Source organism: Gigantopelta aegis, chromosome 8 (assembly GCF_016097555.1).
Source record: "Gigantopelta aegis isolate Gae_Host chromosome 8, Gae_host_genome, whole genome shotgun sequence".
Lineage (NCBI taxonomy): Eukaryota > Metazoa > Mollusca > Gastropoda > Neomphalida > Peltospiridae > Gigantopelta > Gigantopelta aegis.
Window position 1 is genome coordinate 10,770,087 of NC_054706.1, and position 248,400 is coordinate 11,018,486.

Consider the following 248,400-nt stretch of genomic DNA (forward strand, 5'->3'; position numbering starts at 1 on the left):
ATGAATGCAACAGCATTTTTATAATTATTGGGAATATATTTTGTTCTTATTTGTACTAAATTGCCATTGCAAGATCGATGATCTGAATTGCAAGACCTGTTAATGCACAGTTGCATATTGAGAAAAAACATTATATTGGATTTTTGTTATTGCTGTACGTTATTTTATAAACACTAGATTTTTCCTTCTTTTTTTCATTTTCTCTCTTCCTTTTGTTTTTCTAGGAATATGGTAGAGTTGATCGCAGTCTAAGTAGTAAGTGTCTCATATTTGTATTCATTTGGTTAAGATATAAATGTACACATTAACTGCTTAATGTTTTCAAACACTTCTCCAACACTTGTAGTACATCATCTGCCTCTCCACCCATCTCCAAGTTTGTATATGTAACAAAATGTTTACCAGCTACCATCCATAGCAGTATGAATACAAACACTATTATGTATCCTCAGACTTCCATGTAGGATACATGTACATGATTTCTCCATAATGAATAGATGAAAGTATGTGCAATCTAAATTTAAGAAACAAAAATTAATAATTTTGTTTACCACATAATAGCCCTTAGACAATGAGACATTGTGAGAAAGTATGTTTTATTAACATATGTTTTCTTTCTTTACAGTGAGACTAGACATATCAGTGTCTAGCATTAATGATCGGAATCGTAAAATGACTAGAAGCTCATCGATGTCTAGCATTAGTTATTTAGCGCATGCTTTACCAAATGAAAACTGGAGCCTGCTTGATGAAATCCGGGACCACTTCTGCCAGTCTGACGGCTATGATGACATGACACATATATTAGTAATTACTTTTTTTAAATTTTAAGAACATTTTTGACGTACAAATTAGCTACAACTTAAACATCCAAACCCTCACATTTGGTGTGTGGATTTAACCCTTAGTCGACATATTTGTTGTGACTGCTTTGCAGACTGTCCCATTTTCTGGGGTCAGAATACCAACTGCCAGCACAAAGTTGGCCAACTTGACGGTTGCATTGTAATTTTCCCAATTCTCGACTTACAACAGGTGCGCTCGGATTAACAACCAAAGGGTTATACAACGAGAATCAAGTTGTAACAGCACTCAGACTAGCAACTGGATAGTCGTAGAAGTCGTGAGAGCAGAAAGTTGGCCAACTTTGTGCTGGCAGTTCGTAGTTTGAGCCTGGCATTAGTTGATGGATTTTGGTTTGTCTGTAGATATCCTTTCCTGTATGTTGTTCTGATATCTGAAGAAATATGAAGGCAATGTCGTATGGCAGTTGACCAACTAGTAGTAGAGTCACATGGATTCTTTTTTTTTTCTTCAGAATAGCTGCCACAAAAACTGTTTTGCAAACATTTAAAACACCATTATAGGCTTACTATAAAGAGGTTTGATATTGCCAGGTGTGCATTTTCATGAATATGCAACTTTACTGTAACACGGGGTGGGACGTAGCTCAGTGGTACAGCGTTCTAGGATCTAGGATCGATTCCCGTCGGTGGGCCCATTGGACTATTTCTTGTTCCAGCCAGTGCTCCACAACTGGTTTAATAAAGGCCGTGGTATGTACTATCCTGTCTATGGGATAGTGCATATAAAAGATCCCTTGCTGCTAATTGAAAAGAGTAGTCCATGAAGTGGTGACAGTGGGTTTCCTCATCTCAGTATCTGCATGGTCCTTAACCATATGTCCGACGCCATATAACCGTAAATAAAATATGTTTAGTGCATTGTTAAATCAAACATTTCCTTTCCTTCCATTGCTGTAGCATGTTCATTATGTGTAAATTTTGTGAATATCCATTGGTATTTTAAGCACACTCTAACCTATAAAATAGTGCATGCATATAAATTTTGCAATATGAGGCTTGGCATGAATGATGCAAAATGTATTAGCATACATTTTTAGTCCCCTACTGGTCCCAACTGGAGGGAACCATAGGTTACATATCCGTCCTTGTGTTTGTCTGTCTGTCCCACATATAGTTTTTTGGATTCACACACACACACACACACACACACACACACCACCCCCATACCCCCAAGATAATTTTTATTTCTGCATCCAGACAATATCCAGTTATGGAATTACCTCGTACCAGGTTTTACCTGATTTAGCAAACAACTGCCAGACATGCCTCATAGTAATTAATCCATTCCTATAACATCAAACACCATGACTGATATATCAAAGGTCATGGTATGTGCTATCCTGTCTGGGATGGTACATAATAAAGATCTAATGCAAAAATGTAGCGGGTTTCCTCTCTATTTTACTTTACTTTTTGGCATCAAACTATTGTTCTACCATAGATTATGTTTCAAGAATCTACAGCTGTGAACAGCTACTCCAATTTGAACTTTTTGTGCATTCAAGTCGGGGATTCAAACCAACAACTGACTGAACTTTCGGTCCATAAGCTTCACCGTTCGAGCATAAGAATTAAGCCTTATAAACTTAGATGGAATACAACAAAGATTGTTTAAAACTAAATGAGAAATCATAGATTACCTATCTATGTGCATAGTTAATACCAGTCATCCACTTCTGACAATTTACTGGCTAAAAGGATTAAGACTGTTTTTCCTTTTTAAACAATTTTTCTTTTCATTAAAATATTACCTACATTGTGGTTAATTTGGCAATTGTGTTTAAACCCTTAATGAAAAATTATAGTTTGTTTTGTATAATGACACCACTAGAGCACATTGATTTATTAATCACCGGCTGTTGAATGTCAAACATTTGGTAATTTTGACATATAGTCTTAGAGAGGAAACCCACTACATTTTTCCATTAGTAGCAAGGGATCTATTATATGCACCATCCCACAGACAGAATAGCACATACCATGGCCTTTGATATACCAGTTGTGGTGCATTCTCCACTGCATACCTATTCACAGCCTAATTCTGGTTGTTCCATTTCAGAGTGAAAAATCCTTATGCCAAACCAAACCCCAGAATGTTACGAAGATCAGTATGGCAGAGGTATGGTCCAAATTTTTATTTTTAAAACAAATTAAGTTTTCAGTTGAAAAAATATATATATATATATTATAGAAACATTTTGATTGGCTATTTACCATCATAGATTCTAAAAGAGCAAGGATTTGGGTGCAGGGGGACGGGGGGGTGGGGGGGGTACCACAGTTGGATAAGACTAATTTATGGGATGAGTGTTTTAAAACTTTAAATATGACTTTGTGTGTGCTCAGATACTTATAGGTTTTATCAAAGCACAAAAGAAATAATGTACAATATATGACTACTAGTCATTGTAAGAAAACAATCCCACCCCAGCCTATTTATGTAGCTAGAGCTGTGTAAAACATATTAATACAAAGTATTTGAGTATGTGTAGTTTTCTGAGTTAGCTGGGATGTCACTGATTGATACAGTGCTCACCTGAGGAATGGTGGGTTTTAAAAGACATAATTTGTTCTCTCTTGTTTTTTGTTTTTCTTTCTTCATTGTTTTTTTCTGCAGGAAACAAAGAATACATTGATTCAAGCAGATGACCGTTTTACCTCAGTCGGAACAGAGGTAGGTATTTGTTGTTGGATGTGATTGCTTTTTGAGATTATGTCAATACTACTTCACACAATATGTTTTGTTGAAATCCTGTCATACATGTACATTAGCTTAGAGTGCTATGGACTATCCACTTCTTCAATGTAATAAATTTTGTTTTGGTTAGATCAGTTGATGGTATATCTAATGGCCACTCATGTATAAAGTATTCTCCAGGCTCCGTATTCATAAACATACTTAAGTCAATGTATGATACCCAAATATATACTTAAAGTACATAGATAAGTATCATACATTCACTTAAGTACGTTTATGAATATGGAGCCTAGTGCCTATGATAGTAAACTAATTGATTGTGTTTGTGACTGTGGTTTTCAGTTGATAGTATATCTAATGGTCACTCATGTATAGAGTATTCTCCAGGTGCCTATGAGAGTAAACTGATTAATTGTGTTGGTGACTGTGTTTTTCAGTTGATGGTATATCTAATGGCCATTCACATATAAAGTATTCTCTAGGTGACTATAAGAGTAAACTAATTGATTGTGTTTGTGACTGTGGTTTTCAGTTGATAGTATATCTAATGGTCACTCATGTATAGAGTATTCTCCAGGTGCCTATGAGAGTAAACTGATTAATTGTGTTGGTGACTGTGTTTTTCAGTTGATGGTATATCTAATGGCCATTCACATATAAAGTATTCTCTAGGTGACTATAAGAGTAAACTAATTGATTGTGTTTGTGACTGTGGTTTTCAGTTGATAGTATATCTAATGGCCATTCACATATAAAGTATTCTCTAGGTGACTATAAGAGTAAACTAATTGATTGTGTTTGTGACTGTGTTTTTCAGTTGATGGTATATCTAATGGCCATTCACATATAAAGTATTCTCTAGGTGACTATAAGAGTAAACTAATTGATTGTGTTTGTGACTGTGTTTTTCAGTTGATGGTATATCTAATGGCCATTCACATATAAAGTATTCTCTAGGTGACTATAAGAGTAAACTAATTGATTGTGTTTGTGACTGTGGTTTTCAGTTGATAGTATATCTAATGGTCACTCATGTATAGAGTATTCTCCAGGTGCCTATGAGAGTAAACTGATTAATTGTGTTGGTGACTGTGTTTTTCAGTTGATGGTATATCTAATGGCCATTCACATATAAAGTATTCTCTAGGTGACTATAAGAGTAAACTAATTGATTGTGTTTGTGACTGTGGTTTTCAGTTGATAGTATATCTAATGGCCATTCACATATAAAGTATTCTCTAGGTGACTATAAGAGTAAACTAATTGATTGTGTTTGTGACTGTGTTTTTCAGTTGATGGTATATCTAATGGCCATTCACATATAAAGTATTCTCTAGGTGACTATAAGAGTAAACTAATTGATTGTGTTTGTGACTGTGTTTTTCAGTTGATGGTATATCTAATGGCCATTCACATATAAAGTATTCTCTAGGTGACTATAAGAGTAAACTAATTGATTGTGTTTGTGACTGTGGTTTTCAGTTGATAGTATATCTAATGGTCACTCACATATAAAGTATTCTCTAGGTGACTATAAGAGTAAACTAATTGATTGTGTTTGTGACTGTGGTTTTCAGTTGATAGTATATCTAATGGTCACTCACATATAAAGTACTCTCTAGGTGACTATAAGAGTAAACTAATTGATTGTGTTTGTGACTGTGGTTTTCAGTTGATAGTATATCTAATGGTCACTCACATATAAAGTATTCTCTAGGTGACTATAAGAGTAAACTAATTGATTGTGTTTGTGACTGTATTTTTCAGTTGATGGTATATCTAATGGTCACTCACATATAAAGTACTCTCTAAGTGCCTATGAGAGTAAACTAATTGATTGTGTTTCTGACTGTTTTTAAGTTGATGGTGTATCTAATGGTCGCTCACGTGTAAGTATTCTCTAGGTGCGTATGAGAGTAAACTAACTAATTGTGTTTGTGCCTGTGTTTCAGTTGATGAGGTGTCAGGATGGTGTCACACAGTGTTCAGAGGTCATAAACATGTTGAAGGAAGACGTGCAGTATCTGAATACAATGAACGAGAATCAAGTGAAGACACAACTGGTAAATAAATGAGGCTTTCAGCTGGTTAATAAACACAAACTATTAGTAGCTTGCCAACTTTTGCTTGAAACTATGTTGTAAAAATATATTGGAAAAAATTAAATTGCCAAACAAAAAGGAAACAAAAACCCTAAAAAACATTAAAGACAGCTTGAACTTTGCTAAATACTTAAATATAAAATGTTAATTAGTAATTTTAATTATTTGACACCTACTATAGCCATCCCCAAATGTGGTCATACATTTTGTTTTGTACTGACTCACCAATATCTTGAGCTGTTTGGCTTGACCTCTTCAAAATCGAAATCACAACTTCTGATTATATTTATAATAAATAAATGTAAAAAAATTACATGCATGTGTGAAACAAAATATAGTACTCTTATAATATTCAAGTTTACAATTTGCCAATCCCATTATTAATTCCTTACCTATCCAACTGGAGAGGACTATGGGTTTCATCTCTGTCCTTTTGTCAGTCAGTCAGTCAGTCAGTCAGTCTGTCTGTCGGGCATCAAAATAGGCATAGTGTCACTAAGTGTGTTCTTACCCAATGAGCTGCAATTTAATGTATAGCTTTATCATATACTGTTACAGATCAAGTTTGATTTTCATGGTGATTTAGCCACATTTGACAGGGTCATTGCCCATGAACTTTGGAGATACAAACTCTTTTTTTCATTTTTTTCCTCAATGCTTCAAGATATTGAGCTGTAATTTTGTGTATAGCTTTATCATGTACTATATTACAGATCAAGTTTGACTTTCATGGTGATTTATCCATTTCTCAGTTATGGCCCTTGAAATTAGGAGATACAAAAATGTTTTTTTCGAACGATTTTCTGCAATGGCCCTTGAATTTAGGAGATAAGAACATTTGTTGAGCCTGGTAGGGGACATGTATTGCTTTAGCCGTATTTTCACAATGCTTGCTTTAATTTACTATTGAAGTGCTCCATAGACACACTGATACTGTGTTATTAATTTATATCGCTGTACATTTATCTTGTACATGTATTTGGATATAACATTTGATCAAAGTTCATGCAATGTTATTTTTTGTTCAATAAGATTTTGTTAACAACAGTTAAATGCCATGCATTCTCAACTTTACTGACACGTGATAACCACCTGATAACCCAAACAGTTCAAAGTGTTCAACTTATTTCAATACTTGACTTACATAACCAGCATACCCAGCTGGAAATAGGACATACATGTAGTCTTTGTCTGTGTATTGACGATGTTTGTTACAGTCAGAAACATAATGTGCGAGACATATTTTACATTTGTCTTTCATACAGAATGAAACCACACATGACCGAGATGAAATTAGGAAGCTAAAAGATCAGTGAGTCATTATTTAAAACAACATAATCATATCTGCATGCATCTATACCTGCGTTGACAATGTAGTCATATATAGGTCTTAAAAGTGGAGGGAGGCAGGGAATTAACACTGGTCTGGCTCCCCAACTCTTAAGATAAGGCATTGGCTCCCCATTAACTTAATTTCAACTTTGTCTTAATTTTAATAATTTTAATTTTATATAGATTTGGGCATCACATATCTTTGTTTGACATCCAACAGCTGATGTAATATTTGTGGTGGGGTCTTGTTAAACAGTTACTCATTCATTAGCATCCACCCTCTCACCTACTCCATCCATCAGTGTTTCTGCCCCAGAAAGAAATTTTTGGGTATGGTGCTATGGAATTGAATGCAACCACAGTCAACAGGGAGTATGAGGGGCATCCCCTTAAATGAAAATGGATTAAGTTTAGGGTTTGGGTTAAGAAAATCATACAGTAATAAGAGTAATTAATTTTGTGAAACCCTGGTCCACTACACCAAGGTTCATATTTTATCACGGCATTGACAGAAAGTGCCATTTTATGCCGTTCTTATTTATGCCGTTCTTATTTATGCTATCCTTATTTACCTTTGTGCTCTGAAAATAAGATGTTGTCCACAGCAAGAAAAATACTACTACTGTTTTATATATATACTTGAGGGAAAAGGTTACTGTGCACCAAATGAATGGATACAGAATACTAATACTGTTTTATATATATACTTGAGGAAAAAGGTTACTGTGCACCAAATGAATGGATACAGAATACTAATACTGTTTTATATATATACTTGAGGGAAAAGGTTACTGTGCACCAAATGAATGGATACAGAATACTAATACTGTTTTATATATATACTTGAGGGAAAAGGTTACTGTGCACCAAATGAATGGATACAGAATACTAATACTGTTTTATATATATACTTGAGGGAAAAGGTTACTGTGCACCAAATGAATGGATACAGAATACTAATACTGTTTTATATATATACTTGAGGGAAAAGGTTACTGTGCACCAAATGAATGGATACAGAATACTAATACTGTTTTATATATATACTTGAGGAAAAAGGTTACTGTGCACCAAATGAATGGATACAGAATACTAATACTGTTTTATATATATACTTGAGGGAAAAGGTTACTGTGCACCAAATGAATGGATACAGAATTTATTTGAAATCTGGTCATGAAAATTTCACAAAATTATTGGGTAATCATTCCCTTCGATATTCCAGAGGTGTTCTGTCAATTGCACATGCTATTCAAGCTTTATACGCATAGCTTACTTTATGCGCATTTCCTGTTTGACGTCATTATCCATATCATTGGTCCACAAAACGATTGTATGGCTTCTCATCACTCAGAAAATCAGTTTGGTTGGTATCTGATTGTTGTCAACTTGATGTCACACCTCTCGGAAAATTAACGTCTTCAAGCAATTAGTATGCTTGAAGTTGGAATGGCACAATACATTGTTGCTAGACATTTTGGTGTTCATTACAGTGTTCATCTGAACACCATACAGTGGCTGCAGAGATGTTATCAACAATTAGGTGTACTAGAGATCTTCTGTATTTAGGGAACCTACGTGTGATGTCACGTTTACAAAATGCCTATATCAGGCTAGTACACAGAATCATTTGGAAACATCAAGTCTGACATCACGAGACATCCCTGAATTGAAAGAAAGACAAGAAAGAAATGTTTTATTTAACGACGCACTCAACACATTTTATTTACGGTTATATGGCGTCAGACATAGGGTTAAGGACCACACAGATTTTGAGAGGAAACCCGCTGTCGCCACTTCATGGGCTACTCTTTCCGATTAGCAGCAAGGGATCTTTTATTTGGGCTTCCCACAGGCAGGATAGCACAAACCATGGCCTTTGTTGAACCAGTTATGGATCACTGGTCAGTGCAAGTGGTTTACACCTACCCATTGAGTCTTGCGGAGCACTCACTCAGGGTTTGGAGTCGGTATCTGGATTAAAAATCCCATGCCTCAACTGGGATCCCGAACCCAGTACCTACCAGCCTGTAGACCGATGGCCTAACAACGACGCCACCGAGGCTCTCTGAATTGAGACCAGTTAGTGGAAGAATTACGTAACCTGCTACGTGATCACAAAATACAACTAAGACTGTTCAGCAATACGTTGTCCTGTTACGTCATCGATGACACACCAAGCTTGGTGTAGACTTTACTTTAGGTTCAGAAGACAGGACTAGTCGATCATAGTTTTAACAGATAAATAATACACATACGGCAAACAAAAGGTTTTGATTTATTTTAAAATGTAAATATTTCTGATATTTCACTGATGCACAAGAACCTTTTTCCGTGAGTAATGCATTTTGGATAGTCATGAGCTTGTCAAGATGATCAGTACATGCTGGCACACTCAAATGTAGCATTGACTATTTTTTTATTTATCTTTTTTTACATAAAGTCTGAGTAAAATGAAAATCACAATACCTATAATGAACACAAGATGAATACAAGTCCATATAGAGTTACATGTACTTATGAAGGAAGGAAATGTTTTATTTAACGATGCACTCAACACATTTTATTTATGGTTATATGGTGTCAGACATATGATTAGGGACCACACAGATATAGAGAGAGGAAACCCGCTGTCGCCACTTCATGGACTACTCTTTTTGATTAGCAGCAAGAGATCTTTTATATGCACCATCCCACAGACAAGATAGTACATACCACAGCCTCTGTTACACCAGTTGTGGAGCACTGGCTGGAAAGAGAAATAGCCAAATGGGGCCACCGACGAAGATCGATCCCACACCAACTGTGCATCGATCGAGCACTTTACCACCGCCCCAATTATGCTTTAAATGCTTAAACTCACAGACCCTAGTGTTTAAACACTACGACATATTTTTCACTATTAGAGCCCTTTTTAATGATTGGGATCAGACATTACTTAGATTTTGTTGTTTTGATTATCCATTTCCGTACATCTGAAGTGTTTCTGTTCATCCTGGTGATTCTAAGACACCTGTACCACAAAATGCATTTTTCATATTTTTCAAAAGCATGCCTCTCTCAGAAGTAACGATTAAGAAGACTAGTTCTAAGTCTACTTTTTAAGGGTATTTCCACATTTCAACTTCAAAGACTCTGTTGTAACTTTATCCAGATGTGTTGCAGGTTTTGTAGATATTAACCAAACTCAGTGTCTCTTTTTCACGGGTCAAAACTAATCTGCAAAATATAGTATCTCAGGTGATTTTACACACATGTGTCCAAGGGGTGGATTTTGGGAGTCAGAACCACCTTCTGCTTAAGTGAAGTTTCTCCTTTTTAAAATGTATTTTCTGGGGAAACTTGACTCGACCCCCTAGAAACTTTGCTCGGCTTTGTTTGGAGTCCTCCCTGCATAAATTCCTACACAGCAGCCTGTTTTATTTACACCATCCACTTGGTGTTTTCTTCAGTTGTGTATTTTCTGTAATTTTTATACTTTTTTTAATATTATTATTAAACTTTAACCCATAACATTTTACTTTTTGAACACAGAGTGAGAAAATTGGCCACCACCGCTGAAAATATGGGGAAAAAGTTGCATTGTATTAAAGAAGCAGAGACAAATGAGGCCATCCTTGATGCTTATTTGAGGTTGAATCAAATGCTTACAGACATTAAAGCTGAGAAACAGATGGTTTGTAATATTTAACATCCATACTCTATAATATATCTGTTGGTCTTATTTTGTGGGATGTTAACCTTCAGACTACTGGATTAATTTTTGACAAAAACCACGTTGAGTGGGTACAAGTTTATAATTTTTACTTACAGATATTCACTTAAATGTTTTATAAATACATAAAATAAAGTTCATATTTGAATTGGTAAGTATTATTTTTGTGGGTTTTTATGATTTGTATGAAATTTTAGATCAGTTAATGTTGATTAAATTTAGGCAAAAATTCGAAAAAGTTGCGTTTACTTATGGGCATTTGTGGCCAGCTTTTCAGTATTTATGTCCATTATTCCCAATAACAGTGGTTTTCTGACCAGAATTTGTTTAAAAACAAACTATGATTCATGTCCCAATATTTGGTGATTTTCATTGTTGGTATCCAATTAAAGTTCAAGCACATGCACTGTCCTGAGCACACACCGTAGCTATCTGGACTGTCTGTCCAGGACAGTGGGTTAGTTAGTTGGTAAGTGGCTAGTGAGAGAGAAGAGGGTATAGTGGCCTTGCAGCTACCCATTGAGCCCTTAAGAACTCGCTTTGGGTTGGAGCCGGTACTCAGCTGCGAATCCTGTACCTACCAGCCTGTAGTCCGATGGCTTAACGATTGTGCCACCGAAGCCAGTACTCCATCTGTGTCAACAGACCTGTCAACCCATCCGGATTCCGCGGGAGTCTCCCGGTATTTGATCAAATCTCCTTTCACCTGTGCGGGAGGACAATTTCTCCTTTTAAATGGCATTTTTGTAAGCATAAAAAAAAATCGATCCTCTTTTGTCAAAATAACATAAGGGAAGTAACTCTGCCTTTTTTTCTCATTTGGAAAATGTCGACTACTTTCGGTTTCTGAAAATGTAACAAACCGAATTGTCCCGACTGTTTAACCTTTGCCGAAGTGAGAATTGTGGGATAGCCTATTTATATTGTTCAAAAAGCACATGGAGTTTATAAAATGATGTGTTATTATAATGTTTGTTGTCATCGTAATGACTACGAAGCGTGTTACCGCTAATTCAAATGGCTGTGTATTGACATTCAGTGTTGCCATATATAAAACTATCCAATTTAGTTCTAATAACACCTCTGAATTGTAAAATGTCTTCCCACTGGATTACATAATGCAACTATGACGAATCTGAACTGCCAGACTCCCGAGTTGACAGCGATACACACGATCGTGACGATGCATGTTAAAATAACATGTCACAGCAAGACAACGAAAAGACCAATTAACTGTATAAACATACTTGTGTCAGTTAATTTTGTATGTTTGTGCAGTAAAATGTTGGTTATAAGGGTACACTTCATGAAATTATTTTTGTACAATTAAAAAATGTTGTGTTTGACATTGACATAAAGTTACTCATGGAAAAGGGTATAATTCTGGTATATTTCACACGATGTCCGTAATGACGTTTTACTTATGATTAATGAAAATACAATGTTTATTGCATCATTATAATGATTTTAAATAAGTACCACGCCACCGTTCCTCATTATAGTAAAAATTGAATATTAATTTATATAAACTTGTCTTTGGTAGCCTACTTAGGTACACTAACCACAAATGATAATGTAACGCAACCTGTAAGGCTGTAAGTGTAATACCGTAGATGTACTAATTAATTTTTTTATTTCTTGTTCATGTTCTTAACATTTTGGGATAACATATTTTTTTTTTTTTTTAAATATGTATTAAATCATAATAATATTTAAACTTAAAAAAAAATGCCAAGATCTAAGGTTAACAAGTATATATGACATTATATAGTATTCATATAACTTATTGTAATACTGTTTTTTTTAAATCTTGCGATTTTGGGTTAAATTGTGTGAATTTAAAAAATCTCCTGCTTTTTCAACACACACCTCCTGCTTTCTCTTGACTAAAGGTTGACAGGTCTGGTGTCAATCAGATGCCCATGTTGTTTTTACAAAAATATACAAGGTATTCATGTGGATCCTTGTGTTACGGAAGCACATAACAATGACTGAATGCATTATACTGATTAATGTGGTGACCACCTTCTGTCCATCAACTTTTCTTTACACTGGTTAATATTCAATATAAAATATTATATTTATGATATGAAAATACTTCACAAAGATTTACATATAAATGCTATCGAACATATCCTGAAAAACAAATTTCAAATCGAAAAATATATTTATATTAAAAATCGTGAATACGACAAATTTAATATACATTGGGAAAAATGGTTCGATCTCTTCATTTAAGAATCGGAGAAATAACTTCTTTTTTTCAACTAACACTTTTATGTCTTAAATAATTAATTTTCTCTTTCGACTTGTTTGGAATTGATAGCGCACTACAAGTGATTTTGTTTCTACTTCTATATTTCATCTCTCTTCCTCCCCCTACTTTTTTCTTTCTTTCTCCCCCCCCCCCCCCCCCCCCCACCCCCAGATCAAAACCAACTAGTGTCTGAATTCATATATATAAATATTATTATTTTTTTTGTAGTTCAGTTTTGTTGTAGATTTTTTTTTTTTTTGTATGTAGATAGAGAGCATTTATATTAGAAAATACTATAAAACCACAAACATGCAAAGCATCGCAATTAAAACAATTTTTAATAGAAACTTTATCTAGTTTGTTGATTTAAAATAAGTTAAATCACAAATGATAAATAATTTATTTTATTATATTCAGTATTATCTGATTAAATAATGGTAATACGTATATTCACTACCAAATTAATCTAGTAAGGAAAAAATATATTGTGATGCACTTCACTTTCATTATAGCAGAACAACAGACATATATATATTTTAAAATGAAATAAATTATTGTATCAACTGGAATCATGATTGAACATGTATCATCATTGTACAGCAATGATTCAAGGCTCCCCAACCTTGACATTATCTGCTTGATCTGGGGATAATAAATATTTTTTTTAAAACCCCCAAAACAACCCTTTTCTTTACACTCTTTATCTTTTCCTAACCTTTGTGAAAAGCTCCACAAACTAAGATATATTTTTAATTTTCAAAAAAAAATCTTTTTTAATTCAAACTCAGTTTGAAAAATTTCAGAGTCTATCTAGAGATTTGATTTGATCGGGTCTAAAATTTGGTACAGTGATTCTCTCGAAAAATATCCACAGATTCTGAATTTTTATTAATTAAAGATCGTCTTAAGTGAATTTTTATTAATTTTATTAACCTTGAAAATGTTATGGTCTGTACACTTCTAGAGTCTTGATGCATAGTTCTGAAATTTGTTCTGGCGTAGACTCTACACGCTTATAAGGAAATATTAAAAAAAAAAAATGTTTAACTTTGAAAATATTAGTCTTTTTTCTCCTGTAGTTGTGATTAGTTAGTTCTTTAAATTTGTAGGCTACAGTGATTTTTTTGGGAAATCAAACCAATAGATGGAGATGTTTAAATTTAGCTATGCACTCAAGGTGATCTTAGCGCTAAGATCGTCTTAAGTGTATAAGGTAGTTATGCACTCAAGGTGATCTTAGCGCTAAGGTCGTCTTAAGTGTATAAGGTAGCTATGCACTCAAGGTGATCTAAGGGCTAAGGTCGTCTTAAGTGTATAAGGTAGCTATGCACTCAAGGTGATCTAAGGGCTAAGGTCGTCTTAAGTGTATACGGTAGCTATGCACTCAAGGTGATCTAAGGGATAAGATCGTCTTAAGTGTATAAGGTAGCTATGCACTCAAGGTGATCTTAGCGCTGAGGTCGTCTTAAGTGTATAAGGTAGCTATGCACTCAAGGTAATCTAAGGGCTAAGGTCGTCTTAAGTGTATAAGGTAGCTATGCACTCAAGGTGATCTTAGCGCTGAGGTCGTCTTAAGTGTATAAGGTAGCTATGCACTCAAGGTGATCTAAGGGCTGAGGTCGTCTTAAGTGTATAAGGTAGCTATGCACTCAAGGTAATCTAAGGGCTAAGATCGTCTTAAGTGTATACGGTAGCTACGCACTCAAGGTAATCTAAAGGCTGAGGTCGTCTCGTGGAACAGGGCCCAGGTTTGACTTTTATGACAATTTACCCATTTTTGACAGAGTTATGGCCTTTGACCTTGGGAGATATAAACATTTGTTGAGCCCGGTAGGGGACATGTATTGCTATAGCAGTACTCTCAGAATGCTTGATAGTATTAAGTTGCTGTTGCAAGATGATTTGAATTTTGGGAACTGGTTCTGTTAGTTGAATCAGTTTGGATCATCCAGCATGTCAAGTTGGATCATTTAATACATGCATGTTTCAGAAACGTTGTACTGAATTTCAGCCAAATTTTAAAACAAAATGGGTTTCTTATAATGATACCGGTATTTAATCTCTTTAACAGAACAAATCATCTGTTGAAGCATGGAGTATGTATACGTCCGAGGCGGCATTGCAGATGAAGAGCCAAATGGACCACTATAAGAAACGCGCGGAGCTGCTGGAATCCGACCTGAGACGACTGTCGGAAGAGCATCAGTACATGCTGTCGGTGGTTTCAGGCGGAGATCAACCCTTTCGGAGGACGCAGGTGACGGTTGTCATCATGGCAGCTTTATTTAGTTGAAGCTGCATCACTCGCCTGATGTGCAGTCCGTGTAGGATCGATCTCCATCGGTCAGCCCATTGGGCTATTTCTCCTCTTTCCAGCCAGCACACCACGACTGGTATATCAAAGGCCATGGTATGTGCTGTCCTGTCTGGGATGGTGCATATAAAAGATCCCTTGCAATTAATGGAAAAATGTAGCCGGTTTCCTCTCTAAGACTATATGTCTCAATTACCAAATGTTTGACATATTCAATAGCCGATGATTAATAAATCAATGTGCTCAAGTGGTATCGTTAAACAAAACAAACTGACTTTTCAGTCTGGAGATTATTTTTATTATTGCACCATTCAGAATCTAGGTGATCCACATTATTGTTTTCTTCCTGTGATATGCCAGTCTTCGGAATCATTTAGATGCCATCGTTCATGTAGGTCCCATAGAGTTTAGAACAGGGTTCTTATGCAGTGTGGAAAGCCTGAAAAGTATGGAATTTTTTTTTTTAAATCAAATATTTAGGTCTGGAAAAGTCTTGAATTGATATCCTGCCTTCTTGTGAAATGTCATGGAAAAGCATAGACCAGAGTTGTGTTTTCATACACTGTCATACAAAAGAGAAATATTGCCAGAATAGTGCCTAAATGAGGCTGTTACAGAGATGCATGAATATAACTAAAATAGTTAAGATATTTTGGAATATGAGATCTTGAAAAGTTAGAAATTTTATATACTCTTGGGTATACAGTATCATCAGTAGTTGGTCCAAAACAAACTGTTTATCCCTTCCTTGGCTATATAAACCCTGTAGAAAACTCCAGAATTCTGTGTTTTATCACTACCTGAAACCTCTTTCTGTGCTTCCTCTTTCATGAAACTTTTTCTCGATTTTTTTGTCTGACATTTGTGTTTCTTCGTGGTGATGGGCATTAATGTTTTTGTTATATAAATATTTGTTCATTGTTTATCTCTATACCCAGTTGTTATTGGGATATTGTCATGGTCATGCAGCTATATATACATGTGTATATATATCTAAGGAACATAGTGTTTTTAAAATATTGATTAGTAACAGTTACTATTTAATATTTTAGAATTGTGAAATTCTGAAATTTGCATAGCCAATCTCGACATGATACTGAAGAAAACGTTTCCTGGGATGCTCATGCAAATTACATGATGCTTGTTTAATGTATGTTCTGATCATTTTTGATAGTCATCTCGACTCATATTTGATTCCAAAACTAAAGCATTTTGTTTTTAAATTTACTAATGTAGGAAAGACGAACTTGGTGGGAGCCTAACCTGGAAAGTGGATCACTAAACTCTGACTATTACAGGCAGTCAACTCAGGAAAGCAGACCATTGTACCCAAAACCTGTGCTAATTCCAGACACGAAATCATCGAACAACCAAGTGTTAACTGTTGAAAGGAGGTCATCGAATAACCAGGTGTTAACTGTTGAAAGGAGGTCATCGAATAACCAGGTATTAACTGTTGAAAGGAGGCCATCGAACAACCAGGTGTTAACTGTTGAAAAGAGGCCATCAAACAACCAGGTGTTAACTGTTGAAAGGAGGTCAACGAATAACCAGGTGTTAACTGTTGAAAGGAGGCCATCGAACAACCAGGTGTTAATTACAAAAATGGAGCCATCAGACCCAAACTTGAAGCAGCCAACCCAGGGCCCATCTGCGTTCAAAGGAAGGGTATGTATCAAACAGACTTTACTTGGTTACTCTAGAGCTGTCATAGTGGTTAAGCCATCAATCAGTCTTATGGCTGGTGGGTACTGAGTTTACATTCCATTACCGGCTCTTGCCCAGGGCTAGTTTTAACAACTCAGTGCAGCGGTGTAAAGTCAGCACTCTCAACTTCTCTCTCATTAACCATTAACCACTAACACACTGTCCCCGGACAGATGGCTCGGATAGCATGGTTGAAACTTATTTGGATGTAAGCAAGAAAATCAAATGGAAATCAGTACAAATCCTAACAATCAAAAAGTTCTCATTTGTCGTTATATATTTCAATGATATTTTAAAAGAGTTATTGAGTTTTTGATTCTTTATGCACTGGGGTGTTATTCTTTGGACAGTCATATACTTTATACAAACTTATTACATGCAGACCTGGTAGATGACATTTTGCTAAGATCTCTTTGCTTAATGTCTTTTTAATGACAGTTTTTGTCCAGTGCTCTACCAACTGAGCTAATAGGGAAATTCTCACTAGCTATTTCCAGTAGGAGCACTTTATACCAACTCTACTACATTACTTCCTTATACCACTCTCAAATATTTTTTGACAGATATTTGTATTAAAAAAAATTCAATCTCATATACACTGCACATGCATGAAACATTTTTTTTATGATCATTACCATGTGTTTCCTGTCATGTCTCTACTAACAGAAATTTATTAATTTGAGTCACTTTGATCATTACAGGATGATTTCAATCAATCCAGTACAATCAGTTTTCGGGACTGGTACAATACCGACTTCCAAATTAGAAGGGAACTTTTGAAGCAAAGGATCAAGGAGATGTCTGAAAGACTAGTAAGTTATACAACAGCTATAGAAAGTCAAAAGAAAAAACTAGATTTTTTTTTTTTTTTTTTTTTTTAAATATATTATTAACTGAACATGAAAACTATTTGAAGTGGAGTGGATGCATGTAGCTGCTATGGTTGAGCCTAGTACTTGCAAGAATAATGTTGGACTTGTCTAATGCTTTCCTATATAGAGAATACAACATGACGGGCCATCAGATAACATTTATCGTACAACAAGTTGTTATAAAACGTATCTAAAGAGCGAAAACGAGTTGGATACCTTTATAAACAATGAGTTGTAAGATAACTAATATTTAACTGACATAATTGAAGTATTAATTTATTTCTTACATATCCTGAAAAAACCTGTTTTAAAATAAATCTAAACGCCTTTTTCAACTAAAACTATTTACGGCCCTTGAGTTTAACCACACTTTTTTGAATTGAATGGTATGGCATTGGTTACCTGGTCATCACTTAGGAGCAGCCAGTCATATATCTTTAAATTGTTATTGCACATATATGTGTTAACAAGTATGTGTTAGATCCCTTGCTACTAATTAATGGAAAAATACAGCAGGTTTCCTCTCTCTGATTGTCAAAATGACCATATGTTTGACATCCAATAACAGATGATTTATTAATCAATGTGCTTTAGTGGGGTCATTAAACAAAACAAGCTTCTTCTTTTTAGTGACTTGCACTTTAAGACCAACGTCTCAAGTGACTGTCTAACTATGATGTGATGATGCCCAATTAACCATTGAAGAGTTTAGGCACAAAACGCGATATATCCATTTTTCATTTTCAGTAAAAGTGATTTTTTTTTTTTAAACCCGGGATTTACCCAATACAATTTCATAAGGATCAATCACGTTTTGCAGCAAAACAGTGGGCTTACGATTAGCACTTACTGACATACAATAATGGCTTATACTAAAAACTAGAAAGAAAATGGTTTATATCGTGTTTTGCACCTGAACTCTTCAGTTGTTAAGTGGCCCAGTGGTTGCAAATGTTTCTCGTCATTTGAAACATCTAGGCCAATTGATTAGAGTTAAAATTACCTTTCAGTGAAGGTTTGAGATCATCATTTGCAAGATGGAATAAAAATGCAAACAATTATCTTAAATCAATGATGATAATGCATACTGTAAAACATGAAATTAATGAGCGAGAGAAATTAATGTGTAATAGTATTAACAGGCATATTAATTTCACAATGCATTTATGTTTGTAAAAAAATATATTTATACAGTAAAAATAAAACCATGACCATGTGATCAGTTAAAGTTTTATTTCACTTGGTATCATTAAGAAGCCAGTTAGTCACAACGGTAAGGTTAGCTTTGTAAAGAACAAGTTCTTTTGTTCCTCCAAAGGACTGGCTTTCATCCAAACCTGTTTCACATACGGTAATCTATATACAGTATTTACTGATGGTTCTAACCCATTTAGATCCCATACCAGGTGTTTTAGCATGATTTTATATTCATCGTGGTGACTAATCCATTTATCAAAGCTCTCCTATGCATCCAGCTGGTACAAACTGCACGTACTCCAAACTATGCTTGCATAATACATTTGTAGTTGTATAAATCTCTCACCTGTAAGCTACAAACTCTGTAAAAATGCTAATTGACTTTCTCGTTTCATTTTGTTCTTATTATGGTAAAATATCCACTTTTTAACTGTTGTTACGATTGCACTGGAAATTGTATGTATTACGCCAACTATAAAAAACAAAATGTTGGTTACAGTCCTCGCATTAATTAAAACTCTTATTTCTGGTTGGGTTTTGCTCTCGCATTAGTTTATACTTGCACTGATTTCATGTTTTACAGTAATTTGTTTGGGCTATCTGTCCTGGACAGTGCATTAAATGATTGATTGTTAATTGTAGTGAGAGAGAAGTGAGTGAAGTATCCGTACCCCTCCCTGTTGAGCCTTTATAACTCACTTTGGGTAAGAGCCGGTACCAGGATGAAAACTTAGTACTAACCAGTCTCTAGTACAGTGGCTTAACCACTCACAATCTATTCAGAAGACAGACTCTGCTATTTTCAAACTCCAGAATAATAACTGTACATTTTCTCTTTAAATTTTTATATATACAATGTACATAAAGTAATCCTCATATATGTGAATTGGCAAATACTACATTTGTATTTTGATGTGTTTTCTCATTTTTATGATATTTTAGATTAGTTAATATCGATTAAAATTAGGCAAAAAAATCAATAAAGTCATATTTACTTATGCACATTTGTGACCAGATGTCCATTATTTATGGCCATTATTCACAATAATTGTGTTTTTCTGACCAGAATATGTTTTGGAAACAAACTATGTTTCATATTCCAATATTATATGATTTTTGTTGTTGGTAAAATGGTCAAATTTATCCTCAAATTATTCCTGAAAATTACCACAATGTTCCATCATTGTTGTCAGGATAAAATACTCATGGTTTAACTCATTGAAAACCACTTTTTAACTCGATATTTTCAGATATTTTCAGGTATTTCTCGCGCAAAAATAAAAACAAAGTAGCCATTATCAAGATTAGTCTCGATAGGTGTTGTTCTATTATTGCTAGTCAGTGCTGTGTGCAAAATGGTGGAAACTATGAAAGAGTGAATGTACTGTATGCAGCATACAGTGTGACATTGGGTGAGATATTTCACCTCTAGTAGTTGGAAGGTTAACATGGTCCCACAAAGGCTATAGTCCTACTGTTTAGCAGCAAGGGATCGTTTATATTAACTTTTTTTTACCATATTAACTCTTTTTCCTTTCTTTTTTTCAGGGGAGAACTCGACACTTTGATTGAAAACTGTTGAACAGGTATAATCATGCCAAATAGTTTGTAGGAAAAACCACAGAATGCCTTGATAAAATACAATGAAGCCTTGAAGAATTTTATTCTGAGATGACCTGCCAAGACATTGTTAAATTTGTCTTCTGTGTCGAAGGTTTATGATGATGGCATGACAGGTTTGCATCTGTTGGACATTATATTGCTAATATACATTTTATATGATGTCATTAAAAAAACTAATTTTATTGTGACATTAATTGGAGACACAAATGGCAGACCATCTTAAACCATAATATGGAGCTTTTATTGGGCCTAACTTGACCGACCCTAACTTGACTGGCCCACATTTTACTTGCTGACAAAAAGCATTAACAGGTGACCTTTTCCCTCCTCAGTTATCAAGCACACCAAAATGTTCTGATAAGTTTTATAATACATGTACATAAACAAAAAATTAATATTCTTACACATTTTTACTGCCTATTGTGACATTTAAAAATGATTTTACATGTATATTGAAAGGAAAATTTAATAATAAAAAACCCAAAACATATATGTAACCCCCCCCCCCCCCCCATCCAAAAAATCCTGAACAAATCGGCACATGCATACAAAACAACTCTTAAAAAAGTTATCATTATTAGAAATACACATTCAAACAAAAACTTTTGGGGCTATTTTATTTTTTTAATATATATTTGTATCTCTTTTTATAAATGGAATTGTAATTCATTTTGAAATTGTGTGTGAAAGTTTATCCAAATTTAACATAGTTAACATTTTTATTTTATAACTTAATGCGGAGTCCTGAACACTGCAAGTATTAGGTCTGTTATAGGGTCATATATGATTGGCTTGGGATCTGTGTTTTTGTGTAGCATACATACCATAGTTGGGTGAAGATATATTTTTAATGGCAAAATATTAAAATATAATACTGTGGGGTTTTATAAAGGTTTTATGTTTTTCAAAAGACAATTTTGAACAGTATTATAAATGTTCAACTATATATATGTATACACTATTTCATAATATTATTATACTGTATATTATATACCCCAAACAATGTTGAACATTATTACGGTAATACATATATCATTAGATGTGTTATAAAAATGCATATGCATTACATGTTTACATGTTTGTACAAAATGTAGAATATCATTGATGTGATAAATTTTATTTGATATCATTTTGTTTATACATGTACATATGCTATGTATTATACATATTTAAAATGTTGAATATTATTGTTAATAATAAATATATTTTGTTACATCCGTCTGTTGTCTATTGTTGATATTTTATTTGATACAATGTAATTTGAAATTGTTAGCTTGTTCTGAAGCTGTATTGATAGACTTGTCAAGGGGCGAGTGATTAGTCTTAAATTTAGACATTTATGGGTGGTTCAGTAATTATGTAACTACAAATTTGGCATTTTTTTTATCCCCTACCCTTTTTAATATTACATAATGCTTGTCAATACCCCCACCCCTTTCACTGTCATAATAACATGGCATTAACGGGTTGCATTTTACTTTATAAATAAAAATAGGTCATTTGTTTTTTAAATGTTGAGTAACTCTTGACCAGTATCCCCACTAACAGACCTGTCAACCTTTAGACAAGAGAAAGCAGGAGGTGTGTGTTGAAAAAGCAGGAGATTTTGTCAAAAAGCAGGAGATTTTTAAATTCACACAATTTAACCCAAAATCGCAAGATTTAAAAAAAAACATTATTACAATAAGTTATATGAATACTTTATAATGTCATATATACTTCTTAACCTTAGATCTTGGCATTAAAAAAAAAAAAAAATTATTAATTTTTTTTTTTTTTTTTTTTTTTTAAAGTTTAAATATTATTATGATTTAATACATATTTAAAAAAAAAAAAAATATTATCCAAAAATGTTAAGAACATGAACAAGAAATAAAAATTTTAATTAGTACATTTACGGTATTACACTTACAGCCTTACAGGTTGCGTTACATTATCATTTGTGGTTAGTGTACCTAAGTACCAAAGACAAATTTATATAAATCTTATAAATTAATATTCAGTTTTTACTATAATGAGGAACGGTGGCGTGGTACTTATTTAAAATCATTATAATGATGCAATAAACATTGTATTTTCATTAATCATAAGTAAAACCTCATTACGGACATCGTGTGAAATATACCGGAATTATACCCATTTCCGTGAGTAACTTTATGTCAATGTCAAACACAACATTTTTTAATTGTACAAAAATAATTTCTTGAAGTGTACCCTTATAACCAACATTTTTACTGCACAAACATACAAAATTAACTGACACAAGTATGTTTATACAGTTAATTGGTCTTTTCGTTGTCTTGCTGTGACATGTGATTTTAACATGCATCGTGTGTATCGCTGTCAACTCGGAGTCTGGCAGTTCAGATTCGTCATAGTTGCATTATGTAATCCAGTGGGAAGACATTTTACAATTCAGAGGTGTTATTAGAACTAAATTGGATAGTTTTTTTTTTTTTTATATGGCAACACTGAATGTCAATACACAGCCTGTTGAATTAGCGGCAACACGCTTTGTAGCCATTACGATGACAACAAACATTATAATTACATGTCATTTTATAAACTCCATGTGCTTTTTTAACAATATAAATAGGCTATCCCACAATTTTCACTTCGGCAAAGGTTAAACAGTCGGGACAATTCGGCCTGTTACATTCTCAGAAGCCGAAAGTAGTCGACATTTGCCGAATGAGAAAAAAAGGCAGAGTTACTTCCCTTCTGTTATTTTGACAAAAGAGGATCGATTTTTTTTTATACTTACAAAAATGTCATTTAAAAGGAGAAACTGTCTCCCGCACAGGGGAAAGGAGATTTGATCAAATACCGGGAGACTCCCGCGGAATCCGGGAGGGTTGACAGGTCTGCCCACTAACCGTAACTCTTCATGACTTAATCCGATAATGATCCACCCACTCTGACTCCGGGCCCGATTTCTCGTTGACCGCTAAAAACAGCTAGGTTTAAACCTTCGGTCAAGATCAACTAAACCGAGATCATAATAAACCATGATTCATTTCAGATCCTATTTCACGTGCGAAATCATTATCTGGCTCAGCTAAACCAGGCTGTTCCACGAAGCGGACATTTCATGCACCCCTTCACATTTTCATGTTTTGTTAGGTTTTGTCAGTTATGACAGCCCGTAGTAATAATTATTCCTCATATAAACGAGAAATACTTATTTCTATTATAAGTGAACACAGGGATGTTGTCGAGGACAAAAAAAAAACAGATAGCAGAAGCAACAACGTGCATGGACAGCAATAACCACTAAATTCAATGCAGACGAACGACACGAAATCGTACAACAAAACAATTAAAAGAATGCTGGAAAAACCTCAAAACAAGGGCCAAAAAAACAAAAAACCATTGTGAGGCAGGAAATGTTCCGCACCGGGGGTGGCTCTGCTGTACAGAGTCCAACTACTGAAGATAACGCGGTTGAAGGAATTATCCAAAATGTATACGACCCTCTGCCTAATAATTTTGATGATGATGCAATACTAAATGAAAATGGTACGTATTTTAGTTATAAAAATAATGTATAACTTTGTTTTCTATAATATTTTAAATTCATTTATTAACAATTTCAGGCCATATAAATTTGTTTAAAAAAATTGATTTCTCAATTGTTTTTGTTTTTTTTCTGTATAGGACGAGCAGACATATTTAATTTTTATTTGTTTTACTTCTGTATTGTATACAAACTGATAATTATCAGATGCAAGGGAAAAATATTTTGGGCAGACGGGGGTTTAATCTCCAACTGGCCCACCCCAACCCCTTGAATCTATTTCTGTTATCAATAATGTTACCTATATAAACAGAAATTTGTTTTGTTTAATGACACCACTAGAGCACATCGGCTATTGAATGTCAAACTTATGGCAATTTTTGACAGTCATAGAGAGGAAACCCGCTACATTTTTCAATTAGTAGCACGGGATCTTGTATGTTCACCATCCCACATACAGGATAGCACATACCACAGCCTTTGATATACCAGGTGTGGTGCACTGGCTGTGACGAGTAATAGCCCAATGGGCCCACCGACAGGGATAGATCCCAGACCGACCGCGCATCAAGCGAGCGCTTTACCACTTGGCTACGTCCCGCCCCTATATTAGTTTCAGTTAACACGTGCGTTTGCCGATTTCAAATTGTAGGGTTCGTCTCAAAAAATTAAAAGAGAAATCTTGCGCTGTACGAAGAACGTTCGGTTGAGTATACGGTACTAGAGTCTTTCGTTAAAACCGGTTTGATCTTGACAACGTATTATCGACAGTCGTACCTTCCTATTTCAGAATTGATATTTTACAAAGTGTTAGTAGAACTTTCAAAGTTTAGTTTGTATACTAGTAACACATTAATCATGTATACATTTTTAAAATAAAATATACTAAAGTAGACAATGAACGTTTTCACTTCTTAATTTTACGTGTTAAAATCGACAAATTCAAATAAATATTATTTCGTATGGAAAGGGTAAAGTTTTTGTTGTTTAACGACATCAAAGATAAAGCATATTGATTTAATAATCATCCGACCCCATACAACCGTAAATAAAATGTGTTGAGTGCGTCGTTAAATAAAACATATCCTATCCTTCCATCTTCTGTTGGATGTGACATATAATCTTAGAGAGGAATCGGGTGCATGTGCAGGGGGAGGGTATTGGAGGTCGAAACCCTTACTTGCCCAAGCTTAAACAAAAATTGAAATGTATTTTTTGGGGTAGCATGGCCCCATATAAACTTCACTCAACACAGTCGATTCCCAATCTGGAGCTCCACGCGGTAAGACGTGTTTGTTTCGCGTGTGCACACTGCACGTGCTTTCGTGTGCTCGACTTGGAGGTCCTTCATTTCGTTGTTTTTGTCAGCGAAATGAATTTTTCTACTGGGATGTATGCGGCCATTGGAACCGATTGAACGCTGGAACGCTTCTCGTTTCGACAGCCTGCACCACCAGGTTGGATTCTTTTTTAGCGAGATTCCTTGCCTCCACGTCATTTCTCCGTCTGACTGTCGACTTGGGGTTTTTTCGTGACTCGTATGACGGCCATTCTGCAGAACGCCACGGTTGTTCGCGTTTAGTCTCTACATGTCCGAGCCTGTCCTAGCAGCACAGCAGAAGATTGACCGCCCCACTCTAAGAAGAAATAGGAAGCTGGGTCGGCCCCTACTACTCTTTTTCTAGACTTTACCTTGCTTTATAGTGATCTCGTATCCTCCGGAGTCTTTTTATTTTTGGCTTGTAACCTTTTTTTTTTTCTTTTTTTTTATTCTATTAACTTTTTTACTAATTGCTATTTTCAAAATTCTGCCCATTTTCACCCCCCCCCCCCCCCCCCCTCCATCCTGAGTCAGGCCACCGATCTTATCAGAGGTCGGACTCGGGATGGGCGTGTTCGAAACCCTAGTGGTATATGGGCACGTTAAACTAGTTATCATCATCAACACAGTCTATAACCCCAACCCCGCTGAAATTCCTGCACACGCGCCTTGAAACCCGCTACATTTTTTTTTTTAGCAAGGGATCGTTTATATGTACCGTCCCACAGACAGGGTATCACATACCATGGTCTTTTTGTATACCCGCCGATGGGGATCGATCCTAGACTGACCGCGCATTTCCAAAAAACACCTTTTTAGGTCTAAGTAATGAACAAAAATAACATATAGTCTTTAACAATGTTACGTAAATCGAACACAGTACCCTCTTCTCCTACCCCTAGAGCGTTACGTAATTAGTAACACCCCCTTACATGTAACGCGTATGCCAACAGCTGGCCACTGTCAACATTTCAAGGCAAATCCCCCACTCACCGATCCTTGGAAAGGCGTTGTACCATACCTCTATGGATATAAATGTTTTGGAGATATGAGACGACACCTCAATCAAGACAGTTAAATTTGTTCAAAAATTGCGAAATCTCATGTGATCTCTTGTTGGGGAATTCTATACTTGTGATAAGCCAATGAAAAGCGAGATCGGTACGAGCCCGTCAAAAGTGTCCCACTTTCAAAATACTGGCTTTGTTTTTGACCTGGATAAGCCAGCGTAGTGAAACCAATGCGGAGTGCGGCGTCATATATGCACCAAATGTAACTGGATTTTCTGTTCTATATGATTAAATAACAAAAATATTCCAGGGAATGTAGTTTTAACTAATTAAACAATGGTGGTTAATTTGCATTGGAAAATAATATATACTTATTGCTGTCTTACTGGAATGGATACTATACCAATATACTTGTTGATATCAAGTAATAATGTGCATTAAATATCGTTGAATATGCCTACCAGTCCAAAAGCCTTACCCAATTATCCCTTTAAGTTATTGGCTTTAACCTGCGAAAGTAAAACTATATACGACATGTGACTAAAGTACTAATCATAATTATACCCAGGTGATTTTCCAGTCTTATATATTATTTATGAAAATCCCTGGAATAAAAACCATAAAAATGTGTTAGTATTATCATGACCTTTTACGGTATTCAAACAACCGGTACCTAAAATGACAATAAATGACGTGTTATAGATAGAAATATGAGACTATAACAGACTATAACACCCAGTTTGATATTGAACACGCCTGAGACCACCTCTCTGCTTAGCTTAGTATTTGTGATTTCACCTGTCAAGTGTAATCAATATAAACCTGGGTGTTATAGTCTGTTCCAAATTACATATGTTTTGCAGTAAAATTGTAAATAAATATCATATTTCTATCTATAACAGGTCATTTATTGTAATTTTTTCTACCGATTGTAGGAATACCATAACAGGTCATGATAATACTGACACATTTTTATGGTTTTCATTCCAGAGATTTTCATAACTAATATATAAGACTGGAAAATCACATGGGTATAATTTTGATTAGTACTTTAGTTTATGCAGAAACTAAAGGAATATTTCGTTTAAGGATGCCCCTGAAGATCACAATGGTACTATTAACTGCATCATATACATTGAAAACTAGAAGAAACTTACTACCACCAGATCAGACTACTTACCGATCAGAAGCAAGTGATTGGTTAAAAGTGTCTTGTCGCAGGCAGGACAGCATATACCGTTTGAGGCGTAGATACACTAAAGCAGAGTCTCTCTCTCTCTCTCTCTCTCTCTCTCTCTCTCTCTCTCTCTCTCTCTCTCTCTCTCTCTCTCTCTCTCTGTCTCTCTCTCTCTCTCCACCTCCACCAAATATAGCCGTAATTTAAAGTGTGCTGAAGTGTCATTAAACAAATATTCCTTTCCTTTCCATGGGCCGCCATTATCACAAAACTCTAAACAAATTGTGTTTCCGGAACCCGACACTACCTGGACACCAAAATGGTTTTCGATGTATTTTGTTTCTATCGATATTTTGTTTTATTACTATGTAGCTAAAAAGGGTAAGCTACACATATAACATTTTATCTGGACACGTAAGGTTAATTTAATAAATAACTACAACCAACCTGAAACACTTTTTTATGCCTAAGAAGTATTTTTAAAGAACTGAGAAAAAACAATGTATCTTGCAATGTGTAAAGGACGTGTCAGTGTTACTAGAATGTGGTTTGGCATGTCATCAGTATTTTTACTTAAATACGTATATGGCCAACACATTCTCGGGAAAACATCAATATTAGCCGTTTTAGAGCGAAAATATAAGTACTGGGCAAAACATATTCTCAGAAAACTGTGCGGAGTAAAATAATATTCTCGACAAATGTAGTTTTAACCCGTTTGGAGTAAATCACATTCTGGGAAAATGTATGAGTAACTCTTTCAAAGCTTCAAATAGAACTGAGTAAAACAAATTCCCGAGGAACAGCACTTTTACACCATCAACAGAATCAATTCTTATCACGCGTGTTGTACTCAAGGTGAAGGTCGGCCCGCAATGATAAGTGACAATGAGCGAGACATTTATTTATTGGCAAGTTTATTTATCAGTTGTTTGTACACAGGGACACTAAGCAGGGGGTGGGCTGGGGATGGTATTGGGGGGGGGGGGGGGGGGTCAGAGTGTGATGTGGTCCAATGGTAGAATGCTCGCTTGAAGTGGTACAGATCATTTAAGATCGCCCGCTTTTTGTGGATCCGTCGAATGTTTGTCCCGTTGTAAGCAGTTTCTCACGACTGGTAATGGAATGTGTGTGACATGTGCTGTCCTGTTTGTGGAAAACTGAACGTAAAATATCCGTTGCTACTTTTCTGTAGGCGTAGCCTATGTGGCAATTGTATAGCGGATTTTCTCTAACATAACCAAAGTAGAATGTCACAATATCCACGTGGTTAACACCGTAGTTTAAAATCTATCGAGGGCGTCATTAAACATAGGCCTATATTCCTTTTCCAATGTTTTTTTTTATGTTTAACACAATCATAACAAAAGTTAAAGTTGTTTTGTTTAACGATACCACTAGAGCACATTGATTTATTAATCATAGGCTACTGTATTTCAAACAGAGAGAAAACCCGCCACATTTTTCTATTAGCAGCTAGGGATCTTTTATATGCAGCATCCCACAGACAAGATAGTACATACCATGACCTTTGATATACCAGTCGTGATACACTGGCTGGAACAAAAAATAGCCCTCAATCATAACATGGCATAGAAACAGTTTAAGTTTCCATATAGCAACTGCACTGACTTGAGTACATCACACTTGCAGCCAGTCGGACGACAACAATATACCAATAAATTATTGTGTTTACAGGCGGTGTCAGGGGCGGGGTTTTAATGCAGCTAATCGGACGACAACAATATACCAATAAATTATTGTGTTTACAGGCGGTGTCAGGGGCGGGGTTTTAATGCAGCAAATGGTACATATTTAGAACAATAGTGACTCATTTTCAGAGAAAGTAGAAAACAACAACGTGCAAGTCTAGTGTACAATGGCAAAACCTAGTAACTGCAAAATTACTCAAACTTAAGTATGGTCACGACAGTATTTACTAGGAAATGCCACATGTTTTACAATCATACAATGAGGTTTTTTGCTTTTCTGTGCCTCCATGTATGAGATTTACAAAGGAAAAACCTAGCAAGTACAATGACTTTCAACTGGAAAAAATGGCAAAACGCAGTATCTGCTCGTCCAATCACAGAGCTCTGTTTGGATCATATGATTACATATGGCAGCCTCCATGGTGTACATATGGCAGCCTCCATGGTGTAAACAACACGTTTTATAAAATTGTTTAATTGATCAATTTAACGGGCATTTTGAACATTATATTAAAAAATAATAACATAAAGGATATTCTAAAGCTATGGCTGAACCTGTAAAACATAGAACTGATGATAATGAGACTGTTTAACGTTGGAAAACAGCAACATTGCAAACAAGAAAAAAAGGGCCAGAACTGATGCCACAAAACAGGACAGAAACTTAGCTAAGTATAAACTATTGCCACCGTGCCCCCCCCCCCCCCCCCCCCCCCCCCCCCCGTGTTGTAACATCAAATGCATAGAGACCATTGACGAGGGTCACAGAACTAAAATTTTGCAGACGTATTGGACACTAAACTTTAGTGAAAGGAGGCAGTGGCTTGACAGTCATGTTCGTTTACAACCCGTAAAAAGAAGAACAACTGGTGCTGAAAGTGGAAGTCATAAAAGCAACTGGACACTGGATTTTTCTCTTCCTAAGGAAGATGGTACGAGTCAGAAAGTCTGTAAAAAAAATGGTTATGAGCACCTTAAGATTAAAATCGGATGGTGTAATACCAGAATTTGTCAAAGCAAAACAGCGTTCAGAGCAAAGTGCTATATCACCAACGACAGACAACCGAGGACAACATGCTCCAGTTCATGGAAAAAGCAAGGATGAGATTGCCAGGCATATTAACTCCTATAATCCAATATCCAGCCACTACACAAAGGAGAATGCCCCAAACAGAAGATATTTGGAAGCACATATTACAATAAAAAGTATGCTTTTTAATTTTAATTAGATATCATAATGAACTGAACAAAATGTACTTCTTTATGAATAGATTTGAGCAGAGTCTCTCTGTTTTTGAAGCCAATCGATAATAAATTCAAGCCCATTTTATAGCATTCCGGTGTGGAATTCTGGAGAACATAATTAACATATCAAACCCCAGAATACGTAATGGAGATAGACTGCAGAGTTGGTAATCAAATTAATATTCCAGAGTATACAATCAAGGGGGCAATGTCTTAATACGTAATTAAAACGTCAAATATGAAGTCTGTAATCAGAATTTCAAATAAAGCTTGTTCAAATTACACATATTTATTTACATTGAAGTCTGTGCATCTAATGTTGGGACCGACGATACGTGTTCGACTGTAATTTGTGTAAATAGTAAATTAATTATTTTGCACTGTCACATTTTTTCTTCCTGTTAGGTATGTGGGATGACTACAAAACAAAAGGCAACAGCGTGTCATATGAACTGTAAAGACAGGTCTTTGACAAAGAAAACATTGGATTCTGAAAACCGTCTCAGGATGAGTGCACATTGTGCTTAAAATATAATAAACACGCAGCAGAAATAACACCAGATCATGACAAGGATTCGTGCGACATATGCACAGAAGCTAAAAATCATGAGCAGAAAGTTAAAAGTGCCCCGCAATTATACCAGGAGGATATGAAAAAGCCGGGGTCATTCTCTGTTGACATGCAAAAGGTCATCATCATTCCAAAACTGACCACCAAGGAACATGTGTTTACCGGTAGACTGGTTTGTTTTAATGAAACGTTTGCGTCAGGACAGTCTGATAAGACGGACTATACCATTCTTTGGAATGAAGCCATAAGTGGGAGAAAGGCAAATGACGTAGCATCTGCATATGTAAAATTTCTCATAGCAAGTGAAATTGACGAGCCAATACTATGGGCCGATAATTGCAGTGGACAACATAAAAATTGGACACTGTTTACCGCACTGGTCACCATAGTTAATGCTGCATGGGGTCCAAATTCTGTCACCATTAAATATTTAGAGGCTGGGCACACATTTATGGGTGCGGATTCGGTGCATGGCATAATAGGGAAAACAATTAAGAAAATGCCAGAAATAATTACATTTCCCGACTTAGTAGATTTAATTGATAAATCTGGTAAACATATTAAACCGGTAGTAATGAGCTTCAATGATTTTTACCATTTTATACCTGCACAGCGAATGCGCAATACGAAAAAAGTTGAAATACCGTTGCTGGCGAGTATTGTCGAAGTTAAATTTGTGAAGGGTTCGAGATATATGTACATAAAAACTGACAATGAACAAGAACAGCATGATGAAGTTGATTTTCTAAGACCCAAATTCAAGGAAAACGTTTTGGCAGAACCACACATTGTCCCGCGAGGCATTTCACACAAAAAGAAAGACGGGATTATCAAAATTTTAGAACAGGTACCCGCTGTAAAAGAAATGTTTTACATGGACTTGCTTGTAAATGATCAGGCTGAAGATTTGCAGTGTAGTTTGGAAAGTGCACGCGCCGAAAACTGTGCATAAAATGTGTATACGTGTAGCATAATGATGAAAAGTATTTGATAATAAAATGGTAAAACCTAGTAACTGCAGTCGGTTACCATGGTAACTAACATAAATGACATTTATGAGCATAATAAAAACATTTTAATGCGCCATATGTTAGACACTTCTACAATAACCGTTTAATGCAGTTAAATACAGTACATGATTGTTCTGACACTAATCCGGATTTGATTTAGAAAATCCGGATTTTCTCAAAACAAAGAAAATGTCAGTTACTAGGTTTTGCCACTGTACACTAGAAGTGTGCACGCAATTCAGGGAGAATGTTTTCCTGAAGAACGCTTGGCACCTCACCAATAATAATGAAACCGAAAGTAGGAAATTCATTCACTCTTGCTACATCTGACGACGCGGAAATATTAAAATAAAAACAGCAATAATTATAATATAGTGCTTCAAATTAACATTTGAGGTGTGATATTTTTATCATTAGTACTGCGTTTTCTTAATTATTATAAACTGACTCAATGACATCACCACCAGCATCAAACACGTAGTAATAATAACCATATTAACAACAAGAAGAAAAAACACTCTCCCCCCCCCCCCCCCCCCAAAAAAAAAAGAGAAAAAAAGAAGAAGAAGAATTAACCACGAAAAAAGCAAAACAATACGACATTTAACCCTGTATACGTTATAAATACACGTACTTCACTGTGGTGTTATTCCATGATAATATCTTACATTATAATTTTTCACTTTCATATAGAAAATACATGTTAGTCGGTTGGAGTGTTACATTTCAGATCCATTAGGATATCAAATGATCTATATATCTGACCATCTTTAAATACCCTACTGACAATAATCTGAATTTGTTTTCGTGTAGCCTACATTCAATTAAAGGGACATACCCTAGTTTTTAAACACTAACGCATATTTTTAACTATTATAACCGTTTTTGATAACTTAAATCATACTTTACTTAGATTTTATTGTTTAGATTATCAATTTCCGTACATTCGAAGTGGTTTGGATCATCCTGGTGTTTTTAATATCATAAAATGCAATGCATTTCTCATATTTTTAAAAACGCACACGTGTGTTTGAGAAGTAACAGTTATGGAGTCGAGTTTGAGTCTTTTTTAGAGGGTATTTCACCATTTTAAAGTCACAGACTCATGTTTTACTAAATTGTAACTTTATCTAAATGTGTTACAGGTTAGTCAATTAACTAAACTTAGTGTTAATTTTCTCGGGTTGAAACTAGGGTATGTCCCTTTAAGGTTGAAGCACGATGTCGTGGTACTCTGTCTGTCAAGTGCAGGAATTAATGGTTAGTACTGTTGTCATGCGCGTACGGGCTTCCATTTTTGGAGGGGTTGGCGTAGGTTGCTTTTTTTCCAATTAAAGGAAAATGCCAAACATTATTTGGAAATATGTTACAATAGAAGCAAACTTGCGCTATTCCCTGTAAGGAACCGCAGTGGCTGGACCGCCACGCCACAGAGCCCGGTAAGGTATACTGTGAGGCATGCAGTAGCTGGCTGGTCCGCCACGCCACAGAGCCCGGTAAGGTATATTGTGAGGCATGCAGTAGCTGGCTGGACCGCCACGCCACAGAGCCCGGTAAGGTATATTGTCAGACAGGTAGTAGCTGACTGGACCGCAAAGGCCACAGAGCCCAGTAAGGTATATTGTGAGGCATGTAGTAGCTGGCTGGACTGCCACGCCACAGAACCCGATAAGATATATTGTGAGGCATGTAGTAGCTGGCTGGACCGCCACGCCACAGAGCCCGGTAAGGTATATTGTGAGGCATGTAGTAGCTGGCTGGACCGCCACGCCACAGAACCCGGTAAGGTATATTGTGAGGCATGTAGTAGCTGGCTGGACCGCCACGCCACAGAGCCCGGTAAGGTATATTGTGAGGCATGTAGTAGCTGGCTGGACCGCCACGCCACAGAACCCGATAAGGTATATTGTGAGGCATGTAGTAGCTGGCTGGACCGCCACGCCACAGAGCCCGGTAAGGTATATTGTGAGGCATGTAGTAGCTGGCTGGACCGCCACGCCACAGAGCCCGGTAAGGTATATTGTGAGGCATGTAGTAGCTGGCTGGACCGCCACGCCACTGAGCCCGGTAAGGTATATCGTGAGGCATGTAGTAGCTGGCTGGACCGCCACGTTTATTTGTTTGTATGTTTGATTGTTTTTTGTTTTTTTTTAATGCTAGATTCAACCGTCCCTTCAGAAGGGCCGGGACCTTCAACAAGTGGTTCATCTAATGGCATATTTTACAGTTTAATAATGTTAAACTTTGCACTGGTTTTATAAATGGGGATCATTTTCTGTTATGTGTATCGATCCATTTATAATTAAGTGGCGGAATTTAGGGAAGAAGGAAGAATGAAATGACATATAAAATTAATACTCGAGTCATTTTACATGTAACTTTTTTTTATATACTTCCAGAGAAAAACAGGAAAGTGCACCTAGGGACACCAAATTATGCTCGAGATAAGCCTCGTAATCGAGATTAGCATGCTCGAGATAACAGTGTTTAATTTCGTAACATTACATAAGCAAATTGCCGGGACCGGCACTGGACCTCGAGATATGTTGGGTACTCGAGTTTTCAGAGGTCGAGATAACGAAGTTTGACTGTATATATATTTTCAGGTATTACTTTGCAAGGCCAAGTAATAGGTCAGTGGTCTGTGACAATATGCCGTTAAGTATGTATGCTTAGTACCAGTCGATGTAACACCGATGCGCGCACCGCTATATAGCCGGTGTTCATACGTGTCTCTATCTGTGATGTTTATGACATGGTGCTTACAGCAGGACACTATTTAGAGAACAAATTCAAACATGTTTGTCATATGCTACATGTATATTACGTTATTAAAGAACCTGTTGCAGAAAACAACTAATATATACTCTTCAAAAATAGATGGGGAACCTGAAATATTAATGTTAATATCAACTATTAGACCGAATACGTTTTGACCACAGACATCCTAGTCATGAACATTCAGGTCTGTTTATCAATTCACCGAAACACATTCCATAGTTTGCACATGCATCACGCAGTTGCCCCGTACACGTGCACCCCAATCGTCCTTCAAGATCTTTGGTGGTCATAAAACCTACTGTAATACTGAACTACCGGTTTAATGTTTGCCCAATTAATTCACTATTATCATATAACCATTCCTCACAGCTAATATACCTGACAATTTGGGTAATTGTAAATTCGTATTACAGTTCCCCTACTTTTTTGAAGAGTATATATCCTAATGTATATGGTCTAACTAATAAGAATAAATGGAAAATAAATATGAAATAAATACTTGTTTTTTTCTTTGTTTGTGAGGGTGAATTCGATGATCTTAGAGGTACCATTTTAGATGGGACAGTCTACTTAATCAAGTGTTTTACAGAATTATGTCGGTTGATAATGTTCATTACTGTTTTAGGGGTGTCATGTTATTTATTGGACAACGTTTTAATTTTCTTCAGCAATATGGTGACACAGGTCCTGATCCACTACGTGCTAATAACACAAGTCGCGAAGTGCCTACAATTTCTCCGTACCATTAAATAAACACTAATATTAGGACATGTCACGACACATCGGATTGGTAAAACATTCATCGCAATACCCTGTACGTATTCTTTATGTGTCTAGACGGCAGCAATTGCCTATTCTGGTTACCTACCAAATATACACCTCACAGGGGAGGAAACGAAACGAAACGGCCAATTAACTAATTAAACAATGGTGGTTTATTTTGCATTGGAAAATAATATATACTTATTGCTGTCTTACTGGAATGGATACTATACCAATATACTTGTTGATATCAAGTAATGATGTGCATTAAATATCGCTGAATATGCCTACCAGTCCAAAAGCCTTGCCCAATTATCCCTTTAAGTTTCCCCTGCGTGTGCTGTAACCTCACCGTGGTGCAGGGGTGTAACATTCTCTTTGAGAATGGCCAATACAGCACAAAATTGAAGTTTTGAGTAAGATTCAGTATCCGTAAGAGTCTGTGATATTTGTGTTTTTGCACAGTTCTTTACACTGTTTTTGTTTATGTCTTGAATTTTTATATTGATGTTGATCATCATTTTATTTATTTGCATTACCATAGTTTGACACCCAATAGCCGATGTATTTTTCGTGCTGGGGTGTCGTTAAACATTCATTCATTCATTCATTCCCTTTAAGTTATGGCTTTAACCTGCGAAAGTAAAACTATATACATGTGACTAGTTTATGCAGAAACTAAAGGAATATTTCGTTTAACGATGCCCCTGAATACCACAATGGTACTATTAACTGCATTGAAAACTAGACGAAACTTACTACCACCAGATCAGACTACTTACCGATCAGAAGCAAGTGATTGGTTAAAAGTGTCTTCTCGCAGGCACCGGCCTCGGTGGCGTCGTGGCAGGCCATCGGTCTACAGGCTGGTAGGTACTGGGTTCGGATCCCAGTCGAGGCATGGGATTTTTAATCCAGATACCGACTCCAAACCCTGAGTGAGTGCTCCGCAAGGCTCAATGGGTAGGTGTACACCACTTGCACCAACCAGTGACCCATAACTGGTTCAACAAAGGCCATGGTTTGTGCTATCCTGCCTGTGGGAAGCGCAAATAAAAGATCCCTTGCTGCTAATCGGAAGAGTAGCCCATGTAGTGGCGACAGCGGGTTTCCTCTAAAATCTGTGTGGTCCTTAACCATATGTCTGGCTCCATATAACCGTAAATAAAATGTGTTGAGTGCGTCGTTAAATAAAACATTTCTTTCTTTCTCGCAGGCAGGACAGCATATAGCGTTTGAGGCTTAGATACACTAAAGCAGAGGACTGGGGAGTTTTACCCCCCACTCCTCCAATCTCTCTGTGTTACTGACTCATTCTCTCTCTCTCTCTCTCTCTCTCTCTCTCTCTCTCTCTCTCTCTCTCTCTCTCTCTCTCTCTCTCTCGGTCTGTCTGTTACTCTTTCTCTCTATACCTCTGTCTCTGTTTGTCTCTCTGTCTCTCTCCCTCCCTCTGTGTGTGTGCGTGTGCGTGTGCGTGTGCGTGTGCGTGTTACTGTCTCTATAGCTATTTGCCGGTCTTTCTGTCTTTTTCTCTGTCTGACTGTCTGTCTCCCCGCCATTATCACAAAAGTCTAAACAAATTGTGTTTCCGGGAACCCAACACTACCTTGACACCAAAATGGTAATCGATGTATTTTTTCTGTTGATGCAGGTGAAAAGGGAAAGCTACACATGTCATTTTATCTGGACACGTAAGGTTAATTTAGTAAATAGACAACAACAACAGCAACCAACCTGAGACACACCTTTTTAGGCCTAAGAAGTATTATTGAAGAAAAAAGAGAAAAGACAAACTGTCTCGTACCTTGGAAAATTGCATGCCATATCAGAGGAATCCAACACTCCAAATGTGTACATAGTCGGTGATTGGAATGCCAATATTAAGCGGCAGTCAAGGTTTGGTGCTGAATTATATAATATGTGTTCAGAACATGGTTATATATTATCGGATGCTGTTCTTTTAGGTACAGATACGTACACATATATTAGTGAGGCGCATGGACAACGTCATGGCTAGACCACTGTTTGGCTACTACAGCTGCACACAATGCAATAACTAATATGAATATACTACATGACATTGCGCCATGGGATCATCTGCCATTACAATTCACCATCAGTGTGAACGGTTTGACCAAATGCAATTTAGCCAAAAATCACATACTGCCCAAGAACGTCTGCAAACGGTCAAAAGTTACTGCTAGTGATAAATACGTATAGAGCTGAGTCAGATATTTCCTTGTCTCAAATCGTTTTTCCTAATGATGCAATTTCTCGTAAAACTCCAAACTGCAATATATCTGGTCATCTACATGGTATTGATAGTTTATATAATGAAATTGTTAATGCATTAAAATTGGTATCTCAACATTTGATTAAAGGTAATAGTGACAATCCAAAAATGTGCCTGGGTGGAATAACTACGTAAAAGATCTACATCTCATTGCTCGAGAGGCCTACTTGTTATGGCGAGACAATGGTAAACGAACAGGACTTATATGTGAAAATATGAACAAAAACACGTAGGCAGTTTAAATACGCTCTTAGAATGTGTCAAAATGAGAACGATAGAATGAAGGCAGATGCTATAGCACAAAATTTGACCGACATGAACTTTCGTGAATTTTGGAAAAATATTTCTAAAGAAAATAATAAACGAACTCTATTGGCAACAACTGTGGATGGTGTGACGGGGAAGAGAATATTGCAGGTTTGTTTAAAGAACATTATAAAGAACTTCTAAATTCTGTGACAGGTCAGCATCATCGAGCATATGTTGAAGAGTATATTGCTAATGATTCAAGTTATGTTGCTGAAATGAACGTAAATCCCAATGAGGTAATGGAGTTTGTTTTTAAACTTAGCAGTGGGAAATCAGCAGGGAATGACGGTCTCTCAGCGGAACACCTCCAATATGCGCCCAAGAGATTATTCGTTCTATTATCAGTTTGTTTCAGTGCCATGCTTGTACACGGGCATGTATCTAGTAGTATGACAGATGTTATTCTTGTTCCTATTGTGAAAAACAAAACCGGAGACATAACAGATAAAGGCAATTACCGTCCAATCTTAGCAACTGTGATATCAAAAAGTTATGGAACATGTACTGTTATCACGAATAGACCTGAGTACATCAGATTATCAGTTTGGTTTTAAAAGTGGGACATCCACTGATATGTGTTTATTTGCTTTTAAGGAAGTTATTAACTTTTACATTTCACAAGGTAGTCCTGTGTATGTTTGCTTTTATGCGAAAAAAGCCTTTGACCGAGTAAATCACTGGACATTATATATGACACTTTGAAAAAAGGCGTGCTACTTTTGTAGTTCGCTTTCTCAAAGCATGGTATTTAACCCAATTGTTTAGTGTAAAATGGGGTGCATATATTTCCTGTAATTTTAATGTAACAAATGGCGTCCGTCAAGGTGGGGTAATGTCACCCTTATTATTTAATATATATATTGATGACCTTAACCTACAGTTGTCAAAATGTGCAGTTGGGTGTAATGTTGGTGGGGTGTTTCTAAATAACTTCAGTTTTGCTGATGATATGTCACTTCTTTGCCCATCTATTTCTGCATTAAGAAAAATGTTAACGATTTGCGAGAAATTTGCAGAAGATTATGATATTATATATAATACAATGAAAACTGTTTGTATGTGTATTGAGCCAGAAACTCTTTGTGTGGTGATGTACTGAAATTTGTTGACAACTATAAATATCTAGGTCATATCATATGCAAAAACATGAAAGACGATAAAGACATTAAACGACAGTATAGAGCCCTTTGTGTACGTGCAAACATGTTGTTGCGGCGATTTGCAAAATGTTCAGAATCTGTTAAAACACAATTATTTGTGAGTTATTGTAGTAATTTGTACGCGGGTGCATTATGGGTGAAATTTAAGCAGGATACCATGAAAGATCTTAACATATGTTATAATAATGCATACCGATGGATGATCGGACAACGACGACCATACAGTGCCAGCAAGATGTTTGTCAGTCATCGAGTAAAAAGCTTTGGCGCTTTACTTCGCTCAACAGCATATTCGCTGAAGAGCAGAATCGAAACAACTTCAAATGACCTACTTGCCCACCTGCGGTGTACAACTGTGTACGTCAAATCTGTATGTGTAAATCGCTGGCACAAGCTGCTGTATATTATGTAATCAGTTTTGTATGTGATGTTTATATATGTTCTATGGATCTCTGATCTGAAATAAAAATCTATTATTATTATTATCCTGTAATGTGTAAAGGACGTATCAGTGTTAATAGAATGTGATTTGACATGTCATCATTATTTTTAGACATTATTTTTACCTACATACGTATATGGCCAACACATTTCCTGAGAAAACATTAATATTAGCCGTTTTAAAGCAAAGAATAAGTACTGGGCAAAACATATTCTCAAGAAAGCGTGTGGAGTAACATGATATTCTTGACAAATGTTGTTTTAACCCTTTTACAACGAGCAACAGTACTGAGTAAAACAAATTCCCGAGGAACATAAATTTTACACCATTAGCAGAATCAGCATAATTCTTATCACGCGTGTCGTACTCGAGGTAAAGGTCGGCCCACACATACTGTACGATAAACGACAATGAGCGAGACATGCATTTATTGCGCAGTTTATTTATTAGTTGTTAGTAAACAATGATACTAAGCAGGGATGGGCTTGTGTGTGTGTGTGTGTGTGTGTGTGTGTGTGTGTGTGTGTGTGTTAGAGTGTGATGTGGTACAGTGGTAGATCGCTCGCTTGAAGTGTTATGGATCATTTCAGATCGTCCCTTTTCTCTGGATCTGTCTGTTCCCCCACTTCTAAGCTGTTCTGTTTGTGGAAAACTGCATATACAAATATATCTTGCTGGTTTTCTGTAGGAGTAGTCTATGTGGCAGCAGCGGGTTTCCTCTCCCACCATCGAGGCCAAATATCTCCGTAGTTTAAAATTCACCGAGAGTTAAGTGTCATTAAAGCGATATCCCCGTCCCATTGTTTGGTATGTTTAACACAATCATAACATGGCATAGCATGGCAAGAGTTTAACAGTTTCCATATAGCAACTACTCTGACTGAGTACATCACACTTTCTCATTCAAACCAGTGCACCACAACTGATATAACAAAGACAGTGGTATGTGCTCTCCTGTCTGTGGAATGGTGCATATAAAAGATTCCTCGCTACTGATGGAAATATGTAGCGGGTTTCCTCTCTAAGAATATATGTCCAAAATTACAAAATTACTCTGACATTCAATAGCCGATAATTAATAAATCAATGTGCCCTAGTGGTGTCGTTAAACAAAACGAAACGTTTTGAGTACATCACACTTACAGCCAGTCTGACGGTTTATCTTTTACTTGATCAACACTAATATACCAGTAAATTGCTGTTTTTAACTGGCGGTGTACGAGGCGGTTTTTTAATGCAGCAAATGGCACAAATTTAGAACAATGGTGACTAATTTCCAGAGAAAGAAGAAACTCAACAACGTGCAAGTGTGCACGCAAACCAGGGCGAATGTTTTCCTCAAGAACATTTGGCACATCACGAATAATAATGAAACTGAAAGTAGGACATTCACTCTTGCTATCATCTGACAACGCGGAAATATTAAAATAAAAACAGCAACATAAAATTAACATTTGAAGTGTGATATTTTTGTCATCAGTACATTTTGTTAATTAGTATAAACTGTCTCAATGACACCACTACCAACATCAAACACGTAGTAATAACAACAACAACAAAAACCCACACAGAAGAACCCACCAAACATTTAACCTTGTATACGTTATGTGGTGTTATTTCATAATATCTTACATTATAATACTAACTAATTTTTCATTTTCATATAGAAAATGCATGTTAGTCGGTTGAAGGACCATTAGGATATCAAATGATCTATATATCTGACAATTTTTAAATATCCTACTTACCATAATCTGAATTTGTATTCGTGTAGCCTACATTCAGTTAATGTTGAAGCACGCTGTCGTGGTACTCTCTTCAGCTATTTGAACTGTCTGTCAAGTACAGGAGTTAATGGTTTGTACTGTTGTCATGCGCGTACGGGTTTCCATTTTTGGAGGGGTTGAGGCTGGCTGCTTTTTTTCCCGAATTAAAGGAAAATGCCAAACAACATTATTTGGAAATATGTTACAATGGAAGCAAACTTGGGCTATTCCCTGTAAGGCACTGCGGTGGCTGGACCACCACGCCACAGAGCCCGGTAAGGTATATTGTGAGGCATGTAGTAGCTGGCTGGACCGCCACGCCACAGAGCCCGGTAAGGTATATTGTGAGGCATGTAGTAGCTGGCTGGATATGCACCTCCGGAACAATGGGTCCCCAATCCGCAACAATGGATGTGCACCTATTGTCTTTCCGGTTCAGTGGAGCGTATAATTGGTTTTTCCGGTTCAGTGGAGCGGATAATGGGGTTTTCCGGTTCAGTGAAGCGAATAATGGATTTTTTTAACAAAAGAAGTGCACCTATTGTGCTGAGTGGATGACTGGCATTTTTCAAAGGATGACTGGCATTTTTTCAAATTTTGGGCGGGAACGTCCGCGTTTTTGTTGGGTTCGATGGGGTCACTGTAAAAGTGCGTATTTGAAATAAAGTGGCTTTTTAAAAGGTAGCATTATGAGAGTTCTACATCAGGAGCCTTCTATTTTTAGAAATAGGGTCAAGGCAGTGCAAGTGTGGTGCAATATTCTATTGTTCTATAAATAATGTTTTTTGTTGGGTGCGATGGGGTCACTGCAAAAGTGCGTATTTAAAATAAAGTGGCTTTTGAAAGGTTGTTTTTATAAATGTGTTATTGGTTTAAAAGGATTTATTTTTAGTTATAATGAAATATTCTTTTGTATAGGAAATCAACGTTATTCAAGATATGTATGCGATAGACCTAACAATTGTGTATGGTACATAGATTAATGATCATAAACATTATTTTTAATTGACGTCAGTGCTTTGTATGTAACGGTTCATTCTAAACCATGACCGAACAAGAATGTTTGATAAAGATAACGACCCCTACAACAATTACGATAGTAGGTGGAAGTGGCAGCGGGAAAACGTTTTTTACAAAGCGTCTTTTGGAGAATGCCAAGTTTGTGTTTGATGTAACACCTACACGCATTGTTTATTGTTACGTGGTATGGCAGGATGTGTACACAGACATGCAACACTCCGTTCCTAACATACTGTTTTACGAGGGACTGCCGACACAGGAAGAGCTGTACACGTGGGCAGACGAGGCTCAGAACCATATTGTGTTGGTCTTGGACGATCTGATGATGGAAGTGTGTAACAGTGAGCTCATGTTGAAAGTTTATTCTACTCTTTCACATCATTTGGGTATTACATGCATTAGTTTACAACAAAGTCTTTACCCTAAAGGAAAGTGTTCTCGCACCATGAGTTTAAATACCCATTTGTTTGTGTTAATGGCTAATACGCGATCAGCGCATGAATATAAGATTTTTGCTTCCCAGATATTTCCCGGTCAGTCTAAGTACTTTACCGAGGCATATCAAGATGCCGTGCAATCAAGAAAATATGGATATATGTTAGTGGATGTGGCACCATACAGTAATCCCGAATATGGACACGTACGGGTATTTTACCTGGAGAACTATGTACTGTCTACTTCCTAAAGACTAATATAAAACCAGTGTTGTGTACGATAATGCTCATTTGTGCGATTTTACGACATGAGCAAGCAACTCTGGATTACTGTGGCATACCCACGTGGTAAAAGCAATTATCGTCGCAGTGGTAAAAAGCAAGTCTGAAGCTATGACTCACTTAAACGTTTTGTTGCACGTGGTGTTGACATTCCAGATTGTTGGGGTGGTCCGTACTATTTTATAGTAAGGAGATCCGATTATGTTGTAAATTATGACAGACTTAATTAGCAGCAATTTGAGCTACCTGACACTTCTCAAGGATGCATGCATCAAACAGAGACATGCGCTGTTGATCCACGCATCACCCGAACAGTTCAAGGCGTTAATTGAAGTGATCTACAACATTCTACGTGGTAACATTTCAATCTCGGACAGTGTACAAAAACGTCTGTATCGCTACAGAGTGATCATTCGTCAACTGGTCGATAGATCAGTTAACAAAAAGGAGAAACACAGACTGTTACGATCTAACCATTTCATAATACCTAGTTGCATTGAAGCGCTCTTAAACTACTTGAAAGGGAACGACACTACCGAATTACAGTTGAACAATGGCGAAAGCACATGTTCTACTGAGCCGAGACACGTACAACAATCTATTGAAGAGGAACAACACACCGACTCGGTTGAGTGATTCTACATCTATTAAAAGTGAATGTGAAGACCGTTCTATTGAAACTGCTTCGTCAACAGAGAAACAGACCATGTCGAATGATGGTGATACATCTAATAAACATTATACGAGTTTATCAGAACAGTCAAACAACAACAATTCACTGTTATCTTTACAAACTGCTATACTACAAGGTGTTCCCAGTGCAAGACTAATCGGAAAATTAATGGCTTTGTGGATTTTTGTTAAGGATCAGTTTGAAAAGGGCACATTACAGTGGAATGATGATGGTGAACTACTTGATAAAGTTGGACACGCTCACGTGGGATCTAATGTACCAATGATGATACGCTACGCTGTGTTGGACACTGATTCTACAAAGCAACCCGTGGGCTATGAACATTTCATTAATAAATTGAAAGAGTTAAATGTACCCCAGAAACTCTTGGTATTGACACAGAAAAGTAGCGGCAAACAAAGAAAACAAACACCAGCTGTAAACAAGAATAAACAGTTTTATTTAAAAAGAAAAGCTAACGCGGGCATTCCCGACGTGAAGAAATTAAAGGTGTTAGAAAAGTATTAAAAGAAATAAAGTGTTCTTTGTTCACTAGTATGGTGTGTTTATTTCTTACTTTCTAATTAATATGTAGTCTTTGTTTATTACTTAGTTTTCTAATTAATCTATAGTGTTGTTTTATTGCTGGAAAGTCATTCAGTCATTTGCACACGTAACATCATCTCCAGTACATTTCGACGATTTTCACTAAGAAAGTTCTCTTGTAGCCACTCAACGCTGGTGTAAGGTAGTGTGTGTATCGCATGAGTCGGTTCACCGTGTATGCGAACAAAACGTTCTGCATCTCGCACTATTGCCTCGTGTGGCAACGACTGCAGGGCTCTTTGAAAATAGGAATCAATGGCTTCATTCTGAGTCATCATTAAACAACTGTGTTGCGTTTGAGATGGATGATCAATTGCACATCCTTCACAACTGTCTTTTGTCATTTGGTTTATTGCTGGTTGCAGCACATGCAAGTAAAAGGCAATGAGGGTCATTTCAAAGGGGGTTCTCCAAGAAGTATTCCGTTCCCCAACAATGTTCACTGAACACATAACAACCTTTATGCGTACAGCTGTATGTTCATTTCTGTACTGAGCTAGGTTATGCCTAAGTGCATGTCGCAGGCACCGTCTTCGGCTTTTAAATAGAACTGAGTGTCTATAAACAACTCTTCCCGTGTCCCTCTTTACCACCTGGTAATAATAGCAGTTGGAGTCCATTCTGTAATAGAGTGAAATATTAGTTTAATATATAATTATTATCATTAGATTGTGCAGAGCTTATATCTTCACATATATTAATATCTTCACATATATTAATAAGTCATAATTTATTACTTTAATCAAAGTGTGTGTGTGAACATGTATCTGTTTTAAATTCTGAAACGCTATGTAGACATACAGTATGTATATGGATTCGTTAACATTAAGTAACTTTGCTAATTAAATATATAGATTATAAATAAAGTTGTACCTTGTATATTTCTTCTTTTCGTTCAGTTCGTACATGTTAACAATAAGTGTGATCTTTGTTTATTTTAAAATGCTTGATAACCATATGGTACTGAGGTAATGCCATCTTCTAAAATGTACCGTTTATTATCTAAAGGTATTAAAGCTACTTTAGTGTTTTTGATTGTGTACAGGGTATTGTTAAATGAACGTATCAAATTAAATGTGGCAGAGAACGTTTTTTTCTGAAACAGACATTGCTTAAACAGTTCGTGACGCAATGACTTTTTAACAAAAACCCGTTTGATACCCTTTGCTTTTTTGTGTTCGATTTTAGAATTTGTATTTTTATCGATGATGGTAAAACTGTAATTTTTAGCCCTAAGTCCCACGAACTCGTCAATGACTGAACCGCCAGCTTCGTCTTTCATCAGTCCTGTCACCTTGTGCCTTACCATAGAAAATAATGGATGGTCTGGGGGAAAGTTGGACGTGTCAAACAAGTGACTCTTTTGTTGCATGAACTCGTATGGGTCTAACAAATGTTTACCCGGAGCTTCCCTGATTTCCATGAACAAACTGTCAGTGTCAGTCATGAGTAGTCGCACTCGGTCGTTGTACTGTTTCACCATGGTCTCATAATAAAAAGACAGAATGTGACGTTTAGCGTGTTCTAAAATACAAAATCCTACTGCAATTGGTTTGTTTAAGGTAACAGTGGTTCTTTGCATTTCAACTGACACTAAGTCTACCGAAAAAATATTTACGTGTTTGAAATTTGATTTTGCAGTGTATCGTCTTAGTCGTTCTCGTTGTGTAACCAATTCGACTTGTTTGTATTTTCTGACCGACTCTATGAATTTCCCATAACACACATTTGGCATTGCTTTGTACAAATCTTGTGAACATTTGTCTCTAGCATGCTTGCGATTTTCTATGTTCCGAGTTACAAAATGTTTCATCCACTTTGATTGCTTGAATTTTAAAACTTTGTGAATGCATTTCAACTCCAAACCGAGTTTTAAATATAACTTTAGAGTTGCAAAATGAATGACGTAGTTGCTTTTATTTTTTAAAGTACAAAACAATTTTTTGCCCGATGGTTTATTTAAATTTAGACCGAATTGTTCAAGTAACTGTTTGCAGTATGGTGAAAACTCATCTGCGGGTATGTTATCGTGTAGTGGGGCAAGAGGATTACTTACCATTTAGTTACAATCGGAACAACTCGTCACATTCCGCTACGGTATGTTTCAGAAACAGATTTTGTTTACAAGGCTGTGGCTTTCCGAAGTTACATTGTTACATCTACCATACCACACACCCAATCGTTACTGCCAATGATGTCAACAACAGCTATCATTGCCTGTGCACCTATGAGTGTTAAATAGGAATGCTGGTCAACTCGCCCCAAAGCCAACTCGCCTGAGTGTTTGGACAACTCGCCCCAAACTTTACTGTCCATAAATAATTGTGACAAAATTAAAAATCGACATCTATAACTTCGGTGTCATTTTATTTATTAATATTACTGCAGTGAAACTCCGCTACTACCACCGCTTATTAAATGGTTTTATATTGGGGAGATCTTAATATCAGATAAATAATAATCTATTACAATGAACTGTCAAGCCTAATTTAACGACATTTGTGAGTTTGTCCCTTATGTCCTTAAAGGAATGATCAGGCAAGGCTTTTGGACTCCGACTGGTGTGCATATTCAACAATATTTAATGCACATTAGCTTAAAATGTTTGTATATTAATTTTCAAAATTGTAACGATATGAGTTGACTAAACAGTGTGGGGTGAGTTGACCAGCTTGGGGGCGAGTTGGTTTTGGGGCGAGTTGACCTGCTCCCGTTAAATAGTGATAATTATGCCTTTAACTTGTGTTGTATGTTTATTTCTGTAGTGGATGTGATTATTGTTTGTATAGATTGCTGTCAGCGTAGTAATTTGTTTTAATTCCTCGTCACATGTTCATAAAAGCACCTTATTTATACTAAGACCAGACTGTGGTAAAACATTCCAGATGTTTGACTGTGTGGGTCCCGTGACAACGTAATAATTAGAATTTAATTACAACAGTTCATAATAAAACTAAAACAAGTTCGGTTTCCTTCTTTTGTGTTGTTATTATTGTTTGTATGATATGATAACATGTTTTTAAAGTGCAATTTAAGTAAGTTCTTTTTTAAAACGAAACTCGGTCGCGGGCCATTCAAAAGTTGTACGGGCCAGTCAAAGTGTTCTTGTGAGTGGCCCGATTGGCCAGTCAAAAAATATCCCAAGTGCATACCCTGTAATCTAATCAAATCTAATCTGAAGCCGACGAGAAATTATATATTTGGCAACAGAAATATTTTGGAATCTATTCAATTCCACTTAGAATTAATGTTAAAGTTTTTGAAACACTTTGATTTGTATGCAAAATTTTAAAATATACTTACCTTGATATTTGTATTGTACAAGTACATGTAGGCCTATTGAAAATTGTTGGATATGCAGTTATGAAATGCTGACAAATATATACAAGTCCAAGTGTTATAAATTGAATATGTTAAATGCAAAAGCCCCTGAAAACTGTAATTCTTAAAACATGAATTTGCCTTCCAAATTGTGTATAAACCTTGTGGTATGGGGTTAAAACGTAATAAATTTGACTATATTTTTATAAAATGTTGAACTACATGTATATTCATTATTACAGTGTTACATGTCAGTTCAGTGGTTGCCTAGTAACACAAACAGAAGTCCTTTAAAGGGACAGTCCTGAGTTTGCTGCAATTTTTAAGATGTTATCGACTAACAGAGACTTTTTAATGACTAATTACATATTTTTTCTGCATAAAATATTAGTGGCTGTATATTAAACATGGTTCTGATCATTAAATTTTATTTTATTTCCTAAAATATGTTTTTTTCGTTCATACAAAATTATTTGAAGACAAAATCCAGTTTGGGCTTCTTACAAATATTAATATGACCAGAAACACATTGAATATACTGACACTGATATTGTGAACAAGAAAATATATTTAATGCATATTTTTAGACATTAAAAGATTTTATTAGTAGGAAACACCTTACAATGCAGGAAATTCAGGACAGTCCCTTTAATGCACTGTGAGCACAATTTGGGTCTTTGTGGTATAAGGGTTTTTCTTAGTGCAAGTGATTAAAGTATTTTACATGATGGCAAAATAATGATTTTTTGTTTTCTTCTTTTCAGCACATTGAAGATAGTGAAAGATTTGAATTCTTCGGAACAACCCTAAAAGCTATGGTTGAGTTAGCTTTAAAACTACCGTATCTGTGCACAAAGGTAAAACTCATGATCTGTGTATTTGTGAGATCAAAAAAAGATTGTTTTGTTTAATGACACCACTAGAGCACATTGATTTATTAATCATCGGCTAGTCAATGTCAAACATTTGGTAATTTTGACATAATATAGTCTCAGACTGACCGCACATCAAGCAAGTGCTTTACCACAGGGCTACGTCTCGCCCAACTCGTGAGATCAAATGCACGACTATTTCATGTTATACCTTTAAAGGCATATTCTAATTCATTTGTAAGAATGAATCTGAATGGTTTTTTCTTTACTTCTGGTGATAAAACCTGCATTTTCCTGTTATTTATAAGGTGACGAAGGTGGGGGTGGGCTTATTTACGAATGAGGGCCTAATTTTAAAAATGCTATCAAATCGGAGGGGGGCTTATTCAAAGACATGGGCTAATTTCCGGTCAAATACGGTATATGTATAGATAGATAAATAGATATATATAGATATATATATATATATATATTTATCCTATAACTTATCCATGATATCCATGTCATAAATCCATGTGATAATTTACTTTATTAACCCGGTTAATAATGGTATGCAAATTTGCAAGGTCTCCAGGTAATGTATTGCTGTGAATGGGTCATTTGCTTACAAGCCAACAAGACCCATGTACCTGAGCGTAACGTTTTCAAAGATTTGTTTAAAATGTCAAACTAATCTCTGCTAATCGTGATGATGTCATATTATTGATGGCAGCGACTTTAGAATGTTATTTTAGAAGTGTTATAGGATAAATAGAATTCGCTACTCGTGTTTTTTAATATGTAAAATATCAACCTCGTCTAGTTAATCGGTATTTGCAGGGGACAATATTTCGAAATCTGAGGTAAACGGAAGTCGGTTCACGTGGTTTTTACCTAGGTAACCAATCGTTTGGTTACGTGAATTATATTTGCGTAACCTGTAGATTACCTGATCGGTTACCTCAAAGTTACGTTGAAATTTTATTTTAAATACGTAATTGTTTGCTCATTCATAAAGTTGAAACAAAATACAAAAGAAAACGTTTTATAAAACAGTTTCTTTAATGCTTGCAAATCGAAAGAAGTGACTTGTAGATGTTTCTTTTGTTTTCGTACGATCGTAGCGTTGTAGATTTATTATTATTATTATTATTATTATTATTATTATTATCATTATTATTATTATTCACCACTTGCCATCGGGATCGCAAAAAGTAATTTTTAGTTGCCATAATCTAAAAACCACTGTCCTCGGGCATCGGGCCACCGTATTCTAGAACCTCCGTGCAGCTTGCGGAAGTTAACACTGTTGTAAAAGGACTAAATATTAGCCCAGTACTGAAACAAAATAAAAACATTTGGAGGGAAAATGCCCATTCCATGGTGCATGATTAGACTAATAATTTTCTTTTATAAATAACAAATAAAGGCTACCATTTGTCACTGATAGGCTACTCATTGGTGCATGATTAGATTAATAAAAATAAATCTTATAATATAACATAAACAGGGGCGTGCGCAGGAAATTTTGCAGGTGGGGGGGGGGGGGTCGAGGTGTCTGGCTCTATACTGAGCCTTAGGTCTCAATTTTGACCCCCCCTCACCCCCCACCCCTGCACACGCGCCTGATAAAAAGAAAGACCACAATTTGACACTGATATTTTGCGGCGGCGATGCTACTTTCACTTTATCGCTGGTACTTCTATACTACAGTGATGTTCCAAATGTTTGTTATTTAAAGCTCATTATGCAATGTTAGTATTTTTCAGCTTTTGGGACATTTTTGTTTACGTTAAAACCATTTTCAACCTTTGTAAAATTATAGGCAATCCAAAATTATGTCTACATATATTCCTTTAGAGATAGAATAGCAGCAGATGATTTAGGCGCCTTAGCGATCCGTGCATATTTCTTTAAAACGTTTGGCTCGACTCTATACTGAGCCTTAGGTCTCAAGTTACAACCGTTGCAATATACCGTTTTCTACTGGTTTGCTGCGCATCAAGTATCTAAACACAGTCTAAAACATTTGTCAGAATACTAGTAGTATGTCTGCATTAATAAATTTCCTGTAATCGTGAAGTCTGCAAGTTTTAATTTCTGAACGTCTACAGGTCACGACGTAACCGATTTGCGGTTCGCGTAAATTTAATTTTGCGTAACCGACATGCGAACAGAACGGCGGTTCGCGTGAAATATTGTGCCCTGTATTTGTCTCGGCAGAGCCTTGACAAATACCGATTAACATAGACTCGGTTGATATTTTCCATATTAAAAAAATACTTATGATGAATCCTCTCTCTCTCTCTCTCTCTCTCTCTCTCTCTCTCAATCTCTCTCTCTCTCTCAATCTCTCAATCTCTCTCTGTATATATATTTATTTGCTGAAGTGTCCCTTTGCTGTGAACACAGCTCACAACTTGCAGTAAACGTCAATGTCATCATGTATTTCACGACAGCATCAACGTGTTTGTTTAGCTCAATGTTAAAAAGACTCCTGAGTACATTTTTCACTTACATATTAATACATTATGAAAAAACTATTTTTTTTAAACTATTGAAAATTGTTTTAGGGTCGGCCCATGTTTTTTTATGCCTTACTGAAAAAAGTTATTTACCGGTAATAAAATAAAATAGTTTTTTTTTTTAATGTGGACAAAGCAAGAGCATATCAATGAGTCAGGAGCAAGTCGCGTGTTTGCTGGCCAACGCTTTCTTCTGCACGTTTCCGCGGAGAAACTCTAAAAACCGACATGCAGAATATTCCAGCTATCCGGACATTAATTTTAACAAGTAATATACTTAATTTTTTCATTGGAATTGCAGTGTTGTGGAGAATCATCCCAATTGGTATATCAAAAGCTGTGGTATGTGCTGTCCTATATATGGAAAAATGCATTCTCTTGCTACTGTTTGCTCAATATGGTGGAAACTATTTAATAGTAAAGCTAGTTCTGGTTTCGTCTACATCTTGACAGTGTCTTTCACAGTGTGGTATTCCTGGGCCTCTTCTTGCTTGTGTCAGCTATTTTGTAAATTAAATTTAAACATCAGAAAATGTTTTTGCTATTCAATTCTTTTATTGTATATAAGGCCATAAGCCCATATATACAAGAACTCGTATATTGATATATTTTGAGGCCAGTTGTTCAAACAATTAGCCAGCTGTTTTAGAAACACAAAATGGTAACATTTATTATTACACATTTGTTTTAAAAACATATCTTGCAACATATCGTCGATTATCTTACTACGACCTTCTATGGACACCAACCAAATAAGCGAGATCATTTATGGGTAATAAATATGATATTAAACTCACCACCACCCCGCACCATGTCTGTGTCCCTCGTGAAACAATTCTCATTGTCATGACCTAAAGCTCGAAACTACTAAAGACTAATTCACTCGGGATACAAACACCATACAAAGTGGAAGCTCGTCCAATATCCCATAATTATTACATTCCCAAAAAATTATAAAAACAGATATTTATAAAAGCCTGTGGTCAGCTTAACCATTCTTTGAACAACTGGCCCCTGGTGCAGGTAACATCATTTTCAAGTATAGTAGCATACAGTGGATTATACATACTTGATACACGTCGTTATACATCAAGTGTAGTAGCATACAGTGGATTATACATACATGATACACGTCGTTATACATCAAGTGTAGTAGCATACAGTGGATTATACATACATGATATACGTCGTTATACATCAAGTGTAGTAGCATACAGTGGATTATACATACATGATACACGTCGTTATACATCAAGTATCTACCTAAACACATGATGGTTCAGTTTAAAGTAATGCAATTTCCTCTTCTCTACACTTTAATGCTTTTACAATATAGATTCCTAAATTTTTCCAAACATCTTCTTTCCTTATTGCCCTTAAGTTAGTAAACATATAAAAGGATCTCGTAGTGTAATACTGTCTGGGAACATATACATATATAGTTCTTAATGTCTCATACATTCTTGCTAAAGTTATACAACAAATTTTATGCTAGACCCCACCCAATCCAATGTAAAAGTTCTGCAGTTTTCTACTCACTATACCACCTTTTTTTCTTCCTCTTTGTTTAAGTCTGTGTAAGTCTGTTGTATTTTAATATGTTTCCGCTTGTAAAATGTAGGGAGAGGTCTTAATATAGGCAAAGCTCTTGACAAATCCCATTTTGTTTTGACAAATAAATGGTGTTTAAACCAACATAGAAAATTGTGGTTATGATGTTCTTTGTTCTTTCAGTTTGTTTCAAGATGCACCCACTTATAAAAAGATGCAGAAGCTCCAGTGCATTATACATTATTTCAAACGGGTAACTACACAAGGTAAATGAAATAAAATAACTCAGGAACATGAGTGTTGATAAACAAGCTCACTCAAAATATTACTCTATTTCTTGCTCCAGCCGGTGCACCACGACTGGTACATCAAAGGATTTATTTAACAAGGCACTCAACACATTTTTTATTTACGGTTATATGGCGTCAGACATATGGTTAAGGACCACACAGATATAGAGAGAGAAAGGAAACCCGTTGTCGTCACTTCATGGGCTACCTTTTTGATTAGCAGCAAATGATCTTTTATATGCTCCATCCCACAGACAGGGTAGTACATATCATGGTCTTTGATATACTAGTTTTAGTACACTGGCTGGAACAAGAAATAGCCCAATGGGTCTGCTGATGGGGATCGATCACAAGACTGCATATAAAGAAATAAAAACATGGACTTTTATAGTAAATTTAGTTAGCAATATTTTTATGATGATTATGTTTGTGAAAATACATGTGAAATACATGGTTTTGAAGTATATTTTTTTATAAAATTTACATTTGGCATACCCAGTTGATCACTAGCTTCCATTCTCTCCCCTGACACCCTCTTGTTCAATTTTCTTAGTTCTTATTAACAATCTAGTTTTGTGATGCTGCTGGATAAAAAAAGAACTCTACCTCTCCTTTTTATCATTTCAAGTGAAAATAGTTCTTAATAATTGGGGAAATTTTAATGAATTGTATGACACATTAAGTTTAATACCTGACATATATATTTCTTTCAGTTTTGTTGAAATTTTGTAAATTATTTTTTAATTATATTTTAGTGCCATTGGGTGTGGTCACATACACACGGCAAAGTGTTTCCAAATTCCCTGATTGGGATGAGCTTACGGTTAACCTACCAAGACTGCATGTGTCTTCTGATGGTACAATAGAGGATGATGGTAAAGGAATGTTACAGGTAATATAATATCAAAGTGAATCTTACCACCGGTGTTGTCGTTTTAATAATGCTACAAGTAATATAATTATCCAACTGAATCTTACCACTGGTGTTGTGGTTTTAATAATGCTACAAGTAATATAATTATCCAACTGAATCTTACCACTGGTGGTGTGGTTTTAATAATGCTACAAGCAATATAATTAATGCTACAAGCAATATAATTATCCAATTGAATCTTACCACCGGTGTTGTGGTTTTAATAATGCTACAAGTAATATTATTATCCAACTGAATCTTACCACTGGTGTTGTGGTTTTAATAATGCTACAAGTAATATAATTATCCAATTGAATCTTACCAGCGGTGTTGTGGTTTTAATAATGCTATAAGTAATATAATTATCCAATTGAATCTTACCACCGGGACCAGCCTCGGTGGCGTCGTGGTTAGCCATCGGTCTACAGGCTGGTAGGTACTGGGTTCGGATCCCAGTCGAGGCATTGGGTTTTTAATCCAGACTCCAAACCCTGAGTGAGTGCTCCGCAAGGCTCAATGGGTAGGTGTAAACCACTTGCACCGACCAGTGATCCATAACTGGTTCAACAAAGGCCATGGTTTGTGCTATCCTGCCTGTGGGAAGTGCAAATAAAAGATCCCTTGCTGCCTGTCGTAAAAGAGTAGCCTATGTGGCGACAGCGGGTTTCCTCTCAAAATCTGTGTGGTCCTTAACCATATGTCTGACGCCTTATAACCGTAAATAAAATGTGTTGAGTGCGTCGTTAAATAAAACATTTCTTTCTTTCTTTCTTTCTTACCACCGGTGTTGTGGTTTTAATAATTCTACAAGTAATATAATTATCCAATTGAATCTTACCACTAGTGTTGTGGTTTTAATAATTCTACAAGTAATATAATTATCCAATTGAATCTTACCACCGGTGTTGTGATTTTAATAATTCTACAAGTAATATAATTATCCAATTGAATCTTACCACTGGTGTTGTGATTTGACTTGTGGTTTTAATAATTTTACATATATTATAATGATCAATCAAATCACTGGTATTGTGATTTGAGTATGGTATTGTGGTTTTAATGATGTTACAGGTATTATCAATTTAATCACAAGTGGTATTGTGGTTTTAATAATGTTACTACAGGTATTATCAATTTAATCACAAGTGGTATTGTGGTTTTAATGTTACTACAGGTATTATCAATTTAATCACAAGTGGTATTGTGGTTTTAATGATACTACAGGTATTATCAATTTAATCACAAGTGGTATTGTGGTTTTAATAATGTTACTACAGGTATTATCAATTTAATCACAAGTGGTATTGTGGTTTTAATCAATTTAATCACAAGTGGTATTGTGGTACTACAGGTATTATCAATTTAATCACAAGTGGTATTGTGGTTTTAATAATGTTACTACAGGTATTATCAATTTAATCACAAGTGGTATTGTGGTTTTAATGTTACTACAGGTATTATCAATTTAATCACAAGTGGTATTGTGGTTTTAATGATACTACAGGTATTATCAATTTAATCACAAGTGGTATTGTGGTTTTAATGATATTACAGGTATTATCAATTTAATCACAAGTGGTATTGTGGTTTTAATATTATCAATTTAATCACAAGTTACTACAGGTATTATCAATTTAATCACAAGTGGTATTGTGGTTTTAATAATACAGTTACTACAGGTATTATCAATTTAATCACAAGTGGTATTGTGGTTTTAATGTTACTACAGGTATTATCAATTTAATCACAAGTGGTATTGTGGTTTTAATGTTACTACAGGTATTATCAATTTAATCACAAGTGGTATTGTGGTTTTAATGTTACTACAGGTATTATCAATTTAATCACAAGTGGTATTGTGGTTTTAATGATATTACAGGTATTATCAATTTAATCACAAGTGGTATTGTGGTTTTAATAACAGGTATTATCAATTTAATCACAAGTTACTACAGGTATTATCAATTTAATCACAAGTGGTATTGTGGTTTTAATAATGTTACTACAGGTATTATCAATTTAATCACAAGTGGTATTGTGGTTTTAATGATACTACAGGTATTATCAATTTAATCACAAGTGGTATTGTGGTTTTAATGATATTACAGGTATTATCAATTTAATCACAAGTGGTATTGTGGTTTTAATAATGTTACTACAGGTATTATCAATTTAATCACAAGTGGTATTGTGGTTTTAATGTTACTACAGGTATTATCAATTTAATCACAAGTGGTATTGTGGTTTTAATGTTACTACAGGTATTATCAATTTAATCACAAGTGGTATTGTGGTTTTAATGTTACTACAGGTATTATCAATTTAATCACAAGTGGTATTGTGGTTTTAATGATATTACAGGTATTATCAATTTAATCACAAGTGGTATTGTGGTTTTAATAATGTTACTACAGGTATTATCAATTTAATCACAAGTGGTATTGTGGTTTTAATGTTACTACAGGTATTATCAATTTAATCACAAGTGGTATTGTGGTTTTAATGATATTACAGGTATTATCAATTTAATCACAAGTGGTATTGTGGTTTTAATAATGTTACTACAGGTATTATCAATTTAATCACAAGTGGTATTGTGGTTTTAATGTTACTACAGGTATTATCAATTTAATCACAAGTGGTATTGTGGTTTTAATGTTATCACAAGTGGTATTGTGGTTTTACAGGTATTATCAATTTAATCACAAGTGGTATTGTGGTTTTAATGTTACTACAGGTATTATCAATTTAATCACAAGTGGTATTGTGGTTTTAATGTTACTACAGGTATTATCAATTTAATCACAAGTGGTATTGTGGTTTTAATGTTACTACAGGTATTATCAATTTAATCACAAGTGGTATTGTGGTTTTAATGTTACTACAGGTATTATCAATTTAATCACAAGTGGTATTGTGGTTTTAATGTTACTACAGGTATTATCAATTTAATCACAAGTGGTATTGTGGTTTTAATGTTACTACAGGTATTATCAATTTAATCACAAGTGGTATTGTGGTTTTAATGTTACTACAGGTATTATCAATTTAATCACAAGTGGTATTGTGGTTTTAATAATGTTACTACAGGTATTATCAATTTAATCACAAGTGGTATTGTGGTTTTAATGTTACTACAGGTATTATCAATTTAATCACAAGTGGTATTGTGGTTTTAATGTTACTACAGGTATTATCAATTTAATCACAAGTGGTATTGTGGTTTTAATGATGTTACAGGTATTATCAATTTAATCACAAGTGGTATTGTGGTTTTAATGTTACTACAGGTATTATCAATTTAATCACAAGTGGTATTGTGGTTTTAATAATGTTACTACAGGTATTATCAATTTAATCACAAGTGGTATTGTGGTTTTAATAATGTTACTACAGGTATTATCAATTTAATCACAAGTGGTATTGTGGTTTTAATGTTACTACAGGTATTATCAATTTAATCACAAGTGGTATTGTGGTTTTAATGTTACTACAGGTATTATCAATTTAATCACAAGTGGTATTGTGGTTTTAATGTTACTACAGGTATTATCAATTTAATCACAAGTGGTATTGTGGTTTTAATGTTACTACAGGTATTATCAATTTAATCACAAGTGGTATTGTGGTTTTAATGTTACTACAGGTATTATCAATTTAATCACAAGTGGTATTGTGGTTTTAATGTTACTACAGGTATTATCAATTTAATCACAAGTGGTATTGTGGTTTTAATGTTACTACAGGTATTATCAATTTAATCACAAGTGGTATTGTGGTTTTAATGTTACTACAGGTATTATCAATTTAATCACAAGTGGTATTGTGGTTTTAATGTTACTACAGGTATTATCAATTTAATCACAAGTGGTATTGTGGTTTTAATGTTACTACAGGTATTATCAATTTAATCACAAGTGGTATTGTGGTTTTAATGTTACTACAGGTATTATCAATTTAATCACAAGTGGTATTGTGGTTTTAATGTTACTACAGGTATTATCAATTTAATCACAAGTGGTATTGTGGTTTTAATGTTACTACAGGTATTATCAATTTAATCACAAGTGGTATTGTGGTTTTAATGATATTACAGGTATTATCAATTTAATCACAAGTGGTATTGTGGTTTTAATAATGTTACTACAGGTATTATCAATTTAATCACAAGTGGTATTGTGGTTTTAATGTTACTACAGGTATTATCAATTTAATCACAAGTGGTATTGTGGTTTTAATGTTACTACAGGTATTATCAATTTAATCACAAGTGGTATTGTTGTGGTTTTAATGTTACTACAGGTATTATCAATTTAATCACAAGTGGTATTGTGGTTTTAATGTTACTACAGGTATTATCAATTTAATCACAAGTGGTATTGTGGTTTTAATGTTACTACAGGTATTATCAATTTAATCACAAGTGGTATTGTGGTTTTAATGTGTACTACAGGTATTATCAATTTAATCACAAGTGGTATTGTGGTTTTAATGTTACTACAGGTATTATCAATTTAATCACAAGTGGTATTGTGGTTTTAATGTTACTACAGGTATTATCAATTTAATCACAAGTGGTATTGTGGTTTTAATGTTACTACAGGTATTATCAATTTAATCACAAGTGGTATTGTGGTTTTAATGTTACTACAGGTATTATCAATTTAATCACAAGTGGTATTGTGGTTTTAATGTTACTACAGGTATTATCAATTTAATCACAAGTGGTATTGTGGTTTTAATGTTACAGGTATTATCAATTTAATCACAAGGTATTATGTTACAATATTATCAATTTAATCACAAGTGGTATTGTGGTTTGAATGTTATGGTATACAATACAGGTATTATCAATTTAATCACAAGTGGTATTGTGGTTTTAATGTTACTACAGGTATTATCAATTTAATCACAAGTGGTATTGTGGTTTTAATGTTACTACAGGTATTATCAATTTAATCACAAGTGGTATTGTGGTTTTAATGTTACTACAGGTATTATCAATTTAATCACAAGTGGTATTGTGGTTTTAATGTTACTACAGGTATTATCAATTTAATCACAAGTGGTATTGTGGTTTTAATGTTACTACAGGTATTATCAATTTAATCACAAGTGGTATTGTGGTTTTAATGTTACAGGTATTATCTACAGGTATTATCAATTTAATCACAAGTGGTATTGTGGTTTTAATGTGTACTACAGGTATTATCAATTTAATCACAAGTGGTATTGTGGTTTTAATGATGTTACTACAGGTATTATCAATTTAATCACAAGTGGTATTGTGGTTTTAATGTTACTACAGGTATTATCAATTTAATCACAAGTGGTATTGTGGTTTTAATGTTACTACAGGTATTATCAATTTAATCACAAGTGGTATTGTGGTTTTAATGTTACTACAGGTACAGGTATTATCAATTTAATCACAAGTGGTATTGTGGTTTTAATGTTACTACAGGTATTATCAATTTAATCACAAGTGGTATTGTGGTTTTAATGTTACTACAGGTATTATCAATTTAATCACAAGTGGTATTGTGGTTTTAATGTTACTACAGGTATTATCAATTTAATCACAAGTGGTATTGTGGTTTTAATAATGTATTACAATTTACACAAGTGTATTATCAATTATCAATCACAAGTGGTATTGTGGTTTTAATGTTACTACAGGTATTATCAATTTAATCACAAGTGGTATTGTGGTTTTAATGTTACTACAGGTATTATCAATTTAATCACAAGTGGTATTGTGGTTTTAATGTTACTACAGGTATTATCAATTTAATCACAAGTGGTATTGTGGTTTTAATGTTACTACAGGTATTATCAATTTAATCACAAGTGGTATTGTGGTTTTAATGTTACTACAGGTATTATCAATTTAATCACAAGTGGTATTGTGGTTTTAATGTTACTACAGGTATTATCAATTTAATCACAAGTGGTATTGTGGTTTTAATAATGTTACTACAGGTATTATCAATTTAATCACAAGTGGTATTGTGGTTTTAATAATGTTACTACAATTTAATCACAAGGGTATTATCAATTTAATCACAAGTGGTATTGTGGTTTTAATGTTACTACAGGTATTATCAATTTAATCACAAGTGGTATTGTGGTTTTAATGTTACTACAGGTATTATCAATTTAATCACAAGTGGTATTGTGGTTTTAATGATGTTACAGGTATTATCAATTTAATCAATTTAATCACAAGTGGTATTGTGGTTTTAATGTTACTACATGTATTATCAATTTAATCACAAGTGGTATTGTGGTTTTAATCAGGTATTATCAATTTAATCACAAGTGGTATTGTGGTTTTAATGTGTACTACAGGTATTATCAATTTAATCACAAGTGGTATTGTGGTTTTAATGTTACTACAGGTATTATCAATTTAATCACAAGTGGTATTGTGGTTTTAATGTTACTACAGGTATTATCAATTTAATCACAAGTGGTATTGTGGTTTTAATGTTACTACAGGTATTATCAATTTAATCACAAGTGGTATTGTGGTTTTAATTTCAATGTGGTACTACAGGTATTATCAATTTAATCACAAGTGGTATTGTGGTTTTAATGTGTTACTACAGGTATTATCAATTTAATCACAAGTGGTATTGTGGTTTTAATGTTACTACAGGTATTATCAATTTAATCACAAGTGGTATTGTAGTTTTAATGTTACTACAGGTATTATCAATTTAATCACAAGTGGTATTGTGGTTTTAATGATGTTACAGGTATTATCAATTTAATCACAAGTGGTATTGTGGTTTTAATGATGTTACAGGTATTATCAATTTAATCACAAGTGGTATTGTGGTTTTAATGATGTTACAGGTATTATCAATTTAATCACAAGTGGTATTGTGGTTTTAATGTTACTACAGGTATTATCAATTTAATCACAAGTGGTATTGTGGTTTTAATGTTACTACAGGTATTATCAATTTAATCACAAGTGGTATTGTGGTTTTAATGATATTACAGGTATTATCAATTTAATCACAAGTGGTATTGTGGTTTTAATAATGTTACTACAGGTATTATCAATTTAATCACAAGTGGTATTGTGGTTTTAATGTTTATTATCAATTTAATCACAAGTGGTATTGTGGTTTTAATGATGTTACAGGTATTATCAATTTAATCACAAGTGGTATTGTGGTTTTAATGATGTTACTACAGGTATTATCAATTTAATCACAAGTGGTATTGTGGTTTTAATGATGTTACTACAGGTATTATCAATTTAATCACAAGTGGTATTGTGGTTTTAATGTTACTACAGGTATTATCAATTTAATCACAAGTGGTATTGTGGTTTTAATGTTACTACAGGTATTATCAATTTAATCACAAGTGGTATTGTGGTTTTAATCAATATTAATTATCAATTTAATCACAAGTGGTATTGTGGTTTTAATGATATTACAGGTATTATCAATTTAATCACAAGTGGTATTGTGGTTTTAATAATGTTACTACAGGTATTATCAATTTAATCACAAGTGGTATTGTGGTTTTAATGTTACTACAGGTATTATCAATTTAATCACAAGTGGTATTGTGGTTTTAATGTTACTACAGGTATTATCAATTTAATCACAAGTGGTATTGTGGTTTTAATAATGTTACTACAGGTATTATCAATTTAATCACAAGTGGTATTGTGGTTTTAATAATGTTACTACAGGTATTATCAATTTAATCACAAGTGGTATTGTGGTTTTAATGTTACTACAGGTATTATCAATTTAATCACAAGTGGTATTGTGGTTTTAATGTTACTACAGGTATTATCAATTTAATCACAAGTTGAAATGGAAGCTTGTGTAATATCCTATACCTATGACTGGTTAATAATTAATTAAAGCAATTTTCTGGGGGTTTTTTAAATTTTATTATATAGACTGGTATTTTTGTCTTTTATTTCTTTACAATAATAACAATATAATTGCATAATTTTTGTAGTATTTTGTTGCTTGCATAACATATTAGATTTACACTATTTAATTGAAGGTCTTTTTTTATAGGTAAATTTTGCTAAATTAATATTCTCTATAAGTATTTTGATTTGTTTTAACATAAAAGGTTAACTTTATAATAAAGTAAAGTGAAAACCAGACAAAACATATTTTGCCAAGTTATAGTAAAATATCACAAGGTGACATGATGTATGTTTTCATTTTCAATAAAGCCTTGTTACAATTTTCAGAGTTTCTGCCACAGGGTAAAATGGGTATGGTGCCATACCCAAATTTTTTGGCAGATTTTATTTTTTAAAGTTAACGTTTTGACAAAATTAATTACTCTTAACATTACTGTATGATTTTCTTAACCCTAAACCTAAACTGAATGCATTTTCTTTCTGGGGAAGGCCCCCACTCACCCTGTTGACTGTGGTTGCATTCATTCCATAGTGCCATACATCTCACAACTTGCCGAGGTTGATGAATGTATTTATGGCTTGTTAATCCTTTTTCAGTTGCTTTCCACTCCCTGAGAATGCGCTCATGGAATCACATACAGTAATGGCGTAAAATCCAATTAAAGCTTGTGACAATCTGTCACCTAAGACAGCCCTCAATTGTTTTATGTCCATGTACTTTGTCCTCATTTTAGTTCCCGTTTTCTGATAAAGGGAACTTTTGATGTCCTTTGCAAATGCAATGCAAAGTACAAAAACATCAGTGTCCTCAGAGACAACAATGACAGACTTGTATCCGGGGTCAGATGCATACTTTACATGCAGCAGCATCCTGTTGTCTGCTTCTTCCTGTGACGATTGTAACTCATTGACCAGGGATGTCTCACATAATTTAATTACCAACACCTTTCACCACATGTAACATGCAGCGTTTTTGTTTCCAATTATTGTCTTGCTATCATCCGACTTCCATTCCTACATGATGAACTCATTCAGTCTTGTTATGGGCTTCAGAGAGGACGATTCTCCATTGCTTAATCCTATGTCCTGCAGAAATATTGTTGAATCTTACACCAGAACTGGTGCCCCTGTTCACGCGTTCTGCATCCTTGATGGAAGATTCTCGATACACATCAAATTCAACATTAACTCTGTCACTCTTGTCTCCTCCTTTTCTGCAAAAACTGACCTTGGCTTGTTTGTTTCTGTTTCAATATTTTCATACATGGCTGAAAATGGGTGCCTTTAAATGGCTGGAAATTCCTTCTGACACAGTTTGCAGTCATTTCTAGGCCTGATTTTGACAAATGTCCCAATAGATGAAATCCGCAAATTTTGAACTCTACCCAAAATCGATGACCTTTTAACCCCTGATGACCTACTTTTGAGGTTCATTTGCATATTATGATTTGTAATTGATAGGGGCCTTCAAAACACACATTTTGAGTGGTCAATTTTTATAATAAGGTGATTCTAAGGAAAATTATTCTAAATTAAGTTTCCCCTACCCCAAACATTTGCTTCGGAGTTTTTTTCCGCACACTATTCAGTTTTCAGGGTGAAAATAACAGAAAGCTACTCAATACGGAAGGCTATAATCTCATTTTATTATTTACAAGCTGATGACAGTGGTTCAAATCCCGTCAAAATTGGCTCACACTTTCATTCATCTTTGTCATCTATCACTCTCTGCCTACCATTCTCTTTATCTTATTTTAAAGAACATTTCAATTTCTCCCACGATTTCAATCTGTTTTCACCCTTTTTGTCAGTTTCCTCCAACTATGTCTTCTGAGCTGTCCACACCATCGCCTACCAGTCTCAACTTCCTCCATGGGTGCAGTCTTTGTGTACTTTCCTGCACCCACCTGGCATCCTTGTCCTCTGCCACTAATAAAGCTGGTCTGACCCGCAGCACTAACTAATGACCATCAGTAGTAGGGGAACATAGTAGGTGGTTACAGGTGCCTCTTAACAATGCCAGAAGTAACTACTGAACCGAAGTGGTCAGACTAAGCCCATAAGCTGATGGGGAATGACAGGTATGTGGCACGAATAGTCACAAGTGACAAGCAATGTTATGGTTGGAAAGACAAAGACTGGGATGTGGAGGTGAACAGCAAAAGAAGTTGAAAGATAGGAGTTGCCAGATCGGGGGAAAAAAAGGATACGAGAAAGCAAAAGTAGGAATAACACTTTTTATTCATTATTGGGAATACGAAATATACCGTAAAATAGATTTAAACTGTACAGCTTATAGTTCATACTGTTATTATAAAGTAAACCTTTAATACATTTTGCAAATATTCTTTCTGATGAGTGTTTGTTTTGTACAGGTTGTTTTTGCAAACAAAGTCATCGGTGGAGAAGAGTTGCACCATGGCTGTGGACAGGAGGAGATTCGATTTCTGATCTGTCCGGAGATGCTACTCACTCGCTTGTTTACAGAGACTCTCGATAAGAACGAAAGCGTCATTATGCTGGGTAAAAATGTTGTGTTTTCAGAAGATAATCTGGACCCATATTAAAAAAAAATCGTAAGCCTAGTTTAACACATACCGGGTAAACATAAATCTACGACTGAAAAGCTATTCACGAAACAACGTAAACGTAAGTTACATGTAAAGTTGGACGTAAATATAAGAGTGCCTCCGGTTACAACTAACGCTGCATGTAAGTCGTGTACATATAATAAATCAAGCACGATCGCCGTTATTTACAATTATTTGCAGAAAATGGCAGTATTACCAATAATTGAACATATTTTTTTGTGATCGAACGGATGTTTTTGACTCGGCCACATTTCTCCTGAGTTATCTTTTCCTTTTTAAGAATGTCCTAAAGTTCGTACCAAAACGTGGATCCTCACCAATACCAAAATGCCATGGTTCGCCATTTGCGATGTTATTGTTAGCAGACGACAAACGAAATTGCATTTTGCGCATTTGTTATTTACCTGGTAGCCATCGTTTCTAATGGGTTTTTTTTTAATTTCTCCAGTGAGAGAGTTAAATTATATATTTACATCCAACTAAGTTATGTTTACGTTTACACCTTTTCGTGAATATGGGTCCTGGCCTCTTAGCAATTGCACTTATAGGTGCGTGTGCAAGGGCAGGGGTTTCTGGGGTCAAAACCCCTCCCTGCTCTAGCAGATTTTCTACTTTTCTAAATAATTTTTGTAAGGGAGCATGACTTGACCCACCCTATAAACTTCAGTTGCCACAGTCTAGACCCACCTCTTAAGCATGAAAATAACTATAAATGAATGAATGACCTGTGATAAGAATGAAAGCATACCTATGCAGAGTAAAACTGATTTTCATCACTTTGCACTCCTTCATATTACTTAATGTTTTACATTACAAAGAATGAAGTGGTATAGTACACACCATACCATTTGTTTACATTCCCAGTGTCACAGTTAGAAGTGCAGACAGTTGACCAGCCAAGACATTTTAAATATAGCCGATATAGGTCTAAACCACATGACCTGTATGGAAGCAAATAAGGGTGTTAAAATTTTTAAATGTAAAATAGGATGTAGATCTGTATTGAGTTTTACATTAAAATATGACTATTACAACAATATGTATAGTCAGTACTACATTTGAATAAATAATAAATGAATATTCAAATGAAAAATCAAAATCACTAAAGCTATTTTAAAAATACAAAAGAAGTTAGTCCCACCTTATTTTGAAAGCAATATTTTAAACTCCATGCAACAATCTGCCGTTTGCTAAATCTATAAAAATAATTTTTGAAACAGTTCCTTTTTTATTGATTGCTTCACAAGATGCATCCATCAATGCCAATTTGTTCTTATGACATTTTGTGCTTCTGTACTTGAAAATAATAAATAACATGACTCAATAGAGTTACGTTTGTTTTTCAGTGAGCGGGGGTCGGCCGGTTATAAGCATGTATGCACTTTTGAAAGTAATGCATTTTGTGCATTGTTGATTCAAGTAACAATTAAAATATTTGTTCAGCTAACAATTGTAATACAATTGCAAAGCAGTTTTATAAATATACTAATGAAATTACATGTATTAAGCATCACATATCAATGGATCCATGTTAAAAATATTCAGCAACGTTGAGGTTTTAATTAGAAAATATTTATTTTGCATAATGTTTGTGATATTAGAGTTGACAGTTTCACACAAATATCCTGTAGAGATATAACATCACATACATAGCAGAAAAATATCTTTGTGGTACATGTCTTTATACAGTATTTATGAACCTTGAAAGTTAACGGCAAATGTTTTTTGTTTTTTTTGTTTTTTCAGGTTGCGAACAATTTAGCGAGTACAAAGATTATGCAGACACATTCTCTTGGGATGGAAATCACTCTGATAAAACAAGCAGGTAAATTTTGTAGAAAAAATAAAATAAATATAGTTGCCTGAATCGGGCACGTTTGCAGGAGGGATGTTTCCGGTTTGACAAATGGAAAATTTGCACAACCCATTAATGGGTTAAAGGTAGACTAATGAGTTACCGTACGCAAATTATTTTTGCTTAACTTTTTTTTTTCTTTGTGCTCCCCATTTTCAAAATAATATAAAACACTACATAATTTATTAATGTAAAATTTTCATATAAATTACTAGTAAAAACTAAAGAGAATGGCTGTGGTTGTTGACTGACTTTTACTGGAACGAGTGCAGTGACAAGAACAAATATTGTTCAGTACTGTATAAACTTTGCATGAACAGCAAATAAGTTACACAAACATGGTTCTGTGCGACCTGCATGCAAATGAAAAAGGTCTATCGTGCAATCTGTGCAACCCTGGTGGGGAGTCCGTATCTTCAGGGTTCGTACGCGCCTGGAAAACCCTTGAAAACCCTTAAAAATAAACTAATGTATTCCAGTGCTTGAATACCCTTGAAAATCATCTTGCGGTCTGGAAAACCCTTGAAAATGATAATTTGATGTCAAATAAAATATAAACGCCTAAAACGGAGGCTTTATTTACTTTATTTAACATGTAATTAAATTATTTGTTTCATTTCCGCAGCACAATCAAATGCCAATCGTCCGGCCAATCGATGTTTACCGGCTCAGTTGACGTGTGAATGTTTGTTGTTGTTTTTTATCTTGCGATGCGAGGATCACGTGGCCACGAGATCCAAGCGACAGCGTCGCCATATTGGAAAAGAAAGTTTGTCACTTTTTGCCGCTGGGTATTTAGCAAGTTCAGGGAGCGTGTCAAGTTAATGAATATATTGTAAACCCACAAAGATGTTTGGCACTTGCGTGTTTAACGACCTGTGGAAACTCGGTAAGGTCCTGGAATTTTGGTAAAGTTGACCTGGAAAGTGCTTGAAAAACCCTGGAATTTTGACTTCCTTTAAGTGTATGAACCCTGATCTTACATGTATGTGTTAACTAAGTAAACATGGTGACATATATGTACACATGTATATGATGGTTATATGAAGGCAGCTGCAGAGAATTTTTTTCTCAGAATTGTGTCAAAATTAGTTAGGTAAGTTGCAAAGATCACTACACAATTCTAAAATGTTGAATAGTAGATGCTAATCAATATTCAAATTAATTAGCACTGCTGATATTAAAAATTTTAAAGACTTTTGATAGCGATAACATCCACATGTTTAAAAACTACATGTAGTTATGTTTGTGTATATTTTGTATTTAGTAAATTATGTTATAATGTGCTTAGACAATTTCTCAAATTTATTAATAATGGTTAATTGTTTAGCTTACAGTTAATGTGTATTTCAGATTTTTGGGGGAGGGATGTAGCCCAGTGGTAAAACACTTGCCTGATGCTCTGTCAGTCTAGGATCGATCCCCGTCGGTGGGCCCATTAGGCTATTTCTCATTCTAGCCAGTGCACCACGACTGATAATAAGGCCATAGTGTATGTCTGTGGGATCATTCATATAAAAGACCCCTTGCTGCTAGCTGAAAAGAGTAGTCCCTGGAGTAGTGGCAGTTGATTTTGTCTCTGTGTTTTTTGTTTTGTTTAACAACACCACTAGAGCACATTGATTAATTGATCATCAGATATCGGATGTCAAATATTTGTTAATATTAATACTGACGTGTAGTTTTCAGAGAAAAGCCACTACATTTTTCCATTACCAGAATGGGATCTTTTATATGCACTTTACCACAGATAGGACAGCACATACCACAACCTTTGATATACCAGTCATAGGGCCCTGGTGGGGATGGGACATTTTCTATGTGGTCTAACCATATATCCGACACCATAAAACTGTAATGCATTGCGTGTGTCATGAAATAAAGCATTTCTTTCTTTGTGATTTCAGGGATATCAACGGTCACCTGTGTACCGAGGTTGTAGCAATTGATGCTCTTGTGATACACAAACATTGTGACCAGTTCCAGCCACGCATGGTGGTCAGAGAACTGAACAAGGTCAGTTCGGGGTTTGAGTGGTCAGTGCGATCATTTGCCAAGCTGACAAAAAGAAAACAAAAAACATATGTTAATTATCCACAATTGTCAGAAGATGCCAGCAACTGGGGGGTCGGGGTGGGGGTGGGCAGCTGTATATATTAATCACAAGACATTAAGGGCCATGTGAATGCTGCATCTGAAGCGAGACTGCTCATTTGCTTTGTCAGTGGTAGGAAACATTCTTGTATGCATTGGATGACGGAATGGTTCACTTGCAGGTATCTTACCAGGGGTGCAGAAATAGAAAATATTTCACCAGGGGCGTAGGCTGTGATGGGGGGGGGGGGGGTTCGGAGGGGGATTTGGATGGTCCACTTTCAGAACTAAAACATACAGGTTTATACATATGGAATTTCTGGTGTTGCAAAACTAAAATAGAAAAAGGGTCCACTTGGTTCATATTCGAACCCCCCAGGTCCAGATCACGCTACACCCCTATTCACTAGTCTACCGGACCAAAAGCAACTAAAATTTACTAGCCCGCTAGAATTCCTACTAGTCCACCAGCCTATATAACAATATTACTGTTTAACAATATTATAATATACACTGTCTCCACAACAAATGATATATTATTAAATACATTTTGTAATTGATCAACATCACATGGCAAATGATATCAAGCCCCATACCTTGATTGACAAATCAATAAAAAAAAAAATAATAATCTGATATAAAAAAAATTCACATTTCTTTCATATACATTTACAAATTTACAAATACTTAGTGACATCCTGCAAGTATTTAACAAAACAATCTATGCAAAACACACCTGCAACATACTTTCAATGTAAACAAGCCATTTCAAAAAAGTATTGATCTTTGACCAGCTCTGTTTCCGTCGTCAGTCAGAAAAAGAGATCGCCCGTGGGACTGGGAGTTACGTTTTTTAATTTGTCTGTCAGAATTTGTACTCACATTTGGCGAGCGGGTGAGTCCTTTCTGCACCCAGCTTGCTACATGTCTCATTGATTTGCTATTATTCAGTCATTGTCCAGAATGCTCTGTTTACATCTTTTTGGCATGGTTATCAAAAACCAGATTGCAAAGAAATGTATACCTTCCCAACTCTAATCAGACATGAAATGTGTTAATATAAAAAAGGAAAAGTGTTAATATCAAATACCTCTTACAGCCCCTCAATTTTTTCTCCTGGTAGGAGATATATATTGCATTATCTGTGCTTTCAGAATTCTTGTTCTTTGATGGAAAGCTCACAATTACCCCCACCCCCGTAACGTTTTCTTGCCAGTTGTTCTGAAAGTATTATTTGTCCATGGTCATTTTAATCCCAGCTTGTAATAGACTGTGTTGAATTTCAGGCATTCAGTGGTTTTTGCAGTAGGAGTAATGAGCCCAAGCTGCCTGCCGTGTGCACAGGAAACTGGGGATGTGGGGCTTTGGAAGGAGACAAGAAACTTAAAGGTGTGCCATCATATTTCTTTGTCTAAAGACTATTTGTAGAATGTTTTTTGCTAGAAGGAATTCTGGGAGGGTCCCCCTTCCCTTGGTAAACGTTTTTATCCAAAAGATCAGGAGATGCTTTTCACACATTTTGTTTGTAATTATGTCTTATCTGAACTTCGTCAGTAAAAATGGACCTTATTTGAAAATGCTAACCTTTTAAAAAGTCAAGAGAGATATCCCTCCTTGAGAAAGTTTGAGGAAGACTAATCGCCCCCTACCCTTTCCCCAAACAAACTAGCATACTAAGTCACTTAATTTATTTTTGGTTTAGTTTAATTTTATTTTATTTTATTTTTTATTTTAATTTAATTTAATTTAATTTTATTTTATTTTATTTTATTTTATTTTATTTTATATATACAATGCATATAAATATCCAATGCAGGATATGTAAATGTATTGTAAATTTCTGCGTATTGTTTTGGTTTTGTTTAATGATATCACTAAGCTTTTGGATGTCAAACATTTGATATTTATGATTTATCCTGCAACCACCGTTTCACGGATAAAGCAAAATCATATCTTTATAGTAGCAGGATATACGTGACGTCACACGCATAGCTGCATTACAAAATCGCTCATTTGACATCTAGGTCATCGTAGCTGAAATAACACAAATAATAGCTTTTCCCCTTAATTTTTATGGTCTGCAGGATAAAGATAATAACTAATTAATGATGTCGGATATCTGCTTTATCCTGTTTAGGCCGAATGAGAATTCCCCATTCTTACTGTCACAAAATAAAGTCGATATCTGCCGTCGTTAACTAGTTATTCTCTGTGTATAGTCTTAGAGGAAGCCTGCTACATTTTCTTGTTAGCAGTAAGGGATCTTTTATATGCACTTTCCCACAGACAGAACAGCACATACCACAGCCTTTGATATACCAGTCATGTGGCACTGGTTGGGACAAAAAAAAAAAAAATCAGAGAATGAGTCCATTGGGTGGGTTCGATCCTACAAACGAAGCACCTCAGACGAGCACTCTACCAGCTGAGCTAGATTTTCCCCTTCCCCTTCCTTCCTTACAGTGGGAACAATTCCTGATATTAAGTTAAAGTCTACTTTTTTTTATACATATATACCCCATTCTGTATTCAACCAAGGTTATTTGACACAGTAGTACATATTTTGCCCAGATAAAACTTAGAATTTGTTTACAACCAACATATACTCAACCAAAAAAGAAAGTATGCATGTAATCAATATTCATTTATTTCATAAACCAGACGACATTCATGGCAGAAATTATGGAATTAGATAACCACACCATTTGGAGGAGGTGTGTATGCAGTAATTTCACAAGTTACGCACGTTTGCTGCTAAGGCCAAAAAAAAAAAAATTGTTTGTTTCCGGTCACCCGACCGACCCTAAATTTTGCCACCGACCCTGAACTTTTTTTTTTCGGGTGGGGGGAAGCGCACAGAGAAGTTGTGGTCGCAGATCGACAAAGCAGACGACAGAAGTACTCAAGTAGGATAACTCTTACACGTCAGTGTGTGTGTTAAATGGAGGTTGAGGAGTGTGTGTGTGTGGGGGACAGCAGCGATGGTTTTTATACACCCCCACCCCACTTTTTGACACCTTCTTACGCCGTGCCCTGGACCCAATCACTGGTGTTGTTAGAAACTGGACCCAGACTAGACATGCCTGGACGTTGAATGGATATGAGCATAACTAATTGTTTTGAAATTGGAATCATTAACCAGTGTTCTACGTTGCGACCAAAATGGTCGCCATTGCAACCAAAATGTTGGCGTGGCGACTGACTGAATTTATTATCGTCGCCATCTGACGACTGACTCCAAAAACGTCTAAATTATTTGCCATGTGCGTTCAGAGTCCAAGCAGCGAAAACAAATGAAATTTGTTGACATTGTGCAGTCGGAACATTTCACTATTTACGAAGTTGTCCGATTGATCACTGTGAATTCCGTATTAATTGTCGGTACAATTCGGAACTCATCGTTGATTTTAGTAATTTGGCGAAAACAATCCAGGGCCCATATTTTCGAAGCTATCTTAGCCTACGAAATCGTGAAATCATCGTAAGCTATGACGTCACTATGGCATGCGCTGTAGTGACGTCACAACCTACGACGGTTTTACGATTTCGTAGCGCTAAGATGGCTTCGAAAATAGGGCCCCAGATACTTACAACACATTCGTAAATGATACAAAATTAGTAGTGTCGCACTGTGGCGAGTAACATTTTAAGCTTGGCTAGTAAATTTTGTTTGTCCACTAGCCAAAGACGAGTAAGTTATAAAACCGAGTGTAGAACACTGTTAATAACACATGCTCTTATTAGGTACCACGGTAATTGGTGACACACGAGATCGCATGACAGTACGGTAACGTGTGTGGCGATTAAACAGCTTTTATTACAAACTGCTAAATACTGTAGGCCTATAGAGGAAAATATATCGTATTATCCTAACTCCAGTCATCTCATACATTGTAGGTTTATTTTCAAAAAACAACAACGTGCGATCTCAACAAAACAATCAAGGATTTCTCGATACCACATGCACAAACTGCAAGTCATCGCGTTTTTTTTCGCATGCAAAGGTGAAGGTCATTTGAAGAAGACGTGGTACAATTTTCGTTGTTGGCTACTGCTTAGGCCTAGTACCCAGAATTTGTTAATATACACGGGTGTAGCCTGTAGGAAGATACCAAAAAGTGGGGTGGGTGGGTACACACACGTATAAAATTAATATATAAACCATCGATGCTGCTACAAAGTACCCCCTTCCCTGCTTCCTACGCCAGTGATGTAGATAGGCCTATCAACTGCTGAGCATGGGTAATAATTAAATAAACGGAATATTCAAGAATAACCACACATTAAACGTTTCACATTTATTTCAGTGTTTCAGTTAATTGGGAATAAATTAATTTGGGTGATTTTAGCATGGGTCCGTTCAATAGGCTAATAAACATTAAAACTATAAGTCCGTCCCACAGGGAACGCCTTAGCCCGAGTACTCCGACTGTAAGAGAGCTAGACGGACATTTGAACATAAACATAAATGTCCGTCTAGCTCTCTTACAGTCGGAGTACTCGGGCTAGGAACACCTTTTTTATTACTATGAAATTTACTACAAGTTATTAATTTCTAAGCCGATTGATTTGTAAATTACACACAAAATTAGTATTTTTTATTATTTCCAATACAAGTTGGACAAATCTGTGAAGTTTTTGTGCAGTCATCTACTGACTGGATAAATCTGTGAACTTTTTGTGCAGACATCTATTGACCAACTTGGACAAATTTGTGCAGTCATCCTCTGACAAAACTGGACAAAGCTGTGAAGTTTCTGTGCAGTCATCTACTGACTTTTATTGGTGAAAGGAATAGTTTGAACTTTTTTTGTTTTCCTGTCTTGAAAATGGCATGTGAAACTTAAAACTGACATTGACAGTGAAATTGTTTTTATTTTTCTCTGGCTGCAAAGAGTAAACTAAGATTTTTCAGACAGCTTGCCTTCATGTCTTTCATCTTGAGACTGAGTTTTTCTCTGGCATTTAAGGTAGGGTAACCTTTGAACTAAAACAATAATAATAATAATAAAAAAAAAAAAAACCTACCTACCTACCCTACTTTTTTTGGCCATGTTACCTGAAACAAACTTCTTCTTTTTTTTGGCCTAATGGACCATTACAGTGACCAACCCATGAAACAAAAATGTCAGCAATTAAAGAAGGCTTAGACTCCTGCAGTTCAGTAGGATGTGTATTCGCCACTGGCATTGATGCAGGCTTGACATCAGCATCTCATGGAATGAATGGTCCTGTTCACGAACTCAGCAGGAATGTTTCTCCACTCCTGCTCAAGGGTCTGCTGCAGCTGTTGAAGGTTCAATGGCTGTGGGTCTCTACTGTGGACGCGTCTCCCTAGTTCATCCCACAAATGCTCTATGGGATTGAGGTCTGGCAACACTGCTGGCCAGGGCAACATGTCCACATGGTGTAGGATCAGAAATGCAGTACACACGCCTGACTGTCTCAGAATGAATGCGGAACAGTCAGATAAGAATGGTGGCTGCTTGAAACCGGTTCCGGAGAGTGGTGGTTCGGATATTCCGGTCCTGCTCAGTTGACGTAACTCGTAGACGTCCACTCCGAGGGCTGTCATTGGTGGATCCAGTAGCCTGCAAATGATTGTTCAGTCTCTGTATAGTGAATCTGGTTACACCAAAATGTGTGGCAACATCACCAGGCCTTGACCTTAGGTTTTTTCAGTGGTAGCCCACCGGGCTACCAGGTTATAAAATCTAGTAGCCCTTAGTAAAAATTGGTAGCCCCATAACTTATATAAAAAAATTAAAAAAAACAAAGAGATAAAAGCAAAATCATTTATTTTTATTTAAACGTTTTAGGGTGGGTTTTTATAAATCATAAGCATTTAGGCCTACTGTGAAATATACTCTTATTAAAACTACATGATAGCACTTAATGAACAATAGTTTTTAGTTCTTAATCATTAAACAGAATCTGGGGGAAATATTAAAAACTAAGACATTAATATGTGATAGAATGAAGTGTATATACATGTATGTAGCTAGCTTGTTTTAGCATGGTGCAGCACCATGCCTCAATAGTCTAGCACCATCTTGCCTTAATCAGCACCATGCTGCCCTGAGCTTAAACAAGCCTTTTTCAGTAATTAATTATAAAATTGCCTTTATAAAACACCCAAAAAGGTATAATTAATTAATAAAATATGTCTTTTATATCTTTTGCCATTCATTTATTAAAGCAAGCACATAAATTACACTAATGTTTATTTTAATTAAAGCAAATTATCCCAGACAGGGGATCGCCATGTGTGTTTGCGTTATCACGTGACAAGAGCAGATGCCATTTTGAGCGAGGATATCACGCAAAGCAATAGTAAATGATGAGAGAGATTTAATTAAAAATACTTTGTAAGAAAGATTAATATTTTTAACATTGAAAACATTCGTCAATTTATACATTTCTTTAACATAATAATAGATATTAATTTTGTAAACAATAATCTGATAATTTGCATAGGTAGCCTAGAAGGAAATAAACCGCGATAGAGTTATGGTTTAGTTTAGACTTCAGCTAGCAGCAAATAGTCTTGATCATACAAGGTGTTAGTTATAAGTAGGCGTCAAAACAACGGGCCGTGTTGTTGATTGTCATAAAATGACTACGAGTACGAATAAATAACCCATGACCCAAACGAAAATTCCATGACCCGTTCAAACCCTATATATCTGGCCACTGAATTACATCAAATTTTTTGTATTAGTCTGCTGTGTTAAAAAAATCCTACCACTGGCAAATATATTCCTTTATTTCACTAAATCATATTGCGCAACCGCCACCTGTAGGACAGACGAGGGGAGCAATTAACAGTTACAGCAACCCATGGCACATGAAAATTTCAGACACCAATGAATTAAACGTCTTGTTGATTGTGGAGTGACTGGACATGCCAAAACCTTTGATAGCCTGGCGGACTACCGGGGTTAGACAACTGGTAGTCCGAGTGAGAAATCGGTAGCCAAAACATTCCTGGTTACCGCTAAGGTCACTGCGCCCAGCATCAAGCATCCCAACTGTTCTCTGATGGTCATTTTGTGATAGATTTATTAGCTTTATTTATTGTTTTTTTGAAGGTGTGCACTCATGAGGATACCTTATTGAAATATCGGATGTATGCATGCCCAACAACTGGCCCACAACGTGAAAATTATGTTTTCGGTCGTTACGTCACTCCGTGACCTGACATGCGGCAGTCTGAAACGATATGCACGTGCAATGTGTGGTATAGTGAGGCACTAAAAAAATATTCAAGATTTCAAAATGCATACTTTCTTTTTTGGTTGAGTGTAACAAAGTCCATGGTATGTACTATCCTGTCTGTGGGATGGTGCATATAAAAGATGCCTTGCTGCTAATCAAAAAGACAGTGGGTTTCCTCTCTCAATATCTGTGTGGTCCTTAACCATATGTCTGATGCCATATAACCGTAAACAAAATGTGTTGAGTGTGTCGTTAAATAAAAAAAAAATTTTTCCTTCCTATACTGTTACTATTAGTCTATAACTAGTGGAAACCTTGAGTTGCGGAATGTCAGAAATTAAAAAAAAATTGAAATGTCATCTAATTGGCTGCATAATAGCAGAACGTTTGTAATTTTAATTTTAATGGTAATGTTTTTGTAAAACATAATTTGTATCACTTTGCATTAAAACTTTAAACTTGTTTTTAGTGTTGAGTTAAATGTCTTAATAACTATTCAGTTGTTGATTACATGTAATGTCTTGTCACAGCTTTGATTCAGTTGTTGATTGCATGTAATGTCTTGTCACAGCTTTGATTCAGTTGTTGATTGCATGTAATGTCTTGTCATAGCTTTGATTCAGTTGTTGATTGCATGTAATGTCTTGTTGCAGCTTTGATTCAGTTGTTGATTGCATGTAATGTCTTGTCACAGCTTTGATTCAGTTGTTGATTGCATGTAATGTCTTGTCACAGCTTTGATTCAGTTGTTGATTGCATGTAATGTCTTGTCATAGCTTTGATTCAGTTGTTGATTGCATGTAATGTCTTGTCATAGCTTTGATTCAGTTGTTGATTGCAGGTATTGTCTTGTTGCAGCTTTGATTCAGTTGTTTGCGGCTGCCGCAGCTGGACGAGATGTCTGCTACTTCGCGTTTGAAGATGAGAATCTTGTGGATGAGCTGTATGAAATACACAAATATCTGACAGAAGAAAATCCCCTTGAAATAGGTTAGTGTAGATACTGATGTTATGGTGATAAATTGACTAGATTGACTTTAGTATATCTGACAGAATTAGGTTAGTGTAGGTTTAATGCAAAATACTGATGTTATGGTTATTAAATACCTCAGATTTTTGGTTCCAAGAAGCATGAGTGGGGTTGCAAAATACTGCCCTCCCTCTCCTCTCCCCCCCCCCCCCCCCCCACACACACCAGGCAGAACAAAACACAGATCTATTTTGTTGTTTAACATCCCCATTTTATATGATTTAAATTAAATCTAATCAACAACAATAAAACAATTACCTTGCATTTTTTCATTATGATTTAAAAGACTTGAGTGCATCATTAAATAAAACATTTCTCCCTTACTTCCTTTAATACACTGAATATTGTATTTTTAGACTTAGCATGTATGATATAGCTATTGGTTAAACAAATTAATAAAGTTAATTATTCTTGGAATTTGTACTTGTGCAGGATTGCTATAGTCCTTGGATCTAAGAACTGACATAATATTAGATGTAAGTTATAATATAAATCAAAATCACATGAGGACCGTAATCATTTCATGGCTGCAAATCCTACATATAATATCAATTATATTTAAAGTGTGATTTCCCCCTTGACTATTTGAAAAGTGTAAGTAGCATTTTGAGGAGGCTCATTTTGCACTCTTCCGGTTGGGGGGGGGGGGGGGGGGGGGGGGGGGGGGGGGGGGGGGAGGGGGGGGGGGGGGGAGTAAAAATGAATATTTGTTAACTGTGAAAATGGGCTAATTAGGTGATAACCATATGGAACTTTTGGATTTGCATGTGTTATAATCAGTTTGATGCCACATATATAATTTTTGATTAAAGGCTATAGAGGTAAAAAATAAAACATTTGCTGGCATGAAATAGACAATAACACTCGCAAATCTAAAAAAAACATCAGATGGCTATGCCCATTGTAAACTGAAGTGGGGGGGGGGGGTTTCAAATAGAACCAGATTTTTTGAAAAAAATAACAGTAGACCCTATAGTGTCAAATCAAATCTAATAGACGACAATAGTAACATATGTGGCTAAAACTCCTACCTGCAGTGTATCAATCGACATAAATACCATGGATATAAATACAGTGGACTCTGCGTAAACCGGTCCATTTCTAAAGCCCTGTCCAGCTACCGTTTATCTCTTAGGTATAAATCTCTGCCTAATCCGTATTCTGTCTACTCCGGACTCCGGATCAAAAATCAAGAACGAAAGAACCGTTCATGCATTAATTACCTCTATCTACACCGGATTGGGATTTGACTGAACGATGGGCTGCTTAATTAGTTGAAGAATGATCGTCACTTGCCAAGTAATCAGGACACCATCGCAAGATCAAATACAAAATGTAATCGTACTCGTGTGAAGTTTACTCTTATTGCGGTAGGCCGTTAGATCTGGATTTTGTATTAAAATAATTTCGTACGTACGAATAAATAATGTTTTAGGAAATAAAATGAAATTTAACCTAATACAAATATTAGAACGACCAGAAACACGTTTAATATGCAGCCACTAATACTTTATGCAGAAAAAAATATATTTGATATGTAATTACAATCGTTAAAAAGTCTCTGTTAGTGGATAACATCTTAAAAATTGCAGCAAACTCAGGAATGTCCCTTTAAGTATATTTTTTATGTCTGTGAAATAATCGATTGCAAGTCTGGCTTGTATGACTGTGTTTCCCAACCATCCATGGGTTCAAATGTCATTGTTGATCGTGAGTTGTCGATCAATCAAAAACCATAACTCTGGATGAACTCTGTCTAAACCGGTCCTTTATATAAACCGGACTATTTCGACTGTACGGAGTGAGTCCGGGAGTCCACTGTACTACCTACCACCCCTCACCCTTAAAGTGAAGCAGAAAAAAATGGGGATCAAGCTGCTCATTGCTGAGATAACGGGTAGCGTCTATGACTACCCTAGTTCCACACAAAATTCGAGTACCTTTTTTTACAGGTACCCCATACATGTTTCAAACACTAGGCTACTTGACACAGTGATACTAGATGAAATAAAATTCTTTTTTTTTTCCCAAATGAAACTATTTTTTTTTACAAACCAACACACTCATTTATCACCAATCACAGGACTTGTGGTGTTCACTTCTCTATCAAAAGTTTGGTGCACCTCGAACTTTGACCCAGCCGGAAGTTATTTATTTGGTTTAGTACTACCTTAAACATTTAATTTGGCCTGTAATATTTATATTCTTGGTGTATATTTCGATTGATGTGCTGCAGATAGGAGTTTTAGCCATATGTGTTACTATTGTCGTCTATGGGATTTAATTTGGTGGTATACACTCTTCAACTTAGCCGGTCCCACTTCCTAATGATGTGACTCAGTTTGCAGGTGTTATTGTCTGTTTGATGTCCTCAATGTAATTAACTAATCAATCAGAGAAGATATTCATCAACAGTTTACAATTTGACCTTATTATAATGAATTATCAAACCAAAAGCCGTAATCCATATTAAAGGGTGTATACCACCAAATAAAATCTCATAGACGACAGTAGTAACAATGAATGTAAAAATAACATCATCAGGGAACATCATATCTTTTTATTGCTACTTTGTCTTATTGAATGTTGGTGTTAAGAACAAAAACATATAGTCCGGGAGCCCAGAGAGGTTTAATTAGCATTGCGAGTACAAAAGGTCTGAGGCCTGGAATATGTAGGTGTGGGCTGTGGGACCCCCAAACGGCCATTCTTAAGTGTCATCTCCTGTACCAATCCGAGGGGCCACCCCTCAAAATACCCCAAATTTTAAGTTTAATTAGCATGGTTGAGTACACCAATCAAACCTACACCAAAATGTTCTCTGTTGATGTACTAATTAAGTTCCACCATTCTTAAGTGTCAGCTCCTGTACTTAGTCCACTTAAGAACGCCCCTAATTAGCACTAATTAGAAGTTTAATTAGCATGGTTGAGTACATCAACGAAACTGATGCCAAACTATTCTTTAGGGTACCCTGACTAAGGATCAGTGATTCTTATGTGTCAAAACCTGTACCGAATCCACTTAAGAACGGGTCAAAGGTCACAATCCACCCAATTTCAGGTTAATTAGCATGGATGAGTACATCAACGAAACTGATGCCAAAATATTCTTTAGGGTATCCTGACTAAGGATCAGTGATTCTTAAGTGTCAAAACCTGTACCGAATCCACTTAAGAACGGGTCAAAGGTCACAATCCACCCAATTTCAGGTTAATTAGCACGATCGAGTACATCAACGAAACTAACGTTAAAATTTCTCTGTTGATGTACAAATTAAGATCCTCCACCATTCTTAAGTGTCAACTCCTGTACTTAATCCACTTAAGACTGCCACTAATTAGCGCTAATTAGAAGATTAATTAGCATGACTGAGTACATCAACGAAACTGATGCCAAAATATTCCTTAGGGTACCCCCACTAAGGATCAATGATTTTTAAATATCAACCCCTGTACTGAATTCACTTAAGGTCAAAGGTAACAATTTGCCCAATATTAGGTTTATTAGCATTCACGAGTACATCAAAACATTAATATGTTCTCTGTTGGTATGATAAACAAGACCCACGATTCTTAATTTCAACTCCTGTAGTTAGTCCACTTTAAATGCAATGAGTGTGAAATGAAAATGTATGATTAATATAACTAAATAGTTTTCTATTTGATTGTAATATTATATGAATATGATAATATGACTATTTCCACATTTAAACAATGAAAGATTACATTCACTTGATCGACTCATTGCCTTTAATTCTCAATGTGAGTGTTATAGCAGTGATACTTTTTGCATGAACGAGAGTAACTGTTGTAATAGTTATACATACGTTGATCCATTGTTTTCACCAGTGTCTGGTGAAATTCTGAATGTACTATTCGTTAACAATGAAAAGTCTGGTATACCAAACTTAAGATAGAAGCTAGTTCACAGGGTCCATAGGTGATGGTTCTGGGCGATGTAATGGCCACTCATTTGAATAATAAATGTTGGTGAATTCTGTCCAAGTTGCGAGCCACATGATATACTTTCGATTCCACGCCATAATTCACATGACATAAAAATGGGATTTCTCCAAAACTACAGCATGAATAAAGAATGTGAGTATGTGATTACTATAAATGCAGTCGAACTCCAGGACTAGATCAAAACAAAAAGTGCGTCCCTAAATCTAAACTAAGTTATTAATGTGATCAAAATTCAACTCGAGGTTCATTTGTTTTATTAGTCACCAGACAGAAAGAAAATTATTGATCAAAACAGAACTTGAGTTCCAGTCTGGTTCCATTTCATTGCCTGCCTAAACAACTTTCACCTTCCTTAATCTTTATCCTCAGAAAGGACTGCCTCATCTTCAGATGATACTGTCATGTCTTTCTCTTCAATGCTCTTATCACCAACGATCCCGTTTTCATCTGGATGAGGGTTTCTGGCAGTTGTGTTTCTTCATGGAATATTGGTTGATAATATCCATTGTAAAAATCCCAACCATTTGATGCACTTGGATGTTGTTGGATATCAGTGAGATCGGCATTCACCCACATTTGTGCAACAAAGGATGCACGTTTCATATGCATGTTTAGCTCTGCCTCACATGGTGGAATGGCACTAGTATTTATGCCCTTCAGCTTCTCCAATGGATTCTTTGTCATTGACTTTGGTCCATAACCCTTTTCAAATATCTTGTATCGAAAGGTATTGAGTGTTGTCTTGCTTGTATCCTTTGCTTCATAGATGCTAGCGGTAAATGTTTGCAGAGTATTTTGTGTGATATGACTGCTTCAGTCGCCATATCTTCAAATGCTTTTTGTACCTTTGTATTATTTTCCAGATGGTCTCAACTTTCCCGTGCGAACAAATGATCCAGTGTAGTCACTACCGGTGAATGCATGGAATCCTGGTAGTGCTGCACATATCTGAGGGCCAAGTATCAAACTCAAACTTTCTGCAATGATACAACATGATGACTGCTTTGTCAGTACCTGACGCATGGATGACTATGTCTCCTTTTACCCCAGTCTTATGAGTGTCATCAACTGCTTTTGCATGAAGGCATATCATGGTATCCGCCTCCTCGTGGTTATGTCTAAGGTCATCAACCACATCACACTTGAGAACTCCATCTACAACTTTGAAATGATGGCATTCCCCTGGAATATCAAGGTAGAGCTGGCGGCTTCCAATTATCTGTGCATATTGCTGGTCCTGCCACTCCCTTGCCAGGAACTGTGAAAGTTGGGTTTTGAATGATCAAAAACTCTCTGTTATCTGCTCCTCTTCTGCCTCACTCCATATCTTTCAAAGATGGCTGTGGGTAGTTGTCAAAGACGAGGTGAATTTGAATGATAGACAATGCCATTGTTTGAATCAGAATGTTTCTTGCAAGTCGTCCGTAAGTTGACGGTAGACAGTGAGGTAATGTATGAAGGAGAAATTGGCCGTCTACAATGCATACACGTGTGAATTCAAGGTGGCCCTTTTCCGTCTTTCACCTCTGATTCCAATAAATGGAAGGGAGTGCTTTTTTCGGTTTTTGCCATTTTTCCATCTGTGCTGCATATTGACAATGGTACAGGTGTGAGTGAATATTCAAATATGAATGGCAAGTCCACATTCCGTTTGGTTGCTAGTAACACCAGGTGAACCATAAGATATCTTGTACTCTTAAGTTCAGCTATTCTGTGGTCTTGAGCTATTTGATTCTTCACACAATCATTTGTAAAGGATTTTATCTTCTCTTCAAATCTGTTGAGATCACTAATGCAGGACTGTAGGAATTCTCGGTGGTGTGACTGTCCATTTTCTGGAACGCTGAGCAGACTTTCCCGAATCTTGTCACTGGCAGCCTTCCCTGTGCTTATGTTGAGCAGATAACAGGGAGTTTTTGATAACAGGACCTGAACAAAGGAGACCACGGGTCAATAGTGATGCCTTGAAATCGAGATCATTCAAAACCCAACTACCACAGTTCCTGGCAAAGTTGTAGATGGAGTTCTCAAGTGGGAAGTGGTCAATGACCTTAGACATAACCACAAGAAGGCGGATACCAAGATATGCCTTCATGCAAAAGCAGTTGATGACACTCACAAGACTGGGGTAAAAGGAGATACTGACATAGCAGTCATCATGCTGTATGACTGCAGAAAGTTTGAGTCACCACTGTGGATTGATGTTGGTACAGCTGCCAAAAATAACCACATATATACCAATATAATCACTATTTACCAGATACTTGGCCCTCAGATATGTGCTGCACTACCAGGATTCCATGCATTCACCGGTAGTGACTACACTGGATCATTTGTTCGCAAGGGAAAGTTGAGACCATCTGCTAAGCTGGAAAAGAATACCGAGGTACAAAAAGCATTTGAAGATATGGTGATTGACACAGAACTCAGTCATGTCATACAAAATACCCTGCAAACATTTACCGCTAGCATCTATGGAACAAAGGATACAAGCAAGACAACACCCAATGCCTTTCAATACAAGATATTTGAAAAGGGTTATGGACCAAAGTCAACGAAAAAAAATCTGTTGGAGAAGCTGAAGGCCATAATTGCAAGTGCCATTCCACCATGTGAAGCAGAGCTAACCATGCATATCAAACATTCATCCTTTGTTTCACAAATGTGGGTGAATGCCGATCTCACTGATACAACTGCCAGGAACCCTCATTCCAGATGAAAACGGGATCGTTGATGATGAGAGCATCGAAGAGGATGACATGACAGTATCATCTGATGATGAGGTAGTCCTTTTTGAGGATGAAGATTAAGGAAGGTGAAAGTTGTTTAGGCAGGCAATGAAATGGAACCAGACTGGAACTTAAGTTCTGTTTTGATCAATAATTTTCTTTCTGTCTGGTGACTAATCAGAAAAATGAACCTTGAGTTGAATTTTGATCACATCAATAACTTAGTTTAGATTTAGGGACACACTTTTCGTTTTGACCTAGTCATGGAGTTCGACTGCATTTAGGATAATCATATACTCACATTCTTTATTCATGCTGTGGTTTTGGAGAAATCCCATTTTTATTTCATGTGTTTTGGCACAGAATCCAAAGTATATCGTGTGGCTTGCAGCTTGGACAGAATTCTCCAAAATTGATTATTCAATGAGTGGCCATTACATCACCCAGAACCATCACCCATGGACCCTGTGAACTAGCTTGTATCTTAAGTTTGGTACACCAGGCTTTTCACTGTTCAACTAATAGTACACTCAGAATTTCACTAGACACTGGTGAAAACAATGGAACAAGTACGTATAACTATTACAACAGTTCATACAAAAAGTATCACTGCTATAACACTCACACTGAGAATTAAAGGCAATGAGAAGATCAAGTAAATGTAATCTTTCATTGTTCAAATGTGGAAATAGTCATATTATCATATTCATATAATATTACAATCAAATAGAAAACATTTAGTTATATTAATCATACATTTTCATTTAACACTCATTGTATTTAAAGTGGACTAACTACAGGAGTTGACATTAAGAATGACGGATCTTGTTTACCATACCAACAGAGAACATATAAACCTAATATTGGGCAAATTGTTACCTTTGACCTTAAGTGAATTCAGTACAGAGATTGATATTTAAAAATCATTGATCCTTGGTGGGGGTACCCTAAGGAATATTTTGGCATCAGTTTCGTTGATGTACTCAGTCATGCTAATTAATCTTCTAATTAGCGCTAATTAGTGGCGGTCTTAAGTGGATTAAGTACAGGAGTTGACACTTAAGAATGGTGGAGGATCTTAATTTGTACATCAACAGAGAAAATTTTAACGTTAGTTTCGTTGATGTACTCCATCGTGCTAATTAAACCTGAAATTGGATGGATTTTGACCTTTGACCCATTCTTAAGTGGATTCAGTACAGGTTTTGACACTTAAGAATCACTGATCCTTAGTCAGGGTACCCTAAAGAATATTTTGGCATCAGTTTCGTTGATGTACTCAACCATGCTAATTAAACTTCTAATTAGTGCTAATTAGGGGCGTTCTTAAGTGGACTAAGTACAGGAGTTGACACTTGAGAATGGTAGATCTTAATTAGTACATCAACAGAGAAAATTTTAACGTTAGTTTCGTTGATGTACTCGATCGTGCTAATTAACCTGAAATTGGGTGGATTGTGACCTTTGACCCGTTCTCAAGTGGATTTGGTACAGGTTTTGACATTTAAGAATCATTGATCCTTAGTCAGGGTACCCTAAAGAATATTTTGGCATCAGTTTCGTTGATGTACTCAACCATGCTAATTAAACTTCTAATTAGCGCTAATTAGTGGCAGTCTTAAGTGGATTAAGTACAGGAGTTGACACTTAAGTATGGTGGAGGATCTTAATTTGTACATCAACAGAGAAAATTTTAACGTTAGTTTCGTTGATGCACTCGATCGTGCTAATTAACCTGAAATTGGGTGGATTGTGACCTTTGACCCGTTCTTAAGTGGATTCGGTACAGGTTTTGACACTTAAGAATCACTGATCCTTAGTCAGGATACCCTAAAGAATATTTTGGCATCAGTTTCGTTGATGTACTCGACCATGCTAATTAACCTGAAATTGGGTGGATTGTGACCTTTGACCCGTTCTTAAGTGGATTCGGTACAGGTTTTGACACTTAAGAATCACTGATCCTTAGTCAGGGTACCCTAAAGAATAGTTTGGCATCAGTTTCGTTGATGTACTCAACCATGCTAATTAAACTTCTAATAATATTAGGGGCGTTCTTAAGTGGACTAAGTACAGGAGCTGACACTTAAGAATGGTGGATCTTAATTAGTACATCAACAGAGAACATTTTGGTGTAGGTTTGATTGGTGTACTCAACCATGCTAATTAAACTTAAATTTGGGGTATTTTGAGGGGTGGCCCCTCGGATTGGTACAGGAGATGACACTTAAGAATGGCCGTTTGGGGGTCCCACAGCCCACACCTACATATTCCAGGCCTCAGACCTTTTGTACTCGCAATGCTAATTAAACCTCTCTGGGCTCCCGGTTTAATAATTTAAAATAAAATATGAACTTTTAGTGTCATTATTGGCAAATATGTTTACAATTTAATTATACGGATTGTCTGTTTTTCTTTTACGTTCATCTAGGTAAGAACAAAACAAATATCCACAAACTTATGTGTGAATCGCTTCACCAATTCACGATTTGCGGATTAATTTTTTTTTTTTCATACCCTGATGAACATAAAAGCAGTAACAAAGAATCCTTAAATGTTTGAATTTTGTGATGTGTCAGATTGTGTCAATATATTTTTCTTATGAAAATGTGTCTGTTATGGATATATTTCATGACTGAATTTTATCGTTCATAATTATTGTTCTGAATTAATTTTTTTAATTTTTCAGGTCATATAATGAAGATAATACGTCAGTACTATTTGAATGTGTGCAGGAAAACCTTTGGCAAGCCCCAAATCAACCTATTTGACTATATCATTGGAACCTTTGAGGGGAACTTTGGAGGATACAGATGCTGACTACAAGGCAAACACCCCTTACACAGGTGAATTGTTTGTCAACTGGACTACAAAGAGATCTAGCTTCATAAGGAAATATCCATTAGGCAGATGCTGCTCCAACCTCAGTAGTGTAGTGGTTAAGCCATCAGACTTAAGGCTGGTAGGTACTGGGATCACATCCTGGTACTGGCTCCCACCCAGAGGATATTTTAATGCTGCAGTGGGGAGATGTAAGGTCACTACACTGACTTCTCTCTCACTAACCACTAACAACAGTGTGCTGAACTTTAAATGGATAGAAGCACAGAAACCAAGTTAAAAAGAAAACAGACAGGTGCTTTACAAGATAAATGCCTGATACTGATAGTATATCAAATATCAATGCCTAATAGTGTATCAAATACTATGCCTGATAGTATATCAAATATCGTTTAACACTAATGATCCCTAAGTAAATTGCAGAGTTAAACACAATTTGTGGCCAGAGATATTGGGTTTTACGTTGCATTATTTTGATCCTCACTTTGCTGGATATTGTTATTTTATTCTATTATTATAGAAATGTAAAAATAATTTTAATGTATTTTTTTTGTGATTGGGTATAATTGTACACACTCACATTATTGTTGTAGTTGGGCGTATATATCTATTTATATGTTTTTTATCTGATAATTTAGATATATCTGAAACACAAAAATACTTGTTATGTAAATGTTTATTGTCACGGTTTAAATGGGATATTTACTTAACTGTTATTTGCATTTGTCTTGGAAAGGAGATTCAAACAAAATGAGACTTACATCATATATATATCACTTGAACCCTTCATATCATTGCCATACAGAACTTCAATTTTTAGCACTTGAATCATCACTATTTAGCTAATCAGGGCGTAAACTTTTATAGACGATGTGAAAATCGGCCATTGTTTTTACTTTCAAAATGTTAAACATGCCATAGTTTTTTTTCCCCCTAAGCTATCATTGTTTTAAAAGCTGTACCTCAAAACGTATTAGTGGTTTGGCTGATGTGGTCAGAAAATCAGTAGTGAACTTCAAGTTTTAATTAGCCAAAAAACTAGAATGGCGGTGCCTTAAATCTACAGAGGGTATGTGATTTTCATATTCTCTTTTTGATGATTTGATAATGCGGTGATTTGATAAATGACAGCTTAAATTAAACCCTGGGTATGTTAATACATTTTCACCAAGGTATTAAAAAAAAGAAAAAGGAAGGAAATATTTATTTAAAAGTTACATTTGTAATAAAGTAAAGTCAAAGCCAGACCAAAAACTGTTTTACCAAGTTGTAGTGTATCAGGAGATGATATTACATATGTTGTCATTTCCAACACCGGCTATTTCAATTTTATTATTACAGTATTGAAAATCTTGCATTGAAGGCTCAAAGGAAAAAGTACCATTGAGTTAACTCCTTGAATAGTGATGTAATTTGTGCAACAGGACATTCAGTTTACTGGCTTCATATCAATAATGCTCAGCGCCAGATATTGTTAGTACTTGATGTTAGCAACCTTAGTTGGAGTTATCTCCCTTGATGTATTGAGTGAAAGTAATCGCCCTTGTTTTTCACTCTTCCTTCTCCTTTTGTATTTCTCCAGTAAAGGTTGCATAGTACCATAGAAGAGAGTACCGTGTCAAAGTTCGACGTGCACCGTCAAATATTTACGGAGTAAAAGCAGCTGTGGGTGTGATTGGTAGTAATATGTGACATTGATTATTTGTGCAAATACTATTATCCATTGACAATAAATAAATACACTTTTATTTGTTATACAGTTGTTATGCAGTATATACCAGAGGTTGAAACTAATGCGGGGTACCCCCAAAAATGGAACTGCAAGTTTCAGCAAAAATGATGGTTGCTATTAAAAACATAAATTAAATCTCTTAAATGATACGTGACCCCCCATTTTCTTGCAGCTAGATTAGATGTGAGGTGCCACACTTTCTATTGCTGTACTTCCTGGGTGTGTTGAAACGCTGCTTATATCAGTTTTATTAGTAAACGTTAATATTATCGGCAATAGGAATTGATTTGGTCTAATGGAACCTATAGTTGTGTTTTACTTTCTACGTTTGTGTTTCTGGTCAGTAACTATTAGGGCGGCAACTATTCTCTTAACTGGCACAGTTTGTCAAATATTCTGGTGGGTTTATACACCACTAAAGATGTGTTCACTCTTCCAAATACAAAAGTATTAACTTACTGATCATTTCTCACATCACAGCACCAACAGATTACATGTACCAGTTGTGTAGAACAGTGTTTCATTTTCATCGATACTTAATATATTATGCTCTCAATTATTAATTTTTGATTTTCAAATTGTGAGTCAGTTTAAGTTCTAAGGGGCAGCTAACACTTGGTATCGTTTTTCTATATACAAAATTCAAAATCAGAATCTTTACTTGATGTGATGTAACCTGTAAACATAAAGTCACATTACTGGCATGTGAAGAAAGGGAAGAAGGAAATGTTTTATTTAATGACGCACTCAACACATTTTATTTACGGTTATATAGCGTCCGTATGGTTAAGGACCACACAAATATTTAGAGAGAAAACCTGTTGTCACCACTTCATGGGTTACTTGTTTCAATTAGCAGCAAGGGATCATTTATATGCACCATCCCACAGACAGGATAGTACATACCACAGCATTTGTTACACCAGTTGTGGAGCACTGGCTGGACCGAGGACTGGCATGTGACTCACTCAGCCTGCCAATGTGTCCGTGCTAATGAAGTGACGAGCAGAGGATACGAGGAAACAACCATGTAAATGGGAGATAGGATCTTTAAATACATATGTAATGCAAACTTGGATGATTGTTTTCCTCTCCCACCCATGACATGTTTTAACATCATACATTTTGAATGCATGCAAAATGCTTTTCATTCCATTGAGCGTTGTGTATTTGCTGAATGATTCCACATTATCTGAAACCCTCTCTGTTATTCAAAGGAAGAAATTGTTAGAAGATTATTCAAATAGTAAAATTTCCATCTATAGTCCTTCCCACAGGGAATACATTTTTTCATACTATGGAATTGAAGACGAGTTATTTATTTCTAAGCAGATTGTTTTCTACACTGCACACAAAAATGGTATATTTATCTTATTTCCAAAACACTTCTACTTTTCTTTTTAAATCAAACCAAACTGAAATTATTTATTAATTTTTTTTTTTCGTAGGAGGATGGGACAGACTATAAATAACCTCTAAATGCTTTTACTAGCACACCATCATATCATCTGAGTTGTCTGCTCAGCTCATTACACACTAACGCTTGTTATTATTATACACATCTGACAGTTAAAGACAAAATACTTCCTGCAGGCAGTTCAGACTATTATAATTATATTATATTAACATTTGTGGAATATTTTCTTTATTACAGTGAAACTTCTCTAAACCAGACATCCAATGGAGCATGCAAAATGTTTGGTATTCAGAGGGATCCCTTTTTCAGAGTTTCTTTACTGAGGCAAATGTCTGTGTTGGGACCTTGAAAAAATTTCTGTGTTTCAGGGAATTCCAGTTTGTGAGGGTCTGGTTTTGAGGGGTTTCATTGTATTAATTAATATCTAATAACACCATAATAATTTTTAAAAATAGTCATGGTTCACACTTTGTTTTACTACATTCATGTCAAAATGTATACATTATTTGTCACAGTTACATTTATTTGATAAAATTATTTTCATGCAATATTACCAATTATTCAAAACATGCATTGAGATGAACATTTTATAGGTGAAAATTGTGTCAGCTTATGGCTTGTAGATGCAAACCAATACCTCATGACTGGTATATCAAAGGCTCTGGTATGTGCTGCCATTCTGTAGGAAAGTGCATATAAAAGATCCCTTGCTGCTAATATAAAAATGTAGCAGGTTTCCTCTCTAAGACTATATGTCTGAATGACAGATGATTAATAAATCAGTGTGCTCTAGAGGTGTCGTTAAACAAAAACACACTTGAACTTTAACTTTCAATTTGCTAATTAATGTTTCATCAGAACCATATTTTTAATACATATTTTTACATTAATATGAAACAAAAAAATTTCATTGTTGAAAATACATTCCTTATTAATGGATGTACAGGTACTGTATGATGTTGAACAATGTGCAAGAAGAAATCATAAAAGCTACACAAGAAACTTGAAATATTTTTGTAATATTTGATCCATTACATTGCTAATGAATGCTTCATCATTTGTGAACTGGATCAACATTTTAATAGATGACATTGTGTGTTGAAATTATTTAATATGTTTACAGAATCGTGTCCTATGTCTTTGTTTTATAGATATTGTTATTTTATTTTCATGCCTGTCTTTGTATGTAAATGATTAAATTAAGTGTTCTAGGTTGTGCGAAAGGAGAACTGAAATCCAGTGTGGTTACAAACAGTACAAGATGGCAGTTAGAATTGGGGGAGTTAATTGAATAAATGTGTGTCTGGTGTGTCTGGTGTACTATACTAAGGCCTGAGAACAATTGTTTCATTCCCGCATCACTCATGCAAGTCTCGAATGTAGGCATGTGTCTTTTCACCAATCCTGTTCCCAATGCTGGAAATAAATATGTAGACACCTGATCAAACAAATAGCCTTACTTGGAAGAGACTGTGTATGACAATCTTATACAAAACAGATGTTGTGAACCATATTTTTTATACATATTTTTGCATTAATATGAAACTAATTTTTTCATTGTTGAAAATACATTCCTTATTAATGCATGTACAGGTACTGTATGATGTTAAACAATGTGCAAGAACAAATTATAAAAGCTACACAAGAAACTTGAAATATTTTTAGTAATATTTGATCCATTACATTGCTAATGAATTCTTCACCATTTGTGAACTGGGTCAACATTTTAATAGATGACATTGTGTGTTGAAATTATTTAATATATGTTTACAGAATCGTGTCCTATGTGTTTGTTTCATTCCTGCATCACTGTGCAAGTCTCGAATGTAGGCATGTGTCTTTTCACCAATCCTATTCCCAATACTGGAAATAAACATGATAGACACCTGATCAAACAAATAGCCTTACTTGGAAGGGACTGTATGACAAGCTTATACCAAACTGATGGCTATAGCCAGTGAAATCGGCATCGCACAGGAAATAATTCCAGTGTGTTGTCCATGATGAAGATTTCACGAAAGGTGTGCTGTTCCATGAAGACAATGTACCTGCTCACACACCAGGTATCGCCATGGCTGCAGTGCATGACTGTAGCTTCCAACTTATGTGTAACAATGAACAGAAATTGTCCACATTTTAGGCTTGTATGGTCACTATTTTGATAAGTAGTCTGTACAAATGTATTTTCATCGTTATAAAAATTGGTAATGATCACAATTTTATATTGATTACTGGTAAGAAACAAAAACATATTTTGTTATTACCCTTCTAATAATTGGAATGTTGAATATGACGAGTAACCATTGTGGAGAGTCGATATTTAATTATTGCCAGTTATTCTTAAAAGGACATTCCTGAGTTTGCTGCAATTTTAAAGATGTTATCAACTAACAGAGACTTTTTTAATGATTGTAATTACATATCAAATATATTTTTCTGCATAAAATATTAGTGGCTGTATATTAAACATGTTTCTGATCGTTCTAATATTTGTACTAGGTTAAATTTCATTTACAAATATTAAGACGATCAGAAACACATTGAATATACAGACACTGATATTCTAAACAAGAAAATATAATTAATTTGTAAGTTTAATCTTAGAAATATTTTATCAGTCAGAAAAATCTTAGAATGGAGCAAACTCGGGAATGCCCCTTTAAAATGATCAGAGTAACTAATGGCTAGTGAACTATTTATAGCTTTAGCCAAAATGAAGCATTAGCTTCAAATTGATTAATTATGAATATGTTAGGTAGTTGCAACTTAATGTGCAAAATATTTGCGTAATTACTGTTTACATATTTAATTATTTTATTTTTATTTTTAGAGAACTACAAAACTCATTTTAAAGCTGTGTGCATGTATGTATTTGTTTCATTTAGTGTTCAGTTAGATGAATTTGAAGAAAATAGTCAAACCTGTGTTAAGCAGCCATGAAAGTGAGTGATCTGTTAAGACAGGTGGCTGCTTAATACAGGGCCTGTGCTTATAAAACTTTAGTCTAGACAAATCAGCTGCATACAATTTGTATGGTATTGCCTTGGCATTATAGTGTCAGACTCTATTAATCGGACACTTGGTCAGTTTATAATACGCATGTATATTACATGCTAGTGATTTGGGAGAATAAGAAATTGTCCTCTTAACACAGGTGCCTATTTAATACAGGTTGCCACTAGAGCAGGTTTGACTATTATGTTCATCAGACTGAATGTGTTAGTATAGATTAATATTGTTGATTATGAAATAATGAATGATTTATGATTCGTAGATTGACAAGACTCCAACTAATTTTATGGATTACAGTGGTATGTGCATCAACTGCCCTGCTACGGTAACAAGTGGGGAATAAACATTTTAGAGAATTTTGCGCCTATTATCAATCTGGTAAAGGTAGCCGTACACCAAATAGTATCCGATTGGGTCAAAGTTCAAGGTGCACCCAGCCTTTCATCCTACAGTTGAGGCTACGAGTCCTACCATTGGGGATAAGTGCTTGTTGTGTTAAAATGGTCTTTCATCTGGCCAGTAAATAGAGAATAACTAGTTAATGACGTCCGGTATCGGCTTTATCCTGTGAAGGTAAGAATGGGAAATTTCTCATTCGGCCTGAACAGGATAAAGCAGATATCCAACGTCAGTAACTAGTTATCTTTATCCTGCAGACCATAAAAATTAAGGGGAAAAGCTATTATTTCTGTTATTTCAGCCACATTGTACAATGAGCAATTTTGTAATGTAGCTAATCTACTAGTATACGTTTATGACTTTGCTTTAATCGGTCATCATAATCTGAACTTGGAAGATTCTGTAAACCTAAAAAACTAATTGAACAGAGGATTTGTTTTGTTTGTAATTCTTAAGCTGTGGAAGATGAAAAACATTTTATTTTAGACTGCCCTATTTTATTATGTTGAAAGGCAACAACTATTTGATACGTTAAACTCCTTTTAAGACTTCTCTACTCTAAATAGCAATTTACAATTTATATTTATTATGTCATACAATAATGGTGACATTGAAATTCTTAACAATGTATTAAGATTTATTGACGGCTGTATTTCTAAACGTAAAGTTCTTGTTCCAGCTATCAGTGGGGCAGTAATTTAATTTAATTATTTCCCAGTACTTTAACCATTTATTTTTATAATATACTTTATTTCTACAAATATAATACAAACTTTGTTTCTGCGTCTGGCATGTACATTAATATTGTTGTTATTATTAATTGTTGTTGTTATAGATGTTGTATGGGGTTGTTTTTTTCTGTTTGCCGACACCAACTTGTTTGGTAATTTGCAATAAATTGAATTGAATTGAATTGAATTAAATTAAATTGTCAATAGAAACAGTGGTTGCAGGATAAATTCCTGTAATTTAATTTGAACTAGTAATGTACCAACTACCCTAAGGCTTGTGCTTGAAACATGTGCGGGGTCCTACTAAAAATAGCGTGATATTTTTTGGTGCAGAACTAGTGTAGTCCTAAACGCTACCCATTGTGTCTGAAACGAGCTTCTTAACCCCCAATTGCTTTCTGATTGGCTTTTAGGGCGAGTGGTGGTAATATTTATATCCGTGGTGTATATGTCAATTGAAATGCTACATGTAGTAGTTTTCACTACATATGTTACTATTGCCGTCTATGGAATTTGATTTGGTGGTATACTCACTATAGGCTTTATTTAGCAGTTCAATGATGTTGTTTCTCAAGATTAGCGTTTTAGGAAGCTATTTTTTCTGGTATCTGACCATATTGTTTTGATGTGTACTTTTAAAATACTAGTTTATACATTAACTCATTTTATACCCAGTTGTCACTGCCTTTTTGATCTAGCAGGACAGTGTATATGGTTAGCAAATGCTCTGCCATGGTTGTAAATGTGGCAAGATGGGGCTGGTATATGTTTAAAGGGACAGACCCTAGTTTTTAAACACTACACCATATTTTTCACTATTAGAGCCGTTTATGATCACTGAAATCAAACATTATTTGTATCTTATTCTTTGGATGATCCAATTCCGTAGAACCGAAGTGTTTCTGGTCATCCTGGTGTTTCTAATACTAAAATAAATAAATCGTTTTTCATAATTTTAAAAACGCACGTGTCTATTAGTTTATTGATTCGAGTTCTAGTCTATTTTTAAGGATATTTTCTTTTTTAACGTCACAGATTCTTCTTTCACTCTATTGTAACAACCGGCCTCGGTGGCGTCGTGGCAGGCCATCGGTCTACAGGCTGGTAGGTACTGGGTTCGGATCCCAGTCGAGGCATGGGATTTTTAATCGAGATACCGACTCCAAACCCTGAGTGAGTGCTCCGCAAGGCTCAATGGGTAGGTGTAAACCACTTGCACCGACCAGTGATCCATAACTGGTTCAACAAAGGCCATGGTTTGTGCTATCCTGCCTGTGGGAAGGGCAAATAAAAGATCCCTTGCTGCCTGTCGTAAAAAAGAGTAGCCTATGTGGCGACAGCGGGTTTCCTCTAAAAACAGTGTCAGAATGACCATATGTTTGACGTCCAATAGCCGATGATAAGATTAAAAAAATCAATGTGCTCTAGCGGCGTCGTTAAATAAAACAAACTTTACTTTTTTTTTACTATTGTAACATTCAAATGAGTTACAGGTTTGTAAATTAACTAAACTTAAGTGTCCATGTTTTACGGGTTAAAACTAGGGTCTGTGCCTTTAACCGAGAGAAATTGATGGAAATAACTGATGTGTGTTTTTCTATTTAAATACATTAATATTTTATAATTTGCATAATATGAATATTTTTAAATATTGTACATTTATATATAATGGAACTAAATAAATTGAATGATTGTAATAAAACAAGACAGTTTACATCTCTGAGTTGTTTTGATGAAAAAGCGGATTGGTTATATGCTGAATTCCATTGAAAACGCATCACCTGATTTTCAATTATTATTGGTATTGCATATTTGAGGTCACCACAAAACATAATAATGTGCAGAAACTGCTGTATTAAAACTACCAACTATTAAATACTAGCAAAACATGAATTTCAGCACTTGAGCACAAAAATAAAATGTATATCAAGACAAGTGTAAAATGAACTCCGTATAATTAAATAAAATAAAAAAAGGTGAAGAAAATCCACCCATAAATCACAATGATAATGCCATGATCTACATTCCTGGAGCGTGAATGCAGATTTGGCATGTATCGGGATATAAAGTTTACATACACCATAGCCACAGTTTCAATGTCGCAACTAGCACACCGGTTCCGCACAGGATTACTCCAGCACTGAACAACTGTGTGACCACACCCAAACAATAGTTTTCTGCGGTCCTCTTCGAACTGACGAACGTGAATGGCAATGTCCCCCTTCCACAGTCTAGCCACGACGTAGACGTTACCGCCAAGGTCTAGTATGCATCTCTGTATAGACCCCAACAGTTAACACACCCATAAATCTGGCCGACATCCGGTGCTTCCTGACACAAAGGTCAGGTCCCCACGCCCATCCCACAGCTGTCCCAAGTCATTAACCCAGTTAGGTCTATGTACACGAAGTAGGTCAAGGTTAGCGTCCCCACGCCATGACGTCACACAACACGCTTAGAGGTCAGCCAATCAGAAGAGGCCACGCCCAGGTCGCGTGACCTCATTTGCATACATTAGACTCAAGTGACCCTCCTACTACTACTATAGAGTGGTGATTAAAAATGCACAAATACGTCATAATTCGTCGTATAAAAGGAACATATAGGGCCTGTATTTGAAAGCCCTCATAACGACAAATTAATTTCAATATTTCTGCTGGTAGTCACGTACCATTCTTGGGTAAGTACGTGTATATGTTTTTTCGTTGCATTGCTATTCTATTCTTTAACTGTCTGTCTTCTAGTATAAAAGAAGTTTTTTCTCTTAACAATCGGCTTTGTTTATGTAGTTGTATATGTATACACAGTCTCAACTATTGTGTCAGCATGCTCATATCTACAGTTGAAAGAACACAAATATTCAATATTACTTCTATTAACCATGACTGACCAAATTACATTTTTTACATTAAATTGCCAGGGACTAGGGTCTTAAGGAAAAACGAAAAGAATTTTTTTAAAACCGAAACAAACATTTTGTTTATTGCAAACAAGATACACATTTCATAGAGAAAGAAGAAACTTATATTCGATCTCAATGGGGATTTGAATGTTATTTTAGTTCGCATACATCGCAAAGTAGAGACGTCGCTATCCTGCTCAATAATAACTTTAAATATAAACTAAATAAAATTAAACTTGATACAAATGGTAACAAGCTTCTCTTAGACTTAAATATTAAAGGTAAACAAATTACTGTTATTAACATTTATGGACCCAATAGAGATATAAAAGAAATTGGCAATGATATAGTAATTATTTCTGGAGATTTTAACTTGGTGATGAATCCCGACAAGGATACCAAAGGATATTTAAATATAAACACTCCTAAATCGAGAGATAAAGTTTTAGATCTATGTACAGAATTCAATCTAGATGACGTGTGGAGGGAACTTAATATTGAGAAAAAATAATTCACATAGAGAACTTATAATGGTAATAAACAAGGACGGTTAGATTTTATTCTTGTAACCGATACCTTTTTAACACAGATAGGACAAGCTTATATTGAAACAAGTTATAGGACTAACCATTCAGTGGTTGTTTTTACACTCAAAACCAAATGAGACAAAACATTCTGGAAATTTAATAACTCATTTTTGAAGGATAAAGAATATGTACAAACTGTAAAACAAGTAATAGAAAATGTTAAAACACAATATACTGAAACAAGAACTGATCAAGACGCTAATACAAGTAACACCGAATTGCCAGGTTTATCTATTAATGATCAACTTTTTTTAGAAGTGCTATTTATGGAAATACGAGGCAAAACTATTTCTTACACTAGTTATATGAAAAAGCTAACAAATAAAACAGAAAGCGAACTAATAGAAGAAATAACAAAATTAGACAAAGAGCATAACATAGACAGAATTACTTTAGAAGAAAAACCTACTGAACTTAGAAAGATTAGAGACACAACGCTACAGGGGCAAATAATAAGATCTCTTAGTAAATGGATAGATGAAGAAAAAACCCCTACTAAATATTTTTGTAATATGGAAAATCGTAACTATATAAGCAAAGCTACGCCAAATGTATTTAAATCAAATGGTCTATTAACTGAAACTGAAACTGAAATTACGAAGGAAGTAAAGCTATTTTATGAAAATCTTTATAAATCCGGACCTATTAATGATGTTAATTTAGAAGAAATTCTGAACTTTTCATAGACACCAAAATTTACTGAACAACAAAAGAATAACCTGGAAGGTTTGCTTAAAGATGATGAAATACTATCTTGCTTTAAAAATATGACAAATAATAAAAGTCCGATGAGTTCACAGCAGAATTGTTTAAATTGTTTTTGGTCAGATAAAGGTAGGTATCTTACTAAAGCAATAAATTATACTTATCATATAGGTGAATTCTCATCAACCCAAAAAGAAGGCGTTATAACATGTATTCCCCAAAAGGACAAAAATAAACAATATTTAAAAAATTGGAGACGTATCTTTGCTAAATGTCTCATATAAAATTGCATCAGGTTGCATAGCCAGTGGAATTAAAACTGTTTTACCTTGCTTAATAAATGAAGACCAAACGGGCTTTATATCTGGATGATGCCAAACAGAAGAGTTAACCTGCAGCATTGTCTGCAAATATATGGCATAGGACATGCAACAAGCATCAAACCATGCATGATGAAAATGACAGTAATGTCATCATACATGGATATCACATTTCACTGTAAAATATGTCTCAAGGTAGGAGGCAGCCAATTCAAATTAGGTGGTTATTTTAAAGAGACTTCGCCATTTAAACCAAACCTTTTTCCCAAGAAAATGGTTCCAGTAATCCACATAACCAATATGAAGATTGACAAAGTATGTAACATGATGATTACGAATCTTCCATTAGCATATAATCGACGATAACAGTATTTCTGCACAGATTCCAAAAGATGTTACGAAGTCGCGAGGGTATACAGCCATACGCTAAAAACCTTTATACAACTTCCTTAAATGAAAGTACCTCTGAATCAGCGCAGGGATGTGCACAGAACGATATTTCAAGCAAGGAACCATAAGTATTTAAAAAAAAATCTTTCTCAGATTATTTAGAGGAAAACGTCCCTATTGTTAACAAAGTTATTTAATCTGTACCGTATTTAATATGCATAACGTAACCATGCAATGCAAACGTAACCATGCAATGCAAACGTAACCATGCAATGCAAATGTTCCATAGCCAATGAAATTCGACAGCTACCGGCTTATGTCTGCATTTATGTTCACCTGATATATGGTACATGTGATTCAGGTGATTTTATTAATTTAACAATTACTTATTAAATGTTTTAAAAATGTAATTTTACTTTTAAAAGTACTCTTCTATTTCCAGGTTGGTTTTGGACCAGATAACCATGATATAGGCCTACAATTATTTTAAAAGTATAGCTTGTTATATATTATAATAACTTTAATATATGACATAAAACATTATATGAATAGATACATTTTGAATGACCTTTGGTTGCAATTTTTTTTTAAATTTCGTTTGGCCGTTGTAAAACATTATAAATGTTTACCTTCGAAATTATTTTAGACAAAAATAGATATTGAGATACCAAACATTACAATGTCCAGAAATACATGGATTATAGAGATAATCATATTCTAAGCCAGAAAACATAAATAAATTTTAATTTTAATAATGCATTAATAATTTATTTATGAGGATAGTCCAATCCCTTTAATACAAGTAGATACTATTACCCTGGCATAAATGCATGGAAATACTCTTAAAGTATATTATAGACATTAGTTAAAATAAAATCAATATTTAATTTTAACAAGCTATACAAAAATAATATGTTCCTTGCAAGGTGTAAATTAGATTAAACTGGTATTTTTATTTTTAAATCTGTTATTTTTAACTTTCTCCTGTGAAAATCCTCCACCCAAAATGTTACCATTTTTATATTGAACAATACAGATTACAAATAGTCTTGCTTATGTAGTGAAAGCATGCCCACCTATCTGTATATAACTTAAAACAATTGTTTTATTTGCCTGGGTGTGGTAATATTGTAAAAAGAAACTGTTTAAATGGCGGCCATTTTGAAAACCAAGATGGCCGTCAGCTAACACCCCTGAAATGTTGCTATAGTGGGTTTTTTAATTATTATTATTATTTTGTATTTGTAAAAGGTATCCAAATAGGTATGGGTCTTCTAATAATCCTGTACAAATAAAACATAGCATAACGCAATGGGCCTAACAGAAAAAACAGTATTTTTTTCAGCCTGGAGTGGTGCTTTTAAAATGACCGTCAAAAAAATTGCTCAATGATGACAAAATGTCATCATGCAGTTTCTGAATCAGGACACCCTAAATGACTTAAAACCATCATAAAACATCGTATGTATCCTAGTTAATGGTATAACCCTTATTCTGCCCGACTAATTCCCAACACGACAGTAACACAGAACGGATAAACTGAACTGCTATCCTCTGTTTTAAGTGTGAAGAAACACATTTCTCAGCACTTCTGTTAACCGTGATGCAAATGTTGAACCTTAAATCCCACACTTGACTGATCCAGTTATATATAGTTGTGTGTACTTTTCTTATACATTCATCAACAAGTTATCGGCGTTTATTGGTTTTAACCAATATTTTACAATGCGGCTATTTCTGCTTATACAAGGATGGAACGGACTAGTTCATAATATACTATCATGTGTGATGTGCTTCGTTTTACATCTAAGATTTGTTTACAGAACTGCATGTGTACACGTTCGTGACGATTGACTTAATGAGGCCCCACTTTTCACAGTCATTTAATACTGTGTAGGTGTCATCTTTCTCTGATCTCATACCTATAGAAGATAGCTTTAATTTTGTAATGGGCGATTAATAATTGGCTCACCAATGGTAACTCTACATATATTTCTATTGACACTTATTTGAAAGGCTGATACTTCATCAGTGTGGACAAATAATAGATTATTACAATTAGTTGAGTTTTGGAGTTGAGTTTAACCTTGGTGGTGTAAAATGAAGTATTTCTCTCACAAATAACCGAGTATGTATGTATGTTGAACGGAATGGTCTACTCTGTGGTTACAAGACTGTATTTTGTTAAAGTGACGGAAAATGTAATGCCACCCGATCTGCATTACATTTATAATAGAACTTTTTTCCTGATACCAATTCATAAACAGATGATTACCTGAACAGTCCAGGTATTTTTAATAACGAACTGGTTTGGAGCACAGGTACCCCCAAACAGAAACACCCTAATACAAATACTATAGTTATATATATAAAGATTATATAACGTTACTATAACATATCTGACGTTATTGTTTGGGGATACCTGTGGTTTGAAACAGGTGTCAGCATTGTTAAAAGTATAACATTTATTAACATTCTATTAAATATGTGTGCCCATCCCTTAAAAATACGTTTTTGTCTTCAATGAACGTAGATTTAGATAATATTTAGTTAACATTAGTTTATGCCTGATACATATCTAATACAATGGCTATGTGTTATACATCGTCATTTATGCCCACTCTAAGAGATATACTGTTTCAATCTGTTTTACTGTGCATATAGGCCTACTTTGTAGCTCTAGTAACGGGTAAGAAAATGACTAATCCCACCTTTCTGTCACATAAGGCCTACTTTGTAGCTCTAGTAACGGGTAAGAAAATGACTAATCCCACCTTTCTGTCACATAAGGCCTACTTTGTAGCTCTAGTAACGGGTAAGAAAATGACTAATCCCACCTTTCTGTCACATAAGGCCTACTTTGTAGCTCTAGTAACGTGTAAGAAAATGACTAATCCCACCTTTCTGTCACATAAGGCCTACTTTGTAGCTCTAGTAACGTGTAAGAAAATGACTAATCCCACCTTTCTGTCACATAAGCGCCGCAAAGTAATTTACAAAATAACTACATGTAGCCTACGGTATAGACATACCAAACTTTATACGCAGAAAGATGTGACGTCATTGTTTATCATTATTTTCAATTTGAACACCACACAACCGCTGTTGGTGAAAAAACACGGACGAGTAATTATTCAATGGTCTTTTTACTTTTCGCAAATTTTTGAATAATTTTATAAACCTTATTAAAAATAAAACATCATAGTCAATGCTATTTAAGTATGTCCTGGGGGCGTAGCCAGAGAGGAAAAAACGTCGAAAGAAACCCAGACCTGTAAAATAAATATCAGTGTGATGGGGAAAAAATAAACTAAGTCTGAAAAAAAACCCAGCCTCATGCTGGCTACGCCATTGACGTCTTATAAATATATGACCGCCGTTTTATAAATTGATCGACGCGGACAGAAGACAGCGGAGGCGGCTACCATTGCCGTTCAAATTATAGAATTTATCTTTGTGCACAATATTTTGCACGATGTGAATACGGTACCTGAGCGAAAAAAAAAAAAAAAAAAAATAACAACAAAAACAACAAATCCTTGCGAAGTGCAGTATAGGGTAAGAACAAAGAAGAATGTCAGCAAATCATTATTATTATTATTATATTATTATTATTATTATTATTATTTTGACTTAACTTTAAAGCCATTTACGTATACCTGTAGCAGGAGTTAGACTCAGTGATAAGGATTCCACACTTGACATTAAACGCGTCACAAACTTTGCAGCTACTCCTATGTCAGGTCCGGGGAGGCTTTCCAGATTTCAATGGCTCTACTGATGAAAATAAAGATGATTTCGGCGCTCGTGTGGAATTCCCTTTGTTCAAAAGACTATTCCTTTTTAAAACTGAAACACTTCTCCAACAATGATGTTGTGTTCAACTTTTAACACATGATAACAAAAACTTTCTTCAACACCTTTGTTTGAAAAATATAATCTTTTCATTTGTTTGTAAATACTCGGCCAACACTTGAAATGGTGGAATGCATTTTGCATCTTCTTGAGTTTTTAATTTCTATCATGTTCACCACATTAACCACACATTATGAAAAATAAATACATGTTATTTGCTTATTTTACGGTTAATTTGACACATCAGAAATTCCAGTTATCAATAGATTTACCATTTTGTTAACATAACATCTGTACAAAATAAGCTGCGCTAATGCACACATACACTCTTAAGTTTTTAAATCAATATATATATATATATATATATACACACACACACATACACACGTATATGGGCTGATTGCATGCACCTATAGATGTAATTGCATGGGATGATTACCTAGACTTAATTGCACCGTAAATTTGTATATCCTTAATCACAGATAAGCAACACTAATAAAAAGTGGTTTAGTTTCGGGGGAGGTAAGCCTAGATGTAACTAATCAGTTATAATTATGTCCATTGTTGATACAAGTCCAGTTGCCTGGGATTTAACCTAAGTCTTGACCAAGGACACGCCAAAAAGCCACTCGGCTCCATAACAGACCGCCTTGCTAGTGGTACCGGAACAAACTACTGTGCAGGAATTTTTTATATACTTCTAGTCAGTTATTCTGGTGTTTATATAAGGTAAGAATTGTAGTATTTTAAAATTTATTTTTGACAAATTTATGGATTTACGAATGTGCATTGTATTTATAACAAAAAATATAGAGCAATATATAAATAAAAATAATCATCTATTATAATTAAAAACTATAACATTTAATGTATATAGGGCCTAATATGTACTTTAATAAAGCGACGAATGTTAATTACAACTATAGGCTACGTATACGCTATATTTTATTATTATTTATTGATTTTATTTATTTATTTTAATTATTTAATTATAAAATTTCATCCTGACTCTAATAATAATCATGTGAGAAAGATGACGGGGTCCACTCTCAACATCTTGATACATCTCTGTTCACAATAAAAATTGGTGTGCGCATGTGTGTGTGTGTGTGTGGGGGGTGGGGTGGGGGGGGGGGGCTATTTTAATAATATGTTCATTTCCAGAGCCTGTAGTTTTACATAATTATATAAATAATATTTCCGTATACTTACCTTTCTGACACGCAACAGCCGATGTGTATTTTTGTGCTGGGGTGTTGGTTCATTCATTCATTTTCAGAGCCGATGCAATCATTTAAAAAAAAACATCCTGGACGGGGGGGGGGGGGGGGGGGGCAGGCTAACTTCTGCCCGGATTAAACGAAAGAGCCCGAATCTGAATAACAATATTTATGCATATTAGGATTACTGTCAAAGCGCCATATATAGTGTTGCAAACGATTCACTATGCATTTTTACATGGGTTACAACTAATAGTGTGGGTAGAATGATAGGAATTCATGGCGAAAAGGTTTCAGGCAAGCTCATTTTGTCCGAATATTTCTATCTTTTTTGTCCGAATTTGAGGATTATCCCACCCACTCCCGCCCCCTGTCTCATACGCTTATGACTGAGATTAAGGGGGTGGGGTGGTGGAATCTCAACAAAACAACCACACAATCATGTTAACACCGTAAGCCAGATAAAAACACACTTACAAACTTAAAAACATGCCTGAACCTTGAAGAATGTGGACATGTCAAAGCCGTTTGAAATTGAACTTTAAAAGGTATGACCCCCTGTCCTGTCTATAGTCACAGCCATGATTGCAATGTATCGGATGTATTCTGCAATACATTTTAAGAAGTTTTCAGTAAATTTTAAACAAACCGCTAAACCATTATGACCACCAAATCTAAATTTTGCCTGCTAACCTGGGGCCTCATTCACAAAGGTCTCTTAGGCTCTGCTAGACAACAAAGCATCCTCTTTGCAAGTCTTTTAGCATTGCACTGCGAGATCGCAAAGTTGCGAGAGTTTAGTGAATTAGGCTCCTGATTGTATTCCGACCCACGAGTAATAAATTAAAATGACCCATTCGCCCACCTTCCACTCCACTTTAATATTTGTAAATAATTGCTAAATATTTCGGAAGGTTGGATTGATATACATGCACATGTATATGAATGCTGTTAAATTATTGAGATTATCCGTATAAGCTCTTAAGCCGATCGTGCTTTTCTTTGGTATGATGTCTACCTGTAGGTGCTGACCGGTACTTGGTAGCTGAATACCATACACTTACTGCTTTAATGTCAGTTTACAATTGTTTCCTTTTTATTCTTTATTTTTATTTTATAACAGCATATTTAAAAAAAATCCCTTCTTATTCCTCCGTATGACTAGTATGTAGACATCTGGGATAACACTACTTAGTAAGCTGAAAGTAAAGTTTGTTTTCTTTAACAACACCACTAGAGCACAATGATTTATTAATCATCGGCTATTGGATGTCAAACATTTGATAATTTTGACATATAGTTTTAGAGAGGAAACCCGATACATTTTTCCAATAGTAGCAAGGGATCTTTTATATGCACCATCCAACAGACAGGATAACACATACCACGACCTTTGATATACCAGTCGTGGTGCACTGGCTGGAACGAGAACTAGGCTAACCGTCAACCGACAGGGTAGTGGGTGGAAGACAATATCCTGATTTCCGTATATAAACACTATAAATAAACTAAAAGTTAGAGAAACCAATCGCATAGCAGCCACTTAATCTACCTCTTGGTATTTGTTCCCTTTTCCCTACCACTGCCACACGACTGGTATACCACAGGCCCCTGGAATAGCCGACCTCGGTGGTGTCGTGGTTAAGCCATCGAACATAAGGCTGATAGGTACTGGGTTCGCAGCCCGGTACCGGTTCCGACCCAGAGCAAGTTTTAACGACTCATAAATTAATGGGCAGGTGTAAGACCACTACACCGACTTCTCTCTCGCTAATCACTAACAACTAACCACAAAACCACCATCCCGGGTAGACAGCCCAGAAAGCTGATGTTTGTATGTGTGCCCAGGACAGCGTGCTTGAACGTTAATTGGCTATAAGCACAAAAATAAGTTGAAATGAATGAATGAATGAATGAACCAATCTGAATTAGATTAATTCATCGACCTCATACCGCTATATTTCTATTATATGTATACACACATGTATAAATACATGAATTTGCCATGTTTCAGGTTTTTTGCTGTCTGTCACAGGTCGCCAGGATGGCGTGTAGAGACAGTTTTCGTCCTGTCCTTCTATTTCTGTTATTTCTAAGGACAACGACAGCGCAGGATCGTAAGTATTTATACCATTTTAAATCATTAGTTTTTTCCCTTCCATCCAGATAAAAGCTGCCGTCCGTGGTTTCAATCTTATAAAATCAAGTCCTAAGTTCAAATACAAGCATAACTGCAATTTTAATTCACTCGCGATCTGTCCCCATTAACGCATATCGTAAAATGCTTACTACACAGTTCGAAAAATGCTCCACGATATGTATGTGTTATTACATATGATGAACCGTTAATTATCACTAATCAAAAGTACAGGAATGTACCTAGCCCAAAACAATTATAGGTAAGCAGTAAGAAAATTATTGGCACAGTGATATTTTCTTCAGCTACACAAGAAATGACACTTTTAAAGAAAAACAGGGACTTTTTTTTAAAAGAGTGGTGGAGCGACAGCACGTCCATCCCCCTAATATCCAAAACGAATTTCACAACTGCCCTGGTAGGTGAAAGACCGCTGAATCATGAGAACACTCACAACAATGTCTAGACATCCTTTGGCCTTGTACAGATTAGGATTTTGAAAATGTTAATAAATGGTTCGTTGTTCAGATCTGACACCAGATAGCCACAGTTCACTGTTCTGCATTGCATATTTTGCCCGTTATTCAACTTCAAAACATGTAACTTTAAAAAAGAAGTTTTTGTTGTTATTATTATAGTAATTGCATTGAAAGCAATCGTGTCCTTAAAAACAAAAAACACAATTATACAGTCCACATTTGTATATTAGTTTAACATCACAAACAACCATTCAGAAAAAATAAATGTGATGTTTTTGGTGGTATTTTTACTTTATCATGCTTCTGATGTTTACATAATATTATACTAACATAGTTGATGACTGTTTTAATCCATCTATTTTTGACAGCATGCTCGAGTCTGGATACAGAACAAACAACAACTCTTTATATTAGCATTCACGAAGCGAGCGCAAATGGTGAGTACTCAGAAATAATGTGAAAAAGTATGTCAGTTATAAATACTCTTTAATATTAAAAACGACAAACCAGCATGTATGCTAACAAACTTTCTTAAATCATACTTGGGATATTTTTGAGGCTACTGAATAATGCAGTATTTCTTTTTATTAGAACAGACATAACTTAATATATACATGAATATTGGGAATTTGTACCTGTTGGAAATGACTAAGTGTGAGATGTTTGATAACAAACGGCGATCTCCAACATATGTGTGATATCAATTTAAAGACACATTAAATTGGCTGCTCCACGGTGATGACTCGCACGCCAAAGCATGAAATGAAATAAGCGCCACAGAAATTAATTGTTCTGTTACGTATAAGCTAACATGACTTAACTGCAAGCGCAGTCAATATGTTTTAGTTGAAAAAGGCCTTGTAAAATAAATGTTATATAACGGCTACTCGTGTACTTTTTTCATTTTCGTTCTTTAAAAAAACCTTAGAAAACTGAAAAGTCGCTCTTCTAAAAATCGAGTATGGGAGAGATGAGGGCAGTAGAAACAGAATCAGAGTACAATAAATAATACGCTCGTATAAGGTCTTCTCCAGCTAGAAAAAAGGACTTTTTTTTTTTTAAAAGCAGAAAAAAAGCACCCTTATTATTTGAGGACGTTCCCCTTTTATCCCGTTAAGTATATGAAATAGACGTCTCTAAAATTTAATATTACTTGAAACTTCAGCATATCATTATGAATATAAGCATTATAAACCATTCTTTCAGATTTACAGTTATCTCCAATGTCTGGCCTATACCGAGGTCAAGTAAAAATCCACGGCAGTTTAGGAAGTACGGTGAACCTGGATCTGACGCAGGACGCAGCGCCGCTGCAACCCAACGACTACTTCGTTCTGGAAAACACCAACGTCAACGGCGTCAGTGGCATTTACCTGCGACTTATCAAAGCTCTGGACAGAGATGTGAGTATTGGCTTTCCTCGCAAAATGCCATGCATGCAATAAATGTGGGCTCATTTATTTATTTATATTCTTTTTTTATATTTGTTTAAACAAGTAACAAAACTTATTATTTAAAAAAAGGAAGACGAAAAAGAAAGAAAGAAACAACAAATACCCATATGATGTTTTGAAATATATAATATAGATACAATTTTCACACAATGTAATAAAACCATTAGAGAACGAGGTTAAAAGTACTAAATCACGCAGAACAATTCAAATTTAAGACCCAAGAAATCCTCCATTGCCAGCCCGTTACCTTTGAATTGGGATCAGAGGGTGAGATCTAGCCCAGTACTTAGCCGGGGATGCAGTGGATTATAGGATCCATCAATTAACCTTACAGTCTCTTTGTCACAGGTTGTTATTCATGAAATACATTAACTCTCGTGTGAGACCTCATAATAATAAAGGTTTCGAAAATAATCACTGCATTAAGAGTGTAATGGCTACCTATAGTCCAATATAAATCTCATTTCAGAGAGAAAATCTATTAAACATTTTAAGATTTATTCACATTTCTTTGAAATTGTTTACGAGGACGCATTCCTTGGTGCGCCTGTGGAGAGGTGGCTTAATACGGAAACATGAAAAAGTTATCTCCCTTTTGTAAGTTTACTGGCAACTCTTTTTCCAATGCATTTTTCTTTTATTTTTTTCAATAAATAATTTATAAATAATTTTGTTTTAGGGACAGTCTTCTGCAGCCAGTGATGACTTGAATGTTGTACAATTTATCTTGAAATGCCAGTCATTAACATCATCGACCGTTGTAAGTATAAGTTGTAATGTGTTGAATATGATTGGCGAATTGGCCAAAACCTAGTTCACCATGATAAACCTTTATCTTGGTGAACTAGCCAAAACCAGCCTTCGAATTGGTAAATTTTTGGACACAAGGTGTCCAATTTCTGGGTCAAGTTGGTAGGGGCAGATTGTCCTGATTAGGTTTGGGACCAGTTGTCCCGATTGGGTTTGGGACGAGTTGACCTGCACCCAAATTTAGTGTTGTATATTGTGGATGATTAATTAACACCCCCCACCCCCCCCACCCCAAAAAAAAAATGTAAAAGGGACATTTCAAAAGGGAGGGTGGGGGAGGGTGTTTTTGTTTGGTTTTTGTTTTGTGTATAAAGTGTTGAGATTTAAATTTTAAGTGCTTAGAAAATTGGTTTAAAATCTATGGCTTGTGGATTACAGTGTAAAAAGAAAGTAGTTTTATTATGTTTTATGTTTTCAGTTATTTTATCCTCTCCGTGTGACAGTAACAGATGTGAATGACAACACTCCAGTCTTTGTTAATGCTCCTTACACTGTTTCGGTCAATGAGGTAAGTAATTACTCTTGCAATCTTTCTGTCTCACTATGCAGGGTTTCTCCCAAAGGGGATGGAGGCTGAGGGTAAAATTATGTTTTCTAAAATCTTAGAAATTGATGGATATGTATTTTAATTTTTAGTTTGATGATAATAAGATAACTGCTGTTTAAAAAATTTCAAAGGGCAAGAAATGCAGTGTCCCATTTGAAAACATTTTAGATCCATAACCACATAGTAGTGGCTCTTATGATTTGTTTTGTTTTTATTGTGTATCCTCAAATTATTTTCTGGCAGAAAGCGTGCTGTCTGTCTTTAGACCTGGTCTGTTTGACTAGCTAACTGTCTGTGAAGTCCTGCCATATCAGTTGTCTTTCTACTGTCTGCCTGTCTATAGATTTATGTCATCTGTCTGTCTGGCTCTTCATACCAGTGAAATATTAGGTTATGAAGCTTTTTTGAAGCTGTTAATTTCACTGAAATTTATCCAATAAAATTATCTGTCCTGATTATTTATTGTATTATCTGATGTACATTTTATTAATGTCTGTTATTATTTATTGTATTATCTGATGTACATTGTATTAATGTCTGTTATTATTTATTGTATTATCTGATGTACATTGTATTAATGTCTGTTAATCTTTTGTTTCAGTTAACTCCAATCGGTACAACTGTAATCAGATCACTGTCGGCGTCGGATAAAGATTCGGTTCAGAACAGAAATGTTGTTTATGGGATTTTACCTGGAAATGGGGGTGCTGTAAGTTGAAAATCAGTTGACCTGAAATACATTAAATACAAGAGTTGACCTCCTGCTCTAAGACTTTTCACAATTCTGTAATTGGTAGATTTGATATTGCAATGATCTGGTTTTCTAAAATAAAATTAATTCTTAACAAATTGTTACAGTACTTTTTTCAATATTTTTTAAAATTTAAAACAAACAAAAAATTTGTCAGTTGATATAATAATGTTTTATCTAAGTTTCAGAAAGATTCATCTATTGTAGTATAATCTTTGGAATAGAAAAATATTAATGTTTTATTATTATTTAACAAAGTCAGAATTGAAAGTTTTCCTAACAATAAAATTATGAATAATTAACTGATACTTTTGTGTAAACAGTATATTAACATTTACAGCAAATTTATATTACCTGTACAGGGATGTCGATCATCAGTGATGTATTTCTTGACTGATCCAGAGCTGATCATGACTTTTTGCATTTCAGTTTGATGGCAGTACAAAATTTTCTATTCCGGTTCCAAGTCTCGGCATTGTTACCGTGTCAGCAGTCCTTGACTTCGAGGTTCTTAACAAACTCAACCAGCCATATTACGTGCTCAACATATCTGCTACAGTAAGTGTAAACATTATGGGCCAAACTTATCACAGGAGATCATCGCATGTTGTTTTTATATGAATGCAGACAAAATATGATGTGTGCACATGGCACAAATCTGTGTTGTTGTAAATTATTAAATATACATAGCTGTGACTGATATATCAGTTAAAGAAGTGTTATACGGAGTAAATGGATTTTTATGTTCCTCTGTGTCTTCTTTTACATGGAGAATCACAACAGCTCTTACATGTTTAACCAAATCATTGCTGAAAGGGGTCATGTCATGTTTCTTCCTGTAGTGTGAATTAGAGAAGCTGAATGACATTGAAGAAGTAAAAAAAGACAGAAAAGAAAAGACATATTTAATTGCTCCATGCTACCAAATGGTACAGGTCATACACTCTCCAAAGGACAATGTTTTAATTTGTAATAATTTACAGGGATTGTCCTGGAAAAAGCATTCAATTTTATTGTGTCCTGGAAATTTAGGTAAACATTTCTGTGGTTTATTTTTGTTGCATCTTTACTTTTGTTGTCCTCATAACCTGTCTAAATTCAGACAAAAATATGTTATAAACACGTTCATTGATTGAATATCCTGGGAGAGAGAAAAATGTCCTTGAATTTTATGTTTTTTTAAGTGTAAGAACCCTGATTTATGTTTCAAAATGAATTGATATTAAACTCAGTCTTAACTCCAGAAACATTTTTTGTTTTCCAGGATACAGCTTTGGTGCCAAGCACTCGAAGGTCGGCCTACACCACCCTGACCATCAATATTGAGGATGGTGATGATCTCGATCCAATATTTGAATATCCATCTTGCTCAAGATACAACAATATCTGCTACAATCCACGATACACCACTAATGTCGTGTCAAACACTTTGGTAAGTGACAATATAAAATACATAAACTTGCACGTTTTAATGTTCTGACATGCTGTCCTAGGCACACACCTCGACTAGCTGAGCTATCTGCTCAGAACAGAGGCTAAGGCCAAACAAAAAAATACATGTGTGGTTCTGGTTACATGTGAGAAAAAAATTAGGGTAGGTATATAGGTAGGCTATAACTTAAAAAAACAAAACAAAACAATTCTGAAAATATGTCGAAGTGGTCTTGGCAAATAGCAATAAGGTAACATTTCAAACAAATGGTGCATCCACTCAATGGTTTGAAGATCATTAGGTTGAAAAAAAAGTTTAATTTCAGCGAACAAATTTTAGGGTTGGACAGGTAACCAGAATGACTCTTATTTCCTTATTTATTTGGTCTAATGATTTTATTGTTAAAGGTGCAGTCTCAAAGTTGTAAATCGGCAGCTTCCTGCAAAAATTATTTGTTAGCTTTGCAGTAGAAAAAAAAGTGGAACATTTTTAATGGAGAGACATCCAACAGAAGTGGGTGCACTCAGTTCAGGTGAACACTCGGCAACTCCAGATGGATGTTTCTGATAAGTTTACTGTCTTCGTGCAACTCATCTATCTCTGGATAAAAAGGAAACTGTAAATTCTCTAAGTGGAAACAAAAAGCTGTAACATGTACTGTCTTTGTTTGTGTGGAAAATGGAAAAAAAAGATCTCCTCCTTCTTTGTAGCCTTTATGGAGCTACAGGTGTACTCTCTTTTAGACAATCATCCAAATAACAATAAGTTAACTGTAGTTTAAAATGTGTTGACTTGTTATTCCTTTTTTGTCTTAAGTGAGAAATGTCTTTTAAAAAAGATTTTTGTTTTATCCCTAGGCTGGTGTAATGAAATTTTTTCCGTACCCGGCTGTTCAGCCTGTTCAACAGTCTGTGAAGATCCTTGCCCATGATCATGATACCCTGAACACACCGATACAGTTCTATCTGCAAGAAAGTAAGTTTAAATAACATCTAACAGGCCGGTATGATGATTTATTTGTTGCAGTGTGGTCCATCTATTGCAGCATTCCACACACAAGGCTAAATATGTTAATATCTTAACATGCTAGTATAGTAAGAATTTACAATATGATAATCCAGCTATGGTACTGAGTAGCAATCCATGCAGCAAACTATTGATAATGATGGATGAAGTGGAAGTTAAAATAGCTCAATGAAGTTAGTGTATGAGGTATCATAGATCATAGGAGTGAATATCTATAGGAGTGCATTTTCCATCAAAGAAAATCTTGTAAATGACAATGCTAACATACATGCTAACATAGTTAAGTTGCCATATGAATCTTTTTAGTTAACATAGACATCACAGATATAAATACTACAACAGCTCAAGCTTAAAGAGAAGAAAATGAGACATGAAGTTACTCACATTAGTGTAGCCTACTCACAGGTGCAGCCTACTCACATGTGTAGCCTACTCACATAGGTGTAATCTATGTGGTTACAGTGAGTTTGTTCAATGTGTTTCAAATTAACCAATGATAGACATCACTTAACTATAATTTAAAATGTTCAGAGGTATGGTTCTTTTTATGCAAACTGTGTGTTCAGGTTATATGTTTGACAATCATTCATTCATTCTTTGAAAATGTAAATTCTATTCATAGTAGTAGAAAGATAATACTGTAATTGACATGAGACTGTAAGTGGTTTTTAGTATGTTTATTCTGTCAATAACAAGGGATGTGTCTTCTTTTTTCAGCTATTCCTTCAGGCTTCAATAATTATTTTGCTGTGACGACTGGAATAGAAATGAATGGAATATACTCAGCCACGGTACAACAGACCCAGACTCTCAACAGACTCTCCACTACATCTTTACAGATTATTATCAGGGTATATTCTTTCTCAGTCAGATATCAATTATCTTTACAGATTATTATCAAGGTATATTCTTTCTCAATCAGATATGAATTATCTTTATGAGACTAACTCCGTAACAGACTCTCCACCACATCTTTACAGATTATTATCAGGGTATATTCTTTCTCAATCAGATATCAATTATCTTTATTAGTTTAGCTCTGAGTCAGCAACAGACTCTTGGGTGGGACTGTTTTGTGTGTACATCCTCCCGAGGACTGCATGCGCCTTGTTAAACATATAACAAATTTGTGATCAATTTACACAAAAATAGACATCGTGGCAGTTGTCCTTTTTTAAGTTGCACCACCTCCACTTTACCTCTCAAATACTGGATCTGCCCCTGTAACTGCATGTTGATCACTACAAGCACAATTGTTTGATTTACCAGAGTTAATAATTTTCACAAAAAGTTCTAAATAATGTGTAATTCAATGGTCAAAAAGTTGTAATAGTTCAAAATATTTTATGCTGTTGGATAACTAGGGTTAGTACGTGTAACATATAATATTGATCCCCTACTGGTCCAACTGAAAGTGACTATAGGTTTTGTTTGTCTCTGCCACATGGCTTTCCAGGCTGGTTTTTCCGCAGTGCCTCAAGATGTTGAGCTGAAGATTTGTGTATAACTTTAATATGTAGAGTTACAGATCAAGTTTGACTTTTATACGGCTTTGCCCATTGTTTTGACAGTGTTATAGCCCTTAACTTAGCAGATATAAGCATTTGTTGGGGGCAGTAGGGGTCATGTATGGCTTTAGCAAATTAGCAGTACTCTCAGAATGCTTGTTTTAAAACTATTTCTTTTTGTTTATTTATTACAGGCTGAAGAGCAGTCTGACAGACGTCGATACGAGCGCGCACTGATCACTGTTACTGTGAACGCAGCAAACATCTTCCCGCCAACTGTGAGGTCATCAACCAACAGCTTCACTGGCTACATCCCGGAAAACTCGCCACGGGGAACTCTCGTTTTAGATCAGCAGGGAACACGCTTTCTGAAGCTGATAGTTACTGACGGAGATGTCGTAAGTACTTCACTTTCGTATGTTTGAGTGATTACTGAGTATTATGACGATAGTGATAACTAGTGAAATGGTGTTCCTTTAAGAAAAACAACATCAATGAGTACATTACTAATCAAAGTTAATAGGTTGTACAGAACTGCAGTAAATAAATAGATTCAATATTAAAAATAAAAAATTGTCTGGGGTTTAAATTAATTTTATTATTTTTCAGTTTCACACGTTTTTTTTAAATAGTTTTTTTTGCATTGTGATGGTATTTGTTGATGTATTGTTTAAATTACAACTTTGAATTGCAGAGAGCAGGATGTTGCTTAGTGGACATGACTAATACATAAAACACCATGATATATTTAAGGATTGTCTGTTATTTCTTTTACGTTCATCTGGGTATGAACAAAAAATATCCACAAACTGTGTGAATCAGTGAAGCCGTTCTCACATAAGTTTGCAGATGAATTTTTTTTGTTCATACCCAGATGATCGTAAAAGAAATAACAGACAATACTTATAATCAAATTAGAATCATACTTGCTAAGAATAATACAAAAAGTTCATACTTTATTTTGAATTATTTTTGGTCCACAAACAATAATTCAACTTGCCCATATAAAATGATGTCATCAGATATGATGTTCCCTGATGACAATATTACGTAATCAGATGTGACGTTCCCTGACGACTTAATTTTTACGTTCATCAAGAATTGAACAAACTCCCGTTGCTACATGTACGTCTGGACCAATGGGATGACGTTATGTTGTAATAAATGTAACAGAAATTTAATTGTGTTGTCTATTCAAAATTGAATATAAAAGATCCCTTTCTACTTTCTAGTAGGAGAAGACAGTGCAACATCAGTGGGTTGTCGGTTCTCATTCTCATGTAAAAACATATGATGTTAAACACATAAATAGCCATAGTTTAAATGTAGTGAATTGCCATTAAAACAAATTTTATTTTCTATTTTCAGCTTGCCAGTGATCCGAGTCAGACTTACAGTTATACCGTCACCGACACAGCCATCTTCTCCGTCACACAGGAAGGATACATCGCTTTGGCAACGGAAAACCTCGACTATGAAGTAACTCAGCGGGTTGTGTTTCAGGTAAGCACCAGATGCAACCAGTCGACTGTATCCTCTAAGTATTTCATGTCATGATATGTCATTCTAATTTCTTGTTTTATTCCTTAATTCATCGACGTAATTCCAGGTATGATTTCTGCTTTTGGACACGATACATTTTAGTGTGGATAATTGTTTTGTTTTTTAATGTGATACCATAATTTGCAACTTACCTTGTTTGTTTAACTTTTATATGTAATTTTATTGCATATTATTCTGATTTAGTTATTCTATAATTGTATGCATGGGTTAAGGAAAGTAAAAACATATTTTAAACATGGTTTCCTTTATGGTCATCACAACTAGGAACAACTGTTTCGCAATGAAGTGTGGCTAGCTTGGAGGGCTTGCCTAAAATAACCATACATAAACCATCAGTAGACATAAACAAATATCACTTAATTTATTTAATTATTAATAAACAGCGTCTCTTACCATGTGGCCTATAAGCATTTTTTGAATTTGAGTGTCTTTAATTTTGTTACATGAATCTTTTAATACTGATTCATTACGATAAACTGTAAATGCCCATGCTTAATAAAGAATTGAACTGAATATTTTAGTAGCAGTATGTAACAGTTTACTTAAAAAGAAAACTTTGTGTTTACTTCTAGTTGATTACCTCGGAATCCAGCACCGCGGAAAGACGCTCGACCACCACGACTCTGACAGTTGAAGTGATTGACAGAAATGATTTCTCGCCAACGTTTCCCGCCACAACGTATGTGATGACGGTACCCGAGGCTGACTACTCGCGGTCTCCAGTCACAGTTGTCACAGTGAGTCGGGAGCACATTACAACATGTCACAGTTATCTAATTAATAGTCTCTAATTAAACTGTGTTACAATATGAAAATAATATTGGATCAATGCAATTTAAAAACCAAAAAGAAACAATAAATGTGGTACTTGAATGTTGTTTATGATATTAAATTAACATGTGTGAGATAAAATAGTTGTGTTATCAATTACAAATATTGTGAATGATAACTGTGTATGAAGTCTAGCATTAAATTCTTTATCTTAGTCCAATCCACGTGAGGATTAACATAGAATATATGTTTAATGTCTAATGAAAAAGGGCTATATAAAACAAGAAGTAATATTAACAGATTTTGTTTGACGTAAAATTCTTTGTCAATTTAATTACACGTCAGTAGAACCTGCTCCTAGCGATCATCTGTATTTAATAACCACTTATGTTAAAGGGCCATATTTATATTTTTCTCTCTAAACTAACCTGTATTAAGCGGCCACCTAGCTTAAAAGGCCACTTTTTGATGCTCCCTTCACTGTCTTGTTAACACATGTTTGACTGTATATTCTCTAGGTCCAGGCTACAGATGCCGACAGTGGAGACAATGGCATTGTGACTTACGAGATATCTGCCGTCAGTAACAATGGTGAAGGGAAGTTTGCTGTGGATGCGAACTCGGGCAGTCTGCAGGTGGTGGGTCAGGTGTTGCGAGACGAGCTGTACACGATCACGATCCAGGCCACAGACAAGGCTGAACCGGGTCAGAGGAGAGCCTCGCAGACTGCAGTGCTGGTCAACGTGACGCGGGTCGGAAACCTCGGACCGGCCATTCCGGCCAGCACATACTCAATAACTGTCAGCGAAGGGGTCACCATCGGAGCGTCTGTGTTCGCAACTCCGGTAAGATGATTTTTTTTTTAAACAGGAATAATATACTAAGTAAAACAGGATTAGGGCATAGTTTATAAGAATCTGTTGTGCGTACCCAAACATATTGTAGAATTCTTTATTTTTTTCCCCTATAAAAACATTCAAATATACATGTACAAAGAGAATTGCAAAATTAATGTAATACATACAGTTTAATATAATATAGATTTGAACTAGTTTATTCAGTTCAGGATCACTATTAAGTGGAGAAGGTAGGCAGTTTCCTCCCAAGCCCCCAACCCTGAAAAATTGCCATTTTAGATTAGAGGTACCTTAGTTGTCTAGTTTAGAGAAAATACAATAATTCTTTTTTATGTCCACCTCTCACCCCCTGGTTATTATAAGCTAGCTTAATCTGGGTGCAGTGCTACAATTTGACAAACTAAAACATTCATTGGTTTCCTTAACACATCTATCAACAAATGTTGACGATATAGGACCTAGGGACACATACTGAATAGGTGAAATGAAAATGAAGACTGTGGACAAATTTGTTTTAAAAAGAGTACACGAAAAGGCAGTGTTTGCCTTAAAATAATCTGTCTTATTATAATTTAAGCCTCATCTCTGTTTTGATTTTTTTGTTTTTTCAGGCCACTGACCCCGATAATGATGTTCTTTCTTACCAAATTATTAGTGGAAACAACAATCAAGATTTCGTCATTGGACGTAATACGTAAGTATATTAGAGATATCAGCCGTATCAAAATTTGTTAATCTTCTAACTTAATTACTCAGATTGTTAAATTAAACCTCTTATTAAGAAACAACAAGACCACAGTTTTGTGGTTTCAATTTTTATTGGTCGTTTTTATAATCTTGCAAGACTTAAATTCAGAATTAGAGCTGTAAATATTTGATTTTGCTAAATTTCGTGGTGGATTTAAAAAGTATTGTTTGGTACTACACAGGTTGTATGTTTGAGAATGTGAATCATCTTATAGTTTGTATTCATCATTGTTTATGCTTGATACAGTTTAGATGTTCTGTTTTTTTATGATGAAGCATATTATTTTTTAGTGGTTTGGTGTCAACTCGGAACAGACTGGACCGTGAAAGTCGCCCATCCTATTCACTGCTGTTACACGTAGCTGACACTAGTCATCGGGTAATCACATGTAAAACGTTTTTCAGCTGAAGAAAATGATTAGAAAACAATTGTGTTATGAATTAGCTAACATAGGGGATATCTAATTATATATATTGGCCAAGGTTCAACACATCCACTAACCCTTGGTCCTAGCTAATGAATTTTTGGTCTGGGCTAGTAGAACTCATCAACTTACTTTTGGTGTTATATCTAATTAAGGTTCAATCACGCTGTCCTGGGCACGCACCTCAGCTATCTGGGCTGTCTGTCCAGGAAAGTGGGTTAGTTGTTAGTTGGTTAGTGGTTAGTGAGAGAGAAGAAGGTATAGTGGCCTTACACCTACCCACTGAGCCCTTACCGGGATGCAAACCCTGTACCTACCAGCCTATAGTCCGATGGCTTAACCACTGCATCATCAAGGCCGGTCGAGTCCTAGCCAAAGCTTCTGTGAATACTGTATTTGATCACATGTGGACTGTAATTATTTTGCAAAAAGTAGATGATTTTATGTTGTTGCTAGCTCTCATTTACAGTTTATGACTATTTTTTAATGTGGATCACTGTTCTAGGACTAGGTAAGTATGAATAATAATGAAAATTAGAAAAAGAAATTCTAATTTACTGATATTTTTGTTTGCTTGTTTTTTTTTTCAGACTGCAACAACAACACTGAGTATAAAAATATCTGATATCAATGATCAAAACCCCTCCTTCATAAACCCGCCATACATCTTCAGTGTGCTCGAAAATGAGCTTGGTGCTCTTGTTGGTCAAGTCATGGTATGTGCTTTCATTTATTAGGGGGCAGGATTTAGCTCAGTCGGCTGAGCGCTCACTTGAGGTGTTTCCGTCGCAGGATCGTACCACCTAAGTGGATCCGTTCAACTGATTGGGGTTGTTTTCATTCCAACCAGTGCACCACAACTGGTCAAAGGCCGTGGCATATAAAAGATCCCTTGCTGCATTAAGAAAATGTTGCGGGTTTCCTCTTGTTGACTACGAGTCAGAATTACCAAATGTTTGACATCCAATAGCCAATGATTAATATATCAATGTGCTCTAGTGGTGTCGTTAACAAAAAACAACCTTCTTTATTTATTAGTCCCCTACTGGTTTTGTATCCATCTTTCTGCCCATATATCTGATAGTCTTTTGACAGTAATTGGGCACTGTTTGTGTCTGAGAAAAAACCCAATGGGTCCACTGAGGAAGTTTGATCCTCTGACAAACACTTCAGATGATTTAGATAAGTTAGCTCCCGTCGCTCTGTAAACTAATAATAATGAACAGTAAATTGATTTAGCATTACAGCCATATATTTTCATTTGCTGTCTAATAATTTACTATCGCATATATTATTAAATTTGTGGAATTTTAAATCATGTAACTTTTTTCTCTAATTTATATGTCAATAAAAGTTTGCACTGTTCAATAACCTTAAAATTGTTTGTCTGTTGTAGGCTACAGATGCTGATGAACCGAATACGGCAAATTCTCAAATTGCTTACAGAAACTTCTTAGATTCAAGCAGGTAAGTTGATTTCATGTTCTAAGTTTTGATATAAGCCTTTAAAAGGGTGTATGTGAGGAGTTGGAGGAGTGTTACCACACACACACACACACACACACACACACCAAAAGTAAAAACCAGAAAAGAGAAACAGGAGCCAGTTTCACAAAACATTGTATGTTTATGTTTGTGACTAGCGTTTATACCTGTCGTACATTTACATGTGTTTGGCATCTATTTCACACCGAAAATTATGTCATTATGGAAGATGAAGCATTGTAAGGATGAAAGAAAATGAAATATTTAAACTATAATACCGTATTTTACCGGAAATTAGCCCATGTCTTTGAATAAGCCCCCCTCCGTTTTGATAGCATTTAAGAAATTTGGTCCTTATTCGTAAATAAGCCCACCCCCAACTTCGTCACCGTATCACAGTAAATAACACGAAAATGTAAGTTTGTAGTTGTACTGTTAATAGTAATATGAATTGTAGTGTCGTCATAGATTTACATTTACGTGCAACGCTTATAAAAATGTTGATAACGGTGAACACCTAAAATTGTTACTGATTTGTTGTCCACAGTAATTTTTTATCAATATATATTTTTTTAAATTTAATTTTCAGTTTTATAGTAAATTCTGAGTCAGGCCAGATCACCACTATAGAGCCGTTGGACTGGGAAACAAAGAGAGTCTACTTGCTGTTGGTGGTGGCACGTGACGCGGCCTTCGACAGTCGTAGTAGCACGGCAACCGTTACCATCAACGTGGTCGACAGACCCGACAGTATTCCAGTATTTGTTGAGACAAACTATGAAGCATCGGTCCCAGAGAATGAAAACAATGGTCTAGTTACTACAGTCACAGTAAGTACATTTTGGTTGCTTCTGTTAGAAATGTCATAATGTCAGGGGTTGAATTTTTTTTTTTTTACCACTATCCCAAAGGAATAGTGAATTTCAAAAAACACTATTCCGTCTAAAAATGTACTATCCCTTCAATTATTAATGTACCACTAGTATTCCTGACTGTGCTATGTCGCCCTGTACAACATTGTGTAACGAACAATTGTTTATATACCAGTTTATGCCTTACTGTGTACTAGCTGGAATTACAAACGAACTCACTCCAAGCATTAGTCTCGATCAAAAAGACATTTATTTTGTACCGGTAAGTGCATGAAAAAGGTTTTAGTAGCGCAAAGATTTGTTCTGCAGGAAAAAAATAGCTGAAGAAAAAGCATAAGCGGAATAGTCGTAGGCGATTTACGGTATTCCGTGCTTTATTTTCACTTTCATGACGGAATATTGGAAGAATTGTTTTACTATTCCATTTTGAAATTTACTATTTGCGGAATAGCGTAGAATTCGACCCCTGAATGTCATAATTAATTCATCTCAATATTAATTCAATAAAAAAAGTAATATCCATGTTGATATTTTTGTGTGTTGCAGCTTAATAACAAACACACAGGATACAATATATATGATTATTAAAAATATTATATTGAAAAAAAAGAGTTATATTATAATATATATATAATGTCCTAATTAATTCATCTTGATATTAATTCAATAAAAAAAGTAATATCCATGTTGATATTTCTGTGTATTATATATTATATACATTCACCCAATTTTATTTATGTTGATATTTGGTAATTTACTGCCTCCTACCAGTTACTATATGCATGTGATTTTCGTTTCTTTTGTGCAGGTACAAATGCTGGTTCAATGCGAAGTCTAACCAACGGTTACTGTATTAGTATAATTCTTTTATAGGCTACAGATGCTGATTCTATACCAGATATAACCTACCAGTTGCTGGGGCCAGCTTCAACCGACTTCACCATTTCTGAATCGGGTGAGATTCGTGTGAAAAATGTGTTGAATTACGAAGTGACCAGCTTCTACGAGTTCTATGTTACCACCGCTGATGGACGGAACTCTCAAGAACCATCATCCACGGCCACTGTCAGAGTCACAGTACTGGTGTGTGAAACATTTGTACCTGACATTTGTTCTGTTTTTTTAACACTGTTATCACACATAAAAAATAAGTTGAGAAGGGTCATTCATGTTACCTGGAGGTTACTACATTTCGAGAAAGTTGAAAACAGTACTTTGTTTTGACCAAAAGTTTATAAAACTAAAACTACAGCACCTAAATTTTGATCAACTAGGTGTTATTTAGATACACATAGAGTATCAGTACAATGAGAAATAGTGGTATGATGAATAACAAAGTATCGGTGAAGGTATGTTATAGTAATAAATTAATGGAAAGATAAATGTGTCGTTACAGGGTCTGTATTTTGAGGTAACCTGTTTTCATCATGGGTTACCAGACACATTGCTTATTTCGATGCCTGTATATGGCATGATAACATACATGTACATAAACAGAACCTTGTTTTTTAAAAACTTAGGAGAGTGAAAAATTATTAGGGGTCATCCATTTAGTAAGTACGCACAATTTTCCGATTTTTTGCACCCCCCCCCCCCCCCCCCCCCCCCCCCCGTACGCATGCGTACGCCAGTGCCCATACCCCCCCTTGCATACATACGCAAAATATCGTCAGTCAGTACCAGTAAATGTAGACAATGCCACCGTCGATGTCATCATGGTATACTATAATTAATGAATACTGCTCATTGTACAAATGTATTAAACAACGCTTGACGACGAATAAAATGTTTCTAAATGTATTATAAACCGGAACGTCTGCTCTGTTTTAATTACAAAAAAATTCAAATCATGTTTAACTGAAGAATCCGCCTGCTAAAGGCCGAATCGTCATCCTTCAGCAACTTCCATTCGTTTCTAAATGTATTATAAACCGGAACGTCTGCTCTGTTTTAATTACAAAAAAATTCAAATCATTTTTAACTGAAGAATCCGCCTGCTAAAGGCCGAATCGTCATCCTTCAGCAACTTCCATTCGGCCGCGGCAGGTTCCTGAACCTCGCCCGCCTTCTTGGTTGGGTTTACACATTTAATACATTTCAAAAGTTGGGAATATTTGTCATAATTATCACCACCGGAGGCCATTTTCTTGGCCATGCATGCGTGCGTCAAATGACACAAAGGTCATGCAGTGGAATGACGCAAAGGGTTAGTATGGCGAACAAAACAGGCGCCGATGATCTAGAACGTCAGTAAATAATCAAATTAACTATATATATATATTTTAATTTTACCCTAATAACAACCCCCCCTCCCCCCGCCATATGTAAGCGTACGCAAAATGGCTCTTAAATTCAACCCCCCCACCCCCCCAAAATGCGTACGTACTAAAAGTATGCCCCCTTATTGTATAGTATTAGACTTATAAGTTTTATAGGCATCAACTCGGATGTAGAGAGTCTCCATATCTCAAGCAAAAGTCTGTTGATTATTATTGTAATTGTAATAGTGTACAAGAAGCCAAGATATTATTAAGATATTTTCACTTATCTGTAATTTAGAATGTGTTAAAAAAAAAAAAAAATTGTTTTCAGGATCTCAATGATTTTGCTCCAGTACTGACATTGGCGTCAAATTCTATCACGATGCAAGAGATAGCTCAAGTGGGAGAACACATCATCACTGCAACAGCTGTAGACAACGATCCACAAGTAAGATTATACCAGTTATGTCATCACCTTAAAACACAAGCTGTAACCTGACCTCTCACCAATTGCATTTCTTCCCTTTTCTATGAACTGGTAAAAACAACAGCACAGGATACCCTTGATATTATGGATTAATTTAGCCAGCGATTGGCTGTTAGAATGTTCACATCAGTCAGTTGAAAGTGAATGGAGAATCCAGTTAGAGGTCATTTTTTTAAGTATTCATGAAAACAAAAAACGGTCAAGTTGTGTAATTTTTTTATATAATTGATAAACACTCATTTTATCAGGTATTAATACTACTGCATGAAATCCAGTGGATACAGTTTCTGTTTGGACATGATCTTCTTTGACATGTATTTTAGCAGTTGTTTTTACCTTTGCATGACATCCAATTGAAAACATAATGTAATTAAACATTTCTTAAAATATTATTCTTATTTCATTTAAAGGTGAGGGATGGGATGTGTTAAGAATGAAGTTAATTTTGTTTAATGACACCACTAGAGCACATTGATTTATTGATACAGTCATAGAGAGGAAACCCGCTACATTTTTGACACAGTCATAGAGAGGAAACCCGCTACATTTTTGTCCATTAATAGCAAGGGATCTTTTATATGCACTATCCCACAGACAGGATAACACATACCACGACCTTTGATATACCAGTCGTGGTGCACTGACTGGAACGAGAAATAGCCCAATGGGCCCACCAACAGGGATGGATCCCAAACCGACCGCACATCAAGCGAGCGCTATACCACTGGGCTATGTCCCACACCCTGTTAAGAATGACTACATCTGCATAGAGCAATTTAAAAACAATTTTATACTTCATACTTCAATTTATTTGTCTGTTTTTAAGCACCAGAAATACTGGATAATTAAATAATTATGCTTTTGTGTTTTAACACTGAGAATTCTGTTAATTTTTCAGAATACACCTAACAGCCGAATTGCCTTCAGTATTGCTGACATTACCCCGGCATCTGGAAGTAGCTTGTTTTACATCAATCCAAACGATGGCCGCCTATATCTGGGACAGCCATTCCGCTCAGACATCTCTAACAGCAACAGTTACCAGGTTACCATTCGCGCCACAGACTTTGGCAGCCCCACCCAGTCTGGAACCACTATACTGACAGTGAACGTGTTACGAAACTCACACAAACCTGTGTTTACGGCAGGGTCTTACGAAACCTCGATTGTCCAGACACTGAGTGTGGGAGCCAGTGTGTTATCTGTGAAGGCCACAGATTTGGATACAGAGACTCCTTACAATGTCGTTACGTATTCTGTTCTGGATGACAGCTCTTCGAGTCAGTTGTTTGGACTCCCTAACAGCAATGATGGGTTGATTGTACTGAAGAATACACTGACGCGAGATTCAGCACTTACCTATGTGGTACGTAACAACTACTCATATTGTTTAATGTTTTTGTTTGAATATCAAGATGTCTGTAACAATCAGTAACTTGTGATACGTATACTTACCACGGATAGCTCTGGCACTCACCAAGTTCGCCAATTGCAAATTTTAAAAACAACTGGACAAATTAATTTTAATTTGGTGAATAAATTTCTTGTGGTAATTGTTATTTTATTAGAAAATACCTGGGTTTTTGCCATTTTTCTGATTACCCAGAGCTAGACCTGCTTACTATATATCTGATAATGTTAAACATTTTGGTTTTCAACATTTATTTAAAACAAAGTAAGATCATTTATTAAATAAATATGTGGGATTTTTTATTTACAATATGTGACCATTTAACAGTTATGTAACATTTTTGTGGGAGGCGAGGCATGAATTCAGAATGATAAATATACAAAACTTCACATACATTGTTTTTGCTTCCTAGTTTATTTTGCGCAATAATATATACCACGAGACTGCGTAGCGATCGAGTGGTATGTTCTTTCTCAAAATAAACAAGTGCAATAAATAGGAAGTTGATAAGTTTACAAACATAGGATTCCCTAAGAAATAATTAGAAATAACATAACCTCTTTCTCACTTGCATTGTTATAATTTCAGTTGAGAGTTGTGGCTACTGATGGCGGTGGCGCGAAATCGACTGCTACTGTGACAATAACTGTCCAAAGGAACTTACACTCTCCAGCCTTCCAGTCGACAACATACACACAGACCATTGCTGAGAACTTCCCTCTGGCCACGTCCGTGATTAGGGTGGAGGCCAAAGACAATGATCTCTTGGTTTGTATAATTTCTATAATACTTGTTTAAGCAAGTTTCACAGTGTGAAATGTGAGATGTTGTGGGCTTAAATTCCATTTGTTTGGTGTTCCATGACTTGTATTTCAGATGCCATAGTGTGCTTTTTTATTCTAGTATACTGAAGTAGTTATAAGCAAACTATAGTTATAACATGTTATAATGCACAGCAATGCAGGGTTCTCACGGACCCAGAGTCCCGGGTCCCTGACACAGCGATCAAGGATGGGACGCACCATATTGCATACACGTGCGTCCCTGCGGACACAGTATATATTTTTTAAATTTAACTTCAATACAATTTTTTTTTTAAACATCTAAATTTACTGTAAAGTAAATCGGCAACATTCATAAAAATTCTTGGAAATTAGTGTTAATTGGTACAATCAGTTGGTCACTCCAGAAAGCCGCCCTCATCAATGCACCCACTTCGTGGAAATGAACTCAACCACATGACCCAGATTTACAACATTAACCGTACGACAAAACATGACTAATAAAAAGTAAAACTTGTTGTTGCTAGTAATCAAACATTTAATATAAAAAATGCAACATGTCTTAAACAGTATTTCATTTTATTTAATCGCGTTTTCAAGATTTACGACAAGCAGCTGGCAGTACACTACTGAATAGTAGACTGGCCACGTGGACATGCAAACAACGCTTATTCACACCGTGAGGCAGATCAACTGAACAAAACTGGTTGAAATGTTTGGTTCTAAAAACCGTGTTGGAAAAAAAAAAAAAACTTTTGCAAATTTGTTCGCCAAACCGAAAATTCTTTCGCAATATTTTTTTTTTTTTTGCATTATTAGTTGAATATATATGAGTTACCTGGTATTTGTTTTATACTTTATCATACATTTTAATAATAAAAAAATGTATTCATGTTCATGTACTTTTTATTATGACATAAAACCATTTAAATGTCGATGTTTTTGTGTTGTCAGTTGTTATACAATTCACTTGATATTTTATTGGATGTATCAATTCATCTTCAAATGTGGACTCTCCTACATTCCTAATGGACTCTCAAAATATAAGGTCATGAGTGTGTCTGATAATTGTATTCTTAATTTACCTGACAGGTATACATTGTATATTTCATTAATACCTGTCTCAACTGTTGTTTTTTTGTATTGTAGACTCCTCACAATCAGCTGACTTATGTTATCCTTGGAGATGAGAACACCATCAGCTACTTCGTGATCAGTGATACCGGTGTCATAACACTCAAACGATCCCTCACCGACAGTCAGACCAACACCTTCCAGGTGAAACTTACTACAAGATCTTATACTATTACAAAATAAACTTTCATCTAACTACCTGCATTTTAAATATAGTCAAACATTGTTATTTCAGTGTTGAAGGGACTGAACTAACAATATCGAAATATCATTGTTTAACATAAATATATGTAACAGAAAAATCAACCTCCACTGAGGGGATTCGAACCACAGACTCTCAGTATGAGAGTCCAGCACTCTACCAACTGAGCTAATAGGGAAATTCCCACTAGCTGGTTCCAGTAGGAGCACTCTATACAAACACTACTACATATAATTATAGTACTTGGCGAAAATTAATTTCTCATCCTTGTGAGGGTTTGGCCTCTCCAGTTTACAAACGTCAAGATAATGATATATGTATTTAAAAAGAAAATCGCTTTTATTGGTGTGTACTCTTTGAAGTAATCTACATGTATCTAGTATTAGTATGGTCGATATTGGATTGAACAGTAATGGCCATAATATGTTTAGGATTTCTTGAAGGTAAATGGGACGGGACGTAGCCCAGTGGTAAAACATTAGCTTGATGTGCGGTCGGTCTAGGATCAATCCCCGTTGGTCTAGGATCGATCCCCGTCGGTGGACCCATTGGGCTATTTCTCGTTCCAGTCTGCTCCACAACCGTACTATCCTGTCTGTGGGATGGTGCATATAAAAGATCCCTTGCTGCTAATCAAAAAGAGTAGCCCATGAAGTGGCGACAATGGGTTTCCTCTCTCAATATCTGTGTGGTTCTTAACTATATGTCTGACGCTATATAACCGTAAATAAAATGTGTTGAGTGCATTGTTAAATAAAAAATTTCCTTCCTTCTTGAACGTAAAATGTTTCTTTTGTTTTCAACTGTCCTTATAATCTCTCATTTAGAGTTTATCATATTTCTGTAAAAAAACAAACCCAAAACCCAAACAAACATTTAAAGTAAAATTTGATTTTCACTTCTGACCTGCATTTATGATAAAGTCAGTATGCATTGGTAAAAATGTGAACATTATGAATTATTAACAATTTGTTCTGTCTGTGTTTCAGATTACTGTGTCGGTCAAAGACCATGGTTTGCCGAATCCCCGAACTGCCGTTGCAAACGCTGTTGTCACAGTGATTGTCTTGAGAAATGAAAATCCACCTATCTTCTTCAACCAGTCCATTGTGGTGTCCTTGTCCGAGAATGTTGCTATAGGAACGTCGGTTCTGGAAATCATAGCATCAGATGCAGATATTAATGTATGTCAATTTAATTCACAGATTTACTGCAACATTTTTAAGACATTTATCTTGATAACTGGCATAAATGAAGTTACTGTAGTATTTTTAAATATAAATGTGTTTGGTTGAATGTTTTGAATTTAAATTTTTTTTTTTACATACATAAAATGTGAAAACAAAACATGTTTTTAAAAAACCCCATAATAAGAACTTACTTTTTATTATTTAAAGGTTAACAATAATTGTAATTTTTCTAGCTAAATAATATCGTCAGATCAAAAGAGTTCCTTAGATGTAAATTTTTATTTGTGATCAAACTAAATGCAATTAAATTAATTAAATGTTTTAATTAGAAATTCAATTTAGTGTTAATTATTTTGTAGGATATTAAGCAGTAACAATTTTTAAATTGCTGTAATTCAATTTAGTGTTAATTATTTTGTAGGATATTAAGCAGTAAAAAAAAATTAAATTGCTGTTATTGAATATTAATGTATTTTCTGGATTTCCCAGTAAAACGTATTAGTGAACCTTACGTATTAGTTAATTTCTGGACCGTTTTACCATCACTTGTGTTTTATGAATCATTTTGGTCCTCATTCCAGCCACAGTTCAACCAGATCTCGTACATTATGATTGGAGATGGGTCTGCAATGTCGTACTTCACACTTGAAGCCGGACGCACTTCACAACTGTCTGCTGTCATTTCTACAAAGAACAGTCTCTTAACTGACAATGTTGAAAAATACTCGGTGTGTACTCAGTATACTTGACATAAAGTGTATTATCATTCATTTATTAGTTCATTAATTATAATCTTTAATGTTGATTTGTAATAGCATTCATTCATTCATCTTTCCATCCATTTTTCCTTTGTTCTTTTTATCCATTCATCCATCCATCCATCCATCCATCCAACAAATCCATCCATCCATCCATCAAAGTTTACGATCATTAATTTTTGTTTTAATTATAATCATTAATGTTCATTTGTTCAACATTCATTCATTTATCTTTCCATTCATTTTTCTTTTAATCTTTTCATCCATCCATCCATCTGTCCGTCCATCCATCTGTCCATCCATCCATCCATCCATCCATCCATTCATTCTGTATAAAGATAGTATGTGTGATAATCTTATTTTACTTTAAAGAGTTTAATTGTTTTGTAAATTCATTTATTCATTCATAAGTTAATTAATTAATTAATGGATTTATTATAGATTAGGATTGTTGCCAGCGACAATGGTTTCCCTGCTCGCAGTGCTACAGCTATTGTGATTGTGAACATGCAGCGAAACTTCTTTGGCCCCGTCTGGCAGGCACCGAGCTACTCTACGAATGTTTTGGAGACTCAGGCTCTGGGAGTGGCCATTGTGTCAGTGAAGGCGACTGACGGCGACACTCAGTCTCCTAACAACATTGTTTTCTATCAGCTGATCGGAGACGTTGCAGCTCTCAACTACTTTCATATCAACGAAGTGACGGGTCAGATCAGCGTTGGAACATCGCTGACGGCAGATGAGAGTGATCCAGTACAGTATAAAGTAAGCTGAACCAGGCCTTCTAGAATTTTTATAAAATCCACCAGCCATGGGATCAGTGATTTAAAAAATTTGCTAGCCACGATTAACAATTCACTAGCCCTACTTTACTTTAAGTTAATACAAATTTTCTAATTAATAGTAATAATCAGATATGTCATCTAAAGAGGGAGATAGAGCTTAAAAACACAGGATATATTCATATTTACAAAATAGACTTCACTGTAGCATTTGACAAAAATATTTCACTAGCCGTCGGGCACGACAATAGTAGTTATTTACTAGCCCAACATTAAATATTACTAGTGATGGGTGTGGGGCTACCATAATCTAGAAGCCCTGGCTGAACATTCAGTAGAATTCAGAAATTAAGTAGATAATCCAACATCATAAAAGCTCTGGTTTGAAATGACCTATTTATTCAGTACATTGATGTAAAACATACTGTGTGGACATTTAAATGCTGCCTTCTGTTTTAAAGAGGCAAAATTATTAATACATAAAGTAATTGAGATAAAACTGGAGGAAAAATTGCTGTACCCGACACTGTTAAAAAGTTAAGACAATTCACATATTGTTTCCTAGCCCGAATGAAAAACAAAATGGCCATATATCATTTTAATGTTAAAAACTACCTGACCCATTGCTCTAGATAGTAGTACAGAAAATCCAAAGTTGTTTTGGTATGATCTCCATAATTAAGTCTTGTTTTGTAAAACTTTTAAAGTGTGTACTAAGGGCTTTAACATAGTGTCGCCCATACAGATAGAACATAGATAAATTCTGAAGACTGGTAAAGTCTTCCATGTGAACTGTTAGTGTTATTTATACAGTCTCATATATCCCCCCTGGATCAACAAGCTGCTGGTCATGTCAGGGGTCGAAACCAGATGAAGACATTCCTGAACCTTCATTGGATATAGGCATGTAAATACACGTTTTGAGTTTGAGTTTCACGAGGGAGACATGCTTGAACCTTCAATGGATATAGGCATGTAAATACACGTTTTGAGTTTGAGTTTCATATATTGACTTTGTATTTCCAGCTGACTGTCCGTGCTCTTGACCGCGGTTCCCCACCTCTAACATCCACTGCCGATGTGCGTGTGTTTGTTAACGTCGTACGAAACCAGAATCCACCGCAGTTCATCAACGAACCTTACAGTCAGTCCGTACGCCAGGATCTCTCGACGAGTGCCAGTATTCTCAAGGTCAAGGCTGTCGACCCCGACACTCAAGGATCTTTCGGTGATATAGAGTATAGAATGATAAATATTGACACCTCGCAGACATATTTCCAAGTTGATGCCAAGTCGGGTATCATTAGTTTGCGGAACAGTGTCGCCAGTGATACTACAACAGAATACAGGGTGAGAATATGTTTTCTTCTTAAAAATATATATGTTTAAAGTTTCATCATTTCATTTATATAGAAACTATAAGATTACAATGTATTTATTGAACAGCAACGATAATTATTTTTACATATTAAAGTTTAAATAATAATTTCTGACATTTTCTTTAATTCTGATAAATATCAGATTATTGTTGTGAACAACAAAGTTACAAAATATATTAAAGGTACTTGATCGTCAAACAATATTGTATGTCATTTTTGTCTAAAACATAGTTTCCTTCATGTTTTTTTCTTCTGAATATATAATAATAAACTACAAATTCTGTGGCCTGCCAAATGGTCATATCAACTACAAATTAAAGCATGCACCAGTCAAATCAAGATGCTAGTTTGAGATTCTGTAGACATTACAATAACAAAGAACACACTGTATGTATAGAGAGAAAGAGAGTACCATTTTAACATGCCCCTATACCACTAAGGTTTCGAGCATTGAATGTATAGAAATAAATATTCTAAGCAACAAACTAAAAGTTCAATATTTTTGCTTTTAAATACAAAAAACCTTAAAAGACATCTGCTTTTCTTTCAATTTCAGCTTTTAATCCAAGCCGCTGACCAAGGCTCCCCACCACAGACTGATCTGACAGTCATCGTGATCACCGTAAACCGAAATCTTGCCGCTCCTATGTTCGTTCCTCGTGTGTACAATGTCACCATCCTGGAAACTCAGAGTCTGGGAGACACCATCACCCGGGTGACGGCCACCGACTCTGACATCGTCTCTCCAAACAACGTGGTCAAATACGCCTTGCTTGGCACGGCCAAAGCTCTGGAATACTTCTTCGTGAACAGCGTCACGGGAGATGTGTCGGTGCGGCGCGGTCTCACCGAGGATGTGACGTCCAGCAATAACCGCTACATGCTGACGGTCGCTGCAGAGGACCAGGGTCTGCCGGCCCCGCTGAGGGCGTTATGGTCTGCGACGGTGAACGTGTTGGTGGTGAGAAACCAGTTTGAGCCGGTGTTTGAGAACACACCGTACAGAGCGACCGTATCGTTGGCCACCGATGTCGGAAGCAGTGTCTTCAGAGTTGTAGCAACAGATCGGGATCTTCAGGTATAAAGAAATTGTCTTCAGACAAATATATTCCATTGTTAAGTTGATGCATTACCATTTTTTTTTCACTGAACCTGACCTCAAAGAAATGGCATATTCCTCCTATGTAAATAGACTGGTCTCAAACAAATGGCATATTCCCCCTATGTAAGTAGACTGTTCTCAAACAAATGGCATATTCCCCCTATGTAAGTAGACTGGTCTCAAACAAATGGCATATTCCCCCTATGTAAGTAGACTTCTCAAACAAATGGCATATTCCCCCTATGTAAGTAGACTTCTCAAACAAATGGCATATTCCCCCTATGTAAGTAGACTTCTCAAACAAATGGCATATTCCCCCTATGTAAGTAGACTGTTCTCAAACAAATGGCATATTCCCCCTATGTAAGTAGACTGTTCTCAAACAAATGGCATATTCCCCCTATGTAAATAGACTGGTCTACTTACTTAGGGAGAATATGCCTTTTGTTTGAGGTCAGGTTTAGTATTCATAAAACAGAGGGGCGAGACGTAGCCCAGTGATAAAGCACTCGCTTGATGCACGGTCAGTTTGGGATCGATCCCTGTCAGTGGACCCATTGGGCTATTTCTCACTTCAGCCAGTGAACCACAACTGGTACATCAAAAGCTGTGGTATGTGCTATCCTGTCTATTGGATGGTGCATATAAAAGATCCCTTGCTGCTAATTGAAAAGAGTAGCTCATGAAGTGGCGACAGCGGGTTTCCTCCCTCAATATCTGTGTGGTCCTTAACCATATGTCCGACACCATATAACTAAATAAAATGTGTTGAGTGTGTCGTTAAATAAACCATTTCCTTCATAAAACAGAAAATGATCCAAGTTTTCTAATTTTTTAATAAGTGATATTTAGTGGGAGGTGAATGAGGGGTGTGAAAGTTGAAAGTAGTTTAGTGGTAGAGCTCTCAAATGGGTCACAGTCAATAGCTCTTGGTAGAGCCATCATTTATTACACCGGTATGTACTGTCATGTCTTTGAAAAAATTTATATAAAGGATCTCTTGCTATTCAGTAGGAGTGTGGCGTAAATGTTTTTCTCTGTCGTGTCAAAAAATGTTTCAACTTTAAAACCCTAACAACCATTTCAATTGTTGTGTGCTAATAATAATATTGCCAGAATTTGTTTTAAGTTCTTTAATAAAATTAATTAAGATAAAAAATAATTAATATAATGATTATATTTAAAGTAGATGTTTCTTTTTTAGGATTTTAATTGACACTATTTTATTTACTGATATAAAGAAAAACATAAATATCCTTACAGTTGATTATATGTAAATGAGGTAACTGTTATGCTTGTATAAATGAGGTTCAATTTGTATTACAGGTCCCGTACAACACTGTGGTCTACAGTGCTATTGGCGATGATTCCGCACCAAGCTTCTTTCAAGTGAACGGTGCCACAGGAGATGTGTACATGACACAGTCCATTGTGTCGGACACTGCTACTAGCTATAGGGTACGTCTGTTGTAATACTGTAATAGTTTTATACAATTCTTTTATTAGTATTCATTGGTAGTTTCACTGCTGTTTGCCAATTTGCCGAATTTGTTTTCCTTAGTTCTTACTCACTTGTAAATTGCTAATATTTACACCATAACTGGTATATTAAAGGCCGTGGTATGTGCTGTGGGATGGTGCATATCAAAGATCCCTTGCTACTAATGGAAAAATGTAAAGGGTTTTATCTCCAAGACTATGTGTCAAAATTACCAAATGTTTGACATCCAATAGTTGATGATTGATTTGTTATCAATGTACTCTAGTGGTGTCGTTAAACAAAACAAACTTTAACTTTTTCTTAAGCTTTAGTATGAACATGATTTCTGTCCTATTACATTTATACACACCATAATAGCATGTAGTTTAACGACACAGACTCTAGTTTCAGCCCGTAAAAATGGACACCAAGTTTAGTTAATCTACAAACCTGCAACACACATTTGGATATGGTTATAACAGAGAGAAGCTAAAGTCTGTGATGTTTAAACAGGGAAATACCGTCTAAAATAACTAGAGTGTGTCTCATTAACCATTACTTCTTAGACGACATTTGGATATGGTTATAACAGAGAGAAGCTAAAGTCTGTGATGTTTAAACAGGGAAATACCGTCTAAAATAACTAGAGTGTGTCTCATTAACCATTACTTCTTAGACGACATTTGGATATGGTTATAACAGAGAGAAGCTAAAGTCTGTGATGTTTAAACAGGGAAATACCATCAAAAATAACTAGAGTGTGTCTCATTAACCATTACTTCCTAGACGAACATGCATTTTTGAAAACTAGAGTATGTTGCTTTAATTTTTAGCTATTATTTCAGATGTATTCTTAATACATTCTATATCATAATAATAAAGGCTTTTTCTTTTTTCTTTTTTAACAGCTCCGTGTTGTTGCTAAAGATGGTGGGAATCCAGCTAAGAGTGCGTACGAAGTCATAACACTGACTATCGACCGCAATCTGTTTGCTCCACAATGGATGCAGCCAAGTGGACCCAACTACATGACATCCACAACAGTATTTGAAAACACTGACTTCAGTACGATTATCTTCAAACTCGTAGCCATTGACAGTGACAACACCTCCCCATATAATCAGGTGGTGTACAGCTTTGTCGGAAACAGCCCAGGACAGGCATACTTCATGCTGGATGCGAACACAGGACAGATCCGCCTGCGAACCTCTCTGTTGCAGGACAGTGCCCAGCAGTACACCCTCCTGGCGACCGCCTCGGATTCTACGAAGCCTGCCAGATCTGCTCCACAAACCGCTACCGTCCAGGTGTCTGTCATTCGCAATCTGAACACACCAAACTTTGTGAACCTGCCCTACTCCACTCACATTGCAGAGAGTTTGTCTCTTGGTGCGTCGGTTTACCAGGCTACTGCAGTGGATATTGACCAACAGGTAAATATTTCTTTGATGTTTTATGTTATTGGTGCTGTTATTTATTCTTTTTCATTTATTTTTTGTTTAATGTTGAATTTGTGTGATAAAATCTGTGTGAAAACTTCATTTTGGTTTATTAATCAATTTACTTGAATTATCTTCCCCTGATTATGAACAGTAATCAGTTGTGGTGGCAAATAAATACAATTGACTACACACAACAAATATCCTGTTTAACCAGATATTCAACAAGTAGTTATGTTTAGTGCACAACTACATAAAATATACAAACCGTATTTACTGCAAGTACATATCATATATTCTTTTCTTTCAGAATACCTTTGAACGGGTTCATTACGAAATTGTCGGTGATGACTCAGCTCCTGTTTACTTCCGTATAAATCAAGCTTCTGGACAAATCAGTCTTCGCCGGTCTCTAGTCGGAGTTTCCAAGAACTCGTTCTACGTTCGTGTGCGAGCCTACGACAACGGTTTGCCAACACCGCGAAGTAACACCACGATGGTGCGAATCATGATCCTCCACAACCTGAACGCGCCTGTGATCAGCAGTTCGTCCTACCAAGCAACAGTCCCAGCTACAGAGCCTGTCGGGTCGGTCATTGTTCAAGTGAAAGCAACGGATGCCGATAATGCTGTAAGCTTTATATTGGGACATTTTCTCTTCTTTTTTTGTTTTTCTCCAGGTTTTTGTGTTGTCAAATTCCTTATTTCTTATTGTAACCAGGACCCATGCTTATAAAACTTAAAGTCTAGACTAATAAAAGTCCAGACTTTAACATAATGCTATTTGAATGGCATTGCCATGACGTTAAAGTCTGGACTTTAAGGTTTATAAGCACGGGGCCTCATCTCTTACCTCATGTGGTTCAAACAGCCAAACAAATTTCTTTAATCTTCCCTTGTAGGCTACACTTAAGAGACCATTCACAGTTGTCTGATTCACAAGCGTGCAAAGCATACTCTATTTTTCTACCTCCTGAAAATCATATTTAACAAAGAATGCTTTCAGAGACATTTAAAAAAAAACCAAACCCCCCAAAACCCACATACTGACATTAATCCCATCCCTCCCAGTGTACAGTTTGTATGCTTGTGAATGAGACCCTAAGGTTTACTTTTATTTTTAACCTAGTCTTTTCATACAGTCCCACTGCATATGGTTTGAAAATCATTGGTGGACAATAAACTGCTCTCCTGAAATTATGTAGAAGAGAAATTGCTCTCATTGTTAAATTCAAAGTAATTTTGAGTAAAATAAATTAGCGATATCAATGTGTGATGAGGCGAGCAGTTTTCCAACCATGTGGAAATCATTTTGCGCAAGTACATGCGAGTTAGAGGAGTTTATTTGCATCAAACCATAATGACTGCAGGCCCTAAAATGTATATAATTTGTGAATTATTGAAATATTTCAGTCACCCCACAACGAGATCCGCTTCTCGTCGAGAGCTGATTCTATGGAGGAAGATTTCTTCTTTGTGAATTCTGTGACCGGAGAAGTCACTGTGCGGAGGTCACTCACTCTTGACACACAACTCAGTTCTGTGTATGTGGTAAGTAACTATATATATATATATTTAATAATATTGTTGCAATAATACTTGAAGTACGTTGAAATAAAAGTCATTAATACAATAATATATGTAACAATTGGCATGTGGCTAAAGCCCTCTGGTATTTGTACTCAGTCTTATTAACTGCCAAGTTGGGATGAAATATTTAATATATTTTTGCCAAAAGCTGTTTACTGGTATGTGATTATGTTTAGTTTTTTTTAACACATATGAGACATTTTTAAACTAGTATATCATTGTAGTATGATAAATTCTTTTAGCAAAATTAATCACCATATGATATTTTGTTTAATTTTTTTTTAGCAAAATTAATCACCATATAATATTTTGTTTATGAGGCTTAATCATTTTGTTAAGTTTTTAATTATTGACTAGCTGTTATTTCACCTGTATCTATATTAAATTTACTTAATTACTATCTCTTCTGTTTAACATTTTAGAATATTTTTAGTTCCTATAACTTTTCTTTATGTGGAGTTTAACATGCTGCTTATTTGATTTCAGTTATTTGTTGGAGCCTATGATTTGGGAAGTCCCAGTCGACAGGCGGGCCAAGAGAGCAGGATTAGCATCACGGTGACGAGGAACCGCTTCAGTCCAGTGTTTGTCGGTGACCCGTACACAGTCACCATACCAGAGACACAGAGTGTTGGCTCCAGTGTGGCACTCATTACTGTCACTGATGCTGATAATGTAGTATGTACATTTGTTTTGTTATTAACGAGGGAAATGTTTTATTTAATGACGCATTCAACACATTTTATTTACGGTTATATGGCATCGGACACACAGATACTGAGAAAGGAAACCCACTGCTGCCACTTCATGGGCTACTCTTTTTCGAATAGCCGCAAGGGATCTTTTATATGCACCATCCCAGAGACAGGATAACACATACCATGGCCTTTGATATGCCAGTCGTGGTGCACTGGCTGGAGCGAGAAATAGCACAATGGGCCCACTGATGGGGATTGATCCCAGACCGACTGTGCATCAGGCGAACGCATTACCACTGGGCTACATCCCTACCCTTGTTTTGTTATTAAAGGCCATGGTGTGTGCTGTCCTGTCTGTGAGAAAGTGCACATGAAAGATCGTTTTGCTGCTACATTATAGCAGAGTATGTAACCCAGAGCGACTCCAATGTTTCAAAACAAATGCTAATTGTAGTCAACAAACATTTCTTTCCTTTTCTTTTCTTTATCTTGTTTACTACAGATGGAGAAATAAAATGAATACAATGTGGTTGTGAAAATAAATATTTCCAAAAAAATATAATCATGGTGATTTAGGTTTTAAGGCAGTGTTAGAAAGCTTTATCATGTCAACATTTTATACATTATACATATTTTTAAAATATAATCATGGTGATTTAGGTTTTAAGGCAGTGTTAGAAAGCTTTATCATGTCAAAGCTTTATCATTATACATATCAACATTTTATCATGTCACATTTTATACATTATACATATTTTAAAATATAATCATGGTGATTTAGGTTTTAAGGCAGTGTTAGAAAGCTTTATCATGTCAACATTTTATACATTATACATATTTTTAAAATATAATCATGGTGATTTAGGTTTTAAGGCAGTGTTAGAAAGCTTTATCATGTCAACATTTTATACATTATACATATTTTTAAAATATAATCATGGTGATTTAGGTTTTAAGGCAGTGTTAGAAAGCTTTATCATGTCAACATTTTATACATTATACATATTTTTAAAATATAATCATGGTGATTTAGGTTTTAAGGCAGTGTTAGAAAGCTTTATCATGTCAACATTTTATACATTATACATATTTTTAAAATATAATCATGGTGATTTAGGTTTTAAGGCAGTGTTAGAAAGCTTTATCATGTCAACATTTTATACATTATACATATTTTTAAAATATAATCATGGTGATTTAGGTTTTAAGGCAGTGTTAGAAAGCTTTATCATGTCAACATTTTATACATTATACATATTTTAAAAATATAATCATGGTGATTTAGGTTTTAAGGCAGTGTTAGAAAGCTTTATCATGTCAACATTTTATACATTATACATATTTTTAAAATATAATCATGGTGATTTAGGTTTTAAGGCAGTGTTAGAAAGCTTTATCATGTCAACATTTTATACATTATATATATTTTTATTATATAACATTTAGTGAAATATCTTAAAATGGCAGTTAAATAAAAGTGTTATCAGCCACTCAGTGACGATAACCCATTTTAGAGTGAAAATTTCACTATTTCACTCTAAAATGTGTTATCGTCACTGTAGAAAGTGTTATCTTCACTGTAAAAAAGCCAGAACTATTTTGCTGCTGGCATTTTAGAAATAAAGGTAAATTGCCAAAAGTTTTATAATAAATAGAAAATTTCATGTGTTTTGTCAAATATGATTTATATCTCATCTTGTGAAGTTTGCAATCATATTACACGTGAGATATGATTGCAAACTTCACTTGATGAGATATAAATCATATTTGAAAAAAAAAAATGAAATATACTCTATGTCTTAAACTTAATTATTAATTTTGGTGACATATGCCATTATGTGAAATGTTTGCTTCTTATACTTTACAAGAAATGTGTGTCTGATAACGAATGTAATTGTTCATCCCAGGCTCCATTTAATGCGGTAACACTGCGAACAATTGGAGACGACTTGGCAGCTAACTATTTCAGTGTCAACTCATCTGGAGTCGTCTATGTGACAGGGAAGCTTGTCTCGGACACAGTGCACTTCTACAGGGTAAGACTCACATTGATTCTCTCATGACTTAAACTGAACATGATATATCTTTTTATTTGCATGCATTAACCTCATGATTGAAGCTTAAACTCAATATTCAAGCAGTTCATAGCATTTTTTAAATATCAAAATGATTGGAGTGAGATGTATCTTATTGGTAAATTGCTCACTTGAGGGATGATATATTGCGAATAGTTCACACATTGGGGCCTCCTTTTCCCATCCTAGTTGGTGCCTTACCTGTTGTATGTCAAAGACTGTGGTGTGGTATGTACTGTCCTGTCAGTGGGAAAATGCAGATAAAATAAGTAGCCTATGTGTCACTATCAAGATGAGATTATTCCAGCCAAATAGACATTTCAAAATATGCTAAGGTGTTGTACAGAACATTGCATGAAAAAAAAAGAGAAAAGAATATATATATAATTTTAATGTTCTTCTAACACTGAGTTTTTAAAATAAAAACCTGAACACTTTTAATATTTTCAGTTGCGAATTGAGGCCCAAGATGGTGGCATGCCTCCTAAAAGTGCAACAGCGCTGGTGAACATCAACGTACAGATCAACTTGTTTGATCCCGTCTTCTCATCCAGCTCGTACGTAGGAAACATCCTTGAAACAACGGAGCTCGGTGTCAGCATTGTTCAAGTTCTCGCGTCCGACAGAGATTCAAGGGTTGGTGATGTTATTTATTTTATAGTAGTAATGATAACAAGTTTTCTACATTTACTACTACTAATAAACAGAGAATAATACATGAGTGGCCGTTAGATACCATTTATCTCACAACGATTTGTTTTAAAAAGTATCTTAACGAGCAGCCAGCCGTATGTCTTGAAATTGTTAACACACGTACATGTGTTAACAAGTATGTGTTGTCATAAATAACGAATGATGTTCTCACCAACGGGGGTGTAAGAAGTACAAATATATTTTATATTAATAATATTTTGTTTCAATTGATGTAAGGTGCATATAATTTAGACAGTTTGAGAAATTATTTTTATGAGATATAATCATTCAGATACGTATCTTTAAGTACAAGTTTTTAAAAACAGTTATGAATAATGGTAGCTTCTTTTCATAATAAAACCCCTAGAAAATGTATATATTTTTAGACTATGATCCATGCTTAACAACAAAAAATCATGAATAAAAACATTATGTTAAATATTATTATTATTAGTAGTAATAGTAGTAGTATCATCCATGTTAGTAGTAGTAGTAGTAGTAGTAGTAGTAGTATCATCCATGTTAGTAGTAGTAGTAGTAGTAGTATCATCCATGTTAGTAGTAGTAGTAGTAGTATCATCCATGTTAGCATAAACAACAACTTGTGATTAAAGGTATTATTAAATTATCGGCAGACTAAGACTGTTTGTGATTATTTTTTTCAGCCAGCACACAGCACCATCCGTTACAGTATTAGTAACAACTCTGCCAGCTCTTTCGGTCGTGAATTCTTCCTCATTGATGCAGTGTCTGGGACTGTGTCTCTAAGACAGTCCGTACTGAAGGACCAGAGACAACTGTCGCAGTATGTTGTGAGTATACTGTACATTTTCATCAATTACTCTGGTTTGGATATAAATATACCAATATATGGAATATAGCACATAGTTATGAATTATTTATATTTTAAATTTGTCCTGTTTTGTTTTCTACATGTATATGTGGTGGGATGTAGTTCAGTGGTAGAGTGCTTGGATCAATCACCTTGATGGATCCTCCCTCCCCCCCCCATGCAGTACCCCATTACTGTTAAATAAAAGGCTGTTGTATGTACTGTCATTCCTATGGGAAAGTGCATATAAAAGATTCCTTGCTATTTTTGTTCTTAATGACATCATTGATCCATGGATAAATACTGAGTGAACAGTGGTTTGGTTTTTCTCTTGCATTTATGAAGTAAAAAAAAGTGCGATATAGGTATTACTTTTCCAATGGCGGTGGTGGTGTTAAAGTTAGTGCAAGTTCTAGATCAGTGAAACTTGGTTTATAGTTGCATCTATGGATGTTCATCACAAAATATTTTTTGGTAGGCGAGACATTTAAATCCCCAGAATTCCTGTTTGAGATATTCCCTTCCTATCCATATTTTTTTTACCTATTTCATGTTTTGTTTTCCAGTTTCAAGTAAATGCAGTTGACACAGGTGTTCCAAAAAGAATGGCCACCAATCCCGCCACTGTTACTGTTAATGTGGTCAGAAACAAGAGCCCGCCGGTTTTTCTAAACCAGCCGTACTCTGTGAGAGTAAATCGCACCATTGCAGTGGGCATCTCACTTTTGACAGTGAGAACTCGAGACCAGGACCAGAGTGGCCCGTACAGTTCAGTTGTATTTGACATCATCGGTGATGACGTCGCACCAGTTTTTTTCTCCGTTGGTGCAGTCAGTGGTGTTGTCAAACTCAAAGAAACCATTGTGCTTGACAAAGCCACCTACAGTGTAAGTATTATTTAATGATGTTTTTTTCTAGTGTTAAAATTAAATTGCAGTTAATAAATAGAGTTGATCATGAATGTTAAGCATGGTATTTACAGAATCTGACAATCATTGGAATTAGTGTTTTAAGCAGTTTATAGTGATTTCCCTAGCTTGTTTTAGCATTGTGTGGCACTATGCCTCAATAGTTTATTGCTATCTTGCCTTAATCATGCTGCCCTGAAATTATATAAGCCTTTTTCAATAATTAATTATTAATTTGCCTCTATAAAACTCTCAGAAAAAAATGTATTATTATTTAATAAAATATCCCTGTTATATATTTTGCCATTCATTTATTAAAGCAAGCACATTAATTATATTTATTTTTATTTCAATTAATGTTTTGCCTTTAATGAAAAACCCCCAACAAACCAGCCCTGAAAATGGTAAATATCCTCCCAAAGTGTTTAGTCTATCGTGCCTTGCCAAATTTTTAATACCAACCTCTTTCTTAAGTGTGGATGGCTGTACATTGTACATATTTTTATTTTTTTCCTTTCATTGATGGCTTTTGCATGTGGTTGGAAGCAAATTGCAGTACACCAATCTTGTATGCAAGGAAAAGCCCCATAGACTTTATTCTGTGTGTTTTCTCAACATTTCAGCTGCGAGTGCGAGCAATGGACGGTGGTAAACCTCCCTTGTCAGCAACTGCTGTTGTGACAATTAGAGTGGACACCAATCTGTTCAGTCCGACGTTTGATCAGAACTCATACAGAGTCGCCATCACAGACCTCACAACGCCAGGAAGTTTCGTGGTACAGGTAGCAGCTCACGATTTAGATACAGACGTAAGTAGTCTATTAAGCTTTGTTGATTTTTTATATATGTATGTCAGGGCTGGCTGAAATTATCCAAATTATCTACTAAACTTCAAAAATTGCAGAAACCCAGATATTTTATAACAAAATGTCAATTATTTCATAAAATTATTTTGCAAAATCAAAATAAAATTTGCCAATTGTTTTTGAAATTCGCAATTGGCGAATTTGGCAAGTGCCAGAGCTAGCCCTGTGTGTGTGTGTGTATGTATGTATGTGTGTGTGTGTGTGTGTGTGTGTATGTGTGTGTGTGTGTATGTGTGTGTGTGCGTGTGTGTATGTATGTGAGAGTGAGAGTGAGAGTGAGAGAGAGAGAGAGATATGAAATATATGTATGCAGACTTGCAATAAGTGTATGCATGCATGCATGCATGTTTTCATGTTCATGTTTTCAATTAAGAGTATAGCCCTTTTGTAGTTTTGTTAAAATGAATATTTAAAAAGAGGCTACATGATATTTCACTTCTATGTTTGAACAGTGTTTATGTTCTGTGGGAAGCATAAGTATATATATATGGAGGCAGTTTTATAAACATAGTATTGAACCCAAATGGTTTTGTCTGCAAATGACTAGCATTCACAGACCAAAATTGACCAGTCTTTGAAATGTCATTATTTAAAATGAGTGTTGCACATTCTTAATAAATACATTTATTTATAGATTCATTTATTGGGAACTGTCATTGATTATATTTCAGGTTTTAACTTATTCCATCATCGGCGATGACACGGCTTCAAACATATTCTCCATCAACTCTGCAACTGGAGTCATCACAGCGTCTAATGCTATCCGCACTGATACTAGCTTGTCATACAGGGTACGCACTTTATTTAATTGTTTATTTATTTTATTTAATGTTCCTAATGTGATTAATGATTAATGTAAAGGGGACAGTACTGATTGATACACTTGTGTAAAAAATGTGGCACCTTTTAGGTATTTTATTTTTTGACAGCCAATTTAAAATGAAAATGCATTCAAATTTTCTTGATCATTGTTTTTGCCATGTTTTCAGTTTGGCTCATCTGAGAAGAGTTAATCATGAAATTTTCGTCAAAAATTTAAAAGAACATTTTATAAATTTTGTATATACTTTTTTTTTTTGGCACCAAACTGTTTGAGACATTTATTTTTTGTGCTATACTTTTGACAGACTAAATATCATTAATGTGTATTTGTGCAGATCCGTGTTGAGGTTTCGGACGATGGTTCTCCGAGGAGGACTGACCTCACCCTGGTCTATGTGAACATGACCCGCAACCTGTTCTCACCCGAGTTCCGCCCTGTGACGTACAACACCATCTTGGAGGAAACACACGCTGTCGGGGATCCGTTTGCTGCCGTCTTCGCAACGGACAGTGATGCAGCTGTGAGTTCATAAACTTGTTAAGAATTTACTGAACGACAAAATAAACATGAGTATTAGTTTCTTTTTCTTTAATTTATTTAAAATTATTCTGTTTGAATCCTGTTAGTTTCTGTGTCTGTTAAAATAGTTAGGGTTTTGTCAAAACTTTAGGTCCACTTTAACAGTCTGTTTCCTGAATTAATTTTTTTGTGAAAACAAATTTACTACTTTTATGAATATTTTTTTCTCTATGGTCCAAAATTAAATCTACTACATTTTATTCATGTGCTTTTTAATAATTCCTGCACATAAAGGACATTAGAAATATGTTCCCTTTATATAAATGTATAAAGACTTGTATACGACATCTATTATAGGAACACAAAAATAGAACTGTAAAAAAGTACAGTGTAACTCCTCTAAACCGGACACCCTCTAGACCAAGTAAAATGTCCAGTTTTAAGAGGTATCCGTTTTAGAGAGGTTCTCTTCTGTACAGATAGTTAAAAAGGGACCATGACAAATGTCCTGTTTTGAGGGAATTCCGGTTTACTGAGGTTTCACTGTATAATAATTGCAAATTATAACAACAGCAACAGCAGTAATAATAAATATTGGTGGTTTCATATAAACATTAAATATAATGTTTTAATATTTCAGGTTCCAAACAATGTAGTTGAGTATTTGCTGTCTGGCAGTTTGGAGATGACGTCCTTGTTTCAAGTTGGCCTTCTCTCCGGTCAGCTGTCCTTGCTGCGTCCACTGTACGCCGACACCAACAAGCCCTCCGCATACTCGGTAAGATAAATAAAACCTTCACACACAGAAAGCAGGGCATTTTAACTCATTAATTTGGACAGGATATATTGGGCCAAATTTACAAGGCCTGTTTTTTTACTTACACGTGTAAAAGTAAAGTAAAGTTTGTTTTATTTAACGACGCCTCTAGAGCACTTTGATTTTTATCTTATCATCGGCTATTGGATATCAAACATATGTTCATTCTTACTTACACATGTGTAACTACATTTACAATGCTTAAACATCTGTGTTGAAGAAAAACAGACTCTGTACATTCAGTTCACTAAGTTCTAGAGGTCTTTGTTAACTGATAGTTTTATAGTGTGTACTTGCTAGTGGTACTTACAGTAAAAGTTAAATACTAAAGATTTTGAAGCTAATTATGATCTTTCCACAAGCAGTGTTGCTATAAAGTGCTCCTACTGTCAGTGGGCCCATTGGACTATTTCTCGCTCCAGCCAGTGCACCACGACTGGTATATCAAAGGCCGTGGTATGTGCTATCCTGTCTATGGGATGGTGCATATAAAAGATCCCTTGCTGCTAATCGAAAAGAGTAGCCCATGAAGTGGCGACAGTGGGTTTCCTCCCTCAGTATCTGTGTGATTCCTAACCATATGTCCGATGCCATATAACCGTAAATAAAATGTTTTGAGTGCGTCGTTAAATAAATATTTCCTTCATACTGGCAGTAGCTAGTGGGAGTTTCTCTATTAGCTCATGTGTTCAGTTATGGTCCTATAAAATTTTCTTTAAATCTGACTGACAAAACTTTAAACATTTGTTAATTTAATTCATTTCCAGTAATAATATTAAAGATGATAAGTCAAACTGGATTACAGTTTGTAATGTAAGCCATTAAGTCCATCTGAAAAGTTTGTTTAGGCATCTCGATAGATACAAAAATGTGGCATAAATATTAGAATATTAATAACTAATAGTAATATTTCTGTTGTTTAGTTCATGGTTACAGCTCACGACAAGGGCAGCCCATCTCGCGCTGCCATCAACACGGCCACTGTGACTGTTGCAGTGAAGAGGAACATCCACGCCCCGGAATTCCTAAACACTCCTTATTCAGCCGTCATATTTAGAACTCTGGGAACCAGTGCCAGCATCATGCAGATCACCACAGTCGATCGAGATGAGACGGTGTGTAGAAATAACAACCTTATAGTTATATCATTTCTTAATTAACTGTGAATGTAGTATGTTTACTTTGAGATGTTATGAAGTATGATGTTTAGGAATTCCTGTTGTATTAAAATGATTTCATGTCATCTTGTATCAGACGTTTGTAAGTCAATAAAACAGGTTATAAAACATTATTTTTGTTTTGGTAATAGTGAATTTTATATATTTGTTTATAGTATAAGCACTTAACAAACATACTTACATTGAAACAAAATGCACCTGACAATTTCGCCTTATCAATGTTAGTGGCAAATTGTTTGTCAAAATGTCACAAGATTTTGTACTTTCCAGTAATAAAGTTAATGTATGTCTACTTGAATTAAGTTCCATGAATTTAAGAGTCATATTACTTATAGGCAGGCATGTTTGTAAGATTGGTTACAAGCCTTAAAATGTTTATTAAAAAGGAATGTTATTTGTTTCAGAGTCCCTTTAATGAGGTATCCCTGGAGGTGATAGGTGATGACACGGCTCCGAGTTTGTTCTCCCTAGGCAGTGACAGCATCGTCCGAGTCACCAACAATGTGGATCTCGCTCAAGACACCGCAACAGTCTACAGAGTGAGTTTATTTATGTCACTCCGCCTGTTGGGGGGCGGGACATACCTCAGTGGTACAGGGCTCACCTGATACGAGATCAATCTAGGATCAATTCCCATCGGTGGGACCATTGGGCTATTTCTCGATCCAGCCAGTGCTCCACAACTGGTGTAACAAAGGCTATGGTATGTACTATCCTGTCTGTGGGATGGTGCATATAAAAGATCCTTGCTGCTAATTGAAATGAGTAGCCTATGAATTGGCAACAGTGGGTTTCCTCTCTCTGTGTGGTTCTTAACCATATGTCTGATGCCATATAATCATATATAAAATGTGTTGAGTGCGTCATTAAATAAAACATTTCCTTCCTTCCTTCCTTCCTTCCTCCTATTGGTTTAACCATATGTCTGATGCCATATAATCATATATAAAATGTGTTGAGTGCGTCATTAAATAAAACATTTCCTTCCTTCCTTCCTTCCTCCTATTGGTTTAACCATATGTCTGATGCCATATAATCATATATAAAATGTGTTGAGTGCGTCATTAAATAAAACATTTCCTTCCTTCCTTCCTTCCTCCTATTGGTTTAACCATATGTCTGATGCCATATAATCATATATAAAATGTGTTGAGTGCGTCATTAAATAAAACATTTCCTTCCTTCCTTCCTTCCTTCTATTGGTTTAACCATATGTCTGATGCCATATAATCATATATAAAATGTGTTGAGTGCGTCATTAAATAAAACATTTCCTTCCTTCCTTCCTTCCTCCTATTGGTTTAACCATATGTCTGATGCCATATAATCATATATAAAATGTGTTGAGTGCGTCATTAAATAAAACATTTCCTTCCTTCCTTCCTTCCTTCCTCCTATTGGTTTAACCATATGTCTGATGCCATATAATCATATATAAAATGTGTTGAGTGCGTCATTAAATAAAACATTTCCTTCCTTCCTTCCTTCCTCCTATTGGTGGGAATTTCAAGGTTAGCTCTTTTGATAGAAAGCTACACTCACAAAGAGAGTGATTGAATCCTTCAGTAGAGATTCATGTATCTTATGTTTGTTGCCATCATGGGAACTGGTGTATGCTCTAAACTCAAGGATTCAAGTTATTAGTTATTATTATCTGCTCACCCACCCACTAGTTTCAGTCCCATTATGGATGTTCTTTTATTTGCTATAATCAGACATTTAATTCTATTATTGTTGCAAGATATTAAAAATTAATGACTGAATATATCACTGTATTATTTGTAAAAATAAAAATAACACACTGATTTTAATATTAATAACCAGTGCTATAATTCAGTTCTCTCTTTTTATCATTCAGCTGCGATTGTTGGCACATGATGGAGGATTTCCTTCGTTGTCCGCGACGACGACCATTGAAATAACAGTACGCAGGAATCTGTTTGCTCCTGTCTTCACCAACGCGGAGGCCATCCGGGTTGTGATACTGGAAAACCTGGTCGCAGGATCCTTCATAGCAGACGTGAAGGCCACTGATTCTGATGCAGACCCACCAAACAATGTGGTCACGTACGTCATCACTGGAGCTGCCGAAGCCGGTCGCTATTTCTTCATCAACCCTGTGGATGGACGAGTTTCACTACTTCAGTCAGTTGTCGGCACAGCGGTTAATGGATACAGGGTAAGCGGATTGTATCATTGACTTGTTTGTTCTTATAACTTACGAACAAAAAGAAGAAATATTTTATTTAATTACATAATCAGCTGTAACTTAGGGGCTGACATATTTATTTTTAAAAATTCTATTGAAGGTGGGGTGTGTGAATGCCAGGATATATAAAAATATATATATATTGTACACTTTATAAATTAGTCTTATCCAACATATTGTAGACCAACTGTGGTACCCCATCCTCACCCCTCCCCCACCCAAATCCGTGCTCTTTTAGAATCTACAATGGTAAATAGCCAATCAAAATGGTTCCATAATTTTAAGGTTGCAGTGAGGGAAAGCAAAACCAAAAATTATATTTACTTGTGAAGATGTTTATGATTGGAAATGATCCTCTTACCTCATCTGAGCTAAACATTTTCAATTTGTGTTAGCTGATGTTTGAAAGAACATTGATACTGGAGCTAATTTCACAAAGCATCGTAAGTTTACGTTTACAGTTAACCATTTTATCACCTATGGTACATCTATGTATTTTGGAATCTGTTTCACCTAGAAAATTATGCCACTATAAAAGACAATACAAAGTATAAAATAAAATTATATGCATTTTGCATTTTATTATTTATACTGTTCGTACTTACAGTATTTGTTTTCCAGTCGGATATTTATATTTCCTGTGCAAAATTAGGCTTACGATGTTTTGTGAAATAGGTCCCTGGTTTTAATATATGTTAGAATAAATGTCTTAAGTCGGACCCTGTATCTTGTTGTTCAGTCAATCTGACAAATGAATAAATGTCTTAAGTCGGACTCTGTATCTTGTTGTTCAGTCAATCTGACAAATGAATAAATGTCTTAAGTCGGACTCTGTATCTTGTTGTTCAGTCAATCTGACAAATGAATAAATGTCTTAAGTCGGACTCTGTATCTTGTTGTTTAGTCAATCTGACAAATGACTAATTTAATTTGTTATATCATCCATTTAGTATTTATATTATTAAATTCAAAACATGACTGTTATTTTGAACATATCAATTATTTCAGTTGGTCATTGAGGCTCGTGATGGTGGATTTCCTCGGCTGGTTTCATCCACCATTGTTGAAGTGACCGTAATCCGAGATACAGACACACTGGTTTTCCCACTCGCCTCCTACGTTATGACCATCTCGGAGAACTACAGAGTAGGACAGGCCGTGTTGACTGTCGATGCTCAGCCAGCGGTGAGTGGAACTTTGATTGATAAGAATTTTGTGTTACTACTTAACGTTCGGTAGCCTCAATGGTTTGGTATTAAAGCCACGAGACTTGAGGCTGGTAGGTACTGCAACCCCTGCAATTAAGAAAATGTCCACGGCAAAAAACATGACATTAAACCCTGAATATAGTCCCAAGGCAAAAAAAGGTGCAGTGGAGAATTAAAAACTCCACTGCAATCTCCACGACAGTGCCGATTGCCATGGGCAAATGCAGGGTTGTACTAGGATGGTATCCCAGTACAGGCTCCAAACCAGAGTTGTCTTTTAAGGGCACAATAAGGAGGTGTAAGATCACTGCACAGTTGGTGAAAATTTGAGATAATTTATTTTGTTTTATGTCAATTTTCAACTATACATTTTCCCTGAAAATAATAAAAAAGTGATTACTTTAAACAAAATTTTAACAGCAAAGGCTTATTGTTGAAGCCACATTGTATGTAAATTAGCAGTTTGGCTGATCCCTGCTAGTAGTGTCATTAAATAAAACAGACTTTATTTTCCCAAATCCAGATAAACCCTTGTTTTATTCATTTGATCCTCAGTAAGGTTTTAGTAAATGTCATTGAATAATAATTATAATTTACCTAATTTTTATTTTTGTTTTAACAAAAAAGTTGTTTGTTTTGTTTTAATTCTTAACCCCTCCCTTCTCTTCTTAAACAAATATAAATAGTTTGTATTGACTTCATCGAAAACAAATACCTTTCTGCCAAAACGTTTAGTTTTTGGACATAGTAAATTTTTTTCAAGAATTTCAATTTATGAATGCTATTATGTCCTGTTGTGTATGTATAGATTGTGTTGTCTGATTTAAAAAAAACATAATTAAGGATTAAGGGAATGAATTTATTTAATGTACTTTTTTTCCTGATTCATTTAGCCTGGAATTTCATATCGTCTGACTGGATTCAGTGATGGTCCGGACTATTTTAAAATTGACGGCACGTCCGGTGAAATTACTGTGAAATCAACCCTTCATGCTGATCTGAACAAGAAAACCATGTATTATGTAGGTGTTTTATTTTTGTTTTTAAAAACAACGAACATGTGCCTTTTCAGATATTGGTTAAGTTTATTAACAGTGTCAAAAGGATATATTTCTCAATTAAGCCATGAAAAGTTTAGCAAAAAAAAGTACCCCTGTTAATAATGAATGTATTATAATGGGTCACCCAAATGTAAGAGATAAATTCTTAGTTGTTAGGATAATTAAAATAGATATTCCTGTATAAATTTATGATGGACAGAAAATTATTAATAGAAATCATAAAATAAAATAAATATAGGAAGACCTCACAGCCACTAATTAGTCAAACAGTTCATAAATAGTTTTTACCAATGTCTACAGCAGCTATCTTTCAATTTTTATTTTCTTAAATAATGTAATTTCAGTGCAGTGTAAATTTGTTGTGTAAAAAACAGTGTGTCTAAGAGAGAGATCATACGCAGACCTATAAGATGGATTCAATGATGTATACCGAATTGATTGCCTTTCTGCACATGCTAAATGTTTTTGTGTCATGTACATTTGTCAAAATTTTGCATTTCTAAATAAAAAAATATAATTTTTTTTTAATGACAAATTAGCTGACTGTGGAAGCCACGAAACTGTTTAATGTTGGTATGAAGACGGCCACGACACAAGTAAACATCACTGTGACCCGCAATGAAAATGCTCCGGTGTTTAGCCGTCGGATCTACCAGGTGACCATGTCAGAGTCTGCCAGTCTGGGATCCTCCGTTCAGCAGCTTCTAGCAACTGATGCTGATGCACAGGTTAGTGGAATGGTTCTTTCAATGTGATAAGATAGCCACATGTTAAACACCAGATAGAATTTTCTATTTACTTTATAGCTTATACTTATAATCTTGCCTTGACATTGTCAAGAGGTGAGATATAGGCCTTATTTTTCCAATGGTGATGATGGCAATGATGGCAATGATGATATGAAATTTTACATTTAGCTGAACATTAAGGTTTTGCTTAGTTCAGGTTAATTTCTTACAAAGTGCTGGAGCACGTGAAACTTGCTTTATTGTTGAACCTTTGAATGTTCATTTCAGTACTTGTTGCAGAAAGAAAATATTTATTACTTTTTAATTTTTAGCTCAATGTTTAGGTCAATAAATTATGGTAATCATGACTTTTATGTCACATTATTTCTTTCAGGGGAGGGAATTCTGCTCGGATCAACTGTTTTTGTTTCATGGAACATTGCGTTTCCTCCTATTTTAATCGTCCTTCCCTCTAAAATGTGTCAGATGGCACGGATTTTAACCTAGGATTTCAAGAATTTCCGGGACCCATCTAGATTTCCTCTTTTTTACACTTCACCAATTCCCACCCCTGTTCTTTATAAAATTAATTTATGAAAACAATTTCATTTCTTTAACATGTACAGAGATGAACATCTTTGAATACAGCATGGAGTGACTATAACAGAATGTTTTTGTGTTACAGGATGTGTTGGTGTATTCATTTCACCCACAAACTGACGTCACCACCATATTCTACCTTGGACCATCATCCGGCTTAATATCTCTGAGAAAACGTCTTCTTGGTGATAGCACTGATGTCTACCAGTTCAGTGTAATTGCCAGTGACAAGTCGATCCCGGCACGCTCGGCTACTGCCACTGTTATAGTGGAGATACAGCGAGATCGCTTTCTGCTGCAGTTCATCAACGAACCGTATGGTGAAGCTGTGTCTCTTCACACCCCACCCGGAACCATTGTCTACAGTGTACGTGCGACAGACCAGGACCTGATGGGGGAAGTGATGTACAAGATGATTGGTTATTTCTCTGCTCCTGGTTACTTCGTCATGGATGCAAACACAGGAGATATTTCTGTACACAGTTCTCTGTTGACAGATGTTACAGCTGTATATGTTGTAAGTATATATATATTCAGACACAGTTGGATGCATTAGTAATTTCCAAAGAAAACATTTTAATAGCAATATTTTAGTGGAAAAATTCAGAAAATGGAAGCAGTTTATTGGTATTGTAGGGAGGTGCAAAATGATGTCATTTTAATACTGTTGTCATTCAAATTAAAAGACAGCTATATTATTACTATGCTTCGCTAGATTTGAGAAAAAAAAGAGAGACTTCACCCCTGTCACAATAGTTTGTAGTTTCATATTGAGCAGACTATGCCATTAACATTTCAGTATGCTTTTATTTTTCATAATTATAGACAAAACAGTTTAAATTTAGAAAGATAAAAGGAAAAGGGATGTTTGTCAATTATAACAAATGTATTAAAAGTATTACCATTATGTTTATTGTGTGGGAAGCCAAAACAGTGTTGGAGGGAATTGTCAATCATCAAACTAAATTCTTGTTATAATATTTTTAGATTGGAGTCATAGCTTATGACAGTGCATACCCGACCAATCATGCATCAAGCAACGTGACCATCTCGGTGAACCGCAATCCAAACAGACCAGTGTTCAATCCGTCGAGTTACGCTGAGAGAATCCCCGAGTCTTTCCCACTTGGAACCAGCCTGCTCCGGGTTCAAGCCACTGATGATGATGCTGGGGTATGTCTCAAGAGTTACATTATCTTTAATCTGTTCTTGAGAGGGTTCATTAAGATTCCCTACAAAAATCTTATGTCTAGTTTTATTAATTTAGTTTTGTTTTTGTCTCGCCTTTATGAAGTAAAAAGGCAAGATATAGGGATTACCCTTCCGGCAGCGGTCGTCAACTTGCATTAAAATTTAACATTAAAGTTTTGTGTTTACATCACTTTGTCACTTTGAGTCCTAGATCAATGAAACTTGGTTTATAGTTGCACCTACGGACGTTCATCACAGTGCACCGAAAACATTGATGGTAGGCGAAACATGTTTTAAATCAGCTGAATTCTTTATTTTTATATTTCAGTGGTGTAAAATGTTATATTTATTTTATTTTGTTATAGTTCACAGAAGTAAATCTTTATTTTCAGCAAATTGTTCGCTACGAAATAGTGTCATCGACACCACAAGAGGGAACCAACTTCTTCTATCTGAACTCTGAAACTGGATTGATCACCGCTACACGACCTCTAACAGAAACGGCTTCCAATGGATTTATGGTAAAAAAACACCATTTGTAAACATTTATAAAATAATGTAATATTTACCCGTAATTGTACTTAATCAGTTGAGTAATTCTAAGTTTTCTTTGTTTTTTGTTTGACTATGACAATTCCATAACAAATTTTTGTGGCAGTAAACTATACCGTAATAAAAGAAAGAATATTTATTAATGATCTGTTTTATTGTCAACTTGTAACATCTGTTATTATAATAATGTACTTTTAAAGAGAAATATAGAAAAGTAAATGTACCCAAAATTTTATGTATTCATAATACAAATAATAATTATGCCTTTGCTTTTAATCATTGTTTAAAAAAAATAGTTTTATATATTGTTAGCTGTCACTGAAATTACAAATAAATTAATTTCCTCTTTCCTTTCTCTTTTTTTCTTCAGTTTATTATCCACTCATATGACAATGGATCCCCTATACGTCAAAGTAACACCAATGCTCAGGTGACAATTTCTATCGACCGCAATCAGTTCGGACCCCAGTTTGTTGGTGAACCCTATGAAACGACAATCAGGGAGACTCTGACCATTTCCTCCAGTGTGCTGACACTTTCAGCTCGTGACAGCGACCCCGAAACATCGGCATTTGCCAACGTCACTTACGTTTTGATTGGTGATGACACCATGCCATCGTATTTCAGTCTGAACAAGTGGACGGGCATGGTGTCTGTCCGAGCTGACTTGGTGGCCGAAACGCGTCCCCAGTATCAGGGTCGTGTGGTGGCCAGCGACAGTGGACACCCGCCACGCAGTGCGACAGCAATAGTGAAGATCAATGTTATACGCAATCTTCACCATCCGCAATTCCAACAGTCCAGTTACCAAACCAATGTCCTGGAGACAGTGGGTGTCGGTGCATCAGTTCTGTCTGTCCAAGCATTGGATAATGATATACGGGTAAGTAAAGAGAACCTTTGTCAATACTTTATCAGCAATATGGTTTTTCAGCTTTTAGAAAAAAACATTTAATTGTATTTCAGTTGTGTTGTAATGCATCAAATATTTTGTACAAAACAGACTAAGAACTTACATCGGTGTAGTTTTTAGCTTTTGATTTATCATTTCATGTTTTGATTTTAAATGGGTAACATATCCCTGTTTTATATTAAAATTTGGTGATTTGTTTAAGGACATAAAATATAATTAATAAATTTAACAGAAATGCATTCATTTGTGGGGTTTTTTTATTCAAATCAAAGAGATCTGGTTTTGTTATTTGTATTTCGTTTATAGGTTCTGACGCCATATAACCGTAAATAAAATGTGTTGAGTGCATCATTATATAAAACATTTCTTTCTTCTTCTTCGTTTGTAGGTTGTTAATATAAATTATCAATAAGCTGCTTTTGATATGAAACAAAAAGGTATGTACCTTGGAAACTAAGTTAGGTAACGTCAATAAATTTTGCTATTAATATTTCAGTCTCCGTTCAACACTGTGCAGTATGAGATGGAGAATGCCAACTCACTTGGTAGCATGTATTTCCATGTGGACATCTCTACTGGAGTGATATCTGTGAGGACTCCTTTGACAGGCGATCATCTCAGGTCTAAAGTGTACAATGTATGTATAAAACATTTCAGTATTATTCAATATGTTTTATGTATAAAATGTGGCTCTGTTATTTGTACCATTGCATAATGTGTAAATTTCAACACTATTTATTATATTGCATGTGTCAAATACTAATTATTATTTCAGGGATAGCTCTCCAAGTTTCAAGTCGTTTGTTGTTTGTTTTTAGTTCCAGGTATCGGCACATGACCTGGGCAGCCCAAATCTCAAGTCGTTTGTGTCAGCTGTGGTGAGGATCAATGTGGACAGGAACCAGAACACTCCATTCTTCGTGGGTGAACCGTACAGGACGGCGATTAACTTCAACGAACTGCCAGGAACAAGTGTCTATCTTGTACAGGCCGATGACGATGACCAAACGGTGAGAACATTTACATTACTCAGGATCATTGCATTAGAATATATCGTAGAGACCTAAATATTTACATTACTGTGATATTGCTTAGATATTTATTTACTGTGAAATTCTTTATTTTTGTTGTCTTAAATTTTCATATTTTTGAGAAAAAACCCTCACATTTTCTTAAGTACTTAAATTCGTAGTGTCATAAATTTCATATTATATGTGTACATGTATTATGTTTTCATTGAGTTCTTAACTTCATTGACTGCACTAGTCCACAAATTACATGCATTGAAGATTAGACCACCATGAACAAAAGTGATTTTGCAGTACTTTGGTTAATTACTTTAGAATATGAAACATAAACTTTGATTAGTCCCTCAATTTCACTGTTAATAGCAATCGGGTCAACTGACGTTTGATAGGCTGAAGGCTATAATTTGTCCTTGAGATTCACAGTGCCCTTTTTTATTTGAAACATTTAATGAAGAGCAAAAGTTTTGTGTGGAATGTACTTGATTGTGAGGTGGAGGTATAAGGGACAAGTTAGCTAACATCCCCCCTAAAGACAAACCCACACCAAAATCAGATATCAAAGTATATGTTCTTACATACAAGAATACATGTAAATACAGATTGTGGTGGGAATGGAGTTGCGATTTAAGGAAAGAATTGTTGAAAAGGAAGTAATATGGTATTAACAAAACTACTGTATTACTTGTTATTTTGTTATTTCTAAATCATACATGTTTTTCTTTATAATGTGTACATGTTTGTTTAATTGTACTACTCTCAGGCCCCCTTCAACACGGTCTCCTACACACTGATTGGAGACGACAATGCTCCAAATCTGTTCACCATTTCCTCATCGGGTGGACGAATCTCCACAACACGTCAGCTTACAACAGACCTGTCCACACAGTACAGGGTAAGTTTGCATAGTTTGCAGCCATGTGTCAGAATTTGTCAGTTAAATACAGTTAATCTCAGAAAGTTCAAGTCTTTGGTGAATTTTCTCACTTCATAACTACTTTTAAACTCTGCTTAAGATATGCAAGATATCAAATTACTTAACTGACAATGTTTGATAAATTTAACAGCTACAGTAATGAAAGTGGCAACTGAAAACTTTTTATCATTTTGAAAACCATGCAGTATTATGAGTGATTTATTTCTTTTCATACATTAACCTGACCTAACAACTTCATGCATTTATAAACATTCCAACACTCAATGTAATGGCTATTATAATCCTTTGTACCCTCAGTTAACAACTCTTATTATTTAGCAACCACAGTTATGAAAATGGCAGATAAAAACTTTTGTTTGTGAAGTATTTAATATGGAAAACAGTTCTATCAGTATTTTGTGATAAAATTCATATAGTTGTTACTTCCAGAATGATTATCTCAGACTCTATTCATATAGTTGTTACTTCCAGAATGATTATCTCACACTCTATTCATATAGTTGTTACTTCCAGAATGATTATCTCACACTCTATTCACAGAATAAGGGCGGGAAGTAGCCCAGTGGTAAAGCATTCGCTTGATGTGCGGTCGGTCTTGGATCGATCCCCGTCGGTGGGCTATTTCTCGATCCAGCCAGTGCACCACGACTGGTATATCAAAGGCCCTGGTATGTGTTATCCTGTCTGGGATGGTGCATATAAAAGATCCCTTGCTACTAATTGAAAAGAGTAGACCATGAAGTGGCAACAGCGGGTTTCTTCTCTCAATATCTGTGTGGTCCTTAACCATATGTCCAATGCCATACAACCATAAATAAAATGTGTTGAGTCGTTAAATAAAATATTTCCTTCCTATTCACAGAATATTTTAGTCTCAAAATATTTATTAATGACTGTTGCAAATCAGTTTGAAACTTGATTAGCAACAACTGTACTGTTTAATGTTTTAAAATTGTGTACAAGTCTCTGAAACTTGCTTAATGAATCACAACATGATACTCAACAAAATGTTCCCTTCTGTTATTAAGTATTTTTTGTGTGATATAAAAAATATTATTGTGTTGTTTTTCTGTAGGTGAGAGTCCTAGCTCGTGATGGGGGTTCCCCGTCCCTGAGTGCGACTGCGATTGTGCTGGTGAATGTGAACCGGAACCTGAATGCTCCGACGTTTGTTCGACAAAACCACACAGTCGAGATCTATGAGACCCAGGACCTCGGCGTGCCCATCATGCAGGTGACAGCTGTCGACGTGGACGTGTCTGCACCAGACAATGTGATCTCGTACACCATCATAGACGACTCTCTGAGCCGAGAGTATTTCGGAATCGTTGCCGACACCGGAGCTGTGTTTGTGAGAAAGGCTTTGGGTTCAACCAGCTCAAGTCAATTCACAGTAAGTGTTACTATATTAAAACAATTGGTTTTTTTGGTTGTGTTATTTTGCATAATATACTAAGCACAATGTAGATTTTACAGGGCAAAACAACCACTGAAAGGATTTATATGTACTGATTTTAGTATTATATTTCTTTTTGATATTTCATTTTCTTCAGTGTTATTTTGCTTTATACTTGATCTTTTAACATAAGATGTTATTGATATCTAAATGATTTACATATAACACATAACCTAAATCAGTTACATCATTTCATTAATTAAAAAATAAATAACGAGTCCATTTTCGTATTATTTCTGAGTTTCATTAGTAATAAAATATTTTAGGCTTTAAAGTTATAAGTTTTCTTATTGTCATACTTACGATATTTAGATTTAATAGTGGTATTTATTTACATTTTGAAATTTTATTTCATGATTTTAATATTTATTGTACATATATGTCAGTTTAAGATTATGAAATGTTTTTTGTTTTAAGGTTAGAGTCCAGGTGACAGACAAAGGCTCGCCCCCAAAGACAGGCAATTTGGATGCGTTTGTGTTTGTAACAGTGATCCGTAACTTACACACACCTGTGTTTTCGTCTACTCCATGCAACCGAGAGCTAAGTCAGAACATCGCTATTGGAACCAGTGTCACTCAGGTCGTTGCTACAGATGCTGACTCTGCTGTGAGTGTTTGAATCAGTGCTGTTATAATTTATTAACATACATCAACTAACCTGACCTCACACCTTAATGCATTACACATGACCTAAACCAAGTACCGCTGTCACAATGAAAGATTTAAACCATTAAAGACATTTTGGGGGATTGAAGGTGGATGGAGATGGAGATGCATTAGGATTATTATTATTAAGTGGAATATGGCAAAACTAAGCATTAGAAAATATCTGCAAGCTACAGTCAATTAAGTGAAATTATATGTTAATCTACTAAACTGGCGAAAGTTTGTATTTTCTTTGATGTACGTGGGGACATGGTTACTTATAGAAAGTATACATTTTCAATATTTCAGAAATCTTATTTCCCATTCATGGCCAGCACTTTACAGCATTATATAGGTCTTAACTTGAGTGTTATCATTGTAGAAAATGGAGACAATTTTGCATGTATGTCAGGCTTTTTAAATTTGAATTGTAAAATTAACATCTAGTATCTGAACAAGAAAAGGAGTAAATAAACAAGTTTTTGGTTTTATTAAATTTGAATTGGAGAATGTGTAGAATAATTTTGAAATAGTTTCTGCAATAAAATTTTGTTTTCTTTCAGAATACACCATTTGGACGTGTGCGGTATGAGATAATAGGTGATGACTCAGCACCGGTGTATTTTGATGTGAACCCATCCATGGGTGTCGTCACTGTCAGAGATGGAATCGCACAGGAGTCTGTGTATCAGTATAGGGTAATGATTGTTTTGTTTTCAATTTGATTTTGAATTGATACAGAAAAGTAAATAAATGAACTGGAATAACATACAAATCCCTTCAGTATGTACTTTTAATTATTTGTTTAATTACATTAATCACCTGTTATGTAGTAGGTGTATTAAGGAAAAATTTATATGTCTGACTTTTAAAATTAGTATCATAACTTTGTGATTGCAGGAAAATATGAATATAGTTTCTGCAATAATTGTTGTATACTTGCTGACAATCTTTACTAAAAGAATCACTTGAACTCTTTCCTAAATAAAGATTCAGTTTGACTTTGATTATAGTTTAGATATTTTTTTGAAGTTACTAATTTCATTCCAAACTGGATGCTAATAGTACCAGATAATTTATAAAAGCTTCATGAATATGAATTCAATAGCATGAACTGATCCACTATAATATGTTTTAAGCGTTTTTAAGTAAAACAGTTTATGAAGAAATTCAACTACATTTAACAAGATGTTGTTTAATTTGCATTGTAAACTAATTAACAAAAAGCAATAACCATACAACACAGTATTTGCATGACAAATTATTTTCAATATAATGTTTACAGATTCGTATTCGAGCCCGGGATGAAGGTGTGCCATTCAAGTTCAACACAACGGTCTGCTTGATATCAATCACTCGAAACTTTCGCACCCCAGTGTTTTCAAGACAGTCGTATGTACAGACGGTGGACGAAACCTTCCCACTAGGAAGTGTGCTGTTGAAAGTGAATGCCACTGATTCTGATGTCTTGGTATGCTTTTGAAGTATTTTTTAATATTTTAGAATAATTTGTTTAATAAAGTTTATGTTTTAGAATGGGAAATAAAAATAAAATAATTCATTAAAAAATTTGATTTTCCGTTATTGATGTAAATTTTCAAAATAAAGATAAATTGGGTATGTGATTTGTTTTCATGTTTCACTTCTATTCATGCTAATGTCCAGTTATGGTTCAAGCACACTGTCCTGAGCACACACGTCAGGTATATGGCCTGCATGTTCAGGGCAGAGGTTAATTAATGGTTAATTTTTAAATTTTAAATACAAAACTTTTGCATTTTAAAAATTAATTACATTTACCGGTACATTGAAATGTTTGAGAATTATATAAGATGTAAACGTATTTATTTAAAGTTTTAGTTTAAGTTAAATACCTTTTTTTTTTTTTTAATTCATTATATTGATCTTAAAAAGTTTAAGAATGATATTGATTTCAACCTTTTTGTTTATTTTTAGCCACCAAATAATGTTTTGCGGTATAAAATTGTTGACGATGCTGAGGACCTGCGGTGTTTTATAGTGAATGAAGTTACCGGTCAAATTCTGCTTCGACGATCACTTCTATACAGCCCTTGTCAGGCTAATGTGTTTGTGGTCAGTGTTTGTTTCTTGCTATCTCCTCTAGTCATGTTTGCATTGAGATTACCATCAGTGTGTTATTTGATATTCCATAAGTGGAAAACATGAATTTGAAAATTAATTTCAAAATACTTATGGAAAATATGCAAAAGTCTTCCAAGATTGAAATATGTAGAATCAAAATCTTCTTTTATGTTCCTACTTTGCTATACAGATAAGCCTTTAGTACCCCATAGTACAGTCATGATAAATATTTTCTTGCTGAGAAGTATCACACATTGGTATAGTGTTATTATTGGTTGATTGATTTAGCACTTATTGACCAATGACCTTAATTATAACAAGTATTAGATCATATCACTTATTTGAAATAGATCTGCATTTGCTCATCTTTTTCCAATGTTAAATGTTTTTTTGTTTTTTTTAATATTTAAAAAAAAAAAATTCTGTTATTATTTTAAAAACTATAATAGATTTACTCTTTTTTTTTACTTTTTTTTTTTTTTTTCAGGCTGTATCATTATTAGTATATTACACATTGTTTTCCTCTTATTTTCACAGATGTACCTTATTGCCAAAGATATGGGCACACCACAATTGTCAAGTATGAGAATCAATATCACCGTGATCGTCAACCGAAACCAAAATGCTCCTCAGTTTGTTGGGATTCCATACAACACCATCCTCTCAGAGACTGTGTTAGTGAACAGCCTTGTGTTCCAGGTCACGACTCGCGATCGTGATGTCATCGCACCTTTCAACACCATACGACACTCGATCATCGGGGACGGGTCGGCAGCCAGCTTCTTCAACATTGATGTGATGTCAGGAGAGATCAGGCTGTCTCGGGCCATTCTGTCTGACCTGGAAACCAGTTACAAGGTAATGTCATTTCAGTGGTACTGGAAACCAGTTACAAGGTAATGTCATTTCAGTGGTACTGGAAACCAGTTACAAGGTAATGTCATTTCAGTGGTACTGGAAACCAGTTACAAGGTAATGTCATTTCAGTGGTACTGGAAACCAGTTACAAGGTAATGTCATTTCAGTGGTACTGGAAACCAGTTACAAGGTAATGTCATTTCAATGGTACTGGAAACCAGTTACAAGGTAATGTCATTTCAGTGGTACTGGAAACCAGTTACACGGTAATGTCATTTCGGTGGTACTATTAGAGTGTAACTGATTTTATTTTAAAGTGAGGAAAGCAATATGTTTTATGTAAATAATTTGCTGATTGAATAGAAATTCTTTGTAATTGTGTGTATGTTCTCATTAAGTATTAATACTTAGATTTAAACCAGTTTGGTTTATATTCTAAAATGATTGAAATAATTAATTTTCATGGATGTTTGTCTGTATAATTAAAGATTATGAGTTATATATGCCGTTGTTTTGAACTTTGTAATTTTATCTTTATATTTTGGCCATTGGTTTGTTTGAACTTTTAAATTTTATCATTTTAAATGCAATAGCTTTAAATTTTGCATCTGTACTCTTTGTGTATCTTTTTAAACAATTATAAACTAGTATTTCTTTTCGCCTTTTTAAAAAATAATTTTAAAATTGTCCCATTTATAAACTGTCTTATCTCTTTTTTAAAATTAGAAATTTTTTAATATGCACTGCTAATAACATTGTTATTTTCAGATTCGAGTATTAGCTGCCGATGGAGGTTCACCCTCACTTACCGCCACCACAACAGTGAACGTTGCAGTGTCCAGAAATCTCTTCTCACCACAGTTCTCTCCTCTTAGTTATGAAATTACTGTTTTTGAGACGCAGCCCCTTGGTATGTCTATTCTGAGAATCAGTGCAACTGATGATGATACAAAGGTATTAATACAATTTGTTTTTTGTAACTAATGAAATAAAAGTAAAAATTGTGAAATGTGTTTTAGAGACCAGTAATTTTGAAAAACTTGTTAATAACTGTCTTCAGAAATCATTCATGAATTTTAAAATTCCAATGAAATGTATTTTACAAACAAGTTAACAGTATTATATATACATACACATATACATATACATATACATATACATATACATATACATATATATTGTTGTCAGAATGATATATTTGTTTATTGTGTAAGGTCTATCAAAAATGTTACTAAAACTATAAGTCTTAGAGCAAACAATATGTATTTTGTTTTAAATTATGTATTTCCACATTCTACATTATTTCAGAGTCCTTATAACATCGTTCGTTACCAAGCGACTGGATCCCAGGAAGCTCTGAACTACTTCAGTGTGAACAGTGTGGAGGGAATTATTTCAGCACAGAGATCTCTTACACTGGACAAGTCTAACACAAATACATACTTGGTATGAGTCTACACATATTTACTGAAGTTAATGATTGTAAAAGCCATATATTATCAGAAACTAATACTTCTAATTTGAATTAGTTTGCAAAATGCTTTATTTTCAGTTGGTTTATTTGCCATTATGTATTTACATTACATGTTTCTTTTTCTATTGAAAATAAAAATACTAGAAATTTATATTATAAATATATACTAGTACTTGACAAGTAATGAAACATTTGTAAAAATTTAACATTATCTCTAGTGTAGAAACTTGCATTGTTCATACTTTTATACAATATATTATTTTTCTAAATTTTTTTATTTATTTGTATTTTGCAAAATGACCTTATTTTTATAATTTGTTAATTTCATTTTACCATACTTGGTTAAAAACTCGATTTCACAAAAATGTTTTTGATCTATGATAAACTAATTTCATTTAACTTTCAGATGACAGTGATGGCTACTGATCAGGGTTCACCGAGCCGACAGAGTAATCAAGTTGCGACTGTAAGGATAAACATTGTCCGCAACAACAACTGTCCACAGTTTGTCAACCTTCCGGCCAGTGTTGAGCTGTTTGTCTCACAAGCCAATCAGTTTGGCCAGTCTGTCTACAATATCTCGGCTGTGGACAGTGATGATGATGGTGGACCATTTGGCATTGTGTCCTTCGATGTGATTGGTGATGACAATGCACCAGTTTTCTTCACTGTTGACCCAGCAAAAGGTTCAGTGTACACAAGAACCAATCTGTTCTCTGATTCTACACCAGTTTATAAGGTAAATTACAGGACTTTTATTGAAACATTTATTGAATTTTAAGAATATGATTCTGTAGTCTTTCCCAAATCAAAAATAATCAGGCCATGTGTTTATAATATAAAAACGTTCAGTACAATCAGACTTGAGCATTTGCTATACAAACTAACACAGCATTTGCATCAATTCATGTTATAAGATTTTATGTTTTCAAATGACTGAATGTATCCCATCTCATTTTGAGGATGGTAGTTTGAAATATATTTTAGAATTCAACAAGGTTAGAAATACCTTAGTTTTGTAAAGATAAAGATTTCACTATGTAGTCAGTGTTTTGTTATTTGTAACTGTAGATTTAGTATTGTCAGAGTTTTAAAGGCAGTAATCCTGTTTATTAGGCAGAGTAAAACATTTCTAGCTATTACAGCTTTTTTTACCATCCACTTGCACATTATTAGATAGTTTTGCATAAACTGTGTAATCAATTTGGACAAATCTGTCATGTTTCTAGTGGTTCTACTGTCTGGAGTATTTTAAATGAATTGTGTGCGAAACAAAAAAGGTATGTACCTCAGAAACTAGAATCAGTGGCATTAACAGATTAGAAATAACATGTTGCTTGTTTTTCTTGTCGACAGCTGCGAGTTCGAGCCCGCGATGGTGGGTCTCCTCCCTGTGAGAGAATCGAAGTCCTCTCCATCACTGTGAGGAGAAACCAATTTGCTCCAGTGTGGCAGCCCAGTGCTAATTATATGACCACCATTCTGGAGGCGCACAATATTCTGACACCCATTACTCGGGTCCAGGCAGAGGATGCGGACGTCAGTGTAAGGATAGATTTGTTCTCATGGTCATTTTTAAAAATAGTTTCTCTGTTATCCAGTATTTTCTTCACCGTTAATAAAGAAATGACAGCTTCAGATTTCTACTGTGATAGCACATTTATGTTTCTTTTATTGTATTTCCAAGCACAGATTGTTCTATGGATAAAGGTAGTTTTTCTTGAATTTAATATCACCACAAATATATATATATACTACTCAAAAGAATTTAAGGGTCAGACGATATTTTCGACATTATTTTCTGAATGTCAATTATATTAGCTAGACCATAATGTCACGCATGGTATTGTTCCATTTTGACGAAAGTGGGTCTAAGCAACCCATAAATGAATTAAAATCCACTGTCATTGACACTGTCGACTAGTTCTAATGGCAAAAACATGCTTACATTTGCACGTAAATTAGGGCAAAAGCGAAAGGTCTGCTATGTGCCCATAACTTGCTTTTTCACAAAGCGCTTCATTTGCACGCTTTGCATGTGTATTCCATGTTCCCAATGCTGAATTTCCGTATAATTGGAGCTTGCGTTCGTGTACGGTGCACACTCCAAATTCGACAATGGTACGACGTCAGTGACTATCGAAGATCGAGGAAGGGCTATTGCTTGGCTTCAGGATGGCAATACGCAAAGAAATGTTGCTCTGAGACTTGGTGTCAGTCAGAGTGTCGTTGGCCGACTTTGGCAACGGTACCAAGCAACGAATTCTGTTCGAAATCGTCCACGTTCGGGAAGACCCCGAAGCACTACAAATAGAGAGGACCGCTACATCCGGGTATGGCTCCTACGTCAACGCACAACCACTGCACGCCGATTACGTGACAATCTGCGGACTGCGACAGGAACTCGAGTGTCTGATCAAACCATACGCAATCATACTGAGAGCCAATAATCTACGCTGCCGTCGCCAGGCTGTTCGACCACCACTCCTACCACGTCACAGAACGGCCAGACATCACTGGTGCACACTTCATCTGCGGTGGCAACGTGTTCAGTGGAGTCGAGTGATGTTCACTGATGAGTCCAGGTTTCTGCTCCAGTTCAACGACGGTCGGGTTCGTGTCTACATACGTCCTGGGGAGCGCTTCGCTGACGTTAACGTTAGACAACGTTACCGGTTCGGTGGGGGCAGCGTCATGGTGTGGGGCGGCATCTCTATCCACCACAGGACCCCCCTCTATGTGGTGGATGGCAATCTGAATGGAATCCGCTATCTGAATGAGATTATCCGGCCGTTGGTTCTCCCAGGCCTTCAGCAGATTGGCGGCGGGGCAGTTCTGCAGGATGACAATGCCAGACCCCACCGCGCCAGGGTGGTAACAGACTTTCTCAGACAACAAGGTATCGCCAGGATGGATTGGCCAGCATATTCGCCTGACTTGGCCCCAACAGAGCACGCCTCGGACGAATTAGGCAGGAGAGTTCGGGACAACCATGCCCCTCCGGCCAACCTTCATGATCTGGGTCAACTTCTTATGGCAGAGTGGCAGGCCATTCCCCAAGAGTTCTTCAGACGTCTGATCAACAGCATGAGGCAACCTTCAACTTTGACAGCATGTCATGTGACTTTCTTGTATACAGTGACGTTTATTTGTGGTTTTTTGTAAATATGGAACAATAAATTAAATTTTTGGTGTAGTTTACATCATCAATCTAATACACTCTAAAACTTATTTGGTTATAAATTTTTGACCCTTAAATTCTTTTGAGTAGTATATATTTCATTTCTTTGGTGGTGATCATGTTATGACATATATCTTTATAATTTCATTTAGTATTATTTACTATTTACTCTATTTTGTAGACAGTAACATTGGCTTTAGGAACAAGTAACATAATGCTTTTGTTAGAGAGCCTAGTTCAAGGCCACATAAGATGACATACTTGTGATTTTATTTCATTATACTTGATATGTTTCAATTTCCCTTTATCTTTCCTAGGTAATGAAATATTGTTTTAAATTTAATTATCTTGTGGTGCATTACTTGGTAAAATGTCTGCCTTGTCTCCCCCTGCTCCTTAAACTTTCGTGTTAGGGTTTGATTTAGAGGCAGTGTTAGGGTGAGGATCCCAGTTTATATCAATGCAATACCATTTTTACTACTGCATTCTTTCAGTCTCCAAACAATGTTGTCAACTATAAGGTAATGGAAAACTCGCCCAATCGTGATCTCTTCTTCATCGATGGCACTACAGGAGATGTGTACTTAAGAAACTCCATCATTGGAGCTGCTTTCGATGAATACCAAGTTCACCTGTTGGCTGTCGACGGTGCCTTCAGACCAATGAACAGCACCACGGGAACCTTGACCATCACAGTGATTCGTAACAAGAACCCGCCTGTATTCCAGAACGAGCCATACTCTCGCTCCGTCAGTCAGAACACGGTCGCAGGAACATCTTTGGTCACCGTTGTCGCCTCTGATGCCGATACTGTCGCTCCATACAACTCACTGACTTACGAAATCATCGGAGATGACTCCGCTCCGATTTATTTCCAAATTAATTCATTGACGGGCATGATCACGTTTGTACAGCCGGTTTTGTCCGATCTGAGCGATTCGTACCAGATCCGAGTTAGAGTTGAGGACGGAGGGAACCCACGACTGTCTGATGTTACCGTGGTTACGGTAGTGGTGGAGAGGAATTTGTTTGCTCCTGTTTTCAGTAGTCGGGATTATCGGCAGCTTATTCTCGAATCTCAGCTGGTCGGAGTTCCAATTCTCAGAGTTATGGCAACAGATGCTGACGGCATGGTGAGTTTAATTTTTTTTTTTTTTTTTAAATTCACATGAAAATCGTAAAACGGATTCAGATTTGTGGATTTTAACATTATCCAACAATTATTGTTGTATTTTGTCTTTGATGAAAGCCTGCTAGTTTTGAAGTCCAGACAGTGTTTCTGGATTTGATGTTATGTTCATCTCTGTAAAATTACCATGGTTTGGCTTCCCATCTTAATTACACATTTTCCAGGCAGAGAAAGTAATAAGATTAAACTTTGAAAACAAAACAAATTATTCTAGTTTATATGTTAATGACAGACTCATTAAATGACAATATTACAATGAATATCAGATCAAAACGTCATGATTTCTTTATTCCAATAAAAGCTAATTATTGTTTCTAAAACCTGTTAATAAATAGTTTGCGTGATAAACAGAACATTGTGTTTTCATTTTATTTAGCATATCTGTAGGTGATCTAATTTTATTGTGGATCCTTTACATTTCAGAGTCCAAACAATGTGGTTCGGTTCAGTCTAGCGGGAGGCAGAAAGGACTTGGACTTCTTCCTGGTAGACTCTGTGTCTGGAGATATCAGCCTACGCCGTCCCGTCAGCGATGACCTCAACAGGACAGCCGTGTTCCAGGTGGGTTTGACAAAAAATACCTCATTGTACTAGAATTGGTGTAACTACCTAAGTATACATATAAAAATATACAATGTATCTCCTCCTTCTTCTTCTGTGTTTGTGGTTATGTACACTGTTACCGAGTACATAACATGTATCCTATGCAGTGTACATAAATGTATTTTTGCAACTTGCTTTTTTAATATTTTAGCACATGGAATTGAGATCACATTTTAAAATTGTAGTTATGCCCCTGGAGTTGGAATGTTTAAACAAATATTGTTTTAATTTTGTGTCCTTCCTATTGTCTGTAATACATTGCCACCACATTGTTCTTTATAGCATGAAATAGTCCTAGAGGACATTACTTTAATGCAATACTTCAAATCATAATGTCTGTTACAATTACATGTTTCAGTTCCAAGCCCTTTCCGAGGACATGGGCAGCACACCACAAAGTGCCATCCCAGCCAATGTTCACATCACTGTGATACGCAATGAGAACTGCCCCATTTTTCAAGGCATCCCGTACAGCATGACGATACCGCAGAGCGTGGCCGGTTTGTCCAGCATCTTCCAGGTCTCGGCCATCGATCGCGACAACATAGCACCGTTCAATCTGGTTAAATACTCCCTGATCGGGGACGATATCACGCCGACATTCTTCAGAGTCGATCTCATCTCCGGGATCATCACTCTCCGGTCCCACGCCGATCTCACTACAGATCTGTCTTTGAAATATGTGGTAGGTGTTTTTAGTTGTTCTCTTAATGTTGATTATTACCCATGTGGTTAAAAATACCTTGGTAAATATCAAAGTGATACATCCCACTAGAACGCCAAGTGGGTCGTAACACATCGATGTCACATGATAAGTCATCGTTTGGCGCACTACAACCTTACAGGAAGGTCAGCTAAACAAGTTGAGTGATATAAATTAAGGTCGATTATGGGTTATAAATAGGATATTAAACTCGCTACCATTTCATATCATGTTTATGTCCCTCGCTACATCTCGGGACAGTTAAACATTATTTCACTCGGGACACAACCATAATACAAAATGGAAGCTTGTTTAATATCCTATAATTCTGGTATGAAGCTGTAAAACATGGATTCTAGGACAGGACAATATTGATCATAGGAAAGAATATGAAAAGCAGAACTACTTTCTCAATAATTGGAAGATTTTGCATACTAATGTCATGACAGAATACTAACTATATCTGATTAGCTTGTTTGGAATTGTGTTAGTCACAATGGAAGACCAATTTTACTCTGCTTTAATTATGTTGAGGATAAACTGTTACTTCTAAAAAAACAAAAGAACTCAGGATTGAATATTTTTCAGATTACTAATAATAATGAATAAGTGATATTTGACAAATTGGAGAATTATGATAGAAAATGTCAGTTGGAATATATTTTTTTAAATTTATAAATATAGAAACAAAATGGAAAACATGGGGTTTTAAAACTGAAAAATGGGATGAAAAATAAAAGGATAATTAACCCCAATAGTTTTAATATTTGTTATTAATATCTAAACGGATCAAATATAGATTGTTAATCTTTTTTTTTACTCATACTATTCAAAATTATTTTCATTACAAGATATGTTGTTGTTAATTAATGGTCCATGCTAGATACCAGGCATCAATTTATGTCAAGATACTAGTTCAAATGTCTTTACCTTCCATGTTTAAATAATAAAACTAATAATAATCTGTTTTTAGGCTCGTATTCTAGCTCGTGATGGTGGTATCCCAGCATGCAGTGCTACAACAACTGTTGCCATAACAGTATTGAGGAACATGTTCTCTCCGATCTTCAGTAACTACAACTTCCTGACTCGCACCATCGTGGAAACTATATCTGTGGGGTCAGTCATCGCTGATGTCAACGCCACAGATGCAGATACTACGGTAAACAATTTACACTAGTATTCATTTATAATAAAAAAACAAAGTAGTTATGCAGTTAAAGAATACTCAACAAGTTTCAAGGCACTACTGGTGCAAGAGTAAATTGACATCCTTTGTGAGCCTAGCTTATGGATGTACGGACACCAACATCGGTTCATGAGTGTAAAATATACAATATTGCTGAATAGTGATTTGAGTATTCTATTTATTATATAACATTTAGTGAAATACTTTAAAATATCAGTGAAATAAAAGGGTTATCAGTCACTCAGTGAGGATAACACATTTTACAGTGTAAATTTCACTATTTCACTCTAAAATGTGTTATCGTCACTGTAGAAAGTGTTATCTTCACTGTAAGATAGCCGGAACTATTTTTCTGCTGGCAATCTTATTTGAAAAACCCCCATGAAATATCCTCTATTTATTATCCATTCTCATTTTGAAGATCTACAAACGATATTAAACGTACAAGTTTACCAGACTAAGAACGAAAACGTTTATTGTGATGTTACAGAACCAAAACACTGAATATGCTGTCCATTAAGCTTATGTTTACCAAGGAAAAGATAGCAGAATATTACCTTGTATCTTTCTTCTTATCAGTGCCAGATTTATAAGAGGGCAAAGGGGGCAATTGCCCCTGGCCCCCCTGCCAGAGGGGCCCCCCAGACTAAGGACTTCCTTTATACAAAATTTTATAATTATAAAATTAGTTCATTTTTTTATTTGTCATGTAATTTAATTTCTATGTTGAGGGCCCCTGAACCTGAAGTACCCCGGACCCCATTGTCTAAATCCGGCCCTGCTTCTTATAATTATGTTGTTTGTACTTCTAATGGTGATATTTGTTAGTTTTGAAGTAGCAACATAACAGATTGTTTTGGACTATAATGAGCTTTATTATATGTTTTATTTGCAGTCTCCTGAAAATAAAGTGACCTTTTCCATTGAGGGTGATGCTAATGCTGGTGACATTTTCTTTGTAAATCCACAAACTGGAGTGATTACTCTGCTCAGTTCTGTGGAGAATACAAATCAGCTGCTGTATAGGGTAAGTACCGATATCGTTTTCATAATTAGCTCATTCTTTGAAATATTTTATGTTTCTATAACCTTAGCAACTATTTAGCAGGCATTTAGTTGTTTTGTAAACAACAAAAGCATAATTTAAATTCTAAACAAAAAATAACAACATGTATAATTAAGAAGGGAAGAAGAGTAAGTACAGTATAGTACAGATTACAGATTGATTTCTGAAGAAAAAAATTGGAAGGAGGGTACATATGAACAGCTTAAATTGTGAGTGATTGTTTGGGCTGAATTTAGGAAAGCTATTTTTTCCTTGGTGATGTCTAACTTCCAAACATAGATAATGATAAATGCATTTGTTTAGCTATATGCACACAAGCCTTATTTGTTCAGATTAACACACAACTCCTAGATAAATGCATTGATAATCACCTTTCATAAGTTCATCCCTCAGTGTTGACATTTGTGGGTACTCCAATATATACAGGGTTTCAGTTAAAAACTTTGTAGTTATATTTTAAAGGGTTTTAGAGGGATGACTTAAGAATAACATTTGATACTGATTATTGTATTTTCAGATCCGTGTAGCTGCGACGGACGGAGGTGTGCCGTCACGGATGGCCTACACGTACGTTGACGTAACGATCCGCCGCGAGACGGGACATCTGGCCTTCACGCTGCCGTCGTACATTGTGATCATTAGTGAGAACACACAAGTGGGGCAGGCCATCATCACCACGCAGGCTCAACCAGGGGTAATGGGAAATAGTTTATGTACTAAAGGGCACTGATCCTAGTTAAACAAAAAATTATTGTTGGACAGTGTCAAATATTTTTACGATTTTACAACTTTTATAAGTTATAACATCTTGTAAATCCAAGCTGTTTCTGGTTATCCTGGTATCTGTAGTAGCTCCAACATCATTTAATGTGAAACAGATAAGATACACACATGGGAATTACGGATTTTACTGATTTATTGTATTTTGAACTGTTTTAGTTGTTAATTTTCTACTTTATCATTACCTTCTTTTTAATGCATATTTTCATTTATGTTATGAACTATTTTTAGCAACTTTAATGTGCAATTTATTTTGTAGACTATTTGAACACTGATAACAGTGTTCTGCTTGGTAACCATCTTGCTTTTTGCTTAACAACAAATTATATTAACAAAAGTGCAGAATGTTTTCTTATAGAAAGTTTCCAACATATGTGATATCCATATAATATTTTGGCATATCTTTCTGTTGTTTCATTATGTGTAAACTATGCAATTGAAAAATATCTTTATTCTTTCTATCTTTTCCTTGTAGCAAGCTTCCTATAAGCTGCTGGGGGTTGACCCAGGACCTGTATACTTCACAATTGATGAATTCTCTGGCACCCTGTCTCTACTTTCTGACCTGCATGCCGACCCAGCACGCCTGACGTTCTACCAGCTGCTGGTGGAGGCGCGGGCCGACACTGGGATCAGTATCCAGAGCGCACAGGCATACGTGAACATCACGGTGATGAGGAACGAGAATGGTCCCGTGTTCGCCAGTACAGATTACTCTCTCAGCATCTTCGATACGACCGTCATCGGAACAATCGTCCTCACAGTCACCGCTACTGATGCTGATGGGGTAAGCAGGGAAATGATTTTTATGATTTTAAGCTTATTTATAGCTGTAATGTTGAGAAAAAGTTTCTTCTTTTTTTAACGACACCACTAGAGCACATTGATTAATTAATCATTGGCTATTGAATGTCAAACATTTGGTAACTCTGACATAGAATCTTAGAAAGGAAACCTGCTACATTTTTTCATTAGTAGCAAGGGATCTTTTTTATGCACTTTCCCACAGACAGAATAGCTCATACCACGGCCTTTCACCAGTTGTGGTGCACTGGTTGGAATGAGAAAAAAACCCAATCAGTTGAATGGATGTAATGTTGACAAATTACCTTTTATTGAAGTATCATAAAGAGTTAGCTTTTTAAATATGATTTCAGATTTTATTTTTAAATAAGGTTTCACATTCCTGAGTCATGTATGTATAAAAGTGCATATAAAATATCTCTTGATGCTAATAGAATGTAGTGGCTTTTATCTAAGGCTACGAGTCGTACCTTACCAAACTTTTGACATTCAATAACCGATAATTAATAAATCAATGTCTTCTAGCGGTGTCGTTAAATAAAAACAAACATTCCTGGGTTTGCAATGACAGACCAGTCTCATTGCCGTAGTGGTTAAAGTTTAACGCTGTTATATAATATTTAATGTATGATGTTAATTAACCTTTTGACTACTGCAGGCGAGATATCTTGCCCGACGTCATGTTAGTCAACATATAGATACTGCATACAATGCATTCCTCAATTCATATTTCCTGCCGTTTTGCACATGGAACTCACTGGAAGCGGAAATATAATAAAAGAAAAAAGATTTCTTTTCAAAATGGTGGCTTTTATTTTGATTTTTTCAATTGAAAATACCTTGAAAATTTTAGTGGTTTTCGCCAAGTATTTTTGCTGGACAACAATGGCGGCATGTTGTGGTCATTTTCAGGTATCGATAGCTGATTGTGACAGCTAATTTGATAATAAATTTGATCATTTACCAACAATAAAAATCACCAAATATTGCAATATGAATCGTAGTTCAGTTTTTAAAAAACATTCTGGTCAGAAAACTACTGTTATCGGGAATAATGGACATAAATACTGTATAGCTGGCCACAAATGCCCCTAAGTAAATGTGACTTTTTCGATTTTTTGCATAATTTTAATCACAATTAACTGATCTACAAATCATAAAAATTACAAAAACCCACGAAAATAATACTTACCGATTCATATATGAACTTTATTTCATGTATTTATAAAACATTTAAGTGATTATATGTCAGTAAAAATTATAAACTTGTACCCACTCAACATGGTTTTTGTTAAAAATTAATCCAGTAGTCTAAAGGTTAAAAACATTTTATTTTGTTATTGAAATTAAGTTAATTCCATTTTGATTTTGTGTATTGTAAGGATTGGTGACAATTAACAACTGATGTTGATAAATAATTATAGAATATTAACAATGTTTCATGTTTCAGGACATCATTGAGTACACTGATGTGAGGGGAGGTAACTTTGCTGAATTCTTCTACTTAAACCCCCGGACAGGACAGTTATCTGTCAAACAGTCGCTGCTGTCAACTCACGAAAGTGTTTTCAAGGTAAATATTTGCTACATTTATATAACAATGTTTTTTTACCATCACTCTTAAGTTTGATATCCTTAGGCTACAATCTCAAAGCTAGGTCACATAAATATGTATTATTATCCATTTTAAGATTTGGTTTTAAACAATATTTATTGCCATTCAAAAACAGTAGTGGTCTGGGAAGTGGCCAGCAGGCGTTAGCCTATATTAAGGCCTCTCCCAACATTTTACAATATGAATATATTACAAGCAATTAAATAAAACATGAGTATAACTTTTTCCAAATTTGGCCTCTGATCTCACTGGGTAGGAGAGATTTAATTTGTTTTCATATAAAATCATTTATTAATGTGTTTTTTTTATGAATTATTTTTTGATACAGTTTAAGGTGAAGGCCAGCGACCAGTACATCCCTCCCAGACTGGCGTTCTCCAACGTGACGGTGTTCATCCAGCGAGACAGCTCGCCACCGCGATTTGTGAATGACCCGTACCGAGCCACCATTCTTGAGACGGCCGTCAATGGGACGTCCGTGTTCAGACTGTCAGCTGTTGACAACGACCCCAGGGTACGACTTGTTACCTGTACAGTGTAGTTAATATCATAATGTTTTATAACTGTTGACAATGACCCCAGGGTACGACTTGTTACCTGTACAGTGTTGTCAACAACATAATGTTTTATAACTGTTGACAATGACCCCAGGGTATGACTTGTTGCTTGTACAGTGTTGTCAACAACATAATGTTTTAAAACTGTTGACAATGATCCCAGGGTACGACTCGTTACTTGTACAGTGTAGTTAACAACATAATATTTTTTTTGTGTTGACCCTAGATTCCAAGTTACTTATTTTTTTCTGCTGTATAAAACTAAAGTGTTCTAACAATCATGTTAGAAATTAAATAGCTATATTTTAAAAATGTGATGATTTGTTGTTAAAATTCCTTCCTCTCCATGTCTTAGAAATGTCAGGAAGAAAAACAGTCATGCAGTGTTGGATGAATGGATGTTCCTAAAAGCAATATCATTTTAAATTAAATAACATTTATTATGGTCAGTGACTGAGAAATGGAGTAAATTGTTCCTAATACAGGTGGGTTCTTTTGAATAGCTGCCATGCGATTTAGTCCAGTTAGTAAAGAAGTTGTTTTGTTTGTATGTATAGGGTATTCTTCAGTACGAGGTTGTAGGAGTGGGTGTGGCACCAGCTTTCTTTGCTGTGAACCAGAACACTGGTCTGGTCACGGTCTACAACGACAGAGCTCTTCAGTTTGACAGAGGAGATGTCTTCACAGTAAGTTTGATTTAATCAATTTTACTTTCATTTCTATAAATTAAAAAATTTTCGTTCACTAAATTTTATTTTTACACTAACAATTGCTAGAGTTTTAGAACTATATACCATATAATTGAAAAACATTTTGTGTGGGCAGCCCAAAAATATATAATCAATTGCACAGATAGTAAGAGATATAAATGATAACTAACAGGTGATAAAAACCACCTGTTACTTCCACATCAATTTTGAATAATAAAAGTTCAATACATTCGCTTTGGTTATAAGCTGCATTTTTATTTTATTCCACATTGTTGTAAACATCAGAACTTTATCCATCTATCATTGATGATCTGTATCATGAATGTTAAATTTAACATATTATTTCTGTTTTATTAGTTAAGAGTACAGGTGTACGACTCTGCCTACCCCGGCGTCCGCGACACGTCCGATCTGACCATCAACGTATTGCGGAACGTGAACAGTCCCGTGTTTACCGTACCCACGTACGTGATCACCATTCCCGACACGTACCTGCTGGGCCGCAACATCACTCAGGTGCAGGCCACAGACGCCGACGGCGACTACGTGCGCTATCAAATCATGGCCAACCAGAGGGCGCTTGAGTATTACTACATGAACCCAGACACCGGGATTATCTCCCTTAAGAAACCTCTCACTGAAGGCTCGCACAAACAAGATACGGTTAGTGATGTGTTTGGCTGTAATAAGAAAAAAGTTGAAAAGTGTTTATTTTATGGTTAAGCTTAAAGTTTTAATCTTATTTATTTGACATGATGTTAAATAAGTAAAGATCCACCACTTAAATGTAGAAAATATATTTCAACAAGTGCTTTCATAAAAATTTCCTGTTTTGCTCAGTTGTCAAAACACTGACCTTTTACCCAAGGAGATCCTTGATCTGAAGTCCTTCAGAGTAGAATAATATTTGGCCTCTGGAAGCTCATTATCAGTTAGCATATAAAAAGCATATATAATGTCTTATTAATTGCTTCCATACATTAGATTGCAATGGTACTCATTGATGGATATTTGTGAAACAGACTTGTCTTTGTAAGACCTGTTTAGTAGAAAGATCAACAAATTATTTGTTACATTTTCGTTCATGTTTATTATTTAAACAAGATGTTACAATTATGAAGTGTAAGCATTCACAGATAAATTATACATAGAACAATATTTAGCCCACGGGAACAGGTGATCAAATGGAAAGAAGGTGAATAACATAATCATGTAAAATATGTAATTTGTAAGAGCCAGAAATTTCATTTAAAAAAATGTGGCATGCATGTATGAGTTAATGGAAATGATCTCTAATTTTGAGTAGTTAATACAAACTCAACTGTGTTTTTCAAGCAGTGTATTAACAACTTTTCAGTATTTTTATGTAAGTTGTCCATATGGAATATACATTATGTTGTTGTTTTCTTAGCTGAATCTTCGAGCCAGTGACCAAGGTGTTCCTGAGAAGTTTGGTTTTGGTTTGGCTGTAATCAACATCATCCGTGACAACGGTCCTCCACATTTCACACAGCAGCCATACATCACCACGACCCCCCGGGACGTCACGGTCAACTCGACGGTGATCCTGGCCCTCGCCGTTGACGACGACCTGCAGGGTGACATTGTGTACAAGGTGGTCGGGAACTACCCCGCGCCCACGTTCTTCAACATCGACTCACGCACTGGGGCGGTACGAGTTATCAGATCGGTCGAGTTAGACAGCTTACACACAAACATGTACTATGTGAGTCTATTGTGATACATCCTTTTATTAAAGTGTCTGAGTTTTATTTGCAGTTGTGTTGACGTAAACATTTTGTTGGTCTATTAATAGTATTTGAATAAACAAAAATCATAATTATTTTATCATTTACAACAAACATGTGCTAATTGTTTTGGTAATACACCTTTTATTACTATGTGAGTCTCTTGTCCTACATCCATTCCTCAGAGGTGACTACTTTTTATTTACATTTCTATTCACATAAACAAAAATTGTGGTATATTAATAGCATATGAATAAAAAAAGAAAAATCATATTTTATCATTTACAACAAACATGTACTAAGTGTTTTATTAAAAGTGTCTCAGATTTTTTGTTTTAAATGTATTTCATACTTATATGTTCATTTCAAGTTCAAAACATACTTTCATGGAAATGCACCTCGGCCATCTGGGTTATCTGTCTAGGATAGGGTTAATGACTAGTTGTTGGAGATTAGTGAGAGAAAAGTTGGTGTAGTTGATTTATATCTCTCTACAGATCAGTTAAATCTCCGTTAGTTGAAGCCAATATATGGCTGTCAACCCCCTAAAGCTATAGCTTAACCACTACATGACCAAAGCTGGTAATGGGATGATTTTCATTTATGACCTAGTTTTAACAATATGTTAAAATTATAATTGCAGAACAGTTATCTGAATACAAAATTGTTATGTCTGTGTTCTGTTTTGATACCAGTATTTTGTATTTGCATTCTGTGCATTGCATTTCATGTTTTATAACTTGTAACAGTATTCAGTTCATAAACATTGTGATCTAATTGTATATTCACTTATTTTTTTAGGTTTCCATAATTGCCTATGACTCAGTTTATCCAAATGCATTGGCGAGTGCCACAGCTACAGTCAACATCAACCGCAATCCTAATGGTCCTTTGTTCAGTTCGTTAATATACGAACGTACAATAGACGAAGATACAGTGATTGGGTCACTCATTGTAGATGCAAATGCTACAGATTTTGATGGGGTACATTTTCATTTGTCTTGTTTATCATTACCACTGTCAATATTTATCTGGATTATAATTCCAGTGTTCTTTTTATGATGGCTTATGATTAGTTAAATGCCATTAGATGAATTGTTTTTTTTAAAAGAAAACAAATGCAAATGCTACAGATTTTGATGGGGTACATTTTCATTTGTCTTGTTTATCATTACCACTGTCAATATTTATCTGGATTATAATTCCAGTGTTCTTTTTATGATGGCTTATGATTAGTTAAATGCCATTAGATGAATTTTTTTTTTTTAAAGAAAACAAAAACAAAATAAACCACATCATTGTGAATATATAATAACAATATGTAATTTTTTTGGTATAAATTATTATTTTATGAAGCTTTGATAAATAAAACAAATATTTAACTCATATATATATATATATATATCTTTAAAAAAAATTAAAATTGTATCAGAAAAACTTTTGAATAGCTGTATGTGAAAGAAATAATATCACCATTGTTTGGTACCAAATAGATTGTATCTAATTAATTGTAAAAAAGCCTTTAATGAACTTTAACATGGATTTCTATATTTTTATTTTATTCATTGTATATCATTATATGACACTCAGTGGCTGTGTTGGTTTGTTGACTCATATACTTAATTGTTTTTATTTATTTGTTCCTTCATTTGTTTCATGGATTAATTGACTGATGATTCTGTTTTGTTTCTGATACAGGATGTTATACGGTTCAGTCTACAAGGAGATGACAGGGACAGTGAATTTTTCTATCTGAATGAAGACACTGGATACATTTCTCTGAAGAAAAATTTACTAGAGACCAATATCAACCAGTTCAGGGTATGATTTCTTAAGTTTGGTTCTTTGTGAAGAATATATCGTCCTCAAAAAATCTGCTAGGTTTTTTCCCTTTCCAGCCAGTCCCATGCATGGTACACTGAAGGCAGTGGTATGTGCTGTCCTATAGAAATGTAATTGTAATGATCCCTTGCTGCTTTTCAGTAGGAATAACTTATGCTGTGGCAGTGGAGTTTCCTGTCTTTGTATTTGAATAAGGTGTCAAAATAACCATATGTTAAATGCCAGATTATGATAGATTAAAAATATGTTGAGGTTTGGTTACTAAAATATTGCTTTTCTTCATTTCTTTAAAAAACCCTTATTTCTTATTTAGACAGTTATCAAATGCTTTCTTTGATCTAGTATTCACTTACAGTTTTTCCTTTGATTAATTTTTGTTAACAGAATTTGTTTTCACTCTAGGTCAGTATAATTTATTTTTAAATTTTACACCTAGAGATAAACAAAATGTTAGGTATTCATATATCTGTTACCCTTTTATTCTTTTAAATTTTTTATAAGCCTACCTAAAAATAGGCACAATGTTGTGCATAAACATATTTTATATTTTAACAAATTATTATATTTATGTTATTTTAAGAGTTTTTGTATAATTCATGATTTCTTAGACTGTTGATGTAGCATATTTTGAATTTATTACTTTCAGTTTACTGTGATAGCAAGTGATCAGAATAAGCCGGTTCGACTCTCAACATCGGAAGTGATCATCAACATCATTAGGGATGAGGCGGCCCCTCGGTTCGTGTCACTGCCCTATGAAACCATCGTCCTGGAAACGGCGGACGTCGGAACCACCATTTACCGTGTGACAGCGGTGGACGCGGATCGCAAAGGAACTTTGAATTACCTGGCTACTGGAGATTTTCAGGCAACGTTCTACTTTGGTGTTGAGCAAACCACTGGAGTAGTGACAGTCCGAAACAATCTTAGAGATGATATTCTAAGTCTGTACACTGTAAGTAATTGTTAACATACATATGCTTAAACCTATTTACTTAAAATTGCAATCTGGAATATTAATGTGTTTTTTTTAAACATTTAAAATTGATCATACAGTTCAGTTTTCATCCCATGACATGCCATTCTGTGGTTTGATATATAAAAAATCAGTATTTGTTGTATTAACCCATCATAGATCCAGTGTACTAATGAATGAATGAATGATTAAATGAATGAATTAATGTATGAATGTTTAACGACACCCCAGCACAAACATCAAAAGCAGTCAGAGAATGGGTCCACTGAGTGTATTTGATCATATGATCAAAGCCTATCAAGGGAGCTCTCTAACAAGTGAACTAGATCCTGCTCCTGTGTATAGACAGAACATCTTATATCAAAGCCTATCAAGGGAGCTCTCTAACAAGTGAGCTAGATCCTGCTCCTGTGTATAGACAAAACATCTTATATCAAAGCCTATCAAGGGAGCTCTCTAACAAGTGAGCTAGATCCTGCCCCTGTGTATAGACAGAACATCTTATATCAAAGCCTATCAAGAGAGCTCTCTAACAAGTGAGCTAGATCCTGCCCCTGTGTATAGACAGAACATCTTATATCAAAGCCTATCAAGAGAGCTCTCTAACAAGTGAACTAGATCCTGCTCCTGTGTATAGACAAAACATCTTATATCAAAGCCTATCAAGGGAGCTCTCTAACAAGTGAGCTAGATCCTGCCCCTGTGTATAGACAGAACATCTTATATCAAAGCCTATCAAGAGAGCTCTCTAACAAGTGAGCTAGATCCTGCCCCTGTGTATAGACAGAACATCTTATATCAAAGCCTATCAAGAGAGCTCTCTAACAAGTGAGCTAGATCCTGCCCCTGTGTATAGACAGAACATCTTATATCAAAGCCTATCAAGGGAGCTCTCTAACAAGTGAGCTAGATCCTGCCCCTGTGTATAGACAGAACATCTTATATCAAAGCCTATCAAGGGAGCTCTCTAACAAGTGAGCTAGATCCTGCCCCTGTGTATAGACAAAACATCTTATATCAAAGCCTATCAAGGGAGCTCTCTAACAAGTGAACTAGATCCTGCTCCTGTGTATAGACAAAACATCTTATATCAAAGCCTATCAAGAGAGCTCTCTAACAAGTGAGCTAGATCCTGCTCCTGTGTATAGACAAAACATCTTATATCAAAGCCTATCAAGAGAGCTCTCTAACAAGTGAGCTAGATCCTGCCCCTGTGTATAGACAGAACATCTTATATCAAAGCCTATCAAGGGAGCTCTCTAACAAGTGAGCTAGATCCTGCCCCTGTGTATAGACAGAACATCTTATATCAAAGCCTATCAAGAGAGCTCTCTAACAAGTGAGCTAGATCCTGCCCCTGTGTATAGACAGAACATCTTATATCAAAGCCTATCAAGGGAGCTCTCTAACAAGTGAGCTAGATCCTGCCCCTGTGTATAGACAGAACATCTTATATCAAAGCCTATCAAGGGAGCTCTCTAACAAGTGAGCTAGATCCTGCCCCTGTGTATAGACAAAACATCTTATATCAAAGCCTATCAAGGGAGCTCTCTAACAAGTGAGCTAGATCCTGCCCCTGTGTATAGACAAAACATCTTATATCAAAGCCTATCAAGAGAGCTCTCTAACAAGTGAGCTAAATCCTGCTCCTGTGTATAGACAAAACATCTTATATCAAAGCCTATCAAGAGAGCTCTCTAACTCTAACAAGTGAGCTAGATCCTGCTCCTGTGTATAGACAAAACATCTTATATAGCATTAAAGAAGCTGAAAACACAGAAGTCCTTTATAACCATAGTTTATGTTTTGCATTTTTTTTTTTTAATTTGAATTTAAATGTCATGCTATAATATTGTTGTTAATTTATTCAGGCTGTAGTACTGTTACTAATTCCGACTAATGTAGAATGTTTTTGATACGTTCACAGCTGCGGATAATTGCCTATGACGATGGTTCCCCCGACAAGACTGGCACCGCCACAGTGAACATCTTGTTAACGAGAAATCCCAGCACGCCTGTTTTTGACCAGAACATCTACGAAGTGACCATCCCTGCAGCTCACAGTCTTGGAGCCACGGTTGTTGAGGTCAACGCTCAAGATCAAGATGGGGTGAGATTAAGATGTTACATTAATTATTTCATTAATTGTCTAACACAATAGTGCAGTTTTGTCAGTGATAAAAGACCTTTGTACAAAGGAGATCTTGATTGTACTCTTTTAAGAGTAGACTATGTGATAAATGTGGAAGTAGATTTTTGTGATAATATGCTTGGTTTTTTTTTTCATTCTTTTTCTTTGTTTTTTTCCCCCCAAAATATCCCAATGTCCCCTTTCCTTCTACTCCTTTGAATTCCATCTCATTTTCTCACACTCTGGCAACTCTTTCAATTGCATTTCACATCCACATCCCAGGCCTTGTCTATCTGATGTTTTGCTATCATATCAAACTGTAAAGACACTAATTTAAGATTTATTAAAATCAAAATTATTAATATACACACATCGATTAATGTTACATACAATTAATAAATTTAAAAGATTATTGATCGACAAGTTTAATCACTTATTATGTAATGGAACTTGTTTGTTTGTCACCAGGATGTTCTGCGATATAGCTTGGAGACTGACTCCCGAAGAGATGCCAGTGGGAAAGCCTTGCAATATTTCTACATTGTCGAACAATCGGGAATTATTTACCTTCGACTCCCTCTGATCGATGACCCAGACAACACAGTCAGATACACGGTTTGTACCAATATTCTTACAGTAAATCTGCTACAGAATTGTATGTGCTTTGCAATATATATACAGAACTTCACATATGTTGTTTATTTTGTGTAAGAATATATACCACGAGACTGCGTAGCAGTCAAGTGGTATGTTCTTTCGCAAAATAAACGAGTGCAATAATAAGAAGTGAAAACAAAGTATGTGAAGTTTTGTATTTATTACATACCTTCTTTTATGTTTTACAAAAACGGTTTTTAATTTAACGTCTTTAACACCAATTCTATGATCAAAACTCCTTTCATGGATTTACTTAATGTTAAGAATCATACTCTGCACGATGTGACGTCATTTGTAAATCATATATAAATATAAATGTATAAGTAAATAAAAAGCGCTAACTGCAGTAAAAAGAAATGTAAGTATGTAAATGATTAGATAGGTCAAATAGATATCACGTGACAAAAAACAGAACAACATACATATTTTTATAAACCTTCATTTTGCACTGCCATTGGAAATGCTTACAACTGTAACAATGTGTTATTTTTCTTTTAAAATAGCTATATGTGTTATGTTAACTGTAACAATATTCTAATATATTTCTTTTCTGTTTAGATGCTGGTCAAAGCCCGGGATCAGCGAAATAATGAGAAACAATCTTTTGCAACAGTGATTGTGAACGTCATTCGGAATAAGTTTCTTCCTGTTTTTCTGAGTCAGCCCTACGTGATACGTATCTCAGAGAACACAGACCCCGGAACGGAGATCTACAGGATGTCCGCATTTGACCAAGATATTTCTGTAAGGCTCCTCATTGATCATACATGTATTCTTGTGCCTTCAGACATTGTCTCTTTTCAGCTTTTGTTTTTGCTTTAGCAAAGGATAATCAGCGCCAACCCCCCTCCCCCCAAATATTTTACAGAAATTTGCAATCTTTGAATATAATATGGAGATGTTTGTAATTTTTTAATTGAACATAGATGTAGTATAAAATATGTTTGGAAGTGAATTTGTCACAATGAGCAATGGAAATTAAGGAAATGATAACAAAATGAATGGTGAAACATTTACAGTAAGTTTTTGTATTTATTACATACCTTTCCTATCTTCATTTTAATTCTGTATTCCACCTACTGTCTGCTACTGTATATTTTATTGAATAGGCTATAAAGGTCTTTATTACTATAATTTAATATTAAATTGATATGTAGTAAATTAAAATATATGATTCAGAGTACACTATGGTTGTATCATAATATTTTTGTAACTTCTACAACTGTCCACTTACAGGCTCCTGGTGCTTTGCGTTACGGTGTAATGGGCGACAGCATTGCCCCATTCTATTTTGACGTTAATAAAACATCGGGAGTAGTGACACTCAAGAATGACCTAAAGACTGATGTTGCCAACTTCAATTATGTGGTATGTCGTTTCTGTTTATTTCATTATTATTTCTTATTCAATCAGTTTATTACTGCAAAATTAATTAAAAAAAAAAATGGACATGATTTAGGCTGTGTACCATTTACATTAGTATTTGTGTGTTTACGAATCTTGTCAAAACATTCCATAAACTTTCGTTTGTTTGTCATATTATTTTGTTTGTTCATATATTAATAGACCACAATACCTGGCAAAACACATGTATTTATGAATGAACTGATTTGATTTATTAAAAAAAAAAAAGTCTCACCCACAATGCATATGCGAATCCGCCATGTTTTTTCTGGCAAAAATCCTATTTTAAAAATTCAGTGCATTCTTGTTTTGCACGGTAATGTACAATGTATCTAATGTATTTTCTAAAAATATATCAACACGATCCCGATCATAGGATATTTACAGAAATAAGATTAATAGCCTTTTTTTTTGCATTTATGGCAGATCTGTTACCCATTTACAATTATTTTAGTTTTTTTAACGCGATTTCACTTCTGATTCAACATTTCGACAAAATGTTCTGTACCTTACATATGGGACTCAGTCTGTTTAGATATATCCACCTTGTCATAAGTGCTCGCTATTAATTTTGTTTTAAATAATTATGTTACAATTTAATTTTTAATTTTTTTTTCCAGCTACGTGTAAATGTACACGACATTGTGTACCCAAATGAGGTTGCCACAGCTACCATTGATATCCGCATCACAAGGAATGACAATCCCCCGATCTTCACGATGTTGCCGTATCGAGTCACTATTAATGAGACGACTGGTGTCGGAGTTGGAATTCTGCAAGTTAAAGCTACTGACGCTGACAACGTACGTTGATTTGATGAATCCCATAGATTGAATGTGCAATGATTGATTGCTATCAGAAAATGTATACATTTCCTCAATCACATTCAACTTTAAAACCTTTTAACAAATGACCTTCCAATGAAATGAGTAACACATTTTCGAAATTATCAAATTATGTTCCAAGTATATTATTATTAGAAATTTCGCATTATATTATGTTGGCTTTGTTACAAATATATTGTTATGCCAATAATGTTTTAATTGTTTCAACATCATTACTAATTTAGATCCATAGATAACTGATCATAAATCTAATATCAAAATTAATCATTATTTTCTTTAACATTTAAGAAAGCTTCTTAAAATATATAAATTTTAAGTTTTTAATTTCCATAAAAGTAATGAATTATCACAATGATTATATAAACTCTAATATTAATTTGTTTTTCTTCTCAAAATACCATGTTTATATAATTTCTAATATTAAAAAAAAATTGTTCAAAATACCATTAGATAAGGGTATAAGTAATAAAAGTGAAAAAAGCTTTATAATTATATATGTAAAATCTTCCAGCACCGAGTGATCTACCGAGCTACAGAAGACGAAGAAACGTTGAAGTATTTCTATCTGTCGACCGACACGGGCATTATCAGTGTCAAACAGCCACTGACCTCACACTCACAAGTTGATTACAGAGTAAGAATGATCCCTCTTTCATCCTTCTGTCCATCCCCTGATCCTTTGGTCCATTTGTCTGTCCATTTTGTTCATCCATTCATCTGTCTGTTCATCTCTCTGTCCATCTGTCTGTCCATCCATCCTTCCATTCATCTGTTTGTCCATCTATCTGTCCATCCATCTCCAACCATTTTTACATTTGTCTGTCTATACCAATTATCTGCCTGACCATCCATCTACCTAAAACTCACCCATACATCCATACCTCTCTGTCCATTCATCCATCCATTCATCCATTCATTCATCCATCCATCCATCCATCCATCCATCCGTCCATCCATCCATGTCTTGAACCATCCATCAGTCCATACACCCATCTGTTCAAATACATATTTATCCATTAATTCCTGTTCATTCGTCCATCTGTCCATCCACCCATCCATCTCTCTATAACCTATCCTTTAAATTATAGTCTATGATTTGACATGTCATTCACAATGCATATTATACAATTTTTGTTTTACACAGCTGACTGTTGTGGCCAGTGACCAGGGCACCCCGGAGCAAACTGCCCAGGCTGTAGTGTTTATAACAGTTATCCGTGACCAGGGAGCTCCCGTGTTCCTCAACACTCAGAACTATCAGACCGTCATCAACGAAATCATCCCCATCGGCTCAAACATTCTCACCGTGACAGCTCAAGACGGCGATCTTCTCGGGACCGTCCGCTACAAGATGATCGGAGACTACCCAGCACAGAGCTTCTTTTCACTCGATCCTCTTGACGGGCAGATCTCCACCATTGTTCATCTGAAAACAGACAGTCTGCGGTCTTCTTTCTATGTGGTAAGTTTTGTGTGACTGTTCTTTCTATGTGGTAGGATTTGAGTGACTTTTTTTCTATGTGTTAAGTTTTCTGTTGCTGTTCATTCTATGTGGTAGGTTTTGTGTAACTGTGTTCTTTCTATCAGGTACATTTTGTGGCCTAATGCACAATCGATTAAGGGATCAATCCATGTTGGTGGGTCCATTGAGCTAAAAAAGCTTATTTTCTAAAATTGTTTCTGAGATTATATTTGACACTTTCTGGAATATTATAATTGTGACAGCAAAATAACAACACTTTGTGAGGCTGTTCTTTCTATGTGATAGATGTTGTGGCGTGATGTGCTATCTATCTGGGATCAATCCCCTTGGTGGGCCCATACGAACGGAAGGCTATAAGAACTTGTTTTCTCAAATTATTTAATAGATTATATTTGACACTTTGTAGACTACTGTAACTGTGACAGTACAAAATAAACTTTGTACCTCTCGTTCTCTACTGCATAATGTGTGTTTACTTTGTATGTTTCTTCCACTATAGGTTCGAATCATTGCCTTTGACAGTGTGCGTCCAGATATTCGCACCACTGCCACTGTCGGTGTAACTGTTCTCAGAAACCCCAGTGCTCCATCATTCCTTCAGACAGACTATGCGACTTCCATTTCGGAAACAGTGTTTGTTGGCTCTCCTGTTCTCAATGTGACTGCTGTTGACAGAGACACCGATGTAAGTACTTCTTGCTTCTAACATAGTATATAAAAGAAAGAAAGAAAGAAATGTTTATTTAACGACACACTCAACACATTTTATTTATGGTTATATGGCGTCAGACATATGGTTAAGGACCACACAGATAATGAGAGAGGAAACCCGCTGTTGCCACTTCATGGGCTACTCTTTTCGTCTGTCATAGTATATGTTCAAAGAAATTGATTCAGCTTTAGATTTACTATTGTTAGATAAACATATCCTGTGGCATGCATAGGATTGCTTCAAATATTTTACATCATGTCATTTGCAATTCTGTTTCTAGAAATATTGAATATATGTTTTATATGACACTAGGGACAGAATAATCTAGCACACCTCAAAACAGAGCCTTTCCTCCGAGGACCCATTGAGTTTTTTTCCATTCCAACCAGTGCCCCATTACTGGTATATCAAAGGCTGTGGGATGTGCTGTCTGGTCTGTGGGGAACGTAAGACCCCTTGCTACTAATGGAAGAATGTTAGGGGTTTCCTCTCAAACTGTTTAGAGTTACCAAATGTTGGTCATCCCATTACCAATGATTAATTAATGTGCTCTAGTGGTGTGGTTAAACAAAACTTCATTAAAACCTTATTGTCTAGTTTATTTTAATATTAATTATGTTTTACTTGTTTTAATTTCAGGATTATGTTACTTATGAAATAGTCTCACAAACAGCTGTCCCAGTTTTGACGAGTGGTTCATACTTTTATGTGGACAGAATGTCTGGCATCATAACTCTACGGGAATCGCTCATGGACAGTCCAGTCAGTCGGTTTTCGGTATGCTTTCCACTTATATCTTGCTTCCATTTATCTTGTAGGTTTATAATTAAGGATTATCTGTTATTTCTTTTACATTCGTAGGGGTACGAAAAAAAAAATTCATCCGCAAACTCTGAATTGGAGAAGCCATTCTCACATAAGTTTGTGGATAAATTTTTTTGTTCATACCCAGATGAACGTAACAGAAATAACAGACAATACTTATAATTAAATTTGAATTATACTTGCTAATAATAACAACACTAAAACTGCATAGTTTTTTAAAAATTATTTTTGGTCCATAAACAATAATACTTGCCCATGTAAAATGACATCATCAGATATGACGTTCTCTGACTACGTAGTTTTTATGTTCATTGAGAAATGAACAAACTGCCTTTGCTACGTCTGGACCAATGGGATGACGTTATGTGGTAATGAATGTAACAGAAATGTAATTATTTAGTGTTAAACATGATACTATGCCCAAATCGCTGTCAAAGATTTTAGATTTAAAATTATCATACCTTCCACTGCTGTACTTCAAATTAAATATTTTTTATTGGTTGTTTATTGTTTAGTATGATGGATTTTCGTTACTTGTTTATTGTTTTAGTATGAAATTAAATTATGGCCTTAGTTTTTCTCAAATACATGTACTGCAATAAATGAGACAGGTATACAGTTGATTTGCTTTATACTTTTAGTTGATCTTAAGTATTATAAAATTCAGATGTATTTTTCAATGGATTTTTTAACTTTTATTTAATATATAATGTTTCTTTTGCAGTTGCTTTTGCAAGCTTGTGACAGTGGATTTCCGACTCAGTGTGCTAATGTTACAGTTCACATTGATATCATACGCAACCTATTTTTACCTGTGTTTGAGAACCAACCGTACCTGATAACTGTGCAGGAAACAATGCTGGCGTCCGATCATACAGTTCTCTTGACTGTCACTGCCACAGATAGAGATCTTAGTGTGAATGTAAGTTACTTACTTTATTTATTTTCTCTCTCTCTCTCTCTCTCTCTCTCTCTCTCTCTCTCTCTCTCTCTCTCTCTGAATCTCTGTCTGTCTGTCTGTCTCTTCTCTCTCTCCCCTCTCCCTCTCCCTCGCCCTCTCTCTCTCTCTCTCTCTCTCTCTCTCTCTCTCTCTCTCTCTCTCTCTCTCTCTCTCTCTCTCTCTCTCTCTCTCTCTCTCTCTCCCCTCCCTCCCTCCCTCCCTCTCTCCCTCTCTCTCTCTCTCTCTCTCTCTCTCTTTTTCTCCCCCCCCCTCCCTCCCTCCTCTCTCCCTCTCTCTCTCTCTCTCTCTCTCTCTCTCTCTCTCTCTCTCTCTCTCTCTCTCTCTCTCTCTCTCTCTCTCTCTCTCTCTCTCTCTCCTGCAGTGTGTGCCTCAGTCTTTGTGTCTCTCCTGTCTCCCTCTCTCTCCTACTCTTATCTCTCTGTACCTATTGTTCCGTATATCCCTCAAATCCCCTCTCTCTTGTTAGTTTTCTACCGGTCCAACCAGAGGGGATGATAGATTTCATCTCTGTCATTTTGTCTGTCTGTCTGTCTGTCTGTTACAGATCAAGTTTGACTTTCATGGCGAGTTATAGCCCTGAACTTAGGCTATACGAAAAACATTTGGGCCTGGTAGGGGACATGTAATGCTTTAGCAGTTTCCTCAGAATGCTTGTTTTTCTCTGTCTTTGTTTCTCTATCTCTCAGTCTCTGTTGAAGATGATACGTATCTGTAATACAGGAGTAATAATATGCTTTGTTTTTGTGTCTCTTGCAGGGCCAGATTATCTATGAACAAGTCTTCTCTGGAACGTCTTTCTTCAATGTTAACTCAACTACGGGACAGATAACCCTGAAATCAAACCTCATGTTGGATACTCGACTACAGTTTATGGTATTCATTTTTATTTCAGTCTAATAATATAAAGTAAAATAGAAGGTGGAGTGTCTTTTATTTTCAGTAACCACTGTTAATAATTTATTAGATGTTTCACTTAATTATTATAAAAAGATCTTACTATAAATAACTGTAATATATATTATATATCACAACGTAGTTTTATTTATTTTAATTTAAATTTCTTTTTGATTGGGTACAATATTGCAGTGCAGAAGTTGACTAAATATGAAGTTGTAAATTAATATTACTTATTAATTGTATTACAATGTGATCAATATTTTGTATTTATTTTCTGCCTAAATACTTAGAACAATGAAAACTAATACCATCTCTGTTGAAGAGGGGCACAATATCAATTTGTTTATGCCTTTCACCATACTGAACATTTCCTTATTATGTTTGTTTCAGTTTCAAGTGTCTGCATTTGACAGCAAAAACCCACGTCTGAAATCGACGGCTGATGTGACAGTCTTTGTTGTGAGAAACCCGAGCGCACCGCGGTTCCTAAAAGACCAGTATGAAGCAAGCATTCCCGAGAGTTTTCCTCTTGGTGACGTCATTGTCAACTCAACGGCAGTGGACAGCGATGGGGTAAGTCAAATAACGTTTCGTTTATTAAGCAAGCATTTCCGAGAGTTTTCCTCTGGGTGATGTCATTGTCAACTCAATGGCAGTGGATAGCGATGGGGTAAGTCAAATAATCTTTCGTTTATGACGGAGAAACGTAGGTACTACATATTGTCATATATAACTGGGTTTGAAGGACTTTGATGTGTTCTAATTATACAGTTTGAAATTAGTTGGGTTTTTGTTTGTTTGTTTGGGTGTTTTTTTTGGTTTACAGTTATTTGCGTTCAAGTGGTTTGTATTAAAATGTTAATTAATTGGTGGCGGGCAGTGATTTTTACTGGCTGCTACTGTTGTCTACTTTTCATGCTTATACCTCACCACATTCAGTAGATATACTCGCCTACATTTCTAAAACAGCTTTCCAGTGACGTAGCATGGGTTGCCAGTGCCCGGGGCAAGGCAAGTATTGCGCCCCCTAACCAGTTAGCACTCCCCGAGTCCCTTCCACCAGTCCAGAATTTTGTGCCCAGGGCAAGCGCCCCGGTGGCCCTGCCCACGCTACTACGCCACTGCAGCTTTCTATGATCAAATATAACAAACGACACCCTGGTTCTTTGTATTATAATAAATTATTCACTTGATGGAAAAATAATTCATTTATATTTGGATTGGTGAAAAATATCTACCATGTATTAGTTTAAGACCTTTTGTGGATCAGGCAAGTTTATATTTTCAGTGATTGATTGTTGTAATAAGAAACAAAATCTTATTTGTATCTGCATGCTCAAAGAAATTAATGCTTTGTATTATTCACTGACCAGAATAAGGAGAATATAGATTTCTTAAACACATTGCTTAACCTTATATATGGTACACAGCCTCATGTCATTATTTATGATGGCACTTACTAACATGTTACTTTAAATAACGGTTGAATCGATTAACTGAATGTATGTTTTGTTTCTTTGCAGGACAAAATCCACTACTCGATTGTACGCAATGCCGCTGATGATGGCTTGTTTTACATCAATCCCGATAACGGCCTGATTTCGCTTCGGCGCCTCTTGTCAACCACAACAAGTCCACAGTACATGGTAAACCATCTAGCTTTACATACATTGCTAATATGTAAATGTGCTATACATTTCTGTCTGAAAGATTTTAAAATTCATCTCATTATTTACATTATTAAACGAACAAAAAAACACACAAAAAAAACAATAAATAAAAACACAAATAAAAGTATATATAATTAAAAAAAATTATTATGTGCTGATTGTAATAAGATGGTTATCAGCCATACATGTACCTATCCTAAATTAAGTTGGGTTTGTTATGCAAATATGAATGAGAACACTGTAATACACAGTCTTCTCCTGCACTGGTAACACCACAATTTGACCGTTTCATGTTGTTTTTTGGGGTGGGCAACAAGCCCACTTCTGCCACCTCCTAGTCAGGGTTTCTGTCAGAGGGTAAAACAGATATGGTGCCATACCCAAATGTTTTTGCCGATTTGTTTTTATTTTATTTTAACCGTTAAGACAAAATTAATTACTCTTATCATTACTGTATGATTTGGTTTTTTAACCCTAACCCTAAACGTAACCCATTTTGTTGTGGGGGAGGCCCCCCATACTCCCCTGTTGACTGGTTGCATTCATTTCCATAGCGCCATGCCCAAAAATGTCTTTCTCACAGAAATACTGCTAGTTATGGCTCTAGTTACAATATGACAAATGCTGGATACCCTAGTATACAATTCAGGGGCCTAATTCACAAAGATCTCTTGGGCTGTGGTAGACAACAAAGCATCCTCTTTGCATGTCTTTTAGCATGGCACTGCGAGATCACAAAGTTGCGAGAGTTAGTGAATTAAGCCCCTGGTCTCTAAAAAGTGTGAGAATGATACGTAATCCTTTTTTTTGTGTGCATTAAGTTTAGTACATCTGTTATATTGTCATAATGGGGTGTCGTTAAACATTCATTCATCATTCATCCATCCATCCATCCATCCATCCATCCATCCATCCATCCATTCATTGTCATAATGGGTTACACAAAAAGATTTCAAGTCTCTGAGCCTGTAATTAAATATTAATCACCTGTTTGATAATAATTGTCTTCCAGCTTACTCTGATAGCACGTGATCAGCGCGTTCCGGAACAGACGGCTACGACACTGGTTTTCATCAGCGTGTTGAGAGACAACAGTCCTCCCTTCTTTATGAATGAACCCTACGTTACCACGGTTACTGAGACCACCGAGGTTAACACCACCATTATGGGAGTAATGGCTACTGACACTGATCTAATGGTATGGACCATTATGCATTATCAGCAGACTTGTTGTTTGTGATTCTTTTGAATTCAGTTTAAAATATGTTGAAAGATCTTAGTTATTTTGTGTCCTACAACTGATGGGTATATTCAGCTATGCATATGCCTTAATTCTGAAGGTTTACACAATCAGTCACCAGATGGAAGTTCAATTTTGTTAATATATTTCAAAATGGATTTATCTATAGTCAGTCCCATCATTCTATTAAAATGTTTTTTGTAAATAATTTCAGTTTGGTTTGACGTAAGAAGAAAAGTAAAATTGTTTTGGAAATAACAAAGAAATACAATTTGTGTGTGCAATTTACAAATCAATCGGCTCGGAAATAAATAACTTGTAGTAAATTACATAATATGAAAAAAATTAGATCACTGTGGGACAGACTATAGATGCTAATTTGGTGACGTGGAACATGTTTGTTTTTCCATTCAGCATCGATTTTCATTTGTGTAAATCCACTTAAACAACTCAATATACTGTCAATATCTAATAAACTTTCCCAAATTTACTTACAAAAATTAATGTTTAGAAATATATTTATCAATAAATTATTATCTGTGTTGTTTTGTTAACAGGGTCGACTTCATTATGAGTCGGTTGGAGTTTATCCAGCCACCACTTTCTTCACGGTGAATGAACTGACTGGTAACGTCTACCTTGTACGCAGTCTGCTAACTGACTCCTTGCTTCTTAGATCATACACTGTGAGTTTGTAGCTTATTACTATGATAATTTTATTGAATGTTTTATAATAGTTTTGTATTTACACAGTCCTTCACAAGTGCTTGAATTTCTAACTGATTCTTAAAATCTGCTTGAGTTTTTTTTTAATCATAGTTCTTGAATTTGACTAAAACTCCCATGAATTTAGAAAAGATGATAAAGTTTAATACATTTTAACACATTTCTGTAATGGAAGTATGTAATTTTTTTTTTTTTCCCATAAAGTTCATTCACTATGATTGGACTAATGCCACTGAATATCAGTTTAAATGAATTCCAAAAATGGTCCATTTGTGACAAAAAACTAAACAAAATAAACATGGTTTCATTTGTTGTTAAATCACTGGATATTTCTTTGTAAACATGAGTGGCAAGTGTATATACATGTTTTAGATTGTAATTGACAAATAATAGTTTTTGATTTGTGTTTTTCTTACAGTTAAAGATTGTTGCTTATGATGATGCATACCCCTATACCCAAGCAACGAGTGACGTGACAGTCACTGTGATTAGAAATGAAAACGGCCCAGTATTCATTCCATCAGCTACATATGAACGCACTATTTCCGAAGATGTTATTATTGGCACCAGTGTTGTATCTGTGTCGGCCATTGACAGAGACTCTGGGGTAGGTGCATTGCAACAAATATGCCAGTTGCTATATTCATATTTCCTTCATATGATTACCACATGACACAGATCTTTATGGTAGTGACTTAAGTAGATCTTATGTACAATAATTATAAATTGCTTTATAAGGAATTGTGGAGTGGGGCGTAGCCCAGTGGTAAAGCGTTCACTTGATGCACAGTCGGTCTAGGATCGATCCCCGTCAGTGGACCCATTGGGCTATTTCTCGTTCCAGCCAGTGTTCCACAACTGGTTAACAAAGGCCGTTGTATGTACAATCCTGTCTATGGGATGGTGCATATAAAAGATCCCTTGCTGCTAATCAAAAAGAGTAGCCCATGAAGTGGCGACAGTGGGTTTCCTCTCTCAATATCTGTGCGGTCCGTAACCATATCTCCGACATCATATAACCGTAAATAAAATGTGTTGAATGCGTCGTTACATAAAACATTCCTTCCTTCCTTCCTTTCTGTACACCAGAGGAAGAACTGAAATCACCGTATGTTGGACACTGAATGGTCATTGTTTTAAAAATGTGCTGAGATGTTGTTAACAAACTTGTTTTTCCTTGCTTCCACAGGATGTGGTTACATACAGGATGTTAAACTCGTCTTCCAGTGGAAGTACCTATTTCTTTGTTGACCAGGACACGGGCGTGGTTAGCACTCGAAAGACTTTAACAGAAGCGCCGCTAAATCTTTACACTGTGAGCTTATTTTATTTAGTTTTATTTTATTAAATAACTTGATTATTATTTTTTTGATATTTTTGTAAGAATATGAAGTAAAAAGTACTTTTTATAAGAATTTTAGAATAGGTATTCACTGCCCACATTTTGTAAGCATTTAATAATTAGAAATTATGTAATTTGTGTTAGAATATATATTTTTTTTAAATAATCAAATCTTACCATTTTGTTATATTCAAGCCAAATAATGCCATTTTGCATATTAATAATGACATCATTTTTTATCCCTAACTACAATTATTTTCAATACCATCCTGTTATTTTAAAACCCTTGTATCCATTCTAACATCATTCCATGGTTTGAAGACAAAATATATAAAGAATAATTTATGATCACTGATATGTTTTAAATAGGAGTTTGATATAATTGAGATACATGACTGATATTGTAATTGTATGGAATATTTCTAGCTGACGATCCAAGCGACAGATGATCGAGGTCGATTTGCGTTGTCCTCGGTGCGTATTATCATCACACGTATCACAGACGCTCCACCTCGGTTTGTGCAGACCCCTTACAAAACAACTATTGAAGTTACCAGGCCCATCAATGGTACAGTGTTCCATGTCCAAGCTGTTGACGACGATCCAGGGGTAAATAACATTTTACTGACAGATATTTGTTTTATTACAGTTCAAGTTTTTAGAACCCTAAATCAAACTTCTAAAAAAAAAAAGTAAAAAAAAGAAACAAACCAAAATCCCCCACAAGAAACGATATAAATATTAACAAAATATCATGATATTATTTATCATAAAACTTTAATCCAGTTCATTATTTCAAATGAGTGATAAGTGACATTATGAAAAATTAATTGATAATTTATTAATATGATTTAATACTTTAAAAAAAATCAAAATATAAATCTGGAATGAAAAGGATGCATTTCAAAATTTATATTGATTTTAATTATCTTCACTTCAATACTGTACCTGTCTGTAATAATACATGACGGTGTCAATAGAACATTAAATTAAATGTTATAAGTGTAGAAGAAGAGCAAAACATTCTCTTGTTTTACAAATGTATATTATAAGTGTAAACGGCCCAAGTTCCCACGGTAACCACTGTTCCAACCTAAATATTATTGTTTTGTTTTGTGTTTTTAAACATGTCATGTTAATGTGTTGTATTTTCAGAGTCGGATCCGTTATGAAACTATTGGTTACTTCCCTGGCACTGAATACTTTACCCTGAATCGAGATACTGGTGAAATCATTCTCACAAGAAGTTTTGTGAATGATCAGTTCAGCTCACAGCTGTATGTAGTAAGTATTGTTGATACCATCTAGATTTGAAGTGAGGTAAAAATCAGTTGTTGTTGTATGTAGTAAGTGTTGTTTGATAACATCTAAAGTGCGATCCAAATTGTTAACAACTACGATAAATTACTTTCCTACCTTTAATTACTGTTAGATTTTCTCCACTTTTTATTTTGCCCTATGCAATCTCAGCGAAGTCGATATCGGTAACATCGTTACAGTCTCGTATGTAGAATCTGTCACTGGAATGTTTTTTTTATGATTTGTGTCTGGACAAAATTTAGGGGAAATCTTAACAGTAATTAAAGGTAGAAGAGTAATTTATCGTAGTTCTTAAAAATTTGGTTCGGACTTTAGATTTAACTGAGGTAAAAATCAGTAGTTTTCGTTAACTTATTTGAAGAGTTGGGATCTACATTTGTAACTCAGTTGGTTGCGGTGTTTCGGTCATAGGATTGAACTTTCTCAATGGACCCGATCTCTCATTGGATTTCCCCCCATCCTAGCCACTGCCCCCACGATTCTTATATCAAAGGTTGTAGTATATACTATCTCCTCTCTGGGAAAGTACATATAATAGATCCTTTGCCACTAATGAAAAAATATAGCGGATTTCTTCTAAGATTATATGTCAGAATTATAAAATGTTTGAAATCCAATAGCTGATGATTAATAAATCGGTGTGCTCTAGCAGTGTTAAACAAAACAAACTAAAACTTATTAGTAATGATTAGTTATGTTCTAAAGATCAATTATAATTGAAAATTGATTGGGTTGGGTTTAGTGATTTGATGATCGATTATAAAAATCCATAATGGATAGTGTAGGAAAATGTTAACTGTAATTGTACTGTTAGTCCAATTTAAATGCTAGAATTGATTTAGGGTTAGTGTTTATTTTTATAAAAAGAGATATTAAATAGTTATTAAAGGTAAAATGTACCATTTGTAGGGTCCAGATCCCAGTGAACACGGCAATAAGAACTTGACCCTTCTTATTGAAATCCTTCTTATGTTCATATAATTCTAACTGATTGTGCAATTGAAAGTTTATCGGTTGGTGCTAACCGATTATAACCGATGATCAATGATGGAATTCCAGTCGATTCCCAACACTAGTAATCACCATGATTACTCAGTATATTAACAAACTTTGTTTTCCCTAGCTCCAGATTCAAGCGTATGATGTGTTCAGACCTGATGTACGAGTTGCTGAGAATGTTCACATTGAGGTAATCAGAAATCCTAATCCGCCAGTATTCCACGACAGCTTTTACGTGACGACAATCTCAGAGTCTGTCGAGGTGGGCGCGAGTATCCTCAAAGTCATAGCTACAGATGCCGACGGGGTAAGATTGATTACAATGACTTTTATTTATACAATTTTTAAAAAGTTTATTTATCTTAAATTTATGGCAAAATGTAATTATGCCCTGATTTAATAATTACCATTATTATAATAATAATGACAAATAATGTGGAAGATTTCTGGAAGATGTTAATAATTTTCAAGGTAGACAATATTGATAACATGTTGTTTTTTTCCTCTTCTTTTTTTTGTGTGATAAACACGATATAACAATTGTATTTTTGAAAGAAGTTTAATTTTTTAAAGGAAATTTTTTAATACTGATAAAATGTGATGTTTTATGTTATTTTATAAACATGACATTAGGAATTATATTTTATAAAGATGCTATGTTTTCAATCTGTTGTAATATAAATGTAAAACATGACTTTGTTTTTGTACTGTTCAGGACAAAACAGTGTATGCGATCACCGACCTATCCGGAAGCATGGATGCGAACACTTTCTTCTACCTGAACCCGAGTACTGGCATCATTTACGTGAAATCAGATCTCACTCAGGGTCATTCTCCACAATACACGGTCAGTTACAACCACAAAAAATGGTTCACTAATTATTTGGACTAAAAGGTTTTTACAAGGAATATCCCGTTTCTTTTCTTCTGTTTAATCCTAATCGTAATGCACAAATATCATATCATTTGTTTGTGAACACAATTGAAAGCTTCATGCTAGAGATTTATCTTTGATATACCACTAATTACAAAAATGTTTTTACCCAATTTTTTCTTTCCTTAATTCACAACTTCAGTTCATTGTGTAAGTGGTCATACCATTTGAATGTGAAAAGATTTGGAAACTATGTTATGGTGGACAATTATTTTTTAACCTACTTGTACTTATAGAAATATTTATAACACTGTTTATCTTTGATTACTTCTTGACTTCAGTTCAACGTACAAGCTCGAGACCAGTCTTACCCGGAGAAGTTTGGCAGCACGTCTGTTCAGATAAACATTGACCGCGATCAGTCCACTCCTCAGTTTGATCGGCAGACCTACTTGACCACCATCCTCGAGACTCTGCCCGTCAATTCCTCACAGCCAATAGTTACAGTGCTCGCTGTCGACAGAGACGTTCAGGTGAGTTATATTGTTATATAGTTCATTGTGAGCTGTCAACAGAGACGTTCAGGTGACTTGTATTCTTATATAGTTCATTGTGAGCTGTCGACAAAGATGTTCAGGTAAGTTATACTGTTGTATAGTTCATTGTGAACTGTCGACAGACGTTCAGGTAAGTTATAGTTGTTCATTGTGAGCTGTTGAGGTGAGTTATATTGTTATATAGATCATTGTGAGCTGTCAACAGAGACGTTCAGGTGAGTTATATTGTTATATAGTTCATTGTGAGCTGTCGACAGAAACGTTCAGGTAAGTTATAATTGTTCATTGTGAGCTGTCGACAGAGACGTTCAGGTGAGTTATATTGTTATATAGATCATTGTGAGCTGTCAACAGAGACATTCAAGTAAGTTATAGTTGTTCATTGTTAGCTCTTATATTGTTATATAGTTCATTGTGAGCTGTCGACAGAGACATTCAGGTAAGTTATATTGTTATATAGTTCATTGTGAGCTGTCGACAGAGACGTTCAGGTAAGTTATATTGTTATATAGTTCATTGTGAGCTGTCAACAGAGACGTTCAGATGAGTTATATTGTTATATTGTTCATTGTGAGCTGTGTTACAGAGACGTTCAGGTGAGTTATATTGTTATATAGTTCATGGTGAGCTGTCAACAGAGACGTTCATGTAAGTTATAGTTGTTCATTGTGAGCTGTTGTAGGTCAGGAAACATTTTGTTCAGTATTGCGTCGTAAAGCACTACACAATTTTAAGACATTAAACAGTAGTTGGTAATCAATTTTCAGTTGGCTAGAAATATTGCTAATCAGGATTTTGAAAACAAAATATTCCTTGCTGATGCACTGGAAACAACATTGTTTAATCAGCACCTATAAGGAAAGTTATGTTTTCAATGGGGGTTTTGTACAATGTAGCTGAAATAACAGAAATAATAGCTTTTCCCCATATTTTTTATGGTCTGTAGGATAAAGATAATAACTAGTTAATGACAATGGATATCGGCTTTATCCCTTTCAGGGCGAATGAGAAATTCCACTCAGCAGGTTAAAGCCGATATCCAACGTCATTAACTAGGTATTCTGTACATGTTATGTGTTTATTTAATGTGTTTATTTGTCAGGATCTCATGGTGCATGAAGCAACTGTCTAATATTTTGTGTTTATGTAGAATGTGATTATTTAGTGTTTAGTGTTTATATTATGTGTTTTATTTAATGTGTGTTTATTTTTCAGGATCACATGGTGTATGAAGCAGTGGGCGATGGATCAGCTTTGGCCTTCTTCAGAATTGATCCCATCACTGGAGCAATTTTTGTCAAGACTCCTTTGCTTGAAGACAGTCTAGTGCAGTACACAGTAAGTAGTGCTAGTATTACAATTTTTGTCAAGACTCCTTTGCTTGAAGACAGTCTAGTGCAGTACACAGTAAGTAGTGCTAGTATTACAATTTTTGTCAAGACTCCTTTGCTTGAAGACAGTCTAGTGCAGTACACAGTAAGTAGTGCTAGTATTACAATTTTTGTCAAGACTCCTTTGCTTGAAGACAGTCTAGTGCAGTACACAGTAAGTAGTGCTAGTATTACAATTTTTGTCAAGACTCCTTTGCTTGAAGACAGTCTAGTGCAGTACACAGTAAGTAGTGCTAGTATTACAATTTTTGTCAAGACTCCTTTGCTTGAAGACAGTCTAGTGCAGTACACAGTAAGTAGTGCTAGTATTACAATTTTTGTCAAGACTCCTTTGCTTGAAGACAGTCTAGTGCAGTACACAGTAAGTAGTGCTAGTATTACAATTTTTGTCAAGACTCCTTTGCTTGAAGACAGTCTAGTGCAGTACACAGTAAGTAGTGCTAGTATTACAATTTCATTTACTGGAGTGGGTGGGAATTTAACCGAAAATAATTTAGGGTGCTCTTATTTTTATGTAACCACTATATATGTAAAATTAAATGAGTTAAGCCTAAATTTCATTACAGGATGCAACACAACTCAACTGTGTAGTGTGTATTGAAAAAAACAGTAATCTACAGCTGATTTTTGTCAATCTGACAGCATTTAGTGGTTTGTATTTATAAAATGTGAAAAATTATGGTATTGTTATAAATATGATACTCTTTGTTAGTGTTGTTAGGAATCGAGTACCATTACAAATGTTCAATTAAGAAAATGTACTTTGTCCAACAAGATAAAAATGGTGAAGACTTGTATAGAAATACAACATATGTAGGTTTACTCTCTGTTGTAAAATATTTCTTTCCTTATTTAGATTTTTGTTGTAATAAAATCTTTGTCTGATCTTTCAGCTTCGTGTTAAGGCCTATGATTCGTTTTATCCACTGAATGCTGGTTTTACGACTGTGTTGGTGAATGTAATACGCAACCCAAGTGGTCCCGTGTTTACAAAACAGAACTACCTTGAAACCAGGAGTGAGTACACAGCAGTTGGGTCTCTCATCACCACGGTAACAGCAGCAGATTCTGATGGGGTACGTGTTCAATAACAAAAAAAACGCTTTTGCTCTAAAACTATACAGTTTACTACTTAGACTTACAACATACATTTAGATGTTTACATGGATGAATGCATGCACAAATGCACTTACACACTTACGTACCTACATACAGGTATGTATGCACAACTCACCAACACTTAAACACACCTTAAATGCCAGTCATCATTATAGAACATATTAGTTTTGAATTGATATTATTTGATGTATAAACTTACTCACTTACATGCACACCACATATATGCTTACACACATGTATGCATGAACACATACTAAATGCTAATCATTATAAAGTATCATGTTAGTTCTGTATTTATATTATTTAATGTTTACAATTTTATGTAATTTGTATATACTTTTGTAGTATTTCATAGTATTTCATAGTACATAGATGTTGCTCACAATAATTACCATACATATAAAATGTATTTCATGTAATGTATAGTGCATGACAAACATGAATGAAACAATTTATTAATGCTGAATTTGAATAATTAATTTGTTTTCACTCGTGTATTTTCTTTTCAAAGTATAAAACTCATTTAGCATACAGTCATCAGGGAATAGTATCGCATCGTGATTCACTACTCAAGATTGCTACACAATTTTAAAACATTAAACAGTAATTGCTAATAAATTTTCCATTGACTTGAAATATTGCTAAACAAAATTTTGAAGACAAAATGTTCCCTGATCATATGTAATCTATATTTGAAGAGTTTCATCACAAAACGTGATAAATGCCATATTAAAAACCATTGTGCAAACACCACTCAGAGACTGTTCACACATAGACAAACACAAGTTTAAATTCAATTTTCAGCAAAACACTATACGATTGTCTGAGGATATATGGCAGATTGCAGAGAAACTGGCATAGTGTTTATGGTGGTTTGGAATAAAACGTTTTTAGGATTGGGTGTGTATAGTTTATCGCGTTTTGCGATGAAACTCTTCATTTAATGTTTGTGATAAATTATGTTATGTTTGCTATCTATAACTTTGTAAAATCTGATTTATTTTGTCAGGATGTTGCAGTTTACACTCTTCTTGGAAGTCCCAGTGCTCTCCGGTATTTCTACGTTTCCCCTGACACTGGCGGAGTCTATTTGAAAACATCCCTCATGTCCAATCGGCTTACCAACCAATACATACTGTATATCAAAGCCAGCGACCAACGTGGGCCAGTTCGCTCCACAAACACAACACTGATGGTCAATGTGAGGAGAAAACAAGCACCGTTCTTCATAAACGTGCCATACGAGATCTCGATTACGGAGAAAGCACCGATTGGACGATCTGTTTATCAAGTGACAGCTGTGGATGTCGATGTAGAGGTCAGTAATATATGTTAGTGGAGTGACTTTAATGTTTTCAGGGGTGGGACGTAGCCCAGTGGTAAAGCGCCTGCTTGATGCGCGGTTGGTCTGGGATCGATCCCCATTGGTGGGCCCATTGGGCTATTTCTCATTCCAGCCAGTGCACCACGACTGGTATATCAAAGGCCGTGGTATGTACTACCCTGTCTCTTGGATGGTGCATATAAACGACCCCTTGCTGCTTATCGTAAAGAGTAACCCATGAAGTGGCGACTGGGTTTTCTCTCTCAATATCTGTGTGGTCCTTAAATATGTCTGATGCCATATAACCATAAATAAAATGTGTTGAGTGTGCATCATTAAATAAAACATTTCCTTGTTAATGAGTTTATAAAATGTGGTATTTAAACAACAAGAGTTAATCAAGACATACTTTATTTTAATTTGTTTAATAATTTCTCTTTTCATGTTAAATGGTCAGTTTTAATTATAAAAATTGCTCCTGAAAAATGTCAAAATTAATAAATAACCAAAATGGTTATTTGTTTTTGAATATTTTTAATTGGTTTCAGAATGTAATAACAAACAGTTTTATGATTCCAGAATGTGTTACAAACGAAGAACCAGCCCCCAGTAACTTATAACTATGTAAAATGATGGGTGGTTTTTTGTTTATGATTCCAGAATGAAATAACATACAGTGTGACAGGCGAAGCACCAGCTCCTAGTTACTTTTCTGTGAACTCCACGACCGGCGTGATATCTGCACGAGCCAGCCTCATGGTAGACACAGTGCAGTATTTAGTTCTGTGGGTTCAGGCGACAGACGGTCACCAGACAGCCACAGTGGATGTGAATATATTCGTGATCAGAAATCAGAATCCACCCATCTTTATTGCCGAGCCGTATGGTATTGAACTGAGAGAAGATTTCAGTTTGGGTTCAAGCTTCTTCAATGTTACAGCAGTTGATGCCGACAATGTGAGTATATAGCACTTGAAACCAGAATGAGATACGATTGTAATTATGTGTATAAATCAGGAAGATTTGGGGTTGGGATCAAGTTCAGTATGTAGGGTACTTGTCTGAGATGCTTGTATGATAGAATTGAATCTACCAGGGGTGGGAATTCTCCTCGGATCAGCTGTTTTCCTCTCATGGGACATTGCGTTTCCTCACACTTTAATCGTCCTTTCCTCCAAAATTTGTCTGATGGCACAGATTTTAATCTAGGATTTCAAGAATTTCCGGGACCCCTCTAGATTTCCTCTTTTTTACAGTTCACCAATTCCCACCCCTGATCTACATAGTGGACCAATTCTTTTTTTCTTTTTTTTCCCTCATCCCAACCTGTGCCCCACAATTGGTAAATCACAGACTATTAGTGGTGCTATCCTTCTTTGTAGAAAAGTACAGATAAAAGATCCCTTGCTGCTAATTGATGCAAAATGTAGTGGGTTTCTTCTAAGACTATATCACAGAATTATCAAGAAACAAAAGTGCTTTGTTAATACCACCAGACATAAAATAAGACATTTATGAAACAACTCTAATTTTTATCTTGGTTTTTAAAGTTGCTGGTGAATCATCATTTACAGTATTTTCTGTTATTTTAGTCCTGTTACTTGCAGTTAACAATTTAAAGAACATTTACACAGCAAAGTGTGTTGGAAAAGTACCGTTTGTATTCATAACATGTTGTGTTGAGATTTTTGAATAAGTAGAAATGTTAAAATTATTTTACAGCAAAAAGTATAAGACTTCAAGAGACCAGTTAATTGTTACTAATTAATACTTTTGTTATTCAGGATCGAGTTTTGTATCAGCTGCTTGGAGAAAGCAGTGCTCTCGAGTATTTTTACCTCAACCCTGCTACTGGTCACATCTTCCTAACCAGACGCCTCACAGAAACAAACATCAATGCATTTAAAGTGAGTAGTTTACCAAAATAAAGTGTTTTAGTATCATCTATGGTGACAGTTACCTATAAGTTTCACCTATGATGACAGTTAGTACATAATGATAACACCATTTTATTTGTGTTTTTCCTCTGTTTATTTGTCATCATTGAGTTTTGTGTAATCTAATCTTTATACTATTATATATCATTCATGTATTCATATCGTTGGTTAAAAAGATTCAAAATTTGTTCTGGGTATCGTTAACTGTATACATTTTTATGAATGACTGAATAGAGTAATGCCTTAATAGTTAATTAATAATTCATTCCATCATTCATTCCATCAATCCATCTTTTATTCATTCATTCATGCATTCATTTTTTTCATTCATTCATTCATTCTTTCTTTCATTCTTTCATTCTTTCTTTCATTCATTCATTCAAGCAACATTTGTTTGTTCCTTTTTTAATTCTTTAATTTTTTTTCTCTCTTGTTTGTTCAATCCTTTGTTCCTTCATTCCGTCCTTCTTTCATTCCTTCCTTCTTTCATTCCTTCATTCATTGTAATTTGCAGCTGACAATCCGTGCGAGTGACCAGCGAAGTCCTGAACAGACTGCCGACACAATTGTTCAGATCTCTGTGAAGAGGAACCAGTTCCCACCGGACTTTGTGATGGCTGCGTATAAGATTGCCATTCCAGAATACCAGCCTGTCAACAGTACCATATACAATCTGCAGGCTACTGACAGAAACCCACGGGTAACTATTTTAATAGTTATCTTCCTATTCAGATGGATTTTATTAATTCTGGGGGGACAGATTGTACCCAGTGGTAAAGTTTTCACCCGATGTGCAATCTATATACATGTAGGATTGATCCCTGTCACTGGGCCCATTCAAATATTTTAAGGTTTAGTGAGATTTTAAAAATGAAAATTGGGTTATTTGGAGCAAATAATGTGAGATGTTCTGATTTCTTTTAACATGTTTAAGTTTGCATGGTCTGGTGAGAATGCACAAAGGTCAGAATGTGCAAATTTCCTTCAAAATTATAAAGTGCTTTTGACTTTTATTAAAAATGTGTACAAAATTTTGTAATATTAAATCTTTTTCTTCATTTCACAGCCAGAGGGTAACATCGTATATGAAGCTACAGGACTTTACCCAGCTCAGACTTTCTTCTCTGTTGTCAAGACCTCGGGGGATGTCAAGATTTCTCAGTCTCTTAAAAACGATGGCCTAGCTCGGGGTGAATATACTGTAAGTTGTTAATTATAGGTTTTTTTGCTTATATACAATTATTAAAGTTTAAGCGTCTCTTAAGCTTTCTGGGCTGCCTGTCCAGGACTGGGGTTAGTTGTTAGTGTTAGTACAAAAGAAGTCAGTGTATTGACCTTATTCCTCACTCTGTGAATACATTAAACTCACTCTGGGTGGGAACCAGTGCTAAGATGGGATGCTATTAAATATTGGTCTTTGGAATTAATGCCTGATTATCACTAAGACCAGGATATTTATTTAAATTATAATCAAGCCTATATAATTGTACTATCTGCCCATGAGACGAGACACGCAGAATGTGCCCATTATAGACAGTATTAAGGAACAGTATTTATTTAAATTATAATCAAGCCTATATAATTGTACTAGCTGCCCATGAGACGAGACATGCAGAATGTGCCCATTATAGACAGTATTAAGGAACAGTATTTATTTAAATTATAATCAAGCCTATATAATTGTACTAGCTGCCCATGAGACGAGACATGCAAAATGTGCCCATTGTAGACAGTATTAAGGAACAGTATTTATTTAAATTATAATGAAGCCTATATAATTGTACTAGCTGCCCATGAGACGAGACATGCAGAATGTGCCCATTATAGACAGTATTAAGGAACAGTATTTATTTAAATTATAATGAAGCCTATATAATTGTACTAGCTGCCCATGAGACGAGACATGCAGAATGTGCCCATTATAGACAGTATTAAGGAACAGTATTTATTTAAATTATAATGAAGCCTATATAATTGTACTAGCTGCCCATGAGACGAGACATGCAGAATGTGCCCATTATAGACAGTATTAAGGAACAGTATTTATTTAAATTATAATCAAGCCTATATAATTGTACTAGCTGCCCATGAGACGAGACATGCAGAATGTGCCCATTATAGACAGTATTAAGGAACAGTATTTATTTAAATTATAATGAAGCCTATATAATTGTACTAGCTGCCCATGAGACGAGACATGCAGAATGTGCCCATTATAGACGGTATTAAGGAACAGTATTTATTTAAAGTCTACCAAATGTTTGACATCCAATAGCTGATGATTAATAATCAATGTGCTCTTGTGGTTTTGTTAAGCAAAACAAACATTTTGTTAATTTAAAGGCTGACCATTATTATGCCATTTGTTTCATCATAAAATGATTACATTACCTGAATTATACAGGGCTGAAATCTGAATGTGCTAGAATCTGAATTGTTAAAAGAGTATTTTTAATCTACGGTAGTCTGTCTGTTTATAAATATATTTTATAATATTTCAGCTTCAAGTGATTGCCTACAATAGTGCATTCCCAGCACAGAAGGATACTGTCCACCTGTCTATCTCTGTGGGCCGGAATCTAAACGTGCCCGTGTTTTCCAAACCGCGATACTCGACCACTGTAGATGAAAAGTACCCTCTCGGCAGACCTCTCATTAACATCACTGCTATGGACAATGATGAAGTAAGTAACCCCCCAACCCCCACACCCCCACCCACCCCCCCCCACTCAACATTAATTTTATTTTTTTAAATATATATTTTAATGGAGCATGATTCAAACAGTAGATCTCCCCCCTGCATAATTTCCTGCAAAAGCACCTGGAGTTAAAATTAAAGTTGTCACAGTACATAATATATGTAATAATACTAAGTAGCATGGAATTTGTTTTGGTTGAAAGGTTACATTTGGTCAAGAAAAGCGAGCATACATTCAGTATTTTATGGAATGTATTTTATGTGAAAAAAGAATAGCATTTGAAAAATAATATTTTAGAGTGAAATAAAGTAAATAGTAATAATTAATAATTAATAATAATATTAATTTGTTGAGGATGAAATGAAGCACTCAGTAATGTGAGAAATAGTATTTACTGTGTTAGGATGAAGTTGAGTATGTAGTAATTTAAGAAATAATATTTTATTGTTAAGAATGAAGTCGAGAATGTAGTAGTTTGAGAAATAATATTTTATGGTTGAGAATGAAGTCGAGTATGGAGTAGTTTGAGAAATAATATTTTATGGTTGAGAATGAAGTCGAGTATGTAATAATTTGAAAAAGTAATATTTTATGGTTAAGGATGAAGTCGAGTATGTAGTAATTTGAGAAATAATATTTCATGGTTAAGGATGAAGTGGAGTATGTAATAATTTGAGAAATAATATTTTATTGTTAAAGTTGAAGTTGTGTATGTAGTAATTTGAGAAATAATATTCTATGGTTCAGGATGAAGTTGAGTATGCAGTTATTTGAGAAATAATATTTTATTGTTAAGGATGAAGTCGAGTATGCAATAATCCGAGACAACACGGGAGGATCCTCACTGTCATTTTTCTTCATGGAACTGAAGACGGGATCCATCTATCTGCGTCGACCACTCACTGACACCACAGTCAGTCAGTTTATGGTAAGTGCTCAGAGATTTCCACAGGTTTTATTGTAACAAACAGCATGTATTAATAATAAAAATATAGTATTTGGGGTTTTCCCCAGTAAATTGAATTGAAAATATATAGTGTACACCAAAGTACATGTGAATTTAAAGTAAGGTGTCCCTTTTATATCCATTTTTAATGCATAACTCATGAATTGGAAAACCCCAAAACCAAGAAATATTAAAAATAAATAAGCATTTTGCATAAAGGAGATTAATCATTAAAAAAATGTGTATTTGTATTTTTGTTCCCTGCCAAATATAGTCAAGCCAAGAGTGTTAAAGCTGATCTCTCTAAGGTCTAATAGAAGAGACCCATTGCATGTTATATGAACCATTCTCAATGGTGTTGTGCTGTTGTCATATGAATAGGGTTATTTGTTTTCTGGTTGTTTCCCTTCACCACTATTAAATTTAAATAAAAATTAATATTACTTACGAATGAGCATTGTTATAAAATTCTTCAAACAAAAAGTACTTTATTAAAGCAGTTTTCAGAGACGAAATATTTAATTGGCATCATTTGTCCAAGTCTTCTAATGTAGTAGGGTACAGATTTTAAATTTCTGTTTGACAGATGACGGTACTGGCCAGTGACAGTGGACGACCCATGCGTAAGACAGAGGTCGAGGTTGTTGTGTTTGTACGACACGATCTGTTTGCCCCAGTTTTCCAGAGAACTCCTTACATTGTGACAATTCCCGAGAACACAGCAAATGGAAGCCATGTTTTTGCTGTCATGGCAACCGACCGCGATCCTGTGGGACAAGTGATGTACATGGTTGTAGGTGTTCCGCCAGCGCCGTCGTTGTTTACCATCCGGCAGAATGGCAACATTGTTGTCCGAGGCGACCTTAGAAATGATTTATCCATGCTTTATGTGGTGAGTTTTGTTAGTCATAACTAATATGGATCTGTAAAATTAGTAAGTTAATGTAGTTAACCACTGGTGTAGGAAGGTGCCACAAAGTGGGGTTGGGGGCACACTCATATTATAAAAACCATTGCTGCTGCTGCAAAGTGGGAGGGCACATGCCCCCCTTGCACCCCCCCCCCCCCCCCCCCCCCCCCCCCCCCTTCTGCTTCCTATGCCAGTATTAACCTACAGTAAGTTGGGATGTAGCTTTCATTGATAACCTCTGTGAAAACTTCTTTATTGTTTGGGCATTCTCAGTGAAGTATTAAAGGCCATGGTATGTGGTGTCCTGTCTATAGCAAAGTGCATATACAATCTCACTTGCTGCTATTTTGTAAGAGTAACCTAGGCAACAGGTTTCTTCTCTTACTGTATAAAACAAGTGTTGCAGTAATCAATCATTAGATTATGAAACTTTTAAAATGTACCGAGGTGTTGTTAAATAGACCTTCCTTTCCTTTTTTGGGTCATAAATAATAGCAGATATTGAGTGAAGAAGACAAAAGATCCATAGTTATCATGCAGTTGTTGTGTTTGTTGTTAAGGCATGACTGAATCAATGACATCACCAGTGTTAGACATTGACTGTGTAAAATCTGTCTTGTTCAAGTTTCTTCCCCAAATCGGCTTTCATCTGTTTGCAAACTTGTATATAGTTTTATTTAAGTATTAAAATATTGTCAGATAAATGCATAACAACTGAAATCTAAATAGACAGTAAATACTAAAATATACAGAATGCATGCACATTTATGTTCTGTTATTGATCACTCTGACGCCATATAACCGTAAATAAAATGTGTTGAGTGCATCATTAAATAAAACATTTCAAAATTATTGATTAACCCACACATTTGTGTTTAAACAACTTCTTTGCTTTAGAAAAATATTTTAAATTTAGTGATCCCACACCGACCATGCACCAAGCGAGCGCTTAATCACTAGACAATACCCAACCCCTTAGCATACACAAAGACAAAGTCATGTTGGTAACTCAGAGAAAAAAAGATGCTATGATGTAACTAATGACAATTCTTTTGACCTTTTTAATAAACTAATGGATTTGTTTTTGATTTTGCCAGCTGCGGGTGCGAGCGTATGACAGCGCTAACCCTGAGGCATTCACAGAAGAGGATGTCACCATCAACATTCGCAGAAATGTGAATATGCCGACATTTGGGGCCTCCACTTTCTCTGCTAGGATTTCTGAAGCCATGCTGATTGGAAATTCTGTCATTCAGCTCACCGCTACAGATGTTGACAATGTGAGTGAAAAAATTGATAACAGGTTTCAGTTGTAGTGTGCTACTTAAAATGTAATGGATATCAGCAGCGTTTTAATACAGAAATAGAATGGATTATCATTTTTTGCAGAGTTATTAAATGTATGAGCCATGTGTATGTGGAATACAAGAACTAAGTGTATATTAATGAGGTACAAACCTATTGCAATGATTTGCATGACGTATGAACTGACATGACATAGTAACTAGTGGTAGGCAGACACTGTTCCAAGATATCTTTGTCGTACTTCATATTTAGCAATTAATGAATTATAACAGAGTTTTTAGTGCATTTAGGGACTAAGCAATCCATGAACAGAAACACTGACCTCCTAATATATATAATAAAAACACTAACTGATTACTGATGGAATTCCAACCTCATTCATCAATTCACATCTTTTGACAGTTTTGCATGATCGACCTAGACATCTACAAAAGTAAATATCCAGTAAATTGTAGTTAAGATCAGTACTTTTGAAAAAAAAAGCCCATTAAAATGTCATTTTGTGTTTGAATTTTTTTTTTAAAGATGCTTCTTATCGAAAATCTCAGACAATGTTTCAGAATTACCATTTCAAATGTTTGACATCAAATAGCCGATGAATCTTGAATCATTGTTCTCTTGTGATGTGATCAAACAAAACAAACTTTAACTGTTAATGTACAGAAAATGTTTTATTTTTTAGGATCGTCTGACGTACTCGATAACGAGAGACCAGCGGTGTCGGTCTGCTTTCTACATTGCTGGAGACAGTGGCATCGTCTACCTCAGAGAATCCGTCCTCCACACTGCAGACAGTGCTTTCACCGTGAGTAGATTCGTGGGATAAAACTACTTGAGAAATCAGTGTCTCCAAAATATAGTAATCAGGGATAAAAAAAAGGTCTGCATTCTTCCAGAATTCTGGATTTAGTACTCCCAACAAAATTTCATTTCGTTGTCTATGAGGTGAAAGATGTAGCCCAGTAGTAAAGCTCTTGACTGATGCATGATTGATCTGAAGTTGATCCCCATCGGTGGGCTCATTGAGCCTTTTCTTGTTCCAGCCAGTGGTGTAACAAAGGCCTGGCCCCGTGCTTATAAACCTTAAAGTCTAGACTTTAATAAAGTCCAGACTTTAATGTCATGGCAACGTCATTCAAATAGCATTACGTTAAAGTCTGGACTTTATTAAAGTCTAGACTTAAAGTTTTATAAGCACGGGCCCAGGTATGTACTATCCTGTGGAATGGTGTATGCATGAGATCCCTTGCTGCTAATTGAAAACAGTACCCCATGGAATGGCAGCATTGGGTTTCCCCTTTTAGTATCTGTTATTAGAGCACAAGGGAATAAATTGTTTTTTAATATACCTAAAAATGTTTTAATGTCATAATTGCCTTTTTATATGGCCTTAAATACAGCCAGTTCAAGGGCCCACGCTTATAAAACTGAGTCCAGGCTCAATCTCTATTGACATCACACGCATACGATTTGTATGGCGTTGTCATGACATTACTGTCTCAGACTCTATTGACATCACACGCATATGATTTGCATGGCGTTGTCATGACATTACTGTCTCAGACTCTATTGACATCACACGCATACGATTTGTATGGCGTTGTCATGACATTACTGTCTCAGACTCTATTGACATCACACGCATACGATTTGCATGGCGTTGTCATGACATTACTGTCTCAGACTCTATTGACATCACACGCATACGATTTGCATGGCGTTGTCATGACATTACTGTCTCAGACTCTATTGACATCACACGCATACGATTTTTCGCATGGCGTTGTCATGACATTACTGTCTCAGACTCTATTGACATCACACGCATACGATTTGTATGGCGTTGTCATGACATAACTGTCTCAGACTCTATTGACATCACACGCATACGATTTGTATGGCGTTGTCATGACATCACTGTCTCAGACTCTATTGACATCACACGCATACGATTTGTATGGCGTTGTCATGACATTACTGTCTCAGACTCTATTGACATCACACACATACGATTTGCATGGCGTTGTCATGACATTACTGTCTCAGACTCTATTGACATCACACACATACGATTTGTATGGCGTTGTCATGACATTACTGTCTCAGACTCTGTTAGAGTCTCGAGTCTAGACTCTAAATGCATTTCCTTTTCATGTGTTATTACAATACTGAACATATTACAGAGATATATTAATGATGATTTTATAACAAACTATATTGTTGTGTTGTTTCCAGTGCACCGTAATGGCCAGTGACAATGGGTACCCACATGAGAACACTGTGTCTGTGACTATGTTAATCGGCGTGGACCGCGACACGGAACTCCCACAGTTCACTAATGGCGGTCGTTACTCGGTGGTCGTACAGGAGGACATGGATGTCGGCCGCTCCATCCTCAGAGTGTCGGCGTTCAGAACCGCCCTGGTGGTAAGACAAGACACCTTTTGTAGTTGTGTGTTCCGAGAGGAATGAACGAATGAAGGAATGGGGGGTGATAAATGAATTAATTAGATTATTAATGACTTGAATGGACTAATTAACAAATGACTGAATGAATCAATGAATGAACAATAGAACAAATACTATTGAATGATCAACTGTTTTAAAAAAAACCCAAAAGAAACAACTTTATGCAACATCATTTTGTTGTATTTTCTGCAAGACTGATGTAGTCATAATATAAATGTAGTCATAATAGCTGTTGATGCATGGTATTGTGGTCTGTTAGAGTGGACTGTGCGGCCCAATACCTCTGACTTCAGCACTTGAGGTTTCTGTTAGGGTTACGTCACCTGTAGTCCATATCAGTCCAGCCTCTATCTATTGACCAATCCAGCTTGGGTGTCCCTAACAGAAGCCAAAGCTCCTGCTGACATAGATCTCACCACGTCAAGGAATGGACTATGGAGGGGGAGACTGATGATAATTGTGTTCTTTGTTTGTAACAGACTGTATATATTATGAGAATGTTTCTTGTAGGGTCGTATTTTCTACCAGACGGATGGTGATTACCCAGCTCCCAGTTTCTTTGATGTGAACAATGTGACAGGTGACGTGCGAGTCAAACAAGATCTCCGTCACGACAACTTGCAGCTCGGATCTTACACGGTATGCATCAAGTGAATCATTTAGACAAGATATAGGTTTCTGTCAGCTTGGTTACAACAGTTTGTCTTGGGCTGATATCTGGAGAACTTGGGTGTGTGTCCAGGATAGGTTTGCTTGTTCCTTCATTACAGCAGTTCTGTCGTTCATAGATCTTTCCAGGGGACTCCATGTGTGTACCGGGACAGGCTTACTTGGACCTTAAATACAGCAATTCTTACTTGGGTAGATCTATCCTGGGTACTTGGAGCATATGCCCATAACAGGCTTGCTTCAACCTTCGGTGGATGTAAGCACATAATATTAACTGGTTTATACAACAGTTGAATTGATTTTAATTGAAAGTACATGTAAATTATACATAATATTATGACACAGGAATGCCCTATGTTAATGTCATAAAGCATGCTGAAAAGACAAGTTTGCTTAAACTGTTTGTGAATGTAAGCATATATTTCATATTAGATGATTACCGGTAATTGGTTGAAATGGTTAAATTGATGTTCAGTTGGAAGTCAAAGAATCTACATTGTAACATGGAAGTTCCCCTCAAATAAGAAGCTATGTCCAAGAGAGACTGGCTTGAACTGGTGGTGAATGAAAAAGTGTGTCATTATGGTAAATTGACCGATTACATGAACTGAATTTGATTTACAGCTGAAAGTGAAAGCATATGACACTGAAGTCCCCTACCTCAAGTCAACCGCCGAAGTGTTCGTCACAATTCTGCGAAACCTGAATGGTCCGATCTTCTGGCCGGCGGTGTACAGAGTGACTGTTCACGAAGACACCACAGTGGGAACGTACATCCAGAAACTGAACGTCTCCGACCCTGACGGTGTAAGTACCTCAACACATCGGACTGTGGTACCACACAACTGCAGCTAGAGGACCCACTTAGTTCCACTCTTGATATGATTTCTTAACTGCTGTCTGGATTGAATTTTTACTACATAAAATAGTATATGTTAAGTGTGATTAATAAATTGTACTATGTACCTGTGTTATACATGCTTCAAATTATTATATTTTTTGTCTTATTGGGGAGATAGCCTGGACCTGAAATTTAATTTTATAAACATACATGTAATGGTAATGTGAGAATTTGTTTTGAGTACAGTAAGGGTATGAAGAAATAATATAAATCCAGTTAATAATAATCAGAATATAAATATAAGCATATCACTAGGGGGTGGGGGTGGGGGGAGAGGAGGGGCCAACCCACACTGTATGTATCATGTATGTAACTTGTAAGTACATGTATGATTTTATAAAATTTAATACCGGTACAATACAAAGAAAAAAGAAAAAAGTTTGATTAGGGAGGGGCATGGAACTCATGGCACCCTCCCCCTTACTATGCCACTGAAGCATATGAAAAGATAGTATTAAATTATAGAACACAATTTTATATAAAAGTATTGAGATTATTATTTGTATTTATAATGAATTTTAACAAAAAAGAAAAAAAGTTTGTACAGAATAAGCTTATATGTTACTAGAAAATTTGGAATTGGAATTACTTAAGATGTGAAAGGGATAATACCGGTGTTGTACCTGAGAGAATGTTGAACCTAATTCACTAAACTCTCGCAACTTTGCGATATCGCAGGACAATGCAAAAAAATGTGCAAAGAGGATGCTTTGTTGTCTAGCAGAGCCTAAGAGAGTTTTGTGAATTAGGCCTCAGGTGTTTAACTGTATGAAATGTTTTATTTCCTTCAGAACCTGGTGAAATGTTCATTATCTGGAAATGGAGTGAATCATAACTTCTTCAGAATCGATCCCTCAACATGTCTTGTCAGTATTAAAGAACCTCTCGTCAATGACATGGAGAGATCCACAGAATACACCGTAAGTTAGTGCACGTCACAAAATAAACCTCATCAGAGTACTGATTGTCTAATATTAAAGATGAAGTACACGTATCTGCTGCTTTATCTAGCCACTTTGATAACTTAGCCAATATACTAACACATCCTTTCATTCTACTTATGAATATACATTTTTAAAGAAATATGTTTTAAAATTTGAAATACATATTAAAAACCATTTTACTGATGGACAGTAACCATAATTTCTAATTGTCCGTTCCTCCAAATATTCCATTTAAATAATACTGGAGACAACCGAACACCATAAGGTTTCATTCCATTAACACTTCCAGTGCTACCAGTTTAGCAATGGATTCATTTCATTTGAATCCTGACGATTTCAAGGCTTAAAATATGTCTTCACCCAGTGATGCCAATAGATGACCTAGCAGACTAGACCATTCAAAAATGAATTTATATTCATGTAATGTAAATTCGTTGATAAATGGGATATGTAGAATACCACTAATAATCATAATGAAATATGATGGAAAAGTATGTACATCATAAAGCCATATACAAAAAAATCAGGATAACTATATGTGGGACAGACAAATGGACAGACAGACAGAAGGTCCGATGGCTTAACCATGACACCACCAAGGCTGATACATGCTATAGGGAACTAAACATTACTCTCCTTGATCTAGTCTCAGGGGCAATCAATGAATGTTTACCGATACCCCCATCTAAAACAAAATACATGCCAGTTAGGCTTTTGGGTGTGTCTCAGAAAAGCGATGGTGAGTGATAACTCCATTTATACGGCAAGATCTGCAGCTGGCTATTGTTATGAGATCTTTACGTCTCGTCATTCTACTTTATTGTATTTAACTCATATTCTGTTCCTAACTTCCAGATCACTGTAATTGCGCGTGACGCCGTGGAAAGAAACCCGCAGTTTGCCAGCGCTAGCGTCATAGTGAAAGTGTTACGAGACATCTGGGCGCCGCAGTTCATGAACCTGCCATCGACACTCGACTTGACGGAGCACCAGACTGTCGGTCACACAGTGTTCAGTGCCAGCGCCACTGATCGGGACAGAGAGGTCAGGGCACATTGTTATTATTATCATTTTCAGTCAAAATTATATCTCATAGTGCAGTGAAATTTTGTTAAAAGAAAAATCCTCTGGAAACAATGTTGTTAATTAGTCAGTGACTCATCAGAATATTTGTTTATTTTGCCATTTATTGAAGATGTCCATTGTCCATGGGTGGGATGGATTTTCTGCGGGATATAGTCCAGTAGTAGAGCACTCACCTAAGGTGCAGTACGTCATAGTATTTATTACAATCTGTGGGCCTATCTTGTTTTTGTTTTTTTCTAACCAATGCACCATAACTGGTTTTATCAAAGGTTTGGTATACAATCTTTTTTTGCAGAAATTACAAATGCATGGACCAAGGGTTGCACTAAATACCAAATAATTGTCATTTAAAATGTGCTGACCTGTTGTTAATAAAAAAAACTCCCTTGCCTATGCATATGATTAGTATAGTTTAAATGTAACACTTTCATGTACCCAATCCACTTTACTTTTATTGACTTAAGATTTGAAATTTTTTTGTACAGGGAGTTCTGACTTACGAGCTGATTGGCTTGTTTCCTGCTCAGAGTTTCTTTGAGGTCAGACCACGGACTGGCGAAGTTGTTCTGCGGAATAGTCTGCTCTCGGACAGCATTGGCCACATTTCCTACACTGTGAGTTGTACTTTGAATAGCTGTTTCATAGCTAAAGCAAGAATTTGAATTTTGATTTCACTAGTATTGAGTCATGGTAGTGAAATTTTGAATTGATGGATTCAGTACCTAATAATTATTTTAATTCATGTTGTTATTTGTTAGATTTTATATTTGCACTTTCATACATCAGTTAACACCAACCTGTGCCCCACATCTGGTATATCAAAGGTCATGGTATATGCAGTGCTGTCTGGGCCAGTGAAAAAAAGTTGTCAAATGCTGCATTAAAGTCTATTTTGTAAATATTAATATCCTGTCCACCTCCAACCACCCCCCACCCCCCCAGTCTAAGGGTTTTTAATCTTTATCTCCCTCTTTAGGTAACATATCCGATTATTACTACATGTATATGTAAAATTATTGTAATTTGTTAAAGTAGGGCTATTTCATTTTCAATCATGGCTAGTAAATGTTTTAAATCACTGATCCCATGGCTAGTGGATTTTAAAAAATGTCTAGAAGCCATGCCCCTTGGTGGATCCATATTCTATGACTGTTTTGTTTCTGTCCCAACCTGTGCCCCACACCTGGTATATCAAAGGTCATGGTATATGCAGTGCTGTCTGGGAAAGTGCATAAAAAGATCTCTTGCTACTAATGGAAAACTGTAGCAGGCTTGGTGCTCATAAAACTTTTAGAGTCTAGATTCGAGACTCTAACAGAGTCTGAGACAGTAATGTCATGACAACGCCATACAAATTGTATGCGTGTGACGTCATCAGAGATTGAGTCTAGACTCGTTTTATATGCACAGGCCCAAGTTTCCTGTACGACTATATTAAAAATTATAATAAATGTTTGAAATCCAGCAGCTGTTGATGATTAAATCTGTGTGCTACAGTAGTAGGCCTATCATTAAACAAAAAAATTAAAAAAATTCTGAACTGTGTTTCAGATTCGCATTCAAGTGTATGACAGCTTGCGTCCTGACAGTCGTACACATGGCGATCTGACCGTGCATGTCCAGAGAAACATAAATGGACCAGTGTTCACCAAGACTCGGTATGAGGTGTCAGTCGAAGAGATGGAGACACTCGGAAACATCATTCTCCAGGTCACAGCCACGGATGCTGATAATGTAAGTCAGGGTTTAGGCTGAAGCCCATACAAATTTATCAATTTGGCAAATTTACTGAGAAAATCTGTCACCAATTTCAAGTTCCATTGAGTGAAACGGCAAAAATGGCAGTACATTTATAAATGACAGACGATTTTCGAATTGGCTTTTTAGAGAATTAGTAATGAAATATATACGCCAAATTCACTTTTAGTGATTTGGTGTGCAACAGTTAGAATCAGTGACCCAAGTTGAGGATTATGTACCTTTTCTGTTAGGATTAAAATACATGTTTGATTCTATACACTAGATGTCCAGAGTAGTATATGACCAAGAGTTTTGTTAATGAATTTTCTTTTTTTATAAATGTTCAACTACAAAGTTACCACATCTCAACTGCCTGATTTCTGTGAGTATGTTCATGTAATGATGGTTTGACATGTTTCCAGGACCGAGTCACATACATCAGCCTCGGCGGGGAGAGTGAAAGACAACTGTTTTACCTGAACCCCGAGAGTGGCAGTATCTCACTGCGGTCTCCGGCTACGCAAGCTGCACGCAATCAGTATGTGGTGAGTACTTTCAGGATTATTTACATGTATTTAATGTATTTTTAAAATATATTTCTGTGTTCTCGTGTGTACTTTCAGCATTATTTACATGTATTTAATATATATTTTTTACATCTATTTCTGTGTTCTTGTATTTTCAGTATTATTTAATGAACACACTGTCAAGTATCAAAATAATGAAATCTTAGACCCAAAATAGACACCATTTTTTAAATGTACTAAGATGTCATTAAACAAACTGCCTCTCTTTTATCTCGTGGCGGGACATAGCCCAGTAGTAAAGCACTCGTTTGGGCTATGTCTTGTTCCAGCCAGTGCACCACAACTGGTATATCAAAGGCCATCGTATGTGCTGTTCTGTCTGTGGAATGGTGCATATAAAAGATCCCTTGCTACTAATGAAAAAATGTAGCGGGTTTCCACTCTAATACTATATGTCAAAGTTACTAAATGTTTGACATCCAATTAATAAATCAATGTGCTCTATGGGTTTCATTAAAGAAAACAACAACTTCTTCTTGTGTTTTATGTCGGAGCTTTCTGTTAACAAGCCTTGGACCCTATTGATCTTTGACAAATAAACAAGTGGTAATGCTAACTGCTTTTGTTTTAATTTTAAATGAATTCGTTAATAGATTTACTGATTGATATTTTATTATAATTGTTAATATTTTACAAGCTGTAATGGATTATTTTAATGTTTCTTTTCCACAGTTTGAAGTTCAAGCGACTGATAATCGGGTTGGTAACCTTGCTCGAGTTTCTCAGACGTCAGTTGTTATCACTGTCCTACGAGACAGAGGTCCCCCGGTTTTCCACAACACCCCTTACGTTGTGAATGTTCCAATCACGCAGGCTGTCAACTCGACATTCTTCAACGTCCTTGCCATTGACCCCGACCCTAAAGGTCAGATGAGATACAGACTTGATGGGTTCAGCCCAGGAACTGACTATTTCTCGCTACAGGGCACGACGGGAGAAATATTTGTACGACAAGACCTTACTAGGAATACTGATGTCTTTGCTTCATATACGGTATGTTGTCGTTGTGGGTTTTTTGTGGGTTTTTTTTTTTTTAAATCACATTGTACATGTATTTTGTTAGTGTTGATTTTTCTTTAGTACAAAAATATACATTATTGTCTAAATAGAGTATGGATCCACTAATATAGACCCCCATTTTAAGTTTTTTGACTTACAAAATTTACAAAAGCTATTTTTTAAAGGGAAGCTTCTGTATAACACAAGATACGATTTGTATAGCGCATCATCTACATAGTAGTTATTTCAATCTAGCTTTCAGTTTAATTTTTATTTTAGTTTATAATGTTTTCTTTTCATACATAACCTAATCTTTTAATGATACAAAATATTTTTCAGCTTTTGGTGTCTGCATATGACAGTGGTAACTCAGAAATCATCAGCTCTGAATCTGTTCAGGTTAACATACTGCGAAACCTGTTTTCCCCCGTCATTTCACCCACTCAATACAGCAAGAGTATCTACGACTTCCAGCCTGTAGGCAGCAGTGTTTTCCACGTCACAGCGTCCGATGATGACATCACCAGCCCAGAGAACACCTTCACGTTTAAGATTGCCACGGGTTCAACAGCTAACGAGTTCTTTACAATTGACCCATTTAGTGGGCTGGTGAGAGTCAATAAGGATCTCACTCGGAGTACTACAAGTTATTATGTGGTGAGTAATAGTCATTAAAATAGAAATACCCCATCTACACTCGTTGAAACCGGACAACCCTTGGGACCAAATAAAATGAAATAGTGAAATATGTCTGGTTTAGAGGGCATTCCAGTTTAAAGAGGGTCCGGTTTTGAGAGGTTTTACTGTAATAATATATGCTATTCTGTCTACTGTAAACTGGATTAATATTATGACATGGATTTTTTTAATGAATACATACCTTGGTGTATGTTTGCAGTGTGTAAATTTCCCGAATAATCAGACAAGGTCTGCAATGTGTATCTGCATGCAAAGTAATATGTATGTATAATTTTCATGGGTGCGAATAATGCAACATTTATAAGCATTTTCTTTTGTTGATTATTTATATTATATGAAATTGCTATTGCTGTTATTCATTTAACCTTTGTAGTAGGCATAACTACACGTTTTATCTGATGTAATTAAATGTCAAAAGAACATTATATTAAACACCAAATGGCCATAGCTCAAAATAATATTATGCTGTATCATTAGAGAAATATTCCATTCTTTTATACTTGACTAGAATAGCCATTGTACTCAATATAATTATTATTGTTATTTCAGTTTGAAATTGTTGCCTACGATCATGCAGCCTTAGTCAGAAGCTCATCAGCTACCGCCACAGTCAGTCTGATCAGAAACAGCGGTATTCCCGAGTTCGTTAGTCCAGGCCGTTACGACATCACAGTGTCTGAGATCATCCCCGTCCTCGAAAACATCGTCACTGTACGAGCTACCGACTCCGACGCAGCCGTAAGATTTATTTTATATTTTTTATTATTTTTGTATTTCTAAATAAAAGTAATTGATGAACAGTTTATCTGTTAGTGGTGCTGAAGCTGTTGGTCTAATTAAACAAGTACTGCTGGTGATCTAATATCTGTCTGCCTGCATTTGCCCTAATTGCCTTCCTGCCTGCTTAATTATCAGCTCCTCTGTTTTGTCTGTCTGTCTGTCTCTCTCTGTCCTTCTCTCTCTCTCTCTCTCTCTCTCTCTCTCTCTCTCTCTCTCTCTCTCTCTCTCTCTCTCTCTCTCTCGCTCTCTCTCGCTCTCTCTCTCTCGCTCTCTGTCACTGTCTCTCACTTTGTCTGTCTCTCTCTCTGTGTCCCTCCCTCGCTTCCCCCCTCTCTGTCTCTCTGTCTCCTGGTCTCTGTCTCTGTCCCTGTCTTTTCATCTTTCCCAGTGTATGTTTGTCTGTTTCTCTGGAGATCTAACAGTATATACCTGACAGAGAATCATGATGTTTAAACAGAGACAATATAATAACTGTATGTTTGTAATTTAGGACACACAAAATGGTCAGATTCGCTACAGCCTTACAAGTTCACCTGAAGTACTGAGACTTTTCCAAATTGATTCTGTTGGTGGAAACATAACTGCTCGGGTCTCTTTGACAACCGCCACTGACAATCTCTATCAGGTGAGTGTCAAATTCTCTAAATATATTACTTTTCTTTTTAATGATGAGAGTTGGACTTTAGCTAACTTGTTCCATTTAAGGTCCTGTTTACCACAGGATTGATCCTATTCCTGTAGATTTTTGTTTTTTAATTTCAACTGGTTTTAGTATTTGGTGCCTGGCCATCCATTGACCATCTATCTGTTGTCCAGCTTCCCAGGGCCCATTCAACCTTCTCGCCTTTTAACTGCATCAACTGTTGGCTGAAGTCAGGTTAAGCACATAATATTTATATATATATATATGTCCTATTTCTACTTGTTTCTTGGCTCTTTAAAAGACATTATTCTATGGACATGTTGAATATATTTGGATAATAATTTGCATTTTTAGAAAATATTTTTGACTAATTTAATTACCAATAACTCTTGAATCCTTTAGTAAATGACTATCGTATTTTAAATGGATGTTCATCACGTGATTTTGCTCATAACCACCTCCATGAATGTAACTTCAGGGCCAGGTCAAAATCATTTAGAACTTGTTTAATGTTCATTTAACATTTAGTTAAAGTCTGGCATAAATTATTAAAGTTATTAACACTTGTTTTTCTTGTCAATCTCAGCTGATGGTGCGAGCGAGTGACCGAGGTGTCCCCACTCACATGTCCGAGACTATCGTCACAGTGCGTATTCGCCGCGAGGGTCTGCCGTTCTTTGAAGAAGCCGAGTACACCGTGACTCGATCCGAGGATGCCGCACTCCACACAACCATCATTCAGCTCCACGCCTCAGACCCGCTCGGTGTACGTTCAAAAGTTAAACTTTGTTTCATTTAACGACACCACTAGAACTCATTGATTTATTAATCATCGGCTATTGGATGTCAAACATTTGGTAGTTTTGACACAGTCATATAGAGGAAATCCGCTACATTCTTACTTTAGTAACGAGGTATTTTTTTATATGCACCATCCTGCCCCGCATTTAGTTCAAGTTGTTCCTGATGTTAGTTCAGAAATGTATGTTGATTTTTTGGTAAAGAAAGTAATGCTGAGTTTTTGTTATTGCATGTATAAAACATATTAAGTGTCTAAAAAATTTTTCGTATCTCCAAACTTCAAGGGCCATAACTGTCAAAAATGGGCCAATACCTATGAAAGTCAAATTTGATCTGTAGCTGTGTATGATAAAGCTATAAACAAATTTTCTGCTCAATATCTTGAGGCATTGCAAAAAACAAAGTGCAGAAATCTATTTGTGCAACAGACAGACAGACAGACAAATGGACAGAAAGATGGAGATGAAACCTATAGACCCCTTTCATTGGACCAATAGGGAACTAAAAATAACCAAAATGAAAATATGCTGAAGTGTTGTTAACCTTCCTTTCCTTTGTCTTATAGAGAGAGCTCACCTATGAGATAACAGGTGACGGTTTGGCATCCACACTGTTCCGTATCGACCCTGCGAGTGGCCTCGTCACCCTGGCCCAGTCTCTGAAGACTGACCGCGCCAACACGTACATCGTCCGCGTGGTTGCATATTCCGCCAGCGACGCCGCAGTGAAGACCACCACGCTGATACGTGTTGTTGTCATGAGGAACGTACACGCTCCGAGGTTCCATTACGGTCCAAAGGCATACACACTGTCAGAGGATCAGGCTCTAGGAGTGGAGTTTGGCAGAGCTAATGCGACAGATGTCGATACAGTAAGTGATATTTTATCAACCCCTGCAATTAAAAAAATTTCTATGGAAAAAACAAATTATAGTCCATGTAAAAAAAAAATACTGTGGAGAATTACTACCCTAGTAGTCACTTAGAACAAAAAAACTGTTATTGTTAATAATATTGTGAATATGAAATATTTAATTAAAAACCTGCATGGTTTCATGGTTAGTATTTGTTCTTTTGTTACAGTTCTATAATCCCCTCCCCATTTGTTATCTTGTGAAAGTAAATAATAATATGCCTCAGGTAATTTAAGGGGGCTATGGGCGTTCTGTTCCTTATACCCCAGTAGGTGACAGGTCCTTTTTCCTGATCACATATTTTGAAATTACATGAATAACTAATCTGTTTTTGACTTTTTTAAAAGTTAAGTTTTCTTATCGAGTGTAACGAATGAGATATTTGAGAGTGAAACAACCTTCCATTAACCTGGCAGAACTTAGGTATTCAAGGGGCGCCATTTTAGAATCTCATTCCACCCCTGTCACCTCGGAGATCCTACATTCAGCCATGGTATGCTAATGTTTTATGTTATGTGCTAGTGTATTTTGGCTTTCTTACTGACTGCATGATTATTTTTTCAAAGGGAGAAAATGGCCAACTGACCTATTCCATCGCCTCCATGAACTCCAACCCAATATACGCAAGAGACTTCTTCTACATTAACCCAACCAGTGGCACCCTCTCAGTAACCAGGATGTTATCAGAGGACGAGTCTCGACCAGTCCGTTATGTATTGTCTGTTGTCGCCACCGATAACGGGGTGCCGAGACGATCCGATGTGATTGAAGTGACTGTCAATGTTGTGAGGAACCGAAATGGTCCGGTGTTCATGAAGAACAAGTATGAGTTGGACATTGATGAAAACATAGCTGTCGGCAGCAGTCTGCTACAAGTGTCTGCCACAGACGTAGATGGGGTAAGATTATAAATGTCATTAATGTGATAAGTTAGACATTGATGAAAACAGCTGTCAGTAGCGGCTTGCTATATGTTATATGTACCGATACAGCCAATCTGAACCACGTTAATATTTTAGCTTTATTATTTATTTATTAACATTATTTAATAACTTGTTACAATATTAAATCATCTGAAATGTACAGGTCATCCTTCATGTTTAGGCCTAAGATTTATTATTTGTAAATATTTTAAAACTCTACCTTCCATGCGTACTTTTTCTGATATACCTTAAAGGAATTTGAGCTTCTATACCAGGATGATTTTTAAAAGAAAAAGAAAAAAAATGAAAGAAAAAAAAAAGATGACCAAAAACAACAAATTGGCCTGAAGTTATAATTTAATCAGGAAGTTGAAGTATAATCATAAAAAAAGGAAATAGCCATAAATATTTTACCCTACCTAATAATTAGGTTCAGTGCCTTTAAACATTTTTGTGTAATACTTTAAGAGATGAATTGTATGATTGGTTTTTGCAGGATCGCATTGTCTACAAGTTACTGTCCTCGATTCCAGCTTCTCTCTATTTCTCTGTTGATGCCAACTCTGGAGAGTTCTATGTTGTCGCCACAGTAGCACTGGACAGCACTATTAAATACATGGTATATTATATCTTATAATTAATTAATGAATAATCAGTGACCCCCGAGCACAAACATTTGATTGATTTTTATATCTGTTAAAGTTAAAAAAAATATTATTTACATTTCTTAATGTATTTTGAGGAAGGTTCTGCGTGAAGTATATTTTCATAAAGATGAAATGAAAATATATAATTCCAGTTTTTAGATTTAAGAAAGAAAAAAAAAAGATTGTTTTGTTTAACAGTACCACTAGAGCACATTGATTAATTAATCATCAGGTATTGGCTGTCAACATTTGAACAGAGGAAATCCGCTATATGTTTCCTAATGCAGCAAGGGATCTTTTATATGCACTTTCCCACAGACAGGATAGCACATACCACAGCCTTTGATATACCAGTTGTGGTGTACGGGCTGGAACGAGAAATAGCCCAATGGGCTCACCGATGGGGATCGATCCCAAACCGACTGCACATCAAGTGAGCACCTAACTACTGGACTATGTCCTGCCTCTATTTGGGAAAGAATGGCCAAGATCACTCTGGAACAAATTTTGGTTTAGCCAATTTTCACATCTTATTATGTAGAGTATTTCCTTAAAAATTATTAAAACATTATTAATTTAAGAAATATTTCATTAGCCAAAGACAAAATATTGTAACCACTTTGTATAAAAAATTAGCAGTTGGCTAATTTGACGGTGGGTTAGGTGAGCCTTGAAAGGTAGAAATATGAAAATCGAATGAAAGTGAAAATATTTGATTGTTTAATATAAGCAGTAAACAGTTAATAAGCTTTTTTTTTGTTATTACTATATTTGTAAATATACTCTTAAAAACAATTTTGCCAACATTTCAGATGACTGTTCAGGCCAAGGATACCCCAGTTGAAGGTGCGATGCCGCGGATGACAACCGTACGGGTTATAATTAATGTGCGGCGTAATGCCAACGCCCCTGTGTTCCCATCGGGTTTATTCAACATCACAATATCAGAGTATACAGATGTTCAGTCAGCCATTGCAGTTGTCAAGGCAACAGATGCTGATCCAAGAGATGTGAGTGAATTATATAATAATATATATATATATATATAAAATTGTGAAGTTCAAATGTGAAATACTGGTTGGAACGAGAAATAACCCAGTTGGCCCACCAATTGATTAATCCTAGATTGATCGTGCATCAGGCGAGTTCTTTACCACTAGACTACATCCAAACCCTGTTAGAGAAGAAACCTGCTGCCACCATATGAGCTGTTTCTACCAGTTGGCCGCAAAGGATCTAATATGTGCATCTCTCTTGCAAAGACTGCTTGTTCACCATAAACATGGATGTGTAGGACATTTGTTTATTTATTTTACTCGACTACTGAGTGTGTTATTTATTTTTTAATTTTATTATTTTTCAGAAACCAAGTGGCATCATTGTGTACAGTATTAAAGGAATCAGCTTCCCGCCTCAGTCTCGAAGACTACCCAACAACTTTGCGTTCTTTGTGATCAGTCCATCGACTGGAGAGATCTATCTCGCCCAAAAACTAATTGATTCGGCTGGCATTCCTAGTACTTTCTATGTGAGTAGGAAAATATGCCTTATGTGGCATGATATAATATTTTTACATGCTTTCATTAGAGAATTGTTTGAGCATGCCTGTTGTGGACAAAACATCTGACTTTGCCAGAGAGTTCAGACCAAGACAGATTTAAAACCGTTTCCTTTCGACTCGTTTAGTTTGATCAGTTCTCACTCTAACTTAGCAGTATTTCTAACTAGCAAGCTAGCCTTCTTATCTTTTCTGTTTTAATCCATTGCCCCATGCTGTTCTGTCTATGGGTAAGGCAGCAGTACAAAGGTATTGATCGGGTCTGCAATTATTGCTATAAAGACCCCAGGATCAGAAGGGCACAACATCTATTTTTGGACACAATAGGGTACAGTAGCAAATATCTTTCACTGCCTGAATCAACTAACCACGCTCCTAAATATTATTCACAGGCGGATTTCTAGTTTCCCCCAAATAAAATGAAAATACCTGAATCTGAAGAACATTGTTTATTCATATTTGCATTAATATCAAACAGCTATAAAGGGTTCCAAATGAATCACTACACATTTTTTACATAGATTACATCTAATATTCTGAGTAGAATGATGGAAATACATGATGAAAAGTTTTTAGGCCAGCTCATTTTAGCTAAACGTCTCAATAATTTTGCCCGAAAGCACTGTGTGTGGAGAAGGGAGAGTTGACCACCCATCTCGTACACTTATATTATGTATTGACTATGGTACTAAGATGAGATTTAAATCACTTTGCCGTTCTTGAATTGAGTAAATCCTGACATTGATGTTGTTCTCAGCTGGAGATCGAGGCCTCCGACAGCGCGGTTCCCCCGAAAACGTCCACGAAGACGCTGACGATATCAATAGTGAGAAACCAGAATGCCCCCCTCTTCACTTCCCCCACCTACTCGAGCAACATCGAGGACACCTCCGCCATCGGCCGCTCTCTCTTTGTGGTGACAGCCATAGATGCTGATGAAGATGTAGAGTGGAATAAAAAGGTACGTAACCACTAACCACTAACATCTAATCATTAACCCTCTGTCCTGGATAACTGTTATTTCTCAAATGCATGTGCGTATTTAAAAATATGAAAAATGCATTTTGTAGTATTAGAAACACCAGGATGATTAGAAACACTTTGGTTGTATGGAAATGGATTACCTAAACAATAAAATATAAGTAATGTTTGATTTCAGTGATCACAAACGGCTCTAATAGTGAAAAATATGCCTGAGTATTTAAAAACTAGGGTCTGTTCCTTTAACATACACGGGCTAGCACAAGCTATAAAATGGCTCATAGTGTACCTAAAAGCATCTATAATTAAAAACAATTCAGGAAAGCACCCGTTTTTCCCTATTTAGCAACATTCAGTTTATGGCAGTAGGCTTCTTCGGTCACCTAGACCAAGTGTTGCATAAATCGGACACTAAATAGTTATACTTAGTTTAAACTGTGATGAGGTATAATTAAACAGTTATTCCTATCCCTTGATCCTTACTTAACCATGTTTTTGTTTTAGACTCCGAATGCGTACATTGACTACATGATTGACCCAGCCTACCCCTCGGCTGTGAGATATTTTCATAACCATGTTTTTGTTTTAGACTCCGAATGCATACATTGACTACATGATTGACCCAGCCTACCCCTCGGCTGTGAGATATTTTTATAACCATGTTTTTGTTTTAGACTCCGAATGCGTACATTGACTACATGATTGACCCTGCCTACCCCTCGGCTGTGAGATATTTTGGAGTCACTAAGGAGGGCCTGGTCTACGTGAGGAACTCGCTTCTCACCGACAGGAAGGAGAGCTACTCTGTAAGTCATACTGCAAGAATCGGGGAATTCACACATTTTATTTTATCAGTATTCCGGATTTTATAGCCTTAGTCTTAGTTCTTTGATGAAATGCTCTCAAAAACACATTACTTTTGAAGACACTAAACAATTTTCCAGATGTTTTGTCCACTGTTTTTTTTCCAACTGAAGAATTAAGTTGTAAAAATTATAATGAACATGACTAATTACTGAGTTTTGATCTAGACTACATTATATACTGGTATTCAGATTTGATTTAACATACATTGTACATGTACATGTATGTGCAGTACACAACATACATATTTGTTTTCTCTATTTTAAAATATTAATGGAAAGAATATTAAAAGGGTATTTTCAGACAGTGTGTTTCTACATAATATAAATTATCTGGATATTCCAGTTATTTAATATTTATAAATTTGTGTAAATGGATTATTAATACACCTGTTTACAAAAATTATTTTATTTCTGGTATTTTACAAAATTGTATGCACCTATTTCATATGATGTTCCTGTTTATTTTATTTGTACTTCTACCATATCAGAGTTAACATTGTTTATTTGGTTTTTAGTTCTATGTTATCGCCATTGACAAGAGCTGGCAGCCACTAAGCAGTCGTGCACCCATCATCATCAATGTAAAGAAGATTGACGTCGGCATCCGAAAACTGGGATTTACTTCCCCTGTCTATTAGTAAGTTACAGTACTTTATTCATCGGTCGAGAATTAATGCAAAAATTATTTTGGTTACTTCTTTTTTTAGGTTTGTTTACAAAAAAAGAAGAAGAAGAAGAAAAAAAGAAGCTCAAATTTAATTGTCCCATAAAAATCTGCTTTTGTGACACAAATAATGCAATATGTTTGTTATTAATAGATTTATGGTATATGAATAAATGGATGCTGAGAAATTATATATCGTTTTCACTAAATAAGTTTATTTAAATCTTATTTTTATGGATTTAAATTGTCATTGACGAAATTACAAAATACAAATTAATGTACGGTTATTTATACATGATAAATACAATGGAAAACTGAGTTGAGAATCGGTATATTCAGTCAGCTTTTATTTTATTGCTTTTTGTTTTTTGGTTTGGCTAACAAACAAACAACAATGACAAACAATTGTAAGAAAAGAAATAATTTTTTCATACATTTTGATATCAAATTTGTCAAAATGCTGGCCATATTTTTTGTCCTGCTTTGACACGAAGTTAGTATTTAATTTTCAACGATGTTTTTACTGACAGTATGTTTGTTCTGCTTTCAGTATTTCTGTGGAGGAGAACACAGTGTTTGACCCTCGCCATGTGATACCAATTCTCGACCTAGACGTAGAAAACCAGAACATCGCTCAACGAGTCTCCTGCTCCATATTGCTCATCAACAGCAAAACACCTGACCACAGAGGTATGTCTAGCTGTCTTTTGTTTTTAAATAAACTGTTAACTCAGTATCCTTAAAATCTTGTAGAATAGTGGTGATCATTAATAAAGATTATAGTTTGTGTTGACTAAGAAAAGACATGTGTGCTTAACAGCATCTTAGTACATTTTGCCCATTGGGCTATTTCTTCACTCCAGCCAGTGCACCATGACTGGTATATCAAAGACCGTGGTATGTGTATATCCTGTCTGTGAGATGGTGCATATAAAAGATCCATTACTGCTAATCGAAAAGAGTAGACCATGAAGTGGCGACAGTGGGTTTCCTCTCTCAATATCTGTGTGGTCCTTAACCATATGTCTGATGCTAAATAACCATAAATAAAATATGTTGAGTGCGTCGTTAAATAAAACATTTCCTTCCTTCCTTGGTACATTTTAAAACCAAGTCATTTCATGTTTAATTATAGCAGCAGGAGGAATTTTGGGATGTTGTAGGAGTGAAATTCTCTGGGATATATTGTCGATGTGAACTCAAAATTCTTTTCTGCAGTTATCCAGAATAATGAATTTTAGCCCTACCTGAAAGCTCCATTCTGTCCTTGGTTTGCAGTGTTCTGTCCACATTTCTTTGTAATATTATAAAACGGTACACCTGCAGGGCTTGAACTTAATGACGGCACTGACGACAATTGCCATCGTTAAGATATAAAGTGCCGTAGCTAGAGAGCATCACCAACCGATGGTACATGGTGTAGATTATTTGCCAATATTTAACATTTGCACAATTGAAATATGTCTACATACAGCAAAATAACCATTCAGTCATGTTTACTTGCCACAAAAGTAACTTTTAAAAACAATTGCCATAGGCAGGCTCAAAATTGCTGTTGGTTTGCCATTTCAGCCACAGCAGTTCTTTTAAAAGTTGTTGTGTAAGACAAATTCTTAAGATTGAGCCCTGCACCTGTCTGGTCTCTTGTTTTGAAATAGTTTAGTTTGTTCATATCTTTGTGTCACATTAATATAAAAAGTAACATGTATTGTATTTTCTAAATTTGCAGCTATCTTCAATGTGAGGAGCACATCGGATGGCAAGAACTGTCAGCTCTACTTGATCAGCAACATGGACCGTGAACAGGGCAACCGCTACAACATCACCATCGGTGTCCGACACCATTCGCACGTCACCAAGAGACAGGTGGCATCAGGTACATACACAATATTGTGTATTATTGTTTTATTACATCACTATCGGCATCAGACACCAGTCACATGTCACCAAGAGATAGGTCACATCAGATATATGTACATACACAATATTGTATATTATGTTTTATCCTATAACTTACCCATAATATCCATGTCATAAACCTGTTTGATATTTTTGTTTATTATATAACATTTAGTGAAATATCTTAAAATAGCAGTGACATAACAGTGTTATCAGTCACTCAGTGACATCCAATAGCTGACGACTAATAATTCAATGTACTTTAGTGGTGTCGTTAAACAAAACAAACTTAAACTCATTATTGATTTGAATTTTGTGTTTCAAATTTTGTGTTTCAGTGTTCAACACTTGGCAGGTTACGTACGTCATTATGAGTGTTAACGACGTGAACGACAATGCTCCCCAGTTTACCTACCCTCGGTATCCTAGTAACATCCAGGCCCTGCACACCTACATATCGGCCATCAGCATAGACACACCTCCCAACTCGATCGTCGGAGAAATCATGGTATGTGGTTTTTATTTTAATACGGTGTTATCATCTCTATCAAAAGTTGGGTGCACCTCGAACTTTGACCCAGCCAGAAGTTATTTGGTTTAGTACTACCTTAAGGACCCCACAAAGGATTTAGGTGGGTTTTTTTTTGTCCATGGTTGTTTTCAGTCCTGATGTATTGACATAAGATTACTCTACTCTTGTTTTATCTATAAAAATGTTTTTAAATTATTATTTGTTTTTTAAATATAAAACTTATCTCATTTCTGTATATTTATAAATGTTATAATTTATGTTATAAATTGTGCAGTGACAGGTTATTTTTTTATTTTATGTTTGAAACAAATCTCAATTTTAAAAATAATTTCCCATAGCAGTATAATTATATTCCTTCTATAATGCTGCTTTAAACTCCATTCAAAAAGCATTTGACATTTAAATATCTATGTTTGCATGACAGGAGTCTAAATAGAAATTTTATTTTACATGCAATGCGTATATTACAGGCATTGGATCCTGATTTTGGTGAGAATGGAACTGTGTCGTATTCCCTGCAGCGATCGTCGGTACTTACACACGAGATGCCCTTCTACGTGAACACCGATGGCGACATCCTGTCCACTGCTGACTTCTCCCATGAGAAAACCGCTCCTCGTCAGTTCGTCTTCACAGCCGTCGCGCATGACAACTCCTACATTGCGGTGCAGACCACTAAAACAAACTACTATGTGAGTAAAGGCGTTACGTTTTTCTGCCTTGTTTTTATCTGCTTAATTTTTTTTTCAGCTTCTGTAGGGCTTTTTCGTGTGTGTGTTTTGGGGAAGGGGGGGGGGGGGGTGTTAAAGTTTTTTTCAGGAAAGTGAAATGTTTGCATGAATATCATTTAAATTATGAATCTTTATTGTTGTTTTACAGTGTAATGTACAGTATATATATATTTTTTTTCTTCTGGAAATTGAAAGTGATCCAAAAACTGTTCCAATCTTCATTCTTGATGAAAAGCTGACTCTTACTTTTCCAAGACTCTGCAGTCATAAGCGTACGAGATAGGGGGGTGGGAGTGGGCAGCAATTAGCCCCCTAGTGCTGGAGCAAAACCTCAAATTCGTGTAAAAATTATACAGATATGTACAAAATGTGCTAACCTGAAACATTTTTACTGTATATTTCCATCATTCTACCCTCAAGTTGTAATCCATGTAAAAATGCATAGCGATTCGTTTGCAACTCTATATAGCTGTTTGGTAGTAATCCTAATATGAACAAATGTTGTTATCCAGATTCAGGTTTTTTTTTTTAATTAGGGCAAAAACCAGCCTGCCCTTCTACAAAAATGGGAGCCCATACGCCTATGCCTGCAGTGTTTTTCCAGATCTTTTTCTCCTGTATTATTTTCATCTTTGCATACTAACTTTAACATAAGGTTTTGTTTGATCTCCAGGTGAACCTGATAGAGAACCGGAACCGGTTCATCTTGGTGGTGATGAAGAGCTCCGCAGAGGAGGTGATACCGAAACTGGAACACTACCGCCGCGGTCTACAGAATGTCACCGGTCGCGTCGTCCTCGTGGAGATCGTGCGAGCCAGGCAGCATCTTGTGGGCAAAATACTCGACTACGATCCCACCAGGTCCGTCTTTTACTCACTTCTGTTGTCTGTTTATATTAGGTCTCCAAGTGCCTAGTGGTGGGAGACCTATTGTAGTTGTGTGAATTATTCCAGCAAACTCTTTGATTGTAAAAAGTATTACTGATTGACAATCTTACAAAATGTCCATAAATGCATATTAATTTTATTAATGTTAATCTACATTATTGTTTGATTGAATTTTTGTTTTTTTCAGTACTGATGTGGTATTTGTTGTTGTTAACAGTCAAACCTTCTACCTAGAAGATAATTCCGACAACAATATGTAAGTGATGTAATTATAATAATAATAATAATAATAATTAAAAAAATATATAATTATTTATTTTTCTCCAGATTGTAGAAAGAAGTCTTAACACATTTTTGTGACATTTTATTGCAAGGGTTAATCTTTTGAATTTAATCATTTCATTGCAAGGGTTAATCTTTTGAATTTAATCATTTCATTGCAAGGGTTAATCTTTTGAATTTAATCATTTCATTGCAAGGGTTAATCTTTTGAATTTAAACATTTCATTGTAAGGGTTAATCTTTTGAATTTAATCATTTCATTGCAAGGGTTAATCTTTTGAATTTAATCATTTCATTACAAGGGTTAATCTTTTGAATTTAATCATTTAGCTTTTGACAAAATGATAGCATTGTAATATATGTTGTTGGCATATTCTTACTGTTTAAAGGTTGACACTGTTGTTTGTAACAGTTCTCTTTTATCCAGATTAATGTGTGCATTTACTTGGTGTTGTTACTTTTGTTACTTATCCAAATTAATAAAAAAAATAAAAGAGTTTACATTACATGGAACTATATATTGTTTCTCTTACAAATATAGATCACCATATATCACATTCATGTAAATTAGTTTATGTTTATTATATTTTGCAATTTTAATATTGTTTCTACATCATTTGTTTTATATTTTATATCCTACATTGTAAAATATTGTTAAAATCTGCTTTGTCATGCCATTTTAACATGACTCTTCATTAACCCTATTCTCTATCTTTTTATCTTATAGCGTGACTTCAACATCGTATCAATCCCAGCAGTTCCTCCTGCAAGTCCGACAGTCACTCGTTTCTCTGAACGCTGTTATCGACAAGATCCGTGTTCCATTCGACCCGCTGTCAATGGAGGGCAGTTCCACGAGACTGGGCGGTGGGGGCGGCGTGACGGTTCGACTCACCAAGTCATACGTGTGGTGGTTACACAACCCGTGGGCAGCGCTGGTCTCTCTGGCCTGTATCATAATCCTTCTCGCCATCGTGGCCATCATCATACTCCTACACACCTGGGCACGGTGAGTTGTCAACATCATCTTTTGAGAATTGAAAATCTGTGGGACCCATTTATCGGTTACGCAGAAATAAATCTATGTAACCCATTTCCTTGTTGCGTATCCCATTATATCCATGTAAATGGTGCTGGAAATTTTGTACGAACAAAAAATAGGTTTACGCAAAATTAGATTTGCGCGAGCAACATGCAAACGAAACGACTGTTCTCGCAATTTTCAGATGTCTGTTATCTTGTAAAAAGGTAATAAAAATGTTGAATTTTGTATTAGTTTTTAATTGCAACCTGTTTTACAGACCATATTCTGTTTCTGTTATCTTTGGCATACATTTATACTACTTATGTTCACTAGGGATGTACCAAATATATATCGTAATAAGCAGTTTGTGCATGTGTTAAATTTGTGCAATATGTGATGAATGAGACTATGATGTCTGGATGTTTCATACATTGCCATAGTAATGTCTACATTTAGATGTATGTCATTCACTGAACACAATAAATGCAGCTGCTTTATTTGACTCTAGCGAAAGTTGAATAGTATAATTGCATGTATGTGCTGAAAGCTGCAATCTCAAAGGTATTTTAAATAATGAATATTTAGAAAAAACATTCTGTGGCATGCAGTTTTAATGCTCGAAACTAGTGGTATATGAGCATGTAAAATATATTGGACTTAGCATGCAGTTCTTTGATTTCATGTAAATGCTGTTTGCAGTCTAGTTCATAATTATAATATATGCAGTTTTAATGAATTCATACCTCATAGCTTCCTGATTTTCAATGATCGTTTGGTTATAGTGATTTTAATGTAATTCTAAATTCCACTTAGTTGTCTTTTAACCTTTGTTTTGTTTTTTCCCAATTCAAATACAGGATGTACCTTTTGATTAGTGACTTTAATATAATTTGGTTTTTATCTACTTCAGATATAGAATGTACCTGCATCGATTCGCTGTGTTTCATACCAGCCTAGCAAGTCCTGATTTCACCGAACCTCCGAGTTTCCTGCGAGAATATGAAACACAGGTAGCATCCATGGATCCAGACTATGATAATGTAGATTAAATTTCGTTCTTTTTCACCTTTTGCTTGCACAAAAAACTAATAATTCAGTTTTGACTGATGTTTGAAATAAAGTTACATATAGATAAAACATAGCAGATAAAGTTGGCGTCAAAAAGCATGATGGATTCATAGCCGATGATAATAAAAGTATAAAACTATAAAGTCCAGACATTATGTGCTGTTTGTATGGGTGAGATGTCAAGTGAGTCTTAAGTCTACACTTGGACAGAGCTCAACAAAAAGTATCTTCTGAAAATTAGGACAAAAAAAAACAACTCTATTTTTGACATATTAATGAATATAGATTAAAGCTGATCCTCCTAATACTAAGTACTATTTTGAAGTCTATAGATAACCCCAGACATCAGACTGCTTTTACAAAATATTTTTTCTCTCTGATCCTCTATACAAATGGTGATTCTTTGTACAGCCAAACCGGCCTTGGTGGAGTCTTTGTTAAGCCATCAGACATAAGGCTGGTAGGTACTGGGTTCACAGCCCGGTACCAGCTCCCACCCAGAGCAAGTTTTAATGACTCAATGGGTAGGTGTAAGGCCACTACACCCTCTTCTCTCTCACTAACCAGTAACAACTAACCCACTATCCTGGACAGACAGTCCAGATAGCTGCGGTGTGTGCCCAGGACAGCGTGCTTGAACCTTAATTGGATATGAGCACTAAAATAATTTGAAATGAAATGAAATGTACAGCCAAACCATGACATGAGTACAGTAGATATTTGCTTCATTTGCACCTCTCTGGCAGTTCATTGCTTTTGTGAAACTCATTTCAGTGATTGAAAATGATGTACTATAACAGACCTCACTGTGAAAACAAAATTGAGGAGAGTGTATAATTGCTCCACTCACTTAAATTATGGGAAGACATTTCCGATATTATCATATTACCATATTGATACTATTTAAATTCATATGCCATATATAAAATGACTCTCCTTGAAATAGTCTCAGGGGAGTGATGGGGAGAGAGAGATAACTCCCCTTAAACGGCGATGTCTGGATATATACTCACTTGTGTTTTGTGTCTAATGTACTAATAGTTATACACCTCTTGCAGCACGACTAATGGTTGTTTTAATAGTATGTTATCTGGACAAAGATTGTTACACTGAAATACAAACAACACTGAATGATGCAGTACACCAGTGTAAAATTAATTTATTATAACACACATAATGAAATACATACATTGGGAATTTTTACCATAGAAATTGGGGATTTTCAGTGCCATTTTCTTTTGGGAAGATGTCTCTCGTTGAACCCACAGAATGCCTGGATAAATCCCTGAACATGTATTCAAACCTGCTGCATCAAGTAATTTGTTTTTAACGGCATGGTGACTCGGTAAATGGTGGTGTTTTCACCTTGATGACCATTGTTGATTTTTGTCTCCTGACCTTTATTGTAGTACTATGGTATGCTTAGCAGTGGTAATAACAAAATGTTGAACAGTACTAACTTTCATACAGTATAATTATTTTGTTTATTAAATAAGAAAGATACAATGTTTTATTTATGAAACAAATGTTTTATTATTTGCTTTTTCTTTGAAACTTGGTAAACACTAGATTGAAACAAAATATTACCAAACTGGGTATTTTGGAGTATTGACATGCATCACATTATTTTACATAAAGAGTAACATAAAACCTCAGTTAATTAAGTGTAACATTTATTACATATCTTGACATATATTGACTTTATTAATATGTTATTTTACACTGAATGTTTCTGTGATAAAGCACTTATATTACTGATACATGAATTGTGCAATGATTGTAAAATCTATATCAAGTAAGAGTGCTGATATTTGATCTGTGCAAAGGTGGTAAAATCTATATCAAGTAAGATTTCTGATATATAAAATGTGTAAACATGATAAAATCTATATCAAGTAAGATTTCTGATATATGAAGTGTGTAAACATGATAAAATCTATATCAAGTAAGAGTGCTGATATATGAAGTGTGTAAACATGATAAAATCTATATCAAGTAAGAGTGCTGATATATGAAGCGTGTAAACATGATAAAATCTATATCAAGTAAGAGTAACTAACCCTAACCCTTAACTAGGAGTGCTGATATTTGAAGTGTGTAAAGATGATACAATCTATATTAACTGGGAGTGCTGATACATGAAGTTACAAAAACTCTGTAACATAGGACTGAATGGATGTTTAATGACACCCAAGCACAAAGAATACACCAGCTAATGAGTGTCAAACAAAGGTTTAACATATGAAAGAAATGATTGTTAACTTAGAGTGCTGTTTGTTACAGAGTCTGAACATGTATGTTCCACCAGACGAGACGGTGCAGGAGCTGGGAGAGATCAACATGAACTTTGAGGGCGATCTCGGGCCTCCCCCGCTGTCTAACAGTGGACCAGCTCACGGCAGCGCTGTCATCAGGAACCCAATCTACCAAGGGTAGGTGCTCCATATAGCGCGCCTGTAGGTCTTCTGTAGCTGATTTGTAAAGGCAAGGCCTCCTGGCTAAAGGCAGAGACACATGGATTACAGTATTTGAAGTATAGATAGAGAATAACTAGTTAATGATGTAGAATATTGGTGGTGACCTGTGAAGGCCTGGACAGGATAAAGCCGATATCCTACATCATGAACTAGCTATCATCTTTATCCTGCAGACCATAAAAATTAAGGGGGAAAACTATTATATTTGTTATTCAGCTGCACTGTAAGATGAACTATAGGTCAAATGAGTAATTTTGTAATGTAGTTATCCATGTGACGAGTGACGTCAAAAGTGATAATCTGCTAGTATACGTTTATAACTTTGCTTTAATCGGTCATCGTAAATTGGCCGATAGAAACAGTGGTTGCAGGATAAACATTCTGTTCATCTAACACTTGTTACCATAAGCTGGTTAAAAAAGTATTATTTATTTATATTCACAAATATCAGTAACAAGTGAGATGTTATGACTAGATGTAACTGTTTGAATAAGAACCAAAAGTTAAGAAAAATTGTTTCACGACACCACTAGAGCACACTGATTTATTAATCATGGGCTATTGGATGTTAAACAGTTGGTAATTTTAACACATAGTTTTAGAGAGGAAACCCACTGAAACTCAAAAAAGTTAATTCAAATCAATAATGAGTTTAAGTTTGTTTTGTTTAATGACACCACTAGAGCACATTGATTTATTAATCATCGGCTATTGGATGTCAAACAGTTGGTAATTTTAACACACAGTTTTAGAGAGGAAACCCACTGAAACTCAAAAAAGTTAATTCAAATCAATAATGAGTTTAAGTTTGTTTTGTTTAATGACACCACTAGAGCACATTGATTTATTAATCATCGGCTATTGGATGTCAAACAGTTGGTAATTTTAACACACAGTTTTAGAGAGGAAACCCGCTACATTTTTCCATTAGCACTCAGGGATCTTTTATATGCACCATCCCACACCCAGGATAGCACATACCTCAGCTTTTGATATACCAGTCATGGTGCACTGGCTGGAATGAGAAATAGCCCAATGGGCGATTTACCACTGGGCTATGTCACACCTGAATAAGGACCGGGTCATAGTCCAATGGTAAAGTGCTTACCTGATTGTCACGGGGATTCTATAATACCCGTAACTGAATGAAACACGATTGTCCAAATATCTCTCCTAACTGTATATCTATTAGATCTCTCTGTAACAGGCAGTTATACCCGCTGGCTCGTCTAGGTATGATCAGAGATAAGATCTTATATAAAGTATATATTATTATAGCACGTTTAGTTCACTAGAAAACACAACAAAAACACAATACACTTTGGAATCTGTATTAACCTACGCTGACAAATGTACTGCCGCAGTAGTTAATTAACAACAAATAATAACAACCCAGAACTGATCACTTACCGTATTTGACCGGAAATTAGCCCAGGGGGCCAAGACAACTCATTGTAAGCTTAGCATGGGGTGGGCTTATTCCCAGACAAGGGGCCAGTTTTGTTGAAAAAAACACAAAAAAAGTAATAATTAAAATAAATAATAATTAAATGAACTAGGAAGAAAATGAAAAACGTCCAGTAGCACATCTATTAATTAGTGTTCCATTTGTTATTAATAAATAATAGTTTATTAATTAAAAATTTTTTTTTACTAGTATCTAATTATCAGAAACGCACCTTCTATGTTACAATTACTTACCAGTGCTGTTTATTTACATTCAAAATTTAATGCTGAGAAGACTTAAAACAACAAACTCAATAGTGTATACACACGTTTCTGACAGGCAGCCAGCTTACACTACAAGAATTGTCAATCTAGGCCATTGTTCTAGCCAATCAGAATAAGGTATTTGCCTAATTAGCATTAACTGCGGACACAGTGTGGTGGTAAAAAATAGACATTGGTTTTTAGTTCAGACTTGGGTTTGGGTACTTCAAAGAAATACTGCAGGCATGAAATTGAAAACAATGTTACACACTGTTACTGTTAGACTACTAAATCTCACTGGTGGTAAAATATTGTGTTACATTTGTGTGTTTAATTATTTGCAGGAGGTATGACCCCTTTTAAATGAACTTTGAGCAAACTTGCAGTTTTGTGTTATTTATAAGGTGACGAAGTTGGGGGTGGGCTTATTTACGAATGAGGGCCTAATTTCTTAAATGCTATCAAAATGGACGGGGGCTTATTCAAAGACATGGGCTAATTTCCGGTCAAATACGGTAATTAGTTAATCTCTAGGTGTCTAGCTTCCAGGAGAACTTAATTAATAAAGGAATTACAACTCTATTCCTAGCTGGTTAATTTTTAATTAACCCTTACTACTCGTTCAGTAACGTGTGATAATTGAGAAACGCTTCCAGGAGAACTTAATTAATAAAGGAATTACAACTCTATTCCTAACTGGTTAATTTTTAATTAACCCTTAACTACTCATTCAGTAACCTTGTAACACAGAATTAATACTGGTACCTATCACAATAAAGACAATAACCTACAGTTTACCTAGGTCCTCTAGGATGACTGGTTAAGCTTTTTATAATTATTTAGGACAGTGAGCCTACAGATTACTGCGTCAGATGACCGGCAGCACCGTCTAAATAATATTGGTATAATACAGTATTAAAATATTTAAAGTCACATCAGTCACATCAAGGTTATACACAGAGCAGAAAATATATAATTACCAGTCCGGACGGACTAACGTTCCCCCTGGACGCCTTCCAATATGTTTCTCCCTGATATCTCTAAAATCCTAGCTATTTATTCAAAACTCTGAATATCGCCTGGGGGTACAAGGCGGTACCTCACGTATCATGTGGATTTTCCACAGACACCATGCCGGCATATTTTTCTTAGATCGCCCAGACTGGCTGTCGCCATTCCGCGAGCAATCCCCTGGTCATAAACAGCACTAGCGGAGTTATTAAGTAACTACTGGCCACATGGCCTCCACACCTGCGCTAGGTGTGTATTAGAAAAGCTTGACGACCGTCGCGCAAAGGTATCACGTAACAAGTTGCCCACCTGAGCTAAGTGCATTTGGAACTGCACACGGCCCTCTAAAACAATTAATATCGCCACAGGCGAAAACAAAATTAAGAGCATGTTCCGTCACACTGATGCACGATTGATCTAAGGTTCCATCCTCTAGCTGCATAGGCCTATTGGGCTATTTCTTGTTTCAACCAATGCTCCACATCTGCTGTAACAAAGGCTGTGGTATGTACTATCCTGTCTGTGGAATGGATTATGTAAAAGATCCCTTGATGTTAATTGAAAAGAATAGCCCATGGAGTCATGGCAGCAGATTCCCTATCTCGTTATCCGTGTTGTCTGTTGCCATTTAACAATAAAGAGAAATCTTTCTTTGATGATTACAATTAGGTTGACTTCTGTAGTATTTAAATAACCAATTGCTTTGGAGTTTCTTATTATATTTAGTACTAACAACTGTTCAAGATGTATAGTCCCATTTGTATAACAGCAACACGAGATGGTGCTCTAGCTGACATGAAAGTGGCTAACTAAAAACAATTTGTGGTCGACTCGTGTTCATTTTTTGTAAGGTACATGTTAAGGGAGAGCACTCCTTAAAACTATTAGTCACGTGACCCTCTCAATAGTGTTGTATTTTTCACAGAATATTTTCCGATGTAGAAATTGTATTGGACTGCATGGAATAATTAATGGTGGTGTGTAACCTTAAAAACCCAAAACACCCCCACATCACACACCCAAAACCCAACCAAACAAATCTATTACAGGTATGTTAATGTGTGTTTAGTTTTAAACATTTATTTAGTAAAGCACTTCAGTTTCTTTTCTAAGTTATTGGCTTACCAACTTGTTTGTGTGCTTGGCCATCATAATAAAAATTATTGCCAGCTGTATTAGATGTAACCCAAATATGGATATTTTTTTCTTTTATAATGATACCGAATAAATCTAGTAAACATCTTTAAATATTGCCCATCAGGGTTTTAGTAATAATATCCTATCCTATTTGCTCTTGGCTATACTTGGCTATACACAAATGCTGGATCAGCAGAGATAAAAAAACAAACAAAAAACAACTTTTAGTTTTATTCTGGTCTGTATGCAGTTTAAAAAAAAATCTTAATAATTTTTCTTCAACAGAAAATAAGCTCATAGCTATTATGTAGATGAAAAAAGACAGTTATTGTTTTGTTAGCTGTCAGTGTGAGACGAGTCTCATCACAGGTTTGCCTTATGTTGGTGGAAGACTTCGTTAGAGTACTCGTGGTCACATCTGCTTCTTTGTTCTCTTCCAGGGAACTCAGCCACTCATTGGTGCACGAAGAAGGAACAACCATGCTCTAGAGGGATTCAAACAACCATTCTCTAGAGGGATTCAAACAACCACACTCTAGAATCCTGAAAATAAAGACTTAAAAAAAATTGCAGATGTGATAAAGTTGATCCTGTGGAAAATTAATAAGCAGGCACCTGTGCAGGGGTAGTGTTTTTTTGGTGGTTGAAACCCTCCTCCACCGCCCAACCCACCCCGCTCAAGCAAATTTTCTCCTTTTTTTTTCCAATACATTTTCCAGAGAAGCATGTCTCAACCTTCCTATATATAAACTTCGACCTTCCTATAAACTTTGCTAGTGCCTCAGTCTAGACCCCCCCCCCCCTCGTTAAAATTCCTGCACATGTACCTGATAAGCATGAGATTTGTGAACATGTTCTGGTTTAGACAGTGTGTTACACTGGACAAGTTTTAGTGTTATGAACTAATTTGGTTCAAACAGTTATTTATTGAAACAAATTCTAATATATTCTTCACGTTTTACTTCAACTTTTAACAAATATGTATATTGTATGTACCATTTGTATTTAACAAATTATTTATTTTTATTATTAAAGTTTACATTTTTTAATATTTTAAATAAAAAGATATTTTTAGACTAATACTTGGTTTTAGTTATTTATTTGTGACTTTCATGATGTTTTAGTTATTTTTGACAGAGTTATGGCCCTTGAACTTAGGAGATATGAAAAATATTTTTCCAGATCTTTTTTTTTTTTTTGTAATGCCTCAAGATATTAAGCTGAAATTTTGTGTATAGCTTTATCATGTTCTGTTACAGATCAAGTTTGACTTTCATGGTGATTTACCCATTTTTCATAGAGTAATGGATGATGATGATAACTAGTTTAACGTGCCCATATACCACTAGGGTTTCGAACATGCCTATCCCGAGTCCGACCTCCGATAAGATCGGTGGCCTGACTCGAGATGGATGGAGGGGAGAGGGGTGTTGAAAATAGGCAGAATTTTGAAAATAGCAATTAGTAAAAAAGTTAATAGAATAAAAAAAAAAAAAAAAAAAAAAAGGTTACAAGCCAAAAATAAAAAGAATTGACTGCTCGGCCGAATATTTATATAATTTGGAGCATTTTAGAAGGACAGTCCAAAATTAAATAAGAGAAAGAAGAGAGGATCGGACTATTTAATAATATCAAAAAAAGAAGTAATTTTGACATAACATTTTGAACGCAGATCTAAAAGTCCGATCGATATGTCCACGCGAGTGGCCTCGTTAAGGCCGTTTGGGTGCACAGCTTAAAGGGACGAGATGGGTTGCATCCTGTCAAGAAAATCCCTAGATTGACAGTCGATAGACATTGAAGGTGTAGTGCTGTGCTGAAATACAGATCTTGAGAAGTCGGATCCGTCTGAACGAGAGAGTATCAAACTAGGGTATAGTCCAGTCGTCATGGGTTGGTAAAGTGGTGCGGACGGGCCCGACTCCGGAGGATACGAGATGGTATCACTGTAAAGCAAGGTAAAGTCTAGAAAAAGAGTAGTAGGGGCCGACCCCGCTTCCTATTTCTTCTTAGAGTGGGGCGGTCAATCTTTCAGTGCTGCTAGGACAGACTCGGACATGTAGAGACTAAACGCGAACAACCGTGGCGTTCTGCAGAATGGCCGTCATACGAGTCACGAAAAAAACAAGTGGACAGTCAGACAGTGAAATGACGTGGAGGCGAGGAATCTCGCTAAAAAAGAATCCAACCTGGTGGTGCAGGCTGTCGAAACCAGAAGCGTTCAATCAGTTCCAATGGCCGCATACATCCCAGTAGAAAAATTCATTTCGCTGACAAAAACAACGAAATGAAAGACCCCCAACTCGAGCACACGAAAGCACGTGCAGTGTGCACAAGCGAAACAAACACGTCTTACCGCGTGGATCTCCAGACTGGGAACATACCACGGCCTTTGATATACCAGTCGTGGTGCACTGGCTGGAGCGAGAGATAGCGCAATGAGCACACGAACGGGGATCGATCTGAGACCGACCGTGCATCAAGCGAACGCTTTACCACTGGGCTACGTCCCGCCCCTCAGTACACACATGATGCAATTACATTTGACATATTTATTACAATGGCGTCATACGAGTTCACACAAAGTTTGTGAAAAAAAGAAAAGAAAAATAAAGAAAAAAAGAAAAGAAAAAGAAAATTTAAATGCATAACAGGTCTATTAACCCCATTTTTTTAAATCTCCCATTTAATTTTTTTTTTTTTTTTTTTTTTTTTTTTTTTATCACCCACTGAAATTGCAAACCGTGCCACTTGGAAAACAGTTTGCGTTAAAAATACCGTTATCCCATTTCCAAGCGTCGGCGACCGGAAACCGTGTCACCAACATTAATTTCCAGTAATCAATTAACTAATGGGACAAACACATATTTTTTTCTCTCACTATTCACTGGATTTGATGACACGGCTTCAATGACGACTATAAAACATCATCATTATAAATTGTCTGAAATGCTGTGTAAAAGGACGAACAATCTCGGTTAAGGCGTTCGTGATTTTGAATGTCGCTGTATTCCAATATAACAATTGTTGCGTTCGATCTACATTCCTTTCACCAAGTGGGTACCACGGCCTTTGAACAGTGTGTTAACATTGAGTTCTGGAAGGCTATACACCAACCACGAAAGATTTCCTTACAATCGTAGTTTCATTGAGTTAGGGTGCGATAGCTGATTGGTGTGACAGGAACGTATCGACTTGGGGCCGCTTGTCCCTGATATTCATGGAAGTATCGTTTGCACACCCCGGGCTTTATGAGCTAATTTTTTTTTAACAAAATACCTAGATACAGCAGGGGTATGGACTAGATGGAGGACTGATAATAAGATTGCGTACCTAATCTAAACATGGATAAGAAATTTTTGCTGGATAGGCCCTAGGCTCAGAGAGGGGGTGATTGAGAGCGCGGAGGTCAGGGAGGAGTTAGTTGAGAGGGACGGGTTGAAGGAGGGGTTTGGATGGTTGGAAGGGGGTAAAACCTTAAAGAGGAGAGGGGAGAGGTCTTTTGTTGTTTGGAGGGAGTTTTATGTGATTTGTTTGTCCTGGGTTGATGTTTTTTGTTGTTGAGTTTTTGGAGAATGGAATTTTTTTCTTTCTTTTTTGAACAACATATCGGCCTGTGTTGAGTTTTTTGTTTTTGAGGAGAGGAGGACGAGGAGTGACGACGGATGGGAGGAAGCGGAGAGGGGAGGTTGAGTATTTGCTGCGAATAGTTTTGGTTTTTTGTGATTGTTAATGTTTGTTATTTATGGTGTTTGTGAGTATTTAGTTTGGTACCAAGAGATTTTCTTTGTTGTAGTGTTGTTGATGTAGTGTTTTTTTTTTTCTTTGGTATGGTAGTAGATTAGTTGTGTTTTTGTTTTTTTTAGAGGATGGCAGGAGAGAAGGATGAGAGAGAGGGAGTGATGAGGAGGAGCGAGGAGAGGAGGGGAGGGGGAGAGCTTGAAGGGGAGGAGAGAGGTGGGGGAGAACGAGAAGAGAGGGTTAGAAGAATTCCCAGTTAGAAAAATTAAAACGTGGACATGAGTTCACAGTTGAAATAACTAGAAAAAGTCTAGACGAGAGGGCAAGGAAGGGTTTAACTGTCGGAGGTTTAGATCCAGTTGCCGGTTTGGATGACCAGAGGTAGAATGTTCTTCCAACTTTTTGAACGGGCGCTAGCAGGTTAAATTGGCCGCAGTCTAAGGGGAAATTGTTAGCCGTGTCTAAGGTTAAGGGAATGCTAGTGGTCGCTTATTAATTCAATGCGTGATGAGCGAGGCAAGTCAGTACGGGCCTAGGTAAGGCGGGCAGTTTTGAGGGGCGTATGTAATTACGCACTGAGGATTATCGTTTCCGGTTATAGCGATGTTGAGAAAAAACGCAGGGTCCGTCTTATAGTGAGTTTGTGGCTAAGAAGGCAGGGATGTTGAATAAATGGGTGGTGTATCATCAGGTAGAGTCATATACAGAGTTTACAGGAGTTGGGATCTTAAGGACATTTTAAAAATCGCGATTACCAGTTCGCTTACGTATTCATTTAGAGGATCGGATGTCAAAAGATAAGAGGAGGGACAGGCATATGTGGCAGCTGGATGACATGTTAATACACAAAGCTCAGGCAGTACAGGGTAGCGCTTTACAACAGGGTGATAAGAAGAAATTCAGCCCGGTTATTGCCGGGGAAGTACCTATCGGGGAGATCTTCGAGTGGGCAGATAAGTCAGGCAAGGAATGTACATGGTGGGCAAAGTAGGATAAACCTGCATTATCAGCCAATGCACGAATTTTCGTCCACATGCGTGCCTTAAAAAGGATAACCTTCTTGTCGGCGGGAGTTTTAAAGAAAAAAGCGAAATGCGGCAAGTGGTCGGTTTAGTGAGGTCGCCTCCGTTAGCGAGAGAGTGAAGGTTAGTCCCATGGCAGAGGAAAGAAAACCCCGTATTGTAATCCACTGGTAGGGTTTGTTAGTTTTGGAAAACAAGAAGTGAGTCCTAAGGGCAATATCAATCTATCGAGATACCGGCTGGTAGTCAGTCGCTGATCCACGTCGGGAGGTTTAGCTGGTATTAAGAATAGATACAGGACGTAGTTTGGCTTTAACTCAGTTATGGAGAAAATATGGTTGCGGTCTACATAAAAAGTTTCTGGTGTCGAAGTTTATGTGACGGGACAGTCATATGGGTGTTGTGAAGGACTTGCCTTTTGAAAAAATAGGAGTTTGTTGTGAATGATTTGAAATAGTCAGTGTTGTCAAGCAAATGTGACCAATGTTAATTGAAAAGCCCTTACCCATAGAAGGTGTGAGGTTGATGAGATAGGATTCCTGCGTGTGTAATGACTGGGATATGGCCAGTAGGTTAGCACGAGACCCAGAGGATATTTGTGATTTGTCTGATACGTGTGTGAGCCATGAAATTGGAGTGGATGAGGTTATCAGTAAAATGGTAGATAAGTCAACTGAGGAATTAAATGTGGTGGAACCTGTTGAATGAATGAATGAATGTTTGTTTAACGACACCCCAGCAAGGAACCTGTTGATCTCCCGCAGAGGGGAAATGAACCAGTTGTGTTTGATAGGGGGGGGGGGGGATTTCTCTACTTGTAATAGACAAGAGTTAATCCTAGAGCAGGGGGCTGATCCAAGTTTGTTGGCAGCTCGCACTACATTGTTAACTGAGGGTGAGATGGAGGATCAGATGTCAGGGTATTATATGGACATGGGAGTGTTAATGAATAAGAGTGTGGAAAAGGTTGTGCCTGATAGTGAGGAATGTGTGACAAGATGTAGACTTGTGTGCCCTATAAGTTACAGTCCGTCATGTTATTGGTAGCAAATGAAGACGTGTTTGTGCCCTTAGGGCGGGAATAACTTCATCGTACTTGACTAAGAGTTTTATTGGAGGGAATGTTGCAGATTTCAGTCAGCATTGTATGTCATGTATGGGTGTCAGGTTGTGGGCAAAACCAAATCAAACGAATCCTCCCTTCCCCTGCAGAAGGTTCCCATAGTTGGGGAAGCTTTTTCAAAAGTGTAATAGATGCGTGGGGCCGTTACCGAAAACGCGTTCCGGCAAACCAATTCTTGTTAACATTAATGTGACTTAACTACGCGTTTTCAGAGGCGATTCCCTTAAGGAAGGTTACTGAGTCTGTTGTAGCTAGTGCCGCTGCTTAAGTACGTAAGTACACGGGTTTACCAGGGGAAATTCAAAAGGACCGGGGTACGAAACTATGAGCAAGCTAACACAGCAAGTGACTGTCTATGTTAGATATACGACATATGTTCTGCTGCATTCCACCCTGAGAGCCAGGGCGCCATAAACCGTTTCCACCAGAGATGAAAAGTATGCTCCATGGACATTGTTTCGACAATGGTACTGAAGGGACCAGTCAATCCTGTGTGTTTTCGCAGCACGGGATGTAAAGCAAGAATCCTTAGGGATTCACCCCATGGAGTGAGTCTATGGGCATCACAGCGGGCTCTCTCCAATTGGTAAAAGATAGTTGGTTAGACAAGGATAGCGAAAACTGCTGATTTTGTAGGGAGAGTTAGAGATAAGTTGTGGCAGGAGACCGAACGGCTAGGAGCG

At 35.7% G+C, this 248,400-nt stretch overlaps 8 protein-coding genes and 3 long non-coding RNA genes across 11 annotated transcripts in view; 8 read left to right on the top strand and 3 right to left on the bottom strand.

The window, feature by feature from the left end:
- The window catches only part of LOC121379895, a 24,899-nt gene extending 2,999 nt beyond the window's left edge, over positions 1–21,900 (top strand). The window contains exons 3-13 of the mRNA XM_041508566.1: positions 225–255; positions 626–807; positions 2,926–2,985; positions 3,484–3,540; positions 5,517–5,627; positions 6,932–6,978; positions 10,533–10,674; positions 15,042–15,227; positions 16,521–16,952; positions 17,693–17,803; positions 20,609–21,900. Coding sequence (XP_041364500.1) covers positions 225–255; positions 626–807; positions 2,926–2,985; positions 3,484–3,540; positions 5,517–5,627; positions 6,932–6,978; positions 10,533–10,674; positions 15,042–15,227; positions 16,521–16,952; positions 17,693–17,803; positions 20,609–20,632 — 1,383 coding nt within the window. The 3' untranslated portion in view covers positions 20,633–21,900. The remainder of the gene's footprint in view (positions 1–224; positions 256–625; positions 808–2,925; positions 2,986–3,483; positions 3,541–5,516; positions 5,628–6,931; positions 6,979–10,532; positions 10,675–15,041; positions 15,228–16,520; positions 16,953–17,692; positions 17,804–20,608) is intronic.
- On the bottom strand, positions 15,560–24,192 carry LOC121379896. The gene is made up of 2 exons (XR_005958857.1): positions 23,560–24,192; positions 15,560–15,723 (listed from the first exon to the last, which is right to left on the bottom strand). It is a non-coding gene; the product is annotated as an uncharacterized LOC121379896 (long non-coding RNA).
- A 9,620-nt stretch (positions 24,193–33,812) lies between these two features.
- LOC121379461 lies at positions 33,813–34,334 on the bottom strand. The gene has a single exon (XM_041508104.1). The coding sequence runs from the start codon at positions 34,332–34,334 to the stop codon at positions 33,813–33,815; it is 522 nt and encodes a 173-aa protein (XP_041364038.1).
- Positions 34,335–44,821: 10,487 nt separating this feature from the next.
- On the bottom strand, positions 44,822–45,910 carry LOC121379913. The gene is made up of 2 exons (XM_041508587.1): positions 45,648–45,910; positions 44,822–45,395 (listed from the first exon to the last, which is right to left on the bottom strand). Exons 1-2 carry the CDS (start codon positions 45,680–45,682, stop codon positions 44,822–44,824), a joined length of 609 nt encoding a protein of 202 aa, XP_041364521.1. The 5' UTR covers positions 45,683–45,910.
- An 862-nt stretch (positions 45,911–46,772) lies between these two features.
- On the top strand, positions 46,773–76,890 carry LOC121379462 (poly(ADP-ribose) glycohydrolase-like). Its single transcript, XM_041508105.1, has 10 exons — positions 46,773–46,793; positions 48,860–48,918; positions 51,608–51,739; positions 53,206–53,288; positions 54,068–54,204; positions 64,513–64,660; positions 66,475–66,553; positions 68,491–68,599; positions 69,964–70,066; positions 76,754–76,890. Exons 1-10 carry the CDS (start codon positions 46,773–46,775, stop codon positions 76,888–76,890), a joined length of 1,008 nt encoding a protein of 335 aa, XP_041364039.1.
- A 35,319-nt stretch (positions 76,891–112,209) lies between these two features.
- Positions 112,210–124,780, top strand: LOC121379463 (cadherin-99C-like). Its single transcript, XM_041508106.1, has 15 exons — positions 112,210–112,318; positions 113,087–113,220; positions 114,072–114,275; positions 115,246–115,380; positions 116,013–116,177; positions 116,730–117,056; positions 117,680–117,762; positions 118,107–118,194; positions 118,831–118,956; positions 119,637–119,707; positions 120,315–120,555; positions 121,471–121,680; positions 122,585–122,674; positions 123,190–123,306; positions 124,244–124,780. Exons 1-15 carry the CDS (start codon positions 112,210–112,212, stop codon positions 124,778–124,780), a joined length of 2,637 nt encoding a protein of 878 aa, XP_041364040.1.
- Positions 124,781–125,382: 602 nt separating this feature from the next.
- LOC121378321 lies at positions 125,383–127,960 on the top strand. The gene is made up of 3 exons (XR_005958705.1): positions 125,383–125,524; positions 126,688–126,816; positions 127,864–127,960. It is a non-coding gene; the product is annotated as an uncharacterized LOC121378321 (long non-coding RNA).
- A 712-nt stretch (positions 127,961–128,672) lies between these two features.
- LOC121379464 (cadherin-23-like) lies at positions 128,673–155,246 on the top strand. Its single transcript, XM_041508107.1, has 29 exons — positions 128,673–128,792; positions 129,264–129,587; positions 130,631–130,954; positions 131,540–132,061; positions 133,412–133,543; positions 134,474–134,998; positions 135,315–135,635; positions 136,418–136,555; positions 137,081–137,272; positions 139,200–139,328; positions 139,818–140,003; positions 140,726–140,872; positions 141,459–141,779; positions 142,424–142,609; positions 143,338–143,457; positions 143,824–144,009; positions 144,649–144,786; positions 145,749–145,940; positions 146,408–146,542; positions 147,862–148,182; positions 149,221–149,397; positions 150,314–150,442; positions 151,021–151,209; positions 151,895–152,326; positions 152,797–152,982; positions 153,393–153,521; positions 153,923–154,435; positions 154,962–155,102; positions 155,241–155,246. The coding sequence occupies exons 1-29, from the start codon at positions 128,673–128,675 to the stop codon at positions 155,244–155,246; spliced, it is 6,561 nt and encodes a 2,186-aa protein (XP_041364041.1).
- A 1,695-nt stretch (positions 155,247–156,941) lies between these two features.
- Positions 156,942–170,269, top strand: LOC121379465 (protocadherin Fat 1-like). Its single transcript, XM_041508108.1, has 16 exons — positions 156,942–156,992; positions 157,503–157,820; positions 158,301–158,492; positions 159,094–159,228; positions 159,816–160,001; positions 160,487–160,624; positions 161,171–161,491; positions 162,260–162,445; positions 162,800–162,937; positions 163,372–163,704; positions 164,322–164,510; positions 166,641–167,279; positions 167,759–167,896; positions 168,297–168,623; positions 169,615–169,803; positions 170,252–170,269. Exons 1-16 carry the CDS (start codon positions 156,942–156,944, stop codon positions 170,267–170,269), a joined length of 3,498 nt encoding a protein of 1,165 aa, XP_041364042.1.
- Positions 170,270–170,733: 464 nt separating this feature from the next.
- LOC121378320 lies at positions 170,734–172,230 on the top strand. The gene is made up of 3 exons (XR_005958704.1): positions 170,734–170,857; positions 171,414–171,590; positions 172,152–172,230. It is a non-coding gene; the product is annotated as an uncharacterized LOC121378320 (long non-coding RNA).
- Positions 172,231–172,349: 119 nt separating this feature from the next.
- On the top strand, positions 172,350–242,905 carry LOC121379466 (protocadherin Fat 4-like). Its single transcript, XM_041508109.1, has 74 exons — positions 172,350–172,463; positions 173,931–174,053; positions 174,424–174,609; positions 175,210–175,338; positions 175,720–176,025; positions 176,774–177,088; positions 177,912–178,094; positions 178,809–178,931; positions 179,599–179,907; positions 181,856–182,038; positions 182,528–182,674; positions 183,275–183,460; positions 183,953–184,084; positions 184,741–184,923; positions 185,477–185,599; positions 186,110–186,427; positions 186,948–187,133; positions 187,800–187,937; positions 188,710–188,907; positions 189,703–189,819; positions 190,234–190,416; positions 191,367–191,489; positions 192,526–192,711; positions 193,311–193,439; positions 193,898–194,086; positions 194,669–194,794; positions 195,248–195,430; positions 195,977–196,105; positions 197,265–197,447; positions 197,856–197,987; positions 198,356–198,547; positions 199,787–199,909; positions 200,856–201,038; positions 202,091–202,399; positions 203,066–203,362; positions 204,190–204,312; positions 204,857–205,042; positions 205,409–205,543; positions 206,844–207,026; positions 207,838–207,969; positions 208,574–208,879; positions 209,995–210,177; positions 210,885–211,007; positions 212,438–212,629; positions 213,182–213,310; positions 213,965–214,147; positions 215,033–215,161; positions 216,041–216,229; positions 216,757–216,885; positions 217,823–218,005; positions 218,434–218,556; positions 219,271–219,591; positions 219,937–220,254; positions 220,846–221,034; positions 221,567–221,701; positions 222,306–222,485; positions 223,086–223,391; positions 224,000–224,332; positions 224,853–224,975; positions 225,816–226,013; positions 226,367–226,531; positions 227,319–227,522; positions 228,217–228,348; positions 228,924–229,045; positions 229,623–229,762; positions 230,802–230,948; positions 231,310–231,479; positions 231,974–232,195; positions 232,908–233,095; positions 233,310–233,378; positions 234,132–234,413; positions 235,339–235,438; positions 237,780–237,928; positions 242,272–242,905. The coding sequence occupies exons 1-74, from the start codon at positions 172,350–172,352 to the stop codon at positions 242,318–242,320; spliced, it is 13,236 nt and encodes a 4,411-aa protein (XP_041364043.1). The 3' UTR covers positions 242,321–242,905.
- The last annotated feature ends 5,495 nt before the right edge of the window (positions 242,906–248,400 follow it).

Excerpts from the sequence above, each read along its gene's own strand:
- LOC121379461 (XM_041508104.1), bottom strand. The coding sequence starts at position 34,334 with ATGCCTCACGATATACCTTACCGGGCTCAGTGGCGTGGCGGTCCAGCC.
- LOC121379913 (XM_041508587.1), bottom strand. The coding sequence starts at position 45,682 with ATGTACGAACTGAACGAAAAGAAGAAATATACAAG. Across the intron at positions 45,396-45,647 it reads GAAAAGAAGAAATATACAAG|AATGGACTCCAACTGCTATT; the intron begins GTACAACTTTAT and ends ACTCTATTACAG.
- LOC121379462 (XM_041508105.1), top strand. The coding sequence starts at position 46,773 with ATGGTGAAAACTCATCTGCGG. Across the intron at positions 46,794-48,859 it reads TGGTGAAAACTCATCTGCGG|CACATTGAAGATAGTGAAAG; the intron begins GTATGTTATCGT and ends TCTTCTTTTCAG. Across the intron at positions 66,554-68,490 it reads CACTCTGATAAAACAAGCAG|GGATATCAACGGTCACCTGT; the intron begins GTAAATTTTGTA and ends TTGTGATTTCAG.
- LOC121379463 (XM_041508106.1), top strand. The coding sequence starts at position 112,210 with ATGAAATTTTTTCCGTACCCGGCTGTTCAGCCTGTTCAACAGTCTGTG. Across the intron at positions 116,178-116,729 it reads CTCCAGTCACAGTTGTCACA|GTCCAGGCTACAGATGCCGA; the intron begins GTGAGTCGGGAG and ends TATATTCTCTAG. Across the intron at positions 118,957-119,636 it reads CTCTTGTTGGTCAAGTCATG|GCTACAGATGCTGATGAACC; the intron begins GTATGTGCTTTC and ends TGTCTGTTGTAG.
- LOC121379464 (XM_041508107.1), top strand. The coding sequence starts at position 128,673 with ATGATTGGAGATGGGTCTGCAATGTCGTACTTCACACTTGAAGCCGGA. Across the intron at positions 132,062-133,411 it reads CAACAGATCGGGATCTTCAG|GTCCCGTACAACACTGTGGT; the intron begins GTATAAAGAAAT and ends TTTGTATTACAG. Across the intron at positions 152,327-152,796 it reads ATGTTACAGCTGTATATGTT|ATTGGAGTCATAGCTTATGA; the intron begins GTAAGTATATAT and ends TAATATTTTTAG.
- LOC121379465 (XM_041508108.1), top strand. The coding sequence starts at position 156,942 with ATGATTATCTCACACTCTATTCACAGAATAAGGGCGGGAAGTAGCCCA. Across the intron at positions 156,993-157,502 it reads GGGCGGGAAGTAGCCCAGTG|GTGAGAGTCCTAGCTCGTGA; the intron begins GTAAAGCATTCG and ends GTTTTTCTGTAG. Across the intron at positions 159,229-159,815 it reads AGTCTGTGTATCAGTATAGG|ATTCGTATTCGAGCCCGGGA; the intron begins GTAATGATTGTT and ends TAATGTTTACAG.
- LOC121379466 (XM_041508109.1), top strand. The coding sequence starts at position 172,350 with ATGAGGAACGAGAATGGTCCCGTGTTCGCCAGTACAGATTACTCTCTC. Across the intron at positions 212,630-213,181 it reads CGTTCAGAACCGCCCTGGTG|GGTCGTATTTTCTACCAGAC; the intron begins GTAAGACAAGAC and ends TGTTTCTTGTAG. Across the intron at positions 226,014-226,366 it reads CAGATGCTGATCCAAGAGAT|AAACCAAGTGGCATCATTGT; the intron begins GTGAGTGAATTA and ends ATTATTTTTCAG.